General features: G+C 48.3%; 6 protein-coding genes, 2 long non-coding RNA genes and 1 pseudogene across 12 annotated transcripts in view; 3 read left to right on the forward strand and 6 right to left on the reverse strand.

Annotated features, from left to right (window-relative positions):
• The window catches only part of LOC308590582 (ADP-ribosylation factor 6 pseudogene), a 10,026-nt pseudogene extending 615 nt beyond the window's left edge, over nt 1-9,411 (reverse strand). Inside the window, exons 1-2 of one of the 2 annotated variants that reach the window (XR_014013543.1) lie at nt 8,940-9,411; nt 1-37 (exon numbers count right to left, since the gene is read on the reverse strand). The exon at nt 1-37 is cut by the window's left edge and continues 615 nt beyond it. The product of XR_014013543.1 is annotated as an ADP-ribosylation factor 6 pseudogene (transcript). Of the gene's footprint in view, nt 38-2,653; nt 2,782-8,939 lie in introns of those variants that run through there. The other variant, XR_014013544.1, reaches the window with a different exon arrangement.
• Nucleotides 9,412-16,390: 6,979 nt separating this feature from the next.
• LOC308590437 (SPARC-related modular calcium-binding protein 1-like) lies at nt 16,391-79,194 on the reverse strand. Of its 2 annotated transcripts, none has more exons than XM_081200485.1 (12): nt 78,971-79,194; nt 40,122-40,320; nt 37,307-37,419; nt 36,606-36,705; nt 34,567-34,617; nt 33,201-33,290; nt 28,997-29,074; nt 27,996-28,188; nt 26,467-26,549; nt 25,454-25,553; nt 22,108-22,361; nt 16,391-16,912 (listed from the first exon to the last, which is right to left on the reverse strand). In XM_081200485.1, exons 1-11 carry the CDS (start codon nt 79,070-79,072, stop codon nt 22,121-22,123), a joined length of 1,350 nt encoding a protein of 449 aa, XP_081056611.1. In that variant the 5' UTR covers nt 79,073-79,194; the 3' UTR covers nt 16,391-16,912; nt 22,108-22,120. The 2 variants fall into 2 exon arrangements, with proteins under 2 accessions (XP_081056611.1, XP_081056612.1); XM_081200486.1 differs by having other exon boundaries at nt 33,201-33,257; nt 78,971-79,189.
• On the forward strand, nt 76,030-77,760 carry LOC308591722. Its single transcript, XR_014010232.1, has 2 exons — nt 76,030-76,232; nt 76,908-77,760. It is a non-coding gene; the product is annotated as an uncharacterized lncRNA (long non-coding RNA).
• Nucleotides 79,195-92,249: 13,055 nt separating the features above from the next.
• Nucleotides 92,250-135,603, reverse strand: RINL (Ras and Rab interactor like). 2 transcript variants are annotated; one of them, XM_081200261.1, is made up of 13 exons: nt 135,505-135,603; nt 133,247-133,356; nt 127,803-127,941; nt 122,871-123,012; nt 119,071-119,182; nt 109,955-110,027; nt 109,149-109,237; nt 106,904-107,281; nt 104,114-104,770; nt 100,464-100,778; nt 98,796-98,924; nt 95,590-95,756; nt 92,250-93,493 (listed from the first exon to the last, which is right to left on the reverse strand). In XM_081200261.1, the coding sequence occupies exons 3-13, from the start codon at nt 127,853-127,855 to the stop codon at nt 93,131-93,133; spliced, it is 2,478 nt and encodes an 825-aa protein (XP_081056387.1). In that variant the 5' UTR covers nt 127,856-127,941; nt 133,247-133,356; nt 135,505-135,603; the 3' UTR covers nt 92,250-93,130. The 2 variants fall into 2 exon arrangements, with proteins under 2 accessions (XP_081056387.1, XP_081056388.1); XM_081200262.1 differs by lacking the exons at nt 119,071-119,182; nt 122,871-123,012; nt 127,803-127,941; nt 133,247-133,356; nt 135,505-135,603 and adding an exon at nt 112,749-113,195.
• A 4,607-nt stretch (nt 135,604-140,210) lies between these two features.
• On the reverse strand, nt 140,211-154,637 carry SIRT2 (sirtuin 2). The gene is made up of 16 exons (XM_081200539.1): nt 154,500-154,637; nt 154,310-154,377; nt 151,098-151,143; nt 150,047-150,163; nt 149,520-149,561; nt 148,176-148,282; nt 147,994-148,050; nt 146,547-146,615; nt 145,463-145,592; nt 144,097-144,156; nt 143,828-143,883; nt 142,626-142,702; nt 142,476-142,527; nt 141,893-141,960; nt 141,170-141,236; nt 140,211-141,006 (listed from the first exon to the last, which is right to left on the reverse strand). Exons 1-16 carry the CDS (start codon nt 154,513-154,515, stop codon nt 140,863-140,865), a joined length of 1,176 nt encoding a protein of 391 aa, XP_081056665.1. The 5' UTR covers nt 154,516-154,637; the 3' UTR covers nt 140,211-140,862.
• A 68-nt stretch (nt 154,638-154,705) lies between these two features.
• NFKBIB (NFKB inhibitor beta) lies at nt 154,706-169,656 on the forward strand. Its single transcript, XM_081200555.1, has 6 exons — nt 154,706-155,565; nt 157,471-157,576; nt 159,080-159,308; nt 159,905-159,993; nt 161,406-161,639; nt 166,731-169,656. The coding sequence occupies exons 1-6, from the start codon at nt 155,150-155,152 to the stop codon at nt 166,767-166,769; spliced, it is 1,113 nt and encodes a 370-aa protein (XP_081056681.1). The 5' UTR covers nt 154,706-155,149; the 3' UTR covers nt 166,770-169,656.
• Nucleotides 169,657-175,161: 5,505 nt separating this feature from the next.
• On the reverse strand, nt 175,162-196,499 carry CCER2 (coiled-coil glutamate rich protein 2). Its single transcript, XM_081200522.1, has 6 exons — nt 196,131-196,499; nt 182,956-183,002; nt 181,910-182,003; nt 180,184-180,252; nt 177,311-178,203; nt 175,162-175,760 (listed from the first exon to the last, which is right to left on the reverse strand). The coding sequence occupies exons 1-6, from the start codon at nt 196,174-196,176 to the stop codon at nt 175,677-175,679; spliced, it is 1,233 nt and encodes a 410-aa protein (XP_081056648.1). The 5' UTR covers nt 196,177-196,499; the 3' UTR covers nt 175,162-175,676.
• Nucleotides 196,500-203,186: 6,687 nt separating this feature from the next.
• SARS2 (seryl-tRNA synthetase 2, mitochondrial) lies at nt 203,187-236,059 on the reverse strand. Its single transcript, XM_081200443.1, has 16 exons — nt 235,776-236,059; nt 234,700-234,795; nt 233,803-233,832; nt 232,148-232,288; nt 229,874-229,928; nt 229,646-229,709; nt 223,038-223,143; nt 220,974-221,021; nt 218,266-218,374; nt 214,943-214,988; nt 212,262-212,349; nt 207,951-208,063; nt 206,917-207,010; nt 205,803-205,895; nt 205,584-205,649; nt 203,187-203,807 (listed from the first exon to the last, which is right to left on the reverse strand). Exons 1-16 carry the CDS (start codon nt 236,040-236,042, stop codon nt 203,691-203,693), a joined length of 1,533 nt encoding a protein of 510 aa, XP_081056569.1. The 5' UTR covers nt 236,043-236,059; the 3' UTR covers nt 203,187-203,690.
• LOC308590676 lies at nt 208,806-209,466 on the forward strand. The gene is made up of 2 exons (XR_014009865.1): nt 208,806-209,047; nt 209,147-209,466. It is a non-coding gene; the product is annotated as an uncharacterized lncRNA (long non-coding RNA).
• Nucleotides 236,060-246,916: the final 10,857 nt, after the last annotated feature.

The following is a 246,916-nucleotide window of genomic DNA, read 5'->3' on the forward strand; positions in this document are numbered from 1 at the left end:
CCCATGGCTGCGGGCAAGCGCCACAGTCCATACAAGGCTGAAGAGAAGGAGGAAACAGGAGAATATCAAAATTAACAAGGGCCTCTATGCTCTCTACTTCAGGTTACAATTGGCCCCATGCAATACAGAACACAGTGGTACCTCGGGTTACAGACGCTTCAGGTTACAGACTCCACTAACCCAGAAATAGTACCTCAGGTTAAGAACTTTGCTATAGGGACGCGGGTGGCACTGTGGGTTAAACCACAGAGCCTAGGGCTTGCCGATCAGAAGGTCGGCAGTTCGAATCCCCGCAACGGGGTGAGCTCCGGTTGCTCGGTCCCTGCTCCTGCCAACCTAGCAGTTCGAAAGCACGTCAAAGTGCAAGTAGATAAATAGGTGCCGCTCCGGTGGGAAGGTAAACAGCGTTTCCTTGCGCTGCTCTGGTTCGCCAGAAGCGGCTTAGTCTTGCTGGCCTCATGACCTGGAAGCTGTACGCCGGCTCCCTCAGCCAATAAAGCGAGATGAGTGCTGCAACCCAAGAAGTCGGCCACGACTGGACCTAAGGGTCAGGGGTCCCTTTACCTTTACCGTGGTACCTCAGGTTACAGACACTTTAGGTTACAGATGCTTCAGGTTACAGACTCCACTAACCCAAAAATAGTACCTCAGGTTAAGAACTTTGCTTTAGGATGAGAACAGAAATTGCGCGGCGGCAGCAGGAGGCCCATTAGCTAAAGTGGTACCTCAGGTTAAGAACAGTTTCAGGTTAAGAACGTACCTCCAGAACGAATTAAGTTCTTAACCCAAGAATTTACAGTGGTACACCAGAAGTCGAACGGAATCCATTCCGGAAGTCCGCTCAACTTCCAAAACATTCGGAAACCAAGGCCCGGCTTCCGATTGGCTGTGGGAAGCTTCTGCAACCAATCAGAAGCTGCGGGAGATGTTCAGGCTCCGAAGAATGTTCACAAACCAGAAGACTCACTTCCGGGTTTGCGGCGTTTGGGAGCCAAAACGTTCAACTATAGCTGTGTTTGAAATTGGCCAGGCGCGTTTTGCTACTGGCACAGGTCCGATGGCAACCGCGTGGAGATTTCTGGGCGCCAGGTTTAAAAAGCTCTGCCTTACTCAATAGTTAATGCCATTTCCAACGTGTGTGTATCTCCCTCTTGATACTGGGACCAGTGAATTGTTGTAAGAGCAAGCGACAGTCAAGCCATGTAGCTGAGATCATAGAACTGTAGCGTCGGAAGGGACCCCTGAAGAGTCATCTAGTCCAACCCAATGGCGAACAGACATTCCGTTGCGGCAACCACAACCTAGATACAAGGTGCCATTTGGCGCTGGCTTATACAGTATAAAAGGTAAAGGGACCCCTGACCGTTAGGTCCAGTCGTGGCCGACTCTGGGGTTGCGGCGCTCATCTCGCTTTATTGGCCAAGGGAGCCGGCGTACAGCTTCCGGGTCATGACTAAGCCGCTTCTGGCGAACCAGAGCAGCGCACGGAAACACCGTTTACCTTCCCGCCGGAGTGGTACCTATTTATCTACTTGCACTTTGACGTGCTTTCGAACTGCTAGGTTGGCAGGAGCTGGGACCGAGCAACGGGAGCTCACCCCGTCGCGGGGATTCAAACCGCCGACCTTCTGATCAGCAAGCCCTAGGCTCTGTGGTTTAACCCACAGCGCCACCCGCGTCCTAGCTTGTATAGTATACCTGAGTTTTAACAGGGCTGGATTGGGAAAGCTCCACAATGGGCGGCTGTTTGGGGGAAGCAGGGGCTAGGGAGATGGACGCCTGCAGACGTACTGGTTGTGAGCCGGATGCTGGGGGGGGGGGAACGAGCCTTTCAATGACATCTCCCACAAAATTCAAGGCTCATTGCCGAAGAATTGATGCTCTTGAATTCTGGTGCTGGGGGAGACTCTTAAGAGTCCCATGGACTGCAAGAAGATCAAACCTCTCCATTCTGAAGGAAATCAGCCCTGAGTGCTCACTGGAAGGACAGATCCTGAAGCTGAGGCTCCAAGACTTTGGCCACCTCATGAGAAGAGAAGACTCCCTGGAAAAGACCCTGATGTTGGGAAAGATGGAGGGCACAAGGAGAAGGGGACGACAGAGGACGAGATGGTTGGACAGTGTTCTGGAAGCTACCAGCATGAGTTTGACCAAACTGCGGGAGGCAGTGGAAGACAAGAGGGCCTGGCGTGCTCCGGTCCAGGGGGTCACGAAGAGGCGGACACGACTAAACAACTAAACAAGGCGATAAAAGACCCTTTCTGACAATAGGAGTTGTTTGAGAGAGGAACGGTCTCCCTCGGGAGGTGGCGAACTCTCCTCCTTTGAGGTTTTTAAGCAGACGTTTGTGGCCATCTGTCATGGATGCTTTAGCTGAGATTCCTGCATTGCATTGCACGGGGTCAGACTAGATGACCCTTGGGTCCCTTCCTATGATCCTCTAATCTGTGTGCCCCCATCTTAATCAGCCCCTCCCCAACCTTCCCCAGGGCAACTTAAGACCTTGGCACCCCAAGGAAAGGCAGCCAGCCAGCGCGGTCCAGCAGTCAAGAGTGCCGGGCTGGGACACGGGAGACCAGGGTTCGAATCCTCGTTTGGCTACAGAGCTCACTGGGTGACCTGGGGCCAGTCACTGCCTCTCAGACTAACCCACCACACAGGTTGTTGTGGAGATGAAATGAGGTCCCTTATGCTCCTTGGAGGAAAAGATGCGAGATCAATAATAGAATTGTTGAGTTGGAAGGGACCCTAAGGGTCATCCAGTCCAACCCCCAGCAAGGCAGGAATATGCAATAAATAAATAGGGTGCTCTGGCCTAGATTTCATTTCACCATATTCACCCTTACACGCCCCACGTCCCAGCTGCTGCCTACTCCAGCTATGTTCCTCCAGAATCATTCCCCCTTTTCTCCTTCGGCTGGTCCCATCACCATGTCCTCTGGCAATTTGTAGCCAGACAATGACACTCAAGGTGGCAACCAATATCAGGCAGAGTTTACCATATTTTTCGCTCTATAAGACGCACCAGACCACAAGACGTGCCTAGTTTTTGGAGGAGGAAAACAAGAAAAAAAATATTCTGAATCTCAGAAGCCAGAACAGCAAGAGGGATCGCTGCGCAGTGAAAGCAGCAATCCCTCTTGCTGTTCTGGCTTCTGGGATAGCTGCGCAGCCTAAAATTGCTCCATAAGACGCACACACATTTCCCTTTACTTTTTCAGAGGGAAAAAGTGAGTCTTATAGAGCAAAAAATACAGTATATAAAACAGTCGTCTGCTTGGTCGCCTGTGGCAAGCTCAGAATCTCTGGTGGGTGACCAAGATAGGAAGAGTTCGTTTGTTCATTCGTTCCTCTCTCTCTCTCTCTCTCCCCCCCACACAACTAACTTCTTTTGGGACAACTGATTCGCTAGAAAGAGGTGAATGCACACAGGACAGCCGTTGCATTGAGGACTAGTCACATGCGAGGACTTGATTCTCAACAACGGCACCACGGTTCCCCCAAGCAAACAGCAACTTCTGAACAGGAACAGGAAGTGAGGACTACGTGGCGGCCCTAGAGGCAGAAAGACTAGACTCGCACCATTCTCTGGGGCTTGACATTGACCTGGTTTCCCACTAACTTCCTGTACGAAGGGTAAATTTATTTACTTACTTACCCAAAGGGACAGGGCATAGTCAGCCTACACCCACAGAGATCCGGGGTTAATGACAAATTCCATTTCTGCCTCTGAAAATGTGAGCTGCGCGTCACTCTAGCACAGGGGAGGCAACATGCAGGGAAGCATCCTCTTGCGGGACTACAATTCCCATCATCCCCAACCACGCCGGCAGGGACTTATGGGATTTGTAGTCCGGAATGACAACCAGCCTTTCTCCACCGGTGGGTCCCCAGATGTTGTTGAACTACAACTCCCATCACCCCTAGCTAGCAAGGCCAGAGCTCAGGGATGATGGGAGTTGTAGTCCAACAACATCTGGGGACCCACAGGTTGAGAACCGCTGATCGGAAGTCCATCTGTCATGGAGGCTTTAGCCTTGCAGGGGGTTGGACTGGATGACCCCCGGGGTCCCTTCCAAGTCTAGGATTCTGTGATTCTACTCCTGCCCTAGTGACTCTGGCTCTCCCGATTTAATTCCTGCCTTTACCCCCTATTTCTCTCCAGCCCATTCTTGGTTTGGAACAGTTTTTCAAACCACTTCCCCTTCCTGCACCTTCACCCCCGGCTGCCTTCTCCTCCACTGCTTCTCACAGTCTGACATGTAACGGTCTCGCTTCTCCCATTCCTAGAAGTGGCCGACCGACATGCACAGGGAGCCCCCCAGATTTTTTTGGGGGGGGGGTTGCCAGCCTCAAAACGCTCCATCCATCGCCGCCAGTGCTATGACAATTCGAAACAGGCCGGCGCTCGGGTCAGAAGGGCGGGGTATGAATAATAAAATTATTTTCGCTGCTGTTGTCGTTATCAGCATTATTGCAACAGCGTTCCTGAAATTTGCAGAGTTGCATGATTTGCACGGCTAGTTCTACTTGTTTTATTCAAGGGGAAGCGCAGAAGCCCCTACTACTATTACACCCCCACTGAAAAGTCCTACCAATCTCACTTCTGCCTATCTGAAAGGAGCACCCCCCCCCCAACACTTTCAATCTGACCTGACTGTCACAGTCATAAGGTCTAGAAACTTGTGGGGCTTTTTTCAAAATCAAGATTTCCAGAATGCCAAATCTGGCATTCGGTTTTAGATCCTTCTCCCCATACATCTGAGGCCTCGGAAATAGTAGTTGCAGTAGCGCACGGATGAGGGAATTTGTGGGCCTCCAGATAACGGCAGGGAGGCAGTGTGGTGTAGTGGTTAGAGTGTCAGAACAGACCTTGGGAGAGAGCAGGGTCCTCACCCAATCACGAGGCTCACTGGGTGACCTTAGGCCAGTCACTGCCTCTCAACCTAACCTACCTCACAGCGTTGTTGTGAGAGTAATATTGGGGAGGACTATGTACTTGAGCTCCCTGGAGGAAAGGTCACAGAATTCTGGAGTTGAAAGGGACCCCTGAGGATCATCCAGTCCAATCCCCTGCAACGCAAGAATCTTTTGCCCAACACGGGTCTCGAACCCTCGACCCTGAGATCAAGGGTCTCTCAGTTCTACCGACTGAGCTATCCCTGGTGGCTGTATTTTAACTCCAGGTTCAGAGGGACGCTGCCTATGGATTGCAGGCCCCAAGAGACAGCTAGAGCATGAGACTCTTAATCTCAGGGCTGTGGGTTCGAGCCCCGCATGGGGCAAAATAAGCATTGCAGGGGGTTGGAATAGATGACCTTTGGGGAGCCCTTCCCACTCTCCAATTCTACTCCTCCTGTGCCCTGCTTGTGAGCATCCCATAAACATCTGGCTGGCCACTGTGCAGGCAGAATGCGTCCCAGCAGTTTAGGGCAGTAGGAGTAAACGAACACAGGTCTCTCTTTCCTATGCCCTTCATTTGACATGGGCTCAGGTACAGTACTGAATTTGCCTTCACAAATCACCCCGAGAGCCAGTGGTTAAATGCACCAGATTAGGCCCTGCGAGACCCGAGTTCAAATCCCCACCGGGCCACACAAAGCTCAACGGCTGATCTGGGGCCAGTCACCACCTCTCAGCCTGACCTACCCTTGTCGCACGGAAGAATTAAATGAGATTGGGGGGGGGGGAGGGAGCCATGCTCCTTCGAAGGTGGGGCAGAAAGTAATAATAAAACTAGTGCTTTTTTAAACCCATTTCACAGAGAGGGGAAGTGAGACTGGGAGGCAGCGGGGGAAGCCCACAGGAGGTTCAGAGTCCTGTTCGTTCCAGCAGAACGTCGATACACGTCCTTTGCTCTGGACTGTGGCCAGCGAGCTGCGCGAGGTCATGGAAGGATTCTGCGGCAGGGGTGGCACTTGAACGCTGACCCTCCTCAAAGCAGCACAGAAACCAGGCAATAACATCTCCCTCCCCTTTTCTCTCCAACCCAGAAGAAGCAAGGACTCCTGGAGAAGTCCTAGCCTAATCCCCTAACAGGGAAGTAAGGTAAACTAAGAACACCCCAATTTCCCTAAGCCATGGGTGATCTATCCCCTTATATCAGGGGTCAGCCACCCTTTTCAGCCGGGGGCCGGTCCACCGTCCCTCAGACCATGTGGTGGGCTGGACTATATTTTGGTAAAGAAAATGAACGAATTCCTATGCCCCACAAATAACCCAGAGATGCATTTTAAATAAAAGCACACATTCTACTCGTGTAAAAACACGCTGATTCCGGGACCGTCCACGGGACGGATTGAGAAGGCGATTGGTCCGCATCCGGCCCCCGGGCCTTAGGTTGCCTACCCCTGCCTTATATTATGGACACTGAGGTCCAGCGCCGAGGGCCTTCTGGCGGTTCCCTCACTGTGAGAAGCAAAGCTACAGGGAACCAGGCAGAGGGCCTTCTCGGTGGTGGCACCCGCCCTGTGGAACGCCCTCCCATCAGATGTCAAAGAGATAAACTACCTGACATTTAGAAGACATCTAAAGTTCAGGGAAATTTTTAACGTGTGACATTTTAATGTATTTTTTAATCTTTGTTGGAAGCAGCCCAGAGTGGCTGGGGAGACCCAGCCAGACGGGCGGGGTACAAATAATAAATTATTATTATTATTATTCTCACAACACCCTGCAAGGCTGGCAAAAGGCCTCCCAGTGTGCTTCGGGGCTGAGCAAGGACCCAAAAGCCGGATTTCCCCAGCCTAAAACCCACCTCAACACCACACCAGATGTCAGCGAGGGGGGTGGGATTCTTCCACCACAAACTTCCAAGAGGGACTGGCAGAGGGGTCACAAGTCCTTATTTCGGTGAGCCTGCCTAGGCTCCAAATCCGTAACCTGGTTGTGTTTGTGTGCGTCCCTAATTTCAAGAGTGTGAACTTCCATTTTGATTCCCAACTTCTCCCACACGCAAAAGCCACATCAATGGAAGCCAGCATCCCAGGACAGGTATGAAGGTCACTCTCAAGTTTACAGAGACTCCTAGACGCATGTACTCCCCACACTCATTTCAAACCTGGGGTTTTGATTTCAGTTCCTTGCTAGGGCCCAGCAGCCGAAAAAGTTATTAATTGCGAGTGGGTGGGTATCTGCAAGACTACTACACTCACCCAGTTTGCAATCCTGAGCGTTAAGAACTTTCTACGTTGACGGAGACTTGATTTTATTGCCATGCTACTTTTCCAGGTGTCTGTCGTTCTCCCCACCCCCCCCCCAAAAAATCTCCAAAAATTCAAAATACTTTGGGATAGGGGAGAAGGAAGACACACAAAAAAGAGGCATGGCAGAAAAATAATTCTCAGCCAAGTTGAGGAACAGGTGACAAAAGTTTTAGACACAGACGCAGAGGAAAGTTTCTCTCCTCCATACTGGAAGTAACAAAATGAAATGAAAATCAGACTCCGCGAAGCATTTCAAAATCACGCCAGGACTTTTTAAAAAACGAAAACCAAGGCAACTCCCCCCGTTTCAAAATGGCAACCTCCAAGAAGCTGAAGATTTCTCTCCCCCCCCCCTTTTTTTGGCAGACAGATATGGAAAAGAATGAAACACAGAGAGAAAGATCTGAATGGAAACAAAAATGAGTTCACACAGATTTCCTCCTTCCCCCTCCCTCGCTATTGCTACAGAGGAACTGGGTCAAAGAGCTCTACGTGACCGGAGTGGGGGAGGCCAAAGGGCACCATCCAGACGAGAGCGCAAAACTCACACGTGTCTTTTGCCTTTATTAAGAAGTTTTCGCCTCTCTGAAGAGAGCAGCTGTAACAAAGGGAAAAGCGCGGGGCGGCGAGGGAGAGACGGGTCCCTAGATAACTGGAAGGAAATGAGATGTCCAAGCCTCTACCCCCCTCCAGGGGAGTCTCAGATGAATTAGATCTCCCCCGCCCCCCTCCAGTTCGGAGAGAGTACCACAATTCACACAACACACCAGATTCGGCTCTCTAGGGCGTCTTCTGAACGTGGCACCGATTCAAATCTAGCAAAGTACTGTCCAAGCAGGGAAAGAACGGGGGGTGGGCAGCCCCTCCCCACATTAAAGATTTGGAGAGAGAGAAAGAGAGACCCCCTTGCTTACTCCGGTCAACCCCCCCCCGCCCCACCTCTTTCAGGCAAGCGTGCGCGCCGCTTCCGGAAAGCGAACACGCGTCCGCAGCCGCCCGAGCGCTCGCTCCGCTTGTTCCTGTCTAAACGGCAGTTTTAATTCAAACCCCAGATGTCCCACCCAGGAGAAGTTTCCAACGTCGGTGGGGTGGGGTGGGGTGGGGGGGAGGCGAGACCCACACCCGCCTCGCTTCTCTTTACAAGGGAGTTAAAGCTACCAGATTTGCCAAATCAGACCCCACCCCACATCCCCCCCAAATCGAGTCCTGTAGGCGCTTCTACGAATCTGTACGGAAATCAAACAGGAAGGCAGCCGGGGTCGTGAAAAAGCCACGCGCCCCTCTTCCTCATCGCGACCCCTCCCCACTTCAAAGATTTGCAAACTTTTTTTTGCAAGGATTTTGGGCAACTTCTGGAAAGGCGCGTACGTTGAGTGGAGAGGGCGAAAGAAGCGAAGCAGCTCTAAAACCCCCACCCCAAATTTCTTTCAAAATCGGTGGGGGGGGGTGTACAAATCAAAGGGCCCTGCGCCGTCTCCCCCCATGCCTTCAAGCGAGCGTCGACCGAGAAAAGTGCGTTCACACGATCGGTCGGGCAAGAGAGGTTCCGAGCGAGCCCACGACCCACGCTCGGGCTTCTCCTCGTTACGGGGCACACGTGTTGGAACCGCCGCCGCCCCCAGTGGGGAGGGGAGGGGTTGCTCCGGGTAGGAGGGTGTTTGGGGGGGGGAGAAACGTGCGCGCACCCACCCAGGGGAAATGAAGGGAGAAGCCTCCCATCAGCGCCACACTCACCTTGGAAGAAGCAGCGGGAGAGGGGGAAAGAAAAGTAGCCGCTTCCTCTGGCTGCGGGGGGAGGAAGGGGGGTCCCTTCTTTTCGAGCGAGGGAGCCCAGGAGATCAAAGGCGAGCGGGCGCGCCTTTCGAACGCTGGGACAAACTTTCCACTTCCGAAGAACGCGACGTCACAATGGGGGGTGTTTTCCTTCCCGGCGCCTCAACGTTCCACGGGGCTCCCGAGCTCGCCGGCGCCGCCGCTGCTGCTGAAACCGCAATCGCCGCCGCCGCCGCCTCCTCCAGTTGCTGCTGCTGCTGCTCCTTCCGCCGGCTGCAAAGTCATCCGCAGCTTCCTCCCCCAGGGCCACTCACTTGGCACTCCCCCCCCCCGCAACACACACACCCCAGAAAGCTCTTTTTGGGGTGCCGGGTGAGTTAGGGCACAGCTGCACCAGCCGCCCCGACGGGAAAAGCCCTACCGGAGAAAGAGGGGGGTGGACTAGGGGGTGGGAGGGTGCGATCTCCCTTTGCTCCGTTTCCCGGGTTGCCAAAACCCCGCCCGCTTCGGCTGGCTGGCGCGCGCGCGCGCTTTCTCAACAGCGACCCCCCCCCCCAGCCCGCCTCCGCCTCGCTTGCTTGCTCGCGAGCCTGTCCCGGAATAGGAAAGGGCGCGGACGGAGAGAGGAAAGCGTCCTCCCTTCCCTGCTGGCGTTAATGCGCATGCTCCCCGGCCTCGTAAAAGGGGGAGGGCCTTTTCTCTCTCTTTTGCTGCTGCTGCTCCCCCCCCCACACCCATCCAGCGTGGAGCTGTCGTCTGACTTGTCAGTCTGGGCGAAGAGGACAGTTGCCAACTTCGGCTGCCTGCTAATGACATCTGGCCACCTCCATTATTCCTGTATCTTAAAAAAGGAAAGGCGTTTCAGCAAGGGAAGCTTTTACTAGCAAGGGGGGGCCGGGGGGAGGAAGCCTCGCGATTCCCAAGTTACTTTTGCTTCCCTCCTCGGGACACAGGAAACTCCTTGTATCGAGTTAGATCAGGCGTCCCCCAACCGGCAGCCCTCCAGATGTTTTGGCCTACAGCTCCCATGATCCCTAGCTAACAGGACCAGTGCTCAGGGATGATGGGAACTGTAGTCCAAAACATCTGGAGGGCCGAAGGTTGGGGGTGCCTGAGTTAGACCATTGCTCTATCTAGCTCAGTATTGGAAACAGAATACAGTGGTACCTCTGGTTGCGAACAGGATCCGTTCCGGAGCCCCGTTCACAACCTGAGCAGAATGCAACCCGTGTCTGCGCGGGTCACGATTTGCCGCTTCTGCGCATGCACGTGACGCCGTTTTGAGCGTCTGCGCATGCCTGAGCGGTGAAACCTGGAACCCGTTCTGTTACTTCCGGGTCGCCACAGAGCACAACCCGAAAACGCTCAGCCAGAAGCGTCTTTAACCCGAGGCATGACTAAAAAAATTCCTTCCAGTAGCACCTTAGAGACCACACAAAAGCTCATACCAATAACAAACTTAAAAAGGTAAAGGGACCCCTGACCATTAGGTCCAGTCGCGGACGACTCTGGAGTTTCAGCGCTCATCTCGCTTTATTGGCCGAGGGAGCCAGCGTACAGCTTCCGGGTCATGTGGCGAGCATGACTAAGCCGCTTCTGGCGAAACAGAGCAGCACACGGAAACGCCGTTTACCTTCCCACCAGAGCGGTACCTATTGATCTACTTGCACTTTGACGTGCTTTCGAACTGCTAGGTTGGCAGGAGCAGGGACCGAGCAACAGGAGCTCACTCCATCGCGGGGATTCGAAACGCCGACCTTCTGATCGGCAAGTCCTAGGCTCTGTGGTTTAACCCACAGCGCCACCTGCGTCCCAATAACAAACTTAGTTGGTCTCTAAGGTACTACTGGAAGGATTTTATTTTATTTTGTTTCCCACACTGACTGGCAGCAGCTCTCCAGCATTTCAGATCCACAATTTCCCCCAGATATACCTGGACACAGCAGAGAAGGAACCTGGGACCGTCCGCGTGCAGAGCAGATGTGCTGCTACTGAGCTATGACCATCATTGCGTGGAGGACAATTGGGGCACGCTGTTGGGACCCCAATTCTTAATTTGTCAAAGGGCACTGTCTACTCCCTCACCAGTTGCAGATTGTTCTGGGCTATGCTCAATAATTATTATCCGTTACATTTTTGCACCAAGGTGTCTCGAAGTAGTTTCCCCTATATACATAAAAAGGAAGGCTGTCGTCACGCAGCCCTCGTTGGAGGATTTGTAGCACCTTGTCGAAGTCCTGGATTTGCACGGGGTCAGGGTGGGGGAGTGGAGTGAAAGAGAAGGCAGGCTTTAAAACAGTGGTCTTAAACAATAGTAGAAGTTTGAATAAAGCGGGGATTGCGGGGGGACGAAGAGGAGCTGTGATATGGGGTTTTGATGGGGGTAGGTGGGGCTGGCAAGCTGTGTGAGGGGGTGGCAGCGCCCAGCACATAATAAAAAGTAGAAATAACATAGATATTAGCCCCAGTTAGGAAAATAGCAAAAACTAAAATACTTTGCTGAAAATACTAGACAGTGGACGCTTGGGTTGCGAACGTGATCCGTGCGGGAAGTACCGTATTTTTTGCACCATAACACTCACTTTTTTCCTCCTAGAAAGTAAGGGGAAATGTCTGTGCGTGTTATGGTGGAAATGCCTATGGGTGGCATGCCTACGGATTTTCCTCCTCTAAAAACTACATGCGTGTTATGGTCGGGTGCGTGTTATAGAGCGAAAAATACGGTACGTTCGCACCCCCCAGCGCTGCATCTGCGCATGCGTGGGTCGCAATTTGGTGCTTCTGCGCATGTGCAAAGTGCTATTTAGTGCTTCTGCGCATGCGCAAGCACCGAAACCTGGAAGTAACCTGTTCCGGTACTTCCGGGTTCGGCGCAGTGCGCAACCCAAAATCGCACAACCCAAAGCGTCTGTAACCCGAGGTATGACTGTACATTTTAAGGAGCAGATCCTGCCCACTCTACTTAAAAAATTAGTACAAAGCCATTGATGGATTTAACTATCTTCCCAATTTAGAAACCAATGGTAAACCCATCTAGCTGGGTTTCCCCAGCCACGCTGGGCGGCTTCCAACAAAATATTAAAATTCAGTAATGCATCAAACATTAAAAGCTTCCCTAAACAGGGCTGCCTTCAGATGTCTTCTAAAAGTCTGGTAGTTGTTGTTCTCTTTGACATCTGGTGGGAGGGCGTTCCACAGGGCGGGTGCCACCACCGAGAAAGCCCTCTGCCTGGTTCCCTATAACTTGGCTTCTCGCAGTGAAGGAACCGCCAGAAGACCCTGGACCTCAGTGTCCAGGCAGAACGATGGAGGTGGAGACGCTCCTTCGGGTATACAGGACCAAGGCCATTTAGGGCTTTAAAGGTCATCACCAACACTTTGAATTGTGCTCAGAAACGTACTTTCAAGACCGGTGTTATATGGTCTCGGCGGCCACTCCCAGTCACCAGTCTAGCTGCCGCATTCCGGATTAGTTGCAGTTTCCGGGTCACCTTCAAAGGTAGCCCCACAGAGAGCACATTGCAGTAGTCCAAGTGAGAGATAACTAGAGCATGCGCCACTCTGGCGAGACTGTCTGCGGGCAGGTAGGGTCTCAGCCTGCGTACCAGATGGAGCTGGTACACAGCTGCCCTGGACACAGAATTGACCTGCACCTCCATGGACAGCTGTGAGTCCAGAATGACTCCCAGGCTGCGCACCTGGTCCTTCAGGGGCACAGTTACCCCATTCAGGACCCGGGAGTCCTCCACACCTGCCCATCCCCTCCCCCCCAAAAAAACAGTACTTCTGTCTTGTCAGGATTCAACCTCAATCTGTTAGCCGCCATCCATCCTCCAACCTTTATCGCTTTATAAGCAAAAACTGAGCCTGGAAACCCCTTAGTTGCTGGTACAGTTGAGGCAGGATTGGTGTTTATTTGCTTAGACCCTGGTCTGCAATGTAACCCCTGGTTCTGCGCCAGCTACGGTTTCTGAACCGTCTTCAAGGGCAGCCCCAAGTATAGCACACTGCGGTGATCTAAGCCTGGAAGCCACCAGAGCATTGACAACAGAAGTTAGGTTCTTTCTGTGCTGCATTTTTGTATACTGCTTCGAGACGTTTAAATATTAAGTAGCTTGGATACATGCCTTTAAGTAAATAAATACATGAATAAGATACATAAATAAATAAAATTAATTTGCTGGCGGCTCCGCTCTGTCTCTTGCATGCTTGCACTCATTAACAGCTCTTGCCCTCTGCTGATTTAAAAGCCAAGGAGGCCTTTGGTGGTTAAAAATATATATATATATTTGGAAGAATGCCAACAGGCTGTGCGGGCACAGTTCAAAAGGTACGTCAGCAGCTGCAGTGGGCGATGTGGCTGGCTGAGCATGGCGCATGGATCTAGTGTTCATGTGCAGTTGTGCGCATTTATGTCCATGTGCACTTCCCTGTTTAGGGAAGTTTCTAATGTTTGATAGCTTGATGATGATGATGATGATGTTGGGAGCCACCCAGATGGGTGGGGTAACAAGAACAACAACAACAACAACAATGTGCACTACGTCTGACCTTTAAAGCCCTAAACGGCCTCGGTCCAGTATACCTGAAGGAGCGTCTCCACCCCCATCGTTCTGCCCAGACACTGAGGTCCAGCGCCGAGGGCCTTCTGGCGGTTCCCTCACTGCGAGAAGCCAAGCTACAGGGAACCAGGCAGAGGGCCTTCTCGGTAGGGGCACCTGCCCTGTGGAACGCCCTCCCACCAGATGTCAAGGAAATAAACAGCTATCTGGCGTTTAGAAGACATCTGAAGGCAGCCCTGCTTAGGGAAGCTTTTAATGTTTAATAGGTTATTGTATTGTTAGTGTTCTGTTGGAAGCCGCCCAGAGTGGCTGGGGAAACCCAGCTAGATGGGCGGGGTATAAATAATAAATTATTATTATTATTATTATTATTATTATTATTATTATTATTATTATTATTATTATTATTGGGTTAAACCACAGAGCCTAGGACATGCCGATCAGAAGGTCAGCAGTTTGAATCCCCGCGACGGGGTGAGCTCCCGTTGCTCGGTCCCTGCTCCTGCCAACCTAGCAGTTCAAAAGCACATCAAAGTGCAAGTAGATAAATAGGTACCATTCCGGCGGGAAGGTAAACGGCGTTTCCATGAGCTGCTCTGGTTTGCCAGAAGTGGCTTAGTCATGCTGTCCACATGACCGGGAAGCTGTACACCGGCTCCCTCGGCCAATAAAGCGAGATGAGCGCCGCAACCCCAGAGTTGGCCATGACTGGACCTAATGGTCAGGGGTCCCTTTACCTTTTCCCCAAAGGCAAAACCAGGAGCTGTGGCAGGAAGCAGTAAATGAGGCCTTCCTGATACATAGGAACCCAGGGAGCTGCCTTATACTGAATCAGACCATTGGTCCACCAGGCTCAGTACTGCCTACTCTAACTGGCAGTTTCAGATAGAGATCTCTCCCAGCCCCAGCTGGAGGTGCCAAGGATTGCATCTGAGACTTTTTCCGTGCAAAGCACACGTCCCATCACAGAACCGCTGCATTTCCCCAAGTCCAGATAAGAGTGTGATAAGAACTTGCTCTCACAGTGGCCAAACAGATGTCTGTGGGAAACCCACAGGAAGCCCTCATGCGCAAGAGTGCTCTCCTCACCTTTTTTCAGGACACATCTTCTTTTTCATGGGTAGGCTCACCATAGTCAGCAAATGTGTCCCCTTTTTTGCTCTTCACAATATGGCAACCCCGTCATGGATGCATTAGCTGAGATTCCTGGGGTTGGACTAGATGACCCTCGGGTCCCTTCCAACTCTGCAATTCTATGAATGTGTGTCCAAGTTAGACCAACCCTCCTCTCTTTACATCTCACCACCCTGCTTACCTGCCGCCCACAGATCACCCTACCTGCAACTGCAGAGCGTGACGACAGCCTTTAGTTTCTATGTATATAGGCAGAAAATCCATTTAAGATATAGGCACTGTGCATTTGATGACAGGTTATGCAGAACAGGAAAAAGAGGCACAGGATTTTCAGCTTCTGTGCAGGCCCCTGGTCCAGCACCTCTTGTTTTAGGAACGAATCGCTTTGAGTATGAAAATAAAGGATTTAGTAAGCAACCTAAGAAGAGAGAGATCCGTTTTACCTGAGCATAAACCCTTCTTAAGTAATGCTGTGTTATTCCAGCAGAGGGCGCAAAACACCAAGGAATTGTGAGCAGGGAAGTATAGAAAAAAATACTTGTTTTCCCCAGCCTCAGCCACAGGGCTGCACTGGAACCTGAGTTATAACAGGCTGTGGTGGGCAGGAAGTGGTTACAAAGGGGTAATAGGTACAGGGGAACAGGGGAAAGGAAATCAAATGGAAGGTTAAAATAAGATAAAACTGGCTTGCACACAAATACATTAGACTGGTGACCGGGAGTGGCAGCCAAGACCATGTAACAACGGTTCTGAAAGACCTACATTGGGTCCCAGTACGTTTCTGAGCACAATTCAAAGTGTTGGTGCTGACATTTAAAGCCCTAATGGCATCAAAGGCCCAGTATATCTGAAGGAGCGTCTCCACCCCCATCGTTCAGCCTGGACTCTGAGGTCCAGCTCCGAGGGCCTTTTGGCGGTTCCCTCCCTGTGAGAAGTGAGGTTACAGGGAACAAGGCAGAGGGTCTTCCCCTGCTTTCGACTCTTGCCTCCTAGCCGCTACAACTCCCCTCAAATCACCGCTTCCCTCTCCATAGTCAGAAACCAGCCCTCCTTCTCTCCGGGTACATGGTCTTCAGCATGCTGCCAGTCCCTGCGAGTGGATGGCTTTAAAGGGGATTGGACCAATTCATCGAGGGGGATACAGCTATCAGTGACTAATATCAATTGCCCTGAACAAAGGTCCGTATAGTAAAAGCTCTGGTTTCCCCAGTAGTGATGTATGGAAGTGAGAGCTGGACCATAAAGAAGGCTGATCGCCGGAGAATGGATGCTTTTGAATTCTGGTGCTGGAGGAGACTCTGGAGAGTCCCATGGACTGCAAGAAGATCAAACCTCTCCATTCTGAAGGAAATCAGCCCTGAGTGCTCACTGGAAGGACAGATCCTGAAGCTGAGGCTCCAAGACTTTGGCCACCTCATGAGAAGAGAAGACTCCCTGGAAAAGACCCTGATGTTGGGAAAGATGGAGGGCACAAGGAGAAGGGGACGACAGAGGACAAGATGGTTGGACAGTGTTCTCGAAGCTGCCAACATGAGTTTGACCAAACTGCGGGAGGTGGTGGAGGACAGGGGTGCCTGGCGTGCTCTGGTCCAGGGGGTCACAAAGAGTCGGACACGACTAAACAACAAGCAGATAAGTACAATTTTTCAATATTCAAGTAGGGCCCCTGATATTAATTCCACATAAAGGAACCCAGAAATATGAAAGAAACTGCCCTTGTATATCCATAATTTATTGATTCAAATAAACAGACTACAATTCGTTTTAAAACCCAGCTGATTTTTTTACATAACTGAAAAGGAGCGCAGCCTTTTGAAACACCTTCTAACAAACATGGAAGTCCCCTTACATTCACTTTTTCTCTCTCTCTTAAAAATTACGTTGCAAAAATAAAGCAAAGATTATTATTACTTATTTTTTATACATATATAAAAAATCTACTAAGGTAGATGGTTTCTGCAGGCCTGTTGTTATCTACGTTTCTTTTTTTAAAAAGCAAAAAAATAAAATAAAAAGGAAAACACAGAAAATGGACTGACAGCCACGTTTGTCCCACCCCTTTCCACGTTTATCTCCACTTCCCGGAACCATCGTCAACCTTCTGGGCAGAAAGTCCAGTCCGTCTCTTTAAAGTGCAAAGAATCTGCAACCAGAGGCGGGAATGAAGTGCTCAGAGAATGAGAGAGCGCCCCCTGGGCTTCTGGAGGGGGAAAGCGCCATTCTTTGTCAGGGGGAAGTCTATGGAGAGAGAAAGAGGGAGAGAAATTAAGTTCGACGGAGTCTCACAATCCACCACCAGCCTGGTCACCTGCGGCGACTAAGAATCACATCTAGGCGAGTAGAAAGAGAGATTTTGCACACGTGGCTTTTTATTTCAGGATGCAAATGATCAACATAGGTAAGCTTTTTGTAGATTAGCAGTGCATAGTCCTGTGAGTTCGGATGGGATGAGATTCAGCAAAGGTGAGCTTCACGGAAGAGCCGGGGTCACATATCTCCAGGGCCGGATTTAGATTTGATGAGGCCCTAAGCTACTGAAGGAACGCGGGTGGCGCTGTAGGTTAAACCACAGAGCCTAGGACTTCCCGATATGAAGTTCGGCGGTTCAAAGCCCCGCAATGGGGTGAGCTCCCATTGCTCAGTCCCTGCTCCTGCCAACCTAGCAGTTCAAAAGCACATCAAAGTTCAAGTAGATAAATAGGTACCGCTCCAGCGGGGAAGGTAAACGGCGTTTCCATGCGCTGCTCTGGTTCGCCAGAAGCGGCTTAGTCATGCTGGCCACATGACCCAGAAGCTGTACGCCGGCTCCCTCGGCCAATAAAGCAAGATGAGCGCCGCAACCCCAGAGTCGGCCATGACTGGACCTAATGGTCAGGGGTCCCTTTACCTTTACCTTTAAGCTACTGAACGTAAAGGGGCCCTTTATATGTCCAGCTGTCCTTTGTCAACAACAAATTGTTGCTGTTTTGTGTGTTGAATATATGGTAATTTATGGACCTCATAGATATCTCAAGCCATTGGCACATCTTACCATGGTAGCAGTCCATGCAGAATGTAGGCACCCTATATATAGAAAGGAGCAAACCCGTGATATTTTAGGGAGCAGGCTAGCAGGCGGGGCCCATGACTTACATCATGGGAGCCTACAAAACACTGTTGCTGTAAGTAGGTTTTATTTTATTTGTTTTTTCAATTTTGGAATGTACATCCAGTTCTTTCCCTTTAATTTTTTTTTTGGGGGGGGGCGCCCAAGAGAGTGGGGCTCTAAGCTATAGCTTGTTTAGCTTATACGTAAATCTTGACAGCGTGCAAGCGTGGCTTCAAATGCAGCGAGGGGGAAATGACTTTGCTGTGCTTTAATCCGCTAATGTGAACATAAAAAGGTAAAGGGACCCCTGACCATTAGTTCCAGTCGTGGCCGACTCTGGGGTTGCGGCGCTCATCTCGCTTTACCGGCCGAGGGAGCCGGCGTGCAGCTTCTGGGTCATGTGGCCAGCATGACTAAGCCGCTTCTGGCGAACCAGAGCAGCGCACGGAAACGCCGTTTACCTTCCCACCGGAGCGGTACCTATTTATCTACTTGCACTTTGATGTGCTTTTGAACTACTAGGTTGGCAGGAGCAGGGACCGAGCAACGGGAGCTCACCCCATAGCCGGGATTCGAACCGGCGACCTTCTGATCGGCAAGTCCTAGGCTCTGTGGTTTAACCCACAGCACCACCCGCATCCCTAAACATACCCTGTGCCTAATCCGTTATAAAATAGCAGCTGAGTCTTTCGCAGAGGCGGCTATGGGACCCACACCCAGCCTTCAGAACTGAGCCATCCTTAATTTCACATCCCCACCCTAGAGAGATAACCTGAATGCGAACGGAAAGTTTTTCAGACGGTCATTCTTTGCTCCTGAAGGTAGTTTGCAGAAACTTGTGCTACAGGCAGTGAATTAAATTGGGGAAGAGGAAAAACCAAACCGAATGGCAGGGAGAAGCTTTGGGAGAATTAAGCAAGTGAAGAAAGGCTAAATTAAAATTCCGTCACTTATACATATCTGGTGGACCTGTGAAAACATCAAAAGCTTCTGGGATATAGTATATGATGAACTTAAAAAAATATTTAAACACAACTTTGTGAAAATTACAGAAGCTTTCCTATTAGGAATAACAGACACAGGTATAGCAAAAGAAGATCGGAAAATATTGCTTTATGCCACAGGCGCGGTGAGGACCTTAATTGCCAGAAACTGGAAAAAAAGAATTTGTGCCAACAAAAAAGGAATGGCAGGATAAATTATTAGATGATACTGAATTGGCCAGATTAACAGAGATTATTAGGGGATAGCCCAGACAAGGATTTCAAAAAGAATGGGGGAAATGTAGAGAATACTTTACCCAAAATATACACCTGGACTTGTTTCGATTAATTTCTACAGGAGACTTTGCGGTTTTTTAAAGTCATAATTAGGAAAAATTGTAATAATCACATGTAAAAGAAATAGTACACAAGAAGTAAATAAGGAGGCCATTTACAGGACAAAGGAAGTCTTTTATTTTTATATTATGTTTTCTTTGTGTAAGGGGATAGGAGTTTAATTTTGATGATTAAATTGGCAACGGCGGTGGGTTTGTTTGTATGTATGAGTTGTTGTGGACTATGTTGTAAATAAATTATATAAAATAAAATAAAATTTTGTCACCTGCATTGTGCGAAGTTAACAGGGGGGGGGGGAAAGAAACCTAAAGCATTTTAGACTTTAATTAGGGTTTCGAATCTCCCACACGCAGTTGCAAGGAACAAGAAATCAATTTGCCCTGTTTGGAGAGGTGCGTAGAGCATTTCAAGTTAATCTAATCAACCCCCCCCCAACTTTCTGCTCCGAGAAGAGTCGACGCTGCAAGCATTTTGCAGGCAACTGTGTTCCGCGCAGCTAATCCACGCTTAATCCACCAGAAGGTATTGCACAGAGTCCCCCTTTGTCTGCGATGGAATCTGGTAGAGGGAGACGCTGGAGCTGGATTTAAGTTATAAGAGTGGGGTGGGGAAGGGTGGTTGGGGGGCGGTGGTGAGGCTTTGAGAGAGGAACAGTTTGTTCCAAGCCCTGGCAAATCTCACAGGCTGGCGAGGCTGCTGCTGCTGCTTTAGAGACCAGAGGCCAAGTAGATGGGCAAGGAATAATAATAATAATAATAATAATAATAATTTATTTATACCCCACTCATCTGGCTGGGTTTCCCCAGCCACGCTAGGCGGCTTCCAACAAAATATTAAAATACAGTGGTACCCCGCAAGACGAACGCCTCGCAAGACGGAAAACCCACTAGACGAAAGGGTTTTCCGTTTTGGAGGCGCTTCGCAAAACGAATTTCCCTATGGGCTTGCTTCGCAAGACGACAGCCCATAGGGAAATCTCCGGGACAGCGGGGAAGCGCAGCGCGTCTTCCCCACTATCCTCGGACCTCCTCCGAAGCTGGGCGGTGGGGCGGGAACACCTCCACCCGCCGCCGGGCTTCGGAAGGCTCCTCCGAAGCCGGGCAGCGGGGAGGGAACACCTCCTCCTGTCGCCCGGCTTCGGAACGATGCTCCGAAGCCGGGCGGTGGGGCCGCGAAGCCTGGGCGCGCTGATCTCAGCGCGCGCAGGCTTCGGCATGCTGGCAACTCTCCGCAAGCAGCGGGAGAGGTCCGCGAAGCCTGTCCAGGACAGCTTTTGAAGGCAGGGGGGGGAGCAAAGACTTTCGCCCCCCGCCCGCCTTCAGAAGAAGTCCTCCGCTGTCCCGGGGCGATTTTAAAATGCTGGGGGTGGGAAGAAAAGCCCTTGTCCCCCCCCCCAGCCTTCAGAAGAGGTCGGGGGACAGACTGTCCCCGGACCTGGTCTGAAGGCGGTTTCCATAGGAACGCATTAATTGATTTCCAATGCATTCCTATGGGAAACCGTGCATCGCAAGACGAAAAACTCGCAAGACGAAGAGACTTGCAGAACGAATTAATTTCGTCTTGCGAGGCACCACTGTACAATAATCTATCAAACATTAAAAGCTTCCCTAAACAGGGCTGCCTTCAGATGTCTTCTAAAAGTCTGGTAGTTGTTTTTTCTTGTTGACATCGGTGGGAGGGCGTTCCACAGGGCAGGTGCCACCACCGAGGAGGCCCTCTGCCTGGTTCCCTGTAACTTGGCTTCTCGCAGCAAGGGAACCGCCAGAAGGCCCTCAGCGCTGGACCTCCGTGTCTGGGCTGAACGATGGGGGTGGAGACGCTCCTTCAGGTATACTGGGCCTTTGAGGCCGTTTAGGGCTTTCAAGGTCAGCACCAACACTTTGAATTGTGCTTGGAAATGTACTGGGAGCCAGTGTAGGTCTTTCAAGACCAGCGTTATATGGTCTTGGCGGCCACTCCCAGTCACCGGTCTAGCTGCCGCATTCTGGATTAGTTGTAGTTTCCGGGTCACCTTCAAAGGTAGCCCCACATAGAGACTTGATCTTTAAAGCCTACTGCCCTGTATACCTGAAGGAGCGTCTCCACCCCATCATTTAGGCTGGATGCTGTGGTCCAGCTCTGAGGGCCTTCTGGTGGTTCCCTCACTTCAAGAAGTGAGAGTACAGGGAGCCAGGTAGAGGGCCTTCTCGGTAATGGCACCAACTTGGTGACAACCCATCAGTTGTCTACGTACTGGGAGCCAGTGTAGGTCTTTCAAGACCGGTGTTATATGGTCTCGGCAGCCGCTCCCAGCCACCAGTCTAGCTGCCGCATTCTGGGTTAAGGAAAGCCAGGTGACCAATTTGGAGGCAGAAAAACAGGGAGCTGGCTGAGCAGGTGAGAAGTTTCACAGGACTTAATTTAAATGCAATTTAAAATGCAGCCTCATTTTAAAAGATAAATCAAGACCATAAGGGGTGGGAAACAAAAGGGCCAGACTGAGTCCAAACCAAAGGCCAGGCGGAACAGCTCTGTCTTGCAGGCCCTGCGGAAAGATGTCAAGTCCCGCAGGGCCCTGGTCTCTTGTGACAGAGCGTTCCGCCAAGTCGGGGCCACAGCTGAAAAGACCCTGGCCTTAGTTGAGACCAACCTAACCACCTTGTGACCTGGGACCTCCAAAATGTTGCCATTTGTGGACCTTAAGGTCCTCCGTGGGGCATACCAGGAGAGGCGGACCCGTAGGTACGTGGGTCCTAGGCCGCTTAGGGCTTTAAAGGTTAAAACCAGCACCTTGAACCTGACCCTGTACTCCACCGGGAGCCAGTGCAGCTGGTGAAACACTGGATGAATGTGATCCCATGGCGAGGACCCTGTAAGGAGCCTCGCCGCGGCATTCTGTACCTGCTGGAGTTGTTAATAACAACAACAACAACAACAACAACAACAACAACAACAACAACAACAACAACAACAACAATATTGTGGAGTTACCAACAGGTGAGCGAGGGGCACGGGAGTGTACGTACCACGTGTGTCGGGCTAACTCAGCCCCAGGCAGCCTTTGAGCTCATGCAAGGAGATGAGCTTGTTCTCATCCAGGTCACAGTAGTTGAGGAACTTGCGGACGCAGCGCTTGGGTCGTGTGTTCCTCTTCATGTAGAGCTTGAGGGGCCGCAGCTCCCGCTCGCTGATGCTGTTGCTGAAGTCCTTGTCCAGGCGGACGAACTGCCAGCGCACCGCACGCTCCTCCAGGCTGGGCCCCGTCAGGCTGTCCGAAAACCTGCGGGTGGGGAGAAGAGGGGGTCAGGAGAGCCTTGCTGGATGAGGGAAACCTAGCTTGCGGTGGGCCCAGGACATGGGCATTCCTTGACAAAGAGAAATGTCTTCGGTTCTTTTAAAGAAACGTATTGTAGCCTGTCACCCCAAACTCCAAGAGCGCAGGCTTGGAATCTAGGAAAAATTCCAGAATCATAGAATTCAAGAATTGGAAAGAATCCCAAGGATCCGCTAGTCCAGGTAAAGGGACCCCTGACCATTAGGTCCAGTCGTGGCCGACTCTGGGGTTGCGGCGCTCATCTCGCTTTATTGGCTGAGGGAGCTTCCGGGTACAGCTTCCAGGTCATGTGGCCAGCATGACTAAGCTGCTTCTGGTGAACCAGAGCAGCGCACGGAAACGCCGTTTACCTTCCTGCCGGAGTGGTACCTATTTATCTACTTGCACTTTGACGTGCTTTCGAACCGCTAGGTTGGCAGGAGCAGGGACTGAGCAACGGGAGCTCACCCTGTCGCGAGGATTCGAACCGCCAACCTTCTGATCGGCAAGCCCTAGGCTCTATGGTTTAACCCACAGCGCTACCCGCGTCCCTAGTCCAGGGCATAGCTGTCAACATTTCCCTTTTCTTGAGAGGAATCGTATTCGGAATAAGGGAATTTCCCTTTAAAAAAGGGAAATGTTGACAGCCATGGTCCAGGGGTCAGCAAACTTTTTCAGCAGGGGGCCAGTCCACTGTCCTTCAGACCTTGTGGGGGGCCGGACTATATTTTTTTGGGGGGGGGGGATGAACGAATTCCTATGCCCCACAAATAACCCAGAGGTGCATTTTAAATAAAAGGGCACATTCTACTCATGTGTGCTTTTATTTAGAATGTGTGCTTTTATTTAAAATGCATCTCTGGATTATTTGTGGGGAATTCGTTCATCCCCCCCCCCAAATATAGTCCGGCCCCCCACAAGGTCTGAGGTACAGTGGACCGGCCCCCTGCTGAAAAAGTTTGCTGACCCCTGCTCTAGACATACTGCCAAGACTTGCGTCCCAGGGAGGTCACTTTCATGCTGCTAATGATTGATATTAATAATTATAAATGATTATAAATATTGTTTGTTGTTGTTTAGTCATGTAGTCGTGTCTGACTCTTTGTGACCCCCTGGACCAGAGCACGCCAGGCACTCCTGTCTTCCACTGCCTCCCACAGTTTGGTCAAACTCATGTTTGTAGCTTCGAGAACACTGTCCAGCCATCTTGTCCTCTGTCGTCCCCTTCTCCTTCTGCCCTCCATCTTTCCCAACAACATTCTCTTCTCATGAGGTGGCCAAAGTACTGGAGCCTTAGCTTCAGGGTCTGTCCTTACAGTGAGCACTCAGGGCTGATTTCCTTCAGAATGGATCGGTTTGATCTTCTTGCAGTCCATGGGACTCTCAAGAGTCTCCTCCAGCACCAGAATTCAAAAGCATCAATTCTTCAGCGATCAGCGTTCTTTATGGTCCAGCTCTCACTTCCATACATCACTACTGAGAAAACCATAGCTTTTACTATATGGACCTTTGTCGGCAAGGTGATGTCTCTGCTTTTTAAGATGCTGTCTAAGTTTGTCATTGCTTTTCTCCCAAGAAGCAGGCATCTTTTAATTTTGTGGCTGCTGTCACATCTGCAGTGATCATGGAGCCCAAGAAAGTAAAATCTCTCACTGCCATTATAAATATTATTATTTATTAACCCCAGAGGCTTACTCCATTGCTTCTCAAGACCGACCAGATGGCAACAACGAAGGGTGGTCTTTAGGTAGCAACTATGACCATTACCTCACAAGCAAACCTGTTTCTGGTTCAACAATGGAATCCTCCCATTAGATTTCAACTCTTGCTTAAAACGTTTGGCAAAATGTGTTCTCCCTAGCAGAGAGCGCGTGTTGCGGTGGGGGATACAAGCCACCCCATTCTTGCTGGGCGGATTTGTGGAGGGACAAAGGGAGTGTATTGCTTAATCGGGTAGCTGTGGAGAATTGCTTGTTGCCAATTTTGAAGGAGGGGTCAGAGGTTTTAAATACTGGTAGCCCAACTTTGAACGTTCTCTTGGCTGCTTGCACCGGATCACCCGCCCACCCTCCCTGTATTGGGGGGGTTGTTCGCTTGACCTCGCTATGCCTGTCATGGGGTCGTCTGCTGTGAGGCAGGGGCCTGGTAGGAATTTGTCCATTTGGCTGATTGGCTGGTGCCATTTGGTTTTTGCCTACTGCGTAGCAAATCGTCACAACTTGTAAGCTTGGCGGTTAGGCATTGGTTCAAATTGGTTGGTGGAGGGGTAAGTGCCTACCCCTCCAATGGCGGTGCGGAAAGGGAATTCCATTAAAGGAATCCAGGGGCTTGCCATTCTTTAGGTCCTTGTCCCTGGCATCGGACTTGCAAGCCAACAAGAGCATGAGGGTGAGAAGTGAGGGACTGAGGCCCAGCTTCATTTTCTCCCCAAAATTTGTTTCCCGCACTGGCTTTCACTGGAATCCGGAAGTCAGTTCTGTCCCCTGAGCAAGGACGGATAGTCGGAACCAATGCCTAAGCAACCACTCACTTGGATGTATGTAAAGTTGTGGCCAAAATCATGCCAAAAACCCAAACCAAAATTGATATGTGATGTGTGAGTTATTGGGGGGTGGCTTGGCGAACTTGACACGCAACAACTCTCCTCCCCTGTGCCCCTTCAGAGAGAGAGAGAGAGAGAGAGAGAGAGAGAGCAGTATTTGTTGGGATACTGCCAGGGAGACAAAGTCCATCATGGCCCCAAGCTGTGTGCCGGACGATCCATCGATCTCCCGTAGGCATACAGTATCAGCAATTAGCGACATGAGTTTCTAGAAAATATCTTGCCACATTCCAGAGCTCATGCACACTCTTATCAGCAGATAATGCACAGCAAAAGTCGCACTCAGGAGAGCATTATTTACAAGTTTTATTCAGCGTTGATCAGAACAAAGACATGACTGCCTGCGTCAGTGTCTCCAGACAGAGAAAAACGAAAGCAACAGAAAACATAAACATCCTGTGAACAGGAAATACGCAGACGCTGTGACTCACAGCCTGCTCCCTTTTAAGGTATTTACCTTCGGTATGGAACGGGCATCATCCTCGACTGCAACATGTCGGAAGCCAAGGCTTTGATCAGATTGGAGAGGAACTCTATCTTCTTGGAGCCCGGGCAACCTAGCAGGAAAGAAGAAAGGGAACAGTTTGCCTCTCGAGACTCACACGGGTCTGTGCCATAGCTGTCAACGTTTCCCATTTTTTAAGGGAAATTCCCTTATTCGGAATAGGATTCCTCGCAAGTAAAGGGAAAAGTTGACAGCTATGGTCTGTGCTCAGTGGCACCTGGGGGAAAAGTGTTTGAAAAGAAGCAGAGATTCAGGATTGTTGGCCCAGAAATGGAAGCAAGAAGAAATACAGCGGTACCTCGGGTTACATACGCTTCAGGTTACAGACGCTTCAGGTTACAGACTCTGCTAACCCAGAAATAGTACCTCAGGTTAAGAACCTTGCTTCAGGATGAGAACAGAAATCGTGCTCTGGGGGCGCGGCAGCAGCAGGAGGCCCCATTAGCTAAAGCGGTGCTTCAGGTTAAGAACAGTTTCAGGTTAAGAACAGACCTCCGGAATGAATTAAGTACTTAACCCGAGGTACCACTGTACCGATGAAAGAAGAATGGCAGACAAAATTAATGGACCACGCAGACCTGGACAAAATGACAGGAAGGATTCGAAACCTGCAGGATCAGAGATTTACAGAAGATTGGAGGAAAAATACGAATTATTTGAAGAGCAACTGTAATCAACAAATTACGCTAGTAGGACTACAAGACGTTTTGTAAGGAGAAATATATGAAACATTGCAAAGAAGATAAAGAAGAGAGATGTTAGTTATTTAAATGTAATAGTGAAAGTAAGAAATGTAAATTAAGTGAAGCGATTGGAAAATTTTCGGATGTGATTGATGGAAGTCGAAAATGTATAAGATATAAAAGCATGTTTAATAATTGTTGAAAATTATATGTTAAAAAACTAATAAAATATTTATTAAAAAGAAAAGGAAAAAAAGAAGAAGCAGAGATTCATGATCCCACCTGGCAGAAGCCGATCCCGGAATAAGGAGCTCATTTCTGCATTCTTGGCTGCCGCATCTGCCTCGCAGTCCGGGGGGAAGTTCCTGCGAGAAAGAAAGACGAGAGACGCCGAGCGAATACTAACATCAACAAGAATACTATCAATGACGGCAATAAGATTTATTTTTTTTAAAATCCTACTCTTCAATCAGAAAAGGCAGCTGCCCAAAAACTCAGCGACTGTCCCTGCCCTCAAGCTTACAATATGTGAGACGCAGCACAAAAGGAAAAGGGGCTGGAAAGGATGAGGAAAAAAGAAAGCTCAGGCACCGATTCCTAGCAGGGCTGGGCGATCATCAGCTTTTCGACATCACGGGTGAGAGGGCAGAGCAGTTGAGTAGTTTCAAGATGTAGAGAGAGGAACAAGCTATCTGCACCTCGCTGATACAGCTTGTTTCTCCCTCCCCGTCGTATATATCACTGGTGAAACCGCCAGCGCTCCTGCGTCCGCCACTGGACGCTGCTAGCAAAGGAACGCAGGAGCGGCGGAGGTTTCACCGGCGATATATCGCTGAGTGAAACTGACATCGCAGTCTGCTGCTCCTACCGGTTCTGGGCAAAACAGTGGTACCTTGGTTTAAGAACAGCTTAGCTTATGAACAACTTGGATTGAGAACGCTGCAAACCCGGAAGTAGGTGTTTTGGTTTGTGGACTTTGCCTTGGAAGCAGAACGTGTTCCGCTTCCTGTTGAGTGTAAATTGAGTCCCCTGCCGCTATGGGAAAGCACGCCTTGGTTTAAGAACGCTTCGGTTTAAGAACGACTTCCGGAATGGATTCAGTTCGCAATCCAAGATACCACTGTATATCGATATATAGCCCTGGCCAAATTCCTACTTAACAGAAATATTGTGGGGAAGACCGCAAACAAACAAAACAGGCTGAATGCTCAATAAATAGAACCCCCCCCCCAAAAAAAACCCCAACAACCTGGGAGCTGTAGTTTGTCAAGGGTGCTGGGAATTGTAGCTCTGAGGTGTGTAATCTATAGTTCCCAGGATTCACGTGAGGAGGCAGGAGGATGTGTTTTCAATGTACAGTGGTACCTCAGGTTACATACACTTCAGTTTACATACGCTTCAGGTTACAGACTCCGCTAACCCAGAAAAAGTGTTTCAGGTTAAGAACTTTGCTTCAGGATGAGAACAGAAATCGTGCTCCCGCGGCGTGGCAGCAGCAGAAGCCCCATTAGCTAAAGTGGTGCTTCAGGTTAAGAACAGTTTCAGGTTAAGTACGGACCTCCGGAACGAATTAAGTACTTAACCTGAGGTACCACTGTACATAGCCTTCATGGTGCTACTTTGTTGATGATGGGAGTCCCCCACTTAGAAGCACAGATCTGTAGAGGGTCGTTTAATCCCACTCCCTGCAGTGCAGGAATCTTCTGCCCAACATGGAACTCGAACTCGCAACCCTGAGATTAAGAGTCTCGTGCTCCACCGACTGAACCAGGACCCGTCATTCCGGACTTCACAAGTCGGGCGACACTGACCTCGTCGAAGTGCCAGGAACAGGCCGGCCAGTGTCCACCCTCACGCACCAGCAATACCCCGTGGCCTGGTGGCACTGCACGGCCTTATAGGTGCCGTCCCCCTCGCACTCCGGGATGAAGGTGCCCTCCTGTTGGTGCTGCCGGGCCTCATCAATAGCCTCTCGCCGCTCCTGCTCACATGAAGGCGGGTACTCTGCGGGGGTGAGTGGCACAAGCAGCCACCAATTGGAACAAAGAAGACAAGTTTAGCGTGTCGGCATCTAACCTCTGGAACTCCCTGCCAGTTGACATCAAGAGTGCTCCTTCACTGCACTCTTTTTGGCGTCAGTCCAAAACATTTCCCCCCCCTCAAAATTTGGTAGTTATTTTTCTCTTTGACATCTGGTGGGAGGGTGTTCCGCAGAATGCGGCAGCTAGACGGATAACTGCGAGCGGCCGCCGAGACCATATAACACCGGTCTTGAAAGACCTACATTGGCTCCCAGTACGTTTCCGAGCACAATTCAAAGTGTTGGTGCTGACCTTTAAAGCCCTAAACGGCCTCGGTCCAGTATACCTGAAGGAGCGTCTCCACTCCCATCGTTCTGCCCAGACACTGAGGTCCAGCTCCGAGGGCCTTCTGGCGGTTCCCTCATTGCGAGAAGCAAAGCTACAGGGAACCAGGCAGAGGGCCTTCTCAGTAGTGGCACCCGCCCTGTGGAACGCCCTCCCACCAGATGTTAAAGAGATAAACAACTACCAGACTTTTAGAAGACATCTGAAGGCAGCCCTGTTTAGGGAAGCGTTTAATGTTTAATAGCTTATTGTATTTTAGTGTTTTGTTGGAAGCTGCCCAGAGTGTCTGGGGAAACCCAGCCAGATGGGCAGGGTATAAATAATAAATTATTATTATTATTATTATTATTATTATTATTATTATTATTATTATTACTACTATGTTCAGCGAACTTCCCCCCTGAAATTTGACCCAGTAAATGACAGCGACGGATCCTGACCCTCACCTGGAGCCTGCTTCACCGTGCGGCTGGGCTTGAAATCCGGAATGATGATGGGAATAAGGAACGGCAAGGAGGTGCCCTCTAGATGGAGGGAGACAGAAACACACACACACAAACAAACACACACACATACAGAGGCACGGACGACAGGAGAGTAGATGTTATTGGGGGGGGGACCTCTCCCACACCACCCATCTCTTTCGACACCCTCCCCATCCACTTTGCATTGCTAACAAGTTTTCCAAAAAAAACGAGACACCCTGCTTGCAAAAAAAGGAGAGAACTGCAGCCATTTTTGTTGCCATGATCTCAGGCCATTACGGCGTGATTTCCCCCCAATAAAAACAGCTTTTGGGGGGGCTGTGACCTGAAAGCCTCAAGCAGGACCTCTCCCCTCCTGCAATTTCTAACAATTAGCTTTCAGAAGCATTACTTGCCTCAATGCTGTTGCTCCCCTCCTACCGCAAGGTAAGGTAAAGGTAAAGGGACCCCTGACCCTGAGGTCCAGTCACGGACGACTCTGGGGTTGCGGCGCTCATCTCGCTTTATTGGCCGAGGGAGCCGGCGTACAGCTTCCGGGTCATGTGGCCAGCATGACTAAGCCGCTTCTGGCAAACCAGAGCAGCGCATGGAAACGCCGTTTACCTTCCCGCCAGAGTGGTACCTATTTATCTACTTGCACTTTGATGTGCTTTCAAACTGCTAGGTGGGCAGGAGCAGGGACCGAGTAAACGGGAGCTCACCCCGTCGTGGGGATTCGAACCGCCAAACTTCTGATCGGCAAGCCCTAGGCTCTGCGGTTTAACCCACAGCGCCACCCACGTCCCTCCTACTGCAAGGAGAAGCTTCTAAATGCCATTTCTCTTTTTCTATCTCACTACCCAAACGCAGGCACAAACCTAATATTTTTACTGGTTGCCTCAGCTTTGTTTTAAAAAGGCTCGTACAACCAATATTATATTTTTTAAGGCTTGCAGTGTTGATGCGAAGGATGAAAAGGCGTTAGATCGAGTAGAAAGTTGCTCCCAATTAACACGTTAAAAAATGTTACAGTGGTGCCCCGCAAGACGAATGCCTCGCAAGACGGAAAACTCGCTAGACGAAAGAGTTTTCTGTTTTGGAGGTGCTTCACAAAACGAATCTCCTATGGGCTTGCTTCGCAAGACGAAAATGTCTTGCGAGTTCCTGCTGGTTTTTTCCCCTCTCCCCCCCTTTTCTAAGCCGCTAAGCCGCTTATCAGCTGATCCGATCAGCAGATAAGCCTATAAAAGCCGCTAAAAGCGCTAATCCACTAATCCGTCAATGGGCTTGCTTCGCAAGACGAAAAAACCGCTAGACGAAGAGAATCACAGAACAGATTCTTTTCGTCTTGCGAGGCACCACTGTATTGCAAGTCCCTTATGAAGCCAACCAGGTGCCGTGGACTATAACTCCCATCAGCCCCACTCCATGGTCAGGGATAATGGGAGCTGTCATTCAAAACATCTGGAGGGGGCGCACTATGGCTAGTGCTGGTTTGTGCTTATTGTTTTCCTTCCAAGGTCACATCCAGACCTGACATTCATCAACTTTAACAGTCATGGCTTTCCCCTAAGATTCCTTGGAAGTGCAGTTCATAGAAAAAACTACAGATCCCAGAATTCCCTGTGACTGTTAAAGTGGCAGGCGAGTGCTTTAAATGCCTGGTTTCAGTGTGGTCCAAAGCAAGTGTTTTGCTTGCTTTCCCGTCTACTCAAAAGTAGACCCCCAGGAAGGATAAATGAGATTTGATCTCAGATAACGGTGGGTGGTAGTGTGTACTGATTCATCAACTAAGGCTGCACACACAGAGTGCATTTAAAGTATGTTTGCCCCGTCGATAGAATTCTGGGAACTTGTTTGCGACGGATGCTGGAAATCTGTTATGTACTGAGTTGAATAGGATCCAAAATGCAGCAGTCTGATTGGTCCTAGAACAATAGGATTCAGAATGCAGCAGTCTGATTGGTCCTAGAACAATGCAGCAGTCTGATTGGTCCGCAGGAGCCACCCAATCCAGCTCCAGATAGAAGTGAATCCACAACCTGATTGGCCTACAGGAGAATCCCAGAATTAGCCAATCACGTGCAGCCCATTGTGTAAATAATGTATATAAAGCAGATACTTTGGGGAAACTTTCATTCCTCCTCACCACTATGAGCTGAATCAAGAGCATGAAATCCGCTCTCGACTCCGAGTATATTTCAAAAACGTAGCTCTACGATGGGGTAAACTACAGGCAGACAGTGTGGTGCAGTGGTTAGAGTGTCGTCCTAGGACCTGGGAGAACTGGGTTCAAATCCCCATTCAGAAATAAAGTTTGCTGGGGGACCTTGGGCCAGTCGCTGTCTTTCAGCCAAATCTACCTCTCAGGGTTGTTGTGGGCCTTAAATGAAGAGAACCACCTACGCCACCCTGAGTTTGGATGCGATAAATAAAGAAGTAAATAAATAGTTCCCAGGATTCTTGTGGGGGGCGGGTGTGTTTTCAATGTATTAAATATACCAAGAAAAAAAGCACACCAAGAACTCAGGCCAATGTAATTTTCAATAGTGGGAGTGGTCCCTACTCACAAATCAATAGTCATTAAAGAAATGGGAGTGCCTGATCACCTCATCTGTCTCCTGAGAAATCTCTATGTGGGACAAGAAGCTACAGTTAGAACTGTATATGGAACAACTGATGGGTTCAAAATTGGGACAGGAGTACGACAAGGCTGTGTATTGTCTCCCTGCTTATTTAACTTATATGCAGAACTCATCATGCGAAAGGCTGGGCTGGATGAATCCCAAGCCGGAATTAAGATCGCTGGAAGAAATATCAACAACCTCAGATATGCAGATGACACAACCTTGATGGCAGAAAGTGAGGAGGAATTAAATAACCTTTTAATGAGGCTGAAAGAGGAGAGCACAAAATATGGTCTGAAGCTCAACATCAAAAAAACGAAGATCATGGCCACTGGGCCTATCACCTCCTGACAAATAGAAGGGGAAGAAATGGAGGCAGTGAGAGATTTTACTTTCTTGGGCTCCACGATCACTGCAGATGGTGACAGCAGCCACGAAATTAAAAGACGCCTGCTTCTTGGGAGAAAAGCAATGACAAACCTAGACAGCATCTTAAAAAGCAGAGACATCACCTTGCCGACAAAGGTCCGTATAGTTAAAGCTATGGTTTTCCCGTAGTGATGTATGGAAGTGAGAGCTGGACCATCAAGAAGGGTGATCGCCGAAGAATTTATGCTTTTGAATTATGGTGCTGGAGGAGACTCTTGAGAGTCCCATGGACTGCAAGAAGATCAAACCTCTCCATTCTTAGGGAAATCAGCCCTGAGTGCTCACTGGAAGGACAGATCCTGAAGCTGAGGCTCCAACACTTTGTCCACCTCATGAGAAGAGAAGATTCCCTGGAAAAGACCCTGATGTTGGGAAAGATGGAGGGCACAAGGAGAAGGGGATGACAGAGGACGAGATGGTTGGACAGTGTTCTCGAAGCTACCAGCATGAGTTTGACCAAACTGCGGGAGGCAGTGGAAGACAGGAGTGCCTGGAGTGCTCTGGTCCAGGGGGTCACGAAGTGTCGGACACGACGAAACGACTAAACAACAACAACATTTCCTACGTTTCTCGGGGATAACAACTACGTGTGGGTAGATCAACGTGTGCACAGAAAATCTCAAGATAAATGTTGTTTTTGTTACTATTGATTTGTGAGTAGGGACCACTCCCACTATTGAAACTTACATTGGCCCGAGTTTTTGGTGTGCTTTTTTCTTGGTGTTTTCAGCGTCTGGCTTTTGTGTACATGAGAGAGAAAGAGCTCTTCCCCCATTTTTGGTTCTAACAATCACAGAATTTTAGAAATGCAAGGTACCCTAAGACCTACAGCCGTGGCTTTATCAGCAACACCCCTCTAACCAATTGAGCTATTTCAGCACATCATATCACAGGCCTTTCATATGTGGGGAACCTTTGACCCTACAAGGTTCACTACAACTCCCACCAGCCCCAGCAAGCCTGGCCAATGGCCGGGGTGATGGGAATTGTAGTTCGTCAACACCTGGAGGGTCAAAGGAGTCAACACATTTGCCATGGTGCAACCACTAGGCCACGCTGCTCACTGCTGCAGCGGGGAAGCGGATTTTCGGGAGATGATGGGGTGGTTACACAAGAGGAGAGCCACTTACCTTCCTGCTTGTGGGGGAAGGGGCTTGGCTGGGTGGGCCGGGGCTTGGTGCCGTCTTCTGCGTTCAGGGAGGAAAAGAGTTCGAAGGCAACTATTACAGAGGTTTTAATGTCATCTACTCTGTCCAAAGAGTGGTGGAGTTCAGAGCTACAGGAGGGCTGGAGTCTGGGGTTATTATCAAGGTGATTACCGTGTTTTTCACTCTATAAGACGCACCAGACCATAAGACGCACCTAGTTTTTGGAGGAGGAAAACAAGAAAAAATAATATTCTGAATCTCAGAAGCCAGAACAGCAAGAGGGATCGCTGCGCAGTGAAAGCAGCAATCCCTCTTGCTGTTCTGGCTTCTGGGATAGCTGCACAGCCTGTATTCGCTCCATAAGATGGACACACATTTCCCCTTACTTTTTGGGAGGGAAAAAGTGAGTCTTATATAGCAAAAAATACGGTACTTGGCAGAGGATTCATGCCTCGGGAAAAGCGGAAATCCAAAACATGCAGGGAGCTGAACCTGTTGGATTTCTGCCTGCCGAGGGGCAGTGGAATGCAACAACTGGGCTTGGTCCTCTTCTTAGTAATAGCATCCCTCCAGGGTCCATCTATTTAATCCACCCCTCTCCCACGGCTGGGAATGGAACCCAGGAGTCCGGGCTCCGCCTCCTGCCCCTCTTTCCTTCCTTAGGTAAAGGTAAAGGTAAAGGGATCCCTGACCATTAAGTCCAGTCGTGGCCGACTCTGGGGTTGCGGGGCTCATCTCGCTTTATTGGCCGAGGGAGCCGGCGTACAGCTTCTGGGTCATGTGGCCAGCATGACTAAGCCACTTCTGGCAAACCAGAGCAGCGCACGGAAACGCTGTTTACCTTCCCGCTGGAGTGGTACCTATTTATCTATTTGCACTGGTGTGCTTTCAAACTGCTAGGTTGGCAGGAGCAGGGACCGAGCAACGGGAGCTCACCCCGTCGCGGGGATTCGAACCGCCGACCTTCTGATCTGCAAGTCCAAGGCTCTGTGGTTTAGACCACCGTGCCACCCGCGTCCTTAAGGGACCCTAAAACCTATGTTGGAGATTAGGGAGTAGGAAAATAGGAAACTGTCCTCTATTGAGTCAGATGATTGTCTACACTAAGTGACAATAGCTCTCCAGGGTTAGGGGCAGGATTCTGTACCAGCCTTATCTGGAGATGTCAGGATTCAAACTCGGGACCTGAAGCAGACCTTCTACAGCCCTCCCCTCCCCGAGCCACAGTCCACCCCATAGCTCTGTAGGTCGGGATTTTAAAACATTATCCCCTTAGGTAGAAATTTTTCGGCCGAGGTGTGGGGTGTGCAATCGGGGGAGAGGATCGGGGAGAAGGGGGCAGCCTTACCTTTCCGAGATGAGTTGGGATCTGGCCACGATGTCCGCACCGTGTAGGACCCTAGAGAAAGAGGGGGAACAGAAATAGGCAGAGTTTTACATAATTAAAAAATAAGTCATCAATAGGTCCTGTTTTGTGTTTCAGGCCCCCTCGGCTCTAATCTGGATTGTTAAATTGTGGGTGAACATATCAGACGACACAGCGATTCTTCAAACAGCTCTTGTTTATTCACAGGCCAGAACAGAACTGAACTGAAGGGCTCAGCCAGCCTGCTTATATAGAGCTCCACTACAACGCAACAGTAACAACTTTCTGTAACTAGCCAATCACTGAACGTCACTTTCCATTCCTTATTTGCATATGTGGACCTGAGTGAAAACTATCTACAGTATCCCCCTGCTGGCCCAGGGTGAGAACTTCAGTACATAACATGGATCACCTACTGTTTTTGGGTGGCGGACGCTATTCTTTCAGCTTAAAACAGCTGCACAGAAACTGAGTGAGTGGGAATCTGCGCCAGGAAAAGCTTCCCCAGTTGGATTTCTGCGAGTTAAAAAAATGCAGAAGCACCCTCAACCTTCTTTCCATGAGCGTCCGTGGCAGGAACAAGGGGGATCACTTGTACCCCCTAGATCAGGGATCAGCAATCTTTTTCAGCCGTGGGCCGGTCCACCGTCCCTCAGACCATGTGGGGGCCCGGACTATATTTTGAAACAAACAAAAATGAACGAATTCCTATGCCCCACAATTAACCCAGAGGTGCATTTTAAAGAAAAGGACACATTCTACTTATGTAAAAACACACGGATTCCCGAACCGTCCCCAAGCCAGATTGAGAAGGCGATTGGGCCGGATCCGGCCCACAGGTCTTAGTTTGCCTACCCCTGCCCTAGAGCAAATGCAACTCCCAGATTCCCAGCTTTCATGAAAAAAATCGCACAAGTTTCTAGCACTTGTGGAAACCCAGATACAGTATGAGGCAAAATACACAGGCACAAATCTTCTCGTGTTTTTGTTAGCAACCAGCCAGCTCCCCATTTCCAGTGATTTATTTCCCGCTATGGACAGATCTCTGCAGACGCCCATGTTTCCTACCTGACAAAGAAGGAGGGGGTTGTAATGGGTAACTGATTGAGGTTGAATCCTGACAAGTCGGAAGTACTGTTTGGGGGGGACAGGAGGCGGGCAGGTGTGGAGGACTCCCTGGTCCTGAATGGGGTAACTGTGCCCCTGAAGGACCAGGTGCGCAGCCTGGGAGTCATTTTGGACTCACAGCTGTCCATGGAGGCGCAGGTCAATTCTGTGTCCAGGGCAGCTGTTTACCAGCTCCATCTGGTACACAGGCTGAGACCCTACCTGCCCACGGACTGTCTCGCCAGAGTGGTGCATGTTCTAGTTATCTCTTGCTTGGACTACTGCAATGCGCTCTACGTGGGGCTACCTTTGAAGGTGACCCGGAAACTGCAACTAATCCAGAATGCGGTAGCTAGACTGGTGACTGGGGGCGGCTGCCAAGACCACATAACTCCGGTCTTGAAAGACCTAAATTGGCTCCCAGTATGTTTCCGAGCACAATTCAAAGTGTTGGTGCTGACCTTGAAAGCCCTAAACGGCCTCAAAGGCCCAGTATACCTGAAGGAGCGTCTCCACCCCCATCATTCAGCCTGGACACTGAGGTACAGCGCCGAGGGCATTCTGGTGGTTCCCTCGCTGTGAGAAGCCAAGTTACAGGAACCAGCCAGAGAGCCTTCTTGGTAGTGACGCCCGCCCTGTGGAAGGCCCTCCCATCAAATGTCAAGGAAATAAACAACTCTGTGACTTTTAGAAGACATCTGAAGGCAGCCCTGTTTAGGGAAGCTTTTAATGTTCAACGGACTATTGTATTTTAATATTTTGTTGGAAGCCTCCCAGAGTGGCTGGGGAAACCCAGCCAGATGGGCGGGGTATAAATAAATTTTATTATTATTATTATTATTATTATTATTATTATTATTATTATTATGGCTCGCAACCCAGGGTCACCTGCACCCAGAAGTGGGGAATCATACCTGTACAGTTTGGTGTTTCATTGAGGACTGACGTTCCACTGATTGGTTTCCCTTCCGGTGTGGAGCACCAGCAATAGCCAGTCTGTTTATGGCACTGAACCTAGGAGGAGAAGGAAGGGGTGAGTATGTTTCCAGCAGGTAAAAAAAAGGTAAAGGACCCCTGGACGGTTAAGTCCAGTCAAAGGCGACTATGGGGTTGCGGCGCTCATCTCTCTTTCAGGCCAAGGGAGCCGGTGTTTGTCCACAGACAGCTTTCCGAGTCATATGGCCAGCAGGACTAAACCGCTTCTGGCGCAAAGGAACACCGTGACGGAAACCAGAGCGCATGGAAACGCTGTTTACCTTCCCGCCACAGACCTATAGACTTCCTGCTGCAGCTTTAAATGTGCATTATTTATCTACTTGTTTAATCAATTTATATACTGCCCCTTATCCGAGGATCCCAGTACAATATTAAAAACATAATTTACATAGCATAATGATAATATAAAAATTAGAGATGGTGTCCATGCCAGGAGGGCACAAGGAGAAGGGGACGACAGAGGATGATATGGTTGGACAGTGTTCTCGAAGCTACCAGCATAAGTTTGACCAAACTGCGGGAGGCAGTGGAAGACAGGAGTGCCTGGCGTGCTCTGGTCCAGGGGTCACGAAGAGTCGGACACGACTAAACGACTAAACAACAACAATGGAGGTCCTACCTGCAAGAAGGAGCCATCTTCATTGCATTCCGGGACGTAGGTTGCGTGAGACTGACGCCGGGACTGCGAGAGGGCGGTTGCTCGGTCCTCCTGGCACCGAGTGAGGTTGGTATCTGCACAGTGGGCGGGAGGAAAGACACAGCATCAGAAATGAAGCCTGCTGGAGGCATCAAGGGTACCTCTGAGCAGGTACAGAGAGCCCTTCTCTCACCACGGCACAGGAAAGTTGGAGGATCTCAGGCCCAGAGGCAAAATGCGGAATAAGGATAAACGGAAGGGATAACTTTAGGAAATCAGGATGGAAAACCACAGTAAATACAACAGGAAATGGGAACAGAAGATACAGAACTTGACGTGAACTAATGAATACATAATAAGAAAATGAGGGAGTAAGAGAATTGGGGGATGTTATTTTAATATATGATCACAGTGGAGAGGTTCTTGGGTGGCCAAAAATGGAAAGATTAATTGCTTGATAGGGAGAAATTGTTGTTGAAGTTTGATTAAAGAAAAACTATTGCGGAAATTTATTAATAGAAATGGTTATTAATTAATTATCAGCTGATTAATACACTACAGCCTTTTAAATGTGTTTTTTTTGGGGGGGGGGTATTATTTTTGGAGTTTTTTGTTTTAACTATTTATTTGTGTTTTTATCTTGTATTTTTATCTTACAAACCGCCCTGCGACCTTTCGATGAAAGATCAATCTAATAAAACAACAACAACAATTAGGGAACTCCTACTGGACTTTTTGTCTAAATGGAAAATGAATTGATCTAAGACTTATGAGTTGGGAGATTGCGAATATATTACCTAACAAAAAGTAGATCAGTTGGATGTCATCCTAGAGTGAATATTTCAAAAAAATTATTTTACGTAACGGACAGATGGCAGTCCTTTTTATTTTTCCTCTTTTTGGTTTTTTGGTTTTCCCTTTGGTGTTTCCTTTCCATTTTTCTCTTTCCCTCTAGATTAGTTTCTTTTATCTTACAGCATTATGAAAAATCAAATTAAAAAAGGTTATATTATATCGCAAAATCTGGAAGTATGAATTGTTGAAGGAAATGTGGAGTAATGGGAACGTACAGTCATATGTGGTGGGATTGTCCATTAGTTAATGAATTTTGGAAACAGATTGGTATAGAAATATCGGGAATTGTGGGTAGGAAGGTGGGAATATCTAAATTAATGGTTCTTATTAGTCTGAGTAGCACTGAGCTAAAAACTAAAGAGGAATGTAAATGGGTAAAATTGATGGTAACTGCAGCCAGACAGGCTATAGCGAGTACCATATTTTTCGCTCTATAGGACGCACTTTTTCCCCTCCAAAAATGAAGGGGAAATGTGTGTGTGTCCTATGGAGCGAATGCAGGCTCCTTGGCTTCAGCGATAGCAACACGAAGCCTCTGAAGCGCAGAGGGAGAGCTTCCCCCATGCTCCAGAGGCTTTGCGTTGCTTTCGCTGAAGCCGCCTGAAGCCCCCGGAGCGCAGGGAACTCCCGCTGCGCTCCGGGGGCTTCAGGCAGTTATCCACAAGCCTTCGAAGCGCAGCAGGAGTTCCCGCTGCACTCCGAAGGCTTGCGGATAGCCGTCTGAAGCCTGAAGAGCGAGAGGGGTCGGTGCACACCGATCCCCCTTGCTCTCCAGGCTTCGCTTCGCTGGAGAGGCACTGCACAGTTTTCCCTCTCTGCGCAGCGCCCCTTCAGCGAAGCGGGAGGAGAAATGGAAAGGGCTCCATTTATCCTGCCGCTTCGCTGAAGGGGCGCTGAGCGGGGGGGATCCCCCCCCCCCGTTCTCCCCCTTCTATGGTCTGGTGCGTCCTATAGAGCGAAAAATACAGAAACTGGAAAAATGCAGAAGAGCTAGGGGTGAACCAATGGAGGAAAAAACCGAATAATATTATAATTTTAGAATATCTAACTGTGAAGATACACAGAATAAAAGGGTTTGAGGTCAGTGAGAAAGAGGAGGATTGGTTTGAGAAGATTTTGAATTATTTGGGTAGGTTTGAACAATTTGGGGCAACTAAAATGTTAAAAGTTAAATAAACCTTGTGGATGGAGCATAGCTGTCAACTTACAGATTTGAAAATAAGTGACCAGCAGCCTCGAAAATAAGGGATCAGCAGCCAAAATAAGGGATTTTCCCAGCACAGGTATGTTCAACTTCTGAGCCCCTCCGAGCCAAAGGCAGAAAGCCCAGCCAGCAGCCTCAAGTGGTGGTTCCCACAGCACAGCAACCCAGCAAAGGGGATGCAGCAAGGAAAACCACTGTCACCTCTCCGCTGGGAAGCGCTGAGCAAAGGCGAGTCTCCAGGCAACGTGGCCGATTTGATCGGCACAAGGCATGCAAGCTCCACCCCCCAGTCGTTCTTAGACTCCTTATTGGGTGAGCAACGCAGCCAAGCAACACAGTTGGAGCCTCCCTCCTCCCTGTCCGGCAGGGAGGGAGGGAGGGAGAGGAGCTGCTTCCTTTGAAACCTGGGAAATTTAAGGGACACCATCAATAAGGGACAGCAGCGGGACACGGCGCTGGGGTAAGGGACTTTCCCGCCAAATAAGGGACGGTTGACAGCTATGGGATGGAGGAGTATTAACACATATAAAATTGTACATATGGTTGATTTGAATATGTTATTATCGATTATGTATACCCAATCTATCAGTCGCCTGGGGGGTTTCACTGTTTGTGTTTTGGTTGTTGGTAAAAATTAAAAATTTTAAACATTGAAAAAGAGATTGAAAAATAGAAAAAGAGATTCCCTCTGTCCAGTCCCCCACCACTAGGCCACACTGCCAAACCTTCTCTACCTACAGTTGGGTTCCCGGTGGGCTGCCCCACCGCAGCGGAAGCGAGGCAGGGCTTCGAGGGAACGCTCGCGGCATCGAGCTTTCTGGAAGGCGCACGGGGACTTGTAGAGCTTGCCGTCGGAGGCGCAAACTGGGCGCCCGCGTTCGTGAGGACACTCCAGCGGGCATGCAGACTCCTCTGGGTCGCTCTCGGAGATGATGAACTGCAAAGAAGACAAGGCGGGCATCAAACAGGGCACAGAGCAACACCGATTATCTTGTTTTGTTTATCTATTTATTAAATTTATGCACAGCCCTTCATTTGAGGACCACAGGGCGGTTTGCGATATGTTGCAGGAAATTATGTATAGGTTGGGGGGGTTGCCCCTCCAGCAGATATCATGCCCATGCAGCCCACTACCAAAATCAGCACAATCGCTTTTGTGACTTTTGTGATTTGTCCCCACAAAACACTTCATCGCAGTTTCTTCCTATCTATTCAAAGGGCCTTTGCTGCACGATACCAAATGTAAGAATTCACTGATAAATGCATCTATGTACTGGCTCACTGATGCATTTATCAGTGAATTCTTACGTTTGGTATCTTGCAGCAAAGGCCATCTATGTACTTGCTCACTGTGCCAACCTAGCAGTTTAAAAGCACGTCAAAGTGCAAGTAGATAAATAGGTACCGCTCTGGCGGGAAGGTAAACGGCGTTTCCGTGCACTGCTCTGGTTCGCCAGAAGCGGCTTAGTCATGCTGGCCACATGACCCACCCAGAAGCTGTACGCCGGCTCCCTTGGCCAATAAAACGAGATGAGCGCCGCAACCCCAGAGTCGGCCACGACTCGACCTAATGGTGAGGGGTCCCTTTACCTTTACTGGCTCACTGGGAAAACTTCAGAAATTCATATAGACATGTGAGCTCAGCTACTCAGCAGCCCCTCTGCCTGAGTGATAATCCCTGGCATCCTGATACCTGAGGGCCAGACAGGTAGCCATTCCAGAAATAACAAACCCAGATGAAGACAAAAGGGTGTGATTAACTTGGCTGGGAAACAGGGAAATGTAAATATTTCTTTTGTTACACTTGATGGGTGTTTGGTGGAGGGCAAGGGGAACCATGGGGCAGGGTCCAGGATGCTCAGATTACGGCCCCCAGACCTCCCCTTTCATGATGTAACCGTGATGTAACCGTGATGTAGTTTGAGGGGGTGTAACATGGGGATGAGCAGCTAATAAAAGTTTGGGTTCTCTTTTGTTCGGGGCTTCCATCTTGTTCCACCTGGTGGCAGGTGGGAGTCCTGTCGCGACAGTCTTCAATCAAGACCAAGCCTACTGGCTGCTGTTTTGCTCTGGTATTCCTGGCTGGTGTCCTTGTCTTTTGTCCAAGGGAGCCCTCAGATTTCTCCATTAAGAGTTACAAAAACACGCAAATGGACACCATAGCACCAAACAGCAGTTCAGGCCAGATTGCTCTGTACGTAGTTAAAACCATTCCTGTTTATCAGTCACCGTGTCCAAGACAACAGACATTCTCATCATTAGCACCCGAGATTTAATCGCCACCGGCTCAAGGCGAGTTACACATTAGCTGATTAAAGACAGTTAAAAGCACAAAACAATAACAAACACATTTAAAACAAGACTGAAACCCTAACAAAGCGGTCAAGTCCCGTTTATCCAGCTGAGAGAGCCTGCCAGAACTTTTAATGTCTTGCAACTGTTTCCGGAAATTGGAGATAGTGAGAACCGGCTGTATCTCAAGAGGGATACTATTCCTCAGAAAAGATGATGTTAAAGTTATTACTAATAAGAATTTCATTTATCAGTATAAAGCAATTGCATATACAGTGGTGCCTCGCAAGACGAAATTAATTCGTTCCGCAAGTTTTTTCTTCTTGCGAGTTTTTCGTCTTGCGAAGCACCGTTTCCCATAGGAATGCATTGAAAATCAATTAATGCGTTCCTATGGAAACCGCTTGCCTGGCTGGCGGTGCGGAGAAGGGCTTTTCTCCCCACCGCAAGCCTTCAGGACAGGTACGGGAACAGAGGGGAAGGGGCGCAGCGCTTCTCCTCTGTTCCCGGGGCTTGCGGTGGGAGGAGGGTTTTTCCTCCCCACCGCCAACATTCAGAACAGCATTCTGAATGTTGGCGGTGGGAAGGAAAACCCTCCTCCCACCACAAGTCTTCAGGACAGCCATCCGAAGGCTGGCGTGGGGAGAAGGGCTTTCCGCCCCACCGCCAGCCTTCGGAGCAGCCTTCCGAAGGCTGGCGCGGGGAGAAGGGCTTTCCGCCCCACCGCCAGCCTTCGGAGGAGCCTTCCGAAGGCTGGCGCGGGGAGAAGGGCTTTCCGCCCCACCGCCAGCCTTCGGAGGAGCCTTCCGAAGGCTGGCACGGGGAGAAGGGCTTTCCGCCCCACCGCCAGCCTTCGGAGGAGGTCCGAGGACAGTGGGGAAGAAGCGCTGCGCTTCCCCGCTGTCCCGGAGATTCCCCTATGGGCTTTCGTCTTGCGAAGGAAGCCCATAGGGAAATTCGTTTTGCGAAGCGCCTCCAAAACGGAAAACCCTTTCGTCTAGCGGGTTTTCCGTCTTGCGAGGCGTTCGTCTTGCGGGGCACCACTGTATATCATTTGCAAGACATAACAGCAATTGCATATAAAAAGATTCAGATAAATGTAAGTCTTTAAGCAAAATGTTTTAGAAACCAGAGGCCTTTCTACTTGGAATAATAGGAATGGAACTGCCCAAAAAAGATGTCAAACTATTTTTGTATGCCACCACAGCGGCAAGACTGCTGTTAGCCAAAAATTGGAAATCCCAAGAAATCCCAGCTGTGGAAGAATGGCAGATGAAAATGTTGGACTTTTTGGAGAAAGCTGACTTGACTGGAAGAATCTGCGACCAGAAAGAAGAGGAATATCAAGAAGTTGGAAGAAATTTAAGGACTATTTGAATAAATATTGTAATATAAAAAATTAGAAGTCACTTGAAAGCACCAAATAGGTCTAGGATTAAATTAGGATCTAATTGTAAGTAAGGTGGATTTAGAACTGTAAGAAAAGAGAAAATGATAGTTAATTGCTGGAAATAATTTTAGTAAGAGAAATTGGGTTTTTAAGGGATATGTGTTTAAGATTTGTTTTTTGTTTTTTAGTACTGTACTGTATTGTGTTTTCTTTTTTCTATGTTATACTTGTTATAATTGTGGAAAATTTAATTTAAAAAAATAGGGGGGGGGGGGTTGGAAATAAGCAAAATGTTTTGGTTTCTGCCTTCTTCAGCTGCTTTGTCTGGTGTCCAGGGCTGCCATAGGTCTGGGATTTCAAGGGTGGAATTGACATCCAGGGGGATTTCCAAAAGGCGGCGCTTTGTCAGGTATCTTAGAAAAGTCAATCGAAAAATGGAACAACTCTGGGGTTGGTCTGAGAAAAGCTGAACAATTTCAGTGGTTTCCTAAAATCAGTAATTTTGGGGCCATCCTAAAATAAAGCTCCACAACTTTCAGGGTGGTCCTGGTTTTTACTTTTTGAAAGATGGCAACCCTACTGGTGTCAATCAAAAGGTGACGGACAGAGGTGGCACCTATGGAACACTGAGGAACGAATATTCCAAAGTGTCTCATTGGCTGTAGCTGAGTGGTGTTGGGTATAAAAATGGCCTGAGGGATAGCTCAGTTGGTAGAACATGAGACTCTTAACCTCAGGGTCGTGGATTTGAGCCCCAAGTTGAGAAAAATATTCCAGCATTGCAGGGGGTTGGACTTAGACGATCCTTGCGGTCCCTTCCAACTCAAAAATTCTATGATTAACACAAATCACAGCTGAATTAAAAGAGGCGGTTATAATTAGAACTTTTTGTGTGTGCAAAGGTCATTAGAAGTCGTCGTTGTCAACCTCCAAGGAGCTCTAGTAGGCTTACCTGCTACTCCCTTCTGGATTTTATCCTCACAACAACCTTTTGAGGTAGGCTCAGAGACGGCGATTGGCCTATGGCCATGGGTGAATGGAGATTCGAACCCTGGCCTCCTTAGTCCAACTCGCAACACCCCGTGAGCGCTTTTGATTCAGATTTTTGTGGCATCAATTAAGTGTTTTAAATTTGTTGTTAGCCACCCTGAACTGGGAAGGGCAGGGTATAAATAAAATCATCATCACCATCATCATTATTATTAAATTGTGCTGGGTTTGCCCATGTTCGCCTTTGGCAATGCCACAACTCCATTTGGGGTGGTCTCTGAGCATGTGCAGAGTGCCCTTCCATCCCCACTAAATGACCTCAGAGAGTCTCCTCCACACAGAAAGAATTAGGAGGCTTCTTGCAGATTAGAGGGTGGTGGCTGGAGCTGAGAGACTCGGCCGCTATCTGATGCCCTCTGCTTTGGGAGTGCTGGGAGTTGTAGTCCGCAGCGCCTAGCCGGCACCAGGTAATAGCAAGGACCATGCTAGAAATTAGGTGCTGGGGAGGGGGCTGTACCAAGCAACCTGCTACCCAGTGGCGTAGCGTGGGGGGTGCAGGGGGGGCCGGGCGCACCGGGCGCAACATCTGGGGGTTAGGGTTAGGGGGCGCAAATCCACGGGTTAGGGGGCGCAAATTACTTGCCTTGCCCCGGGTGCTGACAACCCACGCTACGCCACTGCTGCTACCTCCGTCGAGGGTCCAAGAAGGCATCTTTTGACTGCGGAAAGGGAGACCAGGCCACCCACTTTTCCACCCAACACTGAAGAAAAAACTGTGTGTTTTCCTAGCAGGATAGAGAGTGATTGTTGGAACACAGACTCTGAGCTGGTTTGTGTTCGTGTCTGAGTTGCATGCATTCTCACAACAAGGAAACCGACTCGCACGCCCCTCTCCCCTCCCCAGAGCTTCCCGTCTCTCCTTGCAATCGCTTACCTGGTCCTCTCTCCTCCACACACCCCCAGCCCTGCCTGCCCCACTTTCCTTCTCTTCCCACCTCCCCTCGCTGCCATTCCGCCCTGCCCCTAGGGGGTGCCGTACGAACTGTGTACCTTGGCAAGCGTTAGGGCCGGCCGGTGAAAGGAGTTAGTTTAACTAATTGCCGTGTAAATAAACACACAGGGGGAAGGCGGCCAATCAAAAGCCGGCGACGGCTCAAGACCTAATTTTTGTTTGATGTACAAGGAGACGTGGATTTTCCCCCCTCCTGGCAAGAGTCCAGACCGCAGGTGTGCATTGGGGGGGGGGCTAAGGGGTTATGGGGGGCAGGGAGCTGGTGTGCCCGTGTGCAAAAACACAACCACTTTGAACAGCTGTAGAAAAGGAGGCCGTGGACTTAAAACTTTGCAAATCCGTTGCTTCAATACCCTCCAACATTCGTCCGATGAAAATAAGGACATTTCTTATTCTTCCTTGCCCATCAACTCTGCCAGGTGTGGCTGATGGGAGCTGGAGCCCAACCACATCTGGGACCCCCCCCCAGTTTTCTTGATAGAGCCATGTAAAAGGGTAAAGGGACCCCTGACCGTTAGGTCCAGTCGTGGCCGACTCTGGGGTTGCGGCGCTCATCTCGCTTTACTGGCCGAGGGAGCCGGCGTAGAGCTTCCGGGTCATGTGGCCAGCATGACTAAGCCGCTTCTGGCGAACCAGAGCAGCGCACGGAAACGCCATTTACCTTCCCGCCAGAGCGGCACCTATTTATCTACTTGCACTTTGACGTGCTTTCGAACTGCTAGGTTGGCAGGAGCTGGGACCGAGCAACGGGAGCTCACCCCGTCACGCGGATTCGAACCACCGACCTTCTGATCGGCAAGTCCTAGGCTCTGTGGTTTAACCCACAGCACCACCCGCATCCCATTTTTCCTTAGGACGTCCCTATTTTCACTGGAAAATGTTGGATGGTACAGAGTTATCTGACCCCTGAGCCGTCTGAAGGCAGTGCTGTATAGGAGAGTTATTAAAAAATGCTTAATGTTTTATAATGTTTCTGTATATGTTGGAAGCTGCCTGGAATGGCTGGGGCAACCCAGTAAGATGCGTCGGTTATAAATAGCAAAAATATCATTATGGAATGGGACCTCCATATTTTCATGGGAGAAATGTTGAAGGGTATGCTTAGGAGCTTTGTGGCTAAATTCCCTGTCAGGGAACTGACATCAGAGCAACGGGAGAAGGAGAGGCTCTCCGATTCTGCAGGGGAAGGTACCAGCACAAGGGGGAGACGCAGCTTGATAGAGGGGGAAGGAAATCAGCGTAACACCAAGGATCCAGGAGAGCAAATGGCAGAGGAGGTGGAAGGGCTCCGGGATTCTTCCTTGGAAGTCAGTGAGGAGAGTACTGGTCCTCCACTACCCACGCCCTCCCTGCGCAGGAGACTTCCGCGCAATGAGAGGCGGAGACGATTGGGTGTCAAACAGCTTTTATGCTGGCAAAGGTTTAAGAAACGCCCACAGACAGATTCTGCTAGCGACTGAGGCAGCCACGCTGAGATGGGCTGTGCAGTCAAAACGGATTAAACTATGCAACCAAGCTTCAAAGTGGGAAAGTTTACGCACGAGTAACTCCCAACCACTACATTCCCCTTACTGTTTTTATTATTATTCTAGAATCACTTTGACGTGCTTTTGAACTGCTAGGTTGGCAGGAGCAGGGACCGAGCAATGGGAGCGCACCGTCGTGGGGATTCGAACCGCCGACCTTCTGATCGACAAGCCCCAGGCTTGTGGTTTAACCCACAGCGCCACCCGCGTCCCATGTACGTGCTTGCAAACAGCCGCAAGGCAGGCAGGGGCACAACAGGTGGAGTTCTTCCTGGCATGGAGACGCTGCCATGGGATATAGCACTCTGAAGCGGCTGAGCTTTTAAAGAATCCTTGGAGCTGCTGTTTGCTAAGGGTGATGGGAGTTGTTAGGAGACCCCTACTCCCTTCCCAGAACTATAGTTACCAGAGTAGATTATTATTAATAATAATAATAATAATAATAATAATAATAATAATAATAATAATAATAATTTATTATTTGTACCCCGCCCATCTGGCTGGGTTTCCCCAGCCACTCTGGGCGGCTTCCATAGAAACCAAAAATACACTAAAATGTCACACATTAAAAACTTCCCTGAACAGGGCTGCCTTAAGATGTCTTCTGAATGTCAGGTAGTTATTTATCGCTTTGACATCTGATGGGAGGGTGTTCCACAGGGTGGGCGCCACTACCGAGAAGGCCCTCTGCCTGGTTCCCTGTAGCTTTGCTTCTTGCAGTAAGGGAACCGCCAGAAGGCCCTCGGCGCTGGACCTCAGTATTCGGGCTGAACGATGGGGGTGGAGACACTCCTTCAGGTATACTGGGCCGAAGCCATTTAGGGCTTTAAAGGTCAACACCAGCACTTTGAATTGTGCTCGGAAACGCACTGGGAGCCAATGTAGGTCTTTCAAGACCGGCGTTATGTGGTCTCGGCGGCCGCCCCCAGTCACCAGTCTAGCTGCCGCATTCTGGATTAGTTGTAGTTTCCGAGTCACCTTCAAAGGTAGCCCCACGTAGAGCGCATTGCAGTAGTCCAAGCGGGAGATAACTAGAGCATGCACCACTCTGGCGAGACAGTCTGCGGGCAGGTAGGGTCTCAGCCTGCGTACCAGGTGGAGTTGGTAGACAGCTGCCCTGGATACAGATTAACAGCTGGTCCTTCTTCCCAGGGAACTCTGAGCTAAATCCTGCCTCCGACGAAGTTAAGCATCAGCAACAACCTTATGCCTCAGGGTGGAAAACTAATACCTACAGGACTGCCTCTCCTGGTATGCCCCGCAGAGGACCTTAAGGTCCACAAACGACAACGTTTTGGAGGTCCCAGGTCGCAAGGTGGTTAGATTGGTTTCAACTAGGGCTAGGGCCTTTTCAGTACTGGCCCCGATTTGGTGGAACGCTCTGTCACAAGAGACCAGGGCCCTGCGGGACTTGACATCTTTCCGCAGGGCCTGCAAGACAGAGCTGTTCCGCCTGGCCTTCGGCTTGGACTCAGTCTGACCCTTAGGTCTTCCCTCCCCTTATGGTTTTGATCTATGGGCTACTTTTAAAATGAGGCTGCATTTTAAATTGCATTTTAACCTGCATTTTAAATTGTTTTTTTCTTTCTTCCTTTTTCCTATTATGTTTTTACAGTGGTACCTCGGGTTAAGAACTTAATTCGTTCTGGAGGTCCGTACTTAACCTGAAACTGTTCTTAACCTGAAGCGCCACTTTAGCTAATGGGGGCCTCCTGCTGCCGCCGCGCCGCCGGAGCACGATTTCTGTTCTTATCCGGAAGCAAAATTCTTAACCTGAAGCACAATTTCTGGGTTAGCGGAGTCTGTAACCTGAAGCATATGTAACCCGAAGCGTATGTAACCCGAGGTACCACTGTACTGTTATTTTACTTTTGTTAGCCGCCCTGAGCCCAGCTCTGTCTGGGGAGGGGTATAAATAAAATTATTATTATTATTATTATTATTATTATTATTATTATTATTATACACACACACACACTCTCTCTCACTCCAGACCCAAGGGGGCAGGTGACCCCCTTTCTCCCTTCCTGCTCCTGAACAGCCATCCATTTTAGCTTTTGGTTTCTCCAGCAAAGAGTAGCTTGTTGTGGATTCCCTCAGGGCAGGGTGGGATCAGGGCCTCTGCCAAAACCACCAGCCCAGCTCCCCTGCCGAGAGATTGGGGAGCCCTGCCAAAGCTGGCCACTTCTCTTCTCTTTTCCACACAACCCGGCGCTGCTCAATTTTTGATTTATGGACCCGAGGAGTGTCTCTTAGCTCGCTTGCCTGTGCAGAAAAGCAATGACGGCATGCAGGTCTATACAGATTCGGTTCCCTGGGCCCGTCCTCTGTGTCCCCTCGCTGCCTCAAATACCCAGGAGGAGGGAACTGTATATTTATTTCTGGGTCGGACAACATAGATCTTGCCGGTATGCCCGGGCAACAAATTATTCCATTTCCCCGGCGTTTCTCCCATTGTTAGTTTTCACACCAAAAGCCACTTCTGGAAAACAAATGGAGCAGAGTGTTCATTTCTGTGTTCCCTGATTCCAGAATCAAATATATCTGTTTAACCCGGGGGGGGGGACTCTGGGTGTAGCGGGATGCAGTTCTTTCCTACTGTCTTAATGGGGGGGGGTTATTTTTTTGGGGGGGAGACAGAAGAACGCAGGTGCAAAAAGGGAGGGGGGAGAGGAGAGAAGCAACGTTGTCCAACGATGTCTGCCGTTGTGCCACAACACACGCGACTAGTGTGGATTAAATTTAGTGTGACATGCAAGTGTTGTTGTTTAGTTGTTTAGTCGTGTCCGACTCTTCGTGATCCAATAGACCATAGCACGCCAGGCCCTCCTGTCTTCCACTGCCTCCCGCAGTTTGGTCAAACTCATGTTGGTCTCTTCGAGAACACTGTCCCACCATCTCGTCCTCTGCCATCCCCTTCTCCTTGTGCCCTCCATCTTTCCCAGCATCAGGGTCTTTTCCAGCGAGTCTTCTCTTCTCATGAGGTGGCCAAAGTCTTGGAGCCTCAGCTTCAGGATCTGTCCTTCCAGTGAGCACTCAGGGCTGATTTCCTTCCGAATGGATAGGTTTGATCTTCTTGCAGTCCATGGGACTCTCAAGAGTCTCCTCCAGCACCATAATTCAAAAGCAGACATCCAAGTATATTGGTCAAAAAGCCACAGTTCTGTAGCGCACAGGTAGCGTAGTGGGAAAGGAACGTTAGAAAATGAGGCAGAAGCACCAGCATTATAATCAGGAAAACTAACACAATATCCCCCATCTCTGAATGCGCCCTAGATAGGCCTTTGGCCTGATCCAGCAAAGATGTTTTCATGTTCCTATGCGGTCACCAGGTCAGTGAAGACGACCAATCAAAGTTATTTGATCTACTGATGCCTCCACTTTGTGTTGCTACGTTTAACGAAATTTTACCCTTCTATATCACTGTTCTTCGACCTCGGGTCCCCAGACGTGGTTCCTGGACTACAATTCCCATCATCCCCAGCGAATGGTCACAGATGATGGGAGTTGTAGTCCAACAACCACGTCTAGGGACCCGAGATTGAAGAACACCGTTATTATATCATTGGTAGCTAATCGTGGATATCTGCACCCTGCCTAGCACGTTGGCGGAGGGCTGGATCGTGCTCGCTGCTCATTCCAAATACCATATTTTTTGCTCCATAGGGCACACCGGATCATAGGGCGCACCTAGTTTTTAGGGGGGGGGAAATAAAGAAAAAATATATATTCCCCCCCCCCAGCCCCAAAGAGCAAAGAAGACAAGACAGCAAACGGGATGGATCCCGCTCGCTGTCTTGGCTTCGTTTTTAGCCGCGGGGCTGGGGTGGGGGAAGCCCGAGCTTCCCCCGACCCCAGCCCCCAGAACAGGTCCGGGAGCAGCGGCAAGGTTTTGCGCAGCCTTGCTGCCGCTCCTGGAGCTTGCGGGGCTGGGGGTGCGCTCTGAAGGCTTGCAGATAGCTGCCTGAAGCCCAGGGAGCGAGAGGGGTCGTTGCACTTTCAGCGAAAGCCTGCATTCACTCCATAGAACGCACACACATTTCCCCTTCATTTTTGGAGGGGGAAAAGTGCGTCCTATAGAGCGAAAAATACAGTACTAACCAATGCATTACAATAGTGAGCACCGCTGCATGTCAACAATCGAATAGTGAGCACCGCTGCATGTCAACAATCGAACACTGTCAGACGCCAACTATTTCATGTCACGGCCAAACAAAAAAAAATGGGGATTGGATGTCAAATACGGAAACCAAATATTCCACAAACGTTAGAATACGAGGGGAACATCTAGTGAGTATTCACCACTGTGATTCACAGAGGATAACCTTTGCAGAGCAAATTCTTTTGCTTGGCTTGAACCCAGGTCTGCCCACCCCCACCTGCCCCAAACCTAACTCTGAAACTCTATAACCACGATTCATGCTTGGTGTGGGTCTCTCCCTCACACCGCAGACCCTGACGTGTCTTCGGCAGGATCTGCCGGCCCCCTATTGCACTTCTAAATCAAAGGAGCGTCTTTCAAGCTCCACCGTTGCTCTGCAGACATGATGTCATCCTCCCCACCCACCCCCAGGCAGATAGCTACCGTGTCCAAAAGGCGCCACGTCCCCCAGCCTAGTGCTGTTAAGTGCGGGGGACAGAGCGTCCCTCAGACACAGACTCCGCCGCTTGCGACGGCCCAAGATCCCTTCCAAAGATTGCAAATGGTGGCACCCACTGCCAAGGGTTAAGTCACTCCAGGGGAAGGACAGAGTTGTGGCAGCGAACACGGTGCCATGTTCAAGCCCGAAGAGCTGCTCGCCTTCACATGGGCAGAGGGGGTCAGGATCGGTGCGAGGGGTGTAGCAGCCTGGGATCCTGGAGGGGCGAAAGACTCGCCACTCTCTCAGGGACAGCGACATTCGTCCAGTTCACATAAAAGGGGAATTTCTGGGATATGATATGCTCTGAAGCTGAGCATTTAAGCAGCACTGAAACTGCCAAGGTGCTTCAGTTTCCGGAGTTCTGTTAAGTGTGATGGAAAACACAGCTAGAGTCACTCCAAAAGATGTTTTTGGAGCACTCCAAACCATTTGCTCGTATGCCTATGCCGAAAACAGTAGATCTGTACATGTAGAGATCTGCATCCTGACCAGTAGACATCAATAACCCTCTCCCCCCACAAATTGGTCTAATCTAATTTGGTGGTCTCCTGTGGGAGTGAGTTCCATAGATCCAAGTCAATTCTGTGTCCAGGGCGGCTGTCTGCCAGCTCCATCCGGTATGCAGGATGAGACCCTACCTGCCCGCAGGCTGTCTCTGGGAGAAGACCTTGCTAACATTCCCTTAAGGTGAGATGCTAGAATTGCCATTCCCAGAGGCACCATCAGGACAGGACTTTGAGGCAGATGTTTTGGACTCTATATCTGCAGGGCACCAGGTTGGGGAACGCTGTTGTACACAACAGGGCTTTCCAAGTCCACCTTTCATATAAAGGTAAAGGTAAAGGGACCCCTGACCATTAGGTCCAGTCGTGGCTGACTCTGGGGTTGCGGCGCTCATCTCGCTTTATTGGCCGAGGGAGCCGGCGTACAGCTTCTAGGTCATGTGGCCAGCAGCACTAAGCCGCTTCTGGCGAACCAGAGCAGCGCACAGAAACGCTGTTTACCTTCCCGCCGGAGTGGTACCTATTTATCTACTTGCACTTTGACGTGCTTTCGAACTGCTAGGTTGGCAGGAGCAGGGACCGGACAACGGGAGCTCACCACGTTGTGGGGATTCGAACTGCCGACCTTCTGATCAGCAAGCCCTAGGCTCTGTGGTTTAACCCACAGCGCCACCCACATCCCTTTGTCCAGGTCGTAAGGCTTACATGTACTACAAATCGAATGTCATTCCCTATGCGGCGGGGAGGAGGGGGATAATTCCTCGGCTTGGGATGTGAAATGGAGCCTGCACATTGATAGTCAGTGTTCAGTGGGCGATGCTCGCTAAGCAAACCCATTGTGTGCGTCCCTCTTGCTGAAAGGCTCTTCTTAATGGCTCACGAAAGAAGGGAACAGCCCGCCACATGAGCTGGGATCACGGTTTGTTTATTCTCCTTCTCTCCTATTACTTAAGACCATCCCATGAAACTGAAGAGTCAGCACAGGCAATAGAAAGCCCTTCTTCATGCAGAAGAGTTAAACAACAACAACTTATTATTATTTATACCCTACCAGAAGGCCCTCGGCGCTGGACCTCAGTGTTCGGGCTGAATGATGGGGTTGGAGACGCTCCTTCAGGTATACTGGACCGAGGCCGTTTAGGGCTTTAAAGGTCAGCACCAACACTTTGAATTGTGCTCGGAAACGTACTGGGAGCCAATGTAGGTCTTACAAGACCAGTGTTAATATGGTCTCGGTGGCCACTCCCAGTCACCAGTCTAGCTGCCGCATTCTGGATTAGTTGTAGTTTTCGGGTCACCTTCAAAGGTAGCCCCACGTAGAGCGCGTTGCAGTAGTCCAAGCCGAAGATAACTAGAGCATGTACCACTCTGAGGAGACAGTCTGCAGGCAGGTAGGGTCTCATCCTGCGTACCAGATGGAGCTCGGATACATCCGCCCTGGACACAGAATTGACTCTGGGTGGCTCCCAACAGAATATTAAAAACACGATAAAACATCAAGCATTAAAAACTTCAGATGTTTTCTAAAAATCAGAGTTCTTTATCTCCTTAATAAAAAAATTCCTTCCTGTAGCACCTTAAAGACCAACTAAGTTAGTTCTTGGTATAAGCTTTCGTGTGCATGCACACTTCTTCAGATACACTGAAACAGAAGTTGCCAGATCCTTCTATATAGTGAGAAGGTGGGGAGGAGAAGGTGGGGAGCCTGTTGACGACTCTTAACGACTGTAATAGGTCTTGCAGGAAAAGGCAAGGGGTGAGAAGGTGAGAAATGGCTTAGTCATGTATAATGAGATAAGAATCCAATGTCTCTGTTCAGACCAGGTCTCTCCATTGTTTTAAGTTTGGTAATGAGTTGCAATTCAGCAATTACAAGACCTATTACAGTCGTTAAGAGTCGTCAACAGGCTCATCTCAGCTATCTGCCAATCTCCAATTCCCACCACCCTTCTGAGTAATACCCCTCCCCACCTTCTCACTATATAGAAGGATCTGGCAACTTCTGTTTCAGTGTATCTGAAGAAGTGTGCATGCACACGAAAGCTTATACCAAGAACTAACTTAGTTGGTCTTTAAGGTGCTACAGGAAGGAATTTTTTTATTTTGACTATGGCAGACCAACACGGCTACCTATCTGTAACTTTATCTCCTTGACATCTGATGGGAGGGCATTCCACGCAGTGGGCGCCACTACCGAGAAGGCCCTCTGCCTGGTCTCTGTAACCTCACTTCTCACAGGCTGAGTAAATTGAGATATTGAGGGACCTATGAAATAAATATACAGGTGTCTATAAATCTACAGGGATGGGGGTGGGACTAGCCTGTTCTCCCAGCTACTGTAAAGAAGGCCAGTTTTTTAAAAAATACCAAATCAAACTCAGCAACCATGAATGTTCTAAATCGTCAAAAACGGAGCTTCGGATTCACTGGTACGGCATCAAGCTCCGACGGTGAAAGTTCAATTGACAAACTGAAAGTCCAGTTGACAGATAGTTTGTGTGCAAACACACGTTTGTACCTTTGTACATGAAGGGAGGGAGATGACTATTCTGTTCAAAGCAGCCTTTCATCAATCTGCTGCCATCCAGATATTTTGAACTACAACTCCCACCAGCCCCAGGCAGCATCCTAAATATCCAGACAGCACCAGGTTGATGAAAGGCTGGCTTAAACTTTCCCCCCTGCATCCGCACCTCACGTTTAAAGCACTATGACACCACTTTAAACTGTCCCGGCTTCCCCCCAAGAATTCTAGGAGCTGTAGTTTGTTAAGGGTGCTGTTGTTAGGAGACCACCCCCCCAAAAAAAAATTCCCCTCCCAGAGCTACAATTCTCACTCAATTGCCCTTCACAGAGAATTCTGGGAATTGTAGCTCTGGGAGGGGAATAGGGAAGTCTCCTAACGGCTCTCAGCAAACTACAGTTCCCAGAATTCTTTGCGGGAAACCATGATGGTTTAAAGTGGAATCACGGTGCTTTCAATGTGCGGTGTGAACATGGCCTAAGATGAAACAGGACGGATTCGGAACAGCGGTTAAGAGGCAGCTAACATCACATTGCAGCGTATTGATTGACACGGCAGCCTGCAGACCTCACAGTCCAACAAATTTTGTGTGTGTGTGTGTGTGTGTGTGTGTGTGTGTGTGTGTGTACTAGCTACCCAAGTGCCTTCAAGCTTACATTGGCTCTCGCACGCCGCTGGTAACCACAGAGGCTTCGGCCAGGAAAATCTGAGTGTCGCGACGACAGAGTAACTAGACCAGGGAAAGCTCTGTCCAAAAAGCATTCGGCCCAGGGGAGCTGGGTGAGCTCTGCACCCTGAAGGAAAAGCCTTCAGCTGATTGGACAAAATCAGATTCTCTAGTATTTTGCTGGTGAAAAATAGGAGCAGGGAAACAGGCAGAGATAAATCGGCACCTATGGGGCGAGGCAAGGGGACAGATGGACAAAGGGGTACCCCCCCCCCACTGGAAACCACAATCTCCAGACTACCATTTTTTAAAAGAGCACGTTCCTAGCAATTGCAAAACCCATACCCTCCAACATTTCTCTTATGAAAATAGGGATATCCTATTCCATTATTATTATTATTATTATTATTATTATTATTATTATTATTATTATTATTATACCCCACCCATCTCACTGGGTTGCCCCAGCCACTCAGGGCGACTAACAACACATATAAAAACATAATAAAACAGTACAGTGATACTTTGGGTTAAGTACTTAATTCGTTCCGGAGGTCTGTACTTAACCTGAAACTGTTCTTAACCTGAAGCACCACTTTAGCTAATGGGGCCTCCTGCTGCTGCTGCGCCACCAGAGCATGATTTCTGTTCTCTTCCTGAAGCAAAGTTCTTAACCTGAAGCACTATTTCTGGGTTAGTGGAGTCTGTAACCTGAAGCGTATGTAACCTGAAGCGTATGTAACCTGAAGCGTATGTAACCCAAGGTACCGCTGTAAACAGTAAAAAAAAAGCCAAACGAGGGTCCCTGAACGAGGGTCGTGTTCAGATGGATCAAGGATCAGATAACTCTATACCCTCGAACATTTCTCCAACGAAAACAGAAACATCCTACGGAAAAGTGAGACGTTTTTGGGATCAAATAAGAAACTGGGACAGCTTCTGTAAATCTGGGGGGACTGTCCTTGGAAAATAGGGAAACTTGGAGGGTTTGAAAACCTGAGTCAGGAGGCAAAATGTCCAGGCACTATTATTATTATTATTATTATTATTATTATTATTATTATTATTATGGCTACTCCACTCTCCCCTTTCAGTGTTTGCCTTTGCCCCCACCCCTGGAAAAAATCTTGCAGATGGCCATGCAGAAATAGCAGAGGGGCAGGGCTGGGGTGGGTGGGCTTTGGGGGTCTGGCAGCGCCCCCCGCCCCCTGCTGAGATACATGCCTTGGCAGTTGCCCAGCAATGCGACCCGTGAAGCTGCCGGCCTCCACCCATATCCACTGACTCTGTTGGCAACAGCTTGTCACATGCTGGATTTTGAAGCCTTTAAGGAGTCCCGCTAGTGGGCTGCAAGAGCAGCATCCATTATCACAACAACACACTGTGTAAGAGGACTGCAAAGGGGTATGATACGATACGATAATCTTTATTCTTATTTGTTAAGTTGTGGGTGAACATATCAGACGACACAGCGATTCTTCAACAGCTCTTGTTTATTCACAGGCCAGAAGAGAACTGAACTGAAGGGTTCAGCCAGCCTGCTTATATAGAGCTCCACTACAACGCAACAGTAACAACTTTCTGTAACTATCCAATCACTGAACGTCACTTTCAATTCCTTGTTTGTATATGTGGACCTGAGTGAAAACTATCTATAGTATCCCCCCGCTGGCCCAGGGTGAGAACTTCAGTACATAACATCATTGTCCCGTACAGAACAACGAAATTGACAAAAAAAATATATCTACATAAGACATTCAAAACCAACAAGCCTGCTACCCCAGCTATCCCAACCTGGTTGGCCCCCTAAAAACTCTGACGCCCCATTTTTAAAATACAATATACTCCCATAGAGAATCCTTAGGTAAAGGTAAAGGGACCCCTGACCATTAGGTCCAGTCGTGGCCGACTCTGGGGTTGTGGCACTCATCTTGCTTTATTGGCCGAGGGAGCCGGCGTACAGCTTCCGGGTCATGTGGCCAGCATGACTAAGCTGCTTCTGGCGAACCAGAGCAGCACACGGAAACGCCGTTTACCTTCCCGCAGGAGCGGTACCTATTTATCTACTTGCACTTTGATGTGCTTTCGAACTGCCAGGTTGGCAGGAGCAGGGACCGAGCAATGGGAGCTCACCCCGTCGCGGGGATTCGAATTGCCGACCTTCCAATCGGCAAGCCCTAGGCTCTGTGGTTTAACTCACAGAGCCACCCACATCCCTAGAGACTCCTTACACTGCGTTTAAAACCAAAATCGCATTTGGGTAGAAACTGTTTCTCAGGCGGCTAGTCCTGGTTTTTATAACCCTGTACCTTCTTCCAGAAGGCAAAAGCTGAAAGAGATCATTTCCGGGGTGCGCACTATCCTGCGCTATCTCTGCAGCTTTCTTATAGCACCTGGAAGCATAGATTTGATCCAAGGTGGGAAGAGTGCACCCAATTATTGCACTCTTCGCTTTCAGAGTTCGCCAGTGTCCATTCTTGCTCAAATTTGTTCAAATTCTTTCCCACTTTGTTGACCCCCAAGAACATAAGAAAAACCCTGCTGGATCCAATGCCCTGTTCTGACAGCGGCCAAACAGATGCCTGTGGAGAACCTGGAAGCAGGATCCGAGCACCAAAGCCCTCTCCTTTCCTGCAGTTTCCAGGAACTGGGATTCAGAAGTGGAGGGAGAGCCATCATGGCTGGTAGCCACTGATACCCCCATGAGCTCCGTTGGAAGTTGTTGTAAACAAAATCTGCCCTTTTCCCCTTATGGGGTATCCAAGAGCCCATATAGAGTCCTTACGTAGGATCCCTATTGGTAGGAGAAAATAACAGAGGCCAACAAGAGACTATTGAGAAGCAAAGCAGCTCGTAAGCCTGATCTTTATTGATCTGTTGCAACAGGGTCCTCACTCACCACACGCAGGAGGGAGGAGGAACCTCGAACAACGGCACGCAAGGCCTTTTATAGACATTTGAAATTCCCTGCCCTGGAGCTCAAGACCACCCCTCCGTACATCATACATACATCACAGAAGGAGTGTAACCCAAGACCACCACCCCCAAGATACATCATACCTACATCACAGAAAAGGTGGTCTACAGCAGAAATCTGAGTGCGTTGTTTATCTCATTTGACAGGTTTACCTGTTAATGCTCACTTGATTGGATACCCTGGGGATACCCAGGCTTCAGGAGAGCCCCGTCGCCAGCCCCACAAACTCTGGGTTGATACCCAGGCTTCAGCGAAAGCCTGCATTTGCCCCATAAGACGCACACACATTTCCCCTTCATTTTTGGAGGGGAAAAAGTGCGTCCTATAAGGCGAAAAATACGGTACTCTGCTACTGACTAGTGTGAGCGAGGAAGGATAATATTTAATCAATATATCCTCCCCTGCTATCCACAACATTCCCACATTAATAACCGTTGATATATACTATTGTACTGTGTGTGGACTGCAAGAAAGCTGTGTTTGAGTAATACGAATGCCTTCCTAGGCACCAGCCTTTGGTTGGGAAATCAACCTCACAGCACTGAAAAAACCTCCGTCCCTTTCCACTTTATTTACTCTCCCCGGTCGCTACATCAACACGATGATGCCATCGCCTGTCAGCCCCTGCTTTAAAAATAGATGCCGCCGACAGGGACAGCCAACGGTCCCCAGGCTCGTAAAAAAATAATATTAAAATGAAATGATGCCTCAAAAACAATATTTTTCACACTCACAGGAGCAAGCAGGTCTTAATGAGCCCCCCGCAGGGAGGCGATAATTTGCCTCCCTGGTCAAATAGCGTGACAGGATTTTGGACGGGCTCCTGAACCGAGATCGGGTGGCCCTGAACACACGCCAAAAAAATCGCTATGACGAGATGTGCGCCTAGGGCCACTTTCAGATGACCCGAGACAAACTTGAGCAAACAACAGCGGGGAAACATATTCTCCAACGTTTCTCTGGTGAAAATAGGAACGTCCTATTGAATTCTGGTGCTGGAGGAGACTCTTGAGAGTCCCATGGGACTGCAAGAAGATCAAACCTCTCCATTCTGAAGGAAATCAGCCCTGAGTGCTCACTGGAAGGACAGATCCTGAAGCAGAGGCTCCAATACTTTGGCCACCTCATGAGAAGAGAAGACTCCCTGGAAAAGACCCGGATGTTGGGAAAGATGGAGGGCACAAGGAGAAGGGGACGACAGAGGACGAGATGGTTGGAAAGTGTTCTCAAAGCTACCTGCATGAGTTTGACAGTTCCCTCTGCATGAGTTTGACAATTCCTTCTGGCAGTTCCCTCACTGCGAGAAGCCAAGTTACAGGGAACCAGGCAGAGGGCCTTCTCGGTAGTGGCGCCTTCCCTGTGGAACACCCTCCCACTTGATGTCAAAGAGAACAACAACTACCAGGCTTTTGGAAGACATCTGAAGGCAGCCCTGTTTCAAGAAGCTTTTAATGTTTGATATATTATAGTATTTTAATATTCTTTTGGAAGCCCCCCAGAGTGGCTGGGGAAGCCCAGCCAGATGGGCGGGGTATAAATAATAAATTGTTGTTGTTGTTGTTGTTGTTGTTGTTGTTGTTGTTGTTGTTGTTGTTGACCAAACTGCGGGAGGCAGTGGAAGACAGGAGTGCCTGGCGTGCTCTGGTCCACGGGGTAACAAAGAGTCGGACACGACTAAACGACTCAACAACAACAACAACATTCAACAACAACCACAATAATATTAGTAATATTTACACCTTTCCCACCTGACTGGGTTGCCCCAGCCACTCTGGGCGGCTTCTGACATACATAAAAACTTAATGAAACAATACAGTGGTACATCAGGTTACAGATGCTTCAGGTTACAGACTCCACTAACCCAGAAATAGGACCTCGAGTTAAGAACTTTGCTTCAGGATGAGAAGAGAAATTGCGCAGCAGCGGCGCAGTAGCAGCAGCGGGAGGCCCCATTAGCTAAAGTGGTACCTCAGGTTAAGAACAGTTTCAGGTTAAGAACGGACCTCCAGAACAAATTAAGTTCTTAACCCGAGGTACCACTGTATTTAAAAACTTCCCTATACAGTGGACGCTTGGGTTGTGAACGTGATCCGTGCAGGAGGCATGTTCACAACCCAAAGCGCTGCGTCTGCGCACCTGCAGGTCACGATTCGGCGCTTCTGCACATGTGCAAAGCGCAATTTAGCGTTTCTGCGCACATATGAGCACCGAAACCTGGAAGTAACCCGTTCCAGTACGTCCGGGTTTGGAGCGGTGCGCAACCCGAAAACACGCAACCTGAAGCATCTGTAACCCGAGGTACGACTATACAGGACTTCCTTCAGATGTCTTCTGAAGGTTGAATACAGTGGTACCTCGGGTTAAGTACTTAATTCGTTCTGGAGGTCCGTTCTTATCCTGAAACTGTTCTTAACCTGAAGCACCACTTTAGCTAACGGGACCTCCCGCTGCCGCCGCGCTGCCGGAGCACGATTTCTGTTCTCATTCTGAAGCAAAGTCCTTACCCTGGAGCACTATTTCTGGGTTAGCGGAATCTGTAACCTGAAGCGTATGTAACCTGAAGCGTATGTTACCCGAGGTACCACTGTATTTTCTTATCTCCTTGGCTCAGAGGTCAGATAACTCCACATCATTTCTCTGAAGAGAGAACGAAATAACAGAAACGAGATTCCAACTCAAGACCCGGAAGAACTTTCTGACAGTAAGAGCTGTTTGGAACAATGACAAGAGAAGCTGATGAACTATGAAGAACTGGCAAAAACGACAGACAAAGAGAAAAAGACAACAGTGGCTTTGAAAAAGAGCGGGAACCATTGATATTATACTTGCAGAAACAAAGAAAGTCTATAGACTGGATGGCAGGATTTAAACAAACATTCACTTTATTAGTATTAGAAAACGTGGAGAAGATAGAGAAACAACATGATGTATTCATTGTTATTTTTAGGTTTGATGTTATTGTAGAAATATGTTATTAGTAGCTTTTTCTTTTAGGAGGTAGCAAAGTGGGGGGAAGCAGAAACAAACCGGAAGCGGAAGGAAGGGGAGGGAGGAAGGAATGCGCAGTAAACGTTATGAATATGAGACGTATGTAATGAATGAAAAAGAAAATGAATAATTATTTTTGTTAAAACAGTGGAACAGTCTCCCACAAGAGGTTGTGGACTCTCCTTCCTTAGAGGTTTCTAAGCAGAGGTCGGGTGGCCATCTGTCAGGGATGTTCTAGTTGAGATTTCTGCATCACAGGGGGTTGGTTTGGATGACCCCCCGGGGTCCCTCGCAACTCTGCAACTCTATGATTACACAAAATGATACTGTCTGAAGCATAAGGGATGCCGTAAAAAGCAGAGACATCACCTTGCCAACAAAGGTCCGTATAGTTAAAGCCATGCTTTTCCCAGTAGTGATGTATGGAAGTGAGAGCTGGACCATAAAGAAGGCTGATCGCCGAAGAATGGATGCTTTTGAATTCTGGTGCTGGAGGAGACTCTTGAGAGTCCCATGGACTGCAAGAAGATCAGACCTCTCCATTCTGAAGGAAATCAGCCCTGAGTGCTCACTGGAAGGACAGATCCTGAAGCTGAGGCTCCAAGACTTTGGCCACCTCATGAGAAAAGAAGACTCCCTGGAAAAGACCCTGATGTTGGGGAAGATGGAGGGCACAAGGAGAAGGGGACGGCAGAGGACGAGATGGTTGGACAGTGTTCTCGAAGCTACCAGCATGAGTTTGACCAAAGTGCGGGAGGCAGTGGAAGACAGAAGTGCCTGGCATGCTCTGGTCCAGGGGGTCACGAAGAGTCGGACACGACTAAACGACTAAACAACAACAAGGCTTTAGACACGATGCTTGCTGACCCACAGGCCTTCTCTGCTTTCCTAGTCACACGGACACCCCCCACCCCAAGGCTACTGCCCAGCCTGCCCCACTGAATCGGGCCAAGACACACACAAACGTCTTTCAGCTGTCAGGCGGAGTAATTTGTTAGCGCCTGCAGCAAACATGGCAAAAGAGGCTTCTCTCGGAGCAAACTCCCTTGCCAGATTCAAAGCCTCATTGTGGGGAGCCCTCCCTCGCTTCCCCCCGAGACGACAAAAGCCTTTGGTTAGCGAGGGAGCGCGGCTCGGCGGCTTATGAAGGGGGCTTTATTTGAAAGAGGGGAAAGCCGCAGGACGGCAGCCAGAACACATCAGTCTTCTTTTTTTATATATAAATATAATTACAAAAAATAAAAATTAATACAGGCCTCTAACAACCTGCACTCCCCTCCTTGTCGGCCCCCCCCAACCGTACGGTTTCGGCAAAAAACACATAAATAAAATAAAAAAAGAGATGGGGGTTATTTGTTTTGGTTAGAACCACATATAAAAAGGGATATCCAAAACAGATCATGCCTCAGGGGGTGTCAGAAGATCAGCTAGCCTGGTGCAAGTCATCGCACAACATTTATTGTGGCCGAGGGGCAGGGAAGGCTGAACGAGTCCAATACCCTGAAAACAAGACGCTTTCTTCATTTTAGGGGGCTGTGCTTCACACGACAAGTTTTGGGGAGTTAGGAGCGAGCCAGCCATAAATCACACTGTGCAAGTTGGGAGTTAACTTTTAATTAGCAAGTCTGCACAGACTTGGTGGAGTGTCGGGCCTAGTGGGCAGCTCTCCTTGGTAGGTCTCACCCCATGGATCAGTTGCCAAGACTGAAAATTCCTGCCTTCCCAAAGCTGCTTAAGTCTCCTCCTCTCCAGAGCTTTCCCCAAGCAATCGGAGACTGCGCCTGCCTGCATCCAACCTCCCCTCTGCCCTTTTCATGCCTCTTCTGGTTCTGGGAGGCAAGGAGGGAAGGGAGCTTGTTGCAGCATGAGGGGAAGACAGCCGTGTCTCTTCATCAACTGGACTCATCTCTGCCTCTTGACATCCCTCCTTTCCTGCTTCAGTTTCTGCCTCTTAATTCTGGACTTCTCTCTGCCACAGACTCTCCCTGCTCACTACACCATGTTAAAAGGTAAAGGGACCCCTGACCATTAGGTCCAGTCGTGGCCGACTCTGGGGTTGCGGCGCTCATCTTGCATTATTGGCCAAGGGAGCCGGCGTACAGCTTCCGGGTCATGTGGCCAGCATGACTAAGCCGCTTCTGGCGAACCAGAGCAGCGCACGGAAACGCCGTTTACCGTCCCGCCGGAGTGGTACCTATTTATCTACTTGCACTTTGACATGCTTTCGAACTGCTAGGTTGGCAGGAGAAGGGAGGAAGCAATGGGAGCTCACCCCATTGCGGGGATTCGAACCGCCGACCTTCTGATCGGCAAGTCCTAGGCTCTGTGGTTTAACCCACAGCGCCACCCACGTCCCCCTTTCATTATTATAATTTTTTTATTAGTTTTTTTAACATATAATTTTCAACAGTAATTAAACAGACTTTTACATCTTATTCAAATTTTTGACTTCCATCAATCCTGTCTGAAAATTTTCCAAACTAATCTCTCAGTATGCATTTCTTATCTTCCCTATTACATTTCAAACTCATAAACAATATCTCTATCTTTTCCTACTTTGTAACACTTCGTATATTTCTCCTTACAAAACTTATTGTAGTCCTACTAGTGTAATTTGTTGATTACAGTTGCTCTTCAAATAATTCATATACTTCTTCCAATCTTCTGTAAATTTCTGGTCCCGCAGGTTTCGAATCCTTCCTGTCATTTTGCCCAGTTCTGCATAGTCCATTCATTTCGTCTGCCATTCTTCTTTCGTCGGAATTTCTTCTTGTTTCCATTTCTGGGCTAACAATACTCTTGCTGCTGTTGTTGCATATAAGAACAGTTTGACATCTTGTCTATTAATGTCTTGGCCTATAATACCAAGTAAAAATGCTTCTGGTTTTTTACAAAAATGTATCAACATCTTTTTCAGCTCATTATATATCATTTCCCAGAAGTTCTTTCCTTTTTTACATTCCCACCATAAAATGTTCCTTCTTTTTCTTTACATTTCCAACATTTATTATTTGTCTTATACCTTTTAGCTAATTTCACTGGTGTAATACACCATCTATACATCATTTTCATCATATTCTCTTTCAAAGCATTACGCCATGTTACCCTTTCAGCTTCCGACACCTCCTCTCCCCAGTCTCCCCCATCTGACCATTCATGATCATCCCACCACCACTCCCTGAGCTCTCAGCCTTCTTCCCTCGGTGGTTCCTCAGCTGGTTCCCCAGTTGCACCCAACCAGTCCACTACAGAGTCTCTCCTAGACAACCTAAAGATCCTGTAGATTAAACCTAGGACCTACTGCATACAAAAAGCATGCTGTTAGGGCGGTGTTTGCTGTTGTTTGTTGTATTGTACCCCGAACACACTGACCAGATGCTTGGAAGCTGTGGCTGGATGGTTTAATGGGAGCCGATTGAAACTAAATCCTTCGAAGACAGAGGTCCTATGGCTGGGTCGGGATGGTATGGGGATGAGGGACCAACTCCCTTCTCTTGCGGGGGCCCAATTAGTGCCATTGCCTTCCGTTAAGAGTTTGGGTGTAATCCTTGACGCCTCCCTTTCCATGGAGGCGCAGGTTACAACAACAGCCAAGGCGACATTTTTCCACCTTTTGCCGCATCAAGCAGTTGGTCCCTTACCTTTCCCGCCCCGACCTGGCCACAGTGATCCATGCGACGGTCATCTCCAGGCTTGACTACTGTAATTCGCTCTAGGCGGGGCTGCCCTTGAAGCTGTCCCAGAAACTCCAGCGGGTGCAGAATGCTGCAGCGAGGCTCCTCACGGGGTCTCTGCCATGGGAGCATATTCACCCAGTGCTTTTCCAGCTGCACTGGCTCCCGGTGGAGTACAGGGTCAGGTTCAAGCTGCTGGTTTTGACTTTTAAAGCCCTTCACAGCCTAGGACCCTCGTACCTACGGGACCGCCTCTCCCGGTATGCCCCACGGAGAGCCTCAAGGTCCATAAATAGCAACACCCTAGAGGTCCCGGGCCCTAAGGAAGTTAGATTAGCTTCAACCAGAGGCAGGGCCTTTTCAACTCTGGCTCCGGGCTGGTGGAACGCTCTGTCTCATGAGACCAGGGCCCTGAGGGATCTGATTTCTTTCTGTAAGACAGAGTTGTTCCGCCTGGCCTTTGGCTTAAATCATTTTGATTCCCTCCCCCTCTTTCTTTTTCCTTTTTCCTCCTGTGAAGAGGCTGCATCCTAATGTTTTAATGTTGTATTTTAATCTTGTTTTTAAATTGTATTTTAATCAACTTGTTTTTATTATTAGTTGTTAGCTGCCCTGAGCCCGGTCTTGGCTGGGGAGGGCGGGGTATAAATAAAGTTTACTACTATTATTATTATTATTATTATTATTATTATTATTACTACTACTACTATTATTATTATTATTATTAACTTTCATGTTCAAATGCAGAAGTTGGTACTGCAGCATCGGAGCACGACTCCACCCATCTCGTTTTATCTCAGTTTCTCATTTTTCCAGTCACTTCTCCACATTTCCACAACATTTTAAGGCTTTTTTAAAAAATCTCATGAAAATCCACCAGCATTTTAGTGTGAATTTCCCCCCCAACACGTGTTTTTCTAAGCAATTTTACTTAGTGGACACCTTTCCCCAGAGCAATTTTTTCCGAGGGTAATGCAAAGTTGTGTCCTATTTCCCAGGAACGTGTGCATTTTTAAGCACGCTTTACTCTAACAAATGCTCCCTCCCTCTTTTTTTACACACGATCTGCCTAGAGCAGGGGTCAGCAAACTTTTTCAGCAGGGGGCTGCTCCACTGTCCCTCAGACCTTGTGGGGGGCCGGACTATATTTTGAAGGGGGGGAAATGAACGAATTCCTATGCCCCACAAATACCATATTTTTCGCCCTATAGGACGCACTTTTTCCCCTCCAAAAATGAAGGGGAAATCTGGGTGCGTCCTATGGGGCGAATGCAGGCTTTTGCTGAAGCTTGGAGAGCAAGAGGGGTCGGTGCGCACCGACCCCTCTCGCTCTCCAGGCTTCAGGAAGACATCCGCAGCCTAGGCAGCCCTGCGGGAGGTCCCGCAGGGATGTCTAGGCTGCGGATAGCAGCCTGCCGCCCAGTGCGAGGGGCGCCCTGAAGCAGAGCGCCCCTCCCGCCGGGCAGACATCCGCAGCGTGGGGAGCCTTGCAGGAGTTCCCCGCAGGGCTCCCCACGCTGCGGATAGCAGCCTGCCGCCCGGCGGGCGAGGCGCCCTAATACAGAGCGCCCCTCGCGCCGGGCAGACATCGGCCAGCCCCACAAACTCGGGGGACAGCAGGGAGGCGCAGCGCCGCCATCCCGCTGTTCCTCGACCTGGTTCGGTTTCCCCGACCTGCTTTTGGGGGGGAAATAAAGGGAAATTTTTTTCCCTTTATTTCCCCCCCCAAAAAAACTAGGTGCGTCCTATGGGACGGAGCGTCCTATGGGACGAAAAATACGGTAACCCAGAGATGCGTTTTAAATAAAAGCACACATTCTACTCATGTAAAAACATGCTGATTCCTGGACCGTCCGCAGGCCAGTTTGCCTACCCATGGCCTAGACGCAGCCTTTCTCAACCTGTGGGTCCCCAGATGTTGTTGAACTACAACTCCCATCACCCCTAGCTAGCAAGGCCAGAGCTCAGGGACGATGGGAGTTGTAGTGCAACAACATCTGGGGACCCACAGGTTGAGAACCGCTAGAGGTTTGCGCTGCAAACCTTGGAGAAGGGTGAATTTCTGAGAGAGGCCTGTGTTTCGCTTTTCGCATTGTTTCGGAGCGCGCAGGTTAGCTTCCGGTTCAGGTTCAGGTGCGAAATGGATCAAATTTCTTCCCCACCCCTCACCCCCAAAGCTAAGTAGTGTCCAACTCAGTCCTGAAGAACAAAACTTCCCACAGCAACAGTGCCAAGTAGTAGAAATCGGCGGGTGGCTTGCGTCCTCCCCCCCTTCTCCCTCAACACAGGTGTGCAACCCTTAGGCGCTCTCTGCTTCCTCTGATGATGGGAACTTGGAACGAAAAACCGGCTCTCTTTTAGACGTGTCCTTACACCTCCCTCTCTGCGCCTTTTCTATTTCATTTTTTGGCTGCCTGGGGTTTACTCCTTTTTTAAAAAATATATTTACGAAGGATTTGGATGAGCTGCCAAATTCCTACACGAAATTCTCCGCCTAAAGAAACTCTCTTCCCCCAGCCCCACAAAAGGGAGCTCAAGTCTGGAAACGAACAGGAGGAATTCCTGGTGCAGTCAAGAGGCCGCAAATAGCCAAACTTCTTTATTACTTTTCCGTTTGTGCTTACCTGAAGGAGCGTCTCCACTCCCATCGTTCAGCCCGGACACTGAGGTCCAGCGCCGAGGGCCTTCTGGCGGTTCCCTCGCTGCGAGAAGTGAGGTTACAGGGAACCAGGCAGAGGGCCTTCTCTGTGGTGGCTCCCTCACTGTGGAACGCCCTCCCACCAGATGTCAAAGAGAACAACAACTACCAGACTTTTAGAAGACATCTGAAGGCAGCCCTGTTTAGGGAAGCTTTTAATGTTTAACAGACTACTGTATTTTAATACTTTGTTGGAAGCCGCCCAGAGTGGCTGGGGAAACCCAGCCAGATGGGCGGTGTATAAATAAATTATTATTATTATTATTACTACAACAAACAATCCTAAAAGAATGGCATCAGCGCGACGAGATCGCTTCTGAAATTGCTTCTGAATTGCAACTGCTGGAGAGAGGGCTTTGCACGTGGGATCCTTAAGGGAAGGAATGTTGGGGCAGAAGACCAGGGTCGCATTTGGCTGAACTGGCAGCATACACCTCCACACAAAAAAACATGGGTTTCCAAATTGTACTCATTACTGTCTGAACAGGAGACCTCGAATAGGATAGCTCAGTCCACAGTTTTGACATTGCCTGTCAAAAACTCAACAGATTCTTCAAGCTAGCCAAGCCAGTGGTCAGGGATGATGGGAGTTGTAGTCCTCCAATATGTAGAGAGCACCACAATGGGTAAACCTACCTTAAAATATAATAATAATAATAATAATAATAATAATAATAATAATAATAATAATAATAATTTATTTGTACCCCGCCCATAGGGACACGGGTGGCGCTGTGGGTTAAACCACAGAGCCTAGGACTTGCCAATCAGAAGGTCGGCGGTTCAAATCCCCGTGACGGGGTGAGCTCCCGTTGCTCGGTCCCTGCTCCTGCCCACCTAGCAGTTTGAAAGCACGTCAAAGTGCAAGTAGATAAATAGGTACCACTCTGGCGGGAAGGTAAACAATGTTTCTGTGCGCTGCTCTGGTTTGCCAGAAGCGGCTTAGTCATACTGGCCACATGACCCGGAAGCTGTACGCCGGCTCCCTCAGCCAGTAAAGCGAGTTGAGCGCCGCAACCCCAGAGTCGTCACCCCGTCACAGGGATTCGAACCATGCCCTTCTGATTGGCAAGCCCAAGGCTCAGTGGTATAGACCACAGCGCCACCCATGTCCCATATTCTATGATTATGTATACACAAATCACAGCTGAATTAAAAGAGGGGGTTAAAACTGGAACTTTTTGTGTGTGCAAAGGTCAGTAGAAGTTGTTGTTATCAGTAGTAGTAGTAGTAGTGTTGTTTAGTCGTTTAGTCGTGTCCAACTCTTCGCGACCCCCTGGACCAGAGCACGCCAGGCACTCCTGTCTTCCACTGCCTCCCGCAGTTTGGTCAAACTCATGCTGGCAGCTTCGAGAACACTGTCCCACCATCTCGTCCTCTGTCGTCCCCTTCTCCTTGTGCCCTCCATCTTTCCCAACATCAGGGTCTTTTCCAGGGAGTCTTCTCTTCTCATGAGGTGGCCAAAGTATTGGAGCCTCAGCTTCAGGATCTGTCCTTCCAGTGAGCACTCAGGGCTGATTTCCTTCAGAATGGAGAGGTTTGATCTTCTTGCAGTACATGGGACTCTCAAGAGTCTCCTCCAGCACCATAATTCAAAAGCATCAATTCTTCGGAGATCAGCCTTCTTTATGGTCCAGCTCTCACTTCCATACATCCCTACTGGGAAAACCAGAGCTTTTACTATACGGAGGTAGTAGTAGTTAACTCCCAAGGAGCTCAAGTAGGCTTACCTGCTTCTCCCCTCCAGACTTTATCCTCACAACAACCCTGTGAGCAGGGAGAGTCTGTGGCAGAGAGAAGTCCAGAAACAGGAGGAAGGAGGCCAAGAGGCAGAGATGAGTAAAAAGTAATGGGTGCCTCCCCCTCCTGCTGCGTCAAGCTCCTCTCCCCACTTGTCTCCCAGTACCAGGAGAGGCATGAAAAGAGCAGAGGGGAGGTTGGATGCAGGCAGGCGCAGTCTCTGATTGCTTGGGGGGAAATCCTGAAGAGGAGGGGACTTCAGCAGCTGTGGGGAGAGGCAGGGACCTTCAGTCTCAGCGACTGCTTCATGGAAGCAAGACCGGCCGGAGATCAGTTACTGTGCTCCTTGGGCCTCACCTTCCTGTGTTTGCTACTAAAGAGTTAACTCCAGGTCACTCGCTGTGATTTATTGCTGGCTCGCTTCTGTTACAGATGCCCCAATGGGAAGAACGACAACAGCATCCGAACTCCACACTGCTTTCTTTTTTTTTATTCAAAATTATAACAAGACATATTATGCAAAAACATATCATCCTTGTTTGCCCCCACATTTTTCCTCCCCCCCCAAAACCCACCCACCCCCCGACTTCCCTCGGTTCCAGTCTTTGATTTTTCTAAAAATGCTGTTTTCTGCATGTTACACAGTTGTATAGATCCTCAAACTATTTAGCTGATTACTATCAATAAAAAGTTTGTCAATGTTTATTCAAAACCTGCCAAGGAGTCCAGTTCGCTTTGTTGCGTCTTCAGATACTTTGTAAAGGGTTCCCATTCATCCTTAAAGCCACAGTTATCCTTGTCCCATAGCTTATATGTCAGTTTTGCCAGTTCTGCATAGTCCTTCAATTTTTCTTGCCATGATTCCTTAGTTGGGGTTTCTTCAGTCTTCCATCCTTGTGCAACCAGAACTCTCGCGGCCGTTGTCGCATACATGAAGATGCTTTTCAACTTTTTTGGTAGGTCTTTTCCTACAATCCCCAACAAAAATGCCCCGGGTTTTTTAACAAATGTTAAATGGAACATTTTCTTCAATTCGTTGTATATCATTTCCCTTTTTTTAAAAAATTACCTTACACTGCTTTCCCTACTTCTGAATCCCCAGCAGCTGGTATTCAGAGGTCTTCCCTGACGCTCCCCACCGGGCAAAAGAGGACCATTGCGCTGCCAGGGTTCTCCTCTACATCCCCACCAGGGTGCTGTGGAAGATGCAGCCACCACTGGTCTCCTTGGTCCGGGAGCCCTTCCAAATCCAGGCTCGTCCTCTTGGGCCAACTGTGTGTCCTCCTGGCTCAGGAATAGGTCACGCTTTCACATGCTGTGAAACACAGGCCGTCCCGCGGCTGCCAGATTGGGAACGACCGACATCCATATTTAGTTCCCGGTGGTTGCCTGCAGGAGCTAATTTTACTCTGCCCTGGCAGGGCCAAGCCCCTTGGGGACTGATGTCATCCCCTCTCCGGGGACTTAAAAAAAGATCAGTATTAGTCAGCTGGAAAGCCAGCCAGCAGGACCCACAGATCGATAGCCCTCTCGTCCCCGCACCTCGCTCGGACGTGACAGGTGGAGGGTTGGGAAGAGATAACATCTCGGGGCCTGCACAGGGCGGGTCGATTTAATGGGAATCACCCCAACCCAAATTTTAAAGGAGGGGGACTTCTGGATCAGTTCCTGGCTCGTGTCTCCGGGGTGGAGATGAGGCATACGACTTGGGCACATTCTGTGGGAGAGCGGCTAGGGGCTGTAAAATAATCTCCAAAAGCCATTCTGCCTGGGAGTCTCTCTCCTCTGCCTGCCCGAACGGGGTTGGATGGTGCCCACGTTCGCACCTCGCTTTTAAAGCACTGTGACGTTAAACAGTAGCGGCCTCCCCCAAATAATTTTGGGAGTTGTAGTTTGGCAAGGGCACCCAGAGTCGCCCCTTCCCGCTCCCCTCGCAGAGCTGCAATTCTCTGGGAAGACGGAATGGCTTTTAAACCGCTCTGGGAATTGTAGCTCTGGGAGGGCAACAGGGGTCTCCTAAGCACTCTCAGCGCCCTTTAAAAAAACTACAGCTCCCAAGATTCTTCAGGAGAAACCGTGACTGCTCAAAGTGCTTTAAATGTACAGTGTATTATGTGAGTTTTTGCCGCAGCCTAGGCTCCTCTGAAGGAAGCTGGGTCTGAAGAGAAGCACCTGAAATGTGATCAGAGGAGCAAAAATCTGTTCCCCACCCACCCACAAAAAAATCATTCAGATATTGTTAATCATCTTCATCAACAGATGCACAACCTTCTGTTTATTGGATTGTCTTTTTTTGTTTTGTTTCGTATTTTGTGGTATTGGCATTTTATTTTTCGATGTACGGGTATAGGGTGGTATACAAATTTACAAAATAATAATAATAATAATAATAATAATTTATTAAATTTGTATACTGCCCCTCATCTGCAGATCTCAGGGCGCTTTGCAACCATGAAGGGGGGCGGGTATTTGAATATACACCCCCATCAAGCTTGGCTCTCCTAACGGAAGGGTTGTATGGTGTTGAGAAAGTTGTGGTCCCAGGTGCAATTTGAGTGTTATGGGCGTTGTGGTTCTCCTAAACAAGATGGCTGCCAAGGCTATAGAAACAGAGGACGCTCCCTTACACCCAGTCAGGCCATTGGTCCACCCAGCTCAGTAATGTCCACACTGACTGGTAGCTTTTCTTCAAAGTTCCAGGCAGGGGATGTTCCCAGCCCTAACTGGAGACACTGGGGCTCGAACCTGGAACCTTCTGCATGTGAAAAAGGTGCTCCACCGGAGGGAATCAGCCAAACATTCTTCCAGGCCTAGAACAAGTTGTGCGGGGTAGCAAAACCAGCTGGTGGTTGCTAGACAACCATCAAGCGTCCTCTTTCTCGCGCCAAAGACTCAGGAGGCGACTGGGACAATGGCGTCATTTCCTAAGTAATGCTTTGGGCTTTGTTAAGTTGTGGGTGAACATATCAGACGACACAACGATTCTTCAAACAGCTCTTGTTTATTCAGAGGCCAGAACAGAACCAAAACTTCAATACATAACACCCCTCCCCACCGAGATAAGGCATTAGTTACAATCATAGTGGTTCCATTCCATACAGCAATACCCTTATTGGTTTCCGTAAGGAACATAAGCATATACAGTGGTGCCTCGCAAGACGAAAAGAATCCGTTCTGTGATTCTCTTCGTCTAGCGGTTTTTTTCGTCTTGCGAAGCAAGCCCATTGACGGATTAGCGCTTTTAGCGGCTTTTAGCGGCTTATCGGATCAGCTGATAAGCGGCTTAGCAGCTTAGAAAAGGGGGGGAGGGGAAAAACCCCGCAGGAACTCGCAAGACATTTTTGTCTTGCGAAGCAAGCCCATAGGGAATTCATTTTGCGAAGCACCTCCAAAACGGAAAACTCTTTCGTCTAGCAAGTTTTCCGTCTTGCGAGGCATTCATCTTGCGGGGCACCACTGTAAATTGACCCTATTCACCATACAGCTTTGCATGTGCAGTTTGTCCAGTGAACATAGTCTTTTAAATACACTGGGCGCTTGGAAACCCTGCTGGATCGCCGAGGGCCAGTACCAGGGTCCGGGTGGCCTTGCGGATTTCCTGGGCGGAGAGTTCAGCAGCTTCCGAGGCCATGTCCTCCTCAATGGCTTTCTGCAGCGTGAGGTCTGGCTTGGTGAGGAGACGTCGTTGCAGACGAATGTCCCGGACCCCGCAGACGATTTGATCCATCAGGGCATCGTCTAAGTCTCGGAACTCGCAGTGCACTGCAGCCTGTCGGAGGGCGGTGGTGTAGTTGTTGATTGACTCCCCCTCTGCCTGGTTCCGGTGGTAGAACGCATGGCGGGCAGCAATCTTGGACGGCTTTGGCGCGTAGTGGTTGCGGAGCTTCTCTTGAATCGTGGCCCACGGTGTTGCCTGGACTGCTACAGGCGCAACCAATGCTCAGGCTGTCTCGAACACCTCAGGCCCACAGAGGCTGAGGAATAGCCCCCGCTTCCGCTCCTGTGATACTTCTGTCAGCTCGTTGGCTTGGAGGTAGCAGTCGAACCGAGCGAGGTAGGAGTCCCATGATTCAGAGGCTGGCGCAAACGGCGGTAGAGGCACAAGTGAAGCCATGATTCCGATGCCGGCGTGAAGGGCGATGGATGGAACACAGTGCTCTAGCCAGAACGGTCAGCTCTGAATTGGTTCTGTTCAGTGATTTCGCTCGGTGTTTCAGCTCAGCTCAGAGGGTGGCCGCATCTGGCTGCGCTCTGTTGTCCATCCATCCCATCCTCGTCGCCAGTGTTAAGTTGTGGGTGAACATATCAGACGACACAGCGATTCTTCAAACAGCTCTTGTTTATTCACAGGCCAGAACAGAACTGAAACTTCAATACATAACAGGCTTCCTTTGCAGCAAAACTCGACGATTATTAACATTGCGTTATCCTTGATGGAAAGGCAAAAGTGGGGGAGGAGGTCTCCGCTCTCACAAGCTTAGGGTTGTATGCAGAGTAGACCCATTCAATCCAATGGATCTACTCTGAGTCGGACAGAGCTTAGCCACAACCCTTATAAGCTACATTTCAACGCTGCGGGGGGGGAGGCGAGAGAAGGCAGGTGCAAGGCTAATGGGAAGGATATGCCCAAATGAGTTGGGTGGGCTTTTTCAGAAGGGCGAGAAAGGGTCGAGGAGGAGAGATTCAGAGTGGCATAGTGGGATCTCTGGGTTGTGGGTTCAAGCCCCATGTTGAGCAAAAGATCCCTGCATCACAGGGGGGCTGGACTTAGAATCATAGAATCATAGAGTTGGAAGAGACCACAAGGGCCATCGAGTCCAACCCCCTGCCAAGCAGGAAACACCATCAGAGCACTCCTGACATATGGTTGTCAAGCCTCTGCTTAAAGACCTCCAAAGGAGGAGACTCCACCACACTCCTTGGCAGCAAATTCCACTGTCAAACAGCTCTTACTGTCAGGAAGTTCTTCCTAATGTTTAGGTGGAATCTTCTTTCTTGTAGTTTGGATCCATTGCTCCGTGTCCGCTTCTCTGGAGCAGCAGAAAACAACCTTTCTCCCTCCTCTATATGACATCCTTTTATATATTTGAACATGGCTATCATATCACCCCTTAACCTCCTCTTCTCCAGGCTAAACATGCCCAGCTCCCTTAGCCGTTCCTCATAAGGCATCGTTTCCAGGCCTTTGACCATTTGGGTGCCCTCCTCTGGACACGTTCCAGACTTGATGAGCCTCGTGGTCCCTTCCGACTCTGCAATTCTATGAAAGGATTAGGAGAGCAGTGGAGAGGCCATAGTGGGTTCTGGGGAGGTGGGACAGAGTTTTGGGCCAAAGGCACATCAGGGAAAATCAAAGTAGAGCGCCTTGCAAGAGCTCAGCTGCTCCGTCAGCTGATGCAAGCAGCACGAGCTTTGCAAGAGGTCAGCTGCCCATCCAATAAGGTCAGCACTTTGTAAACAGAGCAGCAGAAGACAACTGCATCAGATTTAAAGTTGTGAATCGGCCTTGGCATATGCAGGAACGAAATGTCACCGTGTCCCTGGCACATGTAAACATGCAAGCGAAGCCTGTTGTCTTTGTCTACGGATGCCCAGATAAACACGGCGAAGGAATAATCATCGTCGCGCTGACTGGCAAATCTTTCCCCGCCACACTGGACTACAACTCCCATCAGCCCCTGCAAGCACAGCCAACGGCCAGGGATGATGGGAACTGTAGTTCGACAACATCTGGAGGACCAGAGATCCCTCACGGCTTGCCTAAGAACCTGAGAACAGGCCTGCTGGGTCAGGTTAAAGATCCATGAGGACCAGCAACTTGCTCCTCACCTAGCCGAGTGGGTCTCTCTCTCTGTTTTATGTACATTATAAAAAGAAGTAATAGCAGTAAGCAAAAGAGTGCCCCCAGGAAGCTCACCATGTAGGTGTTGAAAGAATAGTCCTGCCCCACTGCTTCTCCCTGCAGCCAGCATTTAGTGGTAAACTGCTCCTGACCACGGAGGTTCGATACAGACGTTGCGACCGATAGCCATTGATAAACCATTAGCTGCAAGGTGTGGCCTTAAGGCCACCGGAGGCCCTCACCTTGCAGGGGCTAAGAAGGCCTAGGCCTGGATAGGTGGCTGTCAGAGGTTCTGTGGTGTAGTGGTTAGAACACTGTACTAGGGCCCGGGAGATCAGGGTTCAAATCCGCACACAACATAACTATAAGTGCCTCTTCAACGTTTAGGAATGCGGGTGTGTTTTTGTCAATGCAGTACTGACGTATTTGTTAACGCCGGCGATGATTCCTGCATTGCAGGGGGTTGGACTAGACGACCCCCCCGAGTCCCTTCCAACTCTACAATTCTATGATTCTAGAATAATAATAAAAACAGTAAGGGGAGTTCAGCCACAAAGCTCCTGAGCATTTCTGTTGTTCACTACTCTGTTGTTCACTACATTCAGTTTCTCGGATCAGATTTTTGTCCCCTTTATTATTGGAAATCTCAGGTGACTCCTTGGAAACACAGCTAATTCATTTATTGCAAGATTCTGATCCGAGTAGGTCCCTTTCTGTTGCCAGATTTCTGATAACAGTATTAGCCTATAAAAGGAAAAATGGATTACTCTACGATTATTGATTTTGCCAAAATAATATTGATTTATACTGATAATTTGATATTTTAAGCGCTATACTGTTCTTATTTTAATGGAATTTAGAAACATACGGTCTGAGATGTACTTGATTTAAACGTAATTTAATTTATTAATTTTATCTTGTTATACCTGTGTTGCTGTTTGATGTATTGAATATGGGCCTATGGCCGTAATAAACTATCTATCTATCTATCTAGCTATCTATCTATCTATCTATCTATCTATCTATCTATCTATCTCCTGAGCATACCCTCCAACATTTCTCCGATGAAAATAGGGAGGCCCCATTCCATAATGATATTTTTACTATTTATAACCGACGCATCTTACTGGGTTGCCCCAGGCATTGTGGGCAGCTTCCAACATATATAGAAACATTATAAAACATTAAGCATTTTTTAAATAACTCTCCTATACAGCACTGCCTTCAGACGGCTCAGGGGTCGGATAACTCCGTACCCTCCAACATTTCTCCAATGAAAATAGGGACGTCCTAAGGGAAAATGGGACATTCTGGGATCAAATCAGAAACCGGGATAGCTTCTCTAAATCAGGGGCATACCTGGAAAATAGGGACATTTGGAAGGTAGGTATGGGGTGACTTTGGGCCAGTCACAGCCTAACCTACTTCGCAAGGTTGTTGTCTGGGAGGTGCAGAACCACAAACACCACCTTGAGGTTCATCGGAGGAAAGGTGAGAGATAAACAGAATAATAAAAAGAGCAAAAGGTGGGAAATAAATGGAAGAAAATGTTTTGAAACGAAGAAAACACCAGTTTTTTTATAAACCTGTTTTAATGCGTTTTATGCTACACATCTGCTTTTACAATTGATCAGAAGGTCGGTGGTTTGAATCCCCGTGACGGGGTGAGCTCCTGTTGCTCAGTCCTGCCCACCTAGTAGTTCGAAAGCACGTCAAAGTGCAAGTAGATAAACAGGTACCGCTGTGGCGGGAAGGTAAACGGCATTTCCGTGCGCTGCTCTGGTTCGCCAGAAGCGGCTTAGTCCTGCTGGCCACATGACCCGGAAGCTGTACGCTGGCTCCCTCGGCCAATAAAGCAAGATGAGCGCCGCAACCCCAGAGTCGGCCACGACTGGACCTAATGGTCAGGGGTCCCTTTACCTTTACTATATTGCATCTACCTCAGAGGGTTGTTGTGGGGATCAGATAGGGAAGGGGAGTACCAAGTACACCACTTTGAGAAAAAGATGGCCTATAAATGTAGGAAATCAATAAATAACTGTGCCAAATCAATTTCAGGGGATGCAGTCCAAGGGTGATGACCGCAATCCTAACTCCAGTGCCCTTTGGAAAGCCTCAGCCTTATCAGAGTCCAAGGCTGAGAAGTCAGACTGACCCAAATACCATGGAAGAGCAACAACAAGCAAAAGCTGTACCTGGTGAATTTCTGCCTGCCCCGCAGCTGTTCGAGAGACCTGCTAACAAACGAAGGTGCAAAACTGCTGAGCCCAGGCAGTAAAAGTCTGCTGTATTGACACAATTGTACCCCCTGAGTCCAAACCGCTGCCCGCCTTTTCTACCAGATCATCTTCGACTTCTCAAAAGGGACATTCATTCTTCGGGTGTCTGTGGTCTCGGGAAGCTAAGGAACGCCAAAACCTCAGCCCTCCTGCTAAGAGGAGGCGAGTTAAGCTCTTGCTGTCAGAACCAAGCCAGTACAAGAGCAGCTCATGCTTGCAAAGTGATTTTTGGCCAGTTGGGATAAACCACCAAAGTTGCAACCCTCAGCGGACGTCAAGCTCCAAACCAGATTTTATAAAAACTACTTGACTGGAGGCAGTTAGAGGAAGTCTCCAGAAAGGAGTTCTGCACCACCAAAATGAATGTGCGAATTTCAGAAGAGAAATAAAAAATAAAATCAGGACACAACTGCTTTGTTTCGTCAGGCATTCTGGCTTTCCAGACACAGTGTGAGAATCTTCCTAAGTGTATGTGTGCATATTATAAAATTAAAATGTTAGCTCTACGGCTTTCTGTGGCTTCTGGGAAGGAAAGATTTGCAGAGAGCAAAAACACTTTGCATTAGGGGTTCTGTAGCTTGTGGATTGTAAACTGGAGTTAAGCCAAAATAAACCAAATGTCGTGCCAAGCATTGATCGCCGTAACTTCTCTTTTTTAAAAATAAAACACCCACGTTTGACATTTCAGGTGCTGTGGCATCCAAACCTTCATGAATCCGCGTCCTATCTGCCACAGAGCCAAAATCAGGAAGATGTCGATCTCAGTTGCTGATAAATTCCCCCCACCCCAATCCCACAGTTAGGATGTTGTCGGTTTAGGTGCATTTCTTTGTTAGATATCGACAGCTGCTGTTCTGAGCCGTTTTGCGTGCTCTTAAACTTACAATAACAACATTAGTATTACCAATAATAGTAATGCAAGTAAGAGGTCCCGTGAACCTTTCGCTTCACTGCAAGCCGCCTAGAGACTCCCCTGTGTTAGGCAACTAATAAATTCAATAATAGCATTATGAACGGTGATAATATAAGGAAGAGGACCAGTAAACTATTCGCTTGATGGTGAATTGCCCAGAGACTTCCCCCTGTGTTAGGCAACTACTAAGTTAAATAATAGGGGTGCAGCAATGAAATTGTCTAGCCCATTTGCAGAGCTAAGCAGGGCCCGGTATGGTTTCAAATTGGATGGTGGCCCACGTGTTGAGATACTTGTATTGAAGGGGGTTGATCTAGAGGATCTTTGGGTGTCCCTTTCAACTCTACAGCTCTATGATTCTAACAATATAAGCAAGAGGGTGAGTGCATTTTTCACTCAAGGTCAGTGCATGCCCCCCCCAAAAAAACAAACCAAAAAACCGCCACACCCTTAAATCCCACTATAGCGCTTAATAGTAATAATACCATTTTTGTCTCTTTTTTACCCCAGATCGGTACAGTGGTACCTCGGGTTAAGAACTTAATTCATTCTGGAGGTCCGTTCTTAACCTGAAACTGTTCTTAACCACGAAGCACCACTTTAGCTAATGGGGTTTCCCGCTGCCGCTGCGCGATTTCTGTTCTCATCCTGAAGCGAAGTTCTTAACCCGAGGTACTATTTCTGGGTTAGGGGAGTCTGCAACCTGAAGCGTCTGTAACCCGAGGTCCCGCTATATTTCTGAAGCCGCGGCTTTCTGAAGCCTTCCTCCAAACTTTACGCACGACTTTTGGTTCTGGAACAAGCCCCATGCGCCGATCTCCCCTGTCTCCAAAAACGCACAGACACACAGACAAACACCCCACAACCTTCCCCATCGCTCTGTTGGCTTGCTTTCCCCCCACCCCACCCCCAAAAAAGGTCCCCCTTACCGGCGAGGTGTCCAAACGAAAAGGTGTCACCGCCGCCACAGCCAGCAGCCACAACAGCAGCAGCTTCGGGACGAGGCGCGTCCCGGGGCGCGCACAGCGCATGGTGGGGCCGATCGGGGCTGCCGGGCTCGCCCTTTCCTCGGCGGGGGCCACTGGACGCCGCGGGCGCGCTGCATGGAGGTTTTATAAAGCGGCGGGGGCGCCAGCCCTACCTCCGCCTCCCTTGCGCGCCGCATGTCCTTGCACTTTCCCCTAAGGTGGTCCAAACCACGTGGACCCAGAACAGCTGGGGAGGCGCCACGCCCCCTGCGGAGGGAAGAGACCCGCCTCTCTTCCCATATGGAGGCTCCCGGGCAGAAAGTTTGGAGCGTTGGGGTTGAGTTTTTCCCCAAGGCGACATGGAATCAAAAGACTTCGAGAGTACCCCAAAAGCCATCCAGGGTAGGCCAACTTCCTGCAATGCAGGAATTATTTTTTTTGCCCGAGGTAGGACTCGAACCCGGGACACGGGTGGCGCTGTGGTCTAAACCACAGAGCCTAGGACTTGCCGATCAGAAGGTCGGCGGTTCGAATCCCTGTGACGGGGTGAGCTCCCGTTGCTCGGTCCCTGCTCCTGCCAACCAGGTGCCATAAGAAAGCTGCAGAGATAGCGCAGGATAGTGCGCAACCCGGAAATGATCTCTTTCAGCTTCTGCCTTCTGGAAGAAGGTACAGGGTTATAAAGACTAGGACTAGCCGCCTGAGAAACAGTTTCTATCCAAATGCGATTTTGACGCGGGTGGTGCTGTGGGTTAAACCACAGAGCCTAGGACTTGCCGATCAGAAGGTCAGTGGTTCGAATCCCTGCAACGAGGTGAGCTCCCGTTGCTCAGTTCCAGCTCCTGCCAACCTAGCAGTTCGAAAGCACGTCAGAGTGCAAGTAGATAAATAGGTACCGCTCCGGCGGGAAGGTAAACGGCGTTTCCGTGCGCTGCTCTGGTTCACCAGAAGCGGCTTAGTCCTGCTGGCCACATGACCCGGAAGCTGTACGCCGGCTCCCTCGGCCAATAAAGCGAGATGAGCGTCGCAACCCCAGAGTCCTAACGGTCAGGGTCCCCTTTACTTTGACCTAGGACTCGAACCCACAACCCTGAAATTAAGAGCCTCAAGCTCTACCGACTGAGCTGTGATAGAACTTTATGCATGGCACGGTTTTTTCTGTCTGGAGAAAAGGCAACAGAATCATATATTTGCAGAGTTGGAAGAGAGACTGAGGGTCATCTAGACCAGGGGTAGGCAACCTAAGGCCTGGGGGCCGGATCTGGCCCTATCGCCTTCTCAATCCGGCCCACAGACGGTCTGGGAATCAGTGTATTTTTACATGAGGAGCTGAAGGAGCGTCTCCACCCCCATCATTCTGCCCGGACGCTGAGGTCCAGCGCCGAGGGCCTTCTGGCGGTTCCCTCACTGCGAGAAGCAAAGCTACAGGGAACCAAGCAGAGGGCCTTCTCGGTAGTGGCGCCCGCCCTGAGGAATGCCCTCCCATCAGATGTCAAAGCGATAAACAACTACCTGACATTCAGAAGACATCTTAAGGCAGCCCTGTTCAGGGAAGTTTTTAACGTGTGATATTTTATTGTATTTTTGGTTTCTATGGAAGCCGCCCAGATTATTATTATTATGAGCAGAATGTGTCCTTTTCTTTAAAATGCATCTCTGGGTTATTTGTGGGGCTTAGGAATTTATTCAATTTTTCCCCCCCAAAATATAGTCCGGCCCCCCACATGGTGGACCGGCCCACGGTTGAAAAAGGTTGCTGACCCCTGATCTAGACCAAACCACTGCAGTGCAGGGATCTTTTGAGGACTTGTGGATATCCCATGAAGCTGAACTGCATACCCTCCAACATTTCTCCGATGAAAATAGGGACATCCCGTTCCATAATGATAACTTTCCTATTCCTCGCACATCCCACTGGATTGCCCCAGCCACTCTGCCAGCTTCCAACATACAGTGGTGCCTCGCAAGACGAAAAGAATCCGTTCTGTGATTCTCTTCGTCTAGCGGTTTTTTCGTCTTGCGAAGCAAGCCCATTGACGGATTAGCGGATTAGCGCTATTAGCGGCTTTTAGCGGCTTTTAGCGGCTTATTTGCTGATCGGATCAGCTGATAAGCGGCTTAGAGGCTTAGAAAAAGGGGGGGGGAGGGGAAAAAACCAGCAGGAACTCGCAAGACATTGTCGTCTTGCGAAGCAAGCCCATAGGAAATTCGTTTTGCGAAGCACCTCCAAAACGGAAAACTCTTTCGTCTAGCGAGTTTTCCGTCTTGCGAGGCATTTGTCTTGCGGGGCACCACTGTATATATAAAAAATTAAACCATTAAAAAAAATTTAAAAACTTCCTTATACACTGATACAGTGGTACCTCGGGTTACATGCGCTTCAGGTTACATACGCTTCAGGTTACAGACTCCGCTAACCCAGAACTAGTGCTTGAGGTTAAGAACTTTGCTTCAGGATGAGAACAGAAATCGTGCTCCAGCGGCAGCAGGAGGCCCCATTAGCTAAAGTGGTGCTTCAGGTTAAGAACAGTTTCAGCTTTAGAATGGACCTCTGGAACGAATTAAGTACTTAACCCGAGGTACCACTGTACAGGATTGTCTTCAGACGGCTCAGGGGTCAGATAGCTCCATACCCTCCAACATTTCTCCAGTGAAAATAGGGACATCCTAAGGAAAAATGGGACATTCTGGGATCAAATCAGAAACCGAGACGGCTTCTGTAAATCAGGGATGCCCCTGGAAAATAGGGACATGTGGAGGGTCTGGGATATGTACATGCTTTTGTTTATTTCATCCAAGTTGGCGGTTTGAATTCCCGCGATGGGGTGAGCTCCCGTTGCTCGGTCCCTGCTCCTGCCCACCTAGCAGTTCGAAAGCACGTCAAAGTGAAAGTAGATAAATAGGTACCACTCCGGCAGGAAGGTAAAGGGCGTTTCCATGTGCTGCTCTGGTTGGCCAGAAGCGGCTTAGTCATGCTGGCCACATGACCCGGAAGCTGTACGCTGGCTCCCTCGGCCAGTAAAGCGAGATGAGCGCGGCAACCCCAGAGTCGGTCACGACTGGACCTAATGGTCAGGGGTCCCTTTACCTTTACCTTTATACAAGGTTGGCCACTGTGAGCACAGGTTGCTGGACAAGACAGACCAGTGGCCTGATTCAGCAAGCTCTTCTCATGTTTTATTGGCCTAAATCAGAGTTGGGTCCGATTGGCTCAATGCAGACAGTTTAACAAGAAATGAGCAGTAGCTGGCATTGGCTGGCTGGCTCCTGCAGGGTCACACCTATGCCATACATTTAAAGTGTTCTTAGGCCACTTTGAACAATCACATGGCTTCCCCTCAGTGGGTTCTGGAAACTGTAGTTTGTTCCGGGTGCTGAGAGTTCTTAAGGGCGGCCTCCCTCCCAGAGCTACAGTTCCTCGCAGCCTGAGCAATCTACAGTTCCCACGATTCTCCTCTTTGGGGTGGGGTGGGCAGCCACGGCTGTTGCAGTGCCCTGAGATTGCTTTAAATACGGAAATTTAAAACTTATTTACAGAAAGATTGTAAAATCTTTGAATGCTGATGACATTGAAATGAATTGAAGGGGTTCTAGCAACAAGGTAAAATGTAAGGTGGGATTGATAATAGATAAACTAATAGGATATGAATTTGCTGAACCAATTCTTAAAAGGGATACAAAAAAGGGAGGTGTCAGGAAAATAAGTTAACTAAAGATGAGAAATCAAAAAAGAGGGAGTTTTGTTTTCTTTTATATGTGTTTCTTCTTCTTCTTTTTTGTGTTTAATGTTTGTATTTTTGTATTTTGTAATTTTGTATTTTTCTGTTTTTGTATTTTTCTGAACTTTTCTATTGATAAAACCTAATAAAATATTAATGGAGAAAAAAAAGAGATTGCTTTAAATGTGGGTTTATTTATTCCTTGAATTTATAACCTGCCCTTCCTCCCCAAGGAGACCAGGACTAGCAAATGCATCCACATTAAAAAACAAATTCTAAAACATTTTAAGCCGTTCTAAAAATAGTGATGGTTAAAAACAGCTAAAGCTGTTAAAAAAACGTTCTGAAAACAGTTTCAGTGAAAAACATTCGGAAAGTAGTTTTGGTTAAAAAGATGTGAACTAGTAAGGTATGGAAAGATGTGGTGGTATTGTGCGCCCGCTCGCCCCGGCCACCTATTGAAAGCAAGGGTCAAATTCCTTGCAATATTTCTGCCTCCAAAGGTGGGGTTGTTGTTGGCATCCGTCTGTCTCGGGGAGACAATGGAGAAGTAGTAATAATAATAATAATAATAATAATAATTTATTATTTATACCCCGCCCATCTGGCTGGGCTTCCCCAGTATTAAAATACTGTAATACATCAAACATTAAAAGCTTCTCTAAACAGGGCTGCCTTCAGATGTCTTCTAAAAGTCTGGTAGTTGTTCTCTTTGACATCTGGTGGGAGGGCGTTCCACAGGAAGGGTGCCACCACCGAAAAGGCCCTCTGCCTGGTTCCCTGTAACTTGGCTTCTCGCAGTGAGTTCTGGACCTCCTCAGTGCTGGACCTCAGGAGGAGTGCGAAGATGTTGTGAATCTGGGCTTGGGAGAGCACATATTTGTTTGAGACTCTGTCCTGCCATGTGATGCCCAAAATCTTCCTGACGTGACACGTGTGGACGGCGTTGATGGTTTTAAGTTGCCCATTCCACAAAGCGGTGTGCTCAGGGCTGGCACACCTTCATCTTAGTATTGGATATTAGTGTCCTACATGCCATAAATAAACAACAAACACCTAAAAGAGATCGGTAAGAGGGACAGGGAGAGTCCATGAGCCCCATCTAGTGACCATTGAGCTTGTAGCAGACGCTGCCTTCTCTCTCTCTCTCTCTCTCTCTCTCTCTCTCTCTCACACACACACACACACACACACACACACCCCACCCTCCATGGGGGGGGCATGGAGGTGGGGGCAAGTCGCTGCCCAGCAACCAGCTTTGCAAGAGAAGACCCCACCAAGCTTCAGTATTGTCCCTTCATGATAGTCAAGGACACACCCCTTCTACGATTATATTATTGCATAAGATAATGCAATAATAATAATTATTCAGAATGCATTGTGACAATCAGCGCAGATAGATCTGCTATTTTGTCTGCACGTACATTGGCAAATGATTTGGAGTGTTCCAGTATCTTTTTCCAGAGTGACTTAAATAACAGAACGTGTGCGCTTTTGAAACAGAAGCCCCTTGCGTTTTGTGTCCCTAAATGCTTAGCTTTTGGAGCATATGGCAGCTAAAAAGCCCACCTTTCGTTATACAAGTTAAGTGATGTTTAACATCTACAATTTCGAATTGAAAAGATATAAGGATGTTAATGGACTAAGTTAAGTTACATTCCTATATTTCATGCTCCTCAACCATCCCAATTTGAGCAGGATAACCCAGAATTTACAACTCTGAGAGCTGGACCCTAAAGAAGGGTGATTGCCAAAGAATGGATGCTTTTGAATTCTGGTGCTGGAGGAGACTCTTGAGAGTCCCATGGACTGCAAGAAGATCAAACCTCTCCATTCTTAAGAAAATCAGCCCTGAGTGCTCACTGGAAGGACAGATCCTGAAGCTGAGGCTCCAATACTTTGGCCACCTCATGAGAAGAGAAGACTCCCTGGAAAAGACCCTGATGTTGGGAAAGATGAAGGGCACAAGGAGAAGGGGGCGACAGAGGACGAGATGGTTGGATAGTGTTCTCGAAGCTACCAGCATGAGTCTGACCAAACTGCGGGAGGCAGTGGAAGACAGGAGTGCCTGGCGTGCTCTGGTCCATGGGGTCACAAAGAGTCGGACACGACTAAATGACTAAACAACAACCCCAGAATTACAAAAGCCATCCCAGCTTTAATTGGATTCCAGAATGTCCCTTTTTGGTCCAGTGTGAGTCAGCTGCCTTGCACCAGAGCACCGGACCAAGAGACACTCTTTTTTGGTCTGTCATGCAAGGCAGCTGCCTCCCATGAGAGCCAGTGTGGTGTAGTGGTTGAGAGCGGTAGTCTTGTAATCTGGGGAACCGGGTTCGCGTCTCCGCTCCTCCACATGCAGCTGCTGGGTGACCTTGGGCCAGTCACACTTCTCTGAAGTCTCTCAGCCCCACTCACCTCACAGAGTGTTTGTTGTGGGGGAGGAAGGGAAAGGAGAATGTTAGTCGCTTTGAGACTCCTTAGGGTAGTGATAAAGCGGGATATCAAATCCAAACTCCTCCTCCTCTTCTTCTTCTTCTTCTTCTTCGGAACCAAAAGAAAATTAGCACCCCAATTTTGATCAGATGTTGGAGGGTGTGATATTGGTTCAGGAACTGTCTGTAGCAGAGTCTTATTCCACAAGAGTCTTTAGCTGCTCAGGATCATTGCAGAATAGAGACGGGGATCTGTAATCTGCAGCTCTCACTTTGTTGTTTGATTTCAAAAAACTCGACATCAGCAGCTCTTGAAGCCCAAGAACATAAACATCGAAGTAATAAATTTGCAGATTGTTGGCTGAAAGCCAGGGAACAACTTGGCCGGAGTTTTTCTCTTCTCTTCTCCCTGCCTCTTACCAGGAAGCAGCCATCCCTAGGGCAGGGCTTGGTAGCTAACTGTTTTGGGATCATTATTGTTTGTAAATTCATTTTATATAATTCTTAATTGCCCATTAACCTATTCCTTAAGGCGACCACCCTCCCCGACATACTGAAAGCCACATTTGCCACGTAACGTTTTCCCAAGGGAGTATTTCCCCCTTCAGTTCACAGACTTAAAGCTGCCTTGCTCCCGATCTTCATTATTAAGTGGGTTATAAATGTTGTTTAATTAAACGAGCCATGTTTTATTTATTATTGAGTTTGCATCCCACGCTTTCCTCCAAGGAGATGAAGGTGGCATAAATGAGCGTCTCTCTTTCCCAATTATCCTTACAGTAATAAGCCTTTGAGGCAGGTTGGTATCAGCAGCCGACGCAAAGTCACCCCATCAGCCTCATTGCCAAGTACTGATTCGAACTCAGGTCTTTCAGCTAAGAAGGTATAGACTGCCACCCCCAGGGGGAGATACACCCTTCAGTTGCTCAGAACTGTTTGTCAGAAAGGGAGTGGTGGGATACAAGTCTTTAAAAAAATAAAATTATAAAGGAGCAGAGCTGAGGCGTCTCCTTTGTTTTTGACTTGCCAACTCAAAATCTGGAATCAACAACAATCCGACTCAATCCATACCTAAGCAAATGATGAGTTTCTTTCTCCGACTCCTGAAGGAACCAGAATTTCTTGGCAAAGTTGGTTTTCAAGCAATCTTTAGCTTGACATCCATCTGAAAGTAGTTTAGTGGCTTTGTCTGCCTTCTAACCCATTTAATGTTTTGATAAATGTTCAAGCGAGGAATGTGTTGATAGAGGTGCCTTTTAGTATTGGTGGGGCAGTATCAAAGTATCTGCTAACTGAAGAAACAAAAAGTATTCTTCGATAATGGAAGGGAAAGGTTGTCTTCAATTGTTTTCTTTGTGGAAGCAGCCCGAAAGAAACAAAATTCCGCCCCCCCGTGCAATAATGCCCTTAGACGCAAGCCTCACCATTGAAACGTTTGATTTCAATCAACTTTCGTATATTGTTTTGCTACCCTGGCCACCAGCAACTAGATTTTAAAATAGAAGCGGGGTGGGGGCAAGACCCCAATTCTCCACATCCTAATTGTGGGGTAACTAGTCTCATATAACCAGCATAAAAAGGCAAAGGGACCCCTGACCGTTAGGTCCAGTCGTGGACGACTCTGAGGTTGCGGTGCTCATCTCGCTTTATTGGCCGAGGGAGCCGGCATACAGCTTTCAGGTCATGTGGCCAGCATGACTAAGCTGCTTCTGGCGAACCAGAGCAGCGCACAGAAACGCCGTTTACCTTCCCGCCAGAGTGGTACCTATTCATCTACTTCCACTTTGACGTGCTTTCAAATTGATAGGTTGGCAGGAGCTGGGACCGAGCAACGGGAGCTCACCCCGTCGCGGGGATTCGAACCACCGACCTTCTGATTGGCAAGTCCTAGGCTCTGTGGTTTAACCCACAGTGCCACCCAGGTCCCATAACCAGCATGCGTGAGTCTAATTATTGCAACAAGGGGTTAATGCCATAGAGTAAGCTGTCCTGCCAGCCTCACCTTGGGAGGAAATGAACAACTAAGCCTTTGTTGTACTCAGTCTACATGTGCATTCAGTGTGTCAGGAGCTCTGAGCTGCTCCAGCCGCATGGCTTTAACCAGCCTCTTTTGCTTCAGTCCAGAATGGAGTCTGAAACTAGTGTTTTTCCTATACCAATAGTTCAGGAACTTTTGCCATTTTGTAACCAAGCAGCGTTTCACAGCTTGTGAAACTTTTTCAGACTGCTGTAAGGAAAAGCACATGAATCTGACCTTTATAAGGTTTTGTAAGTAAACCATTTTATAACTTACTAAACTTGTGATCTGTCCTTGTGCTGGAGAATGCTTTTGGAGTCACTGGAAAGGGCACATTTTAAAGCTTTTACGAACTATATATCCACTCTTTGCTGCAGGCTTTTGTGATGTTAAATCTCTGCTGAGGTTCTCTCACTAAAGAGTACTTGCCCCAAACTTGGGTCTTGGCTTCCAGGATTTCCAACACGGATCTGGCCACCCCCACCCTCAAGTCAGGGTCTTCAGGTGCCACTCAATTTCCAACCCCCTTTTGCTCTCTAGGTCGGTCCAATTTGGCCTCCGATTGCTAATATCTACGGATGAAACTGTTGGAACACCCACAGCCCTTGTAAACTGACATTTGCAGTTTGAGGTTGAAGGCTGGATGTCTTTTTCACTGTGCATTCATCACAATTTGCACTCCTGGTGTGATTATACGCAAGTCTTCTTTAAATACCGCTTGTACCCGCAAAACCTTCAGAGTGAACTTGGTCTCCATTTCCCATTGGTACGTGTCCCGTAATGCCCTGCAGAAACTCTGACACTTTTTCTAGTATTCTAGGGTTTAGTTGCTTACTGGGTGGCGCTGTGGGTTAAACCACAGAGCCTAGGACTTGCCACTCAGAAGGTCGGCGGTTTGAATCCCCGCGACGGGGTGAGCTCCCGTTGCTCGGTCCCTGCTCCTGCCAACCTAGCAGTTCAAAAGCACATCAAAGTGCAAGTAGATAAATAGGTACCGCTCCGGCGGGAAGGTAAACGGCGTTTCCATGCGCTGCTCTGGTTCGCCAGAAGCGGCTTAGTCATGCTGGCCACATGACCCAGAAGCTGTACGCCAGCTCCCTCGGCCAATAAAGCGAGATGAGCGCTGCAACCCCAGAGTCGGCCACGACTGGACCTAATGGTCAGGGGTCCCTTTACCTTTAGTGTATATGACAGCTCAGTCGGTAGAGCACGAGACCCCTTAATCTCAGGGTTGCGGGTTCGAAACCCATGTTAGGCAAAAAGATCCCTGCATTGCAGGGAGTTGGACTAGAAAACAATAATTGCATCCACGACCTGTTGCAGAACACGTCCACTGAAACCCTTCCACAAATACAGTGGTGCCCCGCAAGATGAATGCCTCGCAAGACGGAAAACTCGCTAGACGAAAGAGTTTTCCGTTTTGGAGGTGCTTCGCAAAACGAATTTCCTATGGGCTTGCTTCGCAAGACGACAATGTCTTGCGAGTTCCTGCTGGTTTTTTTCCCTCCCCCCCTTTTTCTAAGCCGCTAAGCCGCTTATCAGCTGATCCGATCAGCAGATAAGCCGCTAAAAGGCGCTAAAAACCGCTAATAGCGCTAATCCGCTAATCCGTCAATGGGCTTGCTTCGCAAGACGAAAAAACCGCTAGACGAAGAGAATCACAGAACGGATTCTTTTCGTCTTGCGAGGCATTACTGTACAAGCCTGGAGTGGCGCCCTGTGTTAGCTCCCATTTGCAATTTCCACCCGCAAGTTGCTTCCGATATCTCACTCGGCGTTCCACGTGGTTGGTGGGGAACGGCGGAGGCAGGTGAGGAAACATCTGGCTGCAAACCTTCCCCCCCTCCCCTCCCTCCGGCAACCTTACACCTGTTCCCGGTTAGCTGTGCAAAACACAAAAGCCAGGCCCAGGGGTTTGTTGCAACATCGGGGCGTCGGTTCAAGACAACAGGCTTGCCTGTGCAGGAATCTGCAGGTTGGGAGGACCCGGTGCCAGGAAATGGTTTCTTGGAAATAGACAAAAAAAGGGGGGGGACTCCTCCCCACCACTGTGTCCCGCTCTCCATTTCCATTGCTCTTGTATCTTCTCCCATCCCTGGGCTCAGGGGAGCACACCTGTGCAGGGAATGAGAGGCCTATGGGACTGAACTCATAGTGACCTCCCTGTTTGAAAAATGGAGGTACAGGGTCTTTCTGGGGAGGGGGTTCGTTCTTGGGAGCTGATCTCTTGGCAAGTCCCCTGCCACGGACGGGTTGGACACGGCAGAGGAATGGGGAGAGGAGCCAGCTGGGGAACCCACAAAGGAAGACGGCTCGGAGATGGGGCAAGGATGAGTGGTCAGAGGGAGAAGAGGGAGCTGACTGGGAGAAGGTGGTGTTGGAAGTGGAATAGGTAACAGTTTAGTGAGCAGAGAGAGTCTGTGGCAGAGAGCAGTGCAGAATCAGAGGCTGAAGAGGTGGCAAAAGGCAGAGATCGGTCCGGCAGGCGAAGAAACCAGGGTGTCTCCCCTCCCCACTTGTCTCCCAGAACCAGAAGAGGTGTGAAAGGGGCAGAGGAGAGGTTGGCTGCAGGTAGACACCGTCTCTGATTGCTTGGGGGAAGCCCCGGAGAGGAGGGGACCTAGACAGCTGCGGGGAGGCAGGGGTTTTCAGTCTCGGCAACTGATCCATGGGGTGAGACCTACTAGGCAATGCTGCCCATTAGGCCTGACCTCTACCAAGTCTGTGCAGATCGTGTTCTTGCTAATGAAGAGTTAACTCCAACTTGCACAGTGTGATTTATTGTTGGCTCGCTCCTGACTCCCAAAAACTTGTTGTGTGAATCACAGCCCCCTAAAATGAAGAATGTGTCTTGTTTTCTGGGTATCGGACTCCTCCAGCCTTCCCTGTCGCTTGGCCACAATAAATGTTGTGGGACAACTTGCACCAGCACTGGCCGGGCTAAGGTGATCTTCTACCAAGTTTGTGCAGATCATGTTCTTACTAATAAAGAGTTAACTCCCAACTTGAACGGTGGGATTTACCGCTGGCTGAGGCTGATAGGACCCCAACAACACCTGGAGGTGTCAGGAAGAACCATTAGCTGAGTGGCAGAGAAACTCTCTTGCAAGCAGAAGGTTGCAGGTTCAATCCCTGGCAGCTCCGGATACAGAGACTCCTGCCTGAAATCCTGGTCAGTGTAGACAATATTGAATCAGATGGACACATGGTCTGATTCAGTATAAGGAAGCTTCCCGTGTTCCTATGAAGCGCTTAAAATCTTCTATCCCCTTCTACATTCCCAACAGTACTTAGCACATTAAGCCTGTGTACACACCACACACCCTTCCCTGGCCAAAGAATCCTGGGAGCTCTAGTTGATGGGTGCTGGGAATTACAACCTCTGTTAGGGGTAAACTACAGTTCCCGCTATGGTTTTCCCAGTAGTGATGTATGGAAGTGAGAGCTGGACCATAAAGAAGGCTGATCGCCAAATAATTGATGCTTTTGAATTATGGTGCTGGAGGAGACTCTTGAGAGTCCCATGGACTGCAAGAAGATCAAACCTATCCATTCTTAAGGAAATCAGCCCTGAGTGCTCACTGGAAGGACAGATCCTGAAGCTGAGGCTCCAAGACTTTGGCCACCTCATGAGAAGAGAAGACTCCCTGGAAAAGACCCTGATGTTGGGAAAGATGGAGGGCACAAGGAGAAGGGGACAACAGAGGCAAGATGGTTGGACAGTGTTCTCGAAGCTGCCAGCATGAGTTTGACCAAACTGCGGGAGGCAGGGGAAGACAGGAGTGCCTGGCGTGCTCTGGTCCAGGGGGTCACAAAGAGTCGGACAAGACTAAACGACTAAACAACAACAACATGGTTCCCACAATCCTTTGGGTGGCTGGGAATGTGTTCAAATTGTAAGATATGACTGGAAGAGCTGTTCGACAGGGGAACGGTCTCCCTCGGAAGGTTGTGGACTCTCCTTTGTTGGAGGCCTTTAAGCAGAGGTTGGATGGCCATCTGTCATGGATACTTTAGTGGAGATTCCTTCATTGCAGGGGTTGGACTAGATGACCCCGGGGTCCCTTCCAGCTCTACAATTCCAAGGTTCTAAGTTAGTTATGGTTTTGAGGTTCCGTAATAGAAAACAGATGCTGCCCTCTGCTGGGTAGACGTGAGAATTGATGGTTTAAAACAACAGATGGAATAAGGGTGGGTGGGTGTAGTTGCTCCTTGCCTCCCTGGCTTAAAAGACAACAACATTGTCTTCTCCATTATCTTAAGCTACTCTCAGACGGTAGAACCACGGCAGCCCATCTCGCAACACTCTAGACCATAGCTGTCAACTTACAGATTTGAAAATAAGGGCTCAGCAGCCCAAATAAGGGATTTTCCAAGCACAGGTATGTTCAACTTCTGAGCCCCTCCGAGCCAAAGGCAGAATGCCCAGCCAGCTGCCAAACGAAGCCTCAAGGGGTGCTTCCCACAGTGCAGCAACCCGGCAAAGGGGATGCAGCAAGGAAAACCACCGTCACCTCTCCGCTGGGAAGCGCTGAGCAAAGGCGAGTCCCCAGGCAACACGGTCAATTTGATCGGCACAAGGCATGCAAGCTCCACCTGCCTGTCGTTCTTAGATTCCTTATTGGGTGAGCAACGCAGCCAAGCAACACAGTTGGAACCTCCCTCCTCCTTGGCCAGTAGGAAGGGAGGGAGAGGAGCTGCTTCCTTTGAAACCTGGGAAATTTAAGGGACATCATCAATAAGGGACAGCAGCGGGACACGTTGCTGGGATAAGGGAGTTTCCCGCCAAATAAGGGACGATTGACAGCTATGCTCTAGACTCCGATCACCATCAGCCCCAGCCACGGACGAAGGATTCTGTATGCACTCAAAGCCAAATCTGCCCAAATCTGGCTCACTTTCCAAAACACTGCACAAACCAAAATGCAGCCGTCTGTCGACATTCCCCCTTCACCAAGCGTTGCCATGCAGTTCTCCAGTCAAGGTTTACAAAAGTGCATGGATGAGGGGGAAAACACAATGTGAATAAAAATGTAGGTATTTGTGAAAATGACATTCAGAAACACACAGTGTTGGGTGTGGGGAGGAAACAGGCTGCAGCAATGTGACCCCCCCAAAAAAATGTAATGATGTGTTTATTAGGAGAAATCGGCAATAAGATGCTGATGAAATGTCACGGTTTTTGGGAAATTGTGAATCGCTTCGAAATGTAGAGAGCTGGATTTAATACAATGGTACCTTGGAAGTCGAACAGCTTGGCTCCCGAACAAATCGTCTCCCGAACGTCACAAACCCGGAAGTGACTGTTCCAGTTTGCGAACTATTTTTGGAAGCCGAACATCTGATGGGGCTTCCGATTGGCTGTAGGAGCTTCCTGGAGCCAATCAGAAGCTGCGATTTGGTTTCCGAACGTTTTGGAAGTCGAACGGACTTCCAGAATGGATTCCGTTCAACTTCCAAGGTATTGGGGAAAAATGAGAAAGTGAGAGGACTGGAACTGAACAGATCCTGCCACCTGCAGCCTCAGCCAGCCAGGCCAATGGCCAGGGATGATGGGAGTTGTAGTCCAACAATATCTAGAGTAGTCCAAGATGGCTAAGCCTGCCTTAAGGCCCCATACCACTTCAACTGTAATGCCACTTAAGTTTCCCACTTATCCTTACTAGTCTGGTCAGCCCTGGTCTAAACAGAAGAGGGAACTCTGGCAGGGCAACAGGAGTAGTAAAAAAAAAAATGGCGGCCGCTCCCTCACAAGCTTCCATGCAAAGGAGAAAGGCTCATCACCCTGTCTGCTATCAGTACTTCAGGGCTGAGGTCTTCTGCCCGAGACTTTTTCCTGGCGGACGTTTTACAGCCCAGTCTCTCAGCTTTTCCTGAAGTTTCCACCCAGTCAGAAACCCAAAAGCTTGGTCAACCTTCTGGGGAAGTTTCCGGAAGGTTCCGAGGCCTACGCTCAATCCGGTTGCCCCGTGTCCTTGCTTTTGAGGGGCTCCCGGGCCTCAGTTGAGCGGTCAGGGTTCGAAAGGGAAGGGGGAGCGGCGGTAGCGGGGAGCCCCTTGTCTTTGGGCTTGTAGACAAAACTCCCGAGCCCCCCTTGGGTCTGGAGGGTCTCTGAGCGGAGTCTCTGCGGGCAGCTGTCCCCGGCCAAGAGCTGAGAGGAGCCGTGCGACACCAAGAAGAGGCCGTGGGACTCGGGATCGGAGACGCCGTACTTCTCGGCGCACACGGCGCACACGGATGCTGTTGTCATGTCAGGGGGCACGGAGATGGTCTTCTGGTTGTTGAAGGGTTCGCAGAAGGAGACATAGAGGATGTTCTGAAGGGGGGTGGGAAGCAAGAAGTTACCGTGTGGCCAAGGCCTTTGAGGTAGTAGACCTGCCATTGAAGCAATGGTTCTCCAACATATTGGAGTGGCAGGAGCAGATAATAATAATAATAATAATAATAATAATAATAATAATAATAATAATAATAATAATGTATTATTGATACCCCGGACGCGGGTGGCACTATGGGCTAAACCACAGAGCCTAGGACTTGCCGATCAGAAGGTCGGCGGTTTGAATCCCCGTGACAGGATGAGCTCCTGTTGCTCGGTCCCAGCTCCTGCCAACCTAGAAGTTCGAAAGCACGTCAAAGTGCAAGTAGATAAATAGGTACCACTCTGGCGGGAAGGTAAACGGCGTTTCCGTGCGCTGCTCTGGTTCGCCAGAAGCGGCTTAGTCATGCTGGCCACATGACCCAGAAGCTGTACGCCGGCTCCCTCGGCCAGTAAAACGAGATGAGCGCCGCAACCCCAGAGTCGTCCGCGACTGGACCTAACGGTCAGGGGTCCTGTTACCTTTACCTTTATATTGATACCCCACCCATCTGACTAAAAACACAATAAAACATCAGACATTGAAAACTTTCCTAAACAGGGCTGTCTTCAGATGTCTTCTAAAAGTCAGATAGTTGTTTATTTCCTTGACATCAGATGGGAGGGCGTTCCACAGGGAGGGTGCCACCGCCAAAAAGGCCCTCCGCCTGGTTCCCTGTACCCTCACTTCTCGCAGTGAGGGAACTGCCAGAAGGCCCTCGGAGCTGGACCTCATGAACAATGGGGGTGGAGATGCTCCTTCAGGTATACTGGGCTGAGGCCATTTAGGGCTTTCAAGGTCAGCACCAACGCTTTGAATTGTGCTCGGAAACGTACTGGGAGCCAAGGTAGGTCTTTCAGGACCGGTGTTATATGTTAGATGGCAAGTGTGGCAGGGAGATTCAAGGACAATCAAAGAAACCTTTCTACATTTCAATGTAGTATAGTACGGTATCAAAATATTTCTCTTTGCAGAATATGGAGAGAGATCTTTTCACGAGCAATTGGCTAGTCTTCCACAGTTCTCCACGGGACATTGTTGTGAATTTCAACTGTGGCTGATATGAAAGACTGGAAAAGAGAAAGGAGTCTTTTCGTTGATGAGAGTTGGGTTTGTCTCATATGAGACCTGATACAACAAGATTACCCAGCAAAAGCAAGGTCACACCTCTCGATGAGTTTGTAGATGTTAAGGAACGTTAAGGAACGTATGTCAGAGGCTCATTTATAATAATATTTTGGGGAGGACTCCTGTTTTTATGCAGCTCTTACACTTTCTGGGTGTTCCATGATCATGTCCCTTCCAGCTCTACAATTCTATGATACAGTGGTACCTTGGTTTAAGAACAGCTTAGTTTATGAACAACTTGGATTAAGAACGCTGCAAAACCGGAAGTAAGTGCTTTGGTTTTTGAACTTTGCCTTGGAAGCAGAACATGTTTTGCTTCCTGTTGAGTGTGTTCCATTTGTAAATTGAGTCCCCCGCCGCTATGGGAAAGCACGCCTTGGTTTAAGAACGCTTTGGTTTAAGAATTGACTTCCGGAACGGATTAGGTTTGTAAACCAAGGTAGCACTGTACTATGAACTTGAGGAATGACCGGCGACGCTCCTGCAGATGATCTCAGGGATTGGGCTAGGATATAAAGGTGTCCCTGGGGCAACCTGAATCTCAGCTAATTAACGCAAGGACCTTAAACCTGGCTCAGTAGTGGATGGGCAGCCCGTAAGGATGATTTGATACCAAAGAATGAGCTTGCAACCCCAAGAGATGTCAGTCTTTCCCCATTTCCATCCACACTAGGAAAGGCACCTGGGCACCCTGTAAGTTGTTCCTTTGCCTGCAGGGCTCTGTAGCCCCCCCAAAAGTCACCTGACATCATTGTGATGTCAGTTTGATTGGCAGGTGAGGAACAGGTGTGGGGGAGGTACTACACTGGCCTGACTGAGTTCCGCACCCCATCCCGGAATTTGGCTCCCAGAATCCCTTGCTGTCTCCCACTTCTTAGCCCTTAGCACTTCAGCACAGGACTTCTTTTGCAGACTCCAGCCTCACCTGGGAATGGCGCCGGTTGGCGTGGTGATGGTGGATGGTTCGGCGCCGATGCCACTGATGGATGGAGCGCTGGGCCTCGATGCTGATTTGCCGCGTCACCGTGGCCGCTGGCTGGAAGTTCTCGATGTGGAAGAGGGCGCCAAACCAGGTGGTGAGGTAATAGCCTCCTGCGGCGCAAGAGGGAGGGAGAAGAGAAAACCCGCGTCAGGATGGAGATGCACGGGCTCAGGAAGGCTTTTGTGCATTGTTGGATCCGAACCTTTCAGAGGACTGAACTCAGGCCTGGCTTAAGCACAGAAGCGACACCTAGGCCACTGTTCTCAGCCCTGTCCACCTGGAAACGATGCCTTATGAGGAACGGCTAAGGGAGCTGGGCATGTTTAGCCTGGAGAAGAGGAGGTTAAGGGGTGATATGATAGCCATGTTCAAATATATAAAAGGATGTCACATAGAGGAGGGAGAATGGTTGTTTTCTGCTGCTCCAGAGAAGCGGACACGGAGCAATGGATCCAAACTACAAGAAAGAAGATTCCACCTAAACATTAGGAAGAACTTCCTGACAGTAAGAGTTGTTCGACAGTGGAATTTGTTGCCAAGGAGTGTGGTGGAGTCTCCTACTTTGGAGGTCTTTAAGCAGAGGCTTGACAACCATATGTCAGGAGTGCTCTGATGGTGTTTCCTGCTTGGCAGGGGGTTGGACTCGATGGCCCTTGTGGTCTCTTCCAACTCTATGATTCTATGATTCTAGGTGGGCCACTCCCTGAACCAGAATGTTCCTTAGAGCGAAAATAGAAACACTAATCCTGTGCCCGTTGGCAAAGACATCATCGCTTGGTGTGCTTCAGTGCACATCAGTGCAGTTCAATTAACTCAAATGCAGTAGAAGTGGAGTGTGGCTTTGCGTCCCTCTGTTCTAGGGATGCAAAACCCGCGGCTTGCCATATGTACAGTCATACTTTGGGTTGAAGTTTCTTCAGGTTGAGCGTTTTCGGGTTGCGCTCCGAGGTGACCCGGAAGTAACAGAACGCGTTACTTCTGGGTTTCGCCGCTCGCGCATGTGCAGACACTCAAAATGACGTCATGTGCATGCGCAGAAGCGACGAATCGCGACCCACGCAGGTGTGCAGACGCGGAGTGCGTTTGCTTCAGGATGCGAACAGGGCTCTGGAACAGGTCCCATTCGCACCCAGAGGTACCACTGTATACCGTATTTTTCACTCTATAAGATGCACCAGACCACAAGATGCACCTAGTTTTTGGAGGAGAAAAACAAGGAAAAAAATATTCTGAATCTCAGAAGCCAGAACAGCAAGAGGGATCGCTGCACAGTAAAAGCAGCAATCCCTCTTGCTGTTCTGGCTTCTGGGATAGCTGCACAGCCTGCATTCGCTCCATAAGAAGCACACACAATTCCCCTTACTTTCTAGGAGGGAAAAAGTGAGTCTTATACAGTGGTACCTCGCAAGACGAACGCCTCGCAAGATGGAAAACCCGCTAGACGAAAGGGTTTTCCGTTTTGGAGGCGATTCGCAAGACGAATTTCCCTATGGGCTTGCTTCGCAAGACAACAGCCCATAGGGAAATATCCGGGACAGCGGGGAAGCGCAGCGCGTCTTCCCCACTGTCCTCGGACCTCCTTCGAAGCCGGGTGGTGGGGCGGGAACGCCTCCTCCCGCCGCCGCCGGGCTTTGGAACGATGCTCCGAAGCCGGGCGGCGGGGAAGGAACACCTTCTGAAGGCGGGCAGGGGGCGAAAGTCTTTGTTCCCCCCTGCCTGCCTTCCCGGGAGAGCGGAGAAATACAGCGCGTTTCTCCGCTGTCCCGGAGGGCTTTTGAAGGCAGGCGGGGGGGAGCAAAGACTTTCAACCCCCGCCCGCCTTCAGAAGAGGTCCTGGACCTCTTCTGAAGGCGGGCGGGGGGCGAAAGTCTTTGCTCCCCCCTGCCTGCCTGTCCCGGAGGGCTTTTAAATCGCCCCGGACAGCGGAGAAGTCCTCCGCTGTCCCGGGGTGATTTTAAAATGCCGCCCACCAGCATTTTAAGATCGCCCCGGACAGCGGAGAAGTCCTCCGCTGTCCCGGGGTTTTTTAAAATGCTGGGGGTGGGAAGAAAAGCCCTTGTCCCCCCCCCCAGCCTTCAGAAGAGGTCCGGGGACAGACTGTCCCCGGACCTGGTCTGAAGGCGGTTTCCCTAGGAACGCATTAATTGATTTTCAATGCATTCCTATGGGAAACCGTGCATCGCAAGACGAAAAACTCGCAAGACGAAGAGACTTGCGGAACGAATTAATTTCGTCTTGCGAGGCACCACTGTACAGCAAAAAATACAGTAGGTATAAGACTGTATATAAATTCAATAAATGAATAAAAAAATTAAAAAATATGTTGCTGGACTACAACTCACATCATCCCTGACCATTGGGTCATGCTGGCTGGGGATGATGGGAGCTGAAGTCCAACAGCTCCCTCCCACCTGTGCTCTATTCCCTATATGTGTGTCATGGACTGGCTGGATGCAGAGGAATGGTGGGAGTAAACAGATAGAGGATCCCCCAAGAGAAGAAGGCTCAGAGCCCGGGGATTGGTGGTGGGACAGCAATGAGTAGTCAGAGGGAGAAGATGGGGAAGAGGAGGTTGGAAACTGAAGAGGGAACAGGGCTTCGTGAGCTGGGAGAGTCTGTGGCAGAGAGCAGTCTAGAATCAGAGGTAGAAGAGGAAGGGGGCCAAAAGGCAGAGGTGAGGCAGGCTGCGGAAGAAGCCAGGGGGTCTCCCCCTCCTGCTGTGACAAGCTCCCTTCCCCCCTGGTCTCCAAGAACCAGAAGAGGTATGAAAAGGGGAGAGCAGAGAGAGAGAAGACAACAGAGCCCCAGATTGCTTGGGAAGGAGACTTAGGGAACTGTGAGAAGGCAGGGACCTTCAGTTCTCACTTCTGCACCTGGGGCAAGATCTACTGGGATGAGGTGCTGAGCTCTCTAGGCCTGGTCTCCTGATTCAACCTGGTTTCCTTTAATGAAGAGTCAACTTATGCCATATGATTTATTGCTGGCTTGTTCCTGACACCCGCTCCTGACAACATGAGGCAGAGACTTCTGGGGTCTCCTAGAGACATTAACCCTAAACTTTAGGAGGACATCCAGTACCTAGCAAAAATCCATATCATTTCAGGATGCCCAAGGGACAGATCTAGGTCTGGCACAACTTGCCGGGTTACCTTCTCCCAGCAGCTGGCTGGGGTCCATCAGTTCCATCATGTACTCAACATCCAGCTGCACCAAAACCACGTCACAGTTCACCAGCATGTAGATCAGAACCGGCAGGAAGTCGTCGGCGCCAAAAGGCTCTTCCGAAAATGGGAAAACGGAAGAACATCGTCAGAGCCAGCCCTACTGTTCAGGTGCAAGGAAAGCGGATGTAGAGAAATGATTGTCTCTTTCTCTCATAATATAGTCGTACGATACGATAATCTTTATTGTCGTCCCATACAGAACAACGAAATTGTCGACTCGAACGTTTCAGGTTCAGAACGCCACAAACCTGGAAGTGTTCTGGTTTTGAGAACGCTCTTTGGAACCCGAATGTCCTACGGGGCCTTCCATGGCTTCCGATTGGCTGCAGGAGCTTCCTGCAGCCAATCGGAAGCCGCGCCTTGGTTTCCGAACGTTTTGGAAGTCAAACGACTTCCGGAACGGATTCCGTTCGGCTTCCGAGGTACGACTGTACTGGGACTCAGGGCCGTTTGGTGACGCTGAATGTTGGGAGATTCATTCAGCCCAGACACTGAGATCCGGCACCGAGGGCCTTCTGGCAGTTCCCTCATTGTGAGAAGTGAGGTTACAGGGAACCAGACAGAGGGCCTTCTCGGTAGTGGCACCCGCCCTGTGGAACGCCATCCCTTCAGATGTGAAGGAAATAAGCAGCTACCGTATTTTTCGCTCTATAGAACGCACTTTTTCCCCTTCAAAAATGAAGGGGAAATGTGTGTGCGTCCTATGGAGCAAAGACGCCATAGCCCCGCGACCCTCTCCCGGCTGGAGAGGTGACGCGCGGCTATGGCAGGAGCCTCTACAGCCCCGCGTCACCTCTCCAGCTGGGAGAGTGCGCGCGAGGCTAAAGCAGCCCCCCGCGACTCTCTCCCGGCTGGGGAGGTGACGCGGGGCTATGGCAGGAGCCTCTCCGCTGCGCCTTTCCGCTGCTCCCTGACCTGCTCTTTGGGGCTGGTGGCGGGCTTCCCCCCGCCAGCCCCAAAGAGCAGGTCGAAAGGAACCTGAAGCCTGGAGAGCGAGAGGGGTCAGTGCACACCAACCCCTCTCGCTCTCCAGGCTTCCAAGGTAGCCTGTTTTAGAGTGGCACCTTGTTTTAGAGCGGGAAAACAAGAGGGGGAAAGTTCTCGCCCTCTCTGTGCAGTGCCTCCTGCCGCTTCACTGAAGGGGCGCTGGGCAGAGAGGGGGAGATTTTTTTTTCTTGTTCTCCCCCCTCTAAAACAAGGTGCGTCCTATTGTCCGGTGCGTCCTATGGTGCGAAAAATACGGTATCTTCTTTTTAAAAGACATCTGAAGGCAGCCCTGTTTAGGGAAGTTTTTAATATTTAATGCTGTATTGTTTTTAACACTTGATTGGGAGCCGCCCAGAGTGGCTGGGGAAACTCATCCAGATGGGCGGGGTATAAATAATAAATAGCCCTTCTTCCCAAGTCAGGCCACTTGGTCCATGCACCTCAGTGCTGCCTACACTGGCTGGCAGCCACTCTCGGGAATTTCAGACAGGGAAGCCTTCCCCAGCTGGGGATTGAAACTGGGACCTTGCTGGGGGCAAGCCAGCTGCTCTATACCACTGAGCTCTGACCCTTCTCAGAGACATGTTGCCAAGGCAGCCTCCCTACCTGTTCCTCCTGCAGCCTGGTTCATGGCTTCGTAGAGCATCTTGCAGACTTTGAGCATGTGCGTCTCCTTCTTCTTGGGGGAATAAGCCTGGTGCATGAGGTTCAGCTTCGCCTGGATGCGCTCTAAGGCGGCCGCATCTGGGACGCCGGCCGTCACGCCCAGCTCGGCCAGGCTCTGCCGCCGCATGGTGGCCTGGTGCTCGCGCAGCTTGTCCAGTGTGCCGTTCTGGGCGTGGAATTCGTGCAACTGGGCGTAGATGGAGTTCCGGAGAGGCTTCAGAATGCATTTGTACAGAGCGGCTTCGACCACGGAACCTAGCAGGAAAATGATACAAGAAAGGGGAAGAGGGAGGCGAAGAGAAAATGAAGCCACGACACGTTACTGTGGAGCATGTAGGTCAGGCAAGTGGTGTATCGGAGGGCAAGTATTTTTTTCCCCCCAGAGCGGAGGAGCAATGGTGCCACCTGGACGCTCCTTGCCCTAGCACGGGGATGAGGCAATGACGAGGCTTTCAAGGTTGTGGCAAGTTTAATGATGATAATAATGGGCGGCTATCCTAGAGGAAGGGACGCGAGTGGCGCTGTGGGTTAAACCACAGAGCCTAGGACTTGCCGATCAGAAGGTCGGCAATTCGAATCCCCGCGACGGGGTGAGCTCCTGTTGCTCGGTCCCTGCTCCTGCCAACCTAGCAGTTCGAAAGCACATCAAAGTGCAAGTAGATAAAGATTGTGGCGGGAAGGTAAACGGCGTTTCCGTGCTCTGCTCTGGTTCGCCAGAAGCGGCTTAGTCCTGCTGGCCACATGACCCGGAAGCTGTACGCCGGCTCCATCGGCCAATAAAGCAAGATTGGAAAGTTCCCAGGAGTTGAGATTCCTGCATTGCAGGGGGTTGGACTAGATGACCCCTGGGGTCCCTTCCAACTCTATAATAATAATAAAAAAATTATTTATACCCCGCCCTCCCCAGCCAAGACGGGCGGCTAGGTAAAGGTAAAGGGACCCCTGGCCATTAGGTCCAGTCGTGGCCAACTCTGGGGTTGCGGCGTTCATCTCGCTTTATTGGCTGAGGGAGCCGGTGTACAGCTTCTGGGTCATGTGGCCAGCATGACTAAGCCGCTTCTGGCGAACCAGAGCAGCTCACGGAAACGCCATTTACCTTCCCGCCGGAGCGGTACCTATTTATCTACTTGCACTTTGACGTGCTTTCGAACTGCTAGGTTGGCAGGAGCTGGGACTGAGCAACAGGAGCTCACCCCATCGCGGGGATTCGAACCGCTGACCTTCGGATCGGCAAGTCCTAGGCTCTGTGGTTTAACCCACAGCGCCACCCGTGTCCCAACCCGCTAACACCCGATATAAAACAAATTGATTGAAATACAACTTAAAAACAAGATTGAAATACAACATTAAAACATTAAAACATTAAAATACAGCCTCATTTCAATGGAAAACTTTTTTGGGGATGAAAACATCAAGTCTTCACCAAGGCTAACTTTCCAGACTGGTCCTACATGGGCCAGAAAAAACCCAGAGAAGTCCCCAAATAGGAGTTCCATCACAGGAGGAGAAAGGAAAATAGAAGAGGGAGAGGGAATCAAATTGATTCTAAGCCAAAGGCCAGGCGGAACAACTCTGTCTTACAGAAAGAAATCAGATCCTGCAGGGCCCTGGTCTCATGAGACAGAGCGTTCCACCAGGCCGGAGCCAGTGTTGAAAAGGCCCTGCCTCTGGTTGAGGCTAATCTGACTTCCTTAGGGCCCAGGACCTCTAGGGTGTTGCTATTTATGGACCTTAAGGCTCTTCGTGGGGCATACCGGGAGAGGCGGTCCCGTAGGTACGAGGGTCCTAGGCCATGAAGGGCTTTAAAGGTCAAAACCAGCACCTTAAATCTGACCCTGTACTCCACCGGGAGCCAGTGCAGCTTGAAAAGCACTGGGTGAATATGCTCCCATGGCAGAGACCCCGTGTGGAGCCTCGCTGCAGCATTCTGCACCCGCTGGAGTTTCTGGCACAGCTTCAAGGGCAGCCCCGCGTAGAGCGAGTTACAGTAGTCAAGCCTGGAGGTGACCCTCTATGATTCTAAGAAACCCGATTCTGTATTCTGGGTGGAAACATCAGTACGTGGGCCAAAGCCCAACAAACAAACAAGCGCAGGGAATCCAAAGCCTCTTTGGATTTCTTTGTGTCCAGGAAGCTACCTCGGTTCCTCTTTGCACCTGCTCCCTCCCAGCTGACTCTGCTGCGTACGGTGTGGGCTGCATCAAAGCCTCAACCACAGCTTCCTAAGTGCTCTGCTCTGGCCCACGTGTGAGCAGATAGCAATGTCGCAAGCTGGCCGCAGTCCAGAGTGGAAACGGCAGGGGTGTTATTTTCGGCTGCTCAGAGATACGATGAAATACATTTATAAGCAGCTTTGCCGGGAAGCAGGTAACCTGACAGTGTGACGGTTTCTGTTTTGGGGGTCGACAGAGCTTTGCCCCCCACCAAGATGGCAACCTTGGCCATGCAGAGTAGCAGAAGAGGAGGAGAAGGAAGAGCAGGAGGTCGTGGGGTTGCCAAGTCAGCAGAACCCCAGTCACTGAGATTTCAGGACCCAAATCTGAGACCTAGGGGGGAGCCCTGGTGACGTCACAGATGTGGGCCCAGGAAACGGAGGTTAATTGGGAGATGGCAGTGGAGGAAGGCAGACCCTACAGAGTCTACACCCTGGAGATGGAGGTTAATTGGGAGAGGGGAGGAAGGAGCAATGGAGAGCAGCGCCCACCCATACTGATAGTCTGTGCAATAATTTGCAGTGGGCTGAAACGTCAACCTGCACACGCAATTTTCTGAGTAATTTTTCTTTTTAAAAATATTGTATAATTTTAGAAGGTTGTATTATCTTTGAAGGGGGTGTGGCCATGAAGGGACTTCTGAATTTGCCACGGCTACACTACTGCCAGCAACCAAAACTATTCAAAACAGACGACTCTCAAGTAGGGTTGCCATCATAGCTGTCAACTTTTCCCTTTTTTAAAGGGAAATTCCCTTATTCCGAATAGGATTCCTCGCAAGAAAAGGGAAAAGTTGACAGCTATGGTTGCCATATTTCGAAGAGACAAAAAGAGGGCACATTTGCCGACTTCTACTTTTAACTATGGGACGCAGGTGGCGCTGTGGGTTAAACCACAAAGCCCAGGACTTGCCGATCAGAAGGTTGGCGGTTCGAATACCCGCGGCGGGGTGAGCTCCCGTTGCTCGGTCCCTGTTGCTGCCAACCTATCAGTTCGAAAGCACATCAAAGTGCAATTAGATAAATAGGTACACTCTGGTGGGAAGGTAAACAGCGTTTCCGTGCGCTGTTCTGGTTCGCCAGAAGCGGCTTAGTCATGCTGGCCACATGACCCGGAAGCTGTACGCCGGGTCCCTCGGCCAACAAAGCAAGATGAGCGCTGCAACCCCAGAGTTGGTCACGACTGGACTTAATGGTCAGGGGTCCCTTTACCTTTACACTACTGCCAGCAACCAAAACTATTCAAAACAGACTAATCTCAAGTAGGGCTGCCATATTTTGAAGAGGAAAAAAAGAGGGCACATTTGCCGACTTCTGCTTTTAACTATGGATCGCTCGAAGAGGAAGGGCGGGATACGAACTTAATAGCGCTAAATACCCAGGTCCATTTCCTCGGCCTCGCTGTGCTCGCAGACCACATGCAGCTCCGAGCTCTCGCACAGGTAGCCCTTGAGGTTACTGATCATCTGCCGGATCTCCTGGAGCAGGTCGGTGCTGGTCGCGTGCCGTTTCCCAGCTCCGCGCAGGATGTGCCCCACGAAGCTCTGCACCAGCCCTCCCACGTAGGAGGACGGCTCTTGGGTCAGCTCCTGCACCCGCTTGGACACCCGGCGTTCGGCTGAGAGGAACCCGCTGAACGTGCTGCCCACGGCGGAGAGGCGCTGGAAGACCTTGTAACTCAGGGCGGAGGAGGAACGGCGCTGCTTCTTCTGCTGAGCGGCCGCCGCGGCAAGGAGCCCCTCCGTCTCGTCCTCCACGCTGCTGACGGAGAGCGAGTCGAGTTCGGGGATGGGAGGCAGCAAAATGTTCTCGCTCAGTAGGGAGGATTCAGAGCTGGACTTTTGCAACGGCCAGGCGGGAGGAGGCGTGGTTGGGATCCCCTCTATCCAGGAGACGCGGTGCGGGGACTTGACCTCCTTCAGGTGCGGGTCGGGGTACAGTGACGGTTCTTCGGAGACAGCTTCTGAACTGCTGCAGGCCAGGCTGCGATGAAGAGGCCTCCGTCGCGCGGTGGGGGAGCGGAGGAGAGAGTCACCTGAGGGTTGGTGGCAAAGAGAAAGGCATGCTGGGTTAAATTGCTCTTGCTTGCAGGGCGCTCTTCCCAAGCAGGCTCGCCTGGCACCATCATTGCAAACCTTCGCTGCATCCGGACTCCAGTCCCCGGAACGCGCCAGGTCTCTCCTGGTTATGAAGAATCAGAGAGCCAAGTGTCATCAGCATTCTGATGGCACCTAGGCCCCTGTCTCCTATAGTTCCAGGTACAAACAGACAGTGCAGGTACCTCTGCCCCCATGACTCTCCTTCCAGGGTGGCCCTGCCTGCAGGACATAACAGAGTCTGTTCTTATCAGCCAAGGGCTCAGCTCTGGACCTTGCCCACCTGTAGCCAGCTAGCAGGCAGTTAGACAGTAACCCTCTGTACGTCGGAAATGGAAACGCACGCTTACCTGAAGGCTGAAATTACCGTATTATTCGCTCTATAAGACGCACTTTTTCCATCCTAAAAAGTAAGGGGAAATGTGTGTGTGTCTTACGGAGCGAATGCAGGCTGCGCAGCTATCGCTGAAGCCAGAACAGGTGAATTTTTTTGGGAAATTTTATTAACAGCTTAACACAACCACCCCCACCCCCCACCAAACACGAACATAACAAACAACAAGCATAACATACAACAATACAAACAACCAAATAAAAGACTTCCTTTATCCTGTTTCTGGCCGCCTCCTCAACAACATTTGATTCAGAATATTTTTTTTCTTGTTTCCCTCCTCTAAAAACTAGGTGCGTCTTATGGTCGGGTGCGTCTTATAGAGTGAAAAATACAGTGCATACAAAACAGACTATCATAGTATCATAGAATTGTCGAGTTGGAAGGGACAAGAAGGGTCTAGTTCAAATCCCTGCCATGCCCATGACCCTAACATTAAGAGTCTCATCCTGTACTCACTGAGTTATCACACTGAAGCGCTCCCTCGCGCGCTCGCGCTCTCTCTCTGTCTCTCCCACCCACCCCTTACCAGCTGAAAGTGCAGGCCAGGAGGGTGCTTGCCAGCTTTTATCTGCATGGTCCTTCTGTCCACATGCTTCCCAGGAGGGACAGGACCAGTGGCGTAGCGTGGGTTGTCAGCACCCGGGGCAAGGCAAGTAATTTGCGCCCCCTAACCCGTGGATTTGCGCCCCCTAACCCTAACCCCCAGATGTTGCGCCCGGTGCAGCCGGGCCCCCCTGCACCCCCCACGCTACGCCACTGGACAGGACACAATCTGCTCTTATCAGCAAGGCCAGGCTCACAATCCAGCTGTATTCACTCAACCTGAAGGAGCGTCTCCACCCCCATCGTTCTGCCCGGACACTGAGATCCAGCTCCAAGGGCCTTCTGGCGGTTCCCTCACTGTGAGAAGTGAGGTGACAGGGAGCCAGGCAGAGGGCCTTCTTGGTAGTGGCACCAGCCCTGTGAAATGCCCTCCCATCAGATGTCATGGAAATAAGCAACTACAGTGGTACCTCTGGTTATGTACTTAATTTGTTCCGGAGGTCTGTTCTTAACCTGAAACTGTTCTTAACCTGAAGCACCACTTTAGCTAATGGGGCCTCCCGCTGCTGCCACGCCGCCAGAGCACGATTTCTGTTCTCATCCTGAAGCAAAGTTCTTAACCCGAGGTACTATTTCTGGGTTAGCGGCGTCTGTAACCTGAAGCGTATGTAACCCGAGGTACCACTGTATCTGACTTTCAGAAGACATCTGAAGGCAGCCCTGCTTAGGGAAGTTTTTATTGTCTGATGTTTTGTCGTGATTTTAATATTCTGTTGGGAGCCGCCCAGAGTGGCTGGGGAAACCCAGCCAGGAGGGCAGGGTAGAAATTAATAATTAATAAATTTATTATTATTATTAACCAGTAATTAAAAAGTAGTCCTCCAGAATCAGGGAGCCTCTTAGCTGAAGGCAGAATTACAGGCGAAGCAGACAGACAAATCTCCCAAACACACACACACACCACACTACCTTACTGGCTGAGAGGGCAGGCACTTTCCCCAGCCCTACCCAGAGATACTGAGGATTGAATCTGGAGCCATCTGCATGCCAAGTGCAGCAGGAGAGAAGGAGAATTGGAAGCAGAGTCTTCATGCTACAAATGTGGCAGATGCCCTCAATAGCAGCAGCTCCTTACCTTTCTCCATCTCCTCCTCCTCCTTCTCCTCTTCTGCAGACTCTGGATGATCCAGATTCCCACCGTCTCCTTGTTTCCTGGATGCTGCATCTACTGAGCCGGACTTCTGGGGAGTCCTCAGCCCGTTCGGGAACCGCAGCGTGCCCCTTGTGCTACTTGACCGGCGCAAGCTGGACGCGAGGTCAAGCCAGCTAGCATCGCTGTGCACCGAGACAAACAGCGGGTTGATGATGCACAGAGCTTCGTCCTCGGACGTTATCCGGACAGAACAGACCGCCGGTCTGGATTTAGAGGGGGCACCAACCAGACCCACAGGCCCTTCTTCCACTTCAGCCGACACCAGCCCATCGTCAGGTTTAAGGGGCATTGTCCAGAACTCTGACAATGAAGCAAAGAGAGAATGTGAAGGTTACTTTCTTTCTTCTTCCTCCCAGGGGGCTTTCCTGTGCCTTCAATTAACAGCTGCCTGACAGGGAGCTATTAAAACAAGTGCAGCTTCCCAACATGGAATTGCAAACTGGAAAGAGATGGGGCACCTGGATTTCTCCACCAGCTCCATCTGGTACGCAGGATGAGACCCTATCTGTCATTTTGGACTCGCAGCTGTCCAGGTCAATTCTGTGTCCAGGGCAGCTGTTTACCAGCTCCATCTGGTACACAGGCTGAGACCCTTATCTGCCCACAGACTGTCTCGCCAGAGTGGTGCATGCTCTGGTTATCTCCTGCTTGGACTACCTCAATGCGCTCTTTGTGGGGCTACCTTTGAAGGTGACCCAGAAACTACAACTAATCCAGAATGCAGCAGCGAGACTGGCGACTGGGAGCGACCGACGAGACCATATAGCACCTGTCTTGAAAGATCAACATTGGCTCCCAGCACGTTTCCGAGCACAATTCAAAGTGTTGGTGCTGACCTTGAAAGCCCTAAATGGCCTCGGTCCAGTACAGTGGTGCCCCGCAAGACGAATGCCACGCAAGACGGAAAACTCGCTAGACGAAAGAGTTTTCCGTTTTGGAGGTGCTTCGCAAAACGAATTTCCTATGGGCTTGCTTCACAAGACGACAATGTCTTGCGAGTTCCTGCTGGGGTTTTTTCCTCCCCCCCCTTTTTCTAAGCCGCTAAGCCGCTTATCAGCTGATCCGATAAGCAGATAAGCCGCTAAAAGCCGCTAATAGCGCTAATCCTTCAATGGGCTTGCTTCGTAAGACGAAAAAACCGCTAGACGAAGAGAATCACAGAACGGATTCTTTTCGTCTTGCGAGGCACCACTGTATATCTAAAGGAGAGTCTCCACCCCGATCATTCTACCTGGACACTGAGGTACAGCACCGAGGGCCTTCTGGCGGTTCCCTCATTGCGAGAAGCCAAGTTACAGGGAACCAGGCAGAGGGCCTTCTCGGTAGTGGCGCCCTCCCTGTGGAACGCCCTCCCACCAGATGTCAAAGAGAACAACAACTACCAGACTTTTAGACGACATCTGAAGGCAGCCCTGTTTAGGGAAGCTTTTAATGTTTGAGGCATTACTGTATTTTAATATTCTGTTGGAAGCCAGCCAGAGTGGCTGGGGGAGCCCAGCCAGATGGACAGGGTATATATAATAAATTATTATTATTATTCTGACTCTCATACAGCTTGTTAGCAAGGCACTGGACCCTCATCCCAGAACAAGGAGAGTGAGGGCTAATGGGCACACACACAAAAGCCAGAGGAGACCATTTTGTAATCCCCCCCCAAATACCCCAAATAAAAACTGTAGGAACTTCCAGAAAAACTGTTTATCGAGCAATATTCCTGATGCGTTTGAGATTAGACATTGTTGGCTATTGAATGAGCCTTCACTTTGTGGGGAGGAGGACAAATGAGGTTGGCTATTTAATGAGCATTTGTTTTCCGATTTGCTTGTGGGGAGGTTAGACGACGTCGCATCAAACCACTATATCCCACGCTTCGCAGTGCCGTTTCCCTGTCCCTTTCCTTATCGCAAAACATCTGATCTTTTGGGGGAGTCAACTTGCTGCGCAAGAGCTCCCAACCTCAAATTGTTGGTACAGGATTGAATCCCACCCAAAAACACTGACATTCTAAGAAGCGCCGCCTGAGAACATTAGGAGACCAGAAAGCGATGTGATACAGAGTTGGATTGACCCAACCTATTCCAACAACACCAAGCGACAGGAATTTTGACTTGCAGGAGGAGCAAGAAATCGACACCCCCACCCCCTCTTCCCTGGGGTTCTCACTCACTCATGCCCAAGGCAGCAACCGCATCTAATTCAGGCTTGTGTAGAAGTCGAAGGGCATCTGGGATCCTCAGCAGATGGGGCAGGATGTCTCTAGAAGCACAGAATGCAGCACATTCACAAAACCAGTTCCCAAAGGAGGCAGCCAGAATCACAAGCATAGCTGTCAAGTGTCCCTTATTTGAAGGGGCAGTCCCTTATTCCAGCGCCATGTCCCGCTGCTGTGCCTTATTGATGGATGTCCCTTAAATGATGTCCCTTAAATTTCAAAGGAAGCAGCTCCTCTCCCTCCCTCCCTGCCGGCCAGGGAGGAGGGAGGCTCCAACTGTGTTGCTTGGCTGTGTTGCTCACCCAATAAGAAATCTAAGAACGACTGGGGGGTGGAGCTTGCATGCCTTGCCTTGTGTGTGGCTAGTTAATGCAAGCTGAGGGGGTTTTTGAATGCTGGACACCATTTTGTTGCACGTGCTGCTGCAAACTTTGCAGTGCAAAGCCAGGCCGGGGAGCCATCTTAAGTTGAGGCTGCATAGGCCTTGTGGTGCATGTGATTCAGATTCTATTCAGTTGAACCTCTGGTTACAAAGTTGGTTGGACAGTGTTCTCGAAGCTACCAGCATGAGTTTGACCACACTGCAGGAAGACTGGAGTGCCTGGAACAGGTGAGGCTGCAGGTCCCTTATTTTGGCTGCTGGTCCCTTATTTTCAAGGCTGCTGGTCCCTTATTTTCAAATCTGTAAGTTGACAGCTATGGGGAGAGCCGACAACCCAACCCGCCCCCCCCCCAGTCAGCAGCTGCCTCCAGACACTCACCTGCTCACAAGGTGGAAAGAGACCAGCTCCAAGAGGTCTCTGAAATGCAGAAGGGAGCCCTCCAGAGAGATCACTGTGAGAATGAGAGAAGCATCAGAAGAAGGCATTGCAAATATAGGCCACATTTTGGGGGGGGGGGTGTTTGTTTGACCCTTTCAATCCTCTCCCCACGCAGAAGGTCTTTTGGGGCAAGGAGACCCCAAACATTTAAAGCTTCTCTGTCTATCAATGATTACTTTCATTACTTGAAGCTTGTGGGACAATCGTTGCGACACAGCTATTTGCCAAACTTCACAGGCCGAGTAATGCACACTTTTACGGAGTCAACACACGTTGAAAGCGCGTGACTTCTCCCCAAAGAACCCTGGAAACTGAAGTTTGTTAAGGGCACTGGAAGCGGTAGCTCTGCAAAGGGCAACCCACAGTTCCCAGGATTCTTTGGGGGAACGTTACGCAAAAGTAAAACATAAAGCAGCAATAAAAAGAAAGCAGATAACCATGACAACTAATCCAGAATGCGGCAGCTAGACTGGTGACTGGGAGCGGCCGCCGAGACCACATAACACCGGTCTTGAAAGACCTACATTGGCTCCCAGTACGTTTCCGAGCACAATTCAAAGTGTTGGTGCTGACCTTTAAAGCCCTAAACGGCCTCGGCCCAGTATACCTGAAGAAGCGTCTCCACCCCCATCGTTCACCCCCATCTGAGGGCTTTCTGGCGGTTCCCTCACTGTGAGAAGCCAAGTTACAGGTAACCAGGCAGAGGGCCTTCTCAGTAGTGGCGCCCGCCCTGTGGAACGCCCTCCCACCAGATGTCAAAGAGAACAACAACTACCTGACATTTAGAAGACATCTGAAGGCAGCCCTGTTCAGGGAATCTTTTAATGTGTGACATTTTAATGTATTTTTATTCTTCGTTGGAAGCCGTCCAGAGTGGCTGGGGAAACCCAGCCAGATGGGCGGGGTACAAATAATAAATAATAATTCTTCTTCTTCTTCTTCTTCTTCTTCTTCTTCTTCTTCTTCTTCTTATTATTATTATTATTATTATTATTATTATTATTATTATTACTACAGTGGTACCTCGGGTTACATATGCTTCACGTTACATACGCTTCAGGTTACAGGCTCCGCTAACCCAGAAATAGTACCTCAGGATGAGAACAGAAATCGTGCTCCGGTGGCCCGGCAGCAGCAGGAGGCCCCATTAGCTAAAGTGGTGCTTCAGGTTAAGAACAGTTTCAGGTTAAGAACAGACCTCCGGAACGAATTAATTACTTAACCCGAGGTACCACTGTATTACTATTAAAGTGACTGGTCAGTCATTGAACAGTTAGAGAGACCTGCTAGTAAAGACCTGGCTTGACCAGTCATCCTTCCCATAACCCCAGGTACAGCGGAGAGAAAGCTACACTCTGCCCATGCCTAGAGGCATCCTTTATCTGGATCCGGACTGACCCTACAATTGCCAAGCTGAATCACAAGGGGCTCAAATTAAGGCATGTGAAGTCCTACCAGGGCCACCCCAAAGGAGACGTCAAACACGAATTCCAAGGATGGAATCCTCGAGTCCAGCCTTCTAGTGTTACAAAAGCACCAGATCCCACGGTGTCCGTCAGGACTATAAACTCACTGGCCTCTGCATTGTGAAGCCCTAGTCCCTCCTTGCTTCCCCAAAGCATCACAACAACCTTATGGATTTGTAACGTGCCAAAGAAAAGATCTAAGCATCTCAAGAGTTTGCAAGCCAATGAACGAGAGTGAGGGACGGCAGAGGAGCAGCGCAATGAAAAAGCACAGTTCTCCAAAATGTATAAACATGGTATAAGAAAAGAGGAAAGAATGCCACTTTAAAATCAGAAAAAAATAATCTTTATCCTATCTATATATGGAAGTGAGAGCTGGACCATAAAGAAGGCTGATCACAGAAGAATGGATGCTTTTGAATTATGGTGCTGGAGGAGACTCTTGAGAGTCCCATGGACTGCAAGAAGATCAAACCTCTCCAATCTGAAGGAAATCAGCCCTGAGTGCTCACTGGAAGGACAGATCCTGAAGCCGAGACTCCAACACTTTGGCCACCTCATGAGAAGAGAAGACTCCCTGGAAAAGACCCTGATGTTGGGAAAGATGGAGGGCGCAAGGAGAAGGGGACGACAGAGGATGAGATGGATGGACAGTGTTCTTGAAGCTACCAGCATGAGTTTGACCAAAGACAGGAGGGCCTGGCGTGCTCTGGTCCAGGGGGTCACGAAGAGTCAGACACGACTAAACGACTAAACAACAACAACAACAACAATATATAGCAGGAAGGTGTGCTTCCTCCGTAGATCAATCAGCCTGGAGCTCATTCATACCATGTTCAAATTTGGAACAGCATCCACATCTCGTGTCTGCCCCGGCTGGTGATCCCCATCACACCCACACAACAATCTTCAAATCCAGATCTGCCCCACTCTATGATAGGGTCGTAACCCATGGGCTTGTTGGCTATTTGCAGATTAGTTGTGCTGCAGAAAGCGTCTTGGGGAGACCACGCATTACAAGGAACGCAAAAATAACTTTAGCGAGGTTTTAATAACAAAAACAAAAACTCCTTTTACATTAAATATATCAATAACCATGACCCAACCACCAGGGTACTGAGAGAGCTAGGTTCTGCTCTTTATATACCATACCCAACAGCTTAATTAACATAACAGCACTGGCTATACTGCTTCACAGCTGTAAAACTAGGTCATGTTATTTGCTCTAGCCCTTAAAGAAATACACATCTTGTGGAACAATAATGAACCTTCAAATTTGAAGAGACCGTTCTACAGGGCTACGCACTCTGCTATATCCCCTCGTCCGTCCTTCCATCAGTCGAGCAAAACACATGACTGCGGAGAAGAAACAAACTTCATTTCCAAGAAGAAGAAACCACACTTTGCTTATGGGGTGGGGCCTGCGCCTAGCAACAGCCACTTCCATCCTCTCTCTCGTTCGAGTTTGAATTATTTCGTGGTGGTGCACGCAGGAAGGACACTGAGCTCATTAACCAAAGCGCATGATTTGCACGCAGGAGAACTTGGATCAATTCCCGACATCTCCAGTTAAAAACAGATCCTGAAGAGACAGCTTTTTTTGGGGGGGGGAGTTTCTGGAGAGCTGCGAGCATCCAGAAGACGACTAGATTACAGACCGCCTTGGCGTGAGAGACAGCTCCCTGTCATTGCCTTTATATTACACGTGCTACCCTCATGTAGGGACCCCACTCCCCAATCTTTCCAGTACTAGAAGGCGCAGCCACAAATGGGCAGCCACAGATGGGGCGCAGGTGGCACTGTGGGTTAAACCACAGAGCCTAGGACTTGCCGATCAGAAGGTCGGCGGTTCGAATCCTTGCGACGGGGTGAGCTCCCATTGCTCGGTCCCTGCTCCTGCCAACCTAGCAGTTTGAAAGCACGTCAAAGTGCAAGTAGATAAATAGGTACCACTCCGGCGGGAAGGTAAATGGCATTTCCATGCGCTGCTCTGGTTCGCCAGAAGCGGCTTAGTCATGCTGGCCACATGACCCGGAAGCTGTCTGCAGACAAACGCCGGCTCCCTCGGCCAGTAAAGCAAGATGAGCGCCGTAACCCCAGAGTCGTTCGCGACTGGACCCTTTACCCTTTACCTTTACCCTCTTGTAGGGACCCCACTCCCCAATCTTTCCAGTACTAGAAGGCACAGCCACAGATGGGCAGGGTATAAATAAAATTATTATCATTACTGTTATTGTTCTTATTATTTCTCTTAATGAGAAGTGTCCTCCTCTGTCGACCCCAGATATTACCTCCAAGCTACCTTGGAGACTCTTTCTTATTTGAGAATTATTTAGCCGTTAAGACACATTTTCCTCATTCGAATTAGCCTGGGGTTGTCTACACCCCCACGTATTTGGATTTGTCTATGATTCTGCTATGCCAATGGCCGGCATGGCAAACACAGAGATAGCTGTGGTGCACCCACCTTTTTAAAAAAAAGAAACAAATTTCACCCAAGAAGTTTGCAAAAGCACAGTTAAAGGTAAAGGGACCCCTGACCATTAGGTCCAGCCGTGGCCGACTCTGGGGTTGTGGCGCTCATCTCGCTTTACTGGCCGAGGGAGCCGTCGTACAGCTTCCGGGTCATGTGGCCAGCATGACTAAGCCGCTTCTGGCGAACCAGAGCAGCACACGGAAACATTGTTTACCTTCCCGCCGGAGTGGTACCTATTTATCTACTTGCACTTTGACATGCTTTCGAACTGGTAGGTTGGCAGGAGCAGGGACCGAGCAACGGGAGCTCACTCCGTCGCGGGGATTCGAACCGCCAACCTTCTGATCGTCAAGTCCTAGGCTCTGTGGTTTAACCCACAGCGCCACCCGCATCCCTAAAAGCACAGTTAGACAAGTGCGAATTTGTTTGTACCTTTTCCAGGTTTTGTGCAAATCTGAGGGGGGGGGGCTAAGCTCCTGAAACTCCCTTTTATTATTATTATTGGTTTTCACATATTACATTACAATACAGATGTACCAAAGCCAACACCATTCTCTCCCCATCCCCCCATACATTTACATTTTTATTTCTTCAATCCATCATATTATTCTTTTCTCCTTCCTCCCACTTCCCTCCGCCCCCACTCGATTTCCTCCACGTTATACAATTTACAATAATTTTTGCATTCTACAACCTTCTCAAATCATCTATATATTCTTATTATCTTTCCTTACTAATTTTTCTTCCATCCAGTACCTCACATTTTAATCTAGGCATATTAGCATATCTTTTTTTTTTAAGCAGTGTTTTGCCATATATTCATCAAAACATTTCCACTCCTCTTTTAATTTTTGATTCGACTGATTTCTTATTATCGCAGTTAATTTTGCCAAAAATTACCTGGCTTGAGAGCAGTACATGTGAAAAGGATCTAGGAGTCTTGGTTGACCACAAACTTGACATGAGCCAACAGTGTGACGCGGCAGCTAAAAAAGCCAATGCAATTCTGGGCTGCATCAATAGGAGTATAGCATCTAGATCAAGGGAAGTAATAGTGCCACTGTATTCTGCTCTGGTCAGACCTCACCTGGAGTACTGTGTCCAGTTCTGGGCACCACAGTTCAAGAAGGACACTGACAAACTGGAACGTGTCCAGAGGAGGGCAACCAAAATGGTCAAAGGCCTGGAAACGATGCCTTATGAGGAACGGCTAAGGGAGCTGGGCATGTTTAGCCTGGAGAAGAGGAGGTTAAGGGGTGATATGATAGCCATGTTCCAATATATAAAAGGATGTCACATAGAGGAGGGAGAAAGGTTGTTTTCTGCTGCTCCAGAGAAGCAGACACGGAGCAATGGATCCAAACTACAAGAAAGAAGATTCCACCTAAACATTAGGAAGAACTTCCTGACAGTAAGAGCTGTTTGACAGTGGAATTTGCTGCCAAGGAGTGTGGTGGAGTCTCCTACTTTGGAGGTCTTTAAGCAGAGGCTTGACAACCATATGTCAGGAGTGCTCTGATGGTGTTTCCTGCTTGGCAGGGGGTTGGACTCAATGGCCCTTGTGGTCTCTTCCAACTCTATGATTCTATGATTCTAAATATTCATTTAGTTTACAAATCCATTCCTCCTTTGTGGGTATAGTTTGTGACTTCCACCTAGCAGCAATCACTATTCTAGCAGCTGTACTTACATATAGAAAAATTCTTCCCCCCCCCCCGCAATGGTATCTCATCATCTATCAATCCAAGGAGATATGTTTCTGCTTTCTTTGTTATTGATATTATTATTATTATTATTATTATTATTATTATTATTATTATTATTATTATTATTATTATTATTAATACCCCGCCCATCTGGCTGGGTTTCCCCAGCCACTCTGGGTGGCTTCCAACAAAACACTAAAATACAATAACCTATTAAAATAATAATAATTTATTATTTCCAACATCTTCCTTAGTTCTTCGTGTACTACTATCCAAAATTGCTTTATTTCCTCACACCTCCACCACATATGTATGCTGTTCCTATTTCTCCACAACATCTCCAACAGAGGTTGGATTTCAATTTGTATATCTTTGCCAACTTAACTGGCATTAAGTACCACCTATAGAACATCTTTACAAAATTTTCGTTAATTGTATATGGCAGTAAATCATATATCTCTGAAACTCCCTTTTTAGCAAGCATTGCAAGGGGTTGGACCAGATGACCCTGCGGGGGGTGGGGGTCCCAAATCTATGATTCTATGAAGAGAAATGAAAGCAACTGCAAATTTTCGTCACCCGCTTTCCAGATCGCTGGCCCAATATATTGGGCGCAGACATTTTTAAGGTGGTTTGCTCGTACAGCTTTTTCGTTCTGCGCCAGCCCAAGGGGTCAAAATAAAAATAAGCACACTATCCCAAGGCACAACAGAAATGTTGTTGTTGTTTAGTCATTTAGTCATGTCCGATTCTTCGTGACCCCCTGGACCAGAGCACGCCAGGCACTCCTGTCTTCCACTGCCTCCCGCAGTTTGGTCAAACTCATGCTGGTAGCTTCAAGAACACTGTCCAACCATCTCGTCTTCTCTCATCCCCTTCTCCTTGTGCCCTCCATCTTTACCAACATCAGGGTCTTTTCCAGGGAGTCTTCTCTTCTCATGAGGTGGCCAAAGTCTTGGAGCCTCAGCTTCAGGATCTGTCCTTCCAGGGAGCGCTCAGGGCTGATTTCCTTCAGAATGGAGAGGTTTGATCTTCTTGCAGTCCATGGGACTCTCAAGAGTCTCCTCCAGCACCAGAATTCAAAAGCATCAATTCTTCGGTGATCGGCCTACCTTGCCGCGGCAAAGGGGCTGGAATAACTCAGAGAAGCTATGAACTATGCCATGCAGGGCCACCCAAGATGGACTGGTCATAGTGGAGAGTTTAGACCAAATGTGATCCACCTGGAGGAGGAACCGGCAAGCCACTCTAGCATCCCTGCCAAGAAAACTCCATGGACAAAGACACCACCAGAAATAGTGACAAGTAAACAAATGACGAGAATGAGGAAGTGGTAGGGACGGAAAGGGGAGTAGCGGAAGGTGACAGTTGATCCACTCACCCAAAAACACAGGCGGAAATTGCCTGTGACCTCGAGTGGAGTGTGGTTTGCAGCTCAATTTTCCCCAGCTTATTGGATTACACTCCCCCCCCCCCCGCCCCCCGTATTGGGCAAACCTTGAATTTACAGGAAGACAGCATAGAGTTTGGTGTTGTTTGAGGGCGAAGTCCTGTGGACTGTGCGAATTAAATGGGAATGAATGCACACAGTAAACTCCAGTATGGGCATCCAACCTACCTCACAGGGTCGTTGTGGGGTTAAAGGGGTAGGAGGGAAGCACAGATGCTGGGATCCTTGGAAGCAACAAGAAAACCTCTACCCACACATTCAATAACAGTTTCTCACCTGCGGCTGGGCTCATAAAATAGGAAGGTGGCGTTTCTCAGGAGGCAGTTGATAAAGGAGCAGCTCAGTCAGAGATCCCAAAAAAGTGTTTGGGGGGGCGGATAGTTAACCCTTAGCCCCACCACAAGACTGAAGGGAGACCCCCATTTCGTGAGAGACCTGCAACCTGCAAGGACCAGCCCTTCTAAGCCTCTCCAAACCATTTCCCCTTTTAAGCAGGAGGAAATTGTGTTGCAAAACCCACCGAGGATGAATAATGGGAGATGCCTAATTTAGAGGAAGGGAGTGGGGTCTAAAGGTTAGAGCAGGGGGGGGTGGATTTCCAGGCGGGGAACAGTGACGCTGGTACAGCAAGGAGAGAGGAGCAAAGGTTCAAGCACGTACAATTCTCGGATCGAGGACTTGGGAATGTAGGCAGATGATTTACAATGAGTCAGGCCTTGGGGTCCATCAAGTTCAGTATTGCTGGCACTGGCTGGCAACAGTTCCCAGGTCAGAAGGCAAAATGTGCAGGTGCTATTAATTTGAAAATCAGCCTTCTCCCCCTCTGCCCAGCTCCCAGGAAAGCACACATGGTCTAGCAGTGGCTATTCGCCGCAATAGTTCAGTAGAGCTTCCATGTACACAGGCAGTAGTAGTAGTAGTAGTAGTAGTAGTAGTAGTAGTAGTAGTAATAATAATAATAATAATAATAATAATAATAATAATAATAATAATAATAAATTATTTGTACCCCGCCCATCTGGCTGAGTTTCCCCAACCACTCTGGGCAGCTCCCAATCAAGTGTTAAAAACAGTACAGCATTAAATATTAAAAACTTCCCTAAACAGGGCTGCCTTCAGATGTCTTTTAAAGATAGGATAGCTGCTTATTTCCTTCACATCTGAAGGGAGGGCGTTCCACAGGGTGGGTGCCAGTACCAAGGAGGCCCTCTGTCTGGTTCCCTGTAACCTCACTTCTTGCAATGAGGGAACCGCCAGAAGGCCCTTGGCGCTGGACCTCAGTGTCTGGGTAGAACGATGGGGGTGGAGACGCTCCTTCAGGTATACAGGACCGAGGCTGTTTAGGGCTTTAAAGGTCAGCACCAACACTTTGAATTGTGCTCAGAAATGTACTGGAAGCCAATGCAGATCTCTCAGGACCGGTGTTATGTGGTCCCGGCGGCCACTCCCAGTCACCAGTCTGGCTGCCGCATTCTGGATTAGTTGTAGTTTCCGGGTCACCTTCACAGGTAGTCCCACGTAGAACTCATTGCAGTAGTCCAAGCGGGAGATAACCAGAGCATGCACCACTCTGGCGAGACAGTCCGTGGGCAGGTAGGGTCTCAGCCTGCGTACCAGGTGGAGTTGGTAGACAGCTGCCCTGGACACAGAATTAACCTGCGCCTCCATGGACAGCTGTGAGTCCAGAATGACTCCCAGGCTGCTCACCTGGTCCTTCAGGGGCACAGTTACCCCATTCAGGACCAGGGAATCCCCCACACCAGCCCACCCCGTGTCCCCCAAAAACAGTACTTCTGTCTTGTCAGGATTCAACCTCAATCTGTTAGCCGCCATCCATCCTCCAACCGCCTCCAGGAACTCCAGTTTAGCCCCAAAGCACCAGACCCTGGGAACAAACGAATCTGTGGTTCAGCACAGGTCAAATACAGAAGACCCTCAGAGGGACCGAACCAACTCACCTGCGCCGTTGTCCTGGATAGAGAAAGAGCAGACAGCATCACTCCTGTTTTCCTGTGTTCGTAGGAAGAGCTCCCTGGACCCTCCAGCTGCATTTCCAGCGATAATGAACGTCTGGCCGCAGAAGGAAAAGGAAAGGGGGCAGGAGGAGGGGAGAGAGATTGAGAGAGAAAGGAGATGAGAAATCCGCTTACTTCTGGATAGCACAGTCAATGAAGCAAGACCCACCCCCCCACCTCCTTCCCTTCCCCTTTAAGCAGGAAAGAGGAAACCACCAGCAACATTTGTGACTCTGCATCTGCAAGCACGCTGAGAAGGTGACAAGGAGCAACTTTGCTGCTGCTGCTGTTGCTGCTGCTGCTGCTGCTGCTGCTGCTGCTGCTTCAGTGTCCAGTGGCAGCCTTCCCTAACATGGCGCACAACCCCCCCCCCTGTGCTTTGGACTACAACTCCCATCAGCCCCAGTCAGTATGACTGTAAGATGCTAGGACCAATGGGAGTTGGCAGCTTCCAGGTGATATGGGTTCCATGCCCCCTGCCATCTGTACTCTACGTTTAAAGCGGTGCTGTGCCACTTTAAATGGGTCATTTGTTTAGTCGTTTAGTCGTGTCCGACTCTTCGTGACCCCATGGACCAGAGCACGCCAGGCACTCCTGTCTTCCACTGCCTCCCGCAGTTTGGTCAAACTCATGCTGGTAGCTTCGAGAACACTGTCCCACCATCTCGTCCTCTGTCATCCCCTTCTCCTTGTGCCCTCCATCTTTCCCAGCATCAGGGTCTTTTCCAGGGAGTCGTCTCTTCTCATGAGGTGGCCAAAGTCTTGGAGCCTCAGCTTCAGGATCTGTCCTTCCAGTGAGCACTCAGGGCTGATTTCCTTCAGAATGGGAGAGGTTTGATCTTCTTGCAGTCCATGGGACTCTCAAGAGTCTCCTCCAGCACCAGAATTCAAAAGCATAAATCCTTCGGCGATCAGCCTTCTTTATGGTCCAGCTCTCACTTCCATACATCACCACTGGGAAAACCATAGCTTTAACTATACAGACCTTTGTTGGCAAGGTGATGTCTCTGCTTTTTAAGATACTGTCATTGAAATGGGTCATGGCTTCCCCCCAAAAATTCTGGGAAGTTTGGGCTGTTAACAGAGCTGCAATTCCCAGAGTTCCCTGGGAGGAGGAACTGACTGTTAAGACCACTCTGAGGACTGTAGCTCTGGCCAGGAATCAGGGGCCTCCTAGAAGCTCTTAGCAGCGGTAACAAAACTACAGTTCCCAGGATTCTTTGGGGGAAACCACGACAGTTTAAAGTGATATGGCCGTGCTTTAAGTGCAGATGGGGCCTCCGTGCAACTTTTCCCAATCAGCATCTTTCACAAGGGCCCGTAACCAAATATGAACGCCCCCAATACGAGATGCTCTTGAAAGGCATGTCTGTCACTCCATTGTTGTTGTTGGCCTCCGTCTGTCTCGACAATGGAGTGCACCTCCAGGGATGAAGCCAAACTGTCACCTCTCCAGGGTACAAGCCTGGGCAGTGTGAGTGGAGGTCCTTTGCTGCCCAGGGGACAAGAACCGCCTCTCGGACTCACTGGTGTGGTCCAAAAGGAAGCAGAGAAAGATGTTTGGCACCGGCTTGGCTGCAGGAGTTGCCAGTGTTGTAAGAACTTTATGGAACTTTATGGAGGGCTGATGTACTTTCTACGTAGCTTTGGGGCAATCTAAAGGTAAAGGTAAAGGGACCCCTGACCATTAGATCCAGTCGTGACCGACTCTGGGGTTGCGGCGCTCATCTCGCTTTATTGGCCGAGGGAGCCGGCGTACAGCTTCCGGGTCATGTGGCCAGCATAACTAAGCCGCTTCTGGCCAACCAGAGCAGCGCACGGAAACGCCGTCTACCTTCCCGCCGGAGCGGTACCTATTTATCTACTTGCATTTTGACGTGCTTTCGAACTGCTATGTTGGCAGGAGCAGGGGCCGAACAACGGGAGCTCACCCCGTCACGGGGATTCGAACCGCCAACCTTCTGATCGGCAAGTCCTAGGCTCTTTGGTTTAACCCACAGCGCCACCCACGTCCCCCTGACAACAGACAATTGGGGCAATCTAGTCCACATTAATTGACTGCTTTCCCATGTAAATGCAAAAAGGAGCTTTCCTCATGTACTCTTATGGAGAAGAATGCAGAGCCAAGGTCCACAACACTGAAATGTGTACTATCGGGAGGAATCCCTGTTCATATGGTGTTTGGATTGGCCGTGATGGCATGTCTTGGGATTACAAAGTTATTTATGATGCGCAAGTCTTGCACGAGACGGTATTTGATGGGTGTCCCTGGAGGGCTGGGTTTCTTGACAGGAAGAAGGGGAGAATTACATGGGCTAGCACAGGGCACAAGGATCCCTTAATCCATGAAGTCCTTTATCCTTGGTTTCAATCCTTCTATTGCCTCTGTTGGGAGTTACAACACCAGAAGGAGGCGTACAACCGTCTTAGGTCCTACTCTGGATTTGTGCAGGGTTTGCTCCTGAACTATATATATATATATATTAGGTTTTCCACAATTATAACAAATATCACGTAACAAAATCACAAACAAAAACAAAAACGTAAAAGAAAGAGTGCATCAAAAATAAACAAATAAACAAATAAACAATGAAAACAAACTTAATTCTTTTAAAATTCCAATCTTATAAACATATTATTGACTTCCCCTAGTCCCTCCCTTCTGAATTTCCTTGTATCTGTATGTTACAGCTTTCCAATATCATTATTAACCAAAAATATTTCCGGTTATAATCTAATTGATTCACTTTTCTTACCGTTGTCAATCCCATTTTTAAATCCTAATTTAATCCTAGGCCTATTTGGTACTCCTGAACTTTTTCTTCTCCTGAAGATATCCCACAAGGCAGCAGAGGTTGAGGATCAGAGTCTTCCTTCTCCTAGATGGGCTCCCTTCCCAGGTGGACGAGCCCCATCTGCCTCTCACTTCTCCCTATAGCATGGGCAGAAACTACCTTCTTGACCGTTGGACCCACTCTTGGTCTCGCCACTCAACCCACCAGAGCCTGTCTTCGCATGCAGGGGAAGTCCCTAACTCACTGAGGGTCTGAGACCCATCGGCCACCCACACCTGGTTTAGCTGGTTGGTTGAAGCCGTTTCCAGGGTGTTAAGGTACCAAGGGGTTGCTTGAGAGCAAGTCGGCAAATGCCTCCCTGCTCGGCTGTGAAGCCTTGCTTTTGATGCCAAAATAAACTTTCTCTGTGCAGAGCACAACTCTCCTGTGGCAATCACTGGCAGAATCTGTGAGTGGGCGGTCCTTAAACCTTCCTCAGCAGAGTAGTTTCTTGACGCCCAATCTGCGCCTCCCCTCTCGGCGCACAAGCCTATTGCGCAGGGAGGGCGTGGGTAACGAAGGACCTCTCTCCTCCCTGCTTTGCCCAGGCAAGGTGTCCTGGCACCGCCTCGCCTCCTCCGAGCCCTGAAGCTCCTCTCCACTGGAGGTGTGGCTACTCTCCTCCGCTGGGGAGCTGCTTCCCACGATCTTTGTGGGCTCTCTGTAATCCATCCGGCTTTGAGCCGATGGCAGTTCCCTGCCACAGGGTGTGGCTGCTGTTGCATGTTGACAGCTTCTGGGAGCCCCAGGTGAGAGCTAAGTGCAGGATAGAGACCTAAGGTGAACAAACTACCCCAGAAGGAGCATGATGTGTTCCCTGCCAGAGGTACTACCCCTCCACTAACACCCCATACACCTGCCCACACTGGACTCATCCCATTAAAAAAATAAAATTTGCTGGCCGCTTACCCCAGGTGGGTATACTGACAGCAACTCCTTGGCTTGTTCTGGTTGGCTCTCAAGAATCTCCCAAATGCTTCTGGTTGCAGAGAGCCGGTCCAGAAGCGTGATGGGGCTCTCGCACTTTCCGTTCACCAGGGTGTGGCATAGGCTGTATAAGAAGAAGAGTTTGGATTTGATATCCCGCTTTATCACTAACCTAAGGAGTCTCAAAGAGGCTCACAATCTCCTCTCCCTTCCTCCCCCACAACAAACACTCTGTGAGGTGAGTGGGGCTGAGAGACTTCAGAGAAGTGTGACTAGCCCAAGGTCACCCAGCAGCTGCATGTGGAAGAGCAAGGAAGCGAACCCGGTTCACCAGATTACGAGTCTACCGCTCTTGGCATTGGAGGTGAGGAAAGAGTTAACAGGATGAAGGTCTCTCGCCCGCCCTGGCCTGCAAAAACAGCTCTGGAGCTTGCCCTGCCTCCAGCTCTTGCCTCCTGGCTGGTACTGTTGTTGTTGTTGTTTAGTCGTTTAGTCGTGTCCGACTCTTCGTGACCCCCTGGACCAGAGCACGCCTGGCACTCCTGTCTTCCACTGCCTCCCGCGGTTTGGTCAAACTCATGCTGGGAGCTTCGAGAACACTGTCCCACCATCTCGTCCTCTGTCGTCCCCTTCTCCTTGTGCCCTCCATCTTTCCCAACATCAGGGTCTTTTCCAGGGAGTCTTCTCTTCTCATGAGGTGGCCAAAGTATTGGAGCCTCAGCTTCAGGATCTGTCCTTCCAGTTAGCACTCAGGGCTGATTTCCTTCAGAATGGATAGGCTTGTTTGGGATTCGGCTGGCACCCTTTGCACCTCCCCTACTCGCGGGGAAACCCTGATTTGGGGATCCCGAGTGAAGTGGGGTGAGTGGCGCGGTGCTTTGAATTGACTGCTTCTTTCACGGAGTGAAGCCGCATCGCTATTGCCGGAGAGCACTGACTTTTTCCTGTGGACAATTGGATTTTAAACAACTACCCGTGAATAGAACAGAAAATTAGATCCTTAAATTGATTAATTTGGCATTGAAGTGGGAAGGTTCTAAACAGGAAGTCCGCCTTCCTTTTTTGTAAACAGATTGAAGCAAAGAAGTTGCAAGTTAAAGCATTGGAAAGGTTATTTTTGTAAAGGATTAAATTTCCATCGGTTAAAACTATTAGACTCGGCGGGTGCCAGAAGCGCCCCCCCCCCAATTAGCAAAGGAACCCCGCGAGGGGCTCCGGAGCGGAACGGGGGTGGCGTGGTGCTGAGAGTCGATCGCTACTTCCGTGGAGTGAAGCCGCGCAGCTGTTGCCGGAGAGCGCTGACCTTTTTCCTTTGAAATTTCGGCTTTCAAATTACAACCCGTGAGTAAGACTTTCTAAGAATCGGGAGATCAAAGGATTGGTTTGCCTTTGATCGACGCAACGAACTTGAATTTGGCACTGAAGCGGGAAGGCGTAAAAAGGAAGTCCGTCTTCCGGTTTTGTAAACAGGATTAAAGCAAAGACTTTTGGAGCTAGAGCTGGAGAAGCAGAATTAAGAGGAGTTAAATTTTAATGCCAGATACAAGAACTCCCTCTTAGAGTGAGGGGGAGAAGGAAATTTTGGACTTGAGGATAAGAAAGTGAGGGAAAAGACCACTGCCTAATCCCTGAGACAGTAAGAAAGTGTTGCACCGTTTATAAATATTTGTAACTTCCATCGGTTAAAACTATTAAACCCCCCTTGGAAGCAGGAGAAGAGGGGGAAAATTTTGGACCTATTGAGCCTGCAGGAGAGAGTGAAAAACCAAATTACCACTGCTCCGAACCTGGAAACGGGCTGCCAGAAAGAGTGACGTTTTTTGACAGCTAGCAATAAGAGAAATATATTGTTTCCATTGTACTCATCTGCGTTTAAAAAGTGGGGAAAGAAACTAACTTTATAGTTTAAATTGTGTTTTAAAGGATTGATACAAGTGGAGACTGTTTCCCTCTAGAGGGAGCTTTTGAAACTGTTACAAGACTGGAGCTGGGGTTTTTCCAGTCGCAAGATAAGAACTGTGTGAAATAGAGATTGACCTTGGACTTTAAGAATGTTGACAGAAGGAGCCTTAGTGACTGTATTATATAAGATAAGCTATTCGTTGGAACAGCTCCATAAGAAGACGGACGCTATGAATACCAAACTGGAGAACTTGGGACAAAAAGTGACCATTAATACAGAAATTGTTCAGGATTTCATAGAATCATAGAATCATAGAGTTGGAAGAGACCACAAGGGCCATCGAGCCCAACCCCCTGCCAAGCAGGAAACACCATCAGAGCACTCCTGGCATATGGTTGTCAAGCCTCTGCTTAAAGACCTCCAAAGTAGGAGACTCCACCACACTCCTGGGCAGCAAATTCCACTGTCGAACAGCTCTTACTGTCAGGAAGTTCTTACTAATGTTTAGGTGGAATCTTCTTTCTTGTAGTTTGGATCCATTGCTCCGTGTCCGCTTCTCTGGAGCAGCAGAAAACAACCTTTCTCCCTCCTCTATGTGACATCCTTTTATATATTTGAACATGGCTATCATATCACCCCTTAACCTCCTCTTCTCCAGGCTAAACATGCCCAGCTCCCTTAGCCGTTCCTCATAAGACATCGTTTCCAGGCCTTTGACCATTTTGGTTGCCCTCCTCTGGACACGTTCCAGTTTGTCAGTGTCACACAGGACACAGGAACTTACCTTGACAGGACAAACTGGGGAAAAGACGAAGGAGAATGTTGGTGTTGTTAAACCTAAAATAATACAAGTGGAAGCCCCAGTTTTACAGAGGCAAACTGAGGACTATAAGTGGAGGCCTTTTATGAATGACTATAGAAAAAGTCAGAATTTGAAGATTGGAGCCCTGCTTGGATTGAAGAAGGAAGGTTGGATAGACTCTTTCAAGCAGAGATTTACTGACCCTTGGGTCCTGAATTTGGGTGAGGAGGTGATTGGAGTTGTGGGGGTCTTTGGATCTGGAGGAGCCTTGAAACATGATTTGAGATATTGTATGGACATTGGTTTTAGCTGTGGAGAGTTGGTTGGTCTGTTGAGAGGGAATGGGGGTATGGTTGGATCGGGGGCCCCCCAAGACCTGCGCTTCAGCACCCTCAGTATCAAAGAATATGAAGAAAAACTGCAGAAGGGACTTGGAAAAGATTTAAGAGCCTCGGACAGAAGATCTCCAGGTTGATGAACTATATGGAATGGACGGAAATGACTGGCGGAATCCGAGACCAGGGAGAAGAGATGGTGGTAGAAGATTGGGAAAGTTTAAAGTTTATATATAGAAATATTGTAAATTTAATGAGTGTTAAAAAATTGTTGGAATGAAATTTTATGGCTTTAGCAGAAATGTTATAAGGAGTTAGGTATAATTAAGTATTTCAGTTTTAATGGAAAATAAGGTGCAAAATATGTTAAGATATTCATAATGATAAAAATAGAGAAAGATGGAAAGGAATTGCTGAAACAAGTAATAGAAGTGGAATACAAAAAGGGAGGTGAGAGAGGTCAATGAAATAAGGGAATGAAAGATAGAGTAATGAAATGGTATGGTATATGTTTTTAAATTGTTGTTCTTTTGCTTTGTTTAGGTTAATGTGTTAAGGTTGTGTTTTGTATTGTTTATTGTATTGTTCTGTTCTTTTCTCTCTCTCTTTTTTTTCTTCTCTGTTCTATTTTGTCTTTTTCTTTCGCCTACTTTCTTCCTTTTTCTTTTATTGTAAGTTTTAAAAGCAATAAATATTTTTTTTAAAAAAAAAAAAAACAGAATGGATAGGTTTGATCTTCTTGCAGTCCATGGGACTCTCAAGAGTCTCCTCCAGCACCAGAATTCAAAAGCATCAATTCTTCGGCGATCAGCCTTCTTTATGGTCTGGTACTTCTGGCTGGTACAGTTCCCCACAAATCACTGCTCCCCACAAGTCAGACTCCAGCCCTGTTTCCTCAACGCACCCACCCCCAGTGGCTGATCTGCGTACTGCCAGTCCCTGGCAACTCCAGATCTTGTGGGACTTCAAGTCCCATCATGCTGTGCTGGCTGGGGATGATGGGAATGGTAGTCCAACAGCATCTGGAAGGTGCCATGTTGGCCGCAGTGAGGCTGGCAAATCTATTCCCTCGTTCACACAGAGATCACAGAACCTTAGAACTGCAGAGTTGGAAGGGACTATGAGAACCATCTAGTCCAGTGTTTCCCAAACTTGGGTGTCCAGCTGTTTATGGACTACATCTCCCATCATCCCTAGCTAGCAGCACCAGTGGTGAGGGATCGTGGGAACTGTAGTCCAAAAACAGCTGGAGATCCAAGTTAGGGAAACAATGATCCAGTCCAACGCAGGAATCTTTTGCCCAGTCTGGGGCCATAGGTGTCAACTTACAGATTTGAAAATAAGGGATCAGCAGCCAAAATAAGGGATTTTCCAAGCACAGGTGAGCCCCTCCGAGCCAAAGGCAGAAAGCCCAGCCAGCAGCCAAACAAAGCCTCAATGGTGGTTCCCACAGCGCAGCAACCCGGCAAAGGGGATGCAGCAAGGAAAACCACCGTCACCTCTCCGCTGGGAAGCGCTGAGCAAAGGTGAGTCCCCAGGCATTGTGGCTGATTTTATCGGCACAAGGCATGCAAGCTCCACCCCCCAGTCATTCTTAGACTCCTTAGTGGGTGAGCAATGCAGCCAAGCAACACAGTTGGAGCCTCCCTCCTCCCTGGCCGGCAGGGAGGGAGGAAGAGGAGCTGCTTCCTTTGAAACCCGGGAAATTTAAGGGACATCATCAATAAGGGACAGCAGTGGGACAAGGCGCTGGGATAAGGGACTTTCCCGCCAAATAAGGGATGGTTGACAGCTATGTCTGGGGCTCAAACCCACAACCCTGAGATTAAGAGTCTCATGCTCTGCCGACTGAGCTATTATGAAGGCTTGCTTACCCAGGGTCGTTTTCCACCGGGCTCCTGCCGGCACCAAGGATGGGCTCAGACATCTTTTGCGGCCACGGTTAACGGGTCCTCACAAATCCCACATTGCCAAAGGCTTCCTAGGGTTTCTGTTTGGCTTCCAAACGCGTCCCTGTAGGTGGAAGGGAAAAAATTGGGCGGATGAATCAGAGCTCCAGGTTTTCATTTTTCCCCAATTTTTTTTATTGATTTTCACAAAATTAAAAACAAACAAACAAACATAAATCATAACCTTATTAAAATTACGCTTATGAACATTGTTAAGTGACTTCCTCGCTTCCCCTTGGTTGAATTTCAATGCATATCCTTTTAACGGTTTTCCAAATCAGAGTTCTTATAAACTTAACTTAATCAATTAACATTCTTACATCTTTTCAGTTCGAGATTAAACATATTAATTCATCACTTAACTTATATAAAATCCTAATCCATTCAAATACCTGCAAGCTATTTCCAATTAGTTTAACTTAACAAATTTAACTAAATAATCATTAAATTTTGTCCGTTCTTCCTGATACTCCTCCTTCTTCTGGCCACGGACTCCTCCAGTTAGGTCGGCTAGCTCTGAAAAATCCATCATCTTCATCTGCCATTCTTCCACAGTTGGTAATTCTTGCGTTTTCCACTTTTTAGCTAGTAAAATTCGAGCAGCAGTTGTGGCGTACAAAAATAATTTAACATCTTTCTTGGGCAATTCCAAATCAATTATTCCAAGAAGAAAGGCCTCCGGTTTCTTTATAAATGTATATTTCAAAATTTTCTTTCCAATTCATTATAAATCTTTTCCCAGAAGTCTTTCACCTTGGGGCAGGTCCACCACATGTGGTAAAAAGTTCCTTCCTTTTCTTTGCATTTCCAACATAGATTATCACAGTTATGACAGATCTTTGCTAATTTAACAGGAGTCAAATACCATCTATACATCATTTTCATTATATTTTCCTTTAACACAGTACAGTGGTACCTCGGGTTAAGTACTTAATTCGTTCCGGAGGTCCGTTCTTAACCTGAAACTGTTCTTAACCTGAAGCACCACTTTAGCTAATGGGGCCTCCTGCTGCTGCCGCGCCGCTGGAGCACAATTTCTGTTCTCATCCTGAAGCAAAGTTCTTAACCTGAAGCACTATTTCTGGGTTAGCGGAGTCTGTAACCTGAAGCGTATGTAACCCAGGTGTTATGTACTGAGTTGAATAGGATCCAAACTGCAGCAGTCTGATTGGTCCTAGAACAATAGGATCCAAATTGCAGCAGTCTGATTGGTCCTAGAACAATAGGATTCAGAATGCAGCAGTCTGATTGGTCCTAGAACAATACAGCAGTATGATTGGTTGGCAGGAACCACCCAATCATGCTCCAGATATAAGTGAATCCACAACCTGATTGGCTTACAGTAGAATTCCAGAATTAGCCAATCATGTGCAGCCCATTGTGTAAATAATGTATATAAAGCAGATACTTTGAGGGGACTTTCATTCATTCCTCCTCACCACTATGAGCTGAATAAAGAGCATGAAATCACTTTGCAACTCTGAGTATATTTCACCAAGGTACCACTGTACATGCAGTGAACTTAACCCCTTTCTTCCACAATCTTTCCCAGTCCTCAAACATTATATTATGTCCTACATCTGTAAGAGAAGAGAGGCAGAGCTTCAGGTTTTCATGGGTTTGGGGGCAAGAGGCTGCCAGTGGGACTTGCGAGATCCATTTCGCTCCAGGCATGTGAAACGACACATCAGCTTACACAGTTTGACTATGGACAGCACTCCGTGCTTGCCACGAAACACTCTTGCACGCAGGGATCACAGCACAGCTCAGTGGAAGACCACCTGCTTGAATAATAACATTTTTAATAATAATTTTATTGTTTGCATGCAGATGGTCCCAGGTTCAACCCGCTCTGGCAGGATCTCCAAGTAAATTTGGGAAAAGAGTCCATCCCAAAACCCTGCAGAGCTGCTGCCAGTCCGAGTTGACCATACTAAAGGTCTGAAAGGGCAGCGGAGTAGCGTGGGGGGTGCAGGGGGGGCCGGCCGCACCGGGCGCAACATCTGGGGGTTAGGGGGCGCAAATCCACGGGTTAGGGGGCGCAAATTACTTGCCTTGCCCCGGGTGCTGACAACCCACGCTACGCCACTGTGAAAGGGAGGTTCCTATGGTTCCAGTAGAGGCCCGGTAAGTAATTCAGTGGATCAATTCCAGCTCACGTGAGAAAATATAAATTTGCTATGGGGTGTGGCCCTGCCTGCTTTGCTTGCCACCCCCTTGCCAAAGCCACTCACAGAGAACCATAAAACTGCAGAGCTGGAAGGGAGCCATCTAGGCCATCCCCCCTGCAATGAAGGAGAGCCGAAGGTGACAAAAGCCACCCTCTCCCCTTGGACCTCATCAATTGTCCACTCACTGGCCTGGGCTGCTATCTCTGGTTCTCTTCTCACATTGCAGTTCACAGCACCATCTGCTGGCAGCCACACAAACTGCATCATGGCGACTTCCATATGAATGCATGTACTGGGAGAGATAAAGGGATCTTGCAGGCTGGAATATGCTACAGCGGTACCTCGGGTTAAGAACTTAATTCCTTCTGGAGGTCTGTTCTTAACCTGAAACTGTTCTTAACCTGAAGCACCACTTTAGCTAATGGGGCCTCCTGCTGCTGCCGCTGCGCCGCCGCTGCACGATTTCTGTTCTCATCCTGAAGCAAAGTTCTTAACCCGAGGTACTATTTCTGGGTTAGCGGAGTCTGTAACCTGAAGCATATGTAACCCGAGGTACCACTGTAATAGGAGAGGCCTCCAGACTGTGTTTTGCAGGAGGGGTTCAAATGCATACAGGGACTTTGGCTTTGCAAATTTGAAGTGGGTTGATGGGCACCCTGGAACAACAAATCCACTTTTTTAAAAAACATAACTTTTATGATTTGGAAAGTGAAGGGTAAATGCACCGATATGGGATGTAACAAAGAATGATCAACAAAATGTAATTTGGTATAGGCTGGACCATACATTTAAAGCACATCTCCCCCACCCCTGGAAAAAGAATCATGGGAACTGTAGTTTGTTTGTTTTTAAGGGTGCTGAACGGAGACAATCTCATTTATATGGCGAGAGATGGTGAGCAAGGTCCTAAAGAATGGGGGGGAGGCTGCCTTCACCCTTGCCACCCCAATGGAGAGCCTCCTTTGTTATGGAAATTACAATTAAATAGCCCACAAGGATTGTAGCTGGAGACTCTAGAGACAGACAGCCGGGACGGCTTCTGTAAATCCAAGACTGTCCCTGGAAAATTGGGACACTGGGGGGGCGGGCGGTTCTGAGTTCGTTCTGGGATGCTGCCACATTATCGCTGTCTGGAGAGGCCATAGCACAACGAAAGCAGGACAAAAATAAACTGGAACATTTGCGGTGTAAGACGTTGCGGAGTTTCGGCAGGAAGCTATGGGATATGCACCAGCTGGGCATGAGGCAGTGGGAACGCCCCAAAATGTTTGGAGGCATGAACAATGTTGAAGGTGGGATTCCCACCCCAATAGCATCGTGAGCATCAATAATCATGGATGCACAATAAAAGGGGTAATAATAATAATAATAATAATAATAATAATAATAATAATAATAATAATAATAATAATAATAATTTATTATTTATACCCTGCCCATCTGGCTGGGCTTCCCCAGCCACTCTGGGCGGCTTCCAAAAAAAATATTGAAATACTGTACTACATCAAACATTAAAAGCCTCCCTAAACAGGGCTGCCTTCAGATGTCTTCTAAAAGTCTGGTAGTTGTTGTTCTCTTTGACATCTGGTGGGAGGGCGTTCCACAGGGTGGGTGCCACTACCGAGAAGGCCCTCTGCCTGGTTCCCTGTAACTTGGCTTCTCGCAGTAAGGGAACCGCCAAAAGGCCCTCGGCGCTGGACCTCAGTGTCCGGGTAGAACGATGGGGGTGGAGACGCTCCTTCAGATATACTGGGCCGAGGCCATTTAGGGCTTTAAAGGTCAGCACCAACACTTTGAATTGTGCTCAGAAACGTACTGGGAGCCAATGTAGGTCTTTCAAGACCGGTGTTATATGGTCTCGGCGGCTGCTCTGGAGGCGAGACCTCTTCAGTATAAGGCAGCTTCCTGTGTTCCTATAAAAGGCTAACATTACTTACAGCCAGCCTCAAAATATCCTTAAGGGAAGGAGCTTCCGATATATGGGCAGACGGTTCCATGCTGCATCTTCCATCTCAAGCGCTTATGAACTTCCATAAAGTTGGCTCAAAAGATTCAAAGATTGAATGTGCGCAGCAGCAGCAGGTGGCAAGCCACGTGTTTACAGTAACATGGAACATGGCGGCTTCTCAACAGTATCTGAGCCCAGGCAAACGCCCAACCCTGCCTAACGCTGACACCAGGCTTCAAGATACTTGGGGAACTGTGTGCTGCACCAGAGTTGCAAGCCTTCTTGCCTGATGGCTCTCTCCAGATTCGAGGCCAGAGTTTTCAGAGGGCCTTTTCCTCGCTACAGAGGAAAAACACAACTAGACAATTCTTGATCTGGGACTGAGCAGCTACGGCTTATCAGAGAAGCTCACAACCAGGGAATAGATCCCTAGGAATTGGGATGGCTCTCGGAGGCCTTATGATCTAGCTCCAGTCTGCAGTGCAATGACAGATAACCATCCAGCCCCTGTCTAAAGATCTCCAGTGAACAACAGGTCTACTACCTCCCAGGTCTGAAAGAACTGGCCCTCCTTTCTCTCTGGTCACAGCAGCAGTACCCAGAGGTAGACTATCCCTGCATGTGGAGGTTTAATTTCCTTAGAATCATAGTTGGAAGAGACCACAAGGGCCATTGAGTCCAACCCCCCGCCAAGCAGGAAACACCATCAGAGCACTCCTGACATATGGTTGTCAAGCCTCTGCTTAAAGACCTCCAAAGTAGGAGACTCCACCACACTCCTTGGCAGCAAATTCCACTGTCGAACAGCTCTTACTGTCAGGAAGTTCTTCCTAATGTTTAGGTGGAATCTTCTTTCTTGTAGTTTGGATCCATTGCTCCGTGTCCGCTTCTCTGGAGCAGCAGAAAACAACCTTTCTCCCTCCTCTATGTGACATCCTTTTATATATTTGAACATGGCTATCATATCACCCCTTAACCTCCTCTTCTCCAGGCTAAACATGCCCAGCTCCCTTAGCCGTTCCTCATAAGGCATCGTTTCCAGGCCTTTGACCATTTTGGTTGCCCTCCTCTGGACACGTTCCAGTTTGTCCTTCTCACAGCTTCTAAGCATCAACACATCTCTCTTCGCCAGATCTCTCCACCCAGTTTGGGAATCTGAAGTTTGCAGCTCAGCTAAAAGCTCAGCACCCAGTGGGTGCAGCACAAGACATGAAGAGGGGGAACACACACACACACAAAGCAGATCTTACCTTGCAGTGATGGGTGGCAGTCTTAAGTTCCTTGTGCACTGGGCCTCAGGAGGAGCAACAAGGGGGCAGGAGGAACGCAGGCAGGCAGCGAGCGATGGAGGACTGCAGGCCTAGGAGACAAAAGGGAGGGATGTGGTTTACACCTCCGTCAGCTGCCTTCACGTGGTCTCGGGGACCGATTGTTCACTTCAAAAGAAAAAAGCGTGCAAAGGCGAAAGCAAAAATAGGGCAGAGAGGTGCACCTTCCAGGTTCCAAGCACCAGGGTGGCTGCCTAAAGATTCCGTAATTTGAGTTTCAGGTTTGAAAAGCATTTTTTTTTTAATTGCATGAAGCAATTTAGAGCCAGGAGATTAAAAACATTCCCCCCCCCCCTATTGACGCTACACACCCAGGTCGTCTGATCTGGCACGTCTCTGCACCAAGACAAAAGCGTGGCATGTCCTCTTCTAAGAGATGTTATTTGCAGATGATGCAACTTTGGCAGCGAACTCTGAGGAAGCTCTACAAAAGTTCATCAGACATTTTGCCTGCGGGGAGTTCAGCCTTACCATCACCTGACGAAGACCAATAGGGCGTCACCACGCTCCAAACATCAGCACTGGTCTAAGGTCGTTTTTATAAGACAAAATGAGAATAGAGCAAGGTAACGTAATGATAAAATATTATGAATTATGGAAAGGATTTGCTGTGACAATTACTAATCAAGATACAAGAGATGGGAGGAGGAGGAGGTCATGGAAAGAAGGTAATGGAAATTGGAGAATTTGAAAAGGATGGTTTTATTTTTTATTTTTCTTCTTATGTTTTTGCTTTTTTCTCTTTTTTGTAATCTTGTCTTTTTTTCTTGTGTAGTTTTAAAAAATTCTTGTTTTAATAAATATCATTTAAAAAAAAAAAAACATCAGCACTGGTGATCACACACTTGAGATGATTTTGTCTGCCTGGGTTCCACCATAACCAGTAACCTCCCCATCGATCCTGAGCTGGTAACATACTGGTAAGCCAGCTATGGTCGTGGCTCACCTCTCACAAAGGGTATGGAAGAATGTGATGCTAATATCCGACCCAGAGATGAAGGTCTACCAGGCTGGTGTGTTGAGCACACCGCTTTAAGGAAGTGAGTCGTGGGCAACTTACAACTGCCAGGAGCAATGCCCCCATGCCTTCCACATTAAACCTAAAAGAATTCAAGCCCACAAAGGGCACGCCCGAATACGGTTTCATCCAACTTTCAAAATGGATGGGTTTGTATTGATTTCAATGGCGGGCTTCTGTTCTACGACATGAAAGTGCGATTGGGGAAGCGTCAGTAGGAAGCCAGGTGGACTATGTACAAGGAAGCGTCCCATGTTCCCTAATTAATGGTTTTCAGTTTAATTTTTTCTATACAGTGGTACCTCGGGTTACATACGCTTCAGGTTACATATGCTTCGGGTTACAGACTCTGCTAACCCAGAAATAGTACCTCAGGTTAAGAACTTTGCTTCAGGATAAGAACAGAAATTGTACTCCAGCAGCGCAGCGGCAGCAGGAGGCCCCATAGGCTAAAGTGGTGCTTCAGGTTAAGAACAGTTTCAGGTTAAGAACGGACCTCCGGAACGAATTAAGTACTCAATCTGAGGTACCACTGTAAACTGCTTTGGGAAACTGCTTATACAGTGGTACCTTGGTTTGCAACCGTTTTGGATTGCAACTGTTTTGGATTGCAACTGTTTTGGATTACAGTGTCAAACCCGAAAGTGCATGACCCCTTTTTTGGGATTACAACCCTTTTTTATTTTTTGGAGGCCCCACTGGCAAAAGCGCGCCTTGGGTTACAACCTGTTTTGGTTTACAACTGGACCTCCAGAACGGATTGTGGTTGTAAACCAAAGGTACCGCTGTATCTGAAAGTGCTAAATGCTGATAAAACAAAATAGCGGCTTCTTAGCCTTTTTCAGGGGTGGGGAGAGGCATCTTGTTCTTGTCATATGAAGAGGAAGGATGGAGGGCACACGAAGGAGATTAAGATCAGCAAGGGGAGCAGTAAACACCTGGGAACGGGTGAGGAGGAGGAGGGGGTGGAAAGGAAACGAAGCACAGGTAGAAATTCCACCACCTTTGCAGTTTACCGACTCCGCTTTCTATTACATAAACATTTGCTCAAAATTCTCTCTGCAACAGTTCCGGAAAGTCGTTCTTGCTTCTCAAGTGTCCGGACCCAACAACTTCCAACCAGATTTCTATTTCCCCAACCCCACAGCATTCCAGAACATACCTATCTGTATCTCTGGATCTGGTCTCCTGGGGTCTCACACAGATCTGCCTACTTCATGGTGCTTTGGTCTGCTTCAAGGCAGCTGAATGCATTTAAATAACTTCAGACGAGACTGCTGGATCAGGCCAAAGGAGACCCGTTTAGATAAAGTGGGCACAAGATATTGGTCATAATATTATGTTTGCTGACTGGGAACAGTTGTGGAACACCGGCATGAAATTTACGGCATGTAATGCCTTAAAGGAAAATATTATGAAAATGATCTATAGGTGGTACATGGCCCCAGTCAAGCTTGCAAAAATTTACCACTTGTCTGATAATAAATGTTGGAAATGTAAAGAAATGTAAAGAATTGAAGGTACTTTTTTTCACCTTTGGTGGACGTGCCCAAGGATTAAGGCTTTCTGGGAAATGATATATAATGAAATGAAAAAGGTATTCAAATATACCTTCCCTAAGAAAGCAGAGGCCTTTCTCCTGGGCATTGTCGGCCAATCGGTGCAAAAGAAAGACAGAATATTCTTTATGTATGCTACAACAGCGGCAAGAATACTCATCGCAAAGTATTGGAAGACACAGGATCTACCCACCTTTGGAAGAATGGCAGATGAAGGTGATAGACCACATGGGACTGGCAGAAATGACTGGCAGAATCCGAGACCAGGGAGAAGAGACGGCGGAAGAAGATTGGAAGAAATTTAAGAATTATCTCAAGAAATATTGTAAAATTTATGAATTTTAGAATGATGTGGTTTTTAAAATCTAATGGAGTACAGCTGTAAAGATTAAGTGAAAGGAAAGTGAGGATAATAATTAGATAAAATTAAGGGAGAGGATTTGCTGAACTAAATTTTTGAAATGGGAATGCAAAAAGGGGAGGTATGAGGAGGTCGGTGAAATAAGTTTTAAGAAAATAAGGTATTGAAATTATACTTGTTTTTTTCCTTTTATTTTATTTTTGTCTGTGTTTGTATGTATTGATATGTTTGTTATAATTTGTAAAACCTTAATAAAAAATATTTTTTTAAAAAAAACCAAAGGAGACCCGTTTAGGCCAGCATCCTGTTCACATAGCAGCTGACCAGATGCCCCGCAAGCTGGACATAAGCACAGCTGTGTTCTGTCCACCTGGGGCTCCCTGCACCTTGTATTCAGAGGCATAATGTTTTGTGTACGTTGCCACCCAAGAGATGCCAGCCCTTGAGCCCGCAAGTCACTTCCTGCTCTTGTAGTTGTTCTTTGGCCCAACACAATACCGCAAGTGCTTCTTACGGGGATTAAGAGGTCCCGAATGCAAAGAACAGGAAGGTGCTTGGTTCTAAAATGAGGCGGGGATATGCCTGCAGTGGAAAACCCCAAATGGCATTGGCTGTTCTTTTGCTACATTTTTCACGTTTCCTAAGCACAGGAATAATGGAGAGGTAGCAAGGTGGGAGTAGGGCGTTAAAGCTGGTTTTCACAGCCTCCGTCACATCACTGAATACCACTCCCATCACATTTTGCACCAGATGCCAGTTGTTAAAACTAAAACTATACAGTGGTACCTCGGGTTAAGAACTTAATTCGTTCTGGAGGTCCGTTCTTAACCTGAAACTGCTCTTAACCCGAAGCACCACTTTAGCTAATGGGGTCTCCTGCTGCTGCTGCGCCGCCGGAGCACAATTTCTGTTCTCATCCTGAAGCAGAGTTCTTAACCTGAAGCACTGTTTCTGGGTTAGCAGAGTCCATAACCTAAAGCGTATGTAACCCGAGGTACCACTGTACAAGGAAGCAGGTTTAATTAAGAACATGAAAAGCCTGAAACACATACAGGTATCTGCTGGGCAGAGGCTAGTTCCTGGCTTTTCTACAAGCACACCTGAGAAAGATACCTTCCATTTGTTCCCCCACCCACCCAAAGTGCTTGAAAACCTCTGGCAGGAGAGAACAGAGCAAGGGGCAAGCAACCTTGGGGTGTTTAGCTTCTGGTTGGCATCCGTTTGCCTTAGGAGACAAAGGAAGAGTGCACCTTTGGGGGTGAAGTCAAGCTACTGGAGTTACAGCGCCTGCTGTGGCTGTAGAGACTGATGCAGGAGAGACATGTTTTCTAGCAGCTGGGGCAGACGAAGGCGTCCGGTTGTGCTGCTGCCTATGTATAATAGCATTTCTTCATTCTGCGCTCTCTCCCAGCGGTCATTCCTCCTCCGGTCACTGCTATGGATGCACAACCTGACTGACTGCAAGATTCCCACATGGCGAGGTCAATGTTGCCAGCCTTCATGTCATGTTGGCAGACATCTTTGTAATGCACAGTTGGTCAGCTGATGGGTCCGGTTGCTGGGAGCCTGCTCCCCGCAGAGTAACTCCTGCCATCTTCCATTCTGTAGCTATGACTAAGCCAGCCTAGACATCGCTGTAGGATTTGTGAATGTGAGTGGATTCCCATGAGAGATCAGAAAAAAACAGGGACTACAATGCTGAGAACAAGGTATCGGAAGTTCTAAATCGATTCCTTAAATGTTTTGGAAGGAGAGTAGTTGATGGGCTGCCCCCTCCCACCTGAACCTGCCAGCCCACCTGCCATCAATGTCAGATGCCCTGCTCAGTTTTCCACCACCTTTCCAGGTACCGTAGATGATTGGAGACACAGGACTGGACCCTTCAGCGTTGCAGCACCTGGACTCCGCAAGTCTCTCCCCGGAGAGCCGCAAACATAGTTGTTCCTAAGCTCCTTTTATTGTGGCAGTTTCGCCTATACTGAATGATTCTAAACACTCCCCCCCCCCCCATTGTGTTGCTTTGTGCCGACTCTCATTTTAATGGTTTCGTTGGGTGGTCTTACTCTGATATGTTACTGTCTTTGTTGCTTAATTTAGGATTTCAAATGTAAGCCCATTTGGATCTTCTTGCAAATAAATCACAATGTCTTTCAAGGAGGTTTTCACACGGATCCTCAACACTGCAAGGATGCTCCCACCTTCACTGTAGGGGGAGCTATTTAATCAGGGATACATCTCCACCCATGGGACGTGGGTGGCGCTGTGGTTAACCCACTGAGCCTCTTGGGCTTGTCAATCAGAAAGTCGGCGGTTCGAATCCCCGCGATGGGGTGAGCTCCTGCTCCTCAGTCCCTGCTCCTGCCAACCTAGCAGTTCGAAAGCACGTCAAAGTGCAAGTAGATAAATAGGTACTGCTCCAGCAGGAAGGTAAACGGCATTTCCGTACGCTGCTCTGGTTCGCCAGAAGCAGCTTAGTCATGCTGGCCACATGACCCGGAAGCTGTATGCTGGCTCCCTCGGCCAGTAAAGCGAGATGAGAGCCGCAACCCCAGAGTCGGCCACGACTGGACCTAATGGTCAGGGGTCCCTTTACCTTTACCTTACATCTCCACCCAGAAAGGATTTATGAAGCTGCGGCATAGCACAAGGCATCTGACAATGGAAGTAGCCTCTGGCTCATTCAGCACCTCATTGCGAGTCCTGCAACCTGTCAGGATCCTCAGCCGCAGTCAGAGGTAACTGGCCATTTCTCCAGGCATTCGGCTTGAGATCCTGTTGACCTCCCCGTCTGCGTCTCCCGGCAGGATACAGGCAAGGTCTCCATCGGCGATCCCTATCAGCGTGAGAGGGACACACCCCTCCTCCCTCCTCAGGGAGGGGAAAGAGTCAGACAGAAATCTATTTACATGTCTTTATTCCTCTCATTCCAGCAGTACAGAGAAACGTGTCTGCACTCTTCAGACTCCAACAGTAGAGTGGATACTCCACCCCTGTACTTCCAGTACAGGTCAGATGACTCTCTGTGCTAACATCCGGTGCTCAGTGCAATGAATAGACTGCCCCCTTTTTCCACTAGTACAGTCCCACACATCAACATCCTGTTTTGCATTCCAGACACCTGCAGCTGGCTTTCGCATTGCTGCTTTTTCCTGACACAAACCCTGCTCCCTGTCTTGCCTGGCCTATTTCCACCTGGCCTGGGAGGGCAGAGGCCCTGACTGACTCCAGCCACAAAGGGTGCTGCTTTTGCTGCTCACAATGCCTACAGACTGCCAGGGTGGAGCCTTGTGCAGGGGTTACTGCTGGGACCAAGGTTTTGTTTTCGAGATGCATCATTTTTGCCGTTATCTGGATTATGTTCTTGAATTTTTATTGCTGGACCTTATTAAGAATTGCCACTGTAATACTACTGTATATTTACTAACACAAGATGTTTTCATTAGCTTATGGTTTGTGACTGTCTAAATTTTGTTATGTCCCGTATCTAAGCAAATTATGTAAACCTTCTGGTGTGGTGAGTCGCCTGGAGTATGGTCTGCTATGGAAAGGTGGCGTACAAATAAACAGCGATAATGAGGTCTATGTCAATACGCACATTTGTGTGTATCTGTGCCAAGGCTGTCCAGTAGGAAAAGGGAATTTTCTCCATAAGGAGTACTGGAAACTCAAGCATCTTTTGGAAATTATGGGCTGGCTTCTGGGGTCCTGTAAAGGGCTAGGCTGGTTTTTTTAACATCACCCAGACATTATCTTATTTTAATCCAATTTTAAATGGGCAATTTAATATTTGTTTTTTAATCTGCTGAGACCTACTCCGATTTTCTTTTGGAAAGGTTATATAATAAAAAGCAACCAAAGACACTCACAATCCAACAGCCCAACCAGAAAAGGCCCTGCATGTGAGGAAGTGCTTGAAGGAGCAGAGCAAAGAGACACAATATCCTGTCCTTCGATCAAGGTGCTTGAATTTAATTGCCACTTATAATAGCTTAATGCAAAACAATCAAGGCAAAAGCTTAAAAGTACTCTTGCAAAATTGCAACCTTCCAAAGGTCAAGAGGGTTATCAGATAACCCCCTCGGGACAACCACTCTCCCCACCAGCCTTTCTTGGCCACGTTGGTGCCAAAGAAAGAATCTGTTCTCCAGGAAAAACAGCGAGAGGGCATAGTTAAGACCAAGGCTGGTTTTGTTCATCACTCCCTCCATCGGCCTTCAGACATAGCACAGGTTAGTTGGAAGTTAAGAAATGAAACAGAAGCATAAATGAATGGAACTCAACCCCAAAGAAATATTAATATTGCTAATTCAAGAATCCACCTTCTCGCTCATGATTCCAGCAATTTAGGGCTTCAATCAAACACCCCCAAAGTCAGCAGAAAGACTTTGTGCGTTGCTACCTGGGCATCTCCTCACTTCCATTCCACAACCCAGCTTGGATTCCCCACTTCATTATCTCCCAAGAAGAATATTTCTGTTGATCCCGGGCTTACAGAAGTCAAGTCAGGCAAGTCAACAAGCCACAAGGATCACTCAGCCTGTGGCCACGTTGATTTTTAATTCCTCCACAGCAAACGTCCCTCCTGTCCTGTCAAACCTCTTCACTCTTTGCTGTCAGGAGGCTTTTCCTTCTTTGGGGATGGCTTTTCCTTCTGCTCCTTGGTTAGAGGGTGGGAGGCACTTGCCCCACCTGACTTGGCATCTATGGCAGCGTGCTCCTTTTTCACCAGTTCCTCCAGCTCCGTCTGAAAGAAAAGAAATCAAGCTTGGAATCTCACTGAGAGACAAGGTAGAATGGAGCTGCTATAAGGATGGCAAGTCTAGGTAGGATATGAGACAAAACCCAAATGCAACCTGTTTATGTATGATCTGGGCTGCACCCCAGCGGTCCCTTAACAGGATAGGTACCTTCCATCCCAGCAGCTCGGCCAAAGCCAGGCAGCCCTCGTCACAGTCTCCAAGCCAGGCAACATCCCTACAAGAGAAGATGGGAGGCCCCCACAAAAGAATTAGGCTTTAGTGAACAACATAAACACTCAAAACAATTCACGTACATTCTTTTGGGGTTCCTTGCAAGGTCAGTGTTATCATCCCAAAATTACAGATGGAAGGGAAGAAGAAGAAGAAGAAGAGGAGGAGGAGTTTGGATTTGATATCCCGCTTTATCACTACCCGAAGGAGTCTCAAAGCGGCTAACAAACTCCTTTCCCTTCCTCCCCCACAACAAACACTCTGTGAGGTGAGTGGGGCTGAGAGACTTCAGAGAAGTGTGACTGGCCCAAGGTCACCCAGCAGCTGCAGGTGGAGGAGCGGAGACGCGAACCTGGTTCACCAGATTATGAGTCTACCGCTCTTAACCACTACACCACACTGGCTCTCACTGGGAAGGAGTCAAAGAGAGAGTGGTCACCATCTGTGCTTCTAGGCTACTGTACTCACTCACAAAGCGTTAACAGTGCAGATTCAAGAGAGGGTACAACCCAAACACCACGTCCTCTTGCCCAAGAGCCTCCACTTTACTAACTGCTCTGTTCTGAGCACCACACCATTAAACACCCCGGGCCCCCACCATCCAGTGGTAGCATCATTGGCTCAGCCTCTGTTCCCAGCCCAGGCCCAAAGGTCACGTGCCTGTATGCCTTCTCTGAATCAAAGTCCATTCCACAGCCGTAGCCCATCAGGGACATGAAAGGATCACTCTGCAAAGAGACAGAAAGCATAAAAGGAGTATCTCAATGGCTCCAAAATTGGAGCCTCCCTCACTGGGAGGGAGAGGGAATGGCTGTTTCATGGATTCTTCACTGTCCTTATCAGTATCATCACACTGATTAAGTCTTAAAGTTAACTGTCTTCATGGAAGGCTCCAATTCTGCCCCTATATATCACTTGCTCAAGAGACAAAGTTGTTGTTGATATCTTGGGCAAGTTTTTGTGCAACTGTAAACAAGGTCCCCATTAGCACTCAACTATGAAAATAACCATTACTGGAAACTGGATTTGCACAGAGTGTTGATGTCATTAAAACCGCAGCCTCTAAACCTTGCTTGCGTGTCCCACCATTCTTAATGAGAGCAGAGTAGATGTTGGTGTCAGGAAAATGTTCTCTCTGCTGCAATTATAGTAACAAAAGCAATTACTTCCGGTACCTGAGAAGCTTTTCAACCCAGAATACCTAATCGCAGATAGCCATAGTCTGTACCACAGACTATCTTACCTCTCCAGTCTTCTCCTTATTGATCAGGAGCCGCGGTGTGTTTGTTGGTACCCTTGAAAGGAGAAAGGAAAAAATGGCTATGGTAGTGTTGCCTTAACAAGCAATAGTCACCCCTCAGCCACACTGCCTACATGGCAGAAGTTCACCTACCTGCTGACGAGAGAGGCAAAGGGCTGGACCTGCAGGGAGGTGCCCATGATAATAAGCAAGTCCACGTTACGGAAATCCTGCAAGCAGGAGGGAAGGAGAGGGGGGGCTGCTGTGAAGGATTGTGAGCACCACAGAAATACCGCCGCAAGCTCTCTAGCCGTGTTTCAGTACCTCCCCTCTCCTCTCCAAAAAACCACAAGGAGGCTATTTGCACCCTTTGGGTGCATTGCCCTGAACCCAGTTATCATCTACTTGCTGGGCTAGACAAGCCACATGATTCGAACAGAGTTACATTCATTACAGTTCACGGGAGAATTCTGTGGTTCAAAGCCCATGAGGGTGTAAGCAATTGCAGCTCTTCAGCAGAGAAGAAAACCACAGACTCCTGGAATGCATGAGCATTAAATGCTGGCGTGCTGCACACAGAGTGATTTCTGGCCACAAACTGAAGTGTGCTGAGCTAACAAGCCCACAGTGAACAATGTAAGAGTTGATTATGCCCTATTTACAGGGCTGCTCTGAATGCATTAATTCCTCGCGAGCATCTTTGGTGCAGGGTTTGCCTTAACCCCCTCGACAAAGACTTCTCTTTTGTACCTATTTATAGCCCAATCTGCTGTCTCCATTTTCCCTACCCCTTGATAAATGTTTTACTAATCCCAGCCATCTAGAATGATATAGTAGGCCTGTCATAGCATTACACAGCCTACAGATTTGGCTCTGTGACAGCATCACTGAGATCCAGCTGAGAGCAAGGACAATGCTTCCTGGGGTGCTCACTAAGGGGACTCCAACCACTGAGATCACTGACTCTCCTCTCACTCCAAAGTGACTGAGCAGGTGACTGTGCAGCTCTCTGCTGCAGGCCTCCCCCATGCGAATTATGGAGGGGCGCAGTTCTGAAGCTGCTCTGCACATTCACAAGGTGAGCTGTGCTCCCATTTCTGGTCAACACATCTTTTTAAAAAATCCATGTTCCCTATTTACATAAACCCTGGGAGGCTTACAATATAGTAAACTGACATAACCCAATCAAAATACATTTAAAAAGCCACAAAATTTACCGCCGATTCAATATCTAGTGCATTTGTGCAAATTTCAGCAGTTAACGTAAGGATCCAGAGGTCATGGGGCTTTGCAGACCTGTGAATATGGGGCTACAAGAATCCTGACTCTGAGGGAAAAGCAACCAGGACACTTACTGACTGCATCAGAGAGAAGAAACGAGAGGGCAGGTTCTCCCCAAAGAACACGATATCTGAGTAGAGAAGGGGGGGAAGTCAGTACTGCATGAGTGGAGAGATTCTGTGAGAGAATAGACTGCAGCTCCTTGATAATCTCAGTTTTCATTAGAAACAAAAAACAGCTGCAGCAAATTTCTAACCCCTCTGCCCTTGTGTTTGAATCAAATCTACGACAAAGGATTTTGAGATGGGTTGGGGGGAGGTGACATTTCAGAAGATAAGCTCACCTGGCTTCACAACACTGTGACATTTCTCACACTTTGGAATGAGAGATGAGAAGATCTTTTCTGAAAGGAAACAGACAAGAGGTCTGGAATGCTAGAAAATGTAACTGAACGCAGCCCACGGGCAGTAAGCCCATTTTCTGACACGCCCACACTTGCCTCCATACTGGGCAAACAAGCAGCTACTCTTTTATACCTTGGGTGACCGAATTGGCACGCTGAAATCACAGGCAGCAGTGGCTCCTTCAGCAGCAGCATTCACACAGTATGGAAACCACGGTTATCTCACCACCAAGAAGGGGCAACCTATCACGCATTGCTTCCTCTCTACCAAAAGGTATCAAAGCCACGTCCAAGAGATTCCGCAGGATTTCATAGAATCATAGAATATAATCATAGAATCCTAGAGTTGGAAGAGACAACAAGGGCCATCGAGTCCAACCCCCTGCCAAGCAGGAAACACCATCAGAGCACTCCTGACATATGGTTGTCAAGCCTCTGCTTAAAGACCTCCAAAGTAGGAGACTCCACCACACTCCTTGGCAGCAAATTCCACTGTCAAACAGCTCTTACTGTCAGGAAGTTCTTCCTAATGTTTAGGTGGAATCTTCTTTCTTGTACTTTGGATCCATTGCTCCGTGTCCGCTTCTCTGGAGCAGCAGAAAACAACCTTTCTCCCTCCTCTATGTGACATCCTTTTATATATTTGAACATGGCTATCATATCACCCCTTAACCTCCTCTTCTCCAGGCTAAACATGCCCAGCTCCCTTAGCCGTTCCTCATAAGGCATCGTTTCCAGGCCTTTGACCATTTTGGTTGCCCTCCTCTGGACACGTTCCAGTTTGTCAGTGTCCTTCTTGAACTGTGGTGCCCAGAACTGGACACAGTACTCCAGGTGAGGTCTGACCAGAGCAGAATACAGTGGCACTATTACTTCCCTTGATCTAGATGCTATACTCCTATTGATGCAGCCCAGAATTGCATTGGCTTTTTTAGCTGCCGCGTCACACTGTTGGCTCATGTCAAGTTTGTGGTCAACCAAGACTCCTAGATCCTTTTCACATGTACTGCTCTCAAGCCAGGTGTCACCCATCTTGTATTTGTGCCTCTCATTTTTTTTGCCCAAGTGCAATCCTTACATTTCTCCCTGTTAAAATTCATCTTGTTTGTTTTGGCCCAGTTCTCTAATCTGTCAAGGTCGTTTTGAAGTGTGATCCTGTCCTCTGGGGTGTTAGCCACCCCTCCCAGTTTGAAAACTTCCCCAAAGGAAGTTTTATTTCTATTGTATACCCCTTCAGTCCTCCCTCTAGGATCCCATGATTGCCCTCCCCCCCACCCCCTGCAACACACACACTATGGAGCATCACCTTTCATCCACTCCAGGGTGTATGCCTTTTTGCAGCCGGAATGGATGCAGTGGGAAGTGAAGAAGGTGCCGTGAGCTTCCACGAGGTCATCCTGATCCAGGCCAGCCACCCGCTCCAAGGTGTCTATGTTCTGAGAAGGACAGAGAAAGTGTCCAGGACAAGTGAGCGGGAGAAATTCTCTAAGCCCAAATGGCTGCCCACATAAGAGCTAAAGCTGACTAGGGGCAGCAAGCAACAAGGAGCACAATTCTAAGAGATGCTTCTGATGTGTCAAAGGCTCCTGCTCTGTAATAGGGCAAAGAACTGCAATGCCCATGGGAACAGAGGTCAAACTACTGACTGAGACAAGTGGTTCTGGCATTGGGGCTGCATATCCTTCCTGCTGAAGCATTTTTACTACAGTGGTGCCTCGCAAGACGAAAAGAATCCGTTCTGTGATTCTCTTCATCTAGCGGTTTTTTTCGTCTTGCGAAGCAAGCCCATTGAAGGATTAGCGGATTAGCGCTATTAGCGGCTTTTAGAGGCTTTTAGCGGCTTATCTGCTGATCGGATCAGCTGATAAGCGGCTTAGCGCTATTAGCGGCTTTTAGCTGCTTTTAGCGGCTTATCTGCTGATCGGATCAGCTGATAAGCGGCTTAGCGGCTTAGAAAAAGGGGGGGGAAGGAAAAAAAAACCCACAGGAACTTGCAAGACATTGCCGTCTTGCGAAGCAAGCCCATAGGAGATTCGTTTTGCGAAGCACCTCCAAAACTGAAAACTCTTTCGTCCAGCGAGTTTTCCGTCTTGCGAGGCATTCGTCTTGCGGGGCACCACTGTATTTGTATGCCATGCAATGAAGAAAGAACCAGGAATGGCTAAAGGGCTGGTGGTCGGCTCTGCTTCCACTGAGTTCTGGGATACTAACCTACAATCTTCCCTCTTATCCATCTAGAGTGACTTCTGGAAGCAGGGTTGGCCTGCAGAGCAATACCACCAGGCTCACCAGATGTTTCCAACATTTTAAAATAAAAAAGCCTAAGTCCTCTAGGCTGAAAGATTCACTTGCCCTCTTTTGTGATCCACGAGAAGGTTGGTTTTACCCACCTGTGTGTAGCAGCGCAACAGCATCCCTTTCTCCTTCAGGAGGCGCATGAAGTAGTGGCAGACCGTGGGCTGAAAAAGAGCAGAGCCCCAGGCTAAGCCACTATTCTTGGAAACAGATGTGGTAGGCGGTGGTTTACTGGAACTCAAGGAACAGGGCTGGCAACAGGGCAGGCATCGCTGGGCACTCCTGCAAGGGCCAAACTGCTACTCTCTGGAGCTTCCCGATCCTGCTGCTCCTGCTATTTCCTGTTGCTGCCTATTTGCATGCAATTAGCATTTTATTATTTTATTAGCCTCAACCAGAACCAGGGCCTTTTCAACACTGGCCCTGGCCTGGTGGAACGCTCTGTCTCATGAGACCAGGGCCCTGCAGGATCTGATTTCTTTCTGCAGGGCCTGTAAGACAGAGTTGTTCCGCTTGGCCTTTGGCTTGGAATCAACTTGATCCCCTCACCCTTTTTCCTTTCTCCTTCTGTGATGGAACTCCTATTTGGGGACTTCCCTGGCTTTTTTCTGGCCCACGTAGCACCAGTCTGGATAGTTGGCCTTGGTGAAGATTTGACGTTTTCATCCCCAAAAAGTTTTTTATTTGAGTTTCTACTGAAATGAGGCTGCATTTTAATGCTGTATTTTAATCTTGTTTTTAAGTTGTATTTTAATCAATTGTTTTATACCTGGTGTTAGTCGCCCTGAGCCTGGTCTTGGCTGGGGAGGGTGGGGTATAAATAAAATTTATTTATTATTATTATTAGAGAAAGCAAATGGGGCAACATTTTTCACTTCCCCTGTGCTATCCCTATGAGGCCCAGAGGTTATGGACAAACAGGCAGCAGTGCCTTATAGAGGTAGGGGTACGGGGGCTCAGAGAGAGGGGTCCTCCACTCCCCAAACCAAGAGCTAGTACTGCAAAGCAGGGAACGAGGATTAATCAGAGTGGTAATAGAAACCCAGAATTCCAGGCCTCTTCCCACCAACAGGAGCCCTCTTCCGGATTCAAGATCCACATCCCCTCAACTCATTTGAACTGGGAAGAAAACCCTGGAGAAATCCAGCTCCCATCTTGCTCCACAAACCAGAGCTGCAAACAGGTATACATGGCTTTGACACAAAGCTGCCTCCTACATATGCTGCGCTGAAAATGAGGAGACATATAGCTTTCCCTTCTTTAAATCCATGGCACCAAGTCCAAAAGAAGTGAACGCTTCCTTCAACAATTAAGGGAACTACTGAAAAAAATCAAAATGTCTCAAACATCCCAAGAGACTTTAAAACATCAAGAAGGTCCACAAACAAGTTAGAAGTTACAGTCCTGGCTGAAATCTGGGGACAGAACCTGGGAGCCCTGACCTCCCTAACCCCAAACCCTCCCAAAACATATGATAGCCAATCCCCTCTCCCTGAGCCATGTTTTAACTCTAAATTAGGGACAATGCAAAAGAAAGCTTACCTTGAATTGCCCCGGGTACAGTTCTCGGGCCAAGGCAAAGAATGGCTCCGGGTGTTGCTAAATCAAGGCAGAGAAATACAATCAGTCGCACAAAGAGAAAACAATGATGTTTTCAGCTGATGCCAGCTTTCATGGTGTTTTCAGCTGATGCCAGCTTGCGGGCAGATGACTAAGTGTGGTACCTTGAAATAGCTGATCTCAAAGATGGCTTCAGGGTACGGCAGGTTGTACTGCTGCAAGTTGGCGTAGAGCCCCGTGCCTGGTGAGCGGAAATCAGGTATCCCTGCAGCTGAGAAGCACAATGTCACTTTGTTAAGAAATTCAGTAGTTGGAAAATCCTAACAGAGACTTGCCCTACCCCCGGACCCTGGTTAACATTCATCCGATGTGCGCATGTATTGACACCAGCATTATTTAAGCTGGGAAGTGTGTTTGGTGCTTTATTGGTTTCAACCCCAGTACAACAGAAGAACGGAAGAAGAAACTATGGATAGTTCAGTTGTTAGAGCATGAGACTCTTAATTTTGGGGCTGTGAGTTTGAGCCTCAAATTGGGCAGAAGATTTTCTGCACTGCAGGGGGCTGGCCCTCAGGGTCCCTTCCAACCCTTTGATTCTATGATTCAAACAGAGAACACAAAAAGAGCCCTGCTAGATCAGTCCAGCTTAAACTTAGAGTATGACCTAAGCCAGTTATTTTGAAAAAATCACCATGAAGAACATTTTCTACATTGACTTGTCTGTCAAGAAAATTCCTTGTGATACAGAGGGTTCTGACAGGTTTCAATGTGTGCACATCTCACAGGGGACAATCAACAGACCTGTTGGGTTTCAGCATTGCCCTTGAATACACCTGATTCTTCCCTGGTAGGTGCACATTGGCAGTGAAGATCAGGAAACTGCCTGGAAGGCTTTTTAAGCAGGCAGCTTAAAAAGAGTCCAGACTGGTCACAAACAATATTTCAGGCGAGGGATATCTGTATCAAGTGCTGATCCAATTTAATAGACTTGGTTATCAATACTGGGTAATGATTCCTTGACATCAGACAAATATATTTGGCCACCCTAAATACTACAGAGTTTTAAAACATACACATGCTAGGTGTGCAGCCTTTAGCTACTTTATCCTGGGAGGAGTCATGGCTCAGTGGCAGAACGCATGATATGCATGCAGAATCTTTCAGGTCCAATCACATCTCTTAGTTTATAAAACAAATCTCTGGTGGCAGGACAGGAAAAGACCTTGGATAGCTGGTACTAGGCTGCAAGTGAACCAGCAGACTCAGCAGAAGGCAACTCATTCTACGCTGACCCTCATCTCTGGAAAGACAGATGAACATTTCTATTTAAGAAGTGTCAGCGCCCCTCCATAGGTGGGATTATATATCACTGTTGTGACTAGAGAGGCCTCTGACACATACACACATTACATGCTGGCCAGAAACACAGTCTGCTCTATTCCTTCCTTTTGACACAACCAAAAATAATAAAAGAAGCGCATGATCAAAAAAGCCCTTGTGAAACTCACCAGTTGAGATTCCTGCTCCCACCATACATACTACCTTCTTGCCTACAACAAAAAAAGAAGGAAGCGCTTTTTAAATCTCCATTGTTTAGATGATAAGAGTCTCACACCTATCCCCAGCCCTGTAGCAACACTGTGGGCTCCTACTTTTGGTCTTTATTTGTTTCAACTGGTTTACACCAGTTGTGGATGCTTTAGCTGAGATTCCTGCATTGCAGGGGGTTGGATTAAATGACCCTTCAGGTCTTTCCCAACTGTACAATTCTGTGATTTTATCTGTAAGCCACCTTGAGTCAGGGAAAGGATGGGGTATAAATAAATATATAAAAATTATTAGTATTTCTAGAAATAAAAAAGGCTGAGCTTTGGCCCAGATGAATTTTCTAAAAGTAAGAGGTCTGTTTCAGCTTTATCTTAGCACTGCTTCATGTCAGTGTTTTTTTTGGTGGCTTGGCAAAGGGCGTTAAACCAAGAGGCTGCCAGAATTCCACCCAGGTCCAAGCCCACCTGAAAACGGAGTGCTGGCTTACATTTTTCAGACAGCATGAACCTGCTCACACCATCCAGCGTCAGCTCATCCAGCACTTTCTCAGGCTTCTCACTGCCTAAGCCCAGTGTTCGGGACAAGAGGTTTCGTAGAAAATCCACTGGCAAGAGAAAGAGAGAGAGCGCTCCATAAAGTTAGACACAATGAATCTCAAATGTCCAGAACCTCTGGACTATATTATGAGATCTTGCCTGCAGAAAAGTTTGTGTTGCTCAAAAGTCTGCTATTGTGCACTGCTAATGATCTCCAGTCAAAACTAAACCTTTCATTACAACGGAAAGAGATACCGGTAGTAGGAATCTGAGGGGCAAGGGGAAAGACCTGTGTTAGAAACTGGTTCTTCCCAATAACAGCTTCATTTTTCAACACAAAAAATCAATAATGGGTGTGAGACTGCAGCTTCTCCACCCAGAGACTGACAAAAACATTTTGGCAACAGAGACAAAATTTTAAAAGTAGTAAAAATAGTAAACAAAATTGACCAATTTGCTGCCCAAGGTTGCCCAATGATTGCTTAATCATAGGGTCAGCTCCACACCTTTCTGAAAAAAAGCTTTAAATACAGAAGGGTTTTTAGGAACTTGAAAGGGTCTCCTTGGTAGCTGATTTAACTAATGAGTTATCAGATATGGGAAGGAACGTGCACTGCTAAACTGACGGCTGAAATTCCAAGTGCCTAAAAATACATTGCTTCCAGTCTGCAACTATAGTCAAAAGAATGAACCACAGGCTGCTCTGAAGGAAAAACTCATGTACTTAAGTGAAAATAGATATTACAGCACAACCCTAGCCAGGTCTACTCAGGTGTAAGTGCTACTGAAGTTAATGAGGCTTACTCCCAGATAAGTAGGGTTAGACTAGCATCCTTAGCCAGAAAGTTACACAAGTCAAGGTGACATAATGACATTTTCAGATTTATGCAGGTATCTGTGGCCTTTATTTTGTATACGTTGTGGTCAACTGCATCACTGATGTAAACTTCCACCCGTACAGGCCCAACCCATACATAGGAGCCTCTCAAATGGGACACCTACTTTCAGTTTCACCAGAAGCTCCGGCTTCGTTGTCAGAATCTGAATCCTGTACAAAAAAAATAGGAAGGAAAGGTGAATGAAGTTGGAAAAGGTTGTTTCTAAGCTACTGTGAAGTTTGTTTTACTGTTTAACCTTAATCTACCATTGAATAACTGAACCTCACTACTTATTGCTCCTCCATGGCAATTAACAGTTCACTTACTCACTTCTTTCTGACATATGAAATCTCTTCACCATGGATCTACACAGAGAACACAGTGGCCACAGCCACCTAACAGTAATTAAAATTCTGAAAGGTGAAATTATGAGGACTTATCCACACCTGCCTTTCCTCCAGTCTTTCCAGGCACGATCCTCTCTGTGCTTTAAATCTCTGAGTCCAAGTGCTTTCGTTTTTCTTTTTCGCTCTGGAGCGTTCCCTGTGAATACGCACTCTTTAAAGCTGAATCAGAACAAACAGTGACCTGCTGGAAACCCCAGCTGACGTTTGCTCCGACCAAGCGCTGAAGAGAGGGCTTGGAACGGGGAGGATGTGGATTCTCCTACCTTGGAGGTTTTTAGGCAGAGGTTGGGTGGCCATCTGCCATGGATGCTTTAGCTGAGATTCCTGCATTGCAGGGGATTGGACTAGAGAACCTTTGATGATACCTTCCAATTCTTAGGATTCTCTGATTCCTTCCTCTACAATGTCATATATTAAATTTACAAACCAGTTGTTCCTTCTTGGGATCTCTAACAGTCGAGGCATAACCCAGCTGCGCTACATAATTCTTAAAATGTGAATCAAATAACGCAGGAAGTGTTGTGCTGGATCAAACCAAGTTCTTTCTTAGGGAAGTTTGTTTAGGGAAGTTTTTAATGTTTGATGTTTTATCATGTTTTTAGTATTCTGTTGGGAGCCGCCCAGAGTGGCCGGTCCCATCAACCGGCAGGTGCTCACCAGCTCACCATTGGCCCAGCTGTGGGAAAAGGCCTCCCTTGCATGACCCTAGACGACCCTTCCTTTTTTTTCAAAAAAAAGTGTTTGTTAATTTTCCAATAAGAACATCCAATTAACATATCAAATCCAATCCAATAAAAATAATAAAAAGTCCAATTGTCTTCCAAATAGTAATCTTAATTTTTTTTTACTTCCTACGGCCTGAATTCCAAAGCGTTTTCCACATCATAGTCCTATGTCTTATGTTTTCATAATTCCAAATCATGATTTTATCCTCCACGTTAGTCTCTGGCTCTGTGACCCTCAATCATGTCAGAAGATGACCCTTCCAACTCTACGATTCTACTGTATGAGTAATAATAATAATAATAATAATTTTATTATTTATACCCCCCACACCCATCTGGCTGGGTTTCCCTAGGCAGTCTGGGCCATAGTGAAGGAGGTGAGGACAGGTGCCCCACCTAGGCCTGAAGTCACCTAGGCCTCAAAACTGTCCAAAATTCCTTTTCTGTCTTCTAAAAATCCACAGCTAAAGTTTTCCTCTGCTTCCTCACAAGATGCTGTGGCAAAGGCAAATTGTTACTTTTATCACCACAAGAAGGCTTCAAAAAGCTAATGAATAGGCTCTGTTCAAAGCAAGCCTGAGAACTGACTTTTATCTCATTCAGTTGCAACATCTTGGACATCCTGAACCGCAAGGCTTCTCACCCCCCTTTCCTGGGAAGGGCGCCAAGAGTCCACAAGAGTCCCAAGACAGGAGCTTTCTGTTCATGCTCAGGGGAACTCATGAGGCAGGACTCTAGAGGAGGAGGAGAAAGGGGAGGGAACTGGAAGGGGAATCTATACTCTATGCAAATGGCTGTGAACTCGTGCTTGTTTTGTGAATCTATCACACTTGCTCCTTCTACCAGTTCATGGATGGTAGAATCATAGAGTTGGAAGAGACCACAAGGGCCATCGAGTCCAACCCCCTGCCAAGCAGGAAACACCATCAGAGCACTCCTGACATATGGTTGTCAAGCTTCTGCTTAAAGACCTCCAAAGGAGGAGACTCCACCACACTCCTTGGCAGCAAATTCCACTGTCAAACAGCTCTTACTGTCAGGAAGTTCTTCCTAATGTTTAGGTGGAATCTTCTTTCTTGTAGTTTGGATCCATTGCTCCGTGTCCGCTTCTCTGGAGCAGCAGAAAACAACCTTTCTCCCTCCTCTATGTGACATCCTTTTATAAATTTGAACATGGCTATCATATCACCCCTTAACCTCCTCTTCTCCAGGCTAAACATGCCCAGCTCCCTTAGCCGTTCCTCATAAGGCAGGGGTGTCAAACTCAAATTCATCGGGGGCCGCGCCGCCGCTAGATGGCAGACGTTCTCTGGCTTGCAGGCTGCCGCGCATGCGCTGAAGAGGCGGCTTTCTTGTGTAAAAAAAAAAAAAAGCGAGAATAAAAGGTGAAGGCTGGCGGCTGGCGGTGACTACACGGGCCACATGACGAGGTCTGGCGGGCCGGATTCGGCCCGCGGGCCTTGTGTTTGACACCCGTGTCATAAGGCATCGTTTCCAGGCCTTTGACCATTTTGGTTGCCCTCCTCTGGACACGTTCCAGTTTGTCAGTGTCCTTCTTGAACTGTGGTGCCCAGAACTGGACACAGTACTCCAGGTGAGGTCTGACCAGAGCAGAATACAGTGGCACTATTACTTCCCTTGATCTAGATGCTATACTCCTATTGATGCAGCCCAGAATTGCATTGGCTTTTTTAGCTTCCGCGTCACACTGTTGGCTCATGTCAAGTAGAAATAAAGCTTTTTCTCTAAAACTCTTCCTTGAGTGTCTGTTGACTCCCATTTCCCTTTCCCGGGTGCAATACTTTTTCCCACCCGAGGGCAAAGCCTCATAAGGATACATCTTATTCCGAATAGGATTCCTCGCAAGAAAAGGGAAAAGTTGACAGCTATGCTCTGGGCGTAACCAAACGTCAAACATTTAAAAGCTTCCTGATATGGGGCTGCCTTCGACTGCCTCCTGAGAGATGCGTGGTACTTTTGATCATCTCGAAAGCGCAGAAAGAGAAGGGCCAAAAACAGACTTGGGTCAAGGCAGGAGGAAGGGAGGGGAGGGGCAGAGGCTTTGCCTGTTGAACCTCTGCCTGGCAGGCCCGGGGGAAGGGGTCAGACCAGACCTTTCCCCCCCCCCAAACACCCCCATGGGAGATACGAGAAGGGGACCCCCACCTCCCACCCAATTCCCTTTTCCTTTGCCAGCTTCTCACCGACGAGGCAGGGCCCTTCTCGGCCTCTTCCTCGTCCTCCCCGGCGGCAGCGGAGGTGGCTCCGGGCTCTGTGACAGGAAAAGACACAACAAAGGGGGAGTGTGAGGAGGAGGAAGAGGCGGCGGCGGTTACTTCAGCGGTGCGGGGCCCCGTCTCCCACACCCCAACAAACCCCCTCACAACAGGCTACCTTCCCGGCTGTCCATGGAGCCGCTGTCGGGTCTCCTGACAGGAGAACTTCAACCCCCAGGAGGCACCGCGGCGCGGCAGCCAATCGCCAGCCAGGCTCCCAGCATGCACCGGGAAAGGGTGGTTGGTGTTGTTTTCAACCCCTTCGCCGCCGAGGAGCGAGAGGGGGGAATCCCGGCATGCCTTGCGGCGCCGGCAAGTAACGTTCAAAATGGGTCGCTGAGGGGGGGAATTGCTTTTTTTGCGTCTTCAGACTGCTTTATTTGCGTCTTCAGCCTTCAAATAGCGTCCTTGTGTGAAGAATAGGTGGTTAAAAACAAAGGGGAGAAAGAGAAACTGCCCATGGGAACTACCGCTCCCGACGTGCCTTGCGAGAGAGCCCAACTCTTTGAATTGGGACGAGTGACCCGGATGCTGAGAGGCCCGGGACCACAGCTCCCGGCATGCTCCGCGGGGAAAGGGGAAAGAACTACGGCTCCCGGCATGCCTCTGTGCGACTGCGCCGACCAGACGCCAGTCTGGGGATTCCCCAGGCCGCTGAAATCCCCCCTGTGAGGCAGGAGCGACGGCGGGGCAGCGGGTCGCTCTGCCCGGATTCCCCCTATGGCCCTGCGGCCCTCCAGGCCTTTCCTGTAGGCTCTCTCCCCCGCGATGGCCTCCGAGGCTGCTGCTCAGGGCGGCCCGCGGGAGCCCAAGCGGGTGGAAGGCGACGACTGGTGCGACAGCGGCCTGGGCTCCCTCAGCGAGGCCCAGCTGGGCCAGATCCAGGGGGACCCGGGCCTGGTGGGCCCTGGCGAGGGGGAGGAGGGGCCTGGGCGCCGGGCCCTGACCCCTGACATCGGCCCCTCGGGCCCCACTGGCCCTCAGAAGGCGCTCTCAGAGGAAGAGGAGGATGACCTGGAGCGGCTGGACTCTGCCCTCGGGGACTCCCTGAGGGGGGACGAGGACGTGGGCACCATTGTGGACGGCGTGGGGGCCGTGCGCCTCGAGAACGGGGCCTCGGCGGTGGTGGCCCCCGAGGCCTGGCTGCACCACGTGCTGGGCTTCGTCACTGAGGACGGGGACACGTACGTACAGTGGTACCTCGGCTTATATACGCTCCAGGTTGCATACGCTTCAGGTTACAAACTCCGCTAACCCAGAAACATTACCGTATTTTTCGCCCCATAAGACGCACCGGCCCATAAGACGCACCTAGATTTTAGGGGGGGAAATAAAGGAAAAAAATTTTATTTCCCCCCCAGGTGCGCTGCGCTACACCAGGAGCTTGGGGCGTGCGGAGCTCAGCGCGCCCCAAGCTTCTGCATGCCGGCAAGGTCTCTGCTAGCGTGGGAGAGCCGGGCGCCTCTCCCAGGGCTAGCGGACCCCTGCGCTAATCCAGAAGCTTGGGGCAAGCTGAGGTCAGCGCGCCCCAAGCTTCTGCATGCCGGCAAGCAGTCCGCTGCCGCCCCAAGCCTCCCGCACCCGGCGGGACCTCCTGCCGGGCGCGCGAGGCTTGCAGGCATTCGCCCCATAAGACGCACCCCGATTTCCCCTTCATTTTTGGAGGGGAAAAAGTGCGTCTTATGGTGCGAAAAATACGGTACCTCGGGTTGAGAAATTTGCTTCAGGATGAGAACAGAAATCGTGCAGCGGGGGGCCCCATTAGCTAAAGTGGTGCTTCAGGTTAAGAACAGTTCCAGGTTAAGAACTGACCTCCGGAACAAATTAAGTACTTAACCCGAGGTACCACTGTTCTGTGTCGGAAGGAAACCGGCATCAGAATGCTTTCTCATAATATGGGGACGGAGCTGCAGAGTTTCCCCGTCTGCCTTGGGTCCGCAGCGGCTGTACCTGAGCACCAAACTCTGCTGAGCCTAGGCATACTGGTTTCGATCTGCCTGCTCGTGAATGAGGATTTGGTCTTTTTTTGCTCAGGAGCCTCCCTGTGCCTGTAGTGGCCGCCGATTCCGACCACCACTACAGGCACCGGTGGCTGATGAGGCTTCTTCCAGCTGTTGCAGTTCAGGAGCTGCTTTCTGGACTGCTCTTTTTGCTTTTGCATTTGCACAGAGATGTCGGGGCATCTTGAAACATAAGCTCCGCGCTGGTAGGCTAGAACAGGTTTTTATATAAAAACACACCTGGTACGCCTAATCAGGTGACTAGGAGTTCTGTGCAGCTGAATGGATGGGCTGGTGGAGGAATGGTCTCTCTCTCCATTCTGTCCCTGTCTGTTCGCTGGGTTCCCGTTCTTACTTTGCAATAAGCTCTGCCTCCTCCCCACAGCATGTTTGGAAAAAGAGAGGAGTGTTTTGTTTTTTACCAGGCTGCTAAGTGGCTGGTATTTCATTTTGCATGCTGGTCACAGAGGAGGGGGCTTTTTTCCTTCTGCAGCCAGCATGAAAGCAGGTGACTTCAGAACTGGATAGTAAACTAATCAGCTGACTCAGAGCTGGATAGTAAACTAATTAGCTGACTGCTACTTTTTGTGGGCTTATTTAAATCTCAAAATTAGAACAAATACTCAACTAGGCCTGATCAGATCCCATGCAAGCCAGTAACTACTATGTCCTCTTCTGGGGTGTTTTTTTTTCGCCGGGGGGGCGGTAACCCTGCAAAGTGCCCTTTTATGAGCACTGACTGTTCCGTTGGCGATACTCTGCCTGTTTCTAAAATAACACAAGTGAGAACTCAGATACTAATCCTATGCGCGCATTTGGCCTTAATTCAAGCAACGACATGTAAGGTAGAGTTGCTATTTATTTATTCTTTAAGTTTCTAAACATCTTCTGAGTTGGAGAACAGTTTGTTCTAATACAGTCCTCTTTTTGAAAACTCTGGACAGCCACAAAAAGATGGAAGGCTGCAGCCGCTTGAGGTCTCCTTTTTTTGTATTCCCGTCTGTGTTGGAAAATGTTTTATTTTCCCCCCTGAGCGATAAGAGACTTTTGCTCCTCTCAGCAGCCTCTGTTATTTCCTGTTGTTTCCAGAGCTCTCCACTTGGCCGTCATCCACGAGCACGAGGCGTTTCTGGATTCCATCCTGCAGTACACCCAAGGGACGGATTACCTGGATATTCAGAACGATCTTGGACAGGTTGGATTGAGACACGCTTTTGCTCTGCTCTGTTGTGAGACTCAGTTTCCCGAAGCTCGAAACACACGTCGGGAGGAGCCACGAGCTCTCGCTGTACAGAACAGCAGTCTGCGTAATTATGCAGACTTAGAAACCTACTTTGGAACTTTTAAGTTTAGAAATTCCAAGGCGCATTCATTGAAAACAAGGTTGGAAATCCCCCCCAAAAAGCAAAGGAAGGCATTTTAAAAAAATAAGTCTTAAAGCACAGAGGAGCAGTGAAACAGTAAATGAAATCAAAGTCTTCACCAGCAACCTAAAACTTAACAAAACAAAAGCAGCAGCACCACCTCTCCCAGGTTTCTCTCTGGTTAGGATTTGTTTCACCCTTAAAAGGAGAAATGCTTAGGAACATAAGAACTGCCCTATACTGACTCAGATCTTTGGTCCATCTAGGACTACAACTCCCATCACCCCTAGCTAACAGGACCAGTGGTCAAGGATGATGGGAGTTGTAGTCCCAAAACATCTGGAGGGCCAAGTTTGCCTATGCCTGATCTAGCTCAGTATTGTCAGTGTGGTGTAATGGTTAGAGTGTTGGACTATGACCTTGGGAGTTCCCTTACTGCAAGAAGCAAAGCTACAGGGAACCAGGCAGAGGGCCTTCTTGGTGGTGGCGCCCTCCCATCAGATGTCAAAGAGATAAACAACTACCTGACATTTAGAAGACATCAGAAGGCAGCCCTGTTTAGGGAAGTTTTTAACGTGTGACATTTTAATGTATTTTTAATCTTTGTTGGAAGCCGCCCAGAGTGGCTGGGGAAACCCAGCCAGATGGGCGGGGTACAAATAATACATTATTATTGTTATCATCATCATTGTTATACTATACTGGCTGGCAGCAACTGACCAGGATTTCAGGCAAGATTCTCTCCCAACCCTACCTGGAGATTAAACCTGGAACTGCCTGCTTTCAAGGCAGGTGCTCTACCTGAGCTTACTGCCTTTTCACTCATGATGTGGAAGGGCCTCTGGCGCATGCACAGATTCATAGGGGAGCAAGAGGTCGCTCCAATTCCTCTTCCCCGAGTCTGTATAAGACCGTCAAGGTTAAAACCAACCCGTTGTATAGTTCCTGAAAATGATTAAGATGATGACATCTGGAAGGCCACAAGTTCCCCACCTCTGCCTTGTCATCCCAGGAGCGAGGGGCGTTTTCACATAGGCCCATATAAGTTCAGCACAAACAGTTGGGCCTGGGGAGCATTTAAGGTCCCCAACCCTAATCTGCGGGTTGCCATCCGATTGGATTTTATTCTGATCTGATTTGAGGATGTGTTTTAATTGATTGTCTGATTTTATGCTAATGTATTATACATTTGTTGTTAGCCACTCTGAGCCCAGCTTCGGCTGGGGAGGGCAGGATATAAATAAAATTTATTATTATTATTATTGTTGTTGTTGTTATTATTATGCAAGTGGCTCTTCTCGAACTCAGGCTCTTTCTCGTTTTCTCTTCCCCAGACAGCACTTCACATCGCGGTCATCCTGGGGGCTGCCGATTTTGTGGGCAAGCTCGTGTCGGCGGGAGCCGGTCTGTGCGTGCAGGAAAAGGGCGGCCACACCGCTTTGCACCTGGCGTGCCGAGAAGGGCAGCGGGAGTGCGTGCAGATCCTCCTGGCGCCGCATGTTGCGCAAAGGCCCTGCGAGGGGAGCGGCTTTCGGGCCCAACTGGACTGCACCAATTTCGATGGTACCTCTCCTGGGTCCTCTGGGGGAGATAGTTGCTTGGTCTCGTTGAAGTCCTCCATAATATGGAGACAGTAGGGTCTAGCGAAGAGCAGGCTTAAAATGCCAAAAGTTTCCAGTCCTTGTGAGTATTGTGGGTGGGAGAATGAGATGGATCAGCAAGGATCTTCCAAACTTTTAATATTTAAAATATCAGACTTAGAAGTTGGCGGGCAGTTAAAGTGGAATGGATTCATTTTCCACCACTTGTGGTTGAGGATTTGCAAGCTTCGCATACTTTTGCGTTATACACTTCCGCCCGTTTTCCACTTTTCCACATCTTCTTTTGTTCCTTTTCAAGATTGTGGTGTTCCTTCCTCTTACTGCAGCGCCTACCTCAGTTTTTCCCTTTGCTTGGGAACCAAACTCTGAATTTTGCAGCAGGAACAATCCAGTTTGGAGGAATGGAAATGTATTTGATCCATTTCATTTCTTAATTTGGGATTTCCACATGCCATTTTGTGGTGGTGGTGGTGATTATAAATTCGTATTACACAAGGTAGTTTCTCCACCTCAGTGCCTGGGCTGCCGCAGAACTGTGTCCCATCTCTCTTTCCGTAGGTTACACGCCCCTGCATGTTGCCGTCTTGCGGAAAGACTTGAACGTGGTCAGTCTCTTAATCTCCGGGGGAGCTGATCTCAACAAACCGGTTAGTTTCAGAGGCGGTGGTGAAATAGACACACATAGGTGATTATCTTGCAGGAGGTATGCATGCTGTTTTCCCCGTACACTTGAAAAGGAACCCTCAGGGTAACAACACAAAGTCATCCAGTGTTGTGTAGTGGTTAAGAGCGGTGGACTCGTAATCTGGTGAACCGGGTTCGCGTCTCCGCTCCTCCACATGCAGCTGCTGGGTGACCTTGGGCTAGTCACACTCCTCTGAAGTCTCTCAGCCTCACTCACCTTACAGTGTTTGTTGTGGGGGAGGAAGGGAAAGGAGATTGTTAGCCGCTTTGAGACTCCTTTGGGTAGTGATAAAGCGGGATATCAAATCCAAACTCTCTTCTTCTTCATCATCCTTCCCCCACCAGCACCTTTAAGAAGCGTCTTGAATTAATTCACCCTGTGAACTAGCAGCAGTGGAGTAAGAAGAAACACTTTAAAAAGAGGCTTTAGAAGATTAGATAAATTCATGGAGGAGAGGTTTACCAGTGGCTGTTACCTATTCTGGCTCTGGTGCTCAAATGCTGCTTATGGGTTTCCCACAGGCCTCTCTCTGGTTGTCCCCTGTGAAGCCAGGATGCTGGACTAGGTCTTATCTGACATGAGTGTCCTTACCTCTGATTTTTGTCTGTGTGAGCTTCGCCCCTTTAGCACCGCCTCTTCCCCTTTGTGACTCTGCCCTTCCTTTCAGGAAGCGGTCAGTGACACTCCAGTGCCCCTTTTGCCCGCCTGGTGCCTCCCAGCTGCCTCTGACTCCCAGCAGCCCCAGCCAAGGCTGGACTAGTTAATAATAATAATAATAATAATAATAATAATAATAATAATAATAATAATTTTTATTTATACCCCGCCCTTCCCAGCCAAGGCCGGGCTCAAGGCGGCTAACAAGCAGTAATAAAAACAAGTTGAATGAATACAACTTAAAAACAAGATTAAAATACAACAATTAAAATATTGAAATATTAAAAGGCAGCCTCATCACAGGAGGAGGAAGGAAAAAGAAAGAGGGGGAGGGAATCAAATTGGCTCCAAGCCAAAGGCCAGGTGGAACAACTCTGTCTTACAGGCCCTGCGGAAAGAAATCAGATGAGACAGCGTTCCACCAGGCCGGGGCCAGTGTTGAGAAGGCCCTGGCTCTGGTTGAGGCTAATCTGACTTCCTTAGGGCCCGGGACCTCTAGGGTGTTGCTATTTATGGACCTTAAGGTCCTCCACGGGGCATACCAGGAGAGGCGGTCCTGTAGGTACGAGGGTCCTAGGCCGTGAAGGGCTTTAAAGGTCAAAACCAGTTAGTGGCTCAGCTGGGGCAGATCCATGGCTCCCGACGTACCTGCCAACCCCAGAGCTCCCAGCATGAGGCGCTGCGCGTCCCCTTCACCTTCTCCCGTCTTGCCGGCAGGAGCTGAGCTGTGGGCGGAGCCCTCTTCACCTGGCAGTGGAGTCTCAGAACCCAGAGGTGGTGGAGTACCTGCTGCGCGCTGGAGCGGACCCGGAGGCCCGCATGTATGTTGGCTACACCCCCATGTACAGCGCCTTGCACCGGCCCGACCAAAAGATCCCCCAGCTCTTGCGGGAGTTTGGCTCTGAGGAGCCAGACTGGGACTCGGAGGAGAGTTTGGACAGCAACAGCGAGGTGAGTTTGGGCTATCACTGTTAGCACTGTTAGCACTGTTAGAAGTGCTAACATTGAAAAAAATGAATATGGAAGGGAGGAGGGCAACATATGAAGAAATATTAAGGAGGACTGATAAAGGATGGAAGTTAAAACCCTATAACAGCATAGTGAACGCCTTCACGGGATGGTTACAATACCACCAAGTAAACGAGGATAAGAAATTAGGATTTAGTGGGGAAAAATCAAGATATCAAATTGAAATTATAGAGGGCAGGACATAGGTAAAGGTAAAGAGACCCCTGACCATTAGGTCCAGTCGTGGCCGACTCTGGGGTTGCGGCGCTCATCTCACTTTATTGGCCGAGGGAGCCGGCGTACAGCTTCCAGGTCATGTGGCCAGCATGACTAAGCCACTTCTGGTGAACCAGAGCAGCGCACGGAAACGCCGTTTACCTTCCCATTGGAGCAGTACCTATTTATCTACTTGCACTTTGACGTGCTTTCGAACTGCTAGGTTGGCATAAGCAGGGACCGAGCAACGGGAGCTCACCCGGTCGCGGTGATTCAAACCGCCGACCTTCTGATCAGCAAGTCCTAGGCTCTGTGGTTTAACCCACAGCACCACCTGCGTCCCCTGCATAGGACATAACTTCTATAAAAAATGTATGAATATTTGTTGGAATGGAATACAAAAGACAAACTGACAAAGGAAGTTATGATAAAATGGGCAGTTGATTTCAGTTATAATATTATTATGATTGGGTAAAATTATGGAAGGTTTGAGGTTCACGGCGTGCTGCACTCTAAAAGAAAATCTAATGAAAATGATGTACCGCTGGTATATCACCCTGGTTAAACTAGCAAAAATGTATAGAGTAAGTAATAAAATGTGTTGGAAATGTAAAACAAAAGACGTGAATTTTTTCACATGTGGCGGACGTGTGAAAAAATGAAAAAATATTGGGACATGATATATAACAAAATGAAAAAAACTATTTAAATACACTTCCCCAAAGAAACCAGAAGCATTTTTGCTAGGGATAACAGGGGATGAATTAAAAAAGGAAGATTACAAACTATTTATGTATGCAATGACCGCCACTAGAATCTTAGCGGCTCAGAAATGGAAATCCCAAGAAATCCCAACTTTAATGGAGTGGCAGACAAAAATGTTTGAATACATGGAATTGGCGAAATTGACTTATAAGATTCGGAACTAAAAAGAAGCAAAGTTTGAAAAGGATTGGAGTAAATTTATTGAATATATATACTGCGTAACTGTAAGAATTTAAAAACTGTAGCAGGATTACTGTAAATCTTGTGATGTGGATGGAGTGTAAATAAGAAACTGGTAAGAAAAGATTTGAGACATGAAAACCGTTGAAGGAATGGAAGGAAGTCCGGGCGCAGTAAGGCGCAGGGTAAATAAGAAGACATACAATTTTTTGACTGTATGAGTATTTCTTTTTGGTGTTGTTGTTACAAAAAAGCAATAAAAAGTATTTGGGGGGGGGAAATAGACCCCTCAAGCTATGAGATCTGGGGCTACAGGTGCTTCGCATTTCCTTCCCCCCACCAACATATATTTTTTAAAAATAGATTTATTAAGAGTTTCAACATCATAAATTATCAAAAACATATCATCTTTTCGCCCCCCCCCCCATTTCTCCCCCTCCCCCAAGAAAAACCCACCCCCCAGACTTCCCTCAGATCCTCTCTCCGGTTTTTCAACACATATTATTCTCTGCATATTCTAAAATCGTAAAAATCCTTGTCTATCTATTATGTGAACAATAATAAATTTGGGTTTGTTTATTCAAAACCTGCCAAGGTGTCCAAATCATTTTGTTTTGTTTTTTTAGTAATTTGTAAAAAGTTCCCATTCTTCTTTAAAGCCACAGTTACCCTTGTCTCACAGTTTGTATGTCAATTTCGCCACTTCCGCATAGTCCATCAATTTCCCTTGCCACTGTTCTTTTGTCGGGATTTCTTCGTTCTTCCATCCTTGTGCTGTCAAGACTCTTGCCGCCATTGTCGCGTGCATAAATAAATTATTTTCCTTGGCAGGTCTTTTTCGACAATCCCCCAATATATATATATATTAAAGCGACTTTTAATAACAACCAACTCACAGACAAATAAACGGAAGGGAAAATCAGGCGAAGGAAATTGTAAATTGTTGCAGTTGCCAATAAAGAAATATAGGATAAAGCTGTTTGGTTTTCTGTCAGTAATAATAATAAATTTGTTACTTGTACCCCGCACATCTCACTGGGTTGCCCTAACCACTCTGGATCCATAATGAAACATGTCGAGAGGAAAAGGATGTGTGGTCTGTAAATATGAAGGGCTCCATAGTCTAAACCAGTGGTTTACCAACTTTTTTTTGACCCACTGCCCCCTTGGTCCTGTAAACTCATCCCCAGTTCCCCCGACCATGCAAAAAGCATTATTCAAAATAGCGGTTTGCACAGCCCAACTAAGCGAGATAATAACACAATAAAATTCCAAACAGTAACAATTGCACATTTTTTTTTTGCAAAACCCAAGTAAAAGCATTTAATGTACTGTATTTTTTGCTCCATAAGACGCGCCTGACCATAAGACGCACCTAGTTTTTAGAGGAAAACAAGAAAAATAATATTCTAAACGAAACAGTGGATATATGATTTTGTTGTTCATGCTATGGCCACAGACATGTGATTTGACAGAGAGTTTGGGGTAGCCCAATGCAAAAATCCTGAGCATCCATGGGCTTTTACCTCCCCCCTCCCAGGCAGCCTCCGCTAGCGTCCCTTATCTCCCTCCTCAATCGCTTTCTGATCAGCTGCTTCCTTTCAACACTCCCTTCCCTCTTGTTTGCCTTAGTGTCTTTTCTCAGCTGGTGCAGTTTTTTTGCTCCTCCTTTTCTTCTAATTTCTCTCCTCATTGCTTTAGTCTTCCTGTCTCCTCTCCTTGCAAGTTCCCTGTCTTTACCTCCCCCCACCCAGGCAGCCTCCTTTATTGCTAGCATCCCTTATCTCCCTCCCCGATGGCTTGCGGATTAGCGGCTTTGTTTCAACACCCACTTCCCTCTTTCAAAAAAATAAAACACCGTCTGCTTTTCACCCCTGGGCAATACCACCCACTTTGGGAATCGCCAGTCTAAATTCTGTAGTCTTGTATAAATTTACCAAGCCCTGAGCAACTTAGGCCTGGAATATCTCCAGGATGACTTGAACCCTTCCACTCCAGCTTGATCACTGAGATAATCTACAGGAGCATTGATGGTTGTTCCCCAAGTTAATGAGGCTCATTTGACAACGAGGAGGTACCCATACTTTCGAGTCCTTGGCTAAGTCCTGTGAACACACTGTCAAGGGAGATTCAGCAGGCACCTTCCGTGCCAACTTTTAAACGCCTGCCCAAAACCTTTCTACTCTGGCACGAAAAGGGGCGAAAATGACCCTAAAAGCGTGCAAAAACATCAAAAGTGGTGCAAAACCAGCGTCTAGCAATCTTGCGAGCCTTTGCAAGTGTAATCCACGGAGCTCTTGCGCAAACCTTTGAAGCCGGTGGAGAGTTGGGAGTTTGAGCAAGGAGGTTTGGAGGGATCGATTGTGGTGTTTGCAGGCTTTTTCAGCGGTGTTCCCAATATATGCGAATTCACTTAAATGTACTGTTGCACAGAACAGAGCCCCCGTGTAAATGGGGAGATGCCTGTATTGCACGTTCAAGGCGGCCAGGGAGAGGGCCTTCTCTGTGGCAGCCCCTAAGTTGTGGAATTCACTCTCCACAGAGATGTGCCTGGCGCATTCAGCTTTTGGCAAATGCTGAAGACACTCTTTAAATCCTGGCCGTTGACCTTTGAGCTGTGGGTTTTCACATTCCTGTGACCGCACTCTGCTATAAATGCTGAATTTTAATTGCTGCAACCTGCCCTGGTGAAGGCAGTGAATTCAATGGTGATAGTGACCTTTGCTCCCCACAGTCTGTGATAGTAAAATAGATGGTGCTTTTTTGGTTTTTGCTCTGTTTTGCTTGGTGGGGGATGAATGTTCAGACCCCATGGTTCTCACTTGTGGGGTGCCTCAGGGTTCTATCCTCTCCCCCCATGCTTTTCAACATCTACATGCAGCCACTGGGAGAGATCATCGGGGGTTTGGGCTGGATGTTCATCAGTATGCAGATGACACCCAGCTCTACCTCTCTTTCAAATCAGAACCAGTGAAGGTGGTGAAGGCCCTGTGTGAGTGTCTGGAGGCGGTTGGAGGATGGATGGCAGCTAACAGATTGAGGTTGAATCCTGACAAGACAAAAGTACTGTTTTGGGGGGACAGGAGGTGGGCAGGTGTGGAGGACTCCCTGGTCCTGAATGGGGTAACTGTGCCCCTGAAGGACCAGGTGTGCAGCCTGGGAGTCATTCTGGACTCACAGCTGTCCATGGAGGCGCAGGTCAATTCTGTGTCCAGGGCAGCTGTTTACCAGCTCCATCTTTTACGCAGGCTGAGACCCTATCTGCCAGCAGACTGTCTCACCAGAGTGGTGCATGCTCTAGTTATTGCCCGCTTGGACTACTGCAATGCGCTCTATGTGGGGCTACCTTTGAAGGTGACCTGGAAACTGCAACTAATCCAGAATGCGGCAGCTAGACTGGTGACTCGGAGCGGCCGCTGAGATCATATAACACCGGTCTTGAAAGTCCTACATTGGCTCCCAGTACGTTTCCGAGCACAATTCAAAGTGTTGGTGCTGACTTTTAAGGAGCGTGTCCACCCCCATTGTTCTGCCCGGACACTGAGGTTCAGCACAGAGGGCCTTCTGGCGGTTTCCTCACTGCAAGAAGCCAAGTTACAGGGAACCAGGCAGAGGGCCTTCTCAGTAGTGGCGCCCGCCCTGTGGAACACCGTCCCACCAGATGTCAAAGAGAACAACAACTACCTGACTTTTAGAAGACATCTGAAGGCAGCCCTGTTCAGGGAAGCTTTTAACATATGATTATTTATTAATATTTTGTTGGAAGCCGCCCAGAGTGGCTGGGGAAACCCAGCCAGATGGGCAGGTTATTATTATTATTATTATTATTATTATTATTATTATTATTATTATTATTATTATTATTATTCCCAGGAGGAATATGATGACATCGTGATCAACCGCGGGCATTAGAAGACCAGGCAAGGGGTCCACTTCATCTCCCAGGCTGTGTTCCGTTAACCATGCCTCCGCCTCTGGCAGCCAGCTGTGGTTTCTGTAGCAACTGCATTCTTCACTGTGAGCTAGATCTGACTTATTTATAGGAGCTGGGGAAGGGGCTGGGGAGGGAGCTGCGTCGTCCGCCGAAGAGAGCGCTCCCTTAGCTCCATTCCAATTTACGCTCCATTATTGGTTTGTTTTCCTGTCTGTTCCCAAAGTTCTGATGACTTCTGTTTTTTGTTTGATGTCCGGAATAATAATAAAAAAAGGTTTGTATTGGGGGCACCTGATCATCGCTGCTTTGGCATCTCTGAAACGAGTACCCTGTAGGTTTGAATTCTTCCCCGCTACCTCAATCCCTGCTAGCCTGAGAGATAGGAAGGAGCTAAACCACATCTCGGTGTCATCAAATGCACATCTGAGCTGAGTGGTGTGTGTCTCTGATTCCAGACCCAAAATCTGGATGTTCTACATTGCCTCGAGTTCTATTTTAAAACACCTCTTTTCTTCTGTTTGGGGATTTTTGGCAGGGTTTTGGCCCGGGTTAGGATTCAGCCACCCCCCAGCTTAACCCACTAGATCTTAGAGTAGCGATGACTCAAGATTGATAGGTGCATATATATGTACACACACCTCTCTCCACCATGGAAACCTTTGCAGGAAATACCTTCTCTCTGCAACCCAGCTTCCTCGTGAATTTATTTCTTTTTAGGTTCCCTGGTGTTCGTTTGCTCAAACCTCGCTTTTATGGCACTTCTCCTGCCTGTACATTGAGCCTCGTTTAGGTTGGGAATGGGTGGGGCCAGAAGACAGGGGGTGAGAGTAAGAACAGATTGTGGCAACTTCCCTTCCCCCCTCCCTCCTGTAGATGGACCAGGACTGAAGGAGAGCTCCTCCAATCAGGTAGTGGTTGTATGTCCTTTGTCCCTCCTGCCACTGAGAAACCAGCCAGTCGCCTCCACTTCCAGGCTCACGACCACTTTCCCCTTCTCTTCATCCTAAACATGGACTGCTATTGTCACCTGAGCCATCTTCTGCAGCCTGTAAGAGCCTCCCTGCGCCAGCTTATCCATTTGCCCCCCCCTTACCCCTTGCCCACAATTGCCCTCTTTAACCTCCCTCCCAAGGCTGCAGCTTGCGGACAGCAATCTTTTCCATCCCTCTGCCCAGCCAATGCCTTGAATCATCTCTGGGCAAGTGGGGAAGATGTGGGCAGGCTGCCCGGGCCATTGTGCTTTCCAGGAACTGGGTCACTAAGACCCAGGGACCCTGGATTCCTTCCTCTTTCTGGGTTTACTGCTGCTGCCCACGCTGTACTCCTGGTTCGTGCTATTGCACCACCCCACCCTGCCCCCTTTTGCCCTCTTCCGCCACAGTTTGAGTGCCACATTCAGGAGAGTGGGGAAGAAGAAGTTTTCTTTAGTTGCCTAGTGGCTATGAGGTTACCAGCCTCATGATAAGGCAAGGCCAGACTGATACTGCCATAGCTTTTGGTTCTGACTCCCGTGTGAAAGCCCCTTGTTTGTGATTTTCAGTTGGGGAATGGGGGTCTTCTGTTTCTCTCTGTAGGAGAGGAAGTTTCTCCTGTTCCCTTAGAACTGAAGCTGTGTCCTGGTGGGTGGTGGGTACCAGCCCTGCATGGGGCAAGGGACCCTTCCCTTCCCACAGACAGCCAAAAGGGTCTGCCTTCTGGTACAGCCAGCTGCTCAAATCACACCCGGCTCTTCTGAGGTTCCCAAAGGCGATTGGACTCCAACTCCCATTATCAGCAATGGGTGAGGATGATGGGAGTTGTAGTCTCTCTCTGGGCACCCTTGGACCGAAGACGGCTGCTTCAAGCATGTTTCAGATGAAATGCCCATCAGGAGGCCGGTGGTTTCTCCCCGAGACCACAGTTTTCTCTTGATTTCTAGCTGCTCTCAAGTCAAAAAGGGGGTGCAGAGCATCTCTGGCAGCTTCCACCCAGCCGCCTTTGTGTCATTTGTGGCTTAGTTTTGCTAGCTCTAGCGGAAGTCTGAGGTTCCATTTCCTCTTTCCAGCAGTGCTCCGTTTTGCTGCGGTGTCTCAGCAACCGGTGAGCTCAGCCCCTTCTCTCTCTCTCTCCCCATATCTCTGCCTACATATGCAGAGTGTTGCATCGCTCTCAATGAATGTCACAGGTTGCTTTCTCAGTATGCTCTGCTAGCGGCAAGGGGGCCGGGGGTAATGGCAGCATATGGCGTTCTGCACCCCAGAAAGCAGCGAGAGGCGGGCAGGTGGGGGGGGGGAGCTCAGCTGCAAGGTGAAAAAGGAAGTTATAAGTAGTCCTGGCTGTGTCAGATTAGGAGGAGGTTGGGATTTGCATCGTACCGAGAGGTTGGAATTTGGATCTGGGTAAGGACTGAGTGAGAGCAAGTTTTGGGGGGCGAGGTGGGGGTTTCGTAGAGGGTGCCGGTGTCTGGAGCTGGCAGCATGGCCCACCGCAGCTGGTGGGTCGATTTTGCCCACATCTGATAAGCTGATTTTTTTTTTTGCAGTCACAGCATCCACTTTTCCTGTGGCTCAGCAATGTGCCCTCTCATTGGAGCTGCTATTTAAATACATATATATATAGTACCATATGTGTCTTCAACGAAAGGAGGAAATCCAGTCCCATCTTATGTACATACTTTGATTTCTTCCACTTGCAAACCCTGTCTGAAGGAACTGATTGTTCTTGGCTTCCACAAGGCTGGGTGTTTCGTTTCGTAGCTACGGTGTGGTTCTCCTGTGATCTGTTTTAATCTGTGTCTGTGACGGAGTTCTGTCTCTCTGCCTTCCATGTGTCTGTTGTATTATGTAGGTCTCTCTGGCCCTGATCAGATTAAAAGCTATGGATTTCTGTGTGGCTTTTTATTCATTCTCTCTCACTCTCTCTTTTGAGGAAGGAGGGCTCTGCGTGGATGGAGGAAGCTGATACTTGTTGCATTCAAAAACCCCTCGCCCAACAAGGACAAAATATAGGATGATTGTACATAGCACATCCTAATCAGGCATCGAGGGAAGGCTAGTTGTCTGCCATCAACACCTAGATCAGCCTTTCTCAACCTGTGGGTCCCCAGATGTTGTTGAACTACAACTCCCATCACCCCTAGCTAGCAAGGCCAGAGCTCAGGGATGATGGGAGTTGTAGTCCAACAACATCTGGGGACCCACAGGTTGAGAAAGGCTGATCTAGATCATCATTTCCCAAACTTGGGTCTCCAGCTGTTTTTGGACTACAACTCCCATCATCCCTAGCCAGCAGGACCAGTGGTCAGGGATGATGGGAGTTGTAGTCCAAAAACAGCTGGAGGACCAAGTTTGGGGAACACTGATCTAGAGAACCATTGGTTTCCCCCTCATTGCTTCCTGGGTGAGGCATCAAGGGTTTCTCTCTAGTATTAGCAAAGTCTTCACCCCAAGGTGCCAGCGTGGGTTCTACAACATTAAAAACGGTTTAAAACAATTTACTGTTGCAAAAATAAGACGGGTCCTAAAAATATACCTCTCGAGTGTCAAAAGCCAGAGTAAACATTGTTAAAAAGCCAGGCTTAGAGATTATTTCTAACAGTGGGCAAGCTTTGTCATATAACTTAACTGAGTAAAGGAGATTCTCTGGCAAAGTAAAGTGTTGCAATCTTCCTTTGGGAAACCTTTGCAGGTTGATTGTCTTTCTGCCCAGCTGCAAAGGCGCAGGAGCCCTGCTGGAATGTGCGGCAACCTCAGTCTCGGTCACATGCCAATTCAGTTGAAATCTGAAACCCCATTGTTGTGTCCATGTTCAAGAGATCAAAGAGGGTGTGGATACGAGGGTGGCAACACGAGAGCGGGGCCTTCTCTGCAGTGGCTTCCCGTCTGCGGAATGCTCTACCCCAGGGAAGTTCGCCTGGTGCCTTCACTAGACATCTTTAGGCGCCAGGAAAAAACGTTCCTTTTTAACCAGACCTTTGGTTGATCCGATTTACATCCTATGCCCTTTTAAAATGTGTGTTGGGAGGGGGCTATTGGGTGGTTGTTTTTTATTTTTATTAGGTATTTTTTGGTTTTATATCTTGATTTTATTCTGTGAACCGCCCTGAGACCCCTGGATATAGGCGGTATAATAATAATAATAATAATAATAATAATAATAATAATAATAATAATAATACAGATTGGAGGCACTTGGGGAATGTCAAGATCTGAAACCAAGGAGATCCAGACTTCCAGATTGCTTCTTTTGGACTTCGCTTTATTGAGTTGACTCCACGCCAGTGCTTTAAAGCAAACCCCCTCCCCGGTCATAGGAATATCCAAACACAACACCCCCACACAGATCACGCCCCACCCACCCAAAAACAAAACAAAAATCACACCGCATGTATGGGCAGCTTCCGAAAACCTCTGCCTCCCCACCGCTAACCAAAGAGGCCATTCACAGGAGAGGGAGACAGATGGAAGATTCCAATCCGAACAGTCGAAGCAGATTAATCAGAGGGGAAGGGGGAGTGAGGGATGATTAGCTCAGTAGTGCCAGGGGTTAGTTAAAAAACAAATAGCCAATAAGACTTATTTGAGAGGGAGAGCTTATTTTTTAAAAAGGACCCTGCTTTAATCATGGAGCTTAATTCCCTCCACCACCGGTGTGTGGGTATGTGGGTCTTGCAACGCTGTACACTCGCGGCAGTGTCCCACAGAGAGTACCCCGTCCAGCACTTCCCAGGCTTCAGAGCATGGAAGATTCACTTGTCTCCCGTGAACCAAAACGGGCCGCACACATCACTCTTGCACACACGAGGTTTGGCTCCCGGAGGGTGCGAGAGGAAGAATGCCCCCTGCTTCTGCATGACTCACTGTGCACCTCCTGCTGGCGAAGAAGAAAGCCCCGGCTCGGCAAACGATGGAGAGACACAACAGGCAGCCTCCTCCTCCAGAGGTGGACAGTCCATGCTGCAGCAGCAGCTCTGCCCGCGATCCGCTGCAGATGCCCTAGCAAAGCCACTTCGAAGGAGGCGAGGCCAGAGCCACAACTCTCACAGAGGTGCAGCGGGCAGCCTCCTCCGAGGATGGATAATGTTATTTTTTCAGCAGCAGGAGAGAAACAGTTATGCAAATGTGTGTGGTGTGGTGTGCCTGCCAAGACTGGTAGGAAGGAGGCAAGCCAAGAGGTGTGACTCATGTAAACAGGCCACTTCCTGGGAGAAAGCTTAGGGTTCCTGGAGCTGCGGTTTACTGCATTAATGCATAAGAGTGTAGGAGTCCTGCTGGACCAAGCAAAGACGCAGGAGCCCTGCTGGAATGTGCAGCAACCTCAGTCTCGGCCACGTGCCAGTTCAGTTGAAATCTGAAATCTGAAACCCCATTCTTGCGTCCATGTTCAAGAGATCAAAGAGGGTGTGTATACAAGGTTTGGCAACACGAGAGCGGGGCCTTCTCTGCAGTGGCTCCCTGTCTCTGGAATGCTCTTCTCAGGGAAGTTCGCCTGGCGCCTTCACTAGACATCTTTAGGCGCCAGGAAAAAACATTCCTTTTTAACCAGACCTTTGGTTGATCAGATTTACATCCTATGTCCTTTTAAAATGTGTTTTTGTGTGTGTTGGGAGGGGGCTATTGGGTTGTTGTTTTTTATTTTTATTAGGTAAAATAATAGCATCCTGTTATCACAGTGGCTACCGGATTAGGGCTGCCATAGGTCTGGGAATAGGGCAGCATTTTTGCGTCCGGGCGGATTTTCATGGAAACTGCAAAATGTCCGGGGAAACCCGGATGTTCAGTTCGGGGAATGTGGCAGCCCTAACCCAGATGCCTGTGCGAAGCCCGTCAGCAGACGTTTTGGACTATATAGCGTCCCGTCACCCCTGAGCACGCCAGCTCATGGGACTCGCTCTCCAAAATATCTTGACTGGCGCAAAACAAGACTGCATTGTGGACTTCCCACAGGGACCGGTGCAAGAGCAAGGATGCTGAACTAGGGTGGGCTCTTGGGATGGCTCAGTCGGTAGAGCATGGGTCTCCTAGGTTCTGGGTTCGAGTCCCACCTTGGGCAAAAGATTCCTGCACTGTCGGACTAGGTGACGGTTGTAGTCCCTTCCAGGTCTACAGTTCTGTGATTACTGAATCTGTGGGCCATTGTCTTGATCCTGCAGAGGACTGTAGTTCTGGTCTTGTCTATGTATTCCCTGGTACAGTGGTGCCTCGCAAGACGAAATTAATTCGTTCCGCGAGTTTTGTCGCCTTGCGATTTTTTCCGTCTTGCGAAGCACGGTGTCGGGAAAGTTTTGGGAAAGCTTCAAAAACCACCAAAGTCTTCAAAAACCTCAAAAAAGGCTACCACACCGCGTGCTATGAGTTGCTCCTCGAAGTCAAGTCGCAACTGTATTAACGGTGTTAAGAAAAAGGAAACAAACTTGCAAGACGTTTCCGTCTTGTGAAGCAAGCCCATAGGGAAAATCATCTTGCGAAGCAGCTCAAAAAACAAAAAAACCCTTTCGTCTAGCGAGTTTTTTGTCTTGCGAGACATTCGTCTTGCGAGGTACCACTGTACACAGCACAGGAATGGCAGGCCTCCTTTTTTTATTTCGTAATATTATAGAATTGTAGAGTTGGAAGGGACCACAAGGAATCTGGCAAAGCGGACTCTCCTCACACTTCCGGGAGCATTAAAGGATGCTCTTGTGGAAGCGTCGAAGGGCTGTTCTATGAATCGACCCTGAAGATCCTGGCTTGGGTGTACAGAATAGCCGCAGCACCACAGGGAGAACTTCAGAGGCGGTCAGAGCTGGCCTGCTGGTTGGCGAAAAGAACCCTGAAGTGCAGTTGCCAGGGGCAAAAGTGTAGTAAAATCCAGAGGCAACCCGATGGCCAAGTACAACAATGCGATGTCAATATAAACTCTTTATATAATCTATACAAAACATAGAACAATATGAAATATATGAAATGTCCACTCTCTGCAAAACCAAATGAATACTCTTGATGGATTCTCTTGAAAACAGAACCAAATACAGTGGTGCCTCGCAAGACGAAAAGAATCCATTCTGTGATTCTCTTCGTCTAGCGGTTTTTTCGTCTTGCGAAGCAAGCCCATTGACGGATTAGCGCTATTAGCGGCTTTTAGCGGCTTATCTGCTGATCGGATCAGCTGATAAGCGGCTTAGCGGCTTAGAAAAAGGGGGGGGAGGAAAAAAAACCAGCAGGAACTCGCAAGACATTGTCGTCTTGCGAAGCAAGCCCATAGGAAATTCGTTTTGTGAAGCACCTCCAAAACGGAAAACTCTTCCGTCTAGAAAGTTTTCTGTCTTGCGAGGCATTCGTCTTGCGGGGCACCACTGTAAACATAAGTCTTATAGGGCCACTTCGGCAGCGTTGGACGTCATAAAACAAAGCTTTACGGCTTGTTTTCACCAGATAAGAACCTGACCCATTACTTCTTTCAGAGACTTGCATAGCCCACAAAGACTTTCAGAGACCTATAAGACTTATGTTTATTTGGTTCTATGTTTTCAAGAGAATCCATCAAGAGTATTCATTTGGTTTTGCAGAGAGGGCATATTGACATCGCATCGTTATACTTGGTCATCGTTGTTGCCTTTGGATATTACTGATGCTTGTTTGCAACACAGGGGTTTAATTGTATGGGCAAAAGTATATAGCTATAAGAACATTCTCAGACCCTCTTATCCAGGGCTGGGGAACTGCTAGTTCCTCAGGTGCTGTGGTCCGGAGTCAGGTGGTGGTAGTTGTGGTTGGAGAAGCCTTACTATTTCAGCAATAGGGTCTCAGCCTCTAGCATCCTTGAGCTGCCCCATCAGCTAAGAAGGGGAACTTCTTAGCCCCTGGGTGCTCCAAAGCTAAGCATTCAGGAACACTGGAAACACAAAAATATGTGTCGCTTTCAAGAAAACGGTGTGCAGGTTCTGCCAAGGCAACGGGGAAACTTCAGTCGCTCCAGAAGAAGATACAGGAGCACTCCATATCATTTGTGAGTGCGTGTTAATGGGGAAATTGAGGACTGAAAGGAGGTCCACACGTGATTCTTGCAATGCATCCCAGATTACTATTCATTATGAAATTACTGTATTTTTCGCCCTATAGGGCGCACCGGCCCATAGGGCGCACCTAGTTTGGGGGGGGATAAAGAAAAAAATATTATTTCTCCCCCCCCCCCGGCGCAGGGCTGGGGCGGGGGAAGTCTGAGCTTACCCCGACCCCAGCCACCAGAGCAGGCTGCTATCCGCAAGCCTTTGGAGCCCGGCGGGAACTCCCACGGGCTCTCCAGGCTTGCGGATATCTGCCCGAAGCCTGGGGCGCCCGAAGCCCGCGGGCTCCCAAGGCTTGCGGATAGCTTCCTGAAGCCTGGAGAGCGAGAGGGGTCGGTGTGCACAGACCCCTCTCACTCTCCAGGCTTCAGCGAAAGCCTGCATTCGCCCCATAGGACGCACACACATTTCCCCTTCATTTTTGGATGGGAAAAAGTGCGTCCTATAGGGCGAAAAATACGCTAATGTCTAAATCTAAGGAGGGGCGTGGTCTGTGAATATTTTGAAGGCATCCTGCGCTGCTCAAAGGTGGCTACTATCAGGACTCTGGTTCCCATCAGCCCCAGCCAGGCTGGCCAATAGTCAGGGGTGTTTGGGAGTTGTAGTCCAACGGCCGGAGGGGCAAGCAGGTCCCAAATCTCTGTGCTAAAGCCTGTCGGGGTGGATGTTTGCGTGTGTTTGTGTGTTTTAAAAGCAAGGGAAAGCTCCTTTTAACAGTCGAAAGCCAAGCTGGAGGGAGAGAGATTATATACAGGGATTGCTTATTAGGAGGTGGAGGGGAACTGGGTGGGCAGGTGAGTTTACAAAGATGCCACCTGCCTCCTTTTCTACCCTACCCATCTCCCCACAAGGTGGAAAGGGGCTACCCCCTCTTCAGCTCCTCCAACTTCTCAGCTGCCCTCTTCAGCTCCCGCTCGATCTCTTCAAGCTTCTCCAGCTCCTGGACCTGGAAGGAGAGAGGATGTGCACATGAGAGAGAGGAGGGAGAGGCCTTGCCAGTAGCAGCACTGGCTGGAAGGTGATGTTGTGAAGGGATAGCTGCGCAGCCTGCATTCGCTCCATAAGACTCACACACATTTCCCCTTACTTTTTAGGAGGGAAAAAGTGAGTCTTATAGAGCAAAAAATACGGTATTTGTCCAAACCTCTTTCAAAGCCATCCATGTGAGGTGGACATGTGAGAAAATGAAACGCTTTTGGGAACAGATTTATAACGAATTGAAAAAGATATTTAAATACACTTTCCCGAAGAAGCCGGAAGCTTTCTTGCTAGGCTTGATGGGAGAGGAAATAGAAAAAGCAGATCAAAGGTCATTTATGTACGCTACGACAGCTGCCAGAACTTTGTTAGCCCAAAAATGGAAAGTACCAGAATAACCAACAATAGAGGAGTGGCAGACAAAGATTATGCGGAACTAGCAAAACTGACCCGTGGAATCCAAAATCAGGAGGAAGCAAAATTCCAAGAAGATTGGAGTAAATTTATGGAGTACGTAAATAATAACTGTAGAAATTTGAAGACTCTGGCAGGACTGAAATAAATCTTACGATGTAGATAGGATTGGATACAACCAGAAACTGTGGAAAAGTAACTGTCGTAAGAAAACCTTTTGAAGGGAGGGAAGGAAGTCAGTCACTGCTCAGCAGAGTGGGGGGAAAGAATGTGGGTAAATGATTGTTGAACTTTACTGTATTTTGTTTGTTTGTATTAAATGAAACACCAATAAAAAGCATTTTTTTTTAAAATCAGCCATCCAGGTGGGTGGCTGTCACTGCCTTCTGCAGGGATGAGTTCCACAGTTCATCTGACTCATTTAAAAGCGATGATGATGATGATGATGATGATGATGATGATGATGATGATAATAATAATAATTATTATTGTTGTTGTTGTTGTTGTTGTTGTTGTTGTTGTTGTTGTTGTTGTTGTTATTTATACCCCGCCCATCTGGCTGAGTTTCCCCAGCCACTCTGGGCAGCTTCCAATCAAGTGTTAAAAACAATACAGCATTAAATATTAACAACTTCCCTAAACAGGGCTGCCTTCAGACGTCTTTTAAAAAGAAGATAGCTGCTTATTTCCTTCACATCTGAAGTGAGGGCGTTCCACAGGGCAGGTGCCACCACTGAGAAGGCCCTCTGCCTGGTTCCCTGTAACTTGGCTTCTCGCAGTGAGGGAACCGCCAGAAAGCCCTCGGCACTGGACCTCAGTGTCTGGGCTGGACGATGGGGGTGGAGACGCTCCTTCAGGTATACAGGACCGAGGCCGTTTAGGGCTTTAAAGCTCAGCACCAACACTTTGAATTGTGCTCAGAAATGTACTGGTTGGTGAACAAGATAAAAAGCACAGGTCCCAACAGCGACCCTTCGGAGACCTCCTCTTTCTACACCTCTCCGTTGGGATAGTTGTCCATCTGCTCTCCCCCATCCCCTCTCCTTCTTGCTACTTAACCAACTCAAGCCTTATGATGGGAACAAGTGCAGCATGGATACTGACCTCGCTCGGAGAGGTCTCCCTTTCCTCCTCTTCACGGCCACGATACCTGCCGCCCTTCAGATAGACATCGTCCTTCCAGTGCCTCTTCTTGAGGTCAAAGCCGGCCGGTTTGTGGTGATGCCCATGCTTCGCCTTGCCTTCTTTTTCTTCATCCTTCTCCCCTCCTTCTCCCCATGGCTTCCAGCCTCCGTGGGCCTGGGAGTTGGAGATCTTCACGCCTTTCTCTTCCTCCTCAAACTGGGCGGTCTCCTCATCGCTGGCCTTCTCGGCCACCCTCTTCTCCAGATCAGATCTCTTCTTCTCCTCCTCCTCCTCGTCCCAGTCCTCATGATGATGGTGGCCATCGCTGTACCTTCCGTGGTGGTATTTCTTCGGCTCCTCTTCAGAGCTCTCCTCGTCCTCCTCTGACCTGAAGTGCCTCTTGCTCGGCCCATTCCTCTTCTCGTCTTCTCGACTTCCTTGAAGCATCACCTTCCTGATCTTTGGAGGCCCGGGGCGTCGCTTCTTGATGTGCCCAAAATATTCCTTAGAAGACCACGTCTCTGAGGAGCTTCTCTTCTTCTTCCTCCTCGCTTCGTCCTCCTTGTCGCTCTCCTCACCCTCTTCTTCCTCCTCCATCCGCTCCTTGGCTTGTTCCTCCAGAGCCTCTCTGTTCTCCTCTCCTCGGGAGACCTTCTCTTCCTTCACCTTCTCCTCAGTCTTCTCTGTCTTCTCAATCTCTTTCAGCTCCTGCTCCTCTTGATTCGCCTGCCCGTTTTGCTCCTCTGTCTTCTCCAACGCAGCTTCTTCTGTCTGCTGGACAGGCTTGACATCCCTCTTCTGCACTTCCTCTTGTTCCTCCTCTTCCCAAACATCATGGTTGCCTTCATGTCCCAGACGATGCTTCTCATTTTCTGCAGGGGGGATGAGATAATTTCAGGGAAGGCAACCGAAGGTGGGGGTGTTTTTTTGTTTTTGGTTTGCCTAGGACCCTCGTACCTACGGGACCGCCTCTCCCGATATGCCCCACGGATGACCTTAAGGTCCATAAATAGCAACACCCTAGAGGTCCCGGGCCCTAAGGAAGTTAGATTAGCCTCAACCAGAGGCAGGGCCTTTTCAACACTGGCCCCAGCCTGGTGGAACGCTCTGTCTCATGAGACCAGGGCCCTGAGGGATCTGATTTCTTTCTGTAAGACAGAGTTGTTCCGCCTGGCCTTTGGCTTAGAATCAGTTTGATTCTCTCCCCCTCTTTCTTTTTCCTTTCTCCTCCTGTGAAGAGGCTGCATCTTAAAGTTTTAATGTTGTATTTTAATCTTGTTTTTTAAATTGTATTTCAATCAACTTGTTTTTATTATTGGTTGTTAGCCGCCCTGAGCCCGGTCCTGGCTGGGGAGGGCGGGGTATAAATAAATTTATAATTATAATTATTATTATTATTATAAGTCCCCAACAATTCTACCTTTCGCTCTTTTTTGTGTGTCTGTTTCGCAGACATTTTCTCCCAGTCCTGCTGCAGTTTCACACCATCTCCGCTTCGATATTTGGGCCTCTCTCACTCCATGTTGCCTCCCCAAACATGCCTGGCACCAACGTTGTCTAACTTTCCGGAGACCATGTCATTGGTGAGGCCTGCAGGAGGCCACTGCTTCCTGAGCTTCCCACTCCAGGACCCTTGGCAGCCATGTTTGCACCCGCCATCTTAATTTCCCCACAATGCCAAGTTCTAGGTCCAGCACACATGGCGGGTAAAATAAAATGGGAACCACCACAAAAATATGGGAGTTGCCATGGGGTTTTTTTGTGACAGTGGGTGGTATTCAGCTAAGTCCTACCTGGGGGTAAACCAACTGAAATTAATGAATTCAAGTTAGTCATGTCTCACTCAGTGGGTCTACTCTGAGGAGGACTAGCAACCCTTTTTATTTATTTTTACCTGCCACACCCAAACTTTTAGCTAGAGTTGCCATATTTCAAAAAGTTCTTGAGCTTTTTTTAAGTTTTGCCTCAAGTTTTGGAGCTATTTTTGAGGAAATATGACAAAAAATGAAGTTTGGGGGCCATTTTTCAGGAAAATCGCCAAAAAAACCCCATCGCTGACATGGGTTGCCATACATCCAGGTTTTCCCTGATGTTTTTTAGTGATTTTCACGCAGACACTGCAGTATTTTGGCTATGTCAGGGAAATTCCAGATGTTAGCTGCCCTGAGCCTGGCTCTATTATTATTATTATTATTATTATTATTATTATTATTATTATTATTATTATAGCCTAACCTCCCTCCCAGGGTTGTTTGGAGGATAAAATGGGGAGAGGTGTGCCGCCTTGAGGTACTTGGAGGAAAAAATAAAAAAATTCCTTCCAGTAGCACCTTAAAGACCAACTAAGTTAGTTCTTGGTATGAGCTTTCGTGTGCATGCACACTTCTTCAGATACACTGAAACAGAAGTTGGTGCCTTTTCCTGTAAGATCTATTACAGTCGTTAAGAGTCGTCAACAGGCTCATCTCAGCTATCTGCCAATCTCCCGTTCCCACCACCCTTCTGAGTAATACCCCTCCCCACCTTCTCACTATATAGAAGGATCTGGCAACTTCTGTTTCAGTGTATCTGAAGAAGTGTGCATGCACACAAAAGCTCATACCAAGAACTAACTTAGTTGGTCTTTAAGGTGCTACTGGAAGGATTTTTTTTTATTTTGACTATGGCAGACCAACACAGCTACCTATCTGTAGTTGGAGGAAAAAGTGATAGTAAAGAAAGAAAGAAAGAGCAATGTTCTCCAGCACCCTGGAGCTGGCACTAATCTCAGCCCTTGCGAAACGGATTCCAAGGCTCAGAAAGACATTTCCTCGACGGAACGGGGAATGGCTGGATTTGGCTCGCCTGTTTACCTTGATGTGTGAGTTCCTCCAGCTCTGTTAGCAGGTGCTGGTGGTGAAGCATCGCAAGGACTCTCTCATCTGAAAACAGACAGGGTGCCAATTAAATTCGCAGCGAGGATCATGGATTCCAGACATCGCACACATCGCGCGTGGCTTTGAAGGCCGGCAGGAATGTCAGCCAAGTGCAAAGGAGTTGTTCAAACTCAGAAAAACAACCGGCCTCTGCTAAGGGACTACGGCCACATCCGCAGCATCCTTTGAAAGAGCTATGATTTTATTTTTATTTTTTAAAAAGATATTTATTAAAAGTTTTTAAGATATAACAAGAAGAAAGAAAAATAAACATACCAAAATAAAAAACAGTTAAAAACACACATTAATTTTCAATAACCTAACTTCCATACACTTATTTCCTCGGACCTCCTCATACCTCCCTTCTTTGTATTCCAGTTCGATTTATTAGTTCAGCAAATCCTTACCATTAAACTTTTACCCATTTGTGAAACCTCTTTTTTTTCATATCTCTTAAAGCATTACAGCTGGAAACCGCTTAGTTTCTATCCAACATCCTTCTAACATTCATTAATTTTACAATGTTTCTGTAAGTAGTCTTTGAATTTCTTCCAGTCTTCTTTCACCGACTCTTCTCCCTGGTCTCGGATTCTGCCAGTCATTTCTGCCAATAAAGCGCTATGATTTTAATGCGCTAAGCGGTTCTCAGCTTTAGAACAGGCATAGGCAAACTCGGCCCTCCAGCTGGTTTGGGACTACAACTCCCATCATCCCTAGCTCACAGGACAAGTGGTCAGGGTTGATGGGAATTGTAGTCCCAAAACATCTGGAGGGCCAAGTTTGGCCACGCCTGCTTTAGACTGTCATGGCTTCCCCCAAAGCATTCTGGGAGATGATGTTTGTGCTGAGAGTTGTTAGGAGACAAACACACACACACACACACACCCATTCCCCTCACAAAGCTATAGAGGGGCTTAACAATCACATGTAATTCTGGGAATTGTACAGATGAAAGTACAGGCGTGTGCCTTTGTGTGTTTCAGCACCGCCCATTGCGGCCTTCACTGAGCATGTCCCCTCCAGATGTTTTGGACTACAAATTCCATCAGCCCGAACCAGCAGGGCTGATGGGATTTGTAGTCCAAAATATCTACAGGGAAGCAGGTTAGAATCATAGAGGTTGGTGAAGGCTGATAATTTGTAAGCCACGGGGGTATAACCATCTGAATAATTAACAGAGGTTAGGACAGTTTAGGCCAGTTGTGCCGTAAGAAGCAATTGCACAGAAGAGGCCCTGATAAAGCCTTCCCTGTTCTGTGGCAATTTACCACACAAACAGGGCCTCCTTCACGCTTGCCCCTGCCCAGAGGCTCCCATCCTAGTGGTGGTAGCTAAGCAACAGAGAGGCTGTTGCCAGGTAACACAGTCGCAACAGCAGGTCTGCTTCTGGTTTTCTGGTGGCTGTTGTTAGGCAACAACAACTGAGAACAGTGGCTCCCTCTGCTGGTGGTTGCCGGAAAAGATAGGGCTGCCCTGTGTCGTCTTCTTCCTGCTGCTGCTGACGGTTGCTGGGCCACACAGATGCAGCGGGGCGTTGCCTCTTTCTGGCAACATTCCACAAGTGGGGAGCCACCACTAAAAAGGCCTATTTTCACATTACTTTGAGGATGTGGGTATTTGCAGACACCGCTTAAGGAGTTTGACCACACAGACTGTAACTTACCCTCTCTAAGTATCTTCGTGCATTCACTGGTCGCCGGAATTGGGCTGGGTCTGGAGAGGGTGTCTGCGAGGATTTCGGTGATGCACCTAGTAACCTGGCAACAAAAAACAACCCATCAAAATGAACTTTAAGAAAAAGGTATGGCTTCCCCCAAAGAATTCTGGGAGCTGTAGTTTTGGTAAGCATGCAGAGCAGGGGTCAGCAAACTTTTTCAGCAGGGGGCCGGTCCACTGTCCCTCAGACTTTATGGGGGGCCAGACCATATTTTGAAGGGAAAAAATGAATGAATTCCTGTGCCCCACAAATAACCCAGAGATGCATTTTAAATAAAAGGACACATTCTACTCATGTAAAAACATGCTAATTCCCAGACCGTCCATGGGCCGAATTGAGAAGGCGATTGGGCCGGATCCGGCCCCCGGGCCTTAGTTTGCCTACCCATGATGCAGAGTTGCCAGGAGACCCCTCTATCATCCTAACAGAACCAGTGCTTTTTTTCTGGGCGAACGCAGGGGTACGCATACCCCTTAACATTTTCTGAATCTAAGTTTGGTCTCCTTGAGGGGCAGTATTTCAATATGAGTAGGAAAATGAGAGTACCCCCTAAACATTTTAAACAAAAAAAGTACTGAACAGAGCTATGAATCCCAGAGTTCCCTGGGAAGAGGAATTAATCACAAAAACCCTGTGTAGGGAAGTTTTTGATGTTGTGTTGTGTTTTTATATTTTTGCTAGAAGCCGATCAAAGTGGCTGAGGTAACCCAGCCAGACGGGCGGCATCTAAATATTATTATTATTATTATTATTATTATTATTATTATTATTAAGCGTTCTAAGAATTGCACCAGGGGAATAGAAGTCTCCTATCTGTGCACTGCTCTGAGACCTGCGGGTATAGGTTAGTATATAAATTCAATTAATAATAACTCTCAGCACTGTTAACAAACTACACTTCCCAGAATTCTTTGGGGGAAGCTTTAAAGGTATAGCACATATAGGGTCCAATATAGGTGACATGACCACCCCACCCGTTTTCCTCTTCTTACCTTTTCGTCCTCCTCCGAGAGTTGGGTGGGTAACGGCAGCGCCAGGGCTGGAAAAGAGAGAGAGTTATCTCTTGTTTGTTTGGTCAGAAATATTCACACGTAACTGGAGCTTTGGAACATAGAGGATGATCACCTCGCTGCAAACATGGAACACACAACCACCCTGCGAAGTAGGTCACTGTTAGCCTTAACTTCCCCTCTGTAAAATGGGAGAGACAATACCTTGCCTTGCTCCACCCTCTAGTCTCTGCTTCTCAATTTGTATTGTATATGTACTGTGGCTTGCCATGGTTTTATTGATTATAGTTTAGAAATTATTTATTGTAACTGTTGAGTGGATATCTGTTTAACTTTTATATGTTGGTATTATTATTTTATACTATTCTAACGATTGTTGAATGTTACTTTTTTGACGTAGGTTGCTTATTTTAAAGTTATGTTTTATTATCACATTTTTGTACAGTGGTACCTTGGGTTAAGAACTTAATTCGTTCTGGAGGTCCGTTCTTAACCTGAAACTGTTCTTAACCTGAAGCACCACTTTAGCTAATGGGGCCTCCCACTGCCACCACGCAATTTCTGTTCTCATCCTGAAGCAAAGTTTTCAACCCGAGGTACTATTTCTGGGTTAGCGGAGTCTGTAACCTGAAGCGTATGTAACCCAAGGTACCACTGTATTGCATTAGATTGCTATAAGATGTACATTTTTTGTTTCTTCAGCTTGTAAACCGCCTTGAGTATTGTAAGATAGAAAGACGGTGTACAAATTACCGTATTTTTCGCTCTATAAGACACACTTTTCCCCCTTCAATAATTAAGGGGAAATGTGTGTGTGTGTTATGGAGCGAATGCAGGCTCCTTGGCTTCAGCGATAGCAACGCGAAGCCTCCTAAGCGCAGAGGGAGAGCTCCCCCCGTGCTCCGGAGGCTTCACGTTGGTTTCGCTGAAGCCGCCTGAACTCCTGCTGTGCTCTGAAGGCTTGCGGATAGCCGTCTGAAGCCTGGAGAGCGAGAGGGGTCGGTGCACACCGATCCCTCTTGCTCTCCAGGCTTCGCATTGCTGGAGAGGCGCTGCACAGTTTTCCCTCTCTGCGCAGCGCCCCTTCAGCGAAGCGGGAGGAGAAATGGAAGGGGCTCCGTTTCTCCTACTGCTTTGCTGAAAGGGCGCTGAGCAGAGAGGGGGAGAATTTTTTCCCCCCTGTTCTCCCCCTCCTATGGTCCGGTGCGTCCTATAGAGCGAAAAATACGGTAAAAGTGATGGATTGATTGAATACCTTTTGCTCAAGGTCATGTATCAATAAACAGAGATGGGACTTCTGGACCCCACCAGTTCAACAGACCCCAACAGTTCAAAGAAGGCTGATCAAATATAAAAAGAAGCCAGGGTTTATGTTTCAGGTCGATAGTCCAGCTATCCCAACATCCTGCTCCCACAGTGCCCATGGGAAGCCTGCAAGCAGGACTTGAACCCAAGTCCCCTCCTGCAGCCCCAACTGATATTCAGAAGCATTATTTGCTCCCATCTGTGGAGGCACAGCTAATAGTCATAGAATCATAGAATCCTAGAGTTGGAAGAGACCACAAGGGCCATCGAGTCCAACCCCCTGCCAAGCAGGAAACACCATCAGAGCACTCCTGACATATGGTTGTCAAGCCTCTGCTTAAAGACCTCCAAAGTAGGAGACTCCACCACACTCCTTGGCAGCAAATTCCACTGTCAAACAGCTCTTACTGTCAGGAAGTTCTTCCTAATGTTTAGGTGGAACCTTCTTTCTTGTAGTTTGGATCCATTGCTCCGTGTCCGCTTCTCTGGAGCAGCAGAAAACAACCTTTCTCCCTCCTCTATATGACATCCTTTTATATATTTGAACATGGCTATCATATCACCCCTTAACCTCCTCTTCTCCAGGCTAAACATGCCCAGCTCCCTTAGCCGTTCCTCATAAGGCATCGTTTCCAGGCCTTTGACCATTTTGGTTGCCCTCCTCTGGACACGTTCCAGTTTGTCAGTGTCCTTCTTGAATTGTGGTGCCCAGAACTGGACACAGTACTCCAGGTGAGGTCTGACCAGAGCAGAATACAGTGGCACTATTACTTCCCTTGATCTAGATGCTATACGCCTATTGATGCAGCCCAGAATTGCATTGGCTTTTTTAGCTGCCGCGTCACACTGTTGGCTCATGTCAAGTTTGTGGTCAACCAAGACTCCTAGATCCTTTTCACATGTACTGCTCTCAAGCCAGGTGTCACCCATCTTGTATTTGTGCCTCTCTTTTTTGCCCAAGTGCATGATGACTAGCAGCCATTGATGGCTTTCTCCTCCATGGATTTGTCCAATGCTCTTTGAAAGGCTCTCTAGGTTCAAGGTACTGGTTTTAACCTTTAAAGCCCTATATGGCCTAGGACCCTCGTACCTACAGGACCGCCTCTCCTGGTATGTCCCACAGAGGACCTTACAGTCGCCACAGGGAGGTTAGGCTGGCCTCAACCAAAGCCAGGGCTTTTTCGGCCGTGGCCCCGATCTGGTGGAACGCACTTTCACAAGAGACTAGGGCCCTGCAGGACTTGACATCTTTCCGCAGGGCCTGCAAGACAGAGCTGTTCCACCACGCCTTTGGTCAAGGCACAGCCTGACCCCCTCTTTGGTAATCCTCATAGCACTCTAGACCAATGGTTGCCATGAATTTGATTTTGAATTGGTTTTAAAATGAATTGATTTTAGAATGCTGTGTTACTTTTATTGTTGTTCGCTGCTCTGAGCCCGGCTTCAGCTGGGGAGGGCGGGATATAAATAAAATTTCATTATTATTACTATTCTTGGGCTCCATGATCACTGCAGATGGTGACAGCAGCCGCGAAATTAAAAGACACCTGCTTCTTGGGAGAAAAGCAATGACAAACGTAGACAGCATCTTTAAAAGCAGAGACATCACCTTGCCAACAAAGGTCCGTATAATTAAAGCCATGATTTTCCCAGTAGTGATGTACGGAAGTGAGAGCTGGACCATCAAGAAGGCTGATCGCTGAAGAATAGATGCTTTTGAATTCTGGTGCTGGAGGAGACTCTTGAGAGTCCCATGGACTGGAAGAAGATCAAACCTCTCCATTCTGAAGGAAATCAGCCCTGAGTGCTCACTGGAAGGACAGATCCTGAAGCTGAGGCTCCAAGACTTTGGCCACCTCATGAGAAGAGAAGACTCCCTGGGAAAGACCCTGATGTTGGGAAAGATGGAGGGCACAAGGAGAAGGGGACGACAGAGGACGAGATGGTTGGACAGTGTTCTCGAAGCTACCAGCATGAGTTTGACCAAACTGCGGGAGGCAGTGGAAGACAGGAGTGCCTGGCATGCTCTGGTCCATGGAGTCACGAAGAGTCGGACACAACGAAACAACAACAACAACCAGAGCTGTGCCATGCTAGCTTAGACCACGCAAGGCAGGCTGTCTTCCAATGCCAGTGTCGGATACGACTAAACGACTAAACAACAACATTATTATTATTATTAGGTTGATGGCCATCGGTGCCTCTTGTGGGTGTGAGTTCCATAGGTCAATGCTGTGCTGAACTATTGAGACTTACAAGCGGCTGTTTCAGCAGAGGGTTCCCCACCAGCTCCGCCTCTGCGTGCCAAAAGTTCTTGCCAAAGTTCTCCCTGCTGTTAAAAAAACAACACGAGAGGCGTCCCTTAAACACCCCCTTGGCTCTTTGCAAACCTCGCCTTTTGATCTCTCCAATTTGCTCCTCAAACGTTTGTTATATCGCGCCGTCAATGCACAAAGCATTTTGCAGAACAAGGACAAGTGAGAAAAGACAGCTCTCTGCCCCAGGAGCTTGCAGTCTAAATAAGAAAGGAACTGAGGGGAAAAGGAAAGGAAAACAGCAGAGGAGAGTCTGGGCTTTTGAAAAGCAGCCTTTTCCATTTTGCCTTTGTGTTCTCTCAGGTGCTGAAGGAACCAGACAATGACAGAGCGAAAGAGACTCGGCGTGTCCAACCAGTGCAGGTGCCGGGCCACCTCTTTGCTTTCTCGCTCTTAATTTTGCCCACTAAGCCTGGCTTATTAAAATTGCAAGGGGAACAGCTGTTCAGGGATGTTTAAAAAATGACACATATTATGCCCAGAAGGCTCACAGCATTGTTAATCCTGGTACAGCTTGTTCCTAATTGTCTTGCAAAGAATGAGCGCGTTCTCCTGGTCCTAAGGTTGCCAAGAACCTGGGAAACGTTTTGTCATTCTTATTATTATCTGCAAAAAAGCTTAAAAGGAGCTCCTTTCTTCGGTTAGAAATGAGCGTGTCCTTTGCGATGTGCACAAAGTCTTCAGTTCTGCTCCAAGGCTGAAATGCCAGCTTTTACTTAGGTTTCAGACCTCACTCTCAGGCTTTTGTAACAGCAGCCCAAATGCAGAAATGTAGCAGTGATTTTTTTTTTTTTAAAGAAATCTCCAAAAAGTACTATTCAGCACAGGAGGGGAAGTTGGCATTTTGAAGATGGAATTTACTCCCCATCAGAACAAAACGGACAGCTTATTCTCCTATCTTTCTCTTTTAACCTCTTTTCTATTCTTTTTTTTATTTTTTTCCTTTTTCCTTCTCTATCCCCCCCCCCCCGCGCATTTTTATTGTACAGTGGTACCTCGGGTTACATACGCTTCAGGTTACATACGCTTCAGGTTACAGACTCCGCTAACCCAGAAATATTACCTCGGGTTAAGAACTTTGCCTCAGGATGAGAACAGAAAGGAGCAGCAGGAGGCCCCATTAGCTAAAGTGGTGCTTCAGGTTAAGAACAGTTTCAGGTTAAGAACAGACCTCCAGAACGAATTAAGTTCTTAACCTGAGGTACCACTGTATCTATATAAAAGTCTTGATTTGGTTTTTTAAAAAGGGAAAATATATCAGGTTTTGTATTTTTATAAACATTTTAATTATATAATTATGTATAACCTTTCATTATATAATTATATATAACCTTTCATTATATAATTTTATATTATAAACCTTGATAAAATTTAGGTTTTTGTTTTTTTTTAAAGAACCCAAACAATGGCTTTGCTGGAAAATCGATGTTGCAGCTAGCCAATTTTGTGAACTTTTTAATTTTTAGAGGAAAAACCATTCACTTTTTAAAATAAACCTCGGCTGAATCCCAGCAGGTCCTGCGTTGAGGGTTCAAGGTGTGAACCTAAGAAGATGATGGGATTAAGGAGTCTTCAAGGGATGATATGGCAATCCTCTCTGCCCACCTGCAACAGGCTGGAGACAGAGAGAGAGCCTGGTGACTTAGGGAGATCGAATAGTGATAAGTTGTTCAGGTGAGCTGATCCTTCATCTTGCATAAGACTATTACATAACCCTGGATGCAGCACAACAACAAGGAAGGGGTGGGGGTGGGGGAGTGATGCTGAACAAAGAGAGAGTGGAAATTGTGTGGTGCAAGGCTGTTAATGCCAAAACACAGCCGGCAGCCGCCACCTCCCATTTCCTTTACAAAAGATGAAAAATACATTATCTTTAACTCGGCTACCACTATGTATTGTCGCAGACAAGGCTGGAATTGGTTCCCTGTTTGATTGACAGCTGCAGACACAGCCTCAACGAGAACTGAGGAGTCAACCAGCTCTGCATGCAAGGTAACTTGCATGGTGTACCTTAACATCAGTGTGGGTTAAACCACAGAGCCTAGGACTTGCCGATCAGAAGGTCGGCGGTTCGAATCCCCGCAACGGGGTGAGCTCCCATTGCTCAGTCCCTGCTCCTGCCAACCCTAGCAGTTCGAAAGCACGTCAAAGTGCAAGTAGATAAATAGGTACCACTCTAGTGGGAAGGTAAATGGTGTTTCCGTTCGCTGCTCTGGTTTGCCAGAAGCAGCTTAGTCCTGCTGGCCACATGACCCGGAAGCTGTACACCGGCTCCCTCGGCCAATAAAGCAAGATGAGCGCCGCAACCCCAGAGTCAGCCACGACTGGACCTAATGGTCAGGGGTCCCTTTACCTTTACCTTTAACATCATTACAGTGGTACCTCGGGTTACATACGCTTCAGGTTACATACGCTTCAGGTTACAGACTCCGCTAACCCAGAAATAGTACCTCGGGGTAAGAACTTTGCTTCAGGATGAGAACAGAAATCGTGCAGCGACGGCACAGCGGCAGCAGGAGGCCCCATTAGCTAAAGTGGTGCTTCAGGTTAAGAACAGTTTCATGTTCAGAACGGACCTCCAGAACGCATTAAGCACTTAACCCGAGGTACCACGGTATTATTTATTAAATTTACATACATACACACATACACCAACATGTTCTCCAGTTGGAGAACAGCCTTTACCAAAGGTGTCATGGGCTTTGAAGACACTCGAACTCAGGACGCAAGGGAGAAACGTGCTAAGAGGAAGGCACGTTTGGCAAATCCACACCTTGATCAACTCCCGCCCGGGAACCAATGTCCCCACTGTGGAAGGACGTGTGGATCCAGAATTGGCCTCCACAGTCACTTACAGACTCACTGTTAAAACCGTGTTTATGGAAGACAATCTTACTCGGCTATGAGGGATCGCCAAAGAAAAAGACGACATACATACATATTTATAATCATACAGCCAGGATGTGCCTGGGGGGTTATGGTAAGATAGGAATCTGCCTCATGCAGAATCAAGCTATTGGTCAGCTGGCAAGCATTCAGGATCTCTCTTCAAGCTCTTGAGATGTTTCTTGATTGAAGATCAACCTGGGATCTCCTGCAAGCAAGCGAGGTGCTCTGAGGTTGTCCCCAGGGTGGTTGTTGTTGCACAACAGAGTCTGATCCAGAGATCCCTACACACACACAACATGTTCTCATTCAAGGTGACATTGCAAAGAAAACAGAGGGAATCGGAATTTTAACCAAGCTGCACTCCCAAAACAAACTTTGGATCACCCCAGTTGATAAGATGTAGAGCACAGGGGTCCCATCACCTCCTGGCAAATAGAAGGGGAAGAAATGAAGGCAGTGAGAGATTTTACTTTCTTGGGCTCCATGATCACTGCAGATGGGGACAGCAGCTATGAAATTAAGAGACGCCTGCTTCTTGGGAGGAAAGTAATGACAAACCTAGACAGCATCTTAAAAAGCAGAGACATCACCTTGCCAACAAAGGTCCGTATAGTTAAAGCTATGGTTTTGCCAGTAGTGATGTATGGAAGTGAGAGCTGGACCATAAAGAAGGCTGATCGCCGAAGAATGGATACTTTTGAATTCTGGTGCTGGAGGAGACTCTTGAGAGTCCCATGGACTGCAAGAAGATCAAACCTGTCCATTCTGAAGGAAATCAGCCCTGAGTGCTCACTGGAAGGACAGATCCTGAAGCTGAGGCTGCAAGACTTTGGCCACCTCATGAGAAGAGAAGACTCCCTGGAAAAGACCCTGATGTTGGGAAAGATGGAGGGCACAAGGAGAAGGGGACGACAGAGGACGAGATGGTTGGACAGTGTTCTCGAAGCTCCCAGCATGAGTTTGACCAAACTGCGGGAGGCAGTGGAAGACAGGAGGGCCTGGCGTGCTCTGGTCCAGGGGGTAATGAAGAGTCGGACACGACTAAGCGACTAAACAACAACACCACCAACAGTGGAGGAATGGCAGATGAAGATGATGGATTTCTCGGAGCTAGCCAACCTCACCGGAAGAGTCCACCACCAGAAGGAGGAGGAGTATCAAGAGGAATGGAAGAAATTTAAAGATTATTTAGTTAAATATGTTAAGATAACTTAAATAGAATGACTTGCGGATAACAGATTGGCGTAGGATTTAAATATGTGATGTTGTAGAATGCTATGGATAAAAGTCAAAATGAAAAGAAAGATGTCAATTGACCAAGTAAATTTTATGTGAAAATAGTTTTGGTAAACTGCTACAATGACTTTTTTGGAAACTCAGCCAGGGGGATTTGAGGAAGTCACCCAACAATGATAACAAAAGTGGGAGTATTACAGTCTGGCTAAAACAGGATAAAAGACATCTGAAGGCAGCCCTGTTTAGGGAAGCTTTTAATGTTTAATAGGTTATTGTATTTTAGTGTTTTGTTGGAAGCCTCCCAGAGTGGCTGGGGAAACCCAGCCAGATGGGCGGGGTATAAATAATAAATGACAATTATTATTGTTGTTGTTGTTGTTATTATTATTATTATGCAGCTTTGTAGACTCATCCAGCAGCTCCACGTTACCAGAAGAGGAAGCTTTTAAAGGTTCCAAGAATCCCAGTTCCAGAGAACTCGACTTTAAAGCTGCTAAGGTGGGGATGATGAGGAGATGATCAAGGGTCTGGAAACCAAGCCTGATGAGGAACGGTTGAAGGAGCCTGGAGAGGAGACTGAGAGGGAATAGGATAGCCAAATATCTCAAGGGCTGTCACATGCAAAATGAAGCAAGCCTGTTTTCTCCTGCTCCGGAGGGCAGGACTCGAACCCAGGGCTTCGAGTTACAAGAAAGGAGGTTCCGACTAAACAGGAAGGACTTTCTGACAGTAAGAGTTGTTTGACAGTGGAACGTTTTCCCTTGGAAGATGGTGGCCTCTCCTTCCTTGGAGGTGTCTAAGCAGAGGTTGGGTGGCCGTCTGTCCTGGATGCTTTAGCTGAGATTCCTGCCTTGCAGGGGGTTGGACTAGATGACCGCAGGGGTCCCTTCCAACTCTACAATTCTATGAACTTGGGGAACGACCAACGATGTTCCTGCAGATGATCTTGGTGATCGAGCTGGGATATAAGGTTCCAGACAGACCCCGGGGTACCCTAGGAGCCCTTCCAATTCTATGATTCTATGATAGGAGACAAATTCAGAACACTGACCAGCTTTGTACTAAGGGACACTTCTAGAAAAGCGAGTTTGTTCAATTTGTGGATTGAATAAGGGTGGAGAATCTTTGATGAGGATAATAAAATAATAATAATAATAAATTTTTATTTATATCCCGCCCTCCCCAGCTGAAGCCGGGCTCAGGGCAGCTAACAACAATATAATAATACAACATTCTAAAATCATTTCATTATAAAATTAATTCAAATCAAATTGATGGCAACCATTGGGCTAGAGTTCTGTGAAGATTGCCAAAGGAGGGAGTCAGGCTGTGCCCCCCAAAGGCCTGGTGGAACAGCTCTGTCTTGCAGGCCCTGCGGTAAGATGCCAAGTCCCGCAGAGCCCTAGTCTCTTGTGGCAGAGCGTTCCACCAGATCGGGGCCACAGTCGAAAAAGCCCTGGCTCTGGTTCAGGCCAGCCTAACCTCTCTGTGGCCTGGGACCTCCAAGATGTTTTTGTTTGAAGACTGTAACGTCCTCCGTGGGACATACCAGGAGAGGCGGTCCCGTAGGTACAAGGGTCCTAAGCCGTATAGGGCTTTAAAGGTTAAAACCAGCACCTTGAACCTGATCCTGTACTCCACCGGGAGCCAGTGCAGCTGGTTTAGCACCGGGTGAGTGTGATCTCGCGCTGGGTGAATGTGATGATGATGATGACGGGGATGGGGATGATTTATTTACACCCCACCCATCTGGCTGGATTTCCCCAGCCATTCTGGGCAGCTTCCAGCAGAATATTAAAATACAACAATTCTGTATGCAGAAGTTCCCAGCTTCAACCCCAGCAACTCCAAGTAGGGCCTGAAATGCTGGAGAGCTGCTGGCGGCCAGTGCATCAGTGCTGAGCAAAATGGACCAATAGAGAGGCTTGGTGTAAGGCAGCTTCCCACATTCCTGTGTCTTATTGTAACTCGCTCTACGTGGGGCTGCCCTTGAGACTGACCCAGAAACTCCAGCGGGTGCAGAATGCCGCGGCGAGACTCCTTACAGAGTCCTCGATGCGAGATCACATTCACCCAGTGCTAAACCAGCTGCACTGGCTCCCGGTGGAGTACATGATCAGGTTTAAGGTGCTGGTTTTGACCTTTAAAGCCCTCTACGGCCTAGGACCCTCGTACCTACGGGACCGCCTCTCCTGGTATGTCCCACGGAGGACCTTACGGTCTTCAAACAAAAATATCTTGAAGGTCCCGGGCCACAGGGAGGTTAGGCTGGCCTCTACCAGAGCCAGGGCTTTTTCGGCTGTGGCTCCAATCCGGTGGAACACTCTGTCACAAGAGACTAGGGCCCTGCGGGACTTGACATCTTTCCGCAGGGCCTGCAAGACAGAGCTGTTCCACCAGGCCTTTGGCCAAGGCGCAGCCTGACCCCCTCCTTTGGTAATCCTCACAGAACTCTAGCCCAATGGTTGCCATGAATTTTATTTTGAACTGATTTTAGAATGAATTGGTTTTAGAATGCTGTGTTACTTTTATTGTTATTAGCTGCTCTGAGCCTGGCTTCGGCTGGGGAGGGTGGGATATAAAACATTATTATTATTATTATTATTATTATTATTATTATTATTATGGGATGGGCAGTAGCTCAGCGACAGAGCATATGCTTTGCCTGCATTAGCTCAAATCCCGGTGGCCCCTCCGGGTAGGGAAAGTCTCCTGCCTGAAACCCTGCCACTGCCAGTCTGTGCAGGCAACACTGGCCTGACTCATTAAAAAGCAGCTCTTTCTGTGTAACAGACCCGAGTTGCACAAATCTGGGCTGCAGCTTGCCCTGCACAGGGAACAGGTGATATGCAGAAAGATGTTCTGCATAGCAGAGAGCTCCAAAAAGCTGAAACCAAGTCAAATGGCTGGCGGGCAGGCTAGCAGACACACAAACACAAACACAAACACACACACACACAGAGAGAGAGAGAGAGAGAGAGAGAGAGAGAGAGAGAGAGAGAGAGAGAAAGAGAGACTGAGACCCTTGTGAATCAGATGGGAATAAAAAAACACCTTGCCAGCTCTCCATGTGCTCATCTGCCAGAGCCTGATCACAGGCAAAACTCTATCCATCAAATTCTCTCCCAGGCAACCCTATTCAGAAACTCTACACCACTCAGCAGCAGCAGCTGACAGCCCAGGGAAAAGTAATCAAATTAAGAGTGATATATATATATATAACAGGGTAGAAATAGCAGGCGGGCACTTTCCTGGCCGCAGCTGGCCCCCAAGGGCAGTATCGGAATAGAAATGTGTGGAGGGGTTTTTTGCGGAGGGGAAACGGTTTGGGAATTATGGTTGCCCAGTATTATTTATATAACAAACCTTTATCGAAGCAGGTTCAAAATAGAAACCCAAGGTGGTCATCTCTGCTTAGTTAGTGCCTGCCCCCCCGTATGATAACACAGTCCGGGTAGTGTTGTTGTGATATGGTAATGTCACAATTTATTTTGCCTTTGCTTATTGCCTAACACACACACACACACACACACACACACACACACACACACACACACAGTATTCAACTGTGGGTGATCATTTGTATACTCTATAGTGTTTTCTTTCCTGGAAATCTTGACTTTTGCACAACACACACCCCCTCGCCGCCGCCGTCCCCCCAGAGAAGCTTTGTGGCAGAGCTGGGAGTGAATCTGGATATCTAGGGGATAGCTCTACCCACTACACCACGCTGCCTACCCCCTTGATCAAACCTTTTGGCCGTTATCCAGAGCACAGTGCAAACAGCAATCGCCGTGCCACACAGGAAGCTGTTTTAGTGCTGTGTATTTCACATCACCTTGCCAACAAAGGTCCGTATAGTAAAAGCTATGGTTTCCCCAGTAGTGATGTATGGAAGTGAGAGCTGGACTATAAAGAAGGCTGATCGCTGAAGAATTGATGCTTTTGAATTATGGTGCTGAAGGAGACTCTTGAGACTGCAAGAAGATCAGACCTATCCATTCTTAAGGAAATCAGCCCTGAGTGCTCACTGGAAGGACAGATCCGAAAGCTGAGGCTCCAATACTTTGGCCACCTCATGAGAAGAGAAGACTCCCTGGAAAAGACCCTGATGTTGGGAAAGATGGAGGGCACAAGGAAAAGGGGACGACAGAGGATGAGATGGTGGGACAGTGTTCTCGAAGCTACCAGCATGAGTTTGACCAAACTGCGGGAGGCAGTGGAAGACAGGAGTGCCTGGCGTGCTCTGGTCCAGGGGGTCACGAAGAGTCGGACACGACTAAACGACTAAACAACAACAACAAATTTCAAACTAAGCTCATGATTAGTGCACAGGGACCTGCTGTTCAAAGTGTTTGTGGTGGTGGGTGAGATTCTTTTAAAATGCACTATTTAATCACACTGCGTTTAGAGCTCCGCTTGCGCCTTGGGTCCTGGCCACAAATAACTAGGAAAGTAGCCGAGGAATCGCTGTCCAGGGTTCTGAAATCATTAGAGGGCAGAATTGCCGTCCAAGTTCCTAAGAACATTCGTTTACCTTGCATTTCGAGAGATGATTCTGCTCTCAAATAGGGAGGAAAACATCTCATATTTTTTTAAAACAAAAACGAGTGGGAAACGAAAGATGGACACCAGCTTGTATCTGTCATATTCCAGATGGCACTGCAAAGGCACATCTTTGGAAAGGCTGAGCTGAAAAAATAGGAGAGGAGGGATCCAGAAAGGGGAAATATGACAAGATCACCGGGATCTCGTGGAGAGAATGGTTACAAATAATATGGAGAGGGTCCAGATCATGTCTGAAAAAAGTCCAGCTAACTTTTCCACCCTCCTGTCTGCGGTAAGGAATTTTGTAGCCTATGCTTACATTGTCTCTAACCCTTTTTTGCACGGAGGTTGCAGAAGTCCAAGTCACAAGAACAAAAACTAGGCTGCAAAGATCTCGGAGGAATTTTGAATGCCAAGCGGCTTGTGAGCAATAGGGACAAGGGATCTTGTCCGGTTTGCTAAATCCTGGGGGGGAGCCATGAGGTTTCTCTGGACATACACAGTATGCGAGAGAGAGAGATTTCAAAGTCCAGAGGAGGAGGCGAGATGGTGCAGTGAGGATGAGCTCAGCTGAGCATAAATAACTCCCTCCAAATAATAATAATATTTATATGGGAAACTTTGGCCGATCAAAACCGATGGGGAGAGAATTTAGTTCCTTTAAGATATGCAAGTGTTGGGAGTGAGAGAAAGCAGAGAATCACTTTCCCGGATAAGCTATACAGAGGTTTATTGGGTGTATACTCAATGCTCGTCCTGAAATCAATGAACACCGTGTGGGTTTCAGTGGTCCTGTTCCGAGCAAGGCTGGCATCGGATGCAACCCTCCGTCCCAAGGTACTTCCGAGCCCTTGCCAGACTTACCTTGGCAGGAGAAGAGGAACAGGAGCGAGATCCTGCTGGAAAGCATCGCTGAGGTCCTGGAGAGATAGATCTCTCTCTCTCTTGCTGGTCCTTTTTTCAGAGGAGAGGAGATCAGAGATACAGGGAAGAGTTTGAAGCAGCCGCAGATGGGAAGGAGAACAGGGGGAGAGAGGAGGAGGAGGAAGGAGAAAAAGAAGGGGGTGGGTGTCCTTGCTGAAGGACTTTCTTTGTGCACAAGAGCAGAAAACCAGCCGAGGTGCCTCTAAGGCAGCCAGGAGGGGGATTTTAAATAGGGGGCAGGACGGGAGGAAGTGATGTCACGCCTGCTCCCTACAGAAAGAGGGCAGGAATTGTTTCCTGACCTCGCTGGACAGGCGTTGTTCCACAAACGCAAAAAAATGTCCCGGTGGTTATTTGTGCAAGATTTCTCTTTGTGCTCCTAAACTGCTGCGGGTTTTATCCTGCCTGCCCTGTCTCCAGCTGGAGAGTCAAAGAGGGGCATTTGAGTGGAAACCCGCCCCCCCCAACTAACAACGCAGCTAAAAAAAAAAAAAACCGAATAGGAAATATTAAAGGGAGGGTTGCAGTTTTCTAGGATATTTCACCTAGCACCCTTCTTCTCAACGCACTGACGATGTGCATTAGCCTTCTCCCCCAAACCCGGTGCACTCTTCCAGGAGTTTCTGTACTACAGTTCCCATCAGCCCTTAGCCAGTTAGGGGCTGGTGGGAGTTGTAGTCCAACACCCCCCCCCCCCGTCGGAGAAGTGCTCCCCCAGTTGGGGCAGACCGATACATCTTCAAAAGGGTGGCATGGAGAAAAGGGGTTGCAGGGGTAAATAGTTTATTTTTCTCCCTTCTTTTTTTCTCTCGTTAATTCATTTTTATTAATTTTCCAATACAGTGGTACCTCTGGATGCGAACGGGATCCGTTCCAGAGCCCTGTTTGCATCCTGAAGCGAACACAACCCACATCTGCGCATGCGCGGGTCACGATTCACTACTTCTATGCATGCGTGTGACATCATTTTGCGTGTCTGCGCAGGTGCGAGTGGCGAAACCAGTAAGTAACGTGCTCCGTTACTTCCGTGTCACCGTGGCGCGTAACCTGAAAATGCTCAACCTGAAGCACATTTAACACGAGGGGCGCGGGTGGTGCTGTGGGTTAAACCACGGAGCCTAGGACTTGCCAATCAGAAGGTTGGCAGTTCGAAACCCCGCGACGGGGTGAGCTCCTGTTGCTCGGTCCCTGCTTCTGCCAACCTAGCAGTTCGAAAGCATGTCAAAGTGCAAGTAGATAAATAGGTACCGCTCCGGCGGGAAGGTAAATGGCGTTTCCTTGCGCTGCTCTGGTTCGCCAGAAGAGGCTTAGTCATGCTGGCCACATGACCCAGAAGCTGTACGCCGGCTCCCTCGGCCAATAAAGCGAGATGAGCACCACAACCCCAGAGTCGGCCATGACTGGACCTACCGTAATTGTCAGGGGTCCCTTTACCTTTACCTTTTATGACTGTAAAAAACATCTAATTAACATATCAGATCATAATCCAATTAAAATAAAAAACTAAAATAAAAAGACTAAATTATCATCCAAATTATAATTATTAATTTTGGGGGGCTTCCCACAGTCTGGAGCTTGGAGCATATCCAAATCTCAGTCCTGTCTCTCCTCGTTGTTTCCATATTTTCCACATCTCGATTTTAACGCTTTATTTTCTCCCTTTCAAGACAGGTAAAAGGAAGGAGCTCTTCAAGAGATAGTTAAACTGTGGAACTCACTCCCACAGAAGGCAATAAGGGTTCACCCACCTGGATGGCTTAAAAGAGAGGATTAAACAATGCTTCTGAATACCAGTTGCTGGAAACCACGAGGGAGCTCAGCCTACACTCGAGTAGGACCCTGGCAGAGACACATGCCCAACCGGCATGTTCTCTCCCTCCTGGTCTTTCGTTCGGGAGCTTCAAAAGCTTTCTTCAGCCCGAAGATCACAGCGACCGATGCCAACAGACACCGGCACACTTAGGGATCCGCAGAGTTTGCGCAGTTGTGTAACAGACCTCAGCAACTCAGCATTTTGGCTAATCTACTTTATTTACATATAAACACACACGGAGCACTGCAACATGGCTCCCTCTCTCTCTAGCATCAGACAGCAAAGAGAAAAAACAAAGGACAATAGTCCCACTTCACAGAACACAGGAACACAAACATCCTGTCTCCGTCACTTCCCACTCTGTGGAGTCAACACACACTGTCATGTGAAAGACAACAATCCCATGACTGCAGTCATGGAGCAGGAATTCTAACAGGGAAGAGGGGCTCTCGTGGTCCTATCCTGCTTACGGGTTTCCCACAGGCATGGTTGGCCCCTGGGAGGACAGGATGCTGAACTAGATGGAACCTTGGCCTCATCCGGCAGATCACTTCTTATAGTCTTATGTTCTTGGGACAAACTTGACTCTTGCAATTTGTTTTATTTAAAAAAAGGGAAAGGATGACCTGGCTGGAAGTCAGATCCTATGCGTATTTACTTTGAAAGGCATTGCACTAAGTTCAACGGGGCCTAACCTGCAAGTAAGTGGACAGAGAATGCAGTCTATGGCTGCAACTCAACAACCACTTATCTGGAAAAAGGGTTCACTTAATTATTATTATTATTATTATTATTATTATTATTATTATTATTATTAATTTATTATTATTATTATTATTATTATTATTATTATTATTAATTTATTATTATTATTATTATTATTATTAATTTATTATTATTATTATTATTATTATTATTATTATTATTATTATTATTAATTTATTATTATTATTATTATTATTATTATTATTATTATTATTTATACCCCACCCATCTGGCTGGGCTTCCCCAGCCACTCTGGGTGGCTCCCAACAGAATATTAAAATACAGTAATGCATCAAATATTAAAAGCTTCCCTAAACAGGGCTGCCTTCAGGTGTCTCAGGTAGATGTTCTTCTCTTTGACATCTGGTGAGAGGGCATTCCACAGGCCAGGTGCCACCACCGAGAAGGCCCTCTGCCTGGTTCCCTGTAATTTGGCTTCTCACAGTGATGGAACTGCCAGAAGGCCCTCGGCACTGGACCTCACTGTCTGGGCAGAACGATGGGGGGTGGAGATGCTCCTTCAGGTATACTGGGCCTTTGAGGCCGTTTAGGGCTTTAAAGGTCAGCACCAACACTTTGAATTGTGCTCGGAAACGTACTGGGAGCCAATGCAGATCTCTCAGGACCGGTGTTATGTGGTCCCAGCGGCCAGTCCCAGTCACCAGTCTAGCTGCCGCATTCTGGATTAGTTGTAGTTTCCGGGTCACCTTCAAAGGTAGCCTCACGTAGAGCACATTGCAGTAGTCCAAGTGGGAGATAACCAGAGCATGCACCACTCTGGTGAGACAGTCTGTGGGCAGGTAGGGTCTCAGCCTGCATACCAGATGGAGCTGGCGGACCTCCGGAACGAATTAAGTACTTAACCTGAGGTACCACTGTACAGTACAACTATCATTGGAAACAGCCCTATATAGAAAATTTAACAGAAAGTATATAAAGGGCAGAGCTTGAACGACCATATATATATGGCATGATTTTATTTCTTATACAAATATTGAGGCACATGTCATTCCATGTCACTGGTATATGCAAATGTCTGGCTCATTGAAGAACCTTTCCCCTCAAGAACGATGGAACTCACAGGTGGAGAATGCTTGTATTTGAATCAATTTTTATTACAGTGGTACCTCAGGTTAAATACTTAATTCGTTCCGGAGGTCCGTACTTAACCTGAAACTGTTCTTAACCTGAAGCACCACTTTAGCTAATGGGGCCTCCTGCTGCCGCCGCACCGCCGGAGCACGATTTCTGTTCTCATCCTGAAGCAAAGTTCTTAACCTGAAGTACTATTTCTGGGTTAGCGGAGTCTGTAACCTGAAGTGTATGTAACCTGAAGCGTATGTAACCTGAGGTACTACTGTTATTTGTAACATACTTCACAAATATGAGTTAATACGTCGTACGTATCTTCGTACTTTTGTCCTTCCAGGCCGTGACACTTTACGGTTTTGATTTTTTATTCTTTGTTTTCTTCCTCTTTGCTACGTCTGTTAACAAACCAATAAAACAAAAGGAGAGAAAAATTTAACCACGCGTGACGTCCGAAGCCCGCAACTCTTTGCAGCAGCTGGTCCACCTTTCAATGTGTCGCCTCGCTTCTTGTTCTGTAGGATCTGGCATGGGAAGAGAGTTTGCGCAGCAAGACGGGTTAAGCTTAACTCCAGCTGCTGCCTCTGACGCCCTTCCTTTTCCCCTGCGGGCTCAGCTTTTGTTCGGAGACAATTTCTCAATGCCACACCCGAGGGAGCCATTGTGGTTTGCGACCACTTTGCAGAGACGGCAGCTGTGAGGCAGGTGCGTCCGAGTCCTATAAAGAGCGTTTGGGAAGGAGGGTGGAGCTGGGTCAAATCACAAAAGGATGTTCTCTCTCTTTCAAACACACTTGACTCCCTTTTGGGTCCCCATTCCGTATCAACCCGCTCTCACCGCCACCCTAGTGACAGTATTTATTTATTTAAACTCTCCAAGTCGGGCAATGGTTTCAGGCATCGAACCCAGAGTCTCACCTGGGAGACTGTGCTAGGCTAAGACGCAAAGCCACACTTTGTAGCTAAAGCACCACAATACCATTTTAGAGCCATCCAAATTGGGGGCCGTCACAAAGAACTGTGGCAAGAGAAACTAATGGACTATGCAGAACTGGCAAAACTGACACCTAAATTACGTGACAAGGATAACTGTGACTTTAAAGATGAATGGGAAGCCTTTACAAAGTATTGAAAGAAACAACAAAGTGAATAGGACTCCTTGGCAGGTGTTGAATAAACATCCACAAACTTTTTATAGACAATATCTGGATCAATTAAGGATCTATACGATTTGGTAACTTGCAGAGAATAACGTATGTTGATAAACCAGAGAAAGGAGCTGAGGGAAGTCTGGGGAGGGAGGGGAGGGGGGTTATAGTTGGGGGGAGGGAGAAAATAAGGGGGGGATTAAGGATGATATGTTTTTTGATAAAATGTTATGTTGAAATTCCTAATAATTTTTTTTTTAAAAAAAACACCAAATTAATTGGGGGCCGTCACCATCTCCCATGGGAACGAGTTCCATAGCGCGCTGTGCGAAATACATAATAATAATAATAATAATAATAATAATAATAATAATAATAATAATAATAATGCTTTATTTATACCTCGCCCACCTGGTTACAAGAAATGGGATTCTAACTAAACATCAAGAAAAAAAGCTTTTTGACAGTAAGAGTTGTTCAACAATGGACTGGTCTCCCTTCAGAGGTGATGAACTCTCCTTCCTCGGAGGTTTTTAAGCAGAGGTTGGGTGACCATCTGTCAGGGATGCTTTAGCTGAGAATCCTGGCTCGCAGCAGGTTCGACTGGATGATCCTTGAAGGTCCCTCCCCACACTACGGTTCTGCGATTCTCTCTGCCCTGAATCGTCACAGGGTTTCCACACATTCTACGAGTTCCAAGCGGGAGAAAAACTTATTTCTATCCATTTTTCTCCATGCCATGCATCTTTTTATAAGCACCTATCATATCACCTCTTGCTTTTTGTCTAAAGGTAAAGGTAAAGGGACCCCTGACCATTAGGTGCAGTCACGGACGACTCTGGGGTTGTGGAGCTCATCTCGCTTTATTGGCCGAGGGAGCCAGTGTACAGCTTCTGGATCATGTGGCCAGCATGACTAAGCCACTTCTGGCGAACCAGAGCAGCGCACGGAAACGCCGTTTACCTTCCCACTGGAGCTGTACCTATTTATCTACTTGGACTAGCATGCTTTCAAATTGTTAGGTTGGCAGGAGCAGGGACTGAGCAACGGGAGCTCACCCTGTCGCGGGGATTCAAACCGCTGACCTTCTGATCGGCAAGCCCTAGGCTCTGTGGTTTAACCCACAGCACCACCCGCGTCCCGCTAAACTAAGGAGTCCCAAATGCTGCTACCTTTCCTCATAAAGGAAGTTTCCTTATGGTTCCATGCTTCTCTCTCTAGCTGAGATAGCTCAGCTGGTAGAGCAGGAGGCTCTAAATCTCGGGGTTGTGAGTTCGAGCCCCACATTGGGTCAAAAGATTCCTGCATTGTGGGGGGTTGGGCTAGATGACCCTTGGGACCCCTTCCAGTTCTAGGATTCGATAATATTCCATAAGTATGCAAAATCTTGGCTGGGAATTTCAAGAGGGGAAGGCTGTGAGGGAGCCACCTTTGAACTACAGTGGTACCTCGGGTTAAGAACTTAATTCGTTCCGGAGGTCCGTTCTTAACCTGAAACTGTTCTTAACCTGAAGCACTACTTTAGCTAATGGAGCCTCCTGCTGCTGCCGTGCCGCCGGAGCACAATTTCTGTTCTCATCCTGAAGCAACGTTCTTAACGAGAGGTACTATTTCTTGGTTAGCGGAGTCTGTAACCTGAAGCGTATGTAACCTGAAGCGTACGTAACCCGAGGTACCACTGTGTCTGGAGCAACTTTGGGGGAAATAGAAGCAGGGCGGTTTATGGCTTGGGAGCTGCTGGGAAAACTGCTGGGCTGTCCACATCCCAACCTCCCACAATACCCCAGGGGTAAAGGTAAAGGGACCCAACTGTTAGGTCCAGTCACGACCGACTGGGGTTGCAGCGCTCATCTCGCTTTACTGGCCAAGGGAGCCAGTGTACAGCTTCCGGGTCATGTGGCCAGCATGACTAAGCCGCTTCTGGCGAAACTAGAGCAGCGCACAGAAACGCTGTTTACCTTCCCGCCGGAGTGGTACCTATTTATCTACTTGCACTTTGACGTGCTTTCGAACTGCTAGGTTGGCAGGAGCAGGGACCGAGCAACAGGAGCTCACCCCATCGCGGGGATTTGAACCACCGACCTTCTGATCGGCAAGCCCTAGGCTCAGTGGTTTAGACCACAACGCCACCCGCATCCCAGGGGACGCAGCATGCCAAAACCATCACTGCTAGAAGCCAACAGACGTTTTCATTAGCGATTTTTATTGGGCGAATGTCTTCTCTGTTCCGTCGACGGTTCTGATCAATGTACCCCGCCTCCCCACCAACAAAATACAATAGAGGTTAAGACAATAGAGGAAGCCGCTAACTGGAGTCTGGCTGATGGGAAAATGGCAGGAACTCCAGGGAAGGGCATTAGGGATTCCTGTCCCAAGTCGCATGTTGGGACTTCACAGCCAGCCTTTTCTGGAAGCGCTCTGGGTCCATGAAGATCACCTTGGGAAGGACAGCTCATATTCCCCTCTACCCTGAAGAGGTGAGCTCTCTCTCTCCACAGTGCCCAATTGGGGGTAAAGGTCACCTCGTTGGCATTTCAGGCCCCCCCCCATCCAAAGTCACCCACCCCACCCTCAAGGCAGTGTCACTATTCAAGCGCTCATCCTTCCTTCCTCTCCTGGGTCTCTGGACTTCTTGACCATCTCAGATTTTCCAAGGCACCCCAGGATTTGGGGTGGGGGTGTGTGTTCAGTGTCTTTTGGGCTGGTTTGGGCCGATGTATTTCAACGGAGTGTAGCTGGGCTTGCCGATGATTTCTGTGCCCATCAGCGGCTGGAGGACGTCTGGTACCCGAACGCTGCCGTCCTACAAGAAGAGGGACAAAGGTAGAGGAGAGGGTTTGAGGATCCTGTGTCGGCCAACTTCTGCCCTCTGCGCAACATTCTGCGAACCGCCCTGGTTATTCTGTGAACTGCCCTGAGACCTCTGGATACAGGGCGGTCTATAAATTCAATAAATAAGAAGAATACAGTGGACACTCGGGTTGCAAATGTGATCTGTGTGGGACGCATGTTCGCAACCCGCAGTGGGTTGCAATTTGGTGTTTCTGCGCATGAGCAAAGCGTGATTTAGCGCTTCTGCGCATGCGCGACTGCTGAAACCCGGAAGTCACCCGTTCCAGTACTTCTGGGTTTCAGCAGTCCGTAAACAGAAAAAAATGCAACCTGAAGCGTCTGTAATCTGAGGTATGACTGTAACAGCACAGCATCAAACGGATGAAATTTAAAGACTATTTAGCTAAATATGTTAAGATAACTTAATTGGAAAAGCTTGCAAATATTAGATAGGCTTAGGATTTAAATATTTAAGGATAGGAATTAAGATGATTAAAGCTAAATTAGAAAGAAAGTAAGATGTTAAGTGATCAAGTTAATTTTTTTGAGAAAACTGACTTTGGAAAACTGTTAAAATGATATACAATGAAATTCAATCAGGAGGATTTGAGGAAGTCACTCAACAATGTGATTAAGATTGGTTTAATTACAACTAGGCTGTATGTTTGTTTGTTTTAATTTTTTTTTTGGAAAATTAATTTTAAAAAAATGGGGGGGGGGGAACCACAGCGTCATACCCACACCAAACTTGTTTCTAACAGGGTACGCCCCAAAATCCCCATCAGCCCTGGAGTGGATGGAAGCTATAGACCTCTTGGAACAATCCACAGAAGCAAACTCCTAGGGGCTGAGGTTCCCCTGGCCCCTGCAATAAAATATTTGAGTGGCTGGGGAAACCCAGCCAGATGAGTGGGTCATTAATAATAATAATAATAATAATAATAATAATAATAATAATAATAATAATAATAATAAATTATTTATATCCCGCCCTCCCCAGCCGAAGCTGGGCTCAGGGCGGCTAACAACAATCAAATAATCAAACAGTCAAATAGTCACACAATCTAAAAATATTTCATTATAAAAATTAATTAAATCAAATTGATGGCAACCAATTAAGCAAAATTCTGTGCAGGTTGCCAGAGGAGGGAGTCAGGCTGCGCCCTGACCAAAGGCCTGGCGGAACAACTCTGTCTTGCAGGCCCTGCGGAAAGATGTCAGGTCCCGCAGGGCCCTAGTCTCTTGTGACAGAGCATTCCACCAGATTGGAGCCGCAGCCGAGAAGGCCCTGGCTCTAGTTGAGGCCAGCCTAACCTCTCTGCGGCCTGGGACCTGGAGGATGTTATTATTTGCAGACCGTAGGTTTCTCTGTGGGGCATACCAGGAGAGGCGGTCCCATAGGTACGAGGGTCCTAGGCCGTATAGGGCTTTAAAGGTTAAAACCAGCACCTTGAACCTGATCCTGTACTCCACCGGGAGCCAGTGCAGCTGGTATAGCACTGTGTGAATGTGATCTCGCAGTGAAGACCCTGTAAGGAGTCTCGGCGCGGCATTCTGCACCCGCTGGAGTTTCTGGGTCAGTCTCAAGGGCAGCCCCACGTAGAGCGAGTTACAATAATCCAGTCTGGAGGTGACCATCGCGTGGATCACAGTGGCGAGGTCAGGGCGAGAGCGGTAAGGGGCCAACTGCTTAGCTTGGCGGGGATGACAGATGATGATGATAATGATGATTATGCCAGCAACGAACCTTGCGCTGGTTGGATTCCAGGAGGGCAATGAGCATCCGGGGAACAGCACAGGCTGTGCCGTTGACCTGCAAAGAACAGACGGCTGTGCTGAGACGCTGGAGGCCCCCAGTGTGGCATCGGGTTCAGGAGGGGGGAAAAGCACAGGTTATCGACACCTGGCCTCTCCTTCTCCCCACCCATCCCTGTATCTCAGGCCACAGGGCCAGGGCCCAGCTTACCGTGTGCGCATAAGACAGGCGGCCTTCCTGGTTGTAGTACATGATGTTCAGCCGGCGGCTCTGATAGTCTGTGCAGTTGGAGGCACTGGAGATCTAGCAGGGGAAACGAAGGGCAGACACATAACTGGCCAAGGCAGAAGTTGTGTTGGGGGCCCTTGCAGGCAGATCTCAGAAATGATTGTAAACACGAGAGTCAGATTTTGTCATCATCAAACGATAAACAATGAATTGAAAAGGAGGTTCAAAATAACTTTTATAAAAAACAACAACCCAGAAGTCTTTCTTTTGGCAATTATAGGACCAGAACTACCTAAATTGTATAGAAATTCATTTATGTATGCTACTACAGCAGCAAGGGCTTGCCGATCAGAAGGTAGACGGTTCGAATCCCCGTGACGGGGTGAGCTCCCATTGCTCGGTCCCTGCTCCTGCCAACCCAGCAGTTCGAAAGCACGTCAAGTGCAAGTAGCTAAATAGGTACCGCTCCAGCGGGAAGGTAAACGGCGTTTCCGTGCGCTGCTCTGGTTCGCCAGAAGCGGCTTAGTCATGCTGGCCACATGACCAAAGCTGTACGCCGGCTCCCTCGGCCAGTAAAGCAAGATAAGTGCCGCAACCCCAGAGTCGGCCATGACTGGACCTAATGGTCAGGGGTCCCTTTACCTTTACCCCTTGGGTATTGTGGGAGGCCGGGCTGTAGACAGCCCAGCAGTTTTCCCAGCAGCTCCCACGCCATAAGCCGCCCTGCTTCTATTTCCCCCAAAGTTGCTCCAGATACAGTGGTACCTCGGGTTGCGTATGCTTCAGGTTACAGACTCCGCTAACCCAGAAATAGTACCTCGGGTTAAGGCCCCACCACCCTCAGAATTAAAGGGGGAGAGTTTCGCAGGAGAGGGAGGGAGGGGAAGTCTCTAGACTGTGAAGACAATACTAAGCTAGATGGATCCACAGTCCGATTTTCTACATTCCTGTGTTCTTCTTATCCTTCTGCGTTGCTTCTCTGCAGAACAAGATTGAGAAGGATCTATCGGACTCTCCCCAGCGCTTCTTCCACCTTGGGGTTGGGTTGGCCCTTGGACCAGAGATTCAGGAGCGAGCAGACTCTTCCCGCACTCACCTCTCCATACTTGTCCCGGCCGGGCATCCAGGCCTCAATGTCGAATTTCCTGTATGCAGGTAGGCCCAGTTCCTGTGTGGGCATATCCAGGACCCTATCGGTAAAGAGAAATTGGGATCAGATGCGTAACGGCAGCCATGAAAGTTGGGAACAACCTGATTGGCCTTCTCTATCCAGGTCTTGCTGCCTGAGAATTGCTAAGTAAATAAGTGAGATTACCTTTTTTGGCCTTATTTCGTAGAACTCATACACCGCTGGACTGAAAACAAGAAAGCAAGCAAACCCTCAAAGCCATTTACAAAAGATAAAACAGCAAACTCAAGAAAAAGTTGTAATAGTTTACAGCACACAAAAGTTAAAATACAGAAACAGATCACCGTATTTTTCGCTCTGTAAGACGCACCAGACCACAAGACGCACCTAGTTTTTGGAGGAGGAAAACAAGAAAAAAATATTCTGAATCTCAGAAGCCAGAACAGCAAGAGGGAGCTGCGCAGTGAAAGCAGCGATCCCTCTTGCTGTTCTGGCTTCTGGGATAGCTGCGCAGCCTGCATTCACTCCATAAGACGCACACACATTTCCCCTTACTTTTTAGGAGGGAAAAAGTGAGTCTTATAAAGCAAAAAATACGGTAAAATGACCTCAACTTTCTAAGTATCTTGTAGGTAAACTGTACTGAACTGTTAAAGGCTTTATGCGCTAATAGTAACACCTTGAATTGGGCCTGGCAAATGAGCAGCTACCACAGGTCTCTGAGCACGGGCGTGATAGGCTGGCGAGTTCTCGCTCCTGTCAGCAATTGTGCTGCAGCATTCTGATGTTCCCTGGACGTTGCTTTGCTTTGTTAGTACTGTATTTTAAACATGCCTAAGTATACCCTCTAAGGTGGGTACGGGATGCAACCAGACATGTCTCTGCTGGCTGGGCTAGCAGCCCTCCTTCCCCCTCAGTGATCACACACCCACGTCCCCAGCAGCCAACGGTGAGCGGGGGGTCCCTCAGCTGCCCCCCCCAGCTCTTGCGCGACTCCCTACTTGTAGTGCAGTCCCAGGTCAGAGAAGATCTCTTTCTGCACGGCCAGGAATTCGTCCAGCAGGGCCTCGCTTTCGAACCCAGTCTCGTTGGCAGTGACCCCAAACATTTCCACCTGGATTGTGGGGAGAGAGTGTATGATTATAGAGATGCCCCTTTTATGAAGAGGCACGTAGTGAGACCATTGATCCCCTGCTGGTGAGGCTCGCTGACCTCCCGGAAAAGCAAAAAATCGACCTTTTCCTGTTAGGCAAAGATCAGAAGACGACCCGGATGGTCGCCAGATTCTGTGTACAGATCTGTAGGCGCAGACCAACCCCCAACCCAAACTAGTTCGTTAAGAAAATCCCCAAACTCTGTTCTATGAGTGACTCTGGGTCAGCTCCCTGCGGTAGTTTATTGCTGTACATTGTTTTTAAATTTATTGTTGTACATTGTTTTAATTGTTTGTTTTCCTTCTGTGACTGTACCCCCAATTGTGTTTTATAAGCTGGTCTCCAACAGTAATAAATTATCTACAGTGGTGCCTCGCAAGACGAAAAGAATCCGTTCTGTGATTCTCTTCGTCTAGCGGTTTTTTCGTCTTGCAAAGCAAGCCCATTGATGGATTAGCGGATTAGCGCTATTAGCGGCTTTTAGCGGCTTATCTGCTGATCGGATCAGCTGATAAGCGGCTTAGCGGCTTAGAAAAAGGGGGGGGGAAACCAGCAGGAACTCGCAAGACATTGTCGTCTTGCGAAGCAAGCCCATAGGAAATTCGTTTTGCGAAGCACCTCCAAAACGGAAAACTCTTTCGTCTAGCGAGTTTTCCGTCTTGCGAGGCATTCGTCTTGCGGGGCACCACTGTATCTATCATCTATCTATCTATCTATCTATCTATCTATCTATCTAATAGAGATCTGTTAGCCAAAAGGAGAGGAAAGAGTAACTGCAGGAGAAGAGGGAAGGGAGAAGAAAAGGAAGACACAGTTCTCCCCCTCCCCAATTAATCCCCATGACAATCCTGAGAGGTAGGTTAGGCTGAGAGTGACTGATTGGCCCAAGGTCTCACCCACAGAGCTCCAGGGTAAGTGGGGATTTGAACTCGGGTCTCTCCCAGGTCCTAGTTCTGCACTCTGACCACTACACAACACCACCTCTCCACTTTCTGTGCTGAAGCAGCGGAGGGAGCCCAACATAACCCAAACCCTGCAGGAAGCATTCCAAGGCCCCATGTAAACTTTGCATGCCTCTTGCAATGCACCTCTTATGAACGCCAGCTCTGAAGCCCACACATCCCAGCAGGAAAGCTAACATCACCTGGGCCCTCTGGCTTTCTGCTTTTTCAATGAGAACGGGCTATCTTTGCAGCGCCGAGGACTAGAAACTTGCATCGTTTGAAGCGAAAAGCAAAAGAGCCTCGGGATGAGTCCGATGAACAGATCCCATGCATTTGCTGTGCTTGCGTCGAACTGAACAACACGCTTGATGTGCCATTAGCATCTGTTGAGGTATCAAATTTCTCATTGAGCTCCATCCTGCTCCACCCCACCCCAAAAAATCTCAGGATGCACCAATAATAATAAAAATAAAAATAAAATTATTATTATTATTTATACCCCGCCCATCTGCCTGGGTTTCCCCAGCCACTCCGGGCAGCTCCCAACCGAATATTAAAAACGCAATACAGTGGTGCCTCGCAAGACGAAAAGAATCCGTTCTGTGATTCTCTTTGTCTAGCGGTTTTTTCGTCTTGCGAAGCAAGCCCATTGAAGGATTAGCGGATTAGCGCTATTAGCGGCTTTTAGCGGCTTATCTGCTGATCGGATCAGCTGATAAGCGGCTTAGAAAGGGGGGGGGGAGGAAAAAACCCCGCAGGAATTCGCAAGACATTTTCGTCTTGCGAAGCAAGCCCATAGGAGATTCGTTTTGCGAAGCACCTCCAAAACGGAAAACTCTTTCGTCTAGCGAGTTTTTCGTCTTGCGAGGCATTCGTCTTGCGGGGCACCACTGTACAGTAATACATCAAACATTAAAAGCTTCCCTGAACAGGGCTGCCTTCAGATATCTTTTAAAAGTCAGATAGGTTGTCTTACAACAGTAACCCAGCTATTGCCCATGATGGGTGGTTCTGATTGGGACTGGGAAGGCAGAAGACAGGGAGCCCAACGTTAGGTGGAGCCAGAGAGACAATGGCAGGTGAAACCCTGGTCTAAGAGGATGCTCTGAAGGCACCTGGGACCCCCAGCTTGCTGACGCCCGGGTCTGTCAGGAAATCTTGCCTCAATCAGGAGAAACTGGCCACTTTCCAGGCACCCGGCTTGATCTCCTGTTGACCTCCCTGTCTGCATTCCTGAGCAGGATCCAGGCTAGGTCACGATCGGCGATCCTCCTCAAACGTGAGAAGAACACACCACTCTTCCCTGCCCCCCCAGGCAGGGGAAAGAGATAGACAGAAACGTATTTACATGCCTTTATTTCTGTCTTTGCAGCGTTACAGAGAAACACGTCTGCTCTCTTCAAACTCCAACAGCAGAGACATAAACTCCACCTCCTGTACTTCCTGTACAGCTCAAATTACACTCTGAGCTAATTCCGGTGCTTTGCACTGTGAACAGACTGTCCCTCTGTTCCCACGGAACAGTCCCAACATTCCCATTATGTTTTGCTTTCATGCTAGCAGCTGCTCGCGGCCGCATTGCTTCTATATATTGCTATCTATAAATAATAATAATAATAATAATAATAATAATAATAATAATAATAATAATAATAATAATAATTATTATTATTTATACCCCGCCTATGTGGCTAAGTCTCCCCAGCCACTCTGGGCGGCTTCCAATCGAGTGTTAAAAACAATACACAATTAAATATTAAAAACTTCCCTAAACAAGGCTTCCTTCAGATGTCTTTTAAAAATAGGATAGCTGCTTATTTCCTTGACATCTGAAGGGAGGGCGTTCCACAGGGCGGGCGCCACCACCGAGAAGGCCCTCTGCCTGGTTCCCTGTAACCTCACTTCTCGCAGGGAGGGAACTGCCAAAAGGCCCTCGGAGCTGGACCTCAGGCCAAACGATGGGGGTGGAGATGCTCCTTCAGGTATACAGGACCGAGGCCTGTGCTGATAATAATAATAATAATAATAATAATAATAATAATAATAATAATAATAATAATAATAATAATAATAAATTTTATTTATATCCCGCCCTCCCCAGCCGAAGCCAGGCTCAGGGCGGCTAACAACACTAAAATAGTGCAACATTATAAAAACATTATAAAAATTAATTAAAATCAAAATTGATGGCAACCATAAACTAAAGTTTTGTAAAGATTGCCAAAGGAGGGAGTCAGGCTGCGCCCTGACCAAAGGCCTGGTGGAACAGCTCCGTCTTGCAGGCCCTGCGGAAAGATGTCAAGTCCCGCAGGGCACTTGTCTCTTGTGACAGAGCGTTCCAGCAGATCAGAGCCGCAGCTGAAAAAGCCCTGGCTCTAGTTGAGGCCAGCCTAACCTCTCTGTGGCCTGGGACCTTCAAGATGTATTTATTTGAAGACCGTAAGTTCCTCTGTGGGGCATACCAGGAGAGGCGGTCCCGTAGGTACGAGGGTCCTAGGCCGTATAGGGCTCTGAAGGTTAAAACCAGCACCTTAAACCTGATCCTGTACTCCACCAGGAGCCAGTGCAGCTGGTATAGCACCGGGCGAATGTGATCCCGCGGCAAGGACCCCGTAAGGAGTCTCGCTGCGGCATTCTGCACCCGCTGGAGTTTCTGGGTCAGTCTCAAGGGCAGCCCCACGTAGAGCGAGTTACAATAATCCAGTCTGGAGGTGACCATCGCGTGGATCACAGTGGCTAGGTCAGGGCAGGAGAGGTAAGGAGCCAACTGCTTAGCTTGGCGGAGATGAAAAAATGCCACCTTTGTTATAGCTGCAATCTGCGCCTCCATGGAGAGGGAGGTATCGAAGATCACACCCAAACTCTTAACAGACGGTGCTGGCACTAATTGCACCCCCGCAAGAGATGGGAGTTGCCCCCTCAAACCCATATCGTCCCGTCCCAGCCAGAGGACCTCTGTCTTTGAAGGATTTAACTTCAACCGGCTCCCACGTAACCATCCAGCCACAGCTTCCAAGCATCTGATCAGTGTGTCTGGGGCCAAGTCAGGATGGCCATCCATCAACAGATAGAGTTGGGTGTTATCAGCATACTGATGGCAACCCAGCCCAAAACTCCGGACAAGCTGGGCGAGGGGGCGCATAAAGATGTTAAAAAGCATCGGGGAGAGTATCGCACCCTGGGACACTCCACACACCTTCTCCCCACACCTCACCTTGGTGAACTGGTGCACTCGATACAGTCCCCACGACTCATGGCGAGTTTCTGTTTCCGCCCTGTAGCACGTGCTGACACACACTGTCCTGGCCGAGGCGGAAGAAGAGACAGAAGGGCTGGTGAGGTCAGTGGTCAAGAGGAATTGGGCAGAGGAGGGCAGAGGGGTCTGTGGGTGGGTGCACATCGCAATTCCACGGGAGGGCAGAAAACCTTACAAGGATGGAACGAATAGTTGGCTCCCTAATGGGGGGGGGGCGCGAACCCCTCAACTTTCTTTTAAATGATTCAGATTGTTGTAGTGATCAGGTGGGATTGCTATGAGGAATTATAACAAATATAGACCAACTAAGTTAGTTCTTGGTATGAGCTTTCGTGTGCATGCACACTTCTTCAGATACACTGAAACAGAAGTTGCCAGATCCTTCTAGTGAGAAGGTGGGGAGAAGGATATAGAAGGATCTGGCAACTTCTGTTTCAGTGTATCTGAAGAAGTGTGCATGCACACGAAAGCTCATACCAAGAACTAACTTAGTTGGTCTTTAAGGTGCTACTGGAAGGAATTTTTTTATTTTTTATTTTGACTATGGCAGACCAACACGGCTACCTATCTGTAACAAATATAGAGTAAGCCATCTGTGTCAGCAATGAAAGCATTGCGTTGACTAGGTTCAAACTATTTTGATTCTTGATCAATCCACACCTCTGCATCCCTGTTCCATTTCTCTTTCTTGACAAGTCACGTACACAGCCCAGTTGCTTCGCCAGGCAGGCATCCTGGGTCATCAAAGACAGTGGGCAGTTTCTTTGATGTAGCTTTCTGATATGTTAATCTTAGGATGTTAATCTTAGGGCCAGGAAACCGATCTCACCTGAAGGTGATAATGATCGCTGTCTTCCTGGCCATTCTTCTTATGTATATTGCTTGGGGTTGCCAAATGCACTCCTTTGTAGTTCTGTTTTGCTTACCCCAGAAATATGCATGCTTAATTAGCTTGGGTAGTTTAACTTTGTCCCCACGTGGGGTTTGTTGAAATGCTCAGAAGAAATCTGATTGGTTCTTACGAACTCTGTAAAAAGTTCTTTTGTGAATAAAACGACCTGGGCTGGAGGGTGGAGACCGATTATTATAAGCACCCTTCCCAAGCCTCTGTGTGTATTCTTATTAATCAGAGTTCAATCCTTCCTTTACTTTGGGAACACCTCAGATTGTAGCTTTCTTTTCTTTTTTTTGAAAAATAATTTTTATTGAATGATTTTGTTATAAAAAACAATACAACCATACTACCGCTAAATATAATTAAGAAATAAAAATTACATACATCGATATTTAGTCTGTTATTTGTTATTTACCGTCTTATTTCCTCCCAAACATTGCATACAACAACACACATATGTGCAGACACCCACACACAAAATGATGATAATGAAAGTAAATATTTCCCCCCCCCCTTTTATCTTCCAAAATCTTTTCTTCAACTTTGACTTCCTGTCAAGTCCCTTTGCATATATTTTATCTTACATTTGAATGTACACAAAACAATAAACCTTTCTATATAATTTTTCTAATACATTCTGAAAACATAACAAATCCTTAATTGTTCTCCACCTCCTTTTAGTTCCTTTATCACTCGAATGCTAGCACGTAGTCAAAACTATTACTGTATTTTTGAATTACAGGTAGGTAGCCGTGTTGGTCTGCCATAGTCAAAATAAAAAAATTCCTTCCTGTAGCACCTTAAAGACCAACTAAGTTAGTTCTTGGTATGAGCTTTTGTGTGCATGCACACTTCTTCAGATACACATTTTTGAACATATCTTCTATAACCATCCCATTTCTCCGCAAATTTTTGCTTTGAGTTTCCTCTGAGTTTCCTAGTCAATTGGGCCGTCTCCACCAATTCCTGTAATTTGATTTGCCAATCTGTTATTTTTAGAGCCTCGTGATCTTTCCATAGCTTTCAAGGCTGTGAAGATGTGCAGCCTTAAGACTTCTAAAGCACGCAGCCAGGGAGCAGCCCATTCCCCCTGCAGAAAACCCTATGATGTAAAGGAGAACATCAGAATGAGGCCAATGGCCCATTTAGTCTAGAGTCCTGTTCTCACAGGGGCCGACCAGTTGTTTTCTAATGCCGTAAACAAAAGCTGCGGCCGTCTCTGGAATTGAGGGGGTGGGGTGTTATCCAGGCTCAGAGCAGACGCACGGAACCCAAGAATTACCACCGTTAGACTCTAGAATGCCACAGCCCGTATTTCATCATGTGTAACGGGACGCGGGTGGTGCTGTGGGATAAACCACAGAACCTAGGATTTGCCGATCAGAAGGTTGGCGGTTCGAATCCCTGCGACGGGGTATGCTCCCGTTGCTTGGTCCCTGCTCCTGCCAACCTAACAGTTCGAAAGCACACCAGCGCAAGTAGATAAATAGGTACCGCTCCGGCGGGAAGGTAAACGGCGTTTCTGTGCGCTGCTCTGGTTCGCCAGAAGTGGCTTAGTCATGCTGGCCACATGACCTGGAAGCTGTACGCCGGCTCCCTCGGCCAATAAAGCGAGATGAGCGCCGCAACCCAAGAGTCGGCCACGACTGGACCTAACGGTCAGGGGTCCCTTTACCTTTAACGTTCTGAACATGTGCGCAGCGGCACCTGATTGCATCCACAAGGTGGGAAGAAAGTTTCTCACCTGACAGGGGTGTCTTTCAGATTCACCGCATGATCCATGAAGTACCCTAGTAGGAAGAGAAGGCGGTGGGAATGGATTTGAGGGAAGAAATTGGGGCACAATTCCTTAATTCCTTTGCCCCGGTTGCTCTCGCCAACCCCGTCTTGCTAACGTACATTTTTCAACCAGGGATGAAGAAGGAACTATCAATAACTTTTCAAAAGAGTTTTGTTTCTACATTTTATGTGCAGCCTGCCTCTCTCTTTCTTTTGGAGATAAGAGCAGAGTTTTGTTAATACAAGTGTCTCCCCACTAGGGCTGGGCGATATCTGGTTTTCAACATCACGATATATCACCAGCTGAACATTGTGATAGACTGAGATATCATGATGTCTGAAAGAAGGATGGAGCTTTGCAACGGCACTGGCTGCCTTCACGGTTTTTCCCACATTGTGATTTTTGCATAGCACACACACACCATGATTCACAACATGATTTCGCCAGCTCAAAAACTATAAAGCCAATATCACAATATGGACTTAACGTATTTTTCGCTCTATAGGACGCACTTTTTCCCCTTCAAAAATGAAGGGGAAATGTGTGTGTGTCCTATGGAGCGAAGACGCCATAGCCCCGCGACCCTCTCCCGGCTGGAGAGGTGACGCGCGGCTATGGCAGGAACCTCTCCGCTGCGCCTTTCCGCTGCTCCCTGACCTGCTCTTTGGGGCTGGTGGTGGGCTTCCCCCCCCCCCGCCAGCCCCAAAGAGCAGGTCGAAAGGAACCTGAAGCCTGGAGAGCGAGAGGGGTCAGTGCACACCGACCCCTCTCGCTCTCCAGGCTTCCAAGGTAGCCGCCTGAACGCACCTTAAACGGCACCTTGTTTTAGAGCGGGAAAACAAGAGGGGGAAGTTCTCGCCCTCTCTGTGCAGCGCCTCCTGCCGCTTCACTGAAGGGGCGCTGGGCAGAGAGGGGGAGAATTTTTTTTTCTTGTTCTCCCCCCTCTAAAACAAAGTGCGTCCTATTGTCCGGTGCGTCCTATAGAGCGAAAAATACGGTATAACCAGTCTTGCATCCCCACTTTTACACATGACCGCGTATACACACAGCGCCAGCAAATAATTAAATAAATTGATTTAATCAATTTTAAAGGCCTGGAAAGAGCAGGAAATCTGCAAAAATGGCACAAAAAGAGTTGGAAAACAGCCTTTGCACCAACCTTTGAGGCCTGTGGAGAGTTGGGAGCTTGAGAAAGGAGGTTTGGAGGGAGCAATTGGGATGGAATTTGGCGGATGTTTTTGTTTTTTAAAGGGTTTTTCAAGAATTTCCATGGGCTAGAGGGTGTTCCCCGCGGTACGTGATTCACGGTTATGCACAGTACCCGGGAACATAACCCTCGTGTCACAGTGGAGTTAGCTATGGCGTTTCATAGAAGGTGGCCGTTTTACCGATGATTTGTATTTGTTTTGCTGACGATTTGTTAATTATTCTATATAGCTCAGGCTGTAATTGGGACGTTCTAGTACATTATTGCTACCGTATTTTTCGCTCTATAAGACGCACTTTTCCCCTCCTAAAAAGTAAGGGGAAATGTGTGTGCGTCTTATGGAGCGAGTGCAGGTGGGAGGCTCTGCTCAGCGCTCCCTTTAAAGAGCCGCATGGAGCATGTGTGCGGCTCTTGGGGGCTTCTCCCCGAGGAGGGAGAAGGGCCGCTCTTCTCCCTCCTCGGGGAAAAGCCCCCAAGAGATGCACACACACTCCGCACTCTCTCTTTAAAGGGAGCGTGGCTCTTGGGGGAGCCTTGCCTGGCTCCCCTTGCCCGGGAGAGGCTGCACGCGGCTATCCCAGAAGCCAGGGCAGCCAGCGGGATCGCTGCGCTGCAATCCCGCTGGCTGTCCTGGCTTCTGGGATTCAGAATATATTTTTTCTTGTTTTCCACTTCCAAAAACTAGGTGCGTCTTATGGTCTGGTGCATCTTATAGAGCGAAAAATACAGTAATTCTTTTTGCTTGTGATTCATATGAGTGAAAAGTGTCATGAACAATAAAGGAACAAGCACAGCCAGAAACGATGGGAATTCGAAAACATCTTGGGACATAAAGATGGGGCAGGCCGATGAGGCTTCTCTGGAGCCTAACAAGGTTCTCTCCCAGGACTCCATATACCATTCAGTATTCCATTATTGCATCCATCTAAACTTATTTACACTGCTGAATTTATCTTAATGCTGCCAGCGTTTTCAGCTGTACACAATTATTTCCCATATCTTCAGTAAACGTTTTCCAATCTTCTTTAAACTTCCGTTCTTCTTGGGCTCTTATTCTATATGTTAAGTCTGCAAGCTGTGCATATCCTGTCAACTTAAGTTGCCACTCTTCTTTAGTTGGGACCTCGCTCGTTTTCCATTTTTGGACTAATGAAACACGGGCCACAGTAGTAACATACCTAAATAACCTTTTTTGACACCTGGGAATTTCAGTCTGAATTATCCCCAACAGGAAGGACTCTGGGGTTTTGTGGGGAAGTACTTTTAAAGAGTGAGGAGGAATTAAAGAATCTTTTAATGAGGGTGAAAGAAGAGAGCGCAAAATATGGTCTGAAGCTCAACATCAAAAAAACTAAGATCATGGCCACTGGTCCCATCACCTCCTGGCAAATAGAAGGGAAAGAAATGGAGGCAGTGATAGATTTCACTTTCTTGGGCTTCATGATCACTGCAGATGGTGACAGCAGCCACGAAATTAAAAGACGCCTGCTTCTTGGGAGAAAAGCAATGACAAACCTAGACAGCATCTTAAAAAGCAGAGACATCACCTTGCCAACAAAGGTCCGTATAGTTAAAGCTATGGTTTTCCCAGTAGTGATGTATGGAAGTGAGAGCTGGACCATAAAGAAGACTGATCGCCAAAGGATTTATCCTTTTGAATTATGGTGCTGGAGGAGACTCTTGAGAGTCCCATGGACTGCAAGAAGATCAAACTGATCCATTCTGAAGGAAATCAGCCCTGAGTGCTCACTGGAAGGACAGATCCTGAAGCTGAGGCTCCAAGACTTTGGCCACCTCATGAGAAGACTCCCTGGAAAAGATGTTGGGAAAGATGGAGGGCACAAGGAGAAGGGGACGACAGAGGATGAGATGGTGGGACAGTGTTCTCGAAGCTACCAGCATGAGTTTGACCAAACTGCGGGAGGCAGTGGAAGACAGGAGTGCCTGGCGTGCTCTGGTCCAGGGGGTCACAAAGAGTCGGACACGACTAAATGACTAAACAACAACTTTAATTATGGATCATTTCCCAGTACTCTTTTACCCTTTTACAAGTCCACAGAGTTCCACCCTTTTGCCATACCTGCAATGCCAACCTCGGACGTGCCTGCCAGGCTCAGGTCTTCAAAGCGAGAAGGGTCTATGTTGTACAGGAGGGAAGAGCTGGCTTCTGGGGGCATGCCACAACCTTCCTGGGAAGCAAGAGGAGAGAGGTGTGACACAGGTGGGTGGGTGAGTCTACAGGGCTCCCATCAGGTCCAGCCAGCATGCCAAGTGGTCAGAGATGATAGCAGCTGTAATCCAGCAACAACGGGAAGGTGCCAGGTTGAAAGCTGAGGCCTGCTTGCAGCGGGCATCACCTAAAAACACAGCTCAGTAAAAGGTATTTCTTAAGGGAGATGCTCAGAGCTTGGTCAGAAAACTAGCTCTAAAATGCTCTGTTCTCAAGAGTGGATACCGAGGGGATATTTTGATGTTTCTAATTAGTTGCAGGTCCCTTCTGGACTCTTATTCAGAAGAGGAAGTCTCCTCCGTCTCCAGACAAGCAAGAAGAAACTGTACTTCAATGGTGAATTCTGGACACAGTGGAGACGCCAAAGATTTGGATCACCATCAAAGATGCAGGAGGAAAAGATTAATAATAGGACCGACTAAGGGGAGGATGGAAGTCTAGGAGATTCCTTGGAATCTTGTTTTTTATGATCTGTGTTTGATATACAGCGGTACCTTGGTTCCCGAACGGCTTAGTTGTCTAACAAATCGGCTCCCAAGCGCCGCAAACCCAGAAGCGAGTGTTCCGGTTTGTGAACATTTTTCGAAAGCCAAATATCTTCCGCGGCTTCCGATTGAGAGCAGGAAGCTCCCACAGCTAATCGGAAGCCACACCTTGGTTTTTGAAGGGTTTCAGGAGTTCAACGGACTCCTGGAACGGATTAGGTTTGAGAACTAAGGTACCACACCATTGTATGACTGTAAAAATTTAATCTGAAAAACCAAATAAACGAGAGAGTCAGAGAGAGAGAGCAGGAACTACATCCGTTGCTCCCCCCACTTTTGCCTCTGGCACCGCCCACAACTATTGTGTGGCCCTCGGAAGACTGCTCAGAAGGGTATGTGGCCTCCAGGCTAAAAAGGGCCATGTGCCAACCCCAGTCTTCAGAGGGCAACCAGACTCCTGGCTTTGTGAGCAACACTGTGTTGAAAACAGCCTCGGTCCAGTATACCTGAAGGAGCGTCTCCATCCCCATTGTTCTGCCTGGACACTGAGGTCCAGCGCCGAGGGCCTTCTGGTGGTTCCGTCGCTGCGAGAAGCCAAGTTACGGGGAACCAGGCAGAGGGCCTTCTTGGTAGTGGCACCCGTCCTGTGGAACGCCCTCCCATCAGATGTCAAAGAGGAAAACAACTTCCAGACTTTTGGAAGACATCTGAAGGCAGCCCTGTTCAGGGAAGCTTTTAATGTTTAATAAAGGTGAAGGTAAAGGGACCCCTGACCATTAGGTCCAGTCGTGACCGATTCTGGGGTTACGGCGCTCATCTCGCTTTCATGGCCAAGGGAGCCGGCATACAGCTTCCGGGTCATGTGGGCAACATGACTAAGCCGCTTCTGGCGAACCAGAACAGTGCACGGAAATGCCGTTTACCTTCCCACCAGAGTGGTGCCTATTTATCTACTTGCACTTTGATGTGCTTTCGAACTGCTAGGTTGGCAGGAGCAGGGACCGAGCAACGGGAGCTCACCCCGTCGCGAGGATTCGAACCGCCGACCTTCTGATCGGCAAGCCCTAGGCTCAGTGGTTTAACCCACAGCGCCACCCGCGTCCCTTAATGTTTAATAGGTTACTGTATTTTAGTGTTCTGTTGGAAGCCGCCCAGAGTGGCTGCGGAAACCCAGCCAGATGGGCGGGGTATAAATAATAAATTGTTATTATTATTATTATTATTACTACTACTACTACTACTACTATTATTATTATTTGCCACAAGAACCACACACACGGTGGGGGTGCCAGAGAGGACGCTCTGGAAGCTCAGAGGCAGAGCTTCTGCTTTCCATACAGAAGGCTCCAGTAGCATCTCAAGGTAGGGCTGGAATAATAATAATAATAATAATAATAATAATAATAATAATAATAATAATTTATTATTTATACCCCGCCTATCTGGCTGGGATTCCCCAGCCACTCTGGGCGGCTTCCAAAAGAATATTAAAATACTATAATACATCAAACATTAAAAGCTTCCCGAAACAGGGCTGCCTTCAGATGTCTTCTAAAAGTCTGGTAGTTGTTTTTCTCTTTGACATCTGCTGGGAGGGTGTTCCACAGGGAAGGCGCCACTACTGAGAAGGCCCTCTGCCTGGTTCCCTGTAACTTGGCTTCTCGCAGTGAGGGAACCACCAGAAGGCCCTCGGCGCTGGACCTCAGTGTCCGGGCAGAACGATGGGGGTGGAGACGCTCCTTCAGGTATACTGGACCAAGGCCAGTGTTTGGAAGACAAACACACACACACACACACACACACACACACCCCAGCCTGATATCCTGGAGCATGACTGCCAATCAGTGTAGACAATACTGAACTAGATGGACCAAAGACCTGCCTCCATATGGAGCAGGCTCTAAGGTTACCAGACATCCCCGTTCCCCAGGGACAGTCCCCGGATTTACAAATCAGTCCCCTGACAAAATGCTATCATTCCTATTGAAGTTGAAAAGTGTCCCCGGATTTACTGGAAAAAATCTGGTAACCTTACCATGAATATTTTTTTTTGTGGGGGGTGAGGCTACTTACAAAGACGGCTCCTTTCAGCAGATCTGGAACAGTCATGGGAATAAAGCCCTGTAGGGGGGAAGGAAGAGGATAAAGAGCCGCAGGAACCATCCAGGCCACCCCCTAAGAAGGTATCGGCAAAAGGAGGAATTGCCCCCTCCTGCCCTAAAGAGAGAGAGAGAGACAAGGGGAAGGTCAAGAACAGGATACTGCCCCATGCCTGGTTCTCCTTGAACAGAGGAGTCATGCAAGAGATGTTTCCTTTCTTGCAACCTGAAGCCATTGGTTCAAGTTTTACTCTCCAGAGCAGGGGATAACAAGCTTGTTCCCTCTTCCATGTGACAGCCCTTGAGATATTTGAAGATGGCTATCTTATGCCCTCTCAGTCTAAACATACCCAGCTCCTTCAACCATTCCTCATCAGGCTTGGTTTCCAGACCCTTGATCATCTTGTTCGCCCTCCTCTGTGCACCTTCCAGCTTGTCAATATCCTTCTTAAATTGTGGTGTCCAGAAGTGGACACAGTATTCCAAGTGTGGTCTGACCAAGGCGGAATAGAGTGGCACTATTCCTCCCCTTGATCTGGACACAACCTTTGTTGATGCAGCCTAGAATAGCATTCACTTTTTTTTGCAGCTGCATTACACTGCTGACTTATGTTCAGCTTGCGGTCCACCAAAACCCCTAGATCCTTTTCACATGTCCAGCTAGTAAGCCACATACAGCGGTACCTCAGGTTAAGAACTTAATTCGTTCTGGAGGTCCGTTCTTAACCTGAAACCGTTTGTGCACTGGCTCCCGGTGGAGTACAGGATCAGGTTTAAGGTGCTGGTTTTAACCTTTAAAGCCCTATACAGCCTAGGACCCTCGTACCTACAGGACCACCTCTCCTGGTATGGCCCACAGAGGAACTTACGGTCTTCAAATAAAAACACCTTGGAGGTCCCAGGCCACAGGGAGGTTAGGCTGGCCTCAACTAGAGCCAGGGCTTTTTCGGCTGCGGCTCCAACCTGGTGGAACACTCTGTCACAAGAGACTAGGGCCCTGCGGGACTTGACATCTTTCTGCAGGGCCTGCAAGACAGAGCTGTTCCACCAGGCCATTGGCCAGGGCGCACCCTGACTCCCTCCTTTGGCAATCTCCGCAGAGCTCTGGCCCAGTGGTTGCCATCAGTTTGATTTGAGATAATTTTATAATGAATGATTTTGGTATGTTGTACTGTTTTATTGTTGTTAGCCGCCCTGAGCCCGGCTTCGGCTGGGGAGGGTGGGATATAAATAAAATTTATTATTATTATTGTTATTATTATTATTATTATTATTATTATTATTATTATTATTATTATTAACCTGAAGCACCACTTTAGCGAATGGGGCCTCCCGCTGCCACTGCACCATTTCTGTTCTCATCCTGAAGCAAAGTTCTTAACTAGGTAATATTTCTGGGTTAGCGGAGTCTGTAACCTGAAGTGTATGTAACCTGAAGCGTATGTAACCCGAGGTACCACTGTACTGTAAAGGCTGGGAGACCTGGCAGTCTAATTTGCAGTAAGTCCACACCTTTTTTTTAATAAAGCACTAGAACCAATCACTCCGTCGCTTTTGAAGTCCTTCTTTGGCATCCCTGCACCCAACCACCACCCCCACAAGCCCTCCTCTGGCCCAGCGGATCAGGACACCCTGCTCCACAGGGTAAAGGTAAAGGGACCCCTGACCATTAGGTCCAGTCGTGACCGACTCTGGGGTTGTGGCGCTCATCTCGCTTTATTGGCCGAGGGAGCCGGCGTACAGCTTCCAGGTCATGTGGCCAACATGACTAAGCCGCTTCTGGCAAACCAGAGCAGCGCACGGAAACGCCGTTTACCTTTCCGCTGGAGCGGTATCTATTTATCTACTTGCACTGGTGTGCTTTCGAACTGCTAGGTTGGCAGTAGCAGGGACTGAGCAACGGGAGCTCACCCCATTGTGGGGATTCGAACTGCTGACCTTCTGATCGGCAAGCCCTAGGCTCTGTGGTTTAGACCACAGCGCCACCCACATCCGCTCCACAGGGTACCCCCCCCCAAAAAAAAAGACCGTTCGGTACCTTTTTCAGCAGCTTGTTGAAAGTGAACTGCACCAAGGCTTGCTGCAACATTGCTCCAGCCCCACGGAGGTAGAATGACCGGTAGCCCGAGATGTGGGACAGGCGCCTGCGGAACAGAGGGGAGGAAAGAAGAAGGCATTGAGGAGCTTCCCAGGGATGTGGGGCTTGATCTGCTCATGTGGGTCACCCTGCTTGGGGGAAGAAGAAGAGTTTGGATTTGATATCCCGCCTTTCACTCCCTTTAAGGAGTCTCAAAGCGGCTAACATTCTCCTTTCTCTTCCTCCCCCACAACAAACGCTCTGTGAGGTGAGTGGGGCTGAGAGACTTCAGAGAAGTGTGACTGGCCCAAGGTCACCCAGCAGCTGCATGTGGAAGAGCGGGGAAGCGAACCCGGTTCACCAGATTACGAGTCCACCGCTCTTAACCACTACACCACACTGGCTCCTGGGAGGGAAGGCTGGGCTAGCTGGCCTTTTAAGCCCTGTCAACAGCCAAGAGCTTCAGGAGTCACTAGCTACTCCCAGACTGTAACTATTATTTGTTTTCCAATTTTTTTTTATTAGTTTTCCAAATTTATAACAAACAAATCCACAAACATAAAAAGAAAACGTCAAAAAACAAACAAACATTTATCCTAACTGTAATAATTCCCCTTTTGTTAACTTTGTTGGGTGACTTCCTCAATTTCCCCTGGCTGAGTTTCCACATACCGTATTTTTCGCTTTATAAGACGCACCAGACTACAAGACGCACCTAGTTTTTGGAGGAGGAAAACAAGAAAAAAAAATATTCTGAATCCCAGAAGCCAGAACAGCAAGAGGGATCGCTGCGCAGTGAAAGCCGCAATCCCTCTTGCTGTTCTGGCTTCTGGGATAGCTGCGCAGCCTGCATTCGCTCCATAAGACGCACACACATTTCCCCTTACTTTTTCAGAGGGAGAAAGTGAGTCTTATAGAGCAGAAAATACGGTAAAACTATTTTCACATAAAATTTACTTGGTCGATTAACATCTTTCTTTCTTTTCATTTTAACTTTTACCATAGTATTCTACGGCATCACATATTTAAATCCTAGGCCAATCTGATACTCACAAGTAATTCTATTTAAGTTATCAGACTGTCACTATTTTGCAGGGAGCCATTTCATCACCAGAAACTTAGGTTTGCGCAAACTGGACATGTCCACCACATGTCCAGAGATCAAAGAATTTTGGGAGATGATTCATGAAGAGATTAAAGAATTGATTAAAGTAGCATATATCAAAAAGGCAGAAGCATATTTATTAGGAATCTTGGTAAGGATATCCCCAAAGACAAAATCAACATCTTTCTGGATGCAGCAACAACAGCGAGAACGTTGGTAGCCAGTCATTGGAAAGGAAATTATATCCCAACAAAAGGGGAATGGTTAAGTAAACTATGTGAGTCCCTGTAGTTAGCAAAACTGAAGGATTTAATAACGCATAAATCAAAAATTAGAATTCAGAAACAATGGGAATGCTTAAATGAATATTTATACAAGCAGGGCTCAAATATGAAAGTTTGGTTGTGCCTAGACTAACTTTGTGAAGAATATAGAGAACATAAAGATTTGACTGATTATGAAAGAATCTAAGGAAGGGAAATGATTGAAGAACAGATGTGAAGGCGAGCAAGATAACTAAGAGATGTGCGGTGAATGCGGTGGAAGCCTTTTATAATATTTTAACTAAGATTCATCTATTGTAATGTTTGAAGCATGAATTTGGGTTAGGGTTATATTATTGGTTATGAAAACTATTTTCTTTTTTAGTTTGCATTTTGGAAAGCATGTATATAGATGTGTTTACAGTGTTATGTAGGGATGCGAGTGGCGCTGTGGGTTAAACCACAGAGCCTAGGACTTGCCGATCAGAAGGTCGGCGGTTCGAATCCCCGCAACGGGGTGAGCTCCCATTGCTTGGTCCCTGCTCCTGCCAACCTAGCAGTTCGAAAGCACATCAAAGTGCAAGTAGATAAATAGGTACCGCTCCAGCAGAAAGGTAAACGGCGTTTCCGTGCGCTGCTCTGGTTCGCCAGAAGCAGCTTAGTCATGCTGTCCACATGACCCGGAAGCTGTACGCCGGCTCCCTCAGCCAATAAAGCGAGATGAGCGCCGCAACCCCAGAATCGGTCACGACTGGACCTAATGGTCAGGGGTCCCTTTACCTTTACCTTACAGGGTTATGTATTGTTTTTTGTTTCTTTTTCTTTTCTTGCAAAATTCAATAAAAATTAAAATTAAAAAAGAGAAACTTAGGTTTGCGCAAACTGGATTAAAGAGCCCTGTTGCAACAAATGTCTCTTTGGAGCTCTTCCCTGGAGGTACTGGGGATTGAACTCTCTGCTTGCAAGGCAAATGCTCGACCCTTGAATTGTGGTCCTTTCCCTGCCATGTGCCCAATATCCAGTTGCACCAAGGAGGACAACGCTCTCCAGGAAACATGGCCCCACGGCCACGTTAAGAGTGCCAATTCCATGACGAACGCATTTAGTCAATGGCAGGCTTCTTTTCGTGACAGGAGAGGCTCTCAGCTTTGGCCCGAGGCTCAGAGGGAGCTTTGTGAAACAGATCACGGGGGTGGGTGGTGGGTGGGAAGCAGGCTGCTACTGGAAAAGGCCCTGGGGCCAAACAGCTCATCTCAAAGGCCACCCATCAAATATTCATCCCTGTTCAGGAAGGAAAAGGGCTTCCAATCAGCTAATGGGTGCCTGCAAATTCTGGAAATATCCGCTCAGAGACCAAAGGCACCCTTTGTCCTGGCGAAATCATATTTAGCACCCTCTCCCTCCATCAGGGCATTAGGCAATTTGTCTAAGTCTTGTTTGCTCCCTCGCTCCTCTGCTTGCCTTCGCACAAGCGCACTTCCTCCAACGCTTTTTCAGGGAGCTGGTGGCTGCAACAGTGGGGCAATTTATTCCAGGCCTCAGAGCCTGTTTACGTGGGGTTGTATCCAGCTAAACTGAAATACTTTATTGTCACTTGTACAACTTGTATACAGTGAGATTACACGAGCACCCTGCACTCAGCTCTCTTAGTCTTAATTCCCCTCGTTTACTGACGCACACCCACCAAACCCGAAAGTCAGTTGCCCTGTTGTTATCTTTTCATTCAGCAGCCTAACAGCCCATGGATAGAAGCTGTTCTTTACCCTGTTGGCGTGACTAATCCTGCTTCTATATCTTCTGCCCGAGGGCAGGAGATCAAGAAAGTGCCGGCCAGGGTGTGAATCATCCCTGAGAATTTTCCTCACTCTCTTGAGGCAACGTTCTTCCGCTATTTCATCTGGGGGATTCACGGAACAGCCCATAATATCTTGTGCTGTATTCACCACCCTCTGTAGGCACTTCCTATCAGCTGATGTCAAACCAGCGTACCACACCGTGATGCAGTAGGAAAGGACACTTTCTGTTGTGGACCAGTAGAAGGAGATCATCAAATGTTGACTGACATCGTTCTTCCGTAATACTCTGAGAAGATGGAGTCTCTCTTGGGCTTTCTTAACCACCTGGGTTGTATTGATTTTCCAAGTAAGGTCTTCACTGAGATAAACTCATAGGAATTTAAAGGAAGAGACTCTCTCCACACAGCCCTCCCCGATGTACAGCGGGGCTAGTTCTCCTCTCTTCCTCCGAAAGTCCAACACCATCTCCTTTGTCTTGCTGATCTTAAGGTGCAAGTTGTTCCCTAGGCACCATGTAGATAATTTTTATATTTTAAACAGCCACAGCTCAGTGCCAGGGTGTCTGCCTTGCAAGCAGCAGGTTCGAGGTTCAATCAGGGGCAGACCTTGGTAATATGGCGCCCTGTGCAATTTGATGCACCCCTCCCAACAACTATGGGCCATAGCTGTCAACTTACAGATTTGAAAATAAGGGACCAGCAGCCTCAGAAATAAGGGATCAGCAGCCAAAATAAGGGTTTTTCCCAGCACAGGTATGTTCAACTTCTGAGCCCCTCCGAGCCAAAGGCAGAAAGCCCAGCCAGCAGCCAAATGAAGCCTCAAGCCTCAAGGAAAACCACCGTCACCTCTCCGCTGGGAAGCGCTGAGCAAAGGCGAGTCCCCAGGCAACGCGGCCGATTTGATCGGCACAAGGCATGCAAGCTCCACCCCCCAGTCGTTCTTAGACTCCTTATTGGGTGAGCAACGCAGCCAAGCAACACAGTTGGAGCCTCCCTCCTCCCTGGCCGGCAGGCAGGGAGGGAGAGGAGCTGCTTCCTTTGAAACCCGGGAAATTTAAGGGACATCATCAATAAGGGACAGCAGCGGGAAACGGCACTGGGATAAGGGGCTTTCTTGCCAAATAAGGGACGGTTGACAGCTATGCTTTGGGCACATTACTGGGATTCCAGTGTGTGCACACGCACACACTTTAGAAATTTCACTCAACACACACAAACTGAGAGAGAAGGGCAAACAATATGGTAGAGGGCAGGGCTCTCGGAGGAGGAACTTATATAATTGAGAAACGTATGATTTGGGTTTGTGTTTGCAAATTACGGGGCAACTTTGAAACCGTCATTTCCCCTTTACATTGCAAACCAGTCACTTCTGGGTCAGCACTGTCAGAATAGACAGGAAGCAGGCCTAGGATCCACGTACCTACAGGACCGCCTCTCCTGGTATGCTCCGCAGAGGACCTTAAGGTCGACAAATAACAACATTTTGGAGGTCCCAGGTCGCAAGTTGGTTAGATTGGTCTCAACTAGGGCCAAGGCCTTTTCAGTACTGGCCCCGACTTGGTGGAACGCTCTGCCACAAGAGACTAGGGCCCTGCGGGACTTGACATCTTTCCACAGGGCCTGCAAGACAGAGCTGTTCCGCCTGGCCTTTGGTTTGGACTCGGTCTGACCCTTATGTTTCCCTCCCCTTATGGTCTTGATTTATCAGCTACTTTAAAATGAGGCTGCATTTTAAATTGCGTTTTAACCTGTATTTTAAATTGTCCCCCCCTCTCTTTTCCCCCTATTATATTTTTACTGTGATTTTATTGGTGTTAGCTGCCCTGAGCCCGGCTCTGGCTGGGGAGGGTGGGGTATAAATAAAATTTATTATTATTATTAAGCAGATCTCTGAGGCGACAGATTAGAGACATTTCCAGTTCTACCTTTCCCAGGTGCCACTGGGATTGAACCGGAGACCCTCTGCACGCTAGGCAGATCCCCTACCATTGAGCCATGAACTTCTCCCTAGGTTGAGGCAGCTGCCTAGAGAATATTACTGGCACTGACTAAGGGAAGAAGGGGGAAACTTAATTTTTTCCAGACTGTATTGAAAGTACCGTGTTTTTCGCTCTATAGGATGCACTTTTTCCCCTCCAAAAATTGAGGGGAAATGTGTGTGCGTCCTATGGAGCGAATGCAGGCTCCTTGGCTTCAGCGATACAAGATGGGTGACACCTGGCTTGAGAGCAGTACATGTGAAAAGGATCTAGGAGTCTTGGTTGACCACAAACTTGACATGAGCCAACAGTGTGACGCAGCAGCTAAAAAAGCCAATGCAATTCTGGGCTGCATCAATAGGAGTATAGCATCTAGATCAAGGGAAGTAATAGTGCCACTGTATTCTGCTCTGGTCAGACCTCACCTGGAGTACTGTGTCCAGTTCTGGGCACCACAGTTCAAGAAGGACACTGACAAACTGGAACGTGTCCAGAGGAAGGCAACCAAAATGGTCAAAGGCCTGGAAACGATGCCTTATGAGGAACGACTAAGGGAGCTGGGCATGTTTAGCCTGGAGAAGAGGAGGTTAAGGGGTGATATGATAGCCATGTTCAAATATATAAAAGGATGTCATATAGAGGAGGGAGAAAGGTTGTTTTCTGCTGCTCCAGAGAAGCGGACACGGAGCAATGGATCCAAACTACAAGAAAGAAGATTCCACCTAGACATTAGGAAGAACTTCCTGACAGTAAGAGCTGTTCGACAGTGGAATTTGCTGCCAAGGAGTGTGGTGGAGTCTCCTACTTTGGAGGTCTTTAAGCAGAGGCTTGACAACCATATGTCAGGAGTGCTCTGATGGTGTTTCCTGCTTGGCAGGGGGTTGGACTCGATGGCCCTTGTGGTCTCTTCCAACTCTAGGATTCTATGATTCAATGATAGCAATGCTAAGCCTCCGAAGCACAGAGGGAGCGCTCCAACCCCTCTCGCTCTCCAGGCTTCAGGGATAGCCCTGCACAGCCTCTCCCAGCTGGAGAGGTTGCGCGGGGCTAAAGAGGAAGCCAAAACAGTGAGTGGGATGGATCCCGCTGGCTGTCTTTGCTTGTGGCATAGCCGCGTGCAACCCCTCGGGAAGGGAGGGGTTGCGCACAGCCTGTACGCTGCTCTTTGGGGCTGGGGGGGGGAATAAGATTCCCCCCCCTTGATTCCCCCCCCTTAAAACTAGGTGCGCCCTATGGTTCGGTGCACCCTATGGAGTGAAAAATACGGTGAACGGCACTCTCTCATTCTCTACCAGCAAGTGGCGCTGTTGCTTCATTTCTCTGTGCTTGAAAGGGATTCAGGACTGTCTCCTTTTTCCCCAAATGGTCCCTTTTAAGCAAAAAGCCTTGCATGGGAAGGGACGAGACCGCCAATTTCTCATACACACCTTTGCCTTATGATATCCAGGTGTTCCCCAATTTCCAGGTGCCCTTTCGCCTTGAAGTCAAATGCTGTTTAAAAAAAGAAAAAGAAAAACACAGGGGGATATGAAGATTAAACCAGGAATAAGGAAGAATTTAATAGATCCAGGTATTATTTAAAAAGGCAACGCAAGCACAGCCTGGAAAGAAGCAAGTAACGCCCCCTAGTGGTGATAAAAGGAATCCTTTCTCACCTGGCTTTTCACCAACAACCTCCAACACCCGCGCTTGGCTCTCATCTCCAATAGGCTGGGGAAAGGAAGAGGTCAGAGGTTAAAGGCATGGAAGCGTCAGAGGTAGTTCAGCTCCCTATTATTTACTTATTATCCACTGCATTTTCTAGCCCACGTTTTCCTCCAAGGAGCTCAAGGTGGTGCCCACAGCTCCTTTCCTCCTTGTTTTATTCTCACACAACAACCCTGTGAGGTAGGTTAGGCTCCCAAGGTTTTTCCCCTCCCCAGAGAACTTCATGGCCTAGGAAAGGATTTGAACCCTGGTCTCCCAGGTCCTGTGGGACGCGGGTGGCGCTGTGGGTTAAACCACAGAGCCCAGGGCTTGCTGATCAGAAGGCCGGCGGTTCGAATCCCCGCGACGGGGTGAGCTCCCGTTGCTGAGTCCCGGCTCCTGCCAACCTAGCAGTTCGAAAGCACGTCAAAGTGCAAGTAGATAAATAGGTACCGCTCCGGCGGGAAGGTAAACGGCGTTTCCGTGCGCTGCTCTGGTTCACCAGAAGCAGCTTAGTCATGCTGGCCACATGACCCGGAAGCTGTACGCCGGCTCCCTCGGCCAATAAAGTGAGATGAGCGTTGCAACCCCAGAGTCGGCCACAACTGGACCTAATGGTCAGGGGTCCCTTTCCCTTTCCTTTCCCCCTCCCAGGTCCTAGTCTGACTCTAACCGTTACACCACACTAGATCTGAGGAGCTAACCACCAGGGTCTTTTACATGGAACTGGTTTACTGGTTTCAGGCAAAGGAGCTTGAAGGGGCAATGAGTTGGTTAGAGCCTGGTGCTGATAATGTCAAGGTTGCTGGTTTGATCCCCATAAGGGACAGCTGCATATTCCTGCATGGAAGGGGGGGCTGGACTAGATGACCCCCAGGGTTCCTTCCAACTCTAAAATTCCATGCTTCTATGAAGCTTCCATGAGCAGGGGTACATCAAAAGGCTTGGTGCCCATACCCCCACATCCCTCTCTTCCTGCACACATATTGCCACGACCAAAGGACTATATACGGGCTCGGTCCAGTATATCTGAAGGAGTGTCTCCACCCCCATTGTTCTGCCCAGACACTGAGATCCAGCTCCGAGGGCCTTCTGGAGGTTCCCTCCGTGTGAGAAGCCAAGTTACAGGGAACCAGGCAGAGGGCCTTCTCGGTGGTGGCACCCACCCTGTGGAACGATCTCCCAGCAGATGTCAAAGAGAACAACTACCAGACTTTTAGAAGACATCTGAAGGCAGCCCTTTTTAGGGAAACTTTTAATGTTTGATGCATTACTGTATTTTAATATTTTGTTGGAAGCCGCCCAGAGTGGCTGGGGAAGTCCAGCCAGATGGGCAGGGTATAAATAAATTATTATTATTATTTATTTTTATTACAACTACTACTACTAATATTATTCAGTTTACCGTTGATGGGTGCCACACCACCCGCTCTTCCTTTTATTTATTTATTATTTTATTTATTGAATTTATATACAGCTCTATACCCATGGGTCTCAGGGCAGTTCACAGAATAAAATCCAGATATAAAACCACAAAATACATAATAAAAATAAAAACAACAACCCAACAGCAGCCCTCCCCCCCCCAAAAAAAACACATTTTAAAAGGGCATAGGATGCAGATCAGATCAACCAAAGGCCTGCATAGAAAGGAATGTTTTTGCCTGGCGCCTAAAGGTGTCTAATGAAGGCGCCAGGCGAACTTCCCTGGGGAGAGCATTCTACAGTTGGGGAGCCACTGCAGAAAAGGCCCTGTTCTCATGTTGCCACCCTCCAGAGCTCTCGGCGATGGGGCACACGAAGGAGGAGGCGGCACATGCTCTTCCCCCAGGGAATACTCTTCAGTAGCTCCTTGTTGGTGGGTATAGCCTGAAGCCTCACACATTTAGCCAGCTGGAGGTCTCAAGCTCCTTCCCAGCACCTCCTCTCGACTGGGCACTGGCCAGTCACTCGGCCACAGCTATCAGGTGAAAGGTGACTAGGGGAACTCACAAAGGTGCGAACTGTTCTGTGTGCACCCCCACCCACAAGCAAGGAAAGGAATGGAGTAAAATGTTCCTGAATTATCCAAGCATCCCCCTTCTTTTTATCTGCAGAACCACCCTTGGCTGCATATATCCTTGACCCGGGAAGTCTACTCAGCTGGAGAGCACTGCAGGGCCTTCCTGGCAGTGGCCCCCAGCCATGCTCAATTTGAGTCCCCGGGTGTTCTAGGTTGCTCCTCTTGCGTCACACTCTTTTACCACATCTGGATGGGTCCTGTTGGGCAGCCTGAGGGCTCGCAGGTAGTATTTCTCATCCAGCTCCAGCTCCTGCTGGCGCAAAGCACTGAGACGAAGGCGGAGGTCCCGTCCCTGCTTCCGCAACGCATTGTAGGCAGGATGCTGAAAGGGAAGGAGAGGAGGAGAAGGATGCCGTCAGACCCAAGCAGGAAGGGAATAAGAAGCAGGGTCTTTGTTGCTATTTGGATCGCAGGTCCGGTCTTTCAACAGCAATGAGAAAAAGAAGGAAATACATGTTAACAGGGAACTCCCTCAAGAGAATTTGGCATGACTCCTCAAAAGGCTTTGATTTTAGTGATTCTAAAAAGCTTCCAGGCCAACTGGACAGGAAAAGCCCTTTGCCTCATTTCCACGTGGGCAAAAGAGGTTCCAAATGCAAGTGATAATAATAATAATAAATTTTATTTATACCCCACCCTCCCCAGCCAAGACCGGGCTCAGGGCGGCTAACACTAGGGATAAAAACAATTGATTAAAATATAACTTAACAACAAGACTAAAATACAACATTAAAATGCAGCCTCATTTCAGTAGAAACTCAAATCAAAAACTTTTTGGGGATGAAAACGTCAAATCTTCACCAAGGCCGACTATCCAGACTGGTCCTACGTGGGCCAGAAAAAAGGCAAGGAAGTCCCCTAAGAGGAGTTCCATCACAGAAGGAGAAAGGAAAAAGGAAAGAGGGAGAGGGGATCAAGTTGATTCCAAGCCAAAGGCCAGGCGGAACAACTCTGTCTTACAGGCCCTGTGGAAAGAAATCAGATCCCGCAGGGCCCTGGTCTCATGAGACAGAGCGTTCCACCTGGCCAGAGCCAGTGTTGAAAAGGCCCTGGCTCTGGTTGAGGCTAATCTGACTTCCTTAGGGCCTGGGACCTCTAGGGTGTTGCTATTTATGGACCTTAAGGTCTGCCGCAGGGCGGTCCCGTAGGTACAAGGGTTCTAGGCTGTGAAGTGGTCCCAAACACAGACTTCAAGCCTACGAAAGAGTTCTCAGATTTGGCTAACGTGATGCAATTGTTCTGCTCCAATTTAGAGTTCAGAAGTTGTACCCGTCTATTTAAGAACGGTGCACACAGTTGCTTTGCTGGTTTCCTTCCTGCTCAAGTTTGAGATGTGATAAAAAGGCGCTACAAAATGGGGAAAAACAGAGTTTGAAGCCAACACTGGAAGCAAGATTGGGGCTTGCTTAAATTCCATCAAAGCTGTCTGTGCAGGAGTTTTGCCATGCCTTGGGGGTTTGTATTATTTACTGGAAAATGGAATTGCTCAACTGGTTTTCAGGGTATACTGTCTCTGGCAGTGGAAACAATGGGTAGGAAACAATAAATGGGTTGGAAGCTTGGTTAGTGTTTACACCAGTGCAGTCATATCTCTTGCACCGTTGTGAGCTCCCCAAAAAAGGAAAGTAAAATTCCCCAATACTAGAAGGAATGTGGCACAGACCTGACAAGATTATATGAGCCAAAAGTTTGGGAGAGAGTTGTCAAATCTGTAGGCAAAGAAATCCCAGAAGTGATTCTTCTCCCTTTGCCATACCAGAAAGCACTTGCTCTCTGTTTTAAAGCTACAGGTGTTAAATTGTTAAGGTAGCAGGTAAGGATAAAGAACTTTCTTACCGACTGCAAAGTACTTCTGTCTTGGCTTTTCTGGAAAGGGAAGATGAAAGATTGAGTTAGAATTATTCTCAAGATAGGTAAAGGTAAAGGGACCCCTGACCATTAGGTCCAGTCGTGACCGACTCTGGTGTTGCGGCACTCATCTTGCTTTACTGGCCAAGGGGGCCGGCGTACAGCTTCTGGGTCATGTGGCCAGCATGACTAAGCCACTTCTGGCAAACCAGAGCAGCGCACGGAAATGCCGTTTACCTTCCCGCCGGAGCGGTACCTATTTATCTACTTGCACTTTGACGTGCTTTCGAACTGCTAGGTTGGCAGGAGATTCTCAAAATACATATACACATATTCTCTCTCTCTCCCCCCCCCCCAATTTCTAGCTGTAACACAACAACAAGAAAGGAAACACAAAACCAGAATTTGTGGTAGGCAGCCCTGAGCATCTGGCTTTTCCTTCCTCCTCTTTTATTTATTGAAACATATCTTTTACAGTGGTTCTGAGTTGTTCCATAGGTAAAGGGACCCCTGACCATTAAGTCCAGTCGTGACTGACTCTGGGGTTGTGGTGCTCATCTCGCTTTATAGGCCGAGGGAGCCGGCGTACAGCTTCCGGGTCATGTGGCCAGCATGACTAAGCCGCTTCTGGCGAACCAGAGCAGCGCACAGAAACGCCATTTACCTTCCTGCCGGAGCGGTACCTATTTATCTACTTGTACTTTGACATGCTTTTGAACTGCTAGGTTGGCAGGAGCTAGGACCGAGCAACGGGAGCTCACCCCGTCGCCGGGATCCGAACCGCCGACCTTCTGATCGTCAAGTCCTAGGCTCTGTGGTTCAGACCACAGCGCCACCCGCGTCCCTTTTAGTTGCTCCATAATAGTTGCTATAATGTGGACTCACCACAATATTCCCCACTTCTTCAGCCACCTTCTCTTTCTCAGCTTCAAGTACTGCAATTTCTTCTTGCACCTCGACTAATCTCTGCCAAGTGGCAACCTAGTAGGCATCAGGAAAAAAGAAGAAAAATATGATACAGCCTAACAGCAGTTTAATAAGATTATTCAAAAACAGATGGTATGCACAGAAGAAGGTAGTACTGGAAGTGGAGAGTGAAAAACAACGGAAGGAAAATGTATGGAGCTTCAGTTACGTTCAGCTGCTAATGCAAGAACCTGGAAACAGTTCCCTTGACACCCAGATGCTTGAGAGCCATAGAACTGTTACCTTTTACCCTGGCATGGCTTCACAGCCTTTATTTAGACACTCATGACCAGGCTGTTACTAATCTTGACAGCCAGGTGGAACCTGAAACTTGAATGAATCATTTTTAAAGCCAGGGCAAAGCGGCTTGCATACATAATGTTAGCTACCTAAGAGGGCGGCTATAATAATAATAGTATACCTGAAGGAGCGTCTCCACCCCCATCATTCTGCCCGGACGCTGAGGTCCAGCGCTGAGGGCCTTCTGGCGGTTCCCTCATTGCGAGAAGCAAAGCTACAGGGAACCAGGCAGAGGGCCTTCTCGGTAGTGGCGCCCGCCCTGTGGAATGCCCTTCCAGCAGATGTCAAAGCGATAAACAACTACCTGACATTCAGGAGACATCTTAAGGCAGCCCTGTTCAGGGAAGTTTTTAATGTGTGATATTTTATTGTATTTTTGGTTTTTATGGAAGCCGCCCAGAGTGGCTGGGGAGGCCCAGCCAGATGGGCGGGGTATAAATAATAAATATTATTATTATTATTATTATTATTATTATTATTATTATTATTATATTTTTTTATTTATACCCCGCCCTCCCCGGCCAGAGCCGGGCTCAGGGCGGCTAACATCAATAAAATTTCAGTAATAAACGCTAGCTGATGAAGGCTAGGTTAAACCCCTGGCGCTTAAAGCACCTTCTGGGGCTAAGCCCTCAGGGGAGCGGGAGCAACAGCACTTGCGCGCCCAGCCGAGCCCACCCACGGCCCGCGCTTACAATCTCGCGCAGGTCCCGCGGCCCGAGGGGCCCCTTGCGCGTCTCCAGCTCCCGCTCGGCCTCGCCCAGCTGCGCGCTCAGCGCCTCCAAGTTCAGCCGAGGGCGCGCCGTCCAGCCGCCCCGCGCGTGCTCGTACAGCCGGCTTCTCCCAGCATCTGCCGCCGCCGGGCGGCCGCTCCGCGCCCTCGAGAACAGCAGCGGAAGCCCCCGATGTAGCAACCGCGGGCGAAACCCCAGGCCCCGGCACAGCCTCATGGGCGCCGCCATGATGGTCGGTCATGTGACACGGGATCGCCGGCCAATGACAGAGCGCCTCCGTCGCCGGCGGACCAATCAGAGGCGCAGCTAGGCCCGCCCAAGCTCGATTTGGTTGCCATGGGGAAGGTTAGGTTTCCCCTTTAAGGCAGGATTATAGAATGATAGAATATTAAGAGTTGGAAGGGACCTTGGGGTCATCTAGTCCAACCCCCTGCAATTCAGGAATCTCAGCTAAAGCCTATGTTTATTTTTATGTCATGTTCAAATAAAATTCGGAGACCAAAGTTTCAAGCAAAAACAGTACATGGTGGATACTTGTTACATATACAGATAGGTAGCCCTGTTGGTCTGCCATAGTCAAAATAAAAAAAATCCTTCCAGTAGCACCTTAAAGACCAACTAAGTTAGTTCTTGGTATGAGCTTTCGTGTGCATGCACACGAAAGCTCATACCAAGAACTAACTTAGTTGGTCTTTAAGGTGCTACTGGAAGGAACTTGTTACATAGAAATTTTCGCAAGCAACTTGCAAAATTTAAGCACAAATAAAAACACATCATACAGTATATATTTTAAAAGAAACATTTACTTAGAAACATGCCCAATTCATTTTTTTTTAAAAAAATACAACTCCGGATAACAAGCAAAAAACCTCAGTACAGTGGTGCCTAGCAAGACGAAAAACTCGCTAGACGAAAGGGTTTTGCATTTTTTGAGTCGTTCTGCAAGACGAATTTCCCTATGGGCTTGCTTCACAAGACAAAATGTCTTGCGAGTTCTTGCGAGTTTGTTTCCTTTTTCTTAAAGCCGCTAAGCCGTTAAAAGCCGCTAAGCTGCTAGGCTGTTAATAGCCGCTAAGCCGCTAATAGCCGTGCTTCGCAAGACAAAAAAACCGCAAGACGAAGAGACTCGCGGAACGGATTAATTTCGTCTTGTGAGGAACCACTGTATCACAAACATGAGCGGCAAACAACATCATTTGAATTTGTCAGAAGCCTTTGAAAAAATGTATGCTTTTAATTGGTGCCACAAAATGCAAAATTTATGATACTTTAAATACCTTTGAAATTCAGCAGGAAACCCTGATTCCATTTTTTATTTATTGAAGGTGTTTGTTTATCATGCAGCCAAAGGTCCAGGGCAGAAATCGAGACGACCGAAGCCAAAAGAGCGAAAAACATATTCAAATTTTAATGACAAATAAAACCAGCAAGATCAACAAATTCAGATGCCCAATATGCCTCCCAGAAGACTGGGCAAAGAGGTACGCCTTTATTTCAGAGGGAGGTTTTATTCCAAAGGCAAGGGGCCACCACAGAAAAGCCCAGCCCTGGGCACCCAGCCTACAAATCTCACTAGGAGCAGGGACTTCACTAGACATTATATCCTGTAGCACACTGGTGTCCAAACTTTTTTCAGAGAGGGCCGAATTTGATGAAGCGAAGGGCCATGAGGGCTGGCCAAAGGGCCGGCCAAAGTTGTTGACCTTTTTTTAGTCGTTGATGTTAGGATTAAACCGACTGGCGGGCCGGATTAGGCCCCCAAAAGAGACTTTGGACATGCCTGCTGTAGCAGAATTATCTCCAAACCCCTCCCTATCTACACTGCAACCTGTTTGACACAAAACACATAGCAGGGTAAAAAACAAAGAAGGCAAAGAAGGGTCATTCTCAGTACCTATTGTTATGTACTGAAGTTCTCACCCTGGGCCAGCAGGGGGATACTGTAGATAGTTTTCACTCAGATCCACATATGCAAATAGGGGATCGAAAGTGACGTTCAGTGATTGGATAGTTACAGAAAATGGTTACTGTTGCATTGTAATGGAGCTCTATACAGTGGTGCCTCGCAAGACGAAAACAATCCGTTCCGCAAGTCTCTTCGTCTAGCGGTTTTTTCGTCTTGCGAAGCAACCCTATTAGCGGCTTAGCGGATTAGCGCTATTAGCGGTTTAGCGGCTATTAAAGGCTTAGCGGCTTAGCGGCTAAAAGGCTATTAGCGGCTTAGAAAATAGGGGGGAAAGCGAAAAAAATCGCAAGACTCGCAAGACGTTTTCGTCTTGCGAAGCAAGTCCATAGGGAAATTCGTCTTGCGAAGCGCATCGAAAAACGGAAAACCCTTTCGTCTAGCGGGTTTTTCGTCTTGCGAGGCATTCGTCTTGCGGGGCACCACTGTATAAGCGGGCTGGCTGAACCCTTCAGTTCAGTTCTGTCCTGTCCTGTCCTGTGAATAAACAAGAGCTGTTTGAAGAATCGCTGTGTTGTCTGATATGTTCACCCACAACTTAACACTGGCGACGAGGATGGGATGGATGGACAACAGAGCGCAGCCAGATGCGGCCACCCTCTGAGCTGAGCTGAAAACCGAGCAAAATCACTGAACAGAACCAATTCAGAGCTGACCGTTCTGGCTAGAGCACTGTGTTCCATCCATCGCCCTCCATGCTGGCATCGGAACCATGGCTTCACTTGTGCCTCTACCGCCGTTTGCGCCAGCCTCTGAATCATGGGACTCCTACCTCACTCGCTTCGACTGCTACCTCCAAGCTAACAAGCTGACAGAAGTATCACAGGAGCGGAAGCGGGGGCTATTCCTCAGCCTCTGTGGGCCTGAGGTGTTCGAGACGGCCCGAGCATTGGTTGTGCCTGTAGCAGTCCAGGCAACACCGTGGGACACGATTCAAAAGAAGCTCCGCAACCACTACGCCCCAAAGCCGTCCAAGATTGCTGCCCGCCATGCGTTCTACCACCGGAACCAGGCAGAGCGGGAGTCAATCAACAACTACACCGCCGCCCTCCGACAGGCTGCAGTGCACTGCGAGTTCCGAGACTTAGACGATGCCCTGATGGATCGAATCGTCTGCGGGGTCCGGGACATCCATCTGCAACGGCGTCTCCTCGCCAAGCCAGACCTAACGCTACAGAAAGCCATTGAGGAGGACATGGCCTCGGAAGCTGCTGAACTCTCTGCCCAGGAAATCCGCAAGGCTAGTAGCCCATATTTAAAAGACTATGTTCACTGGACAAACTGCACATGTAAAGCTGTATGGTGCATAGGGTCAATTTATATGCTTATGTGCCTTACTGAAACCAATAAGGGTATTGCTGTATTTGATGAAGTGAAGGGCCGTGAGGACCAACGAAAGGGCCAACAAAAGAAATAAACTGCCACAGGGGCAGGATTAAACTGACGAGCGGGCCAGATTAGGCCCCCGAAAGAGACTTTAGACATGCCTGCTGTTACAGAATCATCTCCAAACCCCTCCCCATCTACACTGCAACCTGTCTGACACAAAACACATAGTATAAAACTTTCCAAGAAGCTGCCTTATACCCGTCGTGGGGATTCGAACCGCCGACCTTCTGCTCGGCAAGTCCTAGGCTCTGTGGTTTAACCCACAGTGTAAATTTTGTCCTCTCTCAGGGTGCTGTATTATCAGAGTCCGCCCCCTGTTCGAAGGTAAGTGAAGTGTTTAGTACATAAGAACTTGAGAAAATGCTGGCTGCTGAATCAGATCAAACGCTGTCCTAGTCCAGTATGTTGTTCCCACATCAGCCAACCAGATGCCTCTGGGAAGTCAACAAGCAGAACATGGAGGCAATTGCCCTGTCCTGTTTTGTGTTCCCTAGCAACTAGTATTCACAGAAATATTGCCTCTGACGCTGCACGCAATGTATCCATAGGTAATGGCTTTCCAGTTAATATTAAAAAGTAATGCACGGCAGCTTGGAACAGAGACTGCTTCCTGGAAATACAGAGCTGAAGTGGCTACTCAAGCCTTTAGTAGTGGAAAATAAACTTAGAAATCAAATAAATACCGTATTTTTTGCTCTATAAGACTCACTTTTTCCCTCCTAAAAAGTAAGGGGAAATGTGTGTGTGTGTCTTATGGAGCGAATGCAGGCTGCGCAGCTATCCCAGAAGCCAGAACAGCAAGAGGGATTGCTGCTTTCGCTGCGCAGCGATCCCTCTTGCTGTTCTGGCTTCTGAGATTCAGAATATTTTTTTTCTTGTTTTCGCCCTCCAAAAACTAGGTGCGTCTTGTGGTCTGGTGCATCTTATAGAGCGAAGAATACGGTACATACAGAGAAATAAAAAAACCAGTGAGTTAAAATTACAGTATTTGCAAACATGCCTTTCCAATACCTAGTTCCTTTTATTTTTATTTTTACCCCCATCGTTGGGCCTCTCTGACTTCTGGCGAACTTTTGCTTCTCTTCCTCAATGACAAGGATTGATATGTTCAAACAGGGAAAAGCAAAGAATGTAAACTATACTCCAGTGAGTATTTTATTTTACTTCTTCGTACTAAACACAAGCAGCCAATCCCAAAAGTCACAGAACGCGACCCCCGTTGAACTACAAATAAAGCGTTGTCCTAGGCACTTCAAATCTGGATAGATGCAAATATACAGTGAACATTGGCGACTGGTGAGTGAGAGGGCTAGGAATGTGGTGGCTCTCTTTTCTTTGAAGAATTCCTTAAGAGTATCCCAGAACAACGTACAATGTGGGGTTTCCACTTAAAGGCTACCTGAAAGGAAGATATGGTAAATTTAGATAATATCATTTACTGGAATGGCTTTTGCCGGTGTGCAGACTTCCAAGTTACACAGAACTCCTCACTGAGCAAAACAGAAATACAGTGGTACCTCAGGTTAAGTACTTAATTCATTCCAGAGGTCCGTACTTAACCTGAAACTGTTCTTAACCTGAAGCACCACTTTAGCTAATGGGGCCTCCTGCTGCTGCCGTGCCGCCAGAGCATGATTTCTGTTCTCATCCTGAAGCAAAGTTCTTAACCTGAAGCACTATTTCTAGGTTAGCGGAGTCTGTAACCTGAAGCGTATGTAACCTGAAGCGTCTGTAACCCGAGGTACCACTGTATGGCACATTCTCATGAACATAGTTGGGAATTTCTCTTGAGGCTGCCTGTGACCACTAACATTTAGGGTTCACCGACACTGTCATTTAACATGAATTGTAAGCTTCCTATAACTCAGTTAATTACGTAATTTGCCCTTGTCCATAGGACATCTTCCTTTAAATCCCTGCCTCCCCGTAGGGGCACTCTTTAATGGAGAGGGTATGAGAAAATATGGATAAAAGGAGGAGAAAATATGGGAAGGCAGAGATTTGGATAACAGATTAATGGAAGAACAGAAAGCTGTTTTGGGGGGACAGGGGGCGGGCTGGTGTGGAGGACTCCCTGGTTCTGAATGGGGTAACTGTGCCCCTGAAGGACCAGGTGCGCAGCCTGGGAGTCATTCTGGACTCACAGCTGTCCATGGAGGCGCAGGTCAATTCTGTGTCCAGGGCAGCTGTCTCCCAGCTCCATCTGGTACGCAGGCTGAGACCCTTATCTGCCCGCAGACTGTCTCGCTAGAGTGGTGCATGCTCTGGTTATCTCCCGCTTGGACTATTGCAATGCGCTCTACGTGGGGCTACCTTTGAAGGTGACCCGGAAACTACAATTAATCCAGAATGCGGCAGCAAGACTGGTGACTGGGAGTGGCCGCCGAAACCATATAACATCGGTCTTGAAAGACCTACATTGGCTCCCAGTATGTTTCCGAGAACAATTCAAAGTGTTGGTGCTGACCTTGAAAGCCCTAAACAGCCTCAAAGGCCCAGTATACCTGAAGGAGCGTCTCCACTCCCATTGTTCAGCCTGGACACTGAGGTCCAGCTCCGAGGGCCTTCTGGCGGTTTCCCTGTGCAAGAAGTGAGTTTGCAGGGAACCAGGCAGAGGGCCTTCTCGGTGGTGGCACCCACCCTGTGGAATGCCCTCCCATCAGATGTGAAAGAAATAAACAACTATCTGACGTTTAGAAGATTTCTGAAGGCAGCCCTGTTTAAGGAAGTTTTTAATGACTGATGTTTTAATGTATTTTTAATTTCTTGTTGGAAGCCGCCCAGAGTGGCTGGGGAAACCCAGCCAGATGGGCAAGGTATAAGTAAAAAATTATTATTATTATTATTATTATTATTATTATTATTATTATTATTATTATTATTATTATTCCTATCCGCGTTAAACTACAATGTAGACAAACCTGTACAGCAACTCTGTATGATAGGTCATTATTATTTTCTCACAAAGGAGAATGAGAGAGAAACTTACCCAGTGCCCACTATCCAACATAGGTTCTGACCACCTTCCACACACATTCCCTTGCTATTTTTCCTGCTACTGTTATTATCCACCTGAGGGGTTTTCCCATCTCTCAGAAATTAAGTGCTGAGGGCTCAGTTCTGCATAGAAGTGAATTATTTCTACCCGGAACCTCAAACTTAATTGCCAAATGTTTACGGGAGCGAGTTTGGCGGTTGTCTGGTAGAAGTGATTTAATTTAAGCCCAAAGTGCAGACGTCATTCGACACAGGGGAGAAAAATTGTTCCACTTATACATTATCGCGTGAGCTCGGATTACGGTTCCGTGAGACTTTGCCCGAAGATGGTTTTCCAGTCTGATTTGATGCTTTTCTGAGCCAATTTGAAACGTGCAAGCCTAGGAACAAACGTCATGCTAAAACAAAGTAGTGTTTAATTTAGGTTTTTCTCCCTGGTGGGGAAATTGCCTTGAGTGTTCCTAACCCAGTTTTATCTCCTGGGACCCTTTCTGTTACTCCACAACACTCCTGACATTTCCAAACCCGAGTCCGTAAATAGATGCGAAAGCATCTGCAATTTTGTCATTTTCTGTAAAAACCAGCCATTTTATTAATGTGTTTACAACTTGTGCTTCACGTCGTTTACTCCCTCAAGAGTGTTCCCTGACTCTGCAGTTCTGCTGCCCGTCTTTAGGCCTCCCGTTCTGCTCCTTTGAGTTTTCTTCCTTCTCAAACTTTCCGCAAAACGTGACGCTCATTTTCTGACTAGTATGCCACGGAGGTGGGAAACATTCATAGGCTGAATACATTGGAAGATGATTAAGAAACTTGTTCCGATCGTTGCAAAGAATCCTCGGAAGATCTTTTATTCCGGGGTGGGCGAAGCTACCCCAAAAGAAGCACGACTTGTGTGTGTCCCCCCCAACACCCTATACATCCCATTGACATAGTAGAGCAGGCATCCCCAACCTTTGGCCCTCCAGATGTTTTGGACTACAATTCCCATCATCCCTGACCACCGGTCCTGTTAGCTAGGGATCATGGGAATTGTAGTCCCAAAACATATGGAGGGCCAAGGTTGCCTATGCCTGCTATAGAGCAACATCTGTGATCCCTGGGAGCTCTCCAGGGTCCTGCAGGTTCTGCTATCTGACACAGGCTACTCAATTCCCTGAAATCTGCTGCTGGCTTGCATACATGTTCTGTTCATGAACCGTTACTCTGACTTTGTAGGCTTGATCCATCCTGGTATAAGGCACACTGCTGCTCTAGCCCCAGTGCAGAGCCCAGCATTATTACTTTAGAGTAAAGCTCTCTGGGTGGTGACTCCACCCTTCTCAGGGCTTTTCTGTTTCTTGCATCCAACTGCAGCCTAGATCTCACTGACAAGAACTGGCTCTGGCTCTGTGGGCCTTGGTTTTTATCTCTCGGCAGCAGTGCTGAATCTTCGCTGGCAGATAGCGACACTGCCGGCCCTGGAGACCCAAAGCGAGAGAGGGAGGTTTCTCCATTCCGTAAACCCTTTCAAGGGCCAACTCCTTTTCATCGTTGGTTGCCATTTATTAATCCGCAGCAGTTCCTAGACAGATAAAGGGCCTGGGATGTGCCTTTCAGACAGCCCTCTGGTAGCTAGGGATCATGGGAGTTGTAGGCCAAAACACAGGGCCGTCTTACCCATAGAGGCTAGTGGCGAAGGGTGCCAGGGCGCGAAGTTCTGGAGGGCGCCAGGGAAGAGGCAGAGGCAGGACACGGCGCCTCCCGGTATCAGCTTGCCGCCCTCGCCTGCCTCCGCCATGCCGTGCCAAAGCAGCGCCACGTCTGGAGCCTCCACCTGCCATAGCCACCATGGCATGAAGCAGCCAGCTGAGCTGGGAGCCGCCATGTCCAGCCTCTGCCTCTTCCCCGCCGGAGGAGCTGCCCTGCAGCCGCTGCCCGCCTCCTCCAGCCCCAGCAGCGCCGTCTTCCCTAAAAAAAGTCCAGCAACTCTGGGAAAGTGGGGGAGGGGCGCCGCCAGAGGGATCTTCACACCAGGGAGCAGGATATACTTATGTCAAAACACAGATAACGTCGATATGCTCATGAGCCAGCTAAATCCTGAAGACTAAAAGACCTTTAATTTTGATGTTCAACAACTACACTGGGCAGAATACAGTATGTACAATATGTACCTCGGGTTACATACGCTTCAGGTTACAGACTCCGCTAACCCAGAAATATTACCTCGGGTTAAGAACTTTGCTTCAGGATGAGAACAGAAATCGTGCTCTGGCGGCGTGGCAGCAGCAGGAGGCCCCATTAGCTAAAGTGGTGCTTCAGGTTAAGAACGGACCTCCAGAACGAATTAAGTACTTAACCCGAGGTACCACTGTATACGGGAAATAGAAGGGGAAGAAATGTTCCATGATCACTGCAGATGGTGACAGCAGTCACGAAATTAAAAGACGCCTGCTTCCTGGGAGAAAAGCAGTGACAAACCTAGACAACATCTTAAAAAGCTGAGACATCACCTTGCCAACAAAGGTCCATATAGTTAAAGCTATGGTTTTCCCAGTAGTGATGTATGGAAGTGAGAGCTGGACCATAAAGAAGGCTGATTGCCGAAGAATTGATGCTTTTGAATTCTGGTGCTGGAGGAGACTCTTGAGAGTCTCATGGACTGCAAGAAGATCAAACCTATCTATTCGTAAGGAAATCAGCCCTGACTGCTCACTGGAAGGACAGATCCTGAAGCTGAGGCTCCAAGACTTTGGCCACCTCATGAGAAGAGAAGACTCCCTGGAAAAGACCCTGATGTTGGGAAAGATGGAGGACACAAGGAGAAGGGGATGACAGAGGACGAGATGGTTGTACAGTGTTCTCGAAGATACCAGCATGAGTTTGACCAAACTGTGGGAGGCAGTGGAAGACAGGAGTGCCTGGTGTGCTCTGGTCCAGGGGGTGGAGGGCTACAGGTTGGGGATGCATGTAGTAGAGAATAGCAAATTCATTATGGTTTAAACTTTTATGAACTAGAGCTCCATGCCAACAGATGTGTGGATTGCTACCCTCAGCAAGTGTAATACAATATACAAGTTGTGGGTATGAAAAAAACAACCCATAAACAGTGGGTCCAAATTACTGGTCTGTGTGACTGTTCAGTGTTCAACTTAATTAATAAAATAAAAGCACAGTAAATATTAACAAGGGCTGGAATTGGTGAAAGCCTAATCGTCCTAACTTTGCTACATTAATTGACACTTGTAGTGGAACAGGCAACCATCGTCTAGGTTCAAGCCTGAGCAAACAGAATCAAACTTCCTGATAAGGTGTCACAAGAGTCTTTCAACGAATGGGCAGCACAGCTGGCTCCTCTGGATGTTATTGCCAGAAAATCCTGCCCATCTCTGATGAAAAATAGACACAGTCGGAGTATATGGGAGGGGTTAGGATTTAATGCAAGATTGGTTTTTCATTTCCCACCGCTGCAGTTGAGCAGCAGGAATAGCCTAGTTACTAAGAAAGGGATGAGTTCTGATTTAAAAGTTAAATTATTATTATTTTTAAGTCGCCCAGATATAATACCATGCCCGGTGCTTAATTTGAACCCCTTAGCCAGCTTCGAAAGCCAAGGCTTAGGTCCTGGATAGCATTGCCAAAAAATTTAAGCCATACTCTAATTTAAACATAGCCAGACCTTCCTTACCTGAATTTTGCCTGTATCGCCCAGCCTCCTAGGCTGCCATCCATGCTAACGATCCTAATTTTGAGAGCACTCTGCCCAATTAAAAAGTGCTGTCCTTTCATGGTCATTATAGCTGGGCACCCTTTAATGGCCCAGTACAGTTATATACGGGATGTGGGTGGCACTGTGGGTTAAAACACAGAGCCTAGGACTTGCCGATCAGAAGGTTGGCGGTTCGAATCCCCGCGACGGGGTGAGCTCCCATTGCTCAGTCCCTGCTCCTGCCCACCTAGCAGTTCGAAAGCACAACAAAGTGCAAGTAGATAAATAGGTACCACTCTGGTGGGAAGGTAAACGGTGTTTCCGTGCGCTGCTCTGGTTCGCGAGAAGCGGCTTAGCCAGGCTGTACGCAGGCTCCCTCGGCCAATAAAGCGAGATGAGTGTCGCAACCCCAGAGTCGGTCACGACTGGACCTAATGGTCAGGGGTCCCTTTACCTTTACCTTACAGTTATACACAATAAGACAACACTCATCACTGGGCAACTGTTGGGGGGAAACTTCAATTTTAATTGCTGGTTTTGAATCTCTTCTGATGTGTTCTAATTACTGCTTTTAACTAGTTTGTTTTTATTGCTCTGTATTTTATAACGGTGTTTTTAAATAGCGTAAGCCGCCTTGAACCCCAGCTTTGGAGGAAGGTGGAAAATATAAGTACATTAAATCAGTGTAACTTGCAATAATCACACAACCCTTTTGATGATCTTACAGATGTACCTCTTCTAAGACAAAGATAATATGGCGAGTGGCTTTAATAAAACCGTTTTCTCTTTGAATTGTTGTTTGCAGCTAAAAAAAAAGAAGGGAAAATAAAATCCAAAATTCTGCCATTGTATCATTTAAATCAGGGGTTAGCTAACTTTTTTAGCAGGGGGCCGGTCCACTGTCCCTCACACCTTGTGAGGGGCCGGACAATATTTTGAAAAATAATAATAAATGAAGGAATTCCTATGCCCCGCAAATAACCCAGAGATGCATTTTAAATAAAAGGACACATTCTACTCATGTAAAAACACACTGATTCCCAGACCATCCGCGGGCCGGATTGAGAA

Source organism: Podarcis bocagei (assembly GCF_964188305.1).
Source record: "Podarcis bocagei genome assembly, chromosome: 7".
Classification (NCBI taxonomy): domain Eukaryota; kingdom Metazoa; phylum Chordata; class Lepidosauria; order Squamata; family Lacertidae; genus Podarcis; species Podarcis bocagei.

Excerpts from the sequence above, each read along its gene's own strand:
- CCER2 (XM_081200522.1), bottom strand. The coding sequence starts at position 196,176 with ATGCTTTCCAGCAGGATCTCGCTCCTGTTCCTCTTCTCCTGCCAAG. Across the intron at positions 183,003-196,130 it reads GTTCCTCTTCTCCTGCCAAG|CCCTGGCGCTGCCGTTACCC; the intron begins GTAAGTCTGGCA and ends TCTCTTTTCCAG. Across the intron at positions 178,204-180,183 it reads GGAGGAACTCACACATCAAG|AAAATGAGAAGCATCGTCTG; the intron begins GTAAACAGGCGA and ends TCCCCCCTGCAG.
- NFKBIB (XM_081200555.1), top strand. The coding sequence starts at position 155,150 with ATGGCCTCCGAGGCTGCTGCTCAGGGCGGCCCGCGGGAGCCCAAGCGG. Across the intron at positions 157,577-159,079 it reads TTCAGAACGATCTTGGACAG|ACAGCACTTCACATCGCGGT; the intron begins GTTGGATTGAGA and ends TCTCTTCCCCAG. Across the intron at positions 159,994-161,405 it reads GAGCTGATCTCAACAAACCG|GAGCTGAGCTGTGGGCGGAG; the intron begins GTTAGTTTCAGA and ends TCTTGCCGGCAG.
- SIRT2 (XM_081200539.1), bottom strand. Across the intron at positions 146,616-147,993 it reads TGTACCCGGGGCAATTCAAG|CCCACGGTCTGCCACTACTT; the intron begins GTAAGCTTTCTT and ends GCTCTTTTTCAG. Across the intron at positions 142,703-143,827 it reads TCTTCTCTCTGATGCAGTCA|GATTTCCGTAACGTGGACTT; the intron begins GTAAGTGTCCTG and ends TCCTGCTTGCAG.
- LOC308590437 (XM_081200485.1), bottom strand. The coding sequence starts at position 79,072 with ATGCGCTGTGCGCGCCCCGGGACGCGCCTCGTCCCGAAGCTGCTGCTG. Across the intron at positions 34,618-36,605 it reads TGAAACACCAAACTGTACAG|GGTCCTACACGGTGCGGACA; the intron begins GTATGATTCCCC and ends CTCTTTCTCTAG. Across the intron at positions 22,362-25,453 it reads ATGCCCGTTCCATACCGAAG|GTTTTCGGACAGCCTGACGG; the intron begins GTAAATACCTTA and ends CCCCACCCGCAG.
- SARS2 (XM_081200443.1), bottom strand. The coding sequence starts at position 236,042 with ATGGCGGCGCCCATGAGGCTGTGCCGGGGCCTGGGGTTTCGCCCGCGG. Across the intron at positions 212,350-214,942 it reads CTGAAAGACACCCCTGTCAG|GACAGTGTGTGTCAGCACGT; the intron begins GTGAGAAACTTT and ends CGCCTCGGCCAG. Across the intron at positions 203,808-205,583 it reads TGGAATCCAACCAGCGCAAG|GACGGCAGCGTTCGGGTACC; the intron begins GTTCGTTGCTGG and ends CTCTTCTTGTAG.
- RINL (XM_081200261.1), bottom strand. The coding sequence starts at position 127,855 with ATGTCTGAGCCCATCCTTGGTGCCGGCAGGAGCCCGGTGGAAAACGAC. Across the intron at positions 123,013-127,802 it reads CCGGTGGAAAACGACCCTGG|CCTATGCCACACCCTGGTGA; the intron begins GTAAGCAAGCCT and ends CTTCTTATACAG. Across the intron at positions 98,925-100,463 it reads CCAGGCTGCAGGAGGAACAG|AGCCTTTTGGCGCCGACGAC; the intron begins GTAGGGAGGCTG and ends CATTTTCGGAAG.